Source organism: Crotalus tigris, unplaced genomic scaffold (assembly GCF_016545835.1).
Source record: "Crotalus tigris isolate CLP2741 ecotype Arizona unplaced genomic scaffold, ASM1654583v1 scf7180000023713.2527936, whole genome shotgun sequence".
Taxonomy (NCBI): Eukaryota; Metazoa; Chordata; class Lepidosauria; order Squamata; family Viperidae; genus Crotalus; species Crotalus tigris.
The window spans coordinates 473,415-761,772 of NW_024100135.1; the positions used below are offsets into that span (position 1 = coordinate 473,415).

The 288,358-nt window shown below is 36.8% G+C and overlaps 9 protein-coding genes across 27 annotated transcripts; 4 read left to right on the top strand and 5 right to left on the bottom strand.

The window, feature by feature from the left end:
• Window positions 1-11,986: 11,986 nt before the first annotated feature.
• HNRNPLL (heterogeneous nuclear ribonucleoprotein L like) lies at window positions 11,987-46,804 on the bottom strand. The gene is made up of 13 exons (XM_039320886.1): window positions 46,322-46,804; window positions 43,234-43,352; window positions 42,232-42,469; window positions 38,508-38,593; window positions 37,250-37,346; window positions 37,091-37,163; window positions 28,244-28,315; window positions 25,706-25,923; window positions 25,218-25,339; window positions 23,909-24,110; window positions 18,247-18,304; window positions 17,903-18,001; window positions 11,987-12,737 (listed from the first exon to the last, which is right to left on the bottom strand). The coding sequence occupies exons 1-13, from the start codon at window positions 46,499-46,501 to the stop codon at window positions 12,682-12,684; spliced, it is 1,620 nt and encodes a 539-aa protein (XP_039176820.1). The 5' UTR covers window positions 46,502-46,804; the 3' UTR covers window positions 11,987-12,681.
• A 10,750-nt stretch (window positions 46,805-57,554) lies between these two features.
• On the top strand, window positions 57,555-77,098 carry GALM (galactose mutarotase). Its single transcript, XM_039320914.1, has 8 exons — window positions 57,555-57,777; window positions 62,928-63,082; window positions 65,429-65,635; window positions 66,435-66,516; window positions 68,485-68,623; window positions 70,557-70,731; window positions 71,328-71,416; window positions 76,960-77,098. Exons 1-7 carry the CDS (start codon window positions 57,588-57,590, stop codon window positions 71,403-71,405), a joined length of 1,026 nt encoding a protein of 341 aa, XP_039176848.1. The 5' UTR covers window positions 57,555-57,587; the 3' UTR covers window positions 71,406-71,416; window positions 76,960-77,098.
• Window positions 74,241-79,537, bottom strand: SRSF7 (serine and arginine rich splicing factor 7). 2 transcript variants are annotated; one of them, XM_039320915.1, is made up of 9 exons: window positions 79,382-79,537; window positions 78,304-78,484; window positions 78,045-78,221; window positions 77,123-77,197; window positions 76,944-77,045; window positions 75,795-75,848; window positions 75,396-75,431; window positions 74,865-74,906; window positions 74,241-74,560 (listed from the first exon to the last, which is right to left on the bottom strand). In XM_039320915.1, the coding sequence occupies exons 1-9, from the start codon at window positions 79,407-79,409 to the stop codon at window positions 74,506-74,508; spliced, it is 750 nt and encodes a 249-aa protein (XP_039176849.1). In that variant the 5' UTR covers window positions 79,410-79,537; the 3' UTR covers window positions 74,241-74,505. The 2 variants fall into 2 exon arrangements, with proteins under 2 accessions (XP_039176849.1, XP_039176850.1); XM_039320916.1 differs by lacking the exon at window positions 74,865-74,906.
• Window positions 79,538-80,350: 813 nt separating this feature from the next.
• GEMIN6 (gem nuclear organelle associated protein 6) lies at window positions 80,351-85,992 on the top strand. Of its 2 annotated transcripts, none has more exons than XM_039320917.1 (3): window positions 80,351-80,500; window positions 83,621-83,766; window positions 85,386-85,992. In XM_039320917.1, the coding sequence occupies exons 2-3, from the start codon at window positions 83,639-83,641 to the stop codon at window positions 85,759-85,761; spliced, it is 504 nt and encodes a 167-aa protein (XP_039176851.1). In that variant the 5' UTR covers window positions 80,351-80,500; window positions 83,621-83,638; the 3' UTR covers window positions 85,762-85,992. The 2 variants fall into 2 exon arrangements, with proteins under 2 accessions (XP_039176851.1, XP_039176852.1); XM_039320918.1 differs by having other exon boundaries at window positions 80,439-80,564.
• Window positions 85,993-86,991: 999 nt separating this feature from the next.
• DHX57 (DExH-box helicase 57) lies at window positions 86,992-124,572 on the bottom strand. The gene is made up of 24 exons (XM_039320912.1): window positions 124,495-124,572; window positions 122,589-122,750; window positions 121,845-121,991; window positions 121,321-121,491; window positions 119,947-120,734; window positions 117,665-117,843; window positions 117,148-117,269; window positions 115,963-116,158; window positions 114,617-114,741; window positions 113,239-113,372; window positions 112,800-112,854; window positions 106,329-106,522; window positions 105,321-105,437; window positions 103,563-103,659; window positions 101,777-101,950; window positions 98,946-99,146; window positions 97,009-97,285; window positions 95,501-95,596; window positions 95,310-95,393; window positions 93,884-94,021; window positions 92,866-92,940; window positions 91,306-91,440; window positions 90,712-90,912; window positions 86,992-87,786 (listed from the first exon to the last, which is right to left on the bottom strand). Exons 2-24 carry the CDS (start codon window positions 122,741-122,743, stop codon window positions 87,643-87,645), a joined length of 4,005 nt encoding a protein of 1,334 aa, XP_039176846.1. The 5' UTR covers window positions 122,744-122,750; window positions 124,495-124,572; the 3' UTR covers window positions 86,992-87,642.
• MORN2 (MORN repeat containing 2) lies at window positions 124,559-130,402 on the top strand. Of its 3 annotated transcripts, none has more exons than XM_039320919.1 (5): window positions 124,559-124,641; window positions 125,141-125,191; window positions 126,211-126,317; window positions 127,691-127,827; window positions 129,906-130,402. In XM_039320919.1, the coding sequence occupies exons 1-5, from the start codon at window positions 124,635-124,637 to the stop codon at window positions 130,006-130,008; spliced, it is 405 nt and encodes a 134-aa protein (XP_039176853.1). In that variant the 5' UTR covers window positions 124,559-124,634; the 3' UTR covers window positions 130,009-130,402. The 3 variants fall into 3 exon arrangements, with proteins under 3 accessions (XP_039176853.1, XP_039176855.1, XP_039176854.1); XM_039320920.1 differs by lacking the exon at window positions 124,559-124,641 and adding an exon at window positions 124,706-124,780; XM_039320921.1 differs by lacking the exon at window positions 125,141-125,191 and having other exon boundaries at window positions 124,613-124,641.
• A 738-nt stretch (window positions 130,403-131,140) lies between these two features.
• Window positions 131,141-164,284, top strand: ARHGEF33 (Rho guanine nucleotide exchange factor 33). 8 transcript variants are annotated; one of them, XM_039320926.1, is made up of 16 exons: window positions 131,141-133,573; window positions 137,732-137,781; window positions 142,251-142,696; window positions 143,434-143,598; window positions 145,029-145,150; window positions 145,719-145,861; window positions 148,023-148,067; window positions 149,725-149,949; window positions 150,998-151,124; window positions 153,730-153,862; window positions 155,423-155,506; window positions 157,048-157,131; window positions 158,001-158,149; window positions 160,139-160,303; window positions 160,917-161,664; window positions 163,097-164,284. In XM_039320926.1, exons 4-16 carry the CDS (start codon window positions 143,479-143,481, stop codon window positions 163,229-163,231), a joined length of 2,280 nt encoding a protein of 759 aa, XP_039176860.1. In that variant the 5' UTR covers window positions 131,141-133,573; window positions 137,732-137,781; window positions 142,251-142,696; window positions 143,434-143,478; the 3' UTR covers window positions 163,232-164,284. The 8 variants fall into 8 exon arrangements, with proteins under 8 accessions (XP_039176860.1, XP_039176856.1, XP_039176857.1 ...); XM_039320922.1 differs by lacking the exon at window positions 142,251-142,696; XM_039320923.1 differs by lacking the exon at window positions 142,251-142,696 and having other exon boundaries at window positions 145,722-145,861.
• Window positions 164,285-166,300: 2,016 nt separating this feature from the next.
• Window positions 166,301-222,114, bottom strand: SOS1 (SOS Ras/Rac guanine nucleotide exchange factor 1). 3 transcript variants are annotated; one of them, XM_039320867.1, is made up of 22 exons: window positions 220,896-222,112; window positions 214,973-215,098; window positions 212,592-212,723; window positions 210,304-210,468; window positions 209,588-209,797; window positions 205,517-205,660; window positions 202,902-203,012; window positions 202,715-202,813; window positions 199,726-199,853; window positions 198,411-199,066; window positions 192,464-192,545; window positions 191,599-191,721; window positions 187,731-187,834; window positions 185,500-185,722; window positions 182,637-182,756; window positions 181,603-181,765; window positions 180,940-181,057; window positions 179,143-179,315; window positions 176,364-176,480; window positions 174,693-174,957; window positions 173,845-173,963; window positions 166,301-171,036 (listed from the first exon to the last, which is right to left on the bottom strand). In XM_039320867.1, exons 1-22 carry the CDS (start codon window positions 220,980-220,982, stop codon window positions 170,542-170,544), a joined length of 3,960 nt encoding a protein of 1,319 aa, XP_039176801.1. In that variant the 5' UTR covers window positions 220,983-222,112; the 3' UTR covers window positions 166,301-170,541. The 3 variants fall into 3 exon arrangements, with proteins under 3 accessions (XP_039176801.1, XP_039176802.1, XP_039176803.1); XM_039320869.1 differs by lacking the exon at window positions 166,301-171,036 and having other exon boundaries at window positions 173,852-173,991; window positions 220,896-222,114; XM_039320868.1 differs by lacking the exons at window positions 214,973-215,098; window positions 220,896-222,112 and having other exon boundaries at window positions 210,304-210,464; window positions 212,592-212,727.
• Window positions 222,115-227,119: 5,005 nt separating this feature from the next.
• MAP4K3 (mitogen-activated protein kinase kinase kinase kinase 3) lies at window positions 227,120-286,991 on the bottom strand. Of its 6 annotated transcripts, none has more exons than XM_039320906.1 (34): window positions 286,727-286,990; window positions 278,185-278,242; window positions 275,815-275,905; window positions 273,733-273,797; window positions 271,210-271,265; window positions 270,395-270,442; window positions 268,737-268,779; window positions 268,212-268,284; window positions 267,150-267,281; window positions 265,060-265,122; window positions 264,893-264,974; window positions 260,819-260,929; window positions 258,852-258,924; window positions 257,331-257,389; window positions 253,867-253,929; window positions 248,893-248,951; window positions 247,878-247,916; window positions 247,587-247,643; window positions 245,305-245,347; window positions 244,221-244,359; window positions 241,932-242,041; window positions 240,785-240,826; window positions 240,011-240,095; window positions 238,703-238,782; window positions 237,439-237,499; window positions 237,235-237,352; window positions 236,830-236,888; window positions 235,833-235,936; window positions 234,769-234,940; window positions 233,149-233,217; window positions 232,968-233,060; window positions 230,239-230,309; window positions 229,561-229,616; window positions 227,120-229,089 (listed from the first exon to the last, which is right to left on the bottom strand). In XM_039320906.1, the coding sequence occupies exons 1-34, from the start codon at window positions 286,832-286,834 to the stop codon at window positions 229,002-229,004; spliced, it is 2,670 nt and encodes an 889-aa protein (XP_039176840.1). In that variant the 5' UTR covers window positions 286,835-286,990; the 3' UTR covers window positions 227,120-229,001. The 6 variants fall into 6 exon arrangements, with proteins under 6 accessions (XP_039176840.1, XP_039176839.1, XP_039176843.1 ...); XM_039320905.1 differs by having other exon boundaries at window positions 244,221-244,383; window positions 286,727-286,989; XM_039320909.1 differs by lacking the exon at window positions 247,878-247,916 and having other exon boundaries at window positions 286,727-286,991.
• Between the last annotated feature and the right edge of the window lie 1,367 nt (window positions 286,992-288,358).

A 288,358-nucleotide genomic window follows, 5' to 3' on the forward strand; every position in this document is an offset into this window, starting at 1 on the left:
TCTAAGTTGACAAATACATATTAGGAAATTCAGTATATCAGAGGTTCCTAAACTTTTACCATGATACTCACTTTAATCATTCCCTTTAATATAATCTTAATGGACACATTTCCCGTAAAAATCCAAAAACCAAAAATGAACATAAAATAACAATGAAAACAACACAATGAAACTTTGGGAAAGGTGAATTTATTGTAACAAGGTTCTTCAGAATTCCCCCTGCCCTGAACTCAAGGGAGGTTAATATAGGAACTAGTGCATTTTTTCTGGAATGCCTCATAATGTTGTAGCATTTGGCTTTCTCCATTTCCTTTTACAGAAGTCAGCTCAGTTTGCAGTTACACCATAATTACAAGCACTAGTAAGAGACAACCCTAGTAACAGATTAGCAGTTCCCACTATATAGCTATGCTCAGGGCTTTTTTTGTCATAGAACGTCCAGAACGGAGTTCCGGCACCTTTTTTGGATGGAACCTTGTAGGGTAGGCAAGGTATGACGTGTGTGAGTTCCAGCACCTTTTTTTTTTTTTTTAAACAAAAAAAGCACTGGCTATGCTAGCCAGAAAATGGAAAATATAGGAAAACCCCCTTGTCACTGTCACTTCTTCAAATCTCTGTGATCTGGGGTAATCATCTTACTTTGCTTTGATGATAGGACTGATCTTGAAATGATCCAGATCCTGAAGTGATCCTAATTTCTATAAGATTAGGCAAGATTTCTATTTTGGATATTTTAGAAAATCACTGGCAATCAAATCAATATGTAGTAGGCTAGAGCATCCTTCAACCTATCTCAATAAGTGGTAGCGTCACATATTTGCATGTCCAACCAGTCTAATCTAATTGTCACTTTCATTTCAGATTGGCAAACTCTCTTCTATGCCCCTCACAACCAAAATAAGTAGACTGAAGTACACAAAGCAGATGGATGTTTAATTTGCAGAACTAATGCAAAATTCAAGATGTCATCATGATTTTATCTTTTTCTCCAGGGATGATTTTGTTCACCTGAAATTATTTTATTTTCCTGGGATCCTTCTAAAGATACTGTTAATGTGAAGCAACCAGAGCAGAATGAAGTTTCCATTAATTATTAGAATCTAGGCAAATTAAATTAATTTCTCTGGCATCCACATCTTTTAAAGTATTGCCTTTTACACTGATTTGTACATACGCCAAGAACAAAACTATGAGAGAGCTTTGCCTCCTGTATTATAATCATTCTATACATACAGTAGCTTATGTATAGCTTATGGAATATTGCATAGTTCTTTATATTTTCACTGGGTGCACCTAGAAATTTAGCAAGTAAGGAAGAACTCTTTTCTTGATACTTTCATTCTCCACGTGCTGTTAGGACAGGCTATTAAGTGATAAAGTATGCACAAGCTGAAATGTGAATCTTATAGAAATGTACCCACACTTGATTGATGAAGCAACAGAATGACAGGTAGACTTATTAGTTGTAAGCATTCATCTAGTAGAGATAGAAAAGGCTAGACTGAGAAAGTAGGCAATCAGTCCCTGTGTAAATGCATGGCAAAACTGATTTGGTGGGGAGGCCTAGTAGGTAGAAAATCATTAGAACAGCTTTGACAGAATGTCAGTCTGAATTCTTCATCACACAGTCTTAACTTTCCTGTTTTCTCTACAGAAATTCCTATATGGTACTTAAGAGACCCTAACCTCCTCCTAGCTCATTTCTTAGCTATTAGCAAATGTAAAACTTAAGAAACCCACTGGATCAGGCTGGCTGATGTTATTTTATAATACATTTTGTTTCCCATACTTCCAAGACAATATGATTAACAGATTGCAAACAATCTATTTGCAACAAAAAGGCCAAGATTTAAACTTTGTGCATGAATATAAGGAGAGTCTGAGCTTCAGAGGAAATAATTTGCTGTAACTAAAGTTGCACTAAAGTTTCTTTTCTACCCAAGATGAGTCCTTTACTGCCTGTGAGATTGCTGTTCCTGGAGCACTGGGGAACTACCAGAGAACTGGAAAACAGCTAAAGTAGTTCCCATCTTCAAAAAAGGAAAAAATGGATCCAGGAAACTACAGACCTATCAGCCTGATTTCAATACCTGGGAAGATCTTGGAAAAGATAATCAAGCAATGAATCAGTGAACTAGAGGCAAACAAAGTCATTGCCAAAAGCCAACATGGGTTTGTCAAAAACAGATCATGCCAGACAAATCTTATTGCATTCTTTGACAGGTGACAAAATTAGAGGATCAGAGGAATGCTGTGGATATGATTTGCTTGGACTTCAGTAAGGCATTTGACAAAGTAAACCACAACCTACTACTTGATAAGATAGAAAAAATGTGGCTTAGATAGCATCACCACCAGATGGATCCGTAGCTGGCTGACTGGCCGTACTCAGCATATGCTCCTCAAAGGAACTGCATCTCCATGGAGGGAAGTGTGTAGTGGGGTGCCCCAGGGCTCTGTTGTGGGCCCAGTGCTCTTCAACATCTTCATCAATGATTTGGATGAGGGAATAGATTGGAAACTCATCAAATTTGCAGATGACACCAAGCTGGCAGGAATAGCCAACACTCCAGAAGACAGGCTTAAGATATAGAAGGATCTTAACAGACTTGAACATTGGGTGCGATCTAACATAATGACATTCAATGGTGAAAAAAGTAATGTTCTACATTTAGGCAAGAAAAACCAAATGCACAGACATAGTATAGGTGTGAGAGGGATCTTGGAGTCCTAGTGGACAATGATTTAAATACGAGCCAGCAGTATGCTGTAGCAGCCAAAAAAGCCAATACTGTGCTAGGCTGCATTAACAGAAGGATAGAATGAGATCACAGGAAGTGTTAATACCATTTTACAATGCCTTGGTAAGGCCACACTTGGAATACTGCATCCAGTTTTGGTCACCATGATGTAAAAAAGATGTTGAGACTCTAGAAAGAGTACAGAGAAGAGCAACAAAGATGATCAGGGAACTGGAGTCTAAAACATATAAGGAACGGTTGCTGGAATTGGGTATGTCTAGTTTAATGAAGAGAAGGATGAGGGGGGACATGATATTTCAGGGGCTACCACAAAGAATTTGTAGACCTGATTCTATTATCCATCTCATATACCAGTAGTTTGGTCATATGTCCTATTTTTACAGAGGCCCACCCTATTGTAAGATACCCTGCAGCCTCTTTTCAGAATATCCAGGATATTTAAACCCAAGTCTGATTTAAATATGAAATACATATTCAAACTTGAAAGTTTCTGTTACTTTATTTGTTCTAATAAAAGCAGCTTTAGATCTACAGTCTTTTTTCATAGTCTGGCCTATTTTATAAAGCTGACAATAATCTTCAAAGAGCCTATTTGCCTTTTATCTTCTTGTGAATTGGGGTGGGGAACTAAGTTGTTTTCATAAACCACTTTCTTGATCTGGGCTCCCACCTTTTTATTGTTTCCTTGGCAACATATCTTTTCTGTGTCCTTCAAGGCCATCCTCTATATTCATTACAAGTCTTGAACCAATGCCTGGAGGCTGTCATGGATTCAGTAGGGATACACAAGCTCAGTCTAAACCTTAGGAAAAGAGTTGCTGGCTATAAGCATATATCTATGACATTCTGAAACAAAGACCCCAATAGTTGCTTTTGACGGGGTTACACTCTCCAGGAAGGGGCTGATATGCGATTTGGTGCAGCAAGCAGAAGCTGTAGCCAGGGAGACCTTTGGTTGAGGATGGCAATGATAATTTATGCCATCATCATCCCACAACTGGATTTTGGCAATGCATTCTACAAAGATGCCTTTGGAAGTAAATCAGATGCTGCAACTTGTACCTAATAACAACTGTCAGGCTGATAGCAAAGGACACATACTATGGCAAGTTTGCAGCTATGCTACAGTTGTTGCACTGGTTTACTAATAAGCTTCTGGACATAATTCAGTGTGCTTGTTATTGTTTATTATGTCTTGTCTACTATTATAAGATAAGATAGATAACCTTTATTGTCATTTTTTTACTGTGAGCAGTATATATAAATCACTGTCCATTTTGAATACATAGTGGAAAGAGGAAACTTGAGAGTTGACAAGGTTGATACTATTATCTATGACATAAAGCCAGGATATATAAAGGATCAAGAGCCTTTATATAGAGAGGGCCTGCTTAAGATACTGCCTTGGAATCAAGTGAGAGGAACATGGGCCAGAAAGCAGGTTTCATCTTTGACAGCCTCAGCTAATGAAATACATTTTCGTTAAAGGTGGTCTTGGCCTTTTCTCTTTTGGCATTCAAGAATATTTTGAAAACCTTTCTTTTTTTGCAGACTGGCATTAAAAAAAGTCAGTATTTCTATAGTGTTTTTAGTCATTTTAACTGAGACAGTTGGGATGTTTTTTTAATGCAGTTTCATATTGTTGGATACTACCCAAATCTCAGCATAGAAAATTTAAACGTAAAGAAATAAGCTGTATTGTAATAAATTGTAAATATAAATAAAATTGTAATAAATATATCTAAATGTGTCTTGGGACATATAAATGTCATTTTGTGGTTGCTTTTCTTCCTCTTTTTATGATACATTTCCTCTTTTTGACATACAGGTTATTTCCCTAAGCATACATCTTTGCCACTTTCTAAAAAAATTAAATGAGATCTAGTAACAGATTTTCCAACTGCTGTATATTTCAACAGCCTCTGCTTTTGGTTAATAGTGACTAATGAAATGTAGGAAGAATGTAATTAAGCCTACATTTTAAACAGGCAGGCCTGCTTGGATAGCTTTTTCACTAATGTGAGAGACAAAAGGCTGCAAATTGCATGATTAATTTCTCAGGCATCAGCATAGCAGGATCTGAAACTACTGCAGCAAAAGGACACATTGAAAGCATGTTTGAGATTGAGAGCTGATAACTGGGATGGCTAGAATTTTAGTCCATTCAATTTTGCAAAATCTGCCAGTACTTTTTTCTTTAGTTTTTCACATTTTGAAAAGGATAAATGGGAAGGGAATTCCAAGAACTTTAGTTCAAGCAATTATCCACAGGGGAAAAAACCTTTTATATTTTTTTCATAGCAGAAATGAGGAATTTGGCTTCCTCTGAGATACAGCTGAGCTATTAAATAAAATTAATAGCTGACATGATTGATAGTGAGGTATGCTAAAACTGTAGTTCTGCAACATCCAGGGGGTGATAAGTGTTGCATTCCTCTTGTATAGCATAAGCTTTTAAATATCAGTTTGTTTGGTGATGTACTGCTTGAGGCAGAAAAGAAGCTGAATCACAGCTTTCCTTGAAAGGATAACTTTCCTATTCTTCTGTGCTCTATTAAGGAGGCAGTAAGGGTTGTTGTCCCATCACCCACCATTTCATTAATTTAGCCATAAAAGTTAAACATTTACAGTACTGCCAGCTGAGCACCTCTCACCACTGTCCAATTATCACAGACTACAGCTGTAGACCTGCATGTTCCTGAGGGAAAGTTCATCAAAAATGGGATGAGGTAGAGATTATTATGCAGAGAGTAAGCAGCACAGAGTGAGATTGATCAGTCTATCAGGTTCAGAAGTCCAGAGAGGCAGAATAAGATCTGAAAACTCAACAAGATCAAAACTTGACTAACTGTGTGAATTGCCAGCTACGTTTTAATTGAAGCTCTTGATTACCTCTATGGGGAATTTAATAATGCCTATAGACACACCTACACCTTAATATAAAGACACATTGTAAGACAGCATGTGTTATTATGGCAGAGAGATAGTTAAGTTTTGAATACTAAGGCAATTAGGATGTAAATCAATTTTCTGCATTCTTCTATCTTGAAGGGGGGGTTATGGATCAATGGTTAAAGACACCGAGCATGTCAGTTCAAGACCTGAGCACTGTATGACAGGGTGAGCTGCTGTTACTTATCCCAGCTTCTGTCCACCTAGCAGTTCGAAAGCATGCAAATGCAAGTAGATAAATAGTATCACTTCAGTGGGAAAATAACAGTGTTCCTGCACTTCAGTGTACAGTCATGCCAGCCACATGACCACAGAAGTGTCTTCCTTGGTTAAGATATGGAGATGAGCATTGCCCCCTAGAGTCGGACATGACTGGACAGAGGAAACCTTTACCTCTATCTGCTAAGGTCAGAAGGAACGAGAGGGAATAAGCTTGGAAGCTTTAGGTCAGGGGTGTCAAACTGCTGGCCCACAGGCCGGATGTGTCACATCAAAACCGTGCCCATCCCATTCCCAGCAATGGGAAAAAAGTTACGATACATTGTGACATGTCACGTGACGTTGCAAGTTTGACACTCGTGCTTTAGGTGAATATTATATTCATAGCTAAATCTGTATGGGTGGAAGAAAAACTAAAGCTTTTCTTCTTTAAAATATTACAAATAAAGAAAAATTCTACAAGAATGTCTAGCGTGCCATGCTTTGAACAAATTTTTTTTTTTAGAAAACTGCAAGTTTTCCACCAATAGTATAGAATCATGATCGCCTTCATGTTGCCTCCAACATCCCTTTGTCTACCAGAATATAAACTAATAGATATCTCCAAACTGTCCCACTTGGTCACTTTTTATAGGCAGAAAACTAAGTTACACAAACATCAGAGCAAGCTAGAAAAACAATGCCCTTTACACTGGATTCAAGGATGTATGGTGCAAACAGAATATTTTTATCCAAGTATGTTTGAACAATCTTGGCAGCATGAAGTGGTGAATTTTGTATCTTGAAAGCAAAATACTCTTAATTTTCAAAGCAAATAAAAACAGAATAAAATATATCTGATTGCGTTATCATCACACAGACTATTTGGGGTGGAATTTATGATTCAAGAGAACCTAACTGCCCAGGGAAGTAGTACGAAGAAAAATAAATACTATTAAGTAGAAATTATACAAAACTAAAACAACATGAGAACTGATTCTTACATGATTTTGGCTAGACAAATGGTTACTACAAATACAAACTCATGGCCAAAGAAAACATATATTTAACCATTTTTTCATGACTACGATTTCTGGAATATTACTATTATAAAAGAAGAATCTAAGAATGAAAAGCCTGTGTTTTAAAGAGGACTATAAAAAATTCTGTTTTTGGAAACTAAGAGATTATTCACAATTAAAATTCCATATACCTTTTGTTTTAGTGGCTGCCTAGACAGATACAGGTAGTCAACTTACAACCATTTATTTAGTGACTGTTCGAAGTCACTAAAAAATGACTTATGATTGTTTTTCATACTTATAACCGTTGCAGCATCCTCATGATCACATGATCAAAATAGAGATATTTGGCAACTGGTATTTATGACAGTTGCATGTCCTGGGGTCATGTGATCACATTTTGCCACCTTCTGACAAGCAAAGTCAATGGGGAAAGCCAGGTTCACTTAACAAACGTATTATTAATTTAGCAATTGCGGCCAGAAAGCTCATAATGGGGCAAAACTCACTTAACAAACGTTTTGCTTAGCAATATAAATTTTGGGCTCAATTGTGCTTGTAAGTCAAGGACTACCTGTACTTTTTTCACTTCACTTTTTTATTTATTTATTTATTTATTTATGAGAGTTATATACCGCTTTAAGTGCAAGCACTCTCTAAGCGGTGTACACCAGTAAGCAATGTATATATATATTTACATTGCCCCCAACAATCTGGGTCCTCATTTTACCTACCTCGGAAGGATAGAAGGCTGAGTCAACCTTGAGCCGGTGAATTTGAACCGCTGACCTGCTGAACACAGTCAGCTAAAGTGGCCTGCAGTACTGCACTCTAACTGCTGCGCCACCTCGGCTCCTCATCTTGCAGCTGAATAATGAATAAATGACAGCCCAGCTTTTACAATTTGCTTTGACAGGCTAAAAATAACATTATTTCAACCACTAAGGCCAAATAAGCTTTGTAAAATGAAGAGTTCCTCCTCAGTCATCCCAAATGTGAACCTCTACTGGTAATATTGGAGACAGGCTTGGATGAACATTTCACATTTTATTGGATTTCTGACCAGAGAGAAGGTAGCTGCAGCTAGTTCTCCCAACTCTGCTGCACTATCTCAATGAGAATAGTAAGTTTTACCAAAGTAGTTAAAAATCATTGTATAAAGAAATACAGACCAGGAAAATGGCATATTTGGGATTTATGGACAACTTACAACTATGAAAGTCCAAAATGATAAATTACAGAATGAATGAGAATCATTGAAGAAAATCATTATTACCATGAAACCAGAATTAGGACTATTAACATTTCTTTCAAATGGGACTATCTTGTTTTTGCATGAATTTACATGATGTATAACATACTGTACTGTATTGCATAATATGAGGAGAGAAATACTAGAGTTACACTGTCCAAATAGAAACCATTCCTTATTTTGGAATTCAGGGCAAAAATAAGGCCTCTTGCAGAGGATGGAGATTAGATGTTTTCAAGGTTCAACTTGGCAACAGGTGCATGAAAGTTAGAAGCAGAATTACCTAAATGTTTTACTAGTGGTAACTATGTACATCTAATTAAGGAACTTCAACCAGAGTCCCCTTGCTGAATGTCACCAATACTGGGGAAACAATCATGGAGATGCACACTAAATGTTCCAGAACTTAACCTGTAATTGATGTAAATAATCCTAAATTGCACGTGCATGCATACACACACACTAGATATTTTTGTCTATGCATGGTAAATTGCATGCAACCCAACAGACACCTCAGATCCCAAGTTATTTAAACTGAGAAGATATGTTTGGATTTTTACCTTGCAGTGAATACATTAAAAATTACAATACCTTCTTCCCAGTAGCACAAATACCATCTTCAGGGAGTAGGTGGATTCCATGTCACAGCTTTTCAAAGAAGAGCACTGATATTAAGGGAACTTAACCAGGCAACAAGGATGTCATTTCACAATAATGTTATAACATGGACATGTTTAGGTGAGCTATATATGCATTATCCATTTTCATTATGAAGGTTTAAAAAAGCAAAGTTGCTTTTCCTTCTTTCAAACCAATGCATTTAAAAGATATTGTTCAGCAATGATAGAAATAATTATAACAGCAGACACATAAGAAAATTAAGAATTGAACAGGAGATATCTACATCAAAATAAAAAACGGTTTTAAATGTTTTGATTATTGGCTTGTATCAATGCTCCTATAAAGTTGAGCCAAAAATACTATACATCAAATGAACAACTATTCCAATGGTTTCCTTGGATGGGTAGATTTGACAAAATCCTTAATTTTCATATGGTAAAGTAGTGCTCGCAAAACATTTGATAAAGTGATTTCACTTATTTACAAAATTTATATAACTGCCCATCTCATTGCTGCAATTCTGGGTGGCTTACAGTTAAAAACCAAAAAAGTAATATAAAGACAAGCACAAAAAACCCCAGAAAAAGTGATTTGAAACATTTAAAAAGAATAATCAAATTCACTTTTATCACATAACTTTTACAAAGTTGTATACAGGCACCCTTCAGATTACTGTTTGGGCTAAGTGTTCATAGAGTGAACATTCACAGTAAGATGATTCCCTGTAATTTATATTGTACAAAATATCTGCAGGCAATAAGTATTTATTTCAAAATGTTCCCTCTGATGGTTACAGGATCTCCTTGGACTAGAGCGCCAGCTTTTTCTACACAACCCTTCAAATCCCTCTCTTTGGCATCTGCTGGAATTAAAATTGGGAAATGGTCCTGTATGTAAGCATTTGCTTGACTGACAGCACTAATACAGTTATCTCATTTGATTCCTGAATCAACCTATTTTAACAATATAAGACTATGAACGACAAAAATACCAACTAAGTTGCAACTAACAATTCAGTTATTAGATCTTTAGCTGAACTAGTTATGTTTACAACATAAAAAACATTTCTGTCAAAGAAAGATGGCCCCTGTATAAAAAAAGGTTGCTTAATAGGGAGGTGGGGGTTATTGATTTTATTGTTTGTATATTGGGTTTGTATTTTTGAAATTGCCCAGAGTGAATGAGAGTGAGCGAGTGGCTATATAATATTTTTAAATAAATAAATGACCCTAAGTCAATGGTGGCGAACCTATGGCACGGGTGCCAAAGGCAGCACTCAGAGCCCTCTCTGTGGGCACACGCGCTGTCATCCCAGTCCTAGGCCTTCAGCTGGGTTTTATAAAATCTTTTTGCTTTAGGCCTCTGCCGCCGTGTACAAAAAGAAAAAAAGGTTCAATCAATCAGTCAATTTCAACTTCTTGCGGGGAAAAAAAAAATCTTGCAAAGTTGGAATTGATTGAACTTTTTAGTCCCACCCAGTCTGCTGTTACCACCGAGCCATGCCCACCCAATGGGCCACACCCACCCAATGGGCCACACCCACCCAGCACCCAATGATGCATTAACTGGGTTTTGGGTTGCAGTTTGGGCACTCAGTCTCTAAAAGGTTCGCCATCACTGCCCTAAGTTAAACATACACTGCTTCGTTTATACACCCGACATTAAGACTGATAATGTATTGGTACAAATTTGTTTGGGAGCCAGTCCACTAATTTCAATGTGTCTTCTGCATGAAGTGATACTGCATATAATTGTCCAAGGCAAAGTAATTATTTTAAGTTCTCTGCACATTTAGTCAGTATGTTGTACATTGATAATGATTAGTAAGCTGTGCTTCAGACTTTGCATTAATATGAACCCAATTACTTTAAAACCATTGACTTGGTCAATGGTTTAAAGCAGCAGCATGGAAGGGAGGTGGTTGGATGGAAGAGCACACAGCCCTATTACTGATTTGGCCTCATTTCCATGTAAACATGTATATAACTGCAGCTTTATTGACCTTTGAAAGCCACAATTAAATTGCATTTTATAATCAAGTGGTAGAAAAATTATATGGATTTTATTCCCTTATCTAACCTAGCTATCACAAGACCACAAAAGGCGTAAATATTTGAAACAAGATATAACCTGTACCCACCTTTGACCCAAAAAACAAATTGTAGTGTATATGGGTGTGTATGTGCATCACTCTCCCTCCCCCCCCACACTGAACAGTAAAGCAGTCTACCAAATAAGCCATTTTTTTAAAGGAACTACTGTAGTTGATTTTGGCTACAAATAGCCTTCAGTTTGCTCTCATCAGTGTTATTTGATTCACCTTCAGAAAACTTACTTACCAATCTTACAGGTTACTTACCAATCTCTGCCTTTAATAAGCTGTGTATGGAATATTGGTCTTATTATTTTTACTATCATTTTGGGAGCACAGAAATTCCCCAAGTAGAGACAGAGGCTATGCTTTGTGCAGGAGCACAAACTTAACATCTAACAGTAAAACCTGAAAGCAGAAAAAGATATAGCAGATACAGGTATTGCAGGTAAGCATTTGCCCTAATGCTTTGTATACCAGCTTACTTTTGTCTTCTTTCCTGGACAGATGGGCCCAGTTCTTAAGAATGAGACTGTAATAAACAGCTACTTTTCTTTCTCAAACGCTCAGAAGCAGTTTAAGGTAGGAGCTCCTACTTTATTTTGTAGAATGCAAGTTTCATACTTATTTTCATTAATCAGGTGAGTCAGAACCACTCATAAAGGGGCACATGTGACCCCTTAATGTTGTTAAACTACAACAGTCCATTTAAATATGATTATAAATATAAGAAAAATGTATTGATTTCCTTTCCTTTCTTTCTCTGAGCACAATTTGCACAAACTTGCATATGTTGTAGACTTTTGTTCCTTTTTGACCAGGGGATGTCTAAACAGGTTCTCATATGAAGAATGTTTGATATCCCTAAAATAATATACTTCCCTCTTAGTGGCTGTTTTGGAGGGCATGCAGTACAATATCAACAGGGTGCAAATCAGCTGTTTAGCCAAAACAATAATGGAATATTAGATTGGACTGTAGAAGCAAGTTGAAAAGTCCTATTCACCCATTTCCCTAAAATCACCTCTAATCATTACTGGTTTCATTTTATAACAAGATGCTTAAAGTGAAGAAAACAGAAAACCTATTATTGCGACTTGAGTGTTTATTTTTATTTTGCAATAGTTTCCAGGCCAGGATTAGCAATAAAGGACATCATGCTAATATAAATGAAAATAATTCTGAAAAGGCAATTTTTAAAAATAAGTTTCCTTCCATTCTGCAAAAAGGTATTATTTTTTTCTCGTGAAATTCCTTTTTAAAAATCATATATTACATTACTAAAAATCAGTATATGTAATTTGGAAAGAATTTGTACATGTAATTTTGCCTTAGAATTGTTGTAACATATACAATTTATAATTACTAACAGTAACCATGAATTTTACAACTAATATCCTAAAATAATTATCCTTTTTGCATTTATACCAAAATGAAAAATAACCACTGTAAATGAAATGGTAATGTTACTGTGATATGGAAAACTGATTTAAAATCTAGATCCGTATCCAATTGATATGCACACACTACTACCAAGGCAATCAAACCTGGTAGTTAACAGTTAAATGGGTTAATATGCACTATATTATACACAGATATATCTATTTTTTTGGAAGAAAAAAGGAAACATTTGGCATTTAAACACATTAATGTATTACAAAACAAATAAACCAGTTAAACTGAAACAAGGAAACTGGGTAAATATTTTAGTATCAATGAACAACGTATCATCTCAGGTTTGTAAATAAAGGCAAAAGGAGTCCATAGCATGCCGTCTTTTGTCTACAGATGGGAAGAAGTAGAGAAGCAAAGCTTCAAGGTATATGGGTTAGAGCCATCTGTAAAATGCAAAAGGAAACTCAAGAGTTAGAAAAAAAAGTTTTACTCTTTAAAACAGCATGCTTGATTAAGATTATATATTTTTTAACTACAAGTGATACAAATTGAGATGGAAAAGAGCAAACTACTGTGAGCTAATTTTCTATAAACATAGTTTTATAGAAATATGGCATTTTTTTTTTTACTCCATAGAGAGCAATATACCTGCATTTCCTGACAATTACATTTCTCTCACAGAAATATCACATGAATACAACATTCAAAATGCAGTATCTTCTTGCTGGGAAAATACAGTATTTTAGTTTGGAAATAAAACCACAACTGCTGTTAGGACAGTTGCATGGGATAGATCAGTTTTTTTCTAAATTTTAAGTCTTCGAAATAGGCAATGTCTTAGGTTTAAACAGTGGGTCACAATTCCTTAGTGGTTTGTGAGAAAATCAGAAGGAAGTCACAGCTTGTATATCAAAGCTAAATCACTACCTAGACATGCTGGCTCGCCCAAACACAACTGAAAGCAAGCGCAGCAGGCAGTCTGATACCTTACACAGGCAAAGAGAATCATTGGCAGTACTTGTTCCTGCTCTGCCTGGTCAGCTAATAATTAGCTCTTTCAAGAAAACTGGATTGTTTATTTCTAATTAAAAGATTGTATTTTATAAATTGCAAGATTCTAACTCTGATTTGTTTGATATATAGACCAACATGGAATTAGTAAAAATAAATAGTATATCTACTTTCTGCTGAACACTAATCCAATTAATTTTTTTTCTGGGGTGGGGGAACAGAAATTAATTTGCCATTTACATCACCAGTTTGAAAATTACTGGACTATATCACAGAACTAGGAGATTATTCTTTCTCAGTCAACCTAATCCTTTACTACATAGGAGCAAAATTTGTTGTTTGCCTCTGCTTTAATGATAGTAGTGGCCAAAATTGTGGAAACATTTTGGAAAAAGTGTATTTTTGAGGTTTGATGGCTAATAATACCACTTTTTTTAGTAGTACCATATAATTATATATCAATGGAAAGAATGTAATGCAACAAAGTTTGTTCAATTAACTGTACTGTATTCTATGAAAAGTTATAGCTAAATAACCAGAAAAAGGAAGCACAACTTGCTTAGGTTGATATCAAGTAGCTTTCCTTCATCTGATTGTAGGCAATGAGCATGAGTGTTTAGAGAGCCAATCTAGTTGGTGTCATCTTGTTTTGGCAATGAGCCAATCAGATCACAGTAGGATTCAGTTATTGATGTCATGTATTGAAGCGGAGAGTAGGACATTTGTCAGTGTGTTATGTGATCGCTATCAAGTTGGTTGGGTTTTTTTGTGTTCTTTCATTTAGTAAGCTTGTAAAATGTAATAAAATTAAAGTAATGGTGCAAAGAGTTGACTGGTCGCCCAGAAAGTGATGTAAAATAGTATTATTAAGTGAACAAGGCTACAGTTATAAAGAAATTAGAAGAAAAATTGGTAGAAACTTAACCAAAGGTGGCATTTCTACTGTACACTTTTCCCAAAAGGTTTCCACAATTTTGGCCACTACTGTAGGTATAAGCATCTTTATCACTGTTGATAATACTATCTTAACAGTTACAATTCTATATATATTTATCTAACACAAACACTATGCAAGTATGTGTGTGTTTCTAACGCACTTATATAATTATTAAAATAATTCACAACATTGTTTTATTATAATTGCTAAAACAAATAGTATCATTATCATAATTGCTAAAGCAAACTTCTCTAGCTACTGAATATTTAACATGCTTTCTTAACTATTTTAAAAGACAGCTTTTCAGGTATGCTGAGGATTTGTAGCACTGTTTTTCAAATATAAACACATAGAGAAAACCTCTGACCGTAATGTAAAAAAATTACTGTCCTCTCCCAAGAAGGTCCATCTAGCAGGACCAAAAATAGCCTTCTCTGTGGTGGCTCTGTAACATCATCCTTGGGGAGATAAAGTTGGTCACCACTTTGACTTCTGGTGGCAACAGCTGCGCCGATGGCGGCTTTTTTCAGCCGTCCGCCCTGGGATGTGTCAAAGCCAGCTGAGACAGCGAGCAACAGCTGTCTCGCGGCTTGGAACCTCTCTCCCCAGGTGAAGGGGAGGAGGTGAGCTTTCCTCAGATAGTGGTAGAGCTCCCCGAGACCCCAAAGCTTTTTTTTGGTGGTTGGAGGGTGAGAGCTCCCACGGAGTCTGAGGTGTTCTCCACATTCCAGGATGCCTTTGCCCTGATTTTTCTCCAGGGCAAAGCTAGACGCTGCTTCCACATCTGCGCTTAAAATGAATTTGTGAGTAAAATTTAAAGCAGACAGAGCTGACTAGGAGAGATTAAAATGGTGATTATTTCGAGACTTTAACTCTGGAAAAGAATTTATCTTCTCCTTTTTTCAATTAAGAGTGGTGAAAAATGGCGCTGAGATGTTGATTCTTTGAGTGAAAGGACTGGAACTTCTATTTGAAACAATGTAACAGATTTTGTATTTATATAAAATGCAAGAATCTTTTTTTTCTTTTAAGGGGGCTTTTGTCTTTTTTCTTCCCCTCTTTTTTTCTTTTTTTTGGTATTTGTTGATTTTATAAGATTTTAGCAGACTTTTTAATAAGTGGTCTTAAAAATAAAATGGCTTCAAAGCGTCTCAGAGCTTCTGTTGTTTCTAAAGCCTTGATCTTCCTGGTAATGCAGACAGCTCAGCAAGTTAAGTTTAAGTTACCACCACCTTCTCCATTGTCATCAGCATGCACACTTAAAGATTTACAGGATGCCTTGGGAAATATGGTACGACAGATTAAAGAAGAGATGGAGGAATTTTTTGAAAATAAAATTAGGGAACTGAGAGAGGATATTGCGTTTGCGTTTCAAAAGTTTGTTGGTCATATAGATCGTCTGGATGATCGTATTGATGATGCTGTGGAAAATTTTGAAAAACTGGAAGATCGAATTGACAAAGTAGAAAATAAGGTGGAAATAATACAGGATGAAATTACTATGTTACAATATAGAGACATGGAATTTGCTTTAAGAATAAGGGGAATGAAGGAAAACATGCAAGAGGATTTGAGACAAGTGGTGGTAAAAGATATAACTTTCATTTTGGGGGCTGAGCCTGAAGAAATACTGAGAGAGACAGAAAAAGTTTTTAGGGTTAATTCAAGGGTTGCGAGGCAGAGGAATTTGCCACGAGACATGGTTATTTATTTTTCTAGGAGATCACTTCGTAATGAAATTTTACAGGCTTTTTATAAGCAGAGATTTCAAATTGCAGCTCAAGATGTTATAATTTTAAAAGAAATACCTTCAAAAATTCTTAGAAAAAGAAAGGATTTTGCTTTTTTGGCTGATGAGCTCAAAAAATGACAGGTCCAGTTCAGATGGGAGATACCGGCTGGAATAGTGGTGAATTATGCAGGGATATATTATAGACTTAATACAATTTCAAAGGCGAAAGATTTTTACACTTCTGTTTTGAAAGCGGGCTCTCCATCATCTTTACGACCTGAGATAATAGAAGAAAAGTTGGAAGAGCAGCTGGTTGAAGGTGCTATGTTACTGGATGTAGGAGACATACAGGCTGAACCTCTGCAGCAGTCTCTTGTGACAGAAGAGTTTTTAAAGAAACCGAGAATGATTCGTGCAGCCTATAGATCAGTGGTTCTCAACCTGTGGGTCGGGACCCCATTTGGGGTCGAACGACCATTTCACGGGGGTCGCCAAACAAGGCTGTCTGCCATTTTTTCCCTTTTTCTTTGGCCACGCCCCTGGCACCCGGTGATGAATAAGTGGTTGGGGGTCACCACAATATGGGGAACTGTATTATGGGGTCGCGGCATTAGAAAGGTTGAGAACCACTGCTATAGATGTAAAGAAAAAGAACAGCAGAAGGCAGATGTTGGAATGAAGAAAAGGAAATGATGAACTTTTGTAGTAGTTTTTTGAGATAGAAGATATTTTAAAGGAATAGTGAATAATTCGTGTAATATGTAGATGTAAAGAAAAAGAACAATAAATGTTAATTTAGCTGGTAGTTTGATTTAATATGTTTTAAAGGAATAGTGAATGATTTGTGTAGTATGTAGATGTAAAGAAAAAGAATAAGAGAAGGTGTTGATTTAGTGGAAAAGTTTAAATATTTGGGAGTATATATATTATAAATTTTTAATTTAAAGTGTATAAAAATAATTATGAGATATTATGGGTAAATGTGTAAAAGAATTTAAATTCTAATGATCTCTGTTGGTGAGAATTTTAGTGATTAAGATGAATGGTTTGTTGAAACTTCTTAAGTAGGAGGGTATTAATAGATCTACTTAGGGGTGGGGAAAAAAAAGCAAAGAGCCAAGTTTATCGAATTTAAGTTTGTTGTTTGGGTTATATTGGAGGGAAAATTTTGTGTTTATTATGGATGAATGGTTGTTTAAAAGAAATATACACCTCAGTGTGGAGAAGATGGATAAATTACATGTAGAATAAATATGGGTTAGAGTTGATATGGGATTAAAAAATATTATTTAGATTATGAATAATTTTTAGTTTTTAATTTGGAATTTATTATATTATTTTTTTTTAATTTGCTTAAATTTGTTTTGTATTCGAGTTAAAGCACATTATTGATTTTGTTATTTGTATAGTTGGATAAGTTTATTTAAAATTTGCTTGTTTATTTGTAACCCTGTAACCAGCTCTGGGAAGTGAGGGGGGGAGGGAGGGAGGGGGTTATTCTAGGGGGGGATATTGTTAAAAACTTGTATAAAACTTTTCAATAAAAAAAAAGTTGGTCACCACTTTGACACTCTTTTGAAAGGCCCTGAAGACGTGGTTCTGCCAAGAGGCCTGGGGGCCAAAGAGTAATATGGAGCACGTCAATTGGCAGGTTGATTGTTGTTGTTTCTATATTGTTTTTGTACTGGGGTTTTATCTTTGTAAGATGCTGGGAGTCACTTGGAATTAGTTGGGTGACCATATATATTGTCATCAATGAATCAATCACTCAATTAATCAACCAAATAGATTAAAATGCAGTAGGCCCAAAGGCATTATGAATGTAATTTCTGCAAATTATACTTCCCAGCCCAACATTCTCTAATTAATAAAAAACAATAACATCCTCAGCAAACATGATGTGAAGATTATTTCACAGTGATACTTACTAGGCACTCTTATCTGGTAGTGATTGAGTACTGTAAGAGCTTCCACTGCATCTGTCTTGCATTCCCATTCCAAGAGACCAGAAAGTGTTTTAGCTGATGCTGGAAAAATAAGAGTTAAAATGTTTTGTTTTGCTTTATTTTTCTCTGCCCAGAATCTTTTGCCTAGTTTTTTTTTCAAAAGATTTTTTTAAAAATGCAAATAAGTTAAATTGTTTTCTATCACATTAAAGGCATATTTAATCCAACAATATCCCAAAAAAAACTGCCCATGAGAACACCATAAGCACACCCAATCATGGCTAATATCCACTGACGCTGTTCTCCTTGAAGTAATATTTACTTACGTTTTGGATCAAATACTTTATATTTGATAAAAGATAGGACTTCATGATCATCACACAACTATAACAAAACAAAACACAAGAAAACAAAAATATATTTGCTAAGCAGCAAGACTCATGCTAGAGTAATTCACAGATACATCATTATGAAGTACTTCCATTAAATATCCTGGCTGCCCTAGATTAAGATAACAAAGATTGAATGATTACAACGTGGCAGGGTAGAAATCTAATACATGAAAAATAAATAACTTCAGGTAATCCTTGCTTAATAACCAGTCAAAGTTACAGAAGCATTGGGTCTGAAATAGAGATCTGGTAGTAGCAGCAGAAGCAGCAGTAGCTGGCTGAAAGTACTGAAGCATAGTAGTGCTTTTTATTTCAATTCCTGTGCCACCAGCACTGAGGCTATACCGGGTAGCCAAAAGGGCAGAAATGAAGGGAGATAGCTGGGGGAGTTCAAGAGGGTACAGTCCCTAAACTTCAAGTGGGGACTTATGACAAAGTAGACATCCCTGAAGGACTGGGGAATAGTACTGCAGTCAGATTAGTAGCTAGAGGGTGGATTTCAGATGATAAAACCATTCCACAAAAAGGAGAGATCATGGTATCACCCATTTGCAATCCAGACAGCTGCTCCTTTAGAGCAGACAGCAGAAACCACAATTTTTGCAGTCAGCTTATGAGTTGAGTGACTGAAAGTCGAGGGATTTCAATCAAGCTCACAACCCCTAATGTAGCCAGTAACACAAAGTTTGTCAAGCTTCATTTCTTTATCATTTCTACAACTATCAAATTGCTCTTCAATTATTAGAAACCTTCAGAGAGGCAAATTTTACAGCACTCACCAAGTGAGCTTCCTTCAATCGTTAGCAAAAGTTTTAAATACAAGATTAAAAACTTTTTAAAAAATGTTTTGGAACAAACAGCAAAATGGTGAATAGAATGTTCATTTTGGGAAGTGGTAAATGAATTAAGAATGCAGATGGATAAGAAATATGATTTTGACAATAATTATAATAATCCTTCCCATGGGAAAATGTCATTGCTTTGAATTCCACCATCCCCCCAAAAAATAAGACTTTGAAGGTTGAATGCTGGATAGAACAAAAAGAAACTAAAGCTTATAATTAAAGGAGACTATTTAAATTTGATTACTAATACAGAATGCAGCAAAATACTTTAACTGTATATTTTAAAGTATAAAGGTATATTGAATGATATTTGTGAACAATGGACTCAGAAATTAATTTTAAGAATATCTGCCATTACAGACTGTCCTTAAAAGATGTTATAGAAGAACATGTTTTACCAGACAAAACTGAGACTGATAGGAAAGTGGATTTAAAATTGACAGACTACAAAAAGATATGTAAAAAGATGTTATACTAGATATACAAATGAAACCAGCTGATGTTTTAATAATTAAAAAGGTTATACAAATAGCAAACTAAAAGAATGACTTGGATAATTTTCCTATTTTGGATTTACAAAAGAGACCTGTTAAAAGTTTGAAGGATTTTGTGAGAAAAGACAAAGAAAAAATGAAAAGAAATTGAGGATATTATTTAAAGGAATTAAAGAGCAAGATTATTATATGGAAAAGGAAGGAATATAAAATTAGTTTATCTGATCAAGATTAAAATAGTTATGTTGTTATCTCTGGTAACCCTTAATAAGTTTTTGCTGATCAGAACTGAATGATGAACCTTTAAGCACCTTTAGACATCTGTCTATAGATAAGAGATGAGATAGGGAAAGAAGAGATCATTTGTTGTATTTTAACAGAAGGTAATAAGTTATTAAAAATATTTATACTATTAGTATAATCAAGTAAGAAAACATTTCCTTTCTTTGGACTTTTTATTTGTTCCTTATTTTCTCTAATTTTCTCTGAATTTAGTTTATATTTGCTTTTACTAATGTAATTGAAATTTTCTATTAAAAATATTATATAAAAAAGAAGGTGCATTTTTTTACTTTACCAAGGTTCAGGGCTGAGAGGGACTAAGCCGGGAATGATTTGGATCAGGGTTTGCCCTTGCCTAATAACCTCTGGGATTCACTTCACAATGCCAATGGGCACTGCTGGGATTGGTCATTAAGCAGTGTGGTCACCTGACATTGCACTTTACAACTGCCTTAATTAGCAATGGAATTCCTATCCCAATTACTATAATACCCTGAGAATTATCTGTAATGACTGAGTAAAAAAATGAGGGTTAAACAGCATCACCACCAAATGGATCCGTATCTGGCTGACCGGTGGTACTCAGTGAGCGGTCCTCAATAGAACCACATCTACAAGGAGGGAAGTGTGTAGTGGGGTACTCCAGGGCTCTGTTCTGGGCCCAGTGCTCTTCAACATCTTCGTCAATGATTTGGACGAGGGGATAGATGGGGAACTCATCAAATTTGCAGATGACACCAAGCTGGCAGGAATAGCCAACACTCCAGAAGACAGGCTTAGGATATAGGAGGATCTGGACAGACTTGAACACTGGGCGCTATCTAACAAAATGAAATTCAATAGTGAAAAAAGTAAGGTTCTACATTTAGGCAAGAAAAACCAAATGTACAGGTATAGTATAGGGGGTACCTTGCTCAATAGTAGTAACTGTGAGAGGGATCTCGGAGTCCTAGTGGACAATCACTTAAATATGAGCCAGCAGTATGCTGCAGCTGACGAACTGACTGCCGAATCACCCCACCTTATAAAAACGACCCAGATAGATCAGAACGATGCACAGGGTCACCCTAGTAACAAAAGTAACCGAACAGAAGACATTGGAGAAAGAAAAGACACCCATAGGGATGATAGCTATGTAGATGTGGATTGGGGGGGGGGAGAGAAAAAGGTCTGGGCGAGAAAAAGAAAAAAAATGATGGGAACACCCAGGAGGACAGGGAGGGTGCTCCACCCGACCCTGAATCCAACGAAGGGAGGACTAGTGATATCATACACATGGATAAGTGGTGCAAAAAGGAAAAAGGGATCACCGGAGCACAATCTACTCAATTAGGTCCGGTGACGAGATCGAAGAGCCGGGCGCAGACCCTAGCTGACCTATAAAGGGACTTCCTCACTTCCTACCTTTTTAAGCCCTGATGATGTAAAAAAGATGTTGAGACTCTAGAAAGAGTACAGAGAAGAGCAACAAAGATGATTAGGGGACTGGAGGCTAAAACATATAAGGAAAGATTGATGGAATTGGGTATGTCTAGTTTAATGAAGAGATGGACGAGGGGTGACATGATAGCAGTGTTCCAATATCTCAGGGGCTGCCACAAAGAAGAGGGAGTCAAGGTATTTTCCAAAGCACCTGAAGGCAGGACAAGAAGCAACGAATGGGAATTGGGAAAAGTTGCAATTATCCCTCATGGGAAGAATTGCAGTGATAAAAATGAATATTCCACCCAAGTTTCTCTTTTTGTTCCAAATGATACCGATTTTGAAGAATGAGATCAATTTAACTGAGTGGCAGAAAGGCCTTAATAAATTTATTTGGGCAGGGAAAAAGCCAAGGGTTAAATTTAAAATTATGCAAGATTTCCGTGAGAGGGGAGGACTCAAGGTGCCGAATTTGAAATTATATTATGATGCGGTGGTTTTAACATTAGTTAGTGACTGGGTAAATTTGACAAATTCTGATATACTTCACTTAGAGGGATGGAATTTACTTTTTGGGTGGCATGCCTATTTAATATTTAATAAAAAAATGGATTGGGCTTTTAAATCTCATATCTTAAGAATTTCTTTACTTAGGGTTTGGAGAAAATATTACAAAAGTGATTTTAAAGTACCATTATGGGCCGTACCTTGGCATGCAATAGAAGGAATAAAAAGAGGGGTTAAAATGGATATGGTGTCCTATAGACAGTTACTTAAATGGGATGGACAAAACTGGCAGTTAAAATTACGGGAAGAGTTAGCACAAGAAAATATTATTTATTCTTGGTTCCAATATAGGCAATTATTAGATAGATGGAAGATGGACTGTAAGGTGGGTTTTTACAGAGAAGATGAAAATCTTATTAAGCAAGTGAAGGATCAAAGACAAACCCACATTAAGAGGATCTATGGGGTTTTAGTTGAATTGGATTCAGAAACGGAACTAATTAAAGATTGTATGATTAGATGGGCGCAGAATTTTGGTGAGCCAGTTCCATTGGACACCTGGGAAATTATTTGGGTGAGAAATGTCAAATTTACACAAGCACAGAACTTAAGGGAGAATTTTTATAAAATGTTTTATAGATGGCACCTTGATCCACAAAAAATGTCTTTTATGTACCCTGACTTACAACCTAAATGTTGGAGATGTGGTTGTATGGATGCTACTTATTATCATATTTGGTGGTCGTGCAGAGAGATAAAAGCATTCTGGATTAAGATATGGTGGAATATCCAGAGAATTTTTAAAAGGAGGGTAAAATTTACTCCACAATTATTTTTGTTAGGTATAGTTACTGATTGTGACACAAAGGAGGTTATATTGATGTTAAACTTGATAACAGCTGCGAGGCTGTTAGTAGGACAATATTGGAAGAAGGAATCTTTGCCTACATTGCAGGAATGGTTTCTTAAAGTGTCTCATTTGGCGGAAATGGCAAAGATTTCGGCTTTCTTAAAGGGACAAACGCAAGAGAAATTTCTTGCTGTTTGGGATAAATGGATAAAATTCATACAATTTAAATTTGATATAAAAAATATTATATAGTTTTTTCATAATTTTTAACTTTATATATATATATATTTTCTATTTTATATTCTTTTTTTATAAATTTTTTTAACTTTTTCTTTAATTAAGCCTATATTCTGCTCTGGGAGGTCCTGGGGGGGGGAAGGGGGGGTTTGGGTAGGGGTGGGGGAAGGGGGGTTTTGTTGGGTAATGTTTGTTTTTTATTTGTATATGTTGTTTTTTGTTTTTGTATTGTTTTTTATTTTTTGTAAAATTTATAAAACTCTTTAATAAAAAAAAAATAAAAAAAAGAAGCAACGAATGGAAACTAATCAAGGAGAGAAGCAACCTAGAACTAAGGAGAAACTTCCTGACAGTTAGAACAATTAATCAGTGGAACAATCTGCCTCCAGAAGCGGTGAATGCTCCAACACTGGACGTTTTTAAGAAGAAACTGGAAAGCCATTTGTCCGAAATGTTATAGGGTTATCTGCCTGAGCAGGGAGTTGGACTTGATGACCTCCAAGGTCCCTTCCAACTTTATTATTATTATTGTTACTACTACTACTACTACTACTACTACTACTACTACTACTACTACTACTAGGAAGGACAAGTGCTTCATCACTACAGATTAGGGTGGTAAGTTTGCCTTCAGCTACAAACTGTTGTAGACCTATTTTACATTTATGTTTACACATAAATCAATGAGCAAAAAGTTTATTTTGCCTTACAAAAGTTTATTTTGCCTTGTTTTTTTGAAAAAAAATGTATTTCACTTAAAAGAAAAGTTGTAGAATTTTAATATCAGCTGAGCTTGACTATTTCTATGCTGATAATTTAAAGCATAATTCAGCAATCACTATGATGACGTATATATGCTTCATAGTACCAAGGCAATAATTGGTGTTGCTTGTTTATAAATTAATGAAGAATTAGATTTTGTAGCTGAATTATTCTTTAAAACCATGGTCTATTCTTACCTTTACAAAGGTCTCTTCAGTCACACATAGGGGCACATTATAGTAATGCAATACACAAGAAGGTGGCTGGATGATGTTCTTGGATGCTTGGCCAGCACTTGTAAAACGATTGTTCTTGCTCATTGCAAAGTCTTTATAACTGCTTGTCCCATCTTCCAGCTCAAATATTTGACTAGGGACAACTGAATGCTGCTTGGATACACTGCAATTAAAATGCAGACGTAAGAAAACTCCCTTCACATTCAAATAAGAAAATTTTACTTGATTAGCCTGTAAAGTGTAATCATAGTCTAATATAATTTAACAGATAGATAATTGTTGTAGTAAAACATACTTTTATCAAATTACAGGGGAAGGTCAATGAAATTATGATTATTATTATTACTCTGTTGCTTTGCATGTACATTGAGAGCTTTTGCACCAGAGACAAATTCCTTGTGTGTCTAATCACATTTGGCCAAATAAAGTATTTCTATTCCTATTCTAGTCTAATCCAGTTCATTCCATTCCATTATTCTACTCTACTCTACTCTATTTATTTATATATATATATTTCATATTTTTAACCACCCCTCAGAGAGGGACTCTAGACAGTGTACAATACAATGAATAAAATTAACATTAAAATCAGAATAATTTAAGATTTAAAAGTTTTTAAATTATAAAAACAGTATAAAATATCAAAAGGTGAAACATTCCACTGTGACAGGACGTCCACTGCATCACTCCAATCAGGATGAAGACATATAGCTGCATATCATAGTATAGTGATGATACCTCATCTGGTGATGGATGATATAGTCCAGTGTTTTTATGGAAGGAGCACTGACCTCTGTGGCATCCCACAAATGAGGGCAGTGAGCTGGACCTCTCACTCCTTATTAACATTGATTGGGACCAGCTTTGGAGGAAGGAGGTGAATCAGCACAAAACTGCCATCCACTCCCAATTTCTTAAATTGCCCCAGAAGGATACCATGGACAATGGTATTAATAGCCACACAGAGGTCAAGAAAAGCAAGGATGGAGGCACCACCTCCATCACGTTCCCACCAAAGATCATCAATGAGTGCAACCTATACAGTTTCGGTGCCATATCTGAGCCTGAAATCTGATTAAAAAGGATCCAGAAAATCCATTCCTCCAGGATCCTCTGGAGTTGCAAATTAATGAAGAGTCAAATGACATTTTGTAAATGCACAAAAAGGGGTTTTCTCCAAACTAAATTCAATTTTCTACATCTAATTGACTTGACACATTTATCTTAAATTGGTATTGATATTAAAATAAAAATTGTAATGCACACCTACCAAACATTTAATCTCTTCCCAAATAATTTGACATTATTGAGATGTGTGACTGCTCTTTCAACAGCATATTCGTCACCCATTTCCACTAATGCAGTGCCTGGAATAGTCTTCATAAATTTCACCTGTAATATTTAAAATTATAAATAATTCAATTTAAAAGATAGGACATTGTTCAGTTTCAGCTGGAAGATACATAACAATGACTTGTCTTCAAAGAAATGTACTGTCCTTTTAAAAAGTCATACACAAGCCTTTTCCGGCAAATGGCTGCATTTGAACTTTTAGTAGTCAACTGAAGGCTACACTAAAAAACTGGGTGAGATCAATTAAAACAAAAGCTTCAACTTTAGTGTTAATGCAATTATTCCATTATATTATAATAAAATTGCAATTTAATGAACAGTATTCAGAGGCCACACTTCTGGCTTTGGTGGGGTAATTGTAATGCATTTTTGCTTTACAATCACATTGCTAGACGTTTAATTTACCTTTTCAATATTTCCATATAAACAGAACAAGTTGAAGACTCTTGAGCAATTCATCTTTTGCTGGTGCAAACCACTGACCATGACAACAGATCCTGAGGGGTTTCCTCCATGCATGTAAGATGAGGAGGCTTGGGGAAGTGGATAAGCAACAAGCTCTGGAGTATCCCGAGATGCCATTCTATACCGACTTGGTAAAGGTAACAGAGGACCATGTGATCCTAAAGAAAAAAAATACTCCCTAGTTAATAAGTTTAGAATATTTAAATATACAATGGATCAATTAAATATACCATTACAAAATCACAGCAACATGTCTTATTTAGTGATGTTTCATTAAATAATAAAATTCGGTTTTTAATAGTACAAGTAATCCTCAACTTATGACCACAATTGACCCAAAATCTGTTACTAAACAAAACAGTTATTAAATGAGTTGTGCCCCCTTTTACCTTTTTTGCCAGTTGTTAAACAAATCACTACAGTTGTTAAGTGAATCATGAGGTTGTTAAGCGAATAAAGCTTCCCCATAGATTCTGCTTGTTGGAAGCCATGTGGGAAGGTTACAAATGGTGATCACATGACCCCAGGACAGTGCAACTGTCATAAATGCCAGGACCAAATTTTAATCATGGGAATGCTGCAATAGTTGTTAAGTGTGAAAACCAGTCATGTCACTTTTTTCAGTGCTACTGTAACTTCAAAAATTCACTAAACGAATGGCTGTAAGTTGAGGATTACCCGTATACAGGTAGTCTGTGATTTACAACCATTCATTTAGTAATATTTGAAGTTGCAATGGCATTGAAAAAAGTGACTTACGGCCAGTCCCTAATGGAATGTGTGGATGACCTTGGGGAACAAAGGGAAAAGATGCTATCTAGGAAACAATCAGACAAGAGAAGCAAGAGCCACTACCAGCTTAATGGCCGGAGAAAGAAATTTTCTCTGCCCTAATAATCCAGCATTTAAAAGTGGATGATAGGAAGTCTGTATCTTCAGATTTGCAAGATTCTGTTAATGTGGCCTTACAATAAAATAGAACTAGTCCCTCTAGTCATGTTTCCTGTCTGGTTTACCTGGGAAGCTGTCATCACATTTACAACTGTCCCAGTGTCCGATCTGGGTGCTTGGCAATCGGCATGCATTTACAACAGTTGCATTATCAGGGAATCACATCATCTGCAACCTTCTCAGCTGACATCAGACAAGCAAAGTAACTAAAAGAGTTACCATGTGGCAAGATGGGCGGCTAATAAATTTTTACAAACAAACAAACAAACAAACAAACAAACAAATAAATAAAGTCAATGCAGGAAGCCAAATTTGCTTAACAACTGTATAACTCACTTAACAATTGAACTGCTTAACAATGAAAGTACCAGACCACTGCTGGAGTCAAGGACTATTTGTAAAGCAAAACATGCAGCTTTGATTTTATTCCTAGAACTTTTTAAATACTCAAGAGTGAATACTAAATGAACAATGTCCCACTAAATTTTTTAAAAAAACTTTACTTTTAAATAGTATAAAATAAAACTTGTGGCTTTGATTCCCAGAACCTTTTTAATATGCAACAATACTACTGAATAATCTTGTTAAGTTCAAGATATGTTTCTAACGAAGTTAGAATTGGCAGTATCACTTCTAATGGAATGGCAGAACTTACCTAACCCTGGGTTATATAAACAGAGGCATAGAATCAAGATCACACAAAGTATTAGTACCGCTAATAAGATCTAGTAAGACTACACCTGGAATACTGCAATCAATTTTGGTCACCATACTATAAAAAAGATGTTGAGATCTTGGAAAAAGTTCAGAGAAGAGCCACTAAAACGATCAAAGGCCTGGAGACTAAAACATATTAAGAACAGCTGCAGGACTTGAATTTGGCTAGTCTAAAGAAAAGAAGGAATAGGGGTGACATAACAGCAGCATTCCAGTATTCCAGCCTAAAGTACCAAGAGATTACGTGAGATCAGTAGCGTGAGATCTCGCCTCACTGATCTCGCATGATCTTGGATTACTTTAGGCCTCCATTCTCTGTGAATGCACTGAAGGCCTGTAGCAGCCAAGAAAGCAAAGGATCTCGATCTTCTCAGGGTGAGTATTGAAGGCCTGCCCTAGTGCCTAGGGAGACCCGGGCTGGAGTGGGGAGGGAGGGAATAACCAGGGTGAATATTGCAATCCACTGCAGTCACTCGTAAGGGCGAACGATTGCCATGGTGCTGCAATATTCGTAATTTCGGGACTTGCTCGTAAGAACTAGGAGGCGCTTATTATGTAACTTCAAACGAGTGTTAAATGAACACTTGTAACTCAGGGATTACCTGTAATTTATAGATAAAAACATAAGGCAGGGAATTGTAACAAGCTGAACAGCTGCTTTAACCTGAAAATAAAGATGATCCCTTCTATGTAGCAGTGAGAACAATTTCTGTCATGTAGAAGTCACAGATACTGCAAACAGGTGTTTTCAATATAAATCCCTAGTGATTTATGAATAATTTTTATGAAATTTATAAAAAAGGAACTTACCATAGCCATCATGTCTAAATGATGAGGGATGTTCTCCCAAAATAGCTTGCCTCTGTCGGCCTTTCCCTCTATCTAAAGAATAAGAGAGCATTGGTTTTTTAAAATAAAAAACCCTCTCAAAATATTGGGATTTTATCAATTAAAACAATATATTTGTTGATTAAAACTTAACAGCAACTCTGCTAGATCTGATCACATGTCCACCAGTCAAATATTATATTTCCAACAGTATGGTTAACCAGATATTTTTAAGGTTCTACATTTGGGTATTTTGGTCAGATAGTCATTTAGACTGACTTGTTCTAATACAAAAATACACCATATTTATTGTTAGGACACCAGAAATATAGTTGTTATTAAAATCACATCCAGAAAGATTTGACATTTTAAACCTAAGAAAACTGTACAGGTGTCTTAACACTACAATTACTCTCGTAAAAATCAAGCTGTAAATGCAGTACTTTCGAAGGACAGTACCTGAATCACACTATTAGCTTCAACAGCAACATATTTTCAAAGAGGGCTTCTTTTCAAGAAGTTTCAGCATAATCCAACAACAACCTGTATTACATGGTTTCATAATCAGTTAACAGAGAGGATCATAATTTTTTTAACATACATCAACAGCTATTAATGGGAAAGCGCTGAGAAAACTATACATCGCTACACTATTGTTATACAATCTATATTATAATGCCAATAAAAAATGGAACTTTTAACAATGAGAAGTTTTCAGCAAATTTCATTTATACAAGAATATAAAGTTAACCAAGGGGTCAACACTACTGGATGAAAGCAGCAACCGGTAAACATCTACTGCAATGGCATTTATCATTAACATTTGCTGATTGTTTTATTACATAATTTGAAGTGTCAATATTTTAATTGATTGCTAAGCTGTGAGAAATAAGAAGCATCTGCCAAAGATAGTGTTTATTTCAAGGGAAAATATCTATGGGTTGAAACTTATCCTACCAAAATCAGCAGGGGTTGAAAACTCAGCCTTGATAATAAAAAATTAAAAGTTTGTTTCCAAGGTCCACAATTTTGTTAGGGCAACTTGTTGAAAATGAAAACATTAGATAAAAAACTTAAGTCCTCAAAACAAAAGTGAGGAAGAATATTTTTGTATATCAACCTTTTACATGTATATTACTTTCACTTATTTTGGTAAAAGATGAATAAGTATGAAATGAAAAATGCCTAATAATATCCAGTTTAATATTTAACTGATATTGAGATACTGATATGAGCCAGTGGTTAAGGCATTAGGCCACAAACCATGAGAACCATGAGTTCTAGTCCTACCTTAAGATACAAAGCCAGATGGATGATCTTGTGCCAGTCACTCTCTCAGCCTTAGAAAGCAGCTAATGGCAAACCACTTCCAAAAAAACCTTCTCAAGAAAATTGAAGGAACTAGGAAATTGCCAGGAGTTAACAATGACTTGAAGGCACAAATAAAATTGTTCATGACCATTATAAGAAATCTAGTAAAGAATCAAGACACTTGAAAGTTGCATATAATACAATTAATTGTTCTCAGGGATATCATATAGGGCGAATGGAAAGATTCAATTAAAGAAAGTACATCAAAACGTAAGCCCTTAACTGAAAAGAATGGGCTAAAATGGCTACAGAATATATTAGTAAACAGGTTTTTAAAAAGATTATAAATAATGTTATCATTATATAGAGCAGTGGTGGCGAACCTATGGCACGGGTACCAGAGGCGGCACTCAGAGCCCTCTCTGTGGGCACGTGCGCCGTCACCCCAGTCCTAGGCCTTCAGCTGGGTTTTATAAAACCTTTTTGCTTTAGGCCTCCGCCACCATGTACAAAAAAAAAAAAAAGGTTCAATCAGTCAATTTCAACTTCTTGCAAAGTTGGAATTGATTGATTGAACTTTTTAGTCCCACTCAGTCTGCTGTTACCACCGCAGTCACGCCTACCCAATGGGCCACACCCAATTGGCCACACCTAGCCAATGGGCCACACCCACCCAGCACCCAATGATGCACGTGGGTTTTGGGTTGCAGTTTGGGCACTCGGTCTCTAAAAGGTTCGCCATCACTGATATAGAGCATGGCAATTACTTTTCCCATTATTTTAGATATATTATTATTTGGCTTAGATGTAATTGCATTCACCACCAATAATCTCTTCTTGTATATATAATTTTTAAAAATGATAATCCCTCAGAGATGTTGCAATGGATTCTGTATCGAGCACTTCTAAGATCCTTTCCAACTCTATGACTCATAAAACATAGCAATAAAAATCACAGTATCCTTCCTATAAAACATCCACTAGATTTTATGTTCATGCTACAATTGTACAAAAAATCATTTAGAGAATTAAAAATAATTTCTAACCAACAACTGAAAATGAAATATGAAAAAATTCTCAGTTAAAAAAAATAAAGATACTACGACTCTTGATAGCCATATAGGCTTTAACTAAAAACAATAGAGAGGAAAATGCCATCCACAGGTACATTTTATTTGTCTGGTACATATTTCTAAGTAACTATAAAGTATGCATTGGTACAGCTGCTCTACGGAAAACAGAGCAGTTGTACCAATATAGACAACAGGATCTATATGCAATACAACTGACAAGATTTCAGCTAGCACGTTTACATTAGATTCCTCAATGTAATGCTGTAACACGATACCCTTGATGAAAAAAAGGAAAGCCAAACCAGTTCAAATATTCAAAATTATCTGCCTAATGTAAAAAATAAAAAACTCCAAGTTGTGCTTGATTTCTGGTGATTTCATGCCCAAGAACATATAGCTTTCTTGTTAATGTTTTTTTTCTTGGGGGGGGGGGGAGGGTGTTGTTCAAATTTGCAGCCCAGTCTAAACTGACAGATCCCTACCACAGTACTAAACCCACCAAGCTGCTTAGCTTAAAAGCCTAGACAAGATTAGTCAACTGTGCCAGAGAATTATAAGGCTAAAAAAAATCTTAAGTATTTCTGAAATAAGGTCAAGATACCAATGTAACAAAAAATATAGTAATTAATACAGCCAAAAGCACTGGCTGAGAAGAGGAGAGGCACAGAAAGTAACCTGTTCCTGAGACACTTTCATCACTCTTCTCCTAAGATAATAGGAGTACTGCCTCATTGTACTGATGAGTACTGTCCAAAATAAATGAGTGATTTTCCATACTGAGGAAGTTGCCCACTCATTGGCAATTGGTTTATTGCTCACATTACGTCAGGGGTGTTAAACTGCTGGCCCATGGGCCGGATGCGTCATGCCAAAACCGCACCCACCCCATTGCCTGCAATAGAAAAAAAAAGTCACGATACGTCACGACACATCATGTGACATTGCGAGTTTGACACCCCTGCATCTCTGATGATTCATTAAAATTGATATAGACAGTAGCTTTTATTAATTGTTAATTATAAAAATAAAAAGCTATAATTGTCTATCTACAGAAAATATGGCTTCCGGTTCGTCACAAAGCCGCCATGGACGCTTGGGAGACTTGCTCTCTCTCCCCCGTTCAGTTTCACATCACTGGGGGGCCCTGAAAAGGACCAAAAGTCACCCCAAAGAGGCGACCAGTGAGGGGCTTTCGCTGGATCCTGGGAGAGCAGCAACTCTTCCGTCAGACCAGGCGATTCCTCCAAACCGGCAAACGAAAGGACCGGCCATAGAAATATGGCTCGTCCCTAGGCTGCAAACAGCCGAAGTCACACTACCATCTGGCAACTTCAAAGCAGCGTGGACAGGACTGGGCGAGGTTTGCATCTCTTACATCCTAACTACTTAATTACCTTCATAAGCTGCTAATGTACTTTCTCCCCTGTGGTGAGGGAAGGGGGATTTTAGCCCTCCCTCCAGAAATAGCAGCTATCAACCACTTGGGAGTTTAAAACGTTGGAAAAATACTGAGATCTTAATTGGAATCCTATTTTCTAAAATTGGTGGATTGTAAGATTTGCAACTTTCTGCTCTCTCTATATATATTTCTTCCTTGATTTTTATTCTAATTACTATTGAAGATTTGGGGTTTTTTCCCCCTTAAAATAGAGCGGGGAAAAAAAACAAACCTAAAAAGATCCAACTAACTCTAAGACGTAACCTGCTATTCTCTAAGAGACTTGTTGACAGCTTTGAAAATAGACAAGATAAAAAATAACCTTGAAACACCATCTGCAAAATTCAGCTCAGCTCCACATTTGGTGGACTTTCTGACTGTCAGTTTCTTTCTCTTGAGTTTAATATATTACAACAGAAGGAGAACAGGAAAGGATTTCTTCTACAGAGGAAGTACAGGAACAAATTCTTTGTAAGTTAAAAGTGATGATCCAAACTCTACATATGCACGTTCTGGACATAAAAACTCAAACTATGACTTCAATCAAAGAATTATCTATACAGAATTCTATGGAGAAAGTGAAATAACCAAATGTTATGACAGAAGACTTAGATACTCAACAAATACAGACAATAGAAAACACAAAAAAGAAATTGATAATAGAGAACAAGGAAAGGGCGTTTTTTATAAATCAGAAGGAATTTGAAGATAAACAAGAAAAACAGATGAAAGAGAAGATAAATACTTTGGGACAACTGCATCGAACTGGAAAAATAAAGAGACTATCGGCTAAATCAACTAGTCCTCTTAAGAAAATATCAACTGGATGTTCTTATCAACATCAAACAATAGCCACAACAATGCAAGGAGATTTTTTTGATGATTTAAAGGCAAAAATACGAAAAATGACCTGGCAGAAGAAAAAAGCTAGAATAAGATTGAAAAAGATTGGGGTTCTGATCTATATATGAGATCTAAAATAGAATATATCTAAATAGATAGAATATGTATTCCGAACACAAGACATGATTTGAGATAAAGAAAATTTTGGTCATATAAAATCTAGAAATGTGTTGAAATAAGAATATTATATTGTCATTAGATGGGTAAGATAGATGGTAGAAGTTATATATAAGGTGTGTATTTTAAATATTAGACTATATGAGCAATTGGGATAAAGGAATTGTGTTTAATTAAAAATTTGGAAAAATCAAATATTAAATGTAATCTGAATGTTTACAAATAATTAAGATTTGAATTTAAGATATTGTTATGAGTTGAGACAAAGGTTAAATAAAACTTAACGGTATAAGTACTAATAATTAAATTTGTATATGGGTTTGTGGTATAAATGTTGGTGGTTTATTTTTTTTTTCTCTTTCTGGAAAGGAAGAAAGGAAGTGAAAGGAAGAAAAAAAAATTATTAGCTCCAAATGTGAGACAGGAGACTTAGAAATTGGGATCATTTAAAAGCTGGAAATGATAAAGATTAAATGTTAAACTTAAATATCAATGGCAAATTAAAGTTAAGAAAAACTTACTAGGTTATTGTCTAAAAGGTGGAATGTCAAATTAATTAAGATATGTATAGACTGAAGATTATTTATGAATATTAGAAAGGTATTTTTTGTTTGATTAATAGAATAAGAACTGTATTGGTTTGAACATGACAGTAGATATCATGGGGGAAAGAGAGGGCATTAGTTTGTTGTAATAATTTGAGATTTGTACTGATGATATTCAGATGTAACAGAATTATTGTGCTCAGCCGCCATGCTACTTTTCAAATATGTAAATGTAATATTGTAAAATTAATAAAAAACTTGAAACTAAAAAAAAAAAGAAAAAGAAAATACAGTGCAGGTTTTCCTATTACAATTTGAAAGTAATGCTACCTACAGATAGTCTTCAACCTGTGACTACAATTGGAACTTAGTAATGAAATTCATTACTAAGCAATGCACTCATAAAGCAAGACATCATGTAACTGCATCTCTTAGCAACTGCAACCCCCACATTCCCAACTGCTGTTGTTAACTGAGAAACACAGGTTAAGCAGAGGGAGTTCCAGGTAAGTAGTGGGGTATGGGAGGCCTGGCACAAGCCACACAAAAGTTGGAGGGGGTGCTGCAATGTGGTGCAAAACTGCAGTTGTTCCTAGAAGTCTCAGCCTGTCCCGGCAGCATGAGACAAAGCTACTGTGCCCCAGGAAGCCTTAGGTGCTCCACCTGGCCCAGCAGCACTTATGACAACAGGGGCATTGCAACTTCTCTCAGCCACTCCCCTCCCCCACTCTATAGTCTTTGAGCTACACTGGACAGTGCTACCTGGCAGCATCAGCAACAGGGATGAAACTGAAGCGGAGGCCTCAGCCAGATACCATTGACTCCAGGCCTCTACTTCAAGCCAGCACCACAGCTGCAACCAAGAAATGTTGCCTCAAGCCCTACTCCATGGCCAGCCAGCCCACCACCATTGTGCAAAGTTCCAGTTGCCCCCACAGCCCTGTGCTTCACAGGTTCTACCATGCTCAGATAATCTTTGCCATTTTACTCCTGCTAACGAGGCATGCCCTAACTGTACTGTATGCAAGCTGACGCTAGCAGTTCCAGGCCTTCTCCCCAAGGCCACACACTCCATTCTCACAATCCTTTGGAAATCTAGAATGAATACATTATTTGGAGAATGGCAGAAGCCCCATTCTTGCCCCAGTATCACCTTTGATGAGAAGTACCACTGCATAGAACAGCCAAAAGAGCATAAATGGGTAGGGGAGTTGCAACAGGTCTATAGTCATAAGTGTGGGTGGGCTGCCAAGCACCCTAATTTTGGTCACATGACTATGGGGATGCTGCAACAACCATAATTTTGAGCATGGGCATCCATTTTTTCCAGTACCATCTTAATTCTAAACGGTCATTGAACAAAAAACTACTGAGAATTAGCTATGGTAGTATTAACAGTACTTCTTCCTGTCTGGGAATAGGACTAGTAATCAACTGAATTAATTTAAGGAAAAACAATTATGTGGGTGTATTTAAACAACAAGCTGCACATATTCAAAGATATCTCAGTGCTACATAAGCAAATCCACATTTGAGAACTGAAATGATGTTCAAAAACAGTTAAAAATAAGAAGCAAGTTAAAAATAAGAAGCAGGCCTTACTTACTATTCAAAGAAAAGTCAAATGCCACACTAAACATCAAATTATTTGATACATCTATGTTATTTTCTTTCAAGGAAAGATTTCTTATTTCTCACAGTTTCATTTACCAGGACAGGCCACAGTCCCTAAACCAGTGGTTCTCAACCTTTTTAATGCCGCGACCCCCAACCAGTCCTAAGTCGAGGACTACTCAACCGGTTGTAAGTCGAGGACTACTCAACTGGTGCAGCACCGTTTGCAGAATGGGACTTTTGGCGGGCTCAGCAGGGCAGAGACAGCCTGGACAATTCCTATTGGCTTTTGAAAGCCAATAGAATTAGACTCTATTCAAGATAGTCTATTCTATTGGCTTTCAAAAGCCAATAGAATAAAAGGGAGTAGCACAGCTAAGGAAAAGGGGAAAATGTTGTTTGGTGACCCCTGTGAAATGGTCGTTCGACCCCAAATGGGGTCCCGACCCACAGGTTGAAAACCACTGCCCTAAACAGAATCTGAATTGAATGTGTGAACTTAGTGTCTTAAATAGTTATGTTATGTGGCAATTTGAAACAGAGTTTAAGTTTTACCATAGCATTGTGGTTGAATAATCTGCTAACCAATAGCATAGCCCCCTTATTAACTTTTTACAAATACTTAATTCTTCATTCCAAAGCCTACATTTTAATACTATAGTACATTTCACAATCAAAGTACTATCTATAAAATGCAACTTTTAGATAAAACTTAAAGCAAGCCAAGACCTAATATTAATAGTACATTTTCACAGTCAAAATACCTAAAAAATCCAATCCTGTGATAATTATTAAAGTCAAATCTTATTTCATGTTCAAAATTTGCTAAATACTCTACCTTGATAAGTTTCCCAACTTCCTGCTATTAATGCCTAAATTTTCAAGAAGTATATACAGCAAATTATACATGTCATTAGAAATTACAGAGAAATACAGAATAAGATTTTTTTTACACTTTCATGCAGTTTTTTTTTTTACTGATGTAAACAATGTCCCTGCTATGCTTTGCGGTTAAAAAAAAAAAAGAATGACATATACTTAGGGTAATGTAGCAAAACCTGAGGAACTTGCCTGATAGATTGCTACAAAATTTCAATTTATTTTTAAGTACTTATGATCCTTCAGACAACATTTACATTGGAAAACCTATCTTACATACAACCAAAACAATTACCACAATGTACAAGAGATAAACAAGACTTGGAATCTTCCATATTGTACTGCTTTGTTCTAGGGATATAAGACTGGAACCATATGCAAGCTGATTATAATGGGTACAGTCTACCATGGTATTCGTGACATGAAATCGGAAGTATTGTAAGTATCCTTCTTGACATGCTTGTGGTGATGATGCATGCAGTATGCAGTCAAGATGAATTGCAAGTCTGAGATTTTTCAGAGGGCCATTTGATGATGCCGATGTGGTGCATGATGAAGTGTAGAGTCAGCCTGCTGGAGTCCTCTATCCTTCTTAATGCCTTGTCCACCATATGGGAAAATTCCTTTCCATGGAGAAGCAGCGTGCAAGTTTGTAGTTTGTAAGGAAAAGTCTGCATCAGTGTCCTCTCCTCCAAAGAGTGAGAGCTGCTTGGAGAAATGCAAATCCTTGTACTGCAAACATGCTTGCATGTATGGGTTCCTTCTTGGCCTAAACAATTCAGTATACCACCAGGGACCACTAAGGTTGAAAGTTATTCTTTTCCAGGATTACAAAGCTTTAACAAAAGTTCCACCAGCGATATTTGGCTTGAAATGACTACTGCATTAAAGAAACTGTCTGCATATGCATATATATGTATATGATAGATACAATTACCCAAACACTTACCTCGTCTGCCCAGATATGGCTTAGTATAATCCCAACTATCATTGTCATTTCGAATAACATTAAGTCGAGTTGGCTGTTAAGATACAAGCAAAATAGTGAATTTTAATAATTGCTTTTTCTCCTACAAAATAGAGAGGCTTAAGAAGATAAAAACTTTACCCTTGCATATTCAATTTTTAATGTACAGCATCCTGCATATATATCCGCTCCATTGAGTGCAGCTTTTGCTTTCTGAGCACAAAGAACTGATTCAAACATAAGACATGTTAAGGATCTTCAGTCAGTTTTTTAAATAAAGCAATTACAAGACAAAATATTTTAGAAAAGAACTCTGTAGCTGTTCTAGAAGTCACTCAGAATCCATTTAACTGAGGTACTGACAACAGTAAATCTAGATTTGCTGGTAGATTTCTTGTTGATTGCCAGGGTTAAATAGTCTCAGTTGTTATCAATACCAAGAATGAAATGACATTCAGCCTACATTATATTGCTAAAGGAGGCAGTCTGGGGTAGTTTTCTTTTGTTTCTTTGTGAACAAACTAAAAGCTATATTCAGTGCTTCGCATTTCAGAATTCATAACTCTTTAAATGTATGTCTTTTGTATTTAACTTTGATTAGAAGATTGCCAAAAAAAATCTAATCCTGAAGTCCCCTCTTTCCTATTTTATACATAAGGTAACATTTGTTTCTGATTTATTTAAGTACAATTCTTGAAGACAAATGTGAGGAAAGTCATTGTCATTCTTCTAAGTGTAATTTTATGCATTATTTTTTCATCAGCTGCAAGGGTATCTCTACTTATTCAGGCCTACAAAGGCTCAGTTTGCATCCATCTGGATCTCACTGCCAATAGATGTTAGAATAAAACTGGTCTATGGAGCATTTAAGGAATAATTTATGGTGGTTATTTATGTCTACAGAGATTCTCATTCATCCAGATCATGGTTGTCCCAAAGGTGCTTTTCTAAAAGGCATCTATATTTTCTTGGTTGTTTTTCTTTGAAAACATTTTACTTTTTAACGAAGAAGCTTCAGTTCAATTCAGAGAAAATACCAAGAAAGTTCAGTTGTCTTTTGAAAAAATACCTTTGGGCTGTTATTTACATTGGGGCTAGCACTGTTTTATTGCTGTTTTATTTTGTTTAATCTTTGGATTTTACGTTTTGGTTTTACTTGTCTGTAAACTACTGCAAGTTGTTCTAATTCAGTGGTTACATAAATATAAATGCAGAATAAACGAACAAGTAAATAAGCTTTCTGGTAAGTTCCTGTGCTATAGCATAACAATGCAGTAATAAAATTGGATAACAAAAACATCTTCAATAGAACTGCCATGCTCAGAGAGCACTAAGGACTCCACAGTTCAACCCTGAGCTACATATATTTTCTTCTATTAAAAGAGTAATAAAAGGATATTCAACCATGGCTTGTATTCCATTTCTCTTGAATATGACAATACGTTGTACTTTCCCAACAGGATTGCATACTGTATACAAGACATCCTACAAAACAGAGCAGCTGTTTTATCTTACAAGATTATTCAAAATGTTAACAAATAAAAATATACACAACTATTAAAAAGCCATTCTGACAAAAAAAGTCAAAATACTGTAATGCAATTCAGAAAAGAAAGTTTAAATTCAGTTTCACTATACATACTTCAAATATTTTGTATGCTGCACTGGTAGCTTTGCAAAGTTAGTTAGTATGCCCAATATTTGTACCATTTATAAAACAGAACAGAACAAAATGAAGGAAAAATAATTATTTCCCATCCAAATAATGCTGAAAAATGTTGAACTAATCTATTATAACATTTTCACTATTTATTTATTTACTTATTTATTTTATATACTGCCAATCTCACCTAGAGGCGACAGCTTATAACCAAATAAAACCACAAGATAAAATTTTAAAACATTAAAATAATATTAAAATTAAAACTGACTTAAAAAATAACGAAGATGGCAAAGAAGGGAACAAGATGCATATGGGGAGGAGGTGGGGTCTTATCCCAGTCCATTAATCACCTCGGGTATGATACACTCCATTGGGACCTTGTTTTGGCCAGGATTATGGGAACAAAGAGATTACAGGACTGTCCTTGGAAAAGTTACAAGATCTAACTGGCAATAAGTTAAAAGTATATATATTTATATATAATGTCATGAGAACTGAATTCAACTCAAATTCAGCAGAACTCTGCTTCCAAGCAAAGTGTTCTGGCTCTTCTGAAATCTCTCCACAACTGTCTTCACTTCACATAATGGAATTGTGTCCTTCGCTTTACACAAGAAATCTATGGTTCAGTGTTATTCATTTTAAATAATGTTAAAATGGGATTACATAAAAAATATAGGTGGTTTTTCATCCACATTCTTCCTATATAGGAATGCAGTTATTTATTAATGTATGGAACTTATATACTGTTTCAATCATAATATTGAATCCAGTAATGAGAAGGACTCCTCAGTGCACTCTGAGCTTGGTTGTTTGCCTGCATCAACATCAACGCATTGATGATGTTATCTAGTTGGGTAATGAAATATCTGCCAGTAAACAACCAGGTTCAGAAAACATCAAAGATTCCACAGTTCAATTCTGAGTCACATATGTTCACTTTCATGAGAAGGAAGACAAAATGAAAAACAGCTTTCCATTCTAAACATATATTAAATATTTACTTTGAAATCATTTAGCTTTGACTTTGGTAGAAAATAATATGTTTACTTATAAAACTTAAAACCAATGAGATTCATTAAGACTACTAAAATTAGAGGACAGAATGTCAAAAGTAACTAACAAAAACAGGAAATGAAATCTGAATTTAAAAAAACATAATATACTGAGAACTCTAATAAATAATATATTACAAGACACTGTTAAACAGGAAACTATTTCATCATTATCTCTTTTCCCATAAGCTATGGGTTGCTTAAGTGGCTTGCAAAAACTGTAACAGGAAAAAAAGGATTAATTACTAATTTTATAGTTCAGCCAAATTATTTTCTACAACCAAAGTAATACTGCTGCGGCATAAATGAGACCATATTTTCCCAGTTTTACAGAACAAAATATACTAAGAAGAACGCATGCATATACATGAGGATGCTTTCACATTCATTATAAACCAGAAGGAACACTCTGAGATCCTGCCAATGTAAAAAGTAGGCAGAGAGGCGCAAGCTTGCCACAAGCAAGCATAGTATAGGGCAGCGGTTCTCAACCTGTGGGCCGCGATACTTTTGGGGGTTGAACGACACTTTCACAGGGGTTGCCTAAGACCATCAGAAAACACATATTTCCGATGGTCTTTAGAAACTGAGACACCGCTCCTCAATCCGGCCACCACCGCCCTCCTCCGCTGCCCTCCTCCTCCTCCAGGGCGCCCTTCTCCTCTGACAGTGCCTGCTCCTGCCGCTGCAGTGCCATCGCGCACCCCCTCGACGCCGCCCTGGGCTGGCTCAGCGGCCGGTCTGAGCCAGGTCTGGACCACTGCTGGCACTGCCGCTGGGCTGCTCCGCCGCTGTTGCCACTGCCGGCTGAGCTGAGCTGCAGCACTGAGCCGGTCTCCATGCCTCCTGGTTGCCCGACCGCGCTCCACCCCTGGCCACCCTCCACACAGCGCAGGAGCCTCCCCTGCGCTGCTCGGCCAGCCTCCCTTGCCGTCGGAGGCCTCCTTGGCCCTCTGGCACGGCTTTGGGGCTGCTGGGCAGGAGCGGCTCCTTCCCGGCTCGCCGGGCTCTGGGCCTCGGAAGCGGCCAGGGGGCGGGGAAGAGGGCGAGGCAGTGGCGATGCCTGCATGTGCGTCGGAGGCCAGCCGGCCAGGCTGGGAGGGGAGAAGCGGTGCCTTCCAAGCAGGAGCTGGCGCTCCGGCCGTTCCCCATTCGCGTGCAATGGGCTGCGCTACGTGGAAAGGGGCTCCCATGACCCCGCCGCTGTGATGGCGCTCAGGAAGCTGGAGGGGTGGGCAGGCCCTGGGGGGCTGTCTGGGAGAGGGCAAGAGGTGCCCGGATGAGGATGGGGGGTTCCAGGTTGGCGGGTGTGAGAGGGCAGCCAGCGGCTCTGAGGCGCATGGATCCTCCGCACAGCTTCCGAGGCCCTGGATGTGCCGCCGCTTGGCTCTCCACCAGAGCCTCCCCGGGCAATTGTGCGGAGGTGCTTGTGCATCCTTGGCAGCGCCTCCCCCCTTCAATCTCCTTCCTTCTCCATCTCTTTCCTTTCCCCTTCAATCTTCCTTCCTTCCTTCCATCTCCAACTCCATCCCTTCCCCTTCAATCTGCTTCTCCTTTCCTTCCTTCCTTTCCTTCCTTCCTTCCTTCCCCCTTCAATCTCCTTCCTTCTCCATCTCCTTCCTTTCCCCTTCAATCTTCCTTCCTTCCTTTCTTCCATCTCCATCTTCATCCCTTGGCAGGTGTGAGAGGGCAGCCGGTGGCTCCGAGGCGCGCAGATCCTCTGCGCAGCTTCCGAAGCCCGGATGTGCCGCCTCTTGGCTCTCCACCAGGCTCTCCACTAGAGCCTCCCCCCCTCCCTGGGCAATTGTGCGGAGCTGCCTGTGTGTCCTTGGTAGCGCCTCCCCCCTTCCATCTCTCTCTCCTTCCTTCCTTCCCCCTTCAATCTCCTTCCTTGTCCATCTCCTTCCTTTCCCCTTCAATCTCTTTCCTTTCCCCTTCAATCTTCCTTCCTTCCTTCCTCCCTTTCATCTCCATCCCTTCCCCTTCAATCTCTTTCTCCTTCCTTCCTTCCTTCCTTTCCCCTTCAATCTCCATCTCCTTCTTTTCCCCTTCAATCTTCCTTCCTTCCTTCCCCTTCCCTCCCTCCCAACATTTTTGAGCAAGGAAGAGTAAGCTTCTCCAGCGAGCATTGCTATATAGTTTTTGTGGTTAATCACTATGCTTTAATTATGTTCAATTCGTAACAATGAAAATACACCCTACATATCAGATATTTACATTACGATTCATAACAGTAGCAAAATTACAGTTATGAAGTAGCAACGAAAATAATTTTATGATTGGGGGTCACCACAACATGAGGAATTGTATTAAAGGGTCACAGCATTAGGAAGATTGAGAACCACTGGTATAGGGCAATACACAGCACCAAGGTAATTGTGATTTAAGCTGTAAAGCAGACATACCACAGTAATTGGATATAAAGGATTCTGAATTGATAACAGCAGAACTTTGTTCCCACCAGATGGGTCATCAGTATTTCCTGGACGAGTTATTCTTTTGCTTGTAGAGTAATTGAAAAATGCTTGCTGTCCTGCTATGTATACTGGCTCATCTGCTGCAAAAGTAACACACTTTTTGGCACTTTCAATATCCTCAAATTCTACCAAAGCTTGACGTTTAAATGGCATCATCATCACATAACTACAAGAAAAAAGCAGCAAAACAACTAATTAGTTATTATGATTTAATTTAGCAATTAATTTAGCAATTAATTTAAGCTAAAGCAAAATTTATACAACTTAATATACAATTCTTACTGCCAAATGCACAAGGCAATTTAATTTCTTAAAAGTCAAGTATAATGCAAACTATCAAATTAAATTATATCTTTTAAATAACTAACTATAAATAGCCTATTAAAATTTTGATCATGAACTATTTCATATGTTATTATTTCAAATTAGCTGCTATGAAACATATTTATAAAAAACAATACATATAAAACAGGTCTAAATTATTTCACCCAGCTTGTCATGGAATATTTTTCACTAATCTGACAAAATTTGCATATGTCTGGGGGCAAGGATCAGCAGATATGAATCACACTGGCTCAATATTCAGATTATGAAGAATCCTCTTAAACACGTTGTTCTTTATTCAATTTAGAAAAATAATTCATTAAGGTTGCAAATTCTACAGTTTTACATTATATCCAAACATGCCTTGATTTTAGAGATTGTTTAGAAATCATTGATCATAGCTTCTTCATTCCAATGTAATGAAATTCTATTGGCAGGTTTGTGTATAATATTATGCCATAATGTGATGAATTATTTTTAACAGCTTGAACTATGAAATTAAATCATTTCAACAAGCCATAAAAATTGTCTTAGCCTTTTATATAAATTCAGCCACAGCAAAATGCATTTCCCCTTTATAACTTTTTAAAAAATCATTAAACCTACCATATAGTCCCAAATTTTTCAAGAGCTTCCACAAGATCTGCTTCCACAACTGACTCACAAAGACCACGAACATGGACCACAGGAGAAACGGAAACTTTGTGATGACTGCCTCCTGCATCCTAATAAAATCATTTTAAGTTTCTTTTTAAATCTTATTATAACAAATGTAATATTGTGAACTATGAAGTTAAAACTATTTTCATGTCTAACCTCATCTACTTATAACCTAAATATAAAACATTTTGTCTAAATTTACTTGTTATTTTTTCTCTAGCTCTAGCTTGAACATTGGATACTTTAAGACTTGGCTTTTTCATAAGTAATGGCAATTCTAAATGTCTTTATGAACATTAAAAAGAAAGAAGGGAAAGGAAAGGAAAGGAAGGCACTATGATATGAAAACCATTTTTAAACCACAATTTTATATTCTAACAAACTTTATGTTATATAATTTTTCCAGTTTAGTGATTACAATTAATTATAGATTATTTTAATATTACTTGGACAGAAGAACAACAAAGTTGTGAAAGACACAGGAAATTAATACATTCTAATTGCCAGAATACAGCCAGACTCTAAGCAGACAACTGGTGCCATTCAAAGATGAACAATTCTCTGTATTTCTTATTCAAAGAGATAATCTGTAAAATAATATGTTTACAATAGTATCATCTTAACTTAAATTATTACTGCCTGAAGGTCCATCACCAAAAATAAAATGGGTGATTTGATTGTCATAGAACGTTTTTCACTTTTACGAAACAATGCATTTATAAAATTAATAATTAAGATGTTATCAGAAGTTTAATCAAAGTATTTATATATATATTAAATGAAAAAATGAATTAGCAGATAACTGTCTTTAGAATAGAGCTATTTATGGACCCAACGCTTAAGAAAATAGTTTTCAGTATATTTTTATTCTTTAAAATCTAAATGTGAGGGAAATTATATTTGTTTAAAATATATACATTTCAAGCCAAGAAATAATATTGAATTAGTTTGAGATTTGTTCTCTGAAACTAGAAATGTTAGTTCAGATAATGTACTAATTAAACTATGGATAGAGCTATTTTATTAGCTGCATTTGCTCAACAAAACAAGTGAATGGAAATAATACTTATTTGTAGATAAGCCATATTAATTTTAATTAATTTTCAAATAATTTTTGAATTAAAATCATTTGAATTATTTATATATTTCATTACTATCAACTAAACTACACAGTGAGACTATTTTATATATGTAATAAATTTACATCAACAGACTTATGCTTTCAGACATTGCTCTTATTATAAATGCTTGTCTAATTATACTGTATCTGCAAGATGGGCAAGATAGCTTATGTGTGGAATTATGCAGCTAACATATACTTGTACTCCTTTCCTGCAGTTTCTTCACTATAATAATATTGTACTTGTTTGAAACTTACCTAGTGATTTGTCCTATTCAGTAATTACTTGAAATATACAAATACTGTATCCTGGGATTCTATGATTCAGGCTAATGTACATATCCCAATAAGAGGGCCATTTCTGACAGTGAGGCATTAAAATTAATTCCCTATCCTCAGTTTCTGAGAATCTCTCCTTATAATGGCTTATTCTTCTTGCTAATGTTTTCCATGAACAAACTGACAACAGATAAAGCAGTTCCTAAATTCTTTCCAGAACCTGTACTAGCAGTGGCCATCCTGTATTTCCTTTTGAATTATAATGTAACATGTTGCATATGCATATCCCCTCTTTCCTTGTGTTGCACCTATAAATGTGAGTACTGGGAGTATGAGATAAGCTGAATGTTCAGCTCTGGATCCTAGGACAAGGGGAGGGAGGAACAGTTTAAGAAACTGTTCTGCTGCTTTTCCCATAGCAATGCACTGGAAGGATTTTTTCAGAATCTTCTTCAACAGCCCTAGGATGGATCTGGATCATTTTCAAACTAGATCTTTCTGTTGCTGACTCCCCTCCAAATACCAATTATGACCTGTTTTATTTTGTTTTTGAGTAGTTAACTCTAGTTGATGAACAAAATTTCAAGCCCCTTTCTGCTGAGTTAAAAACTGTAAAAATGAAAAGCGATAAATTCGGTAATCTCAACAAGATAATGATGACCAAGTTGTGAGAATTCTAGCTAATTGTAGTTCAATCAGTAACCCATGAATAAACAAGCCATACGGCAGAATGATGAATAGAACAAACCTACTGTAGACCAAGGCTTAAATAAAACTGATTGCAAAATATTTTGCAGTTGAAATGTCTAATTTGAAATCTGAAACAGCCAGAATTCAGGAGAATTCTAACATGATCCCAATTACTTCAGGTATTTCCAAGATCAAATATGCCAAGCTGTCTGTTTCTGGGTTCAGACCGCTTCCAGTACTTTATATTGTCCTAATTTATTATTCTTCCATCCCACAAGAGTAGAGTTCCCATAACCCTAGGACAAAGCTTACTTAGAAGACTGAAAATATAACTCTAATAACAAAGAGGAAAGGACTGTAACAGTTATCAGCTTCCAATTCACAACTCTCTTCCCTTCTTGAGATGAATGAGGGAAGGAAAATAAACATGGCAGAATACGGTATACCGAGTCCAGGATTACTTTTCAGAACAAAGAAAAATCACAGCTTTCATCTCCCTAAAATTTGAAAGCGATAGTGAACGTTTATGTATGATGCAAGTTTCCAATTTGTGGGATGCCAAGAGACCGAAAAGGATTTAAATATGTTCAGCTTGTGAATATGCTTAGGATATGCAAGGATAATTCGGAAAGAAAGCCTCTCCGGGTTCTCAAAAATCAAGATGGAATATACCGTACTTAAGACTGCCACCGAAAATGCAGGAATGATCAGGGTCTTTAAAAAAAACACAAACTAGCCCTTTAAAGATGCGTTAAATCCCGGGCCAGGACATCCACAGGCTCCTCAACGAACACCAACATCACCCCGCTCTCCCCCTAATTGGGGCAGGGAGACCCCGAGGCGGCACCTGAGTAAACCCGTCGCTGGACAGCTGCCTCTATTCCCCTGCCCAGCCCGCGAGCGACGGGAACAAAAAAGACGGTGCGCCGCGCCCGCTTTCCTTACCCCTCCGGAGAAGCCCCCTGTGCGAGGGGCGGCCTTTTCCCGACGGCTCTCGCCCTCCTCTGCCCCATACTCGATCTCCCCCTCTTCGGCGGCGGCGCTAGGTTTCAGCCGCTTGGCCTGGCTCTCGTATGCGCCGTCCTCCTCCTCCTCGTACTGTTCCCCAGAGGACGGGGAAGACATGGCGGCGGCGGCTTTGGCGAAGGGATGAGTGTGCAGGGCACACAATTGGCGCGCGAAAGAAAAAAAAAAAAAGCGAAAAGATCGGTTAAGACCTGCCAGAGAGATGCCCCGGCACGATAAAAGACAAGACCACACCACAGCGACTCAACGTTTACCCACACAAATCGAAGCAACGCGGAGGACGACCGGTAAAGGCCCCTCCTCAAGATAGGGGCGATTCTTAGATTGCAGATCGTGATTGGCTGGAGGGGAAGCTTCTCAGAAGCACCTCAATATGCGAGTGGAGATCTGGAACGCTTATCACGCCCAGAATTTAAAGACCTCCCTTTTTTTCCTATGTAGGTTCTGTTCTGCGTTTCCGACCCGGCTATCGCGATCCGTTCAAGGGAAGCGAGGCCAGGCGTGCTTTTGTTATCGTCCCCCCCTTTTTGTGTGTGTGTGTGTGTGTGGACATGTAATGTGCTTTGCCAAATAGGAGGAGCTGGAACAATAAGATTTGTTTTTCAGAAAGTTGACTTGGAAGTCAAGGATTTTTATATATATTTTACAATGGCTTGAACAGGCAGCGTTGTTGTTTTGCACTTTTTTTTAAGTGAGAGGCCCAGAAAATGTTGCTGGCCAAAATTCGGGAATATCAATCATGTCGAATGTGGTTATATCCAGATAAACCTAAGTACTGTATGTAGGCTTACAATTTCAAATAAAGCTGAAAGGGTAACAAGCTAGGTGGAAAAAAGGCTTCTAGTTCATCATTGATTTCAGGGACAAGCAATTTAAAAAATGGGCAAGCCACAGTTTTCCCTGTAGCAGCCTGATGTGCCAACAGGGTTTTGAGCACTGATCATAAGGCTGCAAATCTCTGTGTACAGTAATCAAATAAGTACTTCAATTCTGACAAGTGAAAGGATTTGATATCTTGTTCTTTTCCTCCCTGTATCCCCCTTCAAAATCATTCTAAGTACTGATCCATATGTCCTATTTCATCTTAGTTCCAGTTATAGTCAGCTAACTGCATATTATCCTCAGCTTGTCTCCAGCCAAAGGCGAAGGGAACTGTCTGTCGTGTCTTATTCTAGCTTAAGAACAGTGCTTTCCTAGTTCTGGCCCAAGCAGTGCTCTATAGTCTGCCGGCTGTTCTTCATTTCTTTAAGGCAAAGGTTTCTATTTCAACTGAATACCATGCAATATGGCAGGACTATCTTTCCCCTCCACTCACTGATTTCTGCCCTCCATGACCATTTCATCTTGGTACTGGGCTGCCTGTTCCTTTTAAAGCAGGCCTGATCTTCCCAGCAGACCAATGAAACACTGGATCTTTTTTCCTTTTAACAGGTTTATCCATAGAATGCTACAAGGATTTTTTTAACCAAGTGAAACTGACAAACGTCAACCAATATCTCCTCCTAGACTAAATAATAGATAACAAAGTAAATCACCCTTCCCTTTCTTGTCTATCAGAAGATGCTTCAAGTGGATGGGGACTCTTACAAAAGCTCCATCAATAAAATCATATGTCTTCAAAGACACCCCCCCCACACACACACAGAAAGAAACATCACTGGTGTTTATTTTCCTGCATGAGTAGGAAAGTAAGAAACAGAGGATTCCATCAATTGGAGATCATGGTAACTTTTCAGGACAACTGCCCGGCATCATTGCCAGAACTGAAGAATTACTAAAGTCTGGATAGCACTTTTCTTAAGCAAGCTTCATTTTCAGTTAGGTGTTTGTGTATCAAAACAATCAATACGATGAGTACAACTGAATGCAATTAAAGCCACATCCACTTTTAACATTTATTGCACACATCACAACAACATAAAAGGAAAGGAACTTCAATTGTGTGACTGTAGTCTCCATTTTTACTTCTTTGACCACTTCCTTTCTATGGATGCCCCTGATTTTCATTTTCAGGTTATATAGAACAGCCCTAAGGAATTCCTCATTAATTTTGCAAATACTGGTTACTATAATAATAATAAAGTTGGATAGGATCTTGGAGGTCATCTAGTCCAACCCCTTGCCCAGGCAGGAAACCCTATACCATTTCAGACAAATGGCTGTCCAGTCTCTTCTTAAAAACTTCCAGTGTTGGAGCATTCACCGCTTCTGGAGGCAGGTTGTTCCACTGGTTAATTGTTGTAATTGTCAGGAAGTTTCTCCTTAGTTCTAGGTTGCTTCTCTCCTTGCTTAATTTCCATCCATTGCTTCTTGTCTTATCTTCAGGTGCTTTGGAGAATAGCTTGACTCCCTCTTCCTTGTGGTAACCCCTGTGGCAACTAATGATTGTTCTATTGGCAGATGCTGTTCAATCAGTAAAAACAACTGATTATAACCTAAAAATCTTCCTTTCTCCAGTATTAAGGTTAATGTGTGGTTAGATCTTCCATTTTCTCACCAATATCTTGTTTTTTACTTTATTAATATTTTAGTCTAATTAAACTTTTAAATTTTAAAATTTCACTTTCATCTTTTAATTGCATTTAAAAAAGGTGTAAAATTTTCTGCTGGGTCAACAGAGCTACCTTTATTTTTTTAGTAAGTAATGAAGATGAGGATATAATTAAGCAAGATTAAGTGGCATCTTCAGATTGAAGATTTTTGTTGCCATTTAAATTAACGTATTAAAAATCATACAATATTATTTTACTACGGGTGCAGCTATTGTTTGCATTTTTCAAACTGTTCTGGAAAATCGTGGTTTAATGGGGAGAGCTCCCTATGTTGTATTTGTTTAGTATTAGAAAAGGAAATATTTATATTGTTTTATATGATATGACATTTTCAAAGTTTTCATTCCATATTATTATACAGGTAGTGTTTGACTCATGACTAGTCGATTAGCAACTGAAGTTACAATGGACCCCTCCCCAAAAGGTACTTATGACCCGGTTTTAAAGTTCCGACGGCCATCTCCCCAGTTACATGACCACATTTTGAGCACAATAATTTTGCCAAAAATTAGCATTTTCTTCTAGTTTCCGGCAAAAATGCCCCATAGCAAACAATGGGTTCACTTAACGACCATGGCATTCACTTAACAACTGCTACAAAAAAGGTTGTAACACTGGGTCAGTTGTATGGGTGACCTGCTTTATGGCCATCATGATTTACAACTGTAGTTGTCAGACTTATAAGTCGAGGACTACCTGTAATGGGTATTCTGTTGAAAATGACAATCAGTAACAAAAGATTTATGCTAAAATGTCTGTTTGTATCCCACTCAAGCAAAGTATTACAACTTCTTAATAATAAAAATCCACACCTTATAAACATCAGTTACTTATAGAGCAGAATATTTGTAGCTCAGGATTGAACTGTGGGATCCTTGGAGGTTTCTGAACTTGGTTGTTTTCTTGCAGATGTTTCATTACCCAAAAGGAGTGGGATTTGCTCTCTTTGTATATACTAGTGACTTGCGTTGTCAGTGTTGGTGGGACTGTTCCTGGTGGTTTCTTGATTGGGCTGTTGTTTGCTATTAGCTTGTTTGCCTGAGTTGGTTGATTGAGGTATTTTTTTATTTTTTCATTGTTGAGCTAGTATTATTCTTGGTATTAATCTCTACTTGTCTATTGATTGCTGATGAAGGAGGTGTTTAGGTTTTTTGGTTTCCTTTTTGGCTTTTTGATTATCTCTTTGGAATAATATGTAGATGTTTATCTATATGTATCAGTTGTGGCTGATTTGTCTGAGTGCCAGGCTTCCAAGAATTCTCTAGTGTTTTTTTGGACTAGGCTTGGTCTGGGATACTTACAATTTCCCAGTTGAAACTATGGTTAAATCTGTCCACGTATTTTGAAATTACAGAGTTTTCATCAAGTTTTCTGACTAGTAGCAATTGGTAATATACCTATTGCAGTAGATAAAAAAATCAGATGCTGAACAGTCCCTGAAGGCATGCTGGAACAGTAGATTTCACTGAAAGGCTGTCACTGAAGGAGCTAATCTAATTAGCACCATGATGAAAAAGCAGCCCTTTCTAGCTTTCCTTCATAAAATTGGGAGACCAAGAATAGCTTCTCCAAGGAGGAGCTCCTTGGACATATGAACTCAAGAAGTCCTGCAGGAATCCTGATGCCAAACTTGCATTCAATTTTATTAGTACAAACCAGCACTTAGAATTGCACCATGAAACCTATTGCTAACCTGCACAAGGCATGCAAAATAAGTGTAAGATGATCAACAACAAATGCCAGTTAACAATTTGAACCAACTTCCGTTTCTAGGTGATTATCAAAAGCAGTCCTAAGCAGAGCTCATTGCAAATCAAATTATTATAAAACATGAATAACTGCTGGAATTGGGTATGTCTAGTTTAATGAAGAGAAGGACGAGGGGGGACATGATAGCAGTATTTCAATATCTCAGGGGCTGCCATAAAGAAGAGGGAATTAAGCTATTTTCCAAAGCACCTGAAGGCAGGACAAGAAGCAACGGATGGAAACTAATTAAGGAGAGAAGCAACCTAGAACTAAGGAGAAACTTCTTGACAGTTAGAACAATTAACCAGTGGAACAACTTGCCTCCAGAAGCGGTGAATGCTCCAACACTGGAAGTTTTTAAGAAGAGACTGGACAGCCATTTGTCCAAAATGGTATAGGGTTTCCTCTCTGAGCAGGGGGTTGGACTAGATGACCTCCAAGGTCCCATCCTCCCTTCCAACATTATTATTATTATTATTATTATTATTATTATTATTATTATTATTGATCATCGCACAGTCAGCCAGATGTTCAGACTGGATTTGGCATTTTGTCTACCTATCGAGTCCTTACCCAAGACCTGGGATAGGCAGATGTGGATGTTTGATGGTATTACAGGTATTGTCGCAGGATGGAAGCAGTTCCTAGTAAGGCCGCCTTTTGCAATTGACTCATGGCGAATTTGTCAATGCCAATGGTGTTCAAGTGGTGCTCCAGTTGTTTTGGGATTGCACCCAAGGAGCCTATTACTATTGGTACTACCCTTGCTTGCTTTTGCCACAGTCCTTCTATTTCTATTTGTAGGTCTTTGTATTTTGTTATCTTCTCCAGTTCTTTCTCGTCTATTCTGCTGTCTCCAGGCACTGCCACGTCCACTATCCAGACTTTTTTGTCTTTCTTATCGACAATTGTTAAGTCTGGGTGTTATGTTGCAGGTGCTTGTCTGTTTGAATTCTGAAGTCACAGAGCAGTTTAATTTTATCATTTTCTATGACTTTCTCTATTTTATGATCCCACCAGTTTTTGCTTACAGTCAAATTATATTTTTTGCAGATCTTCCAATGCACCATTGTTGCTACTTTGTCATGCCGCTGCTTGTAATCAGTTTGTGCAATCTTCTTGCAACAGCTTACCAAGTGGTCCACTGTTTCTTCAGCTTCTTTGCATAGGCGGCAATTACTGTCTGTTGCTGTCTTCTCAATTTTGACTTTGTATGCATTTGTCCTTAAGGCTTGGTCTTGTGCAGCCAGAATTATTCCCTCGGTCTCTTTCTTCAATTTTCCTGCTCTTAGCCATTGCCAGGTTTTATTATTATCTGCTTTCCCAGCTATTTTTTTCATGTATTGGCCATGTAGTGCTTTTTCTTCCCATGCCTCTATTCTGTTCTTCATTTGGTCTTTCTTGTAGGCCAGTTTGGTCTCTCCAGTAGTCAGTAAGCCTTCCTGATATACTAATTTCAGTGCATCTTCATCATTGCTCTTCAGATATTCTTCCAAAGCCATTTTTTCTTCTTCAACCATCTGATGTACTTGGAGCATTCCACGCCCACCTATTTGCCTTGGTAGATAAAGTCTATCAATGTCACTGCGTGGATGAAGGGCATGATTCATTGTCATTATTTTTCTGGTCTTCCTATCCATTGCTTTTAGTTCTGCTTGAGTCCAGTCCACTATTCAGCTGTGTACCTAATGACTGGAATTGCCCAGGTGTTGATTGCCTTTATGGTATTTCCTCCATTGAGTTTGGACTTTAAGATCTTCTTCACTCTCTTGATATATTCACCTCTAATCTTTTTCTTGACTTCAGTGTGCTTGATGTTGTCAGCTTGAAGGATACCCATGTATTTGTAGTAATCTTCATTATTATTATTATTATTATTATTATTATTATTAGTAGTAGTAGTAGTAGTAGTAGTCTTCCTACCTAGTCCAACAATTGATGCATCAGTTGAAATTGGGCCAAAGCCCCCCTGCCATGTCTTTCACCTATGAGTCAAATGACCAAAATTATAAACTTGCTCCCACAGAGATAATACCATTCCTTCAAGAGGCAGCACTGGTGTACAAACAGCAACTGGTTTTAGTTCAATTGTAGGATATTTTGTCCCACTGGACTGAACACACATTAGGACCAAAATATCTAGAATAATCCAAAATATAAGATCCTACTTCCTACTTTTACTTAAAGTTTAATATCTCTACATAGGTTTTAGGGTTCTATTTTGCTGCAACATGGTCTTTAATAACTTAATTATTACTGTACCCCCTTGTACAGTGGTGGCGAACCTTTTAGAGACTGAGTGCCCAAACTGCAACCCAAATCCCACTTATGTATCACCGGGTGCCGGGTGGGCATGGCTATGGTGGAAATGGTAGACTGGGTGGGCGTGGCCATTGTGGGTGTGGCCAACTCAATGTTGCTCTGGTGGGTGGGGCAGTGGGCAGGAGGGCATCTTGTTCAGCGGGTGGGGCATGGGGGGAGGCTCCTGAGCCCCGCAGCTCTTCCGAGTGGGGGAGGAGGGACTGTGCTGGGGTTGGGGCTCCTCATGCCTTCCGCTGCCCTCCTGCGCTCTTCTGCCGAAGATGCCGGGGCTCCGCTTGCCTGGCAGGGCAGGGGCACACTCGCAAATGAGGATGCACATAGGGCTGCTGCCTCGTTTTCCGTGCCTGCTTCTGCCGAAAGTTGATCCCTTTATAGCCTCTTGCCTATTCGCAGATTGCACATGTGTGGAGAGCTACGCATGTGCAGCTGTGGAAAGCTGCGCATGCGCGGAGAGGAGGGAGCAGCTCGGCCCTGCTATGGCTCGCGTGCCACCTGTGGCATGCGTGCCATAGGTTCGCCACCATGACCCTTGTAAATATAACATGTTTAAAAGTTTAGTTATAATTCATTACTGGACAAGGTGAATGAATATACTTCTAGTCTCTAAGAGTTTGACTGTGGCAGGTTCTTAACATCCACTGTTCTTAGGGAGGAAAAGAATGAAAGTTTATGCTATATACTTAAATATAAACTTACGCATCTTTCAGGGTAAAAATTAATTCTGAATTAATAAGTAATAGAAATATCTTATCTTGTATTAAGAGGTGTTGTTTCCATTATAAAGGTATTTTCCTGAACTGCATTATTCAAGTGGTTTGGGGTTTCACGTATGGTTTCACCTCATTACATGTTAGTTTAAAGGAAATGTCTGCACTCAAGCATAACCACACTTGCTCAAGTAATGTTTCCTCCAACAAAATCTAAGAATCTGACAAACTTGAATTTGTCCAAACTATACTGCTACCCAGAGTTCTTTGGCTTGGGCAGGTGAGAAATGCTATTAATAAATAAGTCAAGGTCAGGGATAGACAACCTTGGCTCTTTTGACTCATGGACTCCAATCCCAGCTGGCTGGCTCAGGAATTCTGGGAGTTGAAGTCCACGAATCATACAAGAGCCAAGGTTGCCTACCCCTGGTCAAGGTGATGGTAAAGAAATCCTCTATTTTTGGTAACTACATAAATACAATTGTGCAATTTTCTTGGCACCAAGACAAACATGGCATGCTAATGCCTTCAGCATGTTCTTTATTTCCAGAAGAGGCCTATTGCTCTAGTTTTTTCAGTAGTTCCATCATACATGTGATTAACTTGCATCCTTTTAAGTCTGTAAGTTCCTTAAGGGGACAGACAATTCTTTATCCTGTATATTAATCTGCATGATACTATAGCACATTTTTTTTATTAAGAAAATTTATGTAGCTACCCAACTCGCTCATGGTGACTTTGGGAGGCTTACAAAGATAAAATCCCAATGCGGAAACCTCTCCACCCCCCACCAACAATCAGACCAGCTACTTGATGGACTCCATATTACTCAAAACACTCCAGGCCCATTATTAGAACATATCTTCAGGGCCTTTCAAAAGAGTGTCAAAGTGGAGGCCAGTATTGTTTCTGCAGGGATGATGTTCCACAAGGAAGGAGCCACCACAGAGAAGGCTCTTCCTCTTGGTCTCACTAGATCAGGGGTGTCCGGCCCACAGGCCAGACGCATCACGCAGAAGCCATGCCCACCCCATTGCCGGCAATAGCAAAACTGTCCCGATACATTGCGTGACGTCATGTGATGTCACGAGTTTGATATGTCTGCACTAGATGAACCTCCTTAAGAGAGGGGACTCATAACATTCCCTGCATCCCTGCTCTGGTGCGTCAGGTAAATATGTCTCGGAAAATAACCTAGTCCCACGCCAGGTAGGGCTTTGAAGATGACAATCATCACTTTGAATTGAAACCAAAAGTACATTGGCAGCCAATAAAGCTTCTGGAAGAGAGCTGCTACCTGTGCAAATCTAGGTTTGCACAAAACATGTGGGCTGCCACATTTTGAACCAATTGAAATTTCTGGATACTAGATTTGCAACAATACAGACTTTTTGCTGAATATGCAGATTGCCCCATTTAATTTTACTGCAGGTGTTTAATTTTTGAGCTCTAAAAGCTATCCATGTATGGGAAAAAAATCAGCATGAATAAGTACATGTATGATCTCCTTAGATCAAGAATAATCTGGTGAGACTCCTTTTGGAATGAACTAGATGAGAATGCACAAATTCTGTATCACATTTTAAAATCTAAAATGACACAATAAAGAGTTAACAAAACTATTTTTAGTTTCAGCTGCTCGTAAGTAATAGACCACAAGCCAATATAGCACTGAATTGCTTTTTAAATTATTTGCTGAGTGCTTAACACAAGCAATTTTCTACATGTTCAACAAGTTCTTGAAAAAGCAAATGCAGTTCTTCAAGGTACATTAATTTATGCAAAGGGTCATTATCTCTGTTACTATGCAGCAACGAGAATTTTAAAAAGATTGTTATCTTTTGCATTCCCATTTGTATAACAAATGTCATATAGACAGACATCTTCCTTCTCCCCTCTCATTTCATTAAACTTGCTATACTTGATTTTATAGTAAAAGTAAATATGTGACAAAATGAGCAAATCTTCAAGAATCTTGTGTGATTTACAAATGGTATACAAACATTTCAGTTTGTACATAGGAAGAACTAAGCCTAATGGTTGCATCTCTATAAAAGGCCAGGCTTCATTCCCAGAAATTTTCTTTCTGTAATAAGCAGATAGGAGACCTGGTTTGGTATAGTGGTCAAAGCATAAAGCTAGAAACTGAGAGACTCTGATTCTAGTCCTGATTTAGGCATCAAGCCAGCTGGATGACTGTGGGCCAATCATGATCTCTCAGTCCTAAGAAGGAACAATAGCAAATTACTTCCAAAATCTTGTCAAGAAAACTGTAGGACTTGTCCAGGCAATCATCAAGAGTCTACACTGACTCAAAAGCACCAAAAGAAAAAAAGAAAAGAAAAATATTAAAAAAGCAGATATATATCCAATATTGTGGCTCAGGTTCAGCCAAAAGTGTACATCAACTCTATTTTCCAATTCAATATATTTCTTAAAGAATCTAGCAGAAAAACAACATACATTTTCATTTGCTACAGTATTTTAAAATAGTTGCTAATTAATTATTTTAGAGAGAATTGTTTTAATCTGTCTCTGAAGCTTTGTACAAAACAAATTTCCATCTTTAACTCTGCAGCCTGGCTTGTCAGCTCTGGCAGTGCTATATCTGTTGTGACTGTGAATTTAACCTTTTCATTTCTGGAACATAAGAGACTAAAAAAACAGTAATTGTTATCTTTATTGTTTTTGTTGTTTTAGTTTTGCTTGATTGTTTTATATTTTTAATGGATTTGTACTTTGCTCATATGGCTAGTCATGGAATCATCTAGAGAAGCAATAAACAAAAATAACATGTGAATTTAGTGAGTTAAATCCAAATTTCTACATACTTTATTTAAAACAGATTTGTGATCAAGACACTTTGACTATTGTTTGGGCCAGACAGTCATTTTATCATAAAGTATACTCATTTTATTTATTTATATCCTGGACAAAATCCATCTATATAGTTAAGAGTTGATACAGACTTAATAACATATCCTCTTCATCATCGTCATCATCACACTTATTTTTTCTTAGTTTTCTCCTCCATGATCATGTGACTGAATGAGTGCAAATATTGGCCGAAGATCCGGAATGTCCAGACAGCAGACAAAAGAGCTGTTTGAATTTTTGGGAATTCAAAAATTTAAAATAGCCCTTTCGCTCCTGATAAATGCAGTCCCAAACATAAATACCCTATAATAAAAGATAAAAATTATTTAATTTCTCACTTGATAACTGTGCTAAGAGATCGATATCCTTCTTTCTCGTTCTAAACGCGCAAAACTATTTTGTTCTACTTTCAAAATACCACTTTTTCATCTGAATAGACCAGGCTTCTACGCAGCAATCCTAAGAAACTACGAGTTTCATCTTGCAATTCTTCAGTTTTTATCGCGACATTCTTTCGGTTTTCCCGCTCTCCACCTTGTAGTTGAATTCTCACCTCTGCGAATGCCTACGGGACGCTATTTAGTTTTCGAATTATATATTTTGCCTCGCAGACGTGTAGGAGAGGGGCGTGAACGTTTTGCTGGAAACAAAGGGACCGAAGAAACGTGGTGGTTGGATTATTCTCTTCCTGTTTACTCTGGGGGAAGTCTCAGGGAATAAGTGAGTTTGCGCTAAATAACCGAGCGTAGGTTGTGGAATTCTGTAGAAACGTCCTTAGAAAATAGTTTATCAGCCTTCAGAAAACTTACTTCTGTATGCATCACAGTCGGCTGCCAATCTAACAAAGAGTTTTCTTGCCTCGCCACATCAGCTGATGGACAGTTGATTGCGGATGGAATCCGTTTGCCACACGTCCGTCTCATTTCCCCTCCCCGGTGCTGGCTGCTGACCTACGCTTAGCGCAAAGAGGAAGAAACAATGCTTGAGGTGAAGAAAGAAGCCTTTGGTGAATTGCCTCTTGGCGGAGGAACCGTGGAAAAATTCCTGCTCACATCCGACACAGTCGAAGTGGAAATAATAACCTTAGGCTGCATAATCACCTCCTTGAAGACTAAAGACAGAAACGGAAAGTTTTCGGACATTGTTTTAGGCTTTGATCATTTGGAAGGTGGGTTTGGTTGAGTTTTATAAGATTATTACAAAGGGGATTTCTAATTTGCTTTTAGTTACATCATTAATATGATTTTTTTTGAGGTTCCCCTAAACCAGGGGGAGGCAACCTTGGCTCTTTTATGACTCATACACTTCAACTCCCAGAGCATAGCTGACTCAGGAATTCTGGTAGTTGAAGTCCATGAGTCATAAAAGAGCCGAGGTTGCCTACCCCTGCCCTAAACCAGGGTTTTTCAAACTCAGCCGTTTTATGACTCATGGACTTCAACTACCAGAATTCCTCAGCCAGGCAGGGTGGCTGAGGAATTCTGGGAGTTGAAGTCCATGAGTCATAAAAGGGCCAAGTTTGAAGACCCCTGCCATAAACCAAGAGGAGGTCTGGCACACAAATTTTAGCAATTTCTGTAGAAGCAGTGACCTGACACCTGATCTCCAAGAGAAGGGCCCACCTACCATATCTGTAGAGGCATAGGTAGAATTTGCAGCCTTGGGTTACTAGATAGATATTGCAGTAGATGTGATCAAATATATTTTTATTGATGATGGGGAGGGGAATTCATTAAATGGAGTCAAGTGAGCCTGATCACTGGACAGGAGTCAAAGTTGAAAGAGGAATGAAATAAAACAGGGAATCCTGGTCTTTTCAGTTACATTTCATTCCCATTGCATTTAAATCATTGAAGGTTTTTCACAGGTAGCTGTCTAATTGAATTTGTTTTCATTTATAGAAGGAACCCAGCCCCCAAACTGTTCTGTTCTTATATTAGAGATGAGTGATTCAAGCACTAAAGTTCTTGTTTTGAAATGTTTGACTTCACATATTTAAGGAACATATTGCTGTGGTTTCTTTGTGCTTAGTTTCGTAAGCATGTAGTAACATAATTGAGAGTAGGATGCTTCTCCTTATATAGCTACCTCTTCTCTATTAAACTTCTCTATTAAGCCACATTCAGACAACTGTCTAAGTCTTGATAGTAGATTAGCAGAAGTGTATCACTTATGGTTGCCTCTCTAAGTATGCATCGCTCTTTAACAATTTTTGTAGGCTTTTATATGCCATGTTAATTTAGAGTAGCTGCCACAGCTGCCGTATGGCACAGAGTCCAACAGATAATCAAGACTCCAGAAAGAATAACTGCAACCAGCCTGCCTTCCATAGAAAACCTGTATATTACACAGGTCAGAAGAAGGGCTGAGAAGATACCTGCAGACCTCTCACATCCTTTACATAAACTGTTTCAACTCCTCCCTTTGAGATGGCATTACAAGGCATTGCAGCGCAAAACATCTAGACATGGGGATATCCCAAAGGTGCTTTTTCAAAAGGCAACTGGATCTTCTTTGTTTTTTCTTGAAGACATATTGCTTCTTATCCAAGAAGCTTCTTCAGTTCCTTTTGAAAAAGCACCTTGGGGACCACCATGACCTGGATGACTGAGAATCTCCGTAGACATTTAGACACTGGGACAGGTTTTTCCCTCAGGCCATGTTTCTGCTGAACATCTAATTCTCACAGTGCTATCTAATGTCTATGTGTATTTATCAAAGTAACACGGCTATAGCATTATTAGTTATTGTTTTTATTATCCTTCTTATTCCTCCTTATTGATATTATTATGATTATAATTATTCTATTCCTTTGCATATACACTGAGAGCTTCTGCACCTAAGACAAATTTCTAGTGCAGAGGTCACCAATCTTTTTGGGTTAGTGGGCCAGTGAGAAAGGGAGGGACAGACACCTTTACGCACACATGTGCACACACCCAAATGTAGCTGTGCATGCATATGCGTTAATGGGGCCACAAACACACATGCTCCGTAAATGGAGATGCTAGGGCCATCTGAGGCTAGCGCCGGTGCGAAGGTCACACTGAGGCTAGCGCAGATGTGAGTGTCGTGCCGAGGCTAGCGCAGGTGTGAGGGTTGTGCCAAGGCTAGCACCGGTGCAAGGATCACACTAAGGCTAGTGCCGGCACAAGAATCATGCCAAGGGTCGCACCAAGGCTAGCGCAAGAGCAAGGGTCGTGCTGAGACTAGCGCCAGCGCAAGAATCACTCCAAGGGTCCCACCGAGACTAGTGCAGGCACGAGAGGGAGTGGGCACACACACACGCACACATTGACCAGCCACTTATGCAGGCCGGTGGCCAACAGGCCATGGCCTGGCAGTGGGCCGCAGCCCATAGGTTGGGGACCTCTGTCCTAGTGTATCTAATCACACTTGGCCAAATAACGTATTCAGTTCAATATGTGATTTGAAGAAATAGATATGTGAAACCAAAGCCAGCCATTAGTTTTACATTTTGGTTTCTGCAAGCTTACAATGGCAGCTGCCCCAATTTCAAAGAGTAGTGATAGGTGAACCTCAAAGTTTGGTTGAAGTCCCATCTGCAACAGGTGGTAAAACCACAACATATATCATCACATTAATTTACTACCAAGACTTGAAGTATATGGGGTGAACAATCCCCATAAGAACTAAGTTCTTCTGAGTCAACAAATTCCCTATGGATGAAAAGTTCAGTTCACAAATTGGTACAGCCCAGCTCTTCTAATTTTTACAGGAAGGTAAAAATGCTTCCCTGATATCTTTAGCAGATAGAATGCTGTTTCCCTTTGCATTCTAATTATCCTTCTAAGCTTGGAAAGAGAGAAGGAAATCAATTCAAAGGTTGCAGAAATATGACTGTCTTCCCCAAACCAATTATCTCCAATTGTATTGAGCTACAACCCCCATTGATCCCACCCACCACAGTCAATCACATTCATATTGGGTATCATGGAAATTATAGCCCAATACACTTGGAGAGCTGTAGTAATTCTGCCGACCCTGGAAGTATGTGGTTATCAATCAGTAGTTCCCATATTGCATGTTAGAGATGGGAATATTTCAGAGCCTAGTAAAGGTTGAAACATATATTGGGGCTAACTGCTGTTGGAGGCTTTAGTGACTAAGTCCATAAGAAGCTAAATACAAAGGTAAATATTTTTTGTAAAGCATAAGAAATGAAACATTTATGATAATAAGCTTCATTAATCATATCTGATGGAAGTAGTCCATAAAACCATATGCCAGAATCATGTAATTAACCTTTAAGACTCAATTAGATTGTTTTTCTTGAACCAGATTAACATAGCTACACTACTAGAAACGTAACTGTATTTGATAATCTTTCTTTTGCAATGACTGTTTGGTAGCAACTGTGGTTTTCCATTTCAAGAGAGGCAGTTTCATTCTTTCACAATGATTAACAAATATATTTTTGTTCCCTATAATGCAGTGGTTCTCAACCTGTGGGTCGGGACCCCATTTGGGGTCGAATGACCATTTCACGCGGGTCACCAAACAACACAGTCTGCCATTTTTTCCCCCCTTTTCCTTAGCTGTGCTACTCCCTTTTATTCTATTGGCGTTTGAAAGCCAATAGAATAGACTCTCTTGAATAGAGTCTAATTCTATTGGCTTTCCAAAGCCAATAGGAATTGTCCAGGCTGTCTCTGCCCTGCTGAGCCCTCCAAAAGTCCCATTTTGCAAATGGTGCTGCACCAGTTGAGTAGTCCTCGACTTACGACCGGATGAGTAGTCCTCGACTTACGACTGGTTGGAGGTCGCAGCATTAAAAAGGTTGAGAACCACTGCTATAATGTAAAAAGAAGAAATTTCACTGCTTTTTGCACTCCAAAGTGAGTTTAATGCAGAAAAAGTGCTCTACTGTTGTTAAAATTATCCTAGCATTATTTATAATTAGCACATAAAAGAACATTTTCAATGAGAAGATTTCAAATGCTTAAAGATCACGTTAACCTTGTAGAGAGCATTTATCTATTTTTATCATGTTTAGTTTTGTTTTGATATGGTTTCATAAAATAACTTATCACAAAAATGGTATTATTATTAAAATTGATGTCTCTCCTGATTCTCAGCAAATTTGGGTTGAGGCCAGGTAATATTACAGAGAAGGTGATAGATGGTATTTTTTTAATCAATAGAACCCAAAGTGTGCCAACCATGCTAGATTAAAATGGCTGTAGAGACACTATGGAAGATGGGATAGCTCCTCAAGTAATCAGGCCCCATGCCATCACCTTACATCATATTTGGAAGCAAATTGGCAACCATTACAGTTCATGAAGCAGAGGTGTTACATGGGCATACCTAGGCATGTCCTTCACTCCCACACTGCTACATTCCAAACACACACACAGCCTCCTCCAGGCATTGGTACAGAACCTGAATAATTTACTGAGAGGGGGGGGGAGGGAGGGGGGGAGGGAGAGAGAGGGAGGGAGGGAGGGAGAGAAAGAGAGAGAGAGAGAGAGAGAGAGAGAGAGAGAGAGAGAGAGAGAGAGAGAGAGAGAGAGAGTCTAGCAGTTTCATGAATCTGTTGAAAAGGTGAGATGAGAGAATACAACCTTGTAGTATCCCACAAAGAAAGGGCCTATGGAGCAATCTCTCCCCTTCCACCAACACCACTGGAACTAGCCCTGGAGAAAGGAAGAGAATCAACTAAAAAAATTTCTTTAAAACAAATTTGTATAAATGAAAATAAGTGCTTTTTGAATAATTTATTTTTTTCTTATCATTTCTTTGACTCAAAACATGCACTTTATGCTTGCCCTATTTTTTTTTTTTTTTTTTTTTACCGAGAGGTGCTAAATTAAGCTAGAAAAGAGTGACTGGCCCAAATATGTGGATCTGAACTCAATACTAAAATACACTACATAACCAGACAGCAGGTTTCTCAACCTTGACAGCCATAAGCTGGGTGGAATTTAATTCCCCGAATACCCCAGGCAGAATACTAGCTGAAGAATTCTGGGAATTGAAGTCCACATGGCTTAAAATTGCCATGGTTGAAAAACATTGCCACAGAGTATACAGTCCAATAGATATTAACTTCAGTGTAGAAGTTCTGTGCACACAGCTCTTTGCAGACATGACATTGCCACCTCCATTGAAATAAACAGAGAAATCTTAATAAAGGAGTCCCTTCTTTCATAAGATATTGTTCAATTAAGATTTATTGGGTGATATACATAGGAAAGAGTGCTCTCAGTAGGCATTTAAATCTGACTAGCTTTACACTAAATTCTAACATGTATATTATACTATCCTGCTGCTCTCTTTTATTCTCTTTCTTAGGATACATCTGTAAGCACCCCTATTTTGGAGCTACCATTGGACGGGTGGCTAACAGAATTGCCAAAGGGAAATTTACAGTGGAAGGACATGAATACCAGCTGGCCCTCAATGATGGATCCAACAGTTTGCATGGAGGAGTCAAAGGGTTTGACAAGGTAGATCTGCTAGTGAACAGTTAATAATAAATTATCAGATAATATTATTCTGCTTTTTTTCTTATGGAATAATCAAGCTGGATCTTACTTTGCTAGGTAACGATGCCAGACTTTCAATATATACTGGTGCTAGATACTAGTGTATACAGGCAACTCTAGCAATGCAAGTTCCTACAAATTCTTTAGTTCAAAATATACACAAAATAGAATGCAGTCTAAACCCTTCCATGTCTAGTAAGGAAGTCTATGATGGCTAGTGTGTTAAAGATCTGAGCAAACACAACTTCTCTCCCCTTATATTTGAATAGCAAGGGAGGCTTTTGTTCTTAGAATCTTGCCAAGAGCAGCAGCTATTTGTGGGTGAAGTTTGTGTGTGTGTGTGTGGGGGGGGAATCCCAGTATCCACATTTACTCTTATTCTACTCTTCTATTCTTTGGCCAGTTGCTTATGCCTGCCCTTTTATTCCATAGTTCTTATGTTTGTTGAGAAGTCCTTGATAATGGACTTTATGAAAGGCTTGTTTATTTCATTTATTTCAATTCAATTCAATTAGAAAAGAGTTGGAAAGGATCTTGGAGGTCTTCTAGTCTAAACCCTGCTCAAGCAGGAGACCCTATATCATTTCAGACAAGTGGCTGTCCAATCTCTTAAAAACCTCCAGTGATGAAGCACCCACAACTTCTGAAGGCAAGCTGTTCCACTGGTTAATTGTTCTCACTGTTGGGAAATTTCTTCTTAATTTCAGGTTGGTTCTCTCCTTGATTAGTTTCCATCCATTGTTTCTTGTCTTGCCTTCTGGTGCTTTGGAAAATAAGTTGACCCCTTCTTTGTGGCAGCCCCCAAATTCTGGAACACACCACTCATATCACTTTAAATGACTGGGTGGTTGCAAATCTAAGGAATTTTCTTTTTGGGAAATCCTTAGGAAATTATGTCAATTGGCTTTCCTTTTATACATGTTTATTAACATCCTCAAAAGAACTCTAGTGGATTAATTAGACAGGGCCTCCCCTTAGTGAAGCCATGGTGTGTATCCTTGAGCAAGGTCTGTGTCTTCAAATGTTTGGTAATTTTATCTTTAGGAGCAGTGTCCACTATTTTCCCCAGAATAGCTCTTAAACTGACCTGCCGATAATTCCTTAGATCATCCTTTTAAAAAGATGGAGTTATTTTAGACACTTTTCAGTTTCAACTGCAGAGTCCAAACATATAGAATAGGTTGACTATATTACTTAGGAGATCCATAGTCTCAGTTTTAAGCACCTTAATAATCCTTGGATGGATGACATCATGGCCTGGTGAGTTGTTGATGTTCAATTTGTTAGTAAGACTTAACCACTTCTGTCCCTTTGTTTTTCTTTTGCCAGAGTTTATACTCATTTTTGTTTTCTTCATTAGGACTAGTCTTTCATTTCCTAAAGTGAAAGACCACTTCTAATGAAGAAAAGTAAATAAAGCTATGAGGCCCAAGAAAAAATGAATCTTAAATACTTTTTTCTTGGGCTTCATAGCTTTCTTCGTAGTGCTAATCAACCATTAGGGGCCATTTTCCTAAATTTATGAATATATTATGCTTGCTCTTTGGGTTTCCTTTTCAACAGCCTTCTAAATTTTAAACTCAAATATGATTGTGTATGATGTGTTCTTTAGATTATTGCTTTTCTGAAGGTGAAATTTATTTCATTATGGACACTATTGCCAATATGTTTGAGTACATATATTTCTGTCACCAAATCTTGAGTACTACTTAACAGTAGATCTAATGTTGCCTCCCTCCCTCATTAGTTGTATGACCAACTGCTCCAGCATATATTTTTTCTATATATTCTAATCACAGCATGCTTTATATCTAGTAATATAAGGAGGCCCCTAATGTTTTATATTAAAAACAACTGTTAATTAAAATACATTAAATTATCTTTTATAATTTTGTATGTTTAAACAATATTAATTTCTCAATATGTTCAGAAACTTCTTTATGTTCTACCTTGCTTTAAAAGTTTATGCTTAGAAAATTGCCCTCTTCACCAAATGGATTTGTCCACTGGCTTGGAAACTTCCTCTGATGGGAGAAGACTTCATCTATTAGAGGCTATTTCATTGTCTTAGAAAACAATTGAGTATAAATCTCAAGACCTATATTTAGAATAAGTAGTCCCTTTCAAGATCTTCATACAGATGTCTATACAGATACCATAGCTTTTCCCAAAGTTATGTCTTCAGTTATATTAGACTATAGTTTCTTGCTGACTAGAAATTCTAGAAGTCTGAACACATTTGAGCAGTATTTGAAGATTGGTCCAGTTGATTGATTTATTCTTTAAGCTCATCAAATTGTAATTTAGGTTATCTGGTTCCCTGAAATCCTGCCAGATGGTGTCCGCTTTTTCAGAATAAGTCCAGATGGTGAAGAGGGATATCCTGGTGAGCTGAAAGTGTGGATATCATATACACTCAAGGATGGGGAGTTAATAATTAATTACAGGGCTCAAACTAGTAAGACTACACCAGTCAATCTAACAAACCACGCTTACTTCAATCTTGGAGGTCAGGTAAGTGAGTTTCATAACCATTGCTAATGTTGCAAGAAATTTTAACAAAAGAGACAGAGCCCACATTTCTTTTTAGTGCTGAAGCCCTTGTCTACATGGAGTTATTTTTCATGTCTCTGCTAAAATCTACTACAGTAATCAAGGAAATTGTAGCATCTATTGATCATAAAGCCTAGATCCTAAATTGGACAAAATCCAACTTTTACATTTTGGAACCTTTTGAATTTGGCTCTGAAGCAAATTGGAAAGCTGTACATGTAAATTGACTTAAAGATTGCCATGTGTACAAAAATATATTCAAAATTCTCCCAACATTTTCCTATTAAGATGAAAAAAGATGAAATTACCAATGCTAATTTGTTGAAATGACAAAAATATCAATTATATTATTTTCATAATACAGATGGTCCCTAATTGTGGTCATTTAGTAACCACTTGAAGTTATTCTGATGCTGAAGGGAGGGACTTATGGCCACTCCCCCAAGTTTGATAACACTTTCTTATAAGCGGTTTTGGGTAGTGAAAGAAAAGGCTTGGGAAGCACTATTATAGGGGGTGAAGAGTTATTAATCTGTCTATACTTCATTGATGAAGGTTGGAAGTAACATATATTTATTTTTCTTTATTTTATTCTTTTTCTCTTTTTTCTATTCAAATTTAGTTTGTATCAGATTTTACCCATTGTAACAAACTTCATAATAAAAATATATTTAAAAATGAGATCTGTGTCAGAACAAAATCAACATATTATTATCTTTTTGTATCTAGTATTATAGTATTTTTTGTTTTCATAACTCAGGGCTCATCCAATATCTATGACCATGAGTTTACCATAGAGGCAGATTGTTACTTGCCACTGGATGAAACTCTGATTCCAACAGGTTGGTTAATCTGAGTGTCTTTGAAGATGAAGCTGCATTCTAAGGAGAAAAAAAACTGGGTTTGTTATCAATTTAAGATCCTGCTTTCAAATTACCATTTAACAGGTTGTATATCCCAAACTGGAATTATAGGGGAATTGTTGAGATAATGACTATCAAATGTATTGTAACATTACAGAAATTAGAACGCATAGCCTAAGCCCATGCTTTGTAATTTACATCCAGATGCGGGTTTTTTTATATATATATATTTTCTTTGCTGTGGATCTGCAGAACTAGGAATGCAGTCTTTGGTTCCAAAATGGGCAGATATTAAGCAGTTTTCCTTTTCAAAACAAATACCATAAATTGTTCTCACCCCTTCCAGTTTCTCCACTGGCCATTTCTATACCTTAATACTCAGAATGATTGTGCTGGTTGTCTCTGTTTCCCCACATATTGTACATAGGGGAACTGTTAACTCCTTTGAAGCCCAATGGGGATGGTAGTCTAGCATGGAGAGTATCAGGTTGGGAATACTATGCTAAAAGTTTAGTTCATTATAAAAGTAAACCTGACAAGTGCAGTGCTGTTTTGAGAGAAGGCCACAATGGACAATATAATTGACAATTGCTCTTAGAATCATTCTGAACATAGGCACTTGTCTTGTGTCAGTACAGATTATGGTACATCTATTCCAGTGAATATGATTTGCAATGGATCTCTGGGTTCACAGATCTATTTAAAATCTTTTAATAGGAAATGATGGCATTACTGTTTTTTGATTTGTATACCACTTGTGCTAATTTTCCAGAAGCACATCTAGCAGCAAAGGCTTTTTTAAGAGAAAAAAATAGAAGGAATGGTTACTTTCTCTCATAACTGACGTGACAAATGCACACAGGTCCCAAAAGTGTAGAAGCTTCTGTCTGCCAGCAATTTCTTTTTTTTTCCTAGGTTGGAGTAGGGATGACTGGCTATTATTACTTTAAGAATTGTGACAGATAAGGAGGGTAGAACACTTTGTACCAAGTTTTTTTTAACCTTATCAGTCAGCTAGAAGAAAAACTAATTGGCTCAAAGTATTTCCTGCCTGTTTTCAATGATGTTTATTTATATGCTACCATTATTACTTTTATAAATAACTCAAGGTGGTGATCATACATAATACTACTCCCTTATCCTATTTTCTCCAGAACAACCCTGCGAGGTAGGTTGGGCTGACAAAGAGTAACTGGCCCAAAGTAACCAACTGACTTTTATGTCTAAGGCAGAGTAGAATTCACAGTCTCCTGGTTTCTAGCCTAGTGCCTTAACCACTAGGCCAGGGGTAGGCGACCTTGGCTCTTTTATGACTCATGGACTTCAACTCCCAGAATTACTGAGCCAGCCATGCTGAGGGGAAAGGGAGAGGTTTCCAAGCTGAGCCATGCTGGCTCAGGAATTCTGGGAGTTGAAGTCCATGAATCATAAAAGAGGCAAGGTTGCCTACCCCTGCACTAGAGCAAACTGGCTTTCTGAGGCTGGCAGAAGTAAAAAGAACTAAAGACTGACTTTAAACTATTTTGGGAGAGGTTTGGGGATTAGAGCTGGAATGAATGATAACTTTGTGATGTGGAAGTACTTGATGAAAATAATTTTTAGGAAGATAGTGTTTTTTAAAATTACAGTGCATAGTAATGTATTTAGTGCAGAGACTATTTATTATCTTAACAATAGCAACTGTGAAAAGCCAACAGTCACTGTATTTTTTATGTTTCATGTCCTTTATGTTTTTATAATCATGTCTTTGGTTTTAATGTTTGTTTTTAACTTTTTATGTTTTAGCTTATATGTAACTGTAAGCTACCCAGAGTTACCCTATGGTAAGATGGGTGGCCAAAACATTTTATAAATAACCAACCAAAGAAAACACCTGAATATTTCATGCTACCTCAGTTCCTTTATATTCTCACTCCTGTTTTGACTTGTTTTCCTCTCGCTAATCAGGAAAGATCACACCAGTGCAGAATACTCCATTTGACCTGCGAAAGCCTAAAGAACTTGGGAGTCATTTGCAGAAGTTTCAGCTGAATGGATTTGATCACAACTTTTGTTTGGTCCAGAGAAAAGAACATTTCTGTGCCAGGTAAACATTTGGTTTAATTCATTTATTCTCTATATGTGATGGTTGTAAAAGTTTCACTCTAACTTTGCTTTACGCTTTTCTCTTTTGATTGATTCAATCAAAATTATTACTATTCTGTTTTTCGTAAAAAAATATACCACCAAATACCAATTTAAATTTGTTAAAATTAGAGCCCCTGCCTCCAAAGTAAAAAAGGAAAGACAATGGCGATATAGCAAAATAGTCAAGAGGATAAATTTTACTGTCTATGTAGAAAGCCAACAAAGAGGTTATCAGAGAAGAAAAAATGTTATCTGATGGAAGTCAGTTTTGGAATAGAATCTGTAACAAAATGTATTTTCATATTTTTAATGCCATGGAGGCTCATCAAAGATGTTCTTTGAGCTTTATTGAGATCTACATCTTTCTTTGGAATTTAAACTACCATTGGAAATCATAACTTTAGATTTTCCACATTTTTATATTTTATTATTTTTATCTACCTTTCATTTTTCACGAGAATATAGCAGCATAGAAAACCAGGTGTTAAAATATCAAGACCTGAGCCTGAGATTATTCTGGTCCACATTGAAATTATAATCAGTGTTATCTCTGTCATGTTACAACATAATTTGCTTCTGTTGGTTGAACAGAGAATGCTGTAAATGTACTGCAAGCACAAGTAATAGAACACAGTCAAACTAGAGTCTTGGACTTCAAGAGAGCTAATTTCAATAAACTTAGAGAGAGCTTGGGAAGGATTCCATGGATGAGAATCCTCAAAGGGAAAACAACTCAAATCACACTAATTTGATTCTGTTTGTGTATGAAGAGATTGATATCTACTTTATAATGACAACTTTGGCCTTTCTGTATTATTTAAATAGAACATAAGAATCATAGGCTGGAAGGGTCCTCAGGGGTCTAGTCCAGCTCCCTGCTCAAGGCAGGAGCCTTTTTTCATCACAAACGTTTGTTCAGTGTTTTTGAAAACCTCCAAGAGGCAAGCTATTCTATGATTATTTGTTTGGACTGTCAGAAAATTTATTCTACTCTCTTTAACAAGCTTCCACCCATTAATTCTTTTCTGGTGTTTTGAAGAATAAGTCAATCCCCTTTTCTCTATGACAGCTTCTGAAGTGAGGGGTCTTTGGTGCTCTCCGAGTTAGCTTGTTTTCTTGCAGATGTTTCATTACCCTAACTAGGTAACATCAGTACAAGTTCTGCAAGAAAACAAGCTCAAGAGAGCACTAAGGACCCCTCATTTCAACCCTGAGCTACAAATATTCTCCTTCATTGGTAGCTTCTGAAGTACTGGAAGATAGTCATGTCCCCCCCAATCCTTCTCTTTGATAGGCTAGACATACCTACTCCCTCAACCGTTCATCATATGGTTTAACCTCAACAGGCCCTTTATCGTCTTTGTTGCTCTTCTCTGCACACTTTCCAGGGTCTCAGCACCTTTTTTTGTATTGTGATGACCAGAACTAGACACCATATTCCAAGTATGGTCTCACCAGTGTGGTATAAAGTGGTACTATCAAATCATTTACTTAAAATGATGACTAGAGGTACAGTTATCTTTTTAAAGAAAATGATTTAATTCTTAAAAACTTTGATGTTAAAATTATGTGAAATGGTAATGTGTTTGTGGCAACAAATCTAAGGCTGCAATCTTATATCCTCTTGTCTGAAAATAAGGTTCATAGATTACATTTTAAAGGATTTTTTTATTTAAATCAGCACATCTTTAGCTAAAGCTCAAATGGCATGTATGGGGGAGTGGCCTCATTTTATCCCCCCCCCCAAAACCCTATATGGTAGGTTAAACCAAGGCAGTTGTGTAACATTTAAATTTAAGAAGTTTAACATTTTATCAAGACAAAAATGGAATTTCTGCAAGTAGGAGTACACAGAAAGGCTAATTTAGTAACCATCTATTGTCTTTTTTCAGAGCTTATCATCCTCCTAGTGGCCGAATGATAGAAGTTTATACAACTCAACCTGGTGTTCAATTTTATACAGGAAATTTCTTGGATGGGACTCTAAAGGGTAAAGAGGGCCAAGTGTACCTCAAGCATTCTGGTTTCTGCCTTGAAACACAAAACTGGCCAAATGCCGTGAATCAGGTACATTTTCTTAGATGCTAGAAGACACCACATAATAGTCTTGGATCACAATATATTGAAGCCATTGCCATTGTGATATTATGGATTGAGCTGTAGATTAAATGAAATATTATTCTGTGTTGGAGCTGAAGAGAAATCTTGCATTGCCATATAATAGAATTATATTTATATGCTGCTCCTTTCTCCCCCTCCCGATTTTAAATTGCATTCAAAAAGCGATCCCTTCAGTTGAAATCTAAATACAACCTTCAAAGAATGTGATTTCTCTGTATGTTGCCTAGCTCTTAATGCCAATAAATTCGACTACCAGATCGTAAACCAGATAGCTGTCAAGCACTTATCTATTAAATGTGTCCATTTTAGCCAATCTTTCCATACAATTCATATTTGTTAGAATGTAAAAAAAAATAGGTTTTGAAAAAGATTACAAATATTCCAATCATTTGGGAAATGTTTTCTATTCCAGACAAGAATATAAAGTTTGGAAAAACCTCTGAACACTGATCAGAGTATTTTGAAGCTGTTTTTAAATGCGAACAATTGAGTACAAGTGTACAAGTATGGTTCTACCTAAAGTGTGTTTTTTTTCTTTATAGTCTAATTTCCCAGACGTCCTGTTGTACCCAGAAGATGAATATAATATCACAACATGTTTCAAGTTCTCTGCATCTTAAATGAAATCATGGTAAAAATTAATTTTACAAAAATATTTTAAGTGATTAAAGCACATTCTGAATATCCTGATTATAGCACACATTTCATCAAAGAAAACCATTAAAAGGTAGTATTTGGTTAAGTCCCCTCTTCATAATAGAAAAGTAGTAAAATTTAAGTTCACTCAACAAATTGAATGTTATCATCTGTTTACCACCTTTTGACAAAGATTTTATATTTCATCTGCTCTAAATACAAATAGGAAGTGAAGTCTTAATTTAAAATCATGAAGACTTTCATTAAGCTGGTCTGTTGGCCGTGTTCCTTGACAATGCAGGTATTACTGAGACATAATAATGTGATCATAGATATTTGGCAGGGTAGTTTCCATTTATTTCAGAAGTTAACATTCCAAATATGGAATATTACTGTTGAGCACTTAGGATACTTCGAATGATTAACATTGTATAACCTTTTTAATTCAACCATAATTTTTCTGGGACCACAAGGGTTCCATACAGACTTAGGAAGAGGCAGAGCCAAAGATGTAACGTGAATATGCTGATGTCAGTTGTTAATGATTGCATATATCCTTAATGAACTGCTAGATTTCATGGTTAGGTGTACGTAAGTCTGCTCAAATCAGCTCAGCACTATAGTGTACACAATTTGTCATTTAACAGCTTAGAACTACCGGTATAGTCCGTTTCCAATCTACTGTGGGATAAGTAAGAACAGTAAGACTGTAATAGTATATCTATCTCACCAATTCATTTTTATTTTTCAAGATAAGTTAAAAAAATAATTCTCAGAATGTGGCTTAATTTTCTACTTGTGAATGAAATACAGTTCATATGGTGAATAGATAACTAGAACTGTGCTGTAATATTACCTAGCATGCTTAAAGGGACTTGAGACTGATTTCTCATTGAAATGAGATTTGCAATAAATGAATTCTATTATAAAGCACATCAAATTCAGCCATTAATGTATGATTTATTAGGCCAGACCACTTCCACAATAATCTCCAATCTTTTAGGTGATATTATACCCCCAGCAATAAGGACTCAATATAAGGGCTGAGGGGAGAGGATCTGCTTCTTAAAAAGACTAAGCATTCCGTCTCAATGCCTATTTTGAAGATTGACTGAAGCCAATCCACCTTTCCCACATACAGTAAATTGGTGCCATTTTAAATTGAATTTGTTTACTTTTTTTGGTATATAATACTCTGAGGTCCAGATTTATCAACAGTGAAACCCCCATGGATTTTGTATCAGAAAGTGTGAGTCAGACCTCTCCCACTTCAGGTAACTTACAAACCAACTCATTTTTCAAGCTTGAGGTTTACAGAACCCTTTCACATTAAAAATATAGTTGATAAATAAGGCAGTGTATATTCTATCACTATATGAACGCAGTACAAGATGGTAGATTAAGTCTGCAATTAATGGCAGTTTTTAGAAAGGAAGCTAGTGTATGGCATGCAAATGAATTTGTGTCAAAGTAGCTATGGAAGCTTTATTTCAATAAAAAAAAGTTTGTTCTCAACACAGAAAGATACTTCACCTTTTATAACTTATTTAGTTTATAGGAGTACAGTGGCCAATAGGAAGGATTATAAAAAGTGGCAAGGAAATGCAATCAGATAACTGGGGAGATACTGTAACCATGCTAAGCATTAAATTATACAGCATCCCTTAAAAAGCATTGTCAATTTATTTAATGCCCTTGCAAATTCCTTCCTTTTATTGCAGAATGCCTGCAATCCTAAAGATATATGAAATGTAGCTGAAGTCATGTGTGTCTTTGTAGAAATACTTGAAGTGTTGACAACTAGGGGCATGCAGCATTTTGCTTTTAAACTCCAAAAGGTACTTTGAGACATGGTGCTTCTTAAAGCAGAGACAAGCAATCTTGGGAAACAGTATAGCTGTACTAAGATGTTGCATACTGTTACTTGAACTGTTTTTGAATTTCTTCCTAAGACGTTTGCTATAACACTAAGTCTAGTAATAGAAAATGATTTTTTATAGTCTTGAAGTGGTTTTATTCCTCATATAAGAGGCTAAGCGTGTGGTGCAGTGTGTAAGTTATTGGACTAGGATCAGAGACAGATTTAAGTTTTCCCTTAGCCATAGAATCTAAGTGATTTTGGATCAGTCACTTCCCTATTCCATCTATTTTATAAGGTTAATTTAGGGATAAGAGACACCAACTTCATATTGAATTTCATGAGAAAAAGGAGATAAAGAAATAAAATGTGGAATAAACCTATGCTTGTTCTGTAAAAGAGTGGTTAACTGCTTTAATTTAAATAATTTTAACAAATTATTTAATAAATAATTTAATATTTTTTAATAATCCCTTGCAACTTTGACAGATAACAAAAATTGTTCTCAGTGAATTCTGCACAAGGGACCAGACGTAATACAATTTTGTCTTAAAATTTTGTTTTGGAGAGCAATAATACTGCTCTTGCCCAAATGATACTTTATCTGACAGAGACGAAGTACCTAATTGCTTTATTAAATAATTCCAGACTGGAGCCAAGTGGCCATCTGAATTTGTCTTGGGCTTATCTTTAAATAGTTAAATGTGCCTGGATTAAGACACAATAGCATCCTGCAGTATGAATTAACAGATCATATCAATATATAGTACAAAACCAGACAAGCAGCTTCTTTGATACACCATTTCAAGTCATTAAGATTGTGCCTAAATCACATAAGTCTACTGCGGGCAGTCTAATAGTAACAAGTTAATATATCCTTGCACAGCATTTTGATACAACACTAAGGCATTTGTTTGGAGTTTGCTTTTTAACATGCATTTGAAATATTAACAGAAGCAAATAACATTATAGCAAAGTTAGAAACACATTTTATTTCATGTGCCCATAAAAAGACATTTTTGAGATCATAGGATGTTGTTACATACAAGAAATTGTGCACTATAATCTACTGTAGCAGCTTTTACAGATTTTACTAAAAGATCCAGATCCTTGCTGCTTAATCCTAGAAAAGATTTTCTTCAGCGAACTAAATCCTTACATTTCTCAATAAAGAAATCCCTTAAAATTACGTAAACAATACTTTTCCTAACACGTTCTTTGCCATTCTAATCCAGTCTTTCAGGACTGATACTTCTTCGAGGGCTTCCCGATGGTGAACGGCTAGAAATAAAAAAAGAAGGGGCAAAGAGAAACCAAGTCACAAGAAGTTAATAAAAAGTTTGACTAGATTAATGGATTAGTGTTATAATCAGGCCCATTATTACTTCTAGGGCAATAATAAATTTAACCCTAATGCTTAAGTTATTTGGGTTATTCTTGTAAAAGAACATGTTAGAAATCAAGTGGAAACCATGTAAATTTTTAATGTGAAATACCAAAACAAATTTTCCACAATTCATGCACCCCCTTTCCCACAAGAAAGTTTAGCCAAGCTTTCAAAGCATTCAAGAAGCAGCATACTTACCGTGAATTAATGGAGAATGGATATAAATGGCTCATATCAAAACTGAAAAAGCAAGACTGAAGATTAAATCAAGTAAAATGCTTTTAAATACATTTCTAATTTGGATTAAACATCTAGATTTACTTTTCTTGGATAACTAACTATCATTCAAAATATAGATTATTCTGCACTATAGCAGAGTTACTCCCAAAGTTTATTCAGGGCCAGTTATAACTCTATACCTTCTCAGTCTGACTATGAGCCATTTAATTTTATTGTCCATTAAAACAATCAAGATAATGTGCTCAATAATTTAATATAAGTAAAAACTTCCTATTTTGGAGTGAGGCTCTGAATACTAATTCAAACTAGTAAAAGTTGCAAAATTTTATGTTATGTATCTATAACATTTTTTTAGTTAGATGAAGAACCTCAAATACAATATTTCTGTTTTCTCCATAGATCTATGCAGAGACCATTACTATAAATTACTTTTTCTTAGTTAACTGTAACAATAAGTAATAAGTAATTCAACCTGCAGATTTAACTTACCTTCTCTTTAAAGATGGTGATCGTGATTTAGAGCGGCTGTTGAAATATCAATTAATCTTGATTAACATTAACATACTCACTAATTTACTTTACAGTCCTGATTCTTATTTTACAAAATGCAGGTTTAATTTGACGGTAAGAAACATTTTGCAACTGTTTCTTTACCAAATATTTGGAACCAAAAGGACACTCCACAAATACAAAGTTCATAATATAGATGTCTTCATAGTATAAATTGTGTGCATGTGCACATATAAAAGAAGACTAAGGCCATTTTTCTTCAAATATAGCAAAGGCTAAATAAACAAAAAAAATCTGTTATTTTCAAATTAAGCAAAAGTTTCTAACAGTGGCAAATTTCACATTTGTTATTTTAAATGTCCACAAATGGAAGTTTACCTGCTTCTGGGACGTGAAATGGACCTCGACCTCGACCTGGATCTTGATCGAGACCTGGGTTTAAAAAAAAAAAGAGGAATTCAATACTGGTGTCCCCAGTTCCTGAATATTTCATATAAGTCAAAAAACTCAATGTGATTATTCCAGATTACTTGGGTAAATATATGCTATTAAAATAAGATTCTAGAGAGGCAGATAATATACAATCATTTACCAGGGGTTCCTTTCAGTTTAAAACAGCAGAAAACTGCAAATTTGAAGACTCCAAATCTATAAAATTCTATATGGTGTTTCCCTCGCCACCAGCATTTCTTCCCTCAGCAGTCATTTGGCAACAAAAAAAGTATTTGATTCTCCTCACTGTCACAACAGATCTCACTGGATGAGTCTAGTTGCAAGGCTTCATGTAGCTTGCTTTCTTAAAAGTGACAGGTTCAACTGGTAATGGAATTTTTTCACTATTTTTATGCTCTATCTTTCATTATATCAGTGGAGAGGCTTTTCACTCACACCAATTGGACGCTAGTGTTGCCAGTATATGATGGTGAGTGATTTCTCAATGTGCCAATGGATGCCACTGATTACCAGAGTACCTGCAATTCACTCTCATAATAAGCAATCTAAAGAATAGTATAGTTCAGTAAACTAAAGAGCACTCAAAGCAGGAAAACCAGCATTAGCTACATACAGTGAATGTCTCAATCACCAGCCAAAGTACTCCAAAAGCAAGCTATCACTTGCCTGAGCCAGATTCATAACACTGCACAAATGACTTAATCCTTAACACATGCAAAAAGATCATCCACTATAAGTAGTCCTCAACCTATGACAACTGAGCCCAAACCTTCTGATCACATGATCCCAGCACACACTGCATCACAAGTCAGTTACCAAGCATCCAAATTTTGATCATGTGACCATTGGTGTGCTGCAATGGTCATTAAATGTGAAAAATGGTCATACTTCACTTTTTTCAGTGCTATCGTAACTTTAATCACTAAATTAATGGTTATAAGTTGAGTACTACCTATACTGTACAATAAATTCAGAACACTGACAGTTGTTAAGCTGATTTGTATACACAGGAACATTGCAGCATTCAAAAACTAAGAACTACCTATTTTACAATCATAAATATTAACAAATTACCTTGATCTTTTTAAAGAACCTGAACGGGATCTACGTGGCGATACAGATCTGGATCTACGAGGAGACAGAGATCTAGATCTGCGAGCTGAGACAGACCTGGATCTAAATGGAAACAGATTTACAGTTATACTATTCTTTGCCTGCTAAAGCTACAATGCTCCACATATGTAAATGTTTACCTCCTGCCACGACTTCGGCTGCGTGAGCGAGAGTATCTTCTTCCTCTGGACCTTGAATGAGACCGAGACCGTGACCTAGTTTTAGTTATAGAGGGAAAAAAAATTAAATTACAAATTCAACAATTAGCATGTGAGCCCTCGCTGAAGCCAAAACATCAGCTATCTAAAAATTAGTGTCCATCAGATGAAAAAAATCAGGGCCTAATTGTCTCGAGTATTTTTACTACCTAATAAAAGATGATAAAATGTATAACATTTAGAATTACATAATAATATAAAACACTGTAATGTGTATTTAAAATAAACCTTGCAAGTTTGCAGGTCGACCCTCTTTGGCCCAAGGTCTAGCAGATCTAGACGATCTAGAAGTATCTATAGCCGATCGCTGCATCTAGGTGTTTTCTTCAATCTAACGACGATCAAACTGACAGCCAAATGAGCCAGGTGAGGCTTGATTGACGCAAGAAGATTTTTCTAGGTGGGAATGTGGTCAATCTGGTGTTCCTCTTTTTAAACCGGAGGGGGGCCCAATTGAAAGCCAAATTTACTGTTACGGCGATCACCGTCTCAATTTTTCTGCCCTTTAAAGAATAAGGTGAAGCTACGTGTAGATGGCTCGAGGGGATCTGGCCTCTTATGCTGATCACCTCAAGGTCTAGGAGGATCTTAATTGTCGGATTTGCAAGGCGCCTCAGCATGAAATCTTAAGGCTCGTGACATTCTGAATCAAGGCGACTGACTCAAACGAAGAAACCTGAAAGGTTTTGATCAGGTTGATTATTAACATATTAACATTTTAATACAAAATATAAACAAATGTAACATACCCATATAATTATACTATTTTTAAAATGCTTTATTAATATTTTGCTAATCAAAATTACACATAACTTAAAGACAAGATATTTGTATCTACACATACCTGCTTCTTCTCCGACGACTATAGCGATGACAATCATAAGCATAATGACCTTTCTCGCCACACTCATAACATCTATCATTAGGATCAAATGGTCGTCGAGCTGGAGGTCTATCATAGCGAGACCTACGAGGCATACCAGTTGATAATTCCACTCTAACCCTAGAACCACAGATCACCCTACAAGAGCAAAACATTTCAGTCAACATACCTAACATAAAAATGGAAGTTATTTCACAAATAAATTTTTATTCCTACTTACTTTCCATCTAGACCACGAACAGCATCTTCAGCATCCCTTGGGTCTTCAAATTCAACAAATGCAAACCCGGGAGGGTTTCGTGCAATCCACACAGTACGTAATGGTCCATAGTAGCTGAAAGCCCTTTCAAGTTCTCCTTTACCAGCGCCTGTTCCTAAGTTACCAACGTACACTTTTGTTTCTGCAAAAGTAGAAAACAGTGATCTCCAAAACGTTGTCATCTTAAGCTTAGTTCAAATATAAAGACATACTTAATGGAGCATAAGTTTCACTATAGTTGAGGAACCTTACTATACAATACAATAAGTCTTCCAGATGAATTTAACCAAGTTATCTACTTCCTGCAAAAACCGTTTCTTAGCATACTGGATATAGTAGTGATTTTTTAGGTTTTGTGATCACCGCTGTGCGATCAACGCTACTGTCTATTTTACAATTTATTTTTATTCGCCTTACACTGGCTGTTTTCACAAAAAGACAAAAGTAGTCGTCCTCCGCTGTCACACGGAGCTCCAGCCAACTACTCCAACTCGGGCCCAGCAAGCCGCTAAATCACAAGGCCAAGAAGGCATAGCAGCACATATGCTCCATCGCGCGCGTGCGCACTAGGCCATCACCGCTTCCGGGCGGTAGACACACGCGACTACTCCGGTGCAAGCCCGCCCGATGCCGCCGTTTCCCCCACCGTCTTCCTGCCCCGCCGATCACGGGCGCCGCCATCTTTAGTACCACCTCCATTTTACCCGTACACCGGTAGTAGCATTAATAGAAAGGGAGAAAAAAAATCAATTAAATCATTAAATGCCTGCCTGCTTCCACTAATATGTTCCTCAAGCAAACCAGCAGCGTATTTGCGTATTTAGGCTTAGTAATTCCAACTCGAAAGAAGTTCGCCTCGGTACATCCAGGAACTATAACATGTGCAAAATGGCGCCGGATAATTTCCTAGCGGGGCTTAACCTTATAGATACAGCTTGGTACCATCAAAAAAGTGAAATTTCACCACCTGATACGGAGAACAGACACACACATACAGATGACACCTTCCTCGCACCACCCTTGAGTTCTCGTCACTTACCTCCACCATAACGGCTATAGCGCGACATCCCTTCGCCAACGAAAAAACAACTGTCGCTGAGCGCATGCGGGTTGTAATCCTTATATAGATTGCGCCGTTATTGCGCACGCGCAGTATAATTGTGAATCGTAGCGGACTGGCGAGGCGGGAAAAAGAGTTTTTGTTTCCATAGTAACGTTAGGCTGAAAAAAGGGGATGGGAAATGAGTTGTGACGCCATTTTGAGCGACGTTAAGTGTCCCTTAAAAAGGCGTGTTTAAAATATCGCTCGTTTTAGCTTTAAAGCCGTATTAACAACGGCTGCTATTATCTGTAGTTAATATGTATTTTAGAAATCGTTTTGAGAATCGAGATTCTACCAGACTGTAGAGCGCTAGGGAAACAAACTTACTGGGTTTTTTCCCCCTAATTTTTACTTCACTTCTCTAATATTTATCAGAACCCTTGCCTATATTTATTTGTTATCAGTGCCATCTTAGTTGACCTTTAAAAATAACACAACGCCGAACACGGTTAGTATCTGGGTGGGCGATCACTAAAAACTGTAAAACTCTGGGCTAGATCCGGAAGAGCTGCAGAAGCAAGCCAATCAAAGCTACTTCCTGCTCTTGTCAAAACAATATCAATAAAGCCGCCAAAATTCGAGGTCCAGCTACGGGAAACATTTTTACCTTTAAAGTAATTGTCTTTTCGAAGCAGCTTACATAACTTAACAAAACTTTCACATCCAAAATAAGATCATCAATATATAACGAGGGCCAGAAGATAAATCTTTTAAAAGGTGAATCCTAAAAATCCGGAGCAGAAAGAGGAACTATAAAGTAACCGTGGAAATGGAATCGCCTCGTAGTAAATTCCTAATTGTGTTCTGAATCAGATAACCAAAGAAACGTGAATTCCGCCGTGAATCAGTTTTTCAAAGCTTTTTTTTATCGTAGCGATTCTACGATTCTAATATTCTAAAAAGGATTTCTTCCATTCAGTTCCGTCTCGTCTTGAAAGGCTCCTCAGAACAACCGGCTACGGAAGGGGAATAAAGAGGCCCCGGGAACGCAGTGCATTCTGGGTCCCAGAAAGGACGGCCCGGCCGGAGCATGGCGGCATCGAGCTGTCTTTAAAGGTATCTCTGAATGGTGGCTGCTGAGGCTGGATGTCTGGATTGTAATTTATTTTCAAGGATGTGTGTGAGTGGTACCTCTATTTAAATAACAAGAATAGCTGCAATCTTGCAGTCCAGCTTTTTTTTAAATAAACGCCCTGTATATTTATAGATTTGACTATGCAGTAAGAACCGCGAGGGGGAACATTGCGTTCGTAACTGCAGGTTTTCCGGACCTGAAATTAATGTACGTGTTGGGGTTCATACCTTCAGAAACATTGGTTAGTGCAATACTATCGAACAGTAGTCTTGTGGAAAGATTATTCGATGGAATGATATTGCAACCTCATCTTCGATGCAGAAGATCGATTAGCAAAAAAGATTTCAATGATACGGATGGCTAAATAATTATTATTATGACTTTATTATGGTTATGCCCTGAATTTCCTTGGAGCAAAATATGTGGAGCATTCTCGTCATATTCTCTAAAAAGAAATCTGTTAAGTGAATTGCTGAGAAATAGCGACCGATGCAATATTAACTGTGAATCTTGATCACTATACCTAATTCAAAACATAATCTAATTCAAGAATATTGACATTAGATTGTGGCTATGTGCAGCTGTTCATAATTTAATAAAGGAGAGTTTTAAATTTTTACAGTCCAGTTGCTTTGATTTATGGAAAAAAAACAACCTCAGCTGATATCAGTATCCTTACTTCAGTTTCTGAAGTTTATAGCATTAGGGGCCCATCTTGTTGCTGTTCCTGTGACCAAGACTGCAATCCAGTTTTACATTAGTTTATAAATTAGTTTAACCTGAAGCAGCAGGTTGGATGAAGGTTACAATCCAATACTCATTTGCCTGGGAATATGTTGTGCTGAACTCTGTGGCCCTACTTATAAATAGATATGGTTAGGTTGTACTTTTACCTTATAGCAGTGGTTCTCAACTTTTTTAATGCCGCGATCCCCAACCGGTCGTAAGTCGAGGACTAATCAACTGGTGCAGCACTGTTTGCAGAATGGGACTTTTGGCGGGCTCAGCAGGGCAGAGACAGCCTGGACAATTCCTATTGGCTTTTGAAAGCCAATAGAATTAGACTCTATTCAAGAGAGTCTATTCTATTGGCTTTCAAAAGCCAATAGAATAAAAGGGAGTAGCACAGCTAAGGAAAAGGGGGGGGGGAAATGGCGGACTGTGTTGTTTGGCGACCCCCGTGAAATGGTTGTTCGACCCAAATGGGGTCCTGACCCACAGGTTGAGAACCACTGCCTTATAGTAATGTGCTTATATTTCTGATTAATGAAAAATACATATTTTTGCAATCAAAATTTGGGGTTAGCAGCTGAAGGTGTCTGTCAAGAAATGAAAAACCTACCCTACTAAAAACCCACATTTTGGAAAAAAAAAAAAAAGGATTTATTAATAAGGAATGTAAAAAAAAATAGAGCTTATGGCAAAAAAATTAAACATATTGCCAATGTGATTGTGGTATTGGGCTATAACCAAGTGTGGGAAGTCAGCCCCCTAGAGAAGGAAATATTAAAAAGGGCAGAAAAATATATTTCCTCCAAGGATCTTAAAGAAGCAGGAAAGCATGCCCAGTTTTCTTAATAGCCCCAAGTCTGCCTCCCCCAAGCAGAAACCAGCTCTGTACAAATGCAGATGTAAACCATTAGGAAAGCTGGAGCTAGGAGATTAGGAAGACAAAGACCTAAAATCTGCATACCCCACCTGGGACAGGACATGGTAGGATTAACTCACAAAGGCCAAAGGGCACACCCAAACTCAGGTCAGAATACATGACACAGGAAATAGCCTCAAAACAGGAACAGGAAATAACTCCAAACAAAAGGCTCCAGAGGATATAAAAAAGCCTACTTCCTACATGTGCTCAGTCCTTTTTCTCTCATCTTTGCTGCCAGAACCATTTTCCTGTCTGGCTCTCCTCTCCAATAAACTACAACCTTCTTCCCAAAGCAGTTGCCATGTTTATTCCTAGCTTGGATGAACCAGGATGAAGACTTATTTCAACACAAGAAGCTCCCTGTTCGCTCCACTCTTGGTTAAGCTCTGTGACTTGGGCAGTCACTCTTCCAATTCACAGGGTTGTGGGAAATATGGGAGGAGAGAGTTCTGTGTGTACAACTTGAACCCTGAGGAAAGGCAGGATATGTCAAATAACAAATAAGCAATAATTAATTGTTAAACTAGCAAATTTTAAAAGTGCCAAGAATTGTTTAGAATTTGGTGGAACCAAATCAGACCAGTCAATTAAACTGAAGAGAACCAATAAGAATTTACTTAAACATATTTAAAAAAAAAAACCAGCAACAAACCAGCCAGAAAAGTGGCTGAACTGGAATTGCTAAAGCAAAGTAACCTATTAGTAGCCTAAGATAAGTTAACAGCATTCTAAAACATTTGGAAAGATTGTATAGTAAGAAATCAAACAAGTAAACGTTCCCCAAATGTAGAATTGTTGATATCATAGCAAAAATATGTAACTTGTCCAGTCCTCTGCTGAAAGGTAGGCAGTGTAACAGTAATTCTTAAAAAGGGCTCTGGGAGATCCTAGAAATAATAGGCTGGTGAAGATAAATTAGTGGAAAGTGTAATCAAAAGAAAAATAACTAAGCAGTAAAGGAATAAGCCTCTTTAAAAAAATTAGCATTCTACAAAAGTAAATCCTGCTTCATAGTCTATTTTTTTTTTTAGTGCACAGGCAGATAGATGGAGGTGACTTTGTAACCTTGTACACCTGGATTTTCAAAAAGTCTTTGACATAATAAATCTGTAGACTTACAAGATTTGTGTTTAAGAAAGAACTGGGTACATTTTAGAAGTGCTGGTCTATCAAGAGCTATTAATCTTGAGATTCAGTATTACAATTGGACTCCAGGTAGTATGCATTCCAACTATCAATGTCAGGGGAATAATAGCCAGGGAGGGATATAACTGCTGCTTGTGAGCATTTCATAGCCAGCTATTAGCCACTCTTAATAAATATCCTGGACTAATATGAACCTTGACTTGATCCAGCAGGGTCATGTTATTCTTAATCATGGAAATAGGTAAGTTTTCCTAATACAGAGGCAAAGGATATTGCTGGCAATGATGCTTTGTTTTCTCATTAGGTTCAGTAAAAAGGAAATATGACTGAATGGCAGAGGAAAACTCCTTTGGAATGGCTAGCTTTTGTGGATAAAGAAGTCAAAGTACTGGCTGCTGAGAAACACCAATATAAAGGATGGGTTTTAACAATTGACCCAGTTTCTGCCAAGTATGTATCTGTGAATTTTATATAGAAATACTTTTTCAGAGAAAGAATGTGTGTTAAGGGAGAATGAAAGGGATGAATGATTATAATGTATAAAATGAAAAGCAAATTAAAATGGGAGATTGTATGCCTAAACAGAATGCAAATGAAATCTTAATGCAAACATATTAAATATTTTTGTCTGGATAGACATTTGAAAATATGTAGGTAATTTCAGGAAAAAGTGGTTACAACTAATAAATGGTGACAAGACTTACTAGTAAACTTATTCTACATTGTCAGGTTTTTAAAAATTTTTGTCAGTTATTCAGCCATTTCCATACTTGTTGATCTAGTGAAATATATATGCCAATTTTTCAGTTTTTGCAGTGATGAACCTAGCAGTTAACAATGGGGAAAAATCATTTTTTGTTGATTTGTATATCAAGACATAGGCAATATGATAGTAAATCAACAATTATGTTTATTGTAAAAATAATTACCCATGTCTTTTAAAATGTTTAGATAAGAAGGGTAATTGTACATTAACACCATGGAAAAGTTTTTAATTTATATGAATACTTTTACTGTAAGCCATCTATTGATTTTTGTGATCAATTCCTACTGAGTTGCTAAAATAGAATTTAAAAGAATTCTGTGCACAAAGAATTCCGGTGACTCATAAGATTCAAATCCCAAATAACCTTCCCCGTTGAAAAGAACACTTTCTATTATGTATGCATTATAGAAGGACACATATGTGTGTGTGTGTGTGTGTGTGTGTGTGCGCGCACACACACACACACAATGAGAGATCAGTTCCTCAAAGCTGCAAAGTAGCTGATTCAAGGACCCTCCTGTCATCTTCTGGCAAATATGTGTGCATCCACTAAAAGACATCCTTTGGGATAGCTGATGAAGTAATCACTTCATGGCACACACAATGGAGACGATTTGAAACAACTTGTTCATGACTTTAAGGACCAAAGCTGGAGGATACTTTGCTCAGTACCAAAATGCTTCATCAAATGATTTGCACAATATTAGCATTTGATATAAGAATATTTAAAGCATATGTACAATGGATGGTAATTGACCTTACATCTTAGCATGATGTCAATTGAAAATGTGATAAGTATGATGAAAGATAATAGTACCAAACATGCAACTTACATTATGCATATGATGTGATTGAAATATTTTATGAGTCTAACTGGAGAGCCCTCATTTATTTTGGCTTTTGATCTTGATCTAATTGTTACACACTTCAAGGATTGCTAATGCAACTCAAGCCCCAGGTTTATTGGGCAACTTGTGGAATGGCTTGTAATGCCATAGCAATTTCAGTTTTTTTCATTGGGAATGCAGCTGTTTCATTCTGATTTAAACTTTTTTGATACAGCATCATTGTCAAAAGACTGACAGAAAGGCCTAGTATGCATGAAAAGCCAACTAGCAAAGTGATCACTTAACACACTGGTGTCAAACTAGATCGCGTCACATGACATCGTGACATATCGTGACATTTGCCTTTGTGGAGCCAGGATGGGTGTGGCCTGTGTATGATGCATCCGGCCTGCAGGCCGCCAGTTTTGACACCCCTGACTTAATATATCCTCATATGAACTTTTTATTCTTGACAGCATTCTTCTGGCAAATCCCCTCGAGAATGGAAAAGTATCTGTTTTAGTTGTTTTAGGACATGCTGTGCAAAATATTGAAATAGTGACCGAAAGAGATGATAAAATCAAAGAAAAACTTGCTTATCTCTTCATGGCTGGAAAAAGTCAAACTTATAATCAAGAAGAGCTGGACAGAAAGAAAAACTCCTTGAAGAATTGGCTGGAGAAAAACCACATCCCTGTAATAGAACAAGGAGAATCACAACCAACGCTGTGTGTGGCAGGTGTATTAACCATTGATCCACCATATGGACCAGAAGATTGCAATAGCTCTAATGAAATAATTTTGTGTAGAGTTCAAGGATTGATTCAAAACTATCTTGCACTTCAGCAGTGAGGCATATACATTTCATTACACTTAAAACACTTAGCAGTTTAATTAAAAGTAGGAATACTTAATAGTTAATGGTCAGCCAGTGTTTCCAAATTTTGTTTTGTATACAAATAGCAATTGTAGCAGCTGTGCTAGTTTTTTATATATTTTTATATAAAAATATTTTGACTTTTCCCCCTGAAGTTCCTGCAAAGTTGATTTGTATATATAAAATAAAGTTAAAAATATGTCACATTCTTATTCTATTCAGTCTCTTAAGTTGAAAACAAAGTATTAATGTTTCTGAAGAACATGGGACAGTAATAAAAGTAATAAAATATTTTGGACAGGTTTTTTTCCTATGAATATGCAGCCAATTTCACAACTGAAAGTACTGCATAGTAAATTCTATAAGTTCATTTTCTGCACATAGCCAAGTCCTTTGAAGATATTGAAAAAGGACATTTTTCTATGCAAGACATTTTCAGATGCAATATGACAATATTTTGCTTGACTTTAATATTATCTACTACCACAAAGCCATTTATGTGCACATATAGGTTCCTTTGAATGGTCAGACTATTGATAGAAAATTAAAACATGCTTTGGTCGCATCTGTGGGGTTTGTAGTTCAACATATCTGCAGGGCATCATGTTGAAAAAGGCTGAGCAGACGATTGTGTTTCCAAATATGGCATGTGGGAATGATAGTGCGCTTGAAGACCCAATGTTTGCTATCTACATAGTCCTTGATAGTTCACTTCAATATTCATGAAACTTATTGGTCACTATATTTTCAAATAATAAGTAGTTGAGGTGAAACATTGTTTAAAAATATAAATTCAGTATAATAGGTGTCCTAAATATTAATTTATTTTTAAACTCTTAAGAAATTCATAAGGAACTTTATCGACCTATTTCCAAAATGTTTGACTGGAATTCACAAGATTTTCCTTATTTTGGTAGAAGTTTACAAAACTTTGGGCTCTGTTAATAAGCTCCCAGATGAAATCCCTAAGTTGATCATAAAATAAGTTTTGTTATAATTAAATTTCTCAATCACTTTTCTGTCCTGGATAGAATTGTGCTCAAAAATTTAGGAGGTAGCCATTTCCCAGTATAGGTGTAATATAAATCCTTTCATCATCATTTTTGCAAAACTTCCTTCCCTCACTATATCCACAAATCAAACCACAATGCTTTGAGCAGTTTCAAATAGAATATAATTTTCCTGAAAAGAAAGAATGACAACTATTGATTTTGAGAATTCCTTTATTTATTACAATATTTATATAATTGTATATAGTTTACATCATCAGGCTCCAATACTGTATTATTTGAGAATAAGTAGTGGGTTTTTGCAAGCTTAGGCCAATTTTATGCTTAAATTATTCCATAACTGGTATCACGATATTTGAATTCTAGTAACCAACACTGATTGACTAAATGAAAGCAGATGTAAATTTACTGAAATTGGACAGGATTCATTTCTGGACGCAGAGCAATGTAGAAACCATGACATATTTCATGCACTGCCTTTTTGGGAAGGGGAAAGACAAATTAACATCCTGCCAGACTATCATAGAGTCAATCCTTTATTGAACAGAAAAAGGGAATGGGGAATCATTAAACATTAAATGTGTGATCTGTTCATGAATTATTTTCTGAATGCTTATTCCTTGCTTTGCAAAAGGAAGAAAAACTTTTAAGTTTTATTTTAAATATGCAAGCTCCTTGTGTAAATGTATATCAGTTTCTATCATGATTCTAAAACTGTTTAGAACTACTTAAAAAACAGACTTTTAAATTGGATATTTAGGCTTCCAAATAGCTGTACAAGGGCAAGTGCTACATTTCATTTTCCTGTCATTAGCGTTAGAAGAAAGCCATCCTCAGTAGCTAATACTATTGTGTTGTCACAAGTTTTACAATCAAGCTGATAAGCCGAGATCCTCGAGGGCAAGTACACAGATCCATGCTGGGGTTTTTAATTTTTTCCTGGAGTAGCTGGTCAAGTTCATTGCGAAGTTCTTTCACTAGTTCTGCTATCTGAAATAAAAAGAGCCGAGGTGGCGCAGCAGTTAGAGTGCAGTACTGCAGGCCACTTTAGCTGACTGCGTTCAGCAGGTCAGCGGTTCAAATCTCACCAGCTCAAGGTTGACTCAGCCTTCCATCCTTCCGGGGTAGGTAAAATGAGGACCCAGATTGTTGGGGGCAATATATATATATATATATATATATATATATATATATATATATATGTGTGTGTGTGTGTGTGTGTGTGTGTGTGTGTGTGTGTGTGTGTGTGTGTGTGTGTGTGTGTGTGTGTTTGAGAAAATTAAAAATATGAACCCTGGGAGTATTCATGGTGAGAAATAAAATGATCACCAGGGTAATAAAACTATAAAATTTATTAAAAAAACGCCTAGCTTTCGCCGTCACCTGCCGGCATCCTCAGTGCTAGTGCGCCAGGGAGTGAGAGAGTCGCTTTTATAGGTGTACTAAAGTCTGCGCAAAAAGCGACTCTCTCACTCCCTGGCGCACTAGCCCTGAGGATGCCGGCAGGTGACGGCGAAAGCTAGGCGCTTTTTTAATAAATTTTATAGTTTTATTACCCTGGTGATCATTTTATTTCTCACTATATATATATATATATATATATATATATGTATATATACACACACACACACACACACACACACACACACACATTGCTTGTACACTGCTTAGAGAGTGCTTGCACTTAAAGCGGTATATAAGTCTCATAAATAAATAAATCACAAATATGCACCCAAAATAAAGTCTGGATGAGGTTTCTAATAGCAGCCACTCAAAACACTTCATAAGCACAGTATGAAGGACATAGCCATTCCTTTATGCTGCCTCTGACTCTGGAAGCTCTATTCACTATTTTCTCTTTCTAAATAGCAGTACATTGTGCAGTATTTGCTATACATTGCATCACCAAATATTGAATACCCCCTTTTCCAAATTTCTGATGTGGCAGGAGGATAGTGGTTCAAGAACACACCTTGTTTGATTCTTAGTGTGCTTGCAACTGTAGGTCTTTGTACAAGTCCCACTGAGTAAAGTATTGCTTGAAACTATAACTACATTGTCCTTACATGTATCCCAATGTTCTAAATTAGGACAGAAAGAATTAAATGCAAAATACATACATGGAAGGCTATGCATATCAAACTTGCAGTGTTTTCTATATGATAACTTGGATTTTTTTATGCTCTGCACAGAAATGTTAAACATACTGATTAGTCTTGAGTATTTTTCTTTATGTTGTTTACAAGGTTAGTTTATCTACCTACACAAGTTGATTGCATCATACAATCAAAATGTTTAAGACCACCAGAAATGTGTTAATGCGTTTTTAAGAAGGTGAAAAGCTGTTTCCCACAATTACATGCTTTCCTTCTATCTTTAAATGGGAGGAAAGTACGTCACTTGGTAAATGGCTGACCATACAGACTTCTTTTTGTCACACCTCAGGAATGAAGCGACAAAGCTGTTGCCCGCATGTGAGGTACAGGACAGCAGTTCTGGGAGTGAGGGGCCAAAAGAGTGGAAAACAGATTCTACCTACTACTCTTCTGGCCCTCACTGAAGATTACCTATATCTATGTGGAAATATCTGGAATTTGTGAAGCAATAATAGCAACATGGCTGAAGGAGGCAGGCATGCTGGCCATCTACAACAGAAGTGGCTGCTGCTGACACAGGCAGAGAGGCCAGGTGCAATAGGCTGGAGGGAAAGATAGGGATTAATCATAAGAGCAGAGTTTATCAAGAGGCATAGCCTTCAGGTGGAATCCATTCCTCAATGTCACTGGTCCCATCAGACCCCCCCTTCCCTCTGAATGTCTCTGAATGCTGGGCAAGGCTTGGTTTTCTCTGGCAGCAGAAATGACTATGAAAGCTGTGAGATGATAATGCTATCATGACAATAGGCGTATATTAGCATGATAGGCCTATTTCATTGATGGTGATTATAATTTATCTTGCTATACAATATTGTAATTGCAACATTACTGCCTGAGACATATACACAGTACCATATCAGTCTCTATTGTGCCAGTGAATTGCAAAACAGTGGTTCTCAAGCAATGAAGGCATCTATATCCATGAAGAAGGCATTGTTCTTAAATCACCTATCTACTTGGAGGCCATAGAGTCATAAGAAAGAAACTGGTCCTTTTCAATGTAGGAAATTTTAAAAATTAGACAAAATGCTGCTCATTATATTGTAAGTGCCTTCTAGAACAGATACATTTTTCCACGTTGGCCTTAGGGGCCAGTCCAGAAGGGGGTATTCTTTAAGGAACAGAACCTGTTCCCTATATTGATATAGAAAGTTGTACAAGGCACCACTATCCACTACTGCAAATGAAAGTACATGTAGTCCTTGACTTACAACCATAGATTTAATGACTGTTCGAAGTTACAACAGAGCTGAAAAAAATGACTTATGAGCAGTTCTCACATTTACGATTGTTGCATCATCCCCATGGTCACATGATCAAAATTCAGGTGCTTGACAACTGGCATGTATTTATCACAGTTGCACTGTCCTGGGATCATGTGATTACCATTTGTAACCTTCCCAACCAGCTTCCGACAAGCAAAGTCAATAGGAGAAGCCAAATTCACTTAATGAATGACTGCATGATTCACTTAACAACTGCAATGATTTGTTTAGAAACTGGCAAAAAGGTTGTAAAATGGGGCAAATATCACTTAAAAATTTTCCTGCTTAGCAATGGAAATTTTGGGTTCAACTGTCGTGAATCAACGACTATCTGTCATTGTTTATATCAAAGATGTAATCTTTGTTATGTTATATCAAACATTCTTAAGATGTTGTCCTTTAAGTGTATTGAGGTTACAACATTTATAATCTAACATATTTGGAAAACAGCTTGAAGAAACTTAATGGATCTGCTGAGTTACTTAATTCTTTACCTGACGTGAGGCTGCAACGAAGTTAATCCACCCATCATCCAAGGAAACAACATATGCCCCATTCTGGAGCTGCATGTTCACACGGCCTCCCCCAAACAAGATCAGTGGATATACCGATACCATGCTGCAGTCTCGAACAAAAATCCGGCTGGTTTTTACCATTTCATGGTATACCAAATAGGGGCTATCAAAGTGCTTTGTCTGAAATACAGAATTCCAAAGAATACTTATGGGACATTTAAAACAAGAACAACTCTGGTTCTGTAAAAATCATCTATATTATACTATATAACTGCCACTTAGATTTTGCTAACAAAAATTTGTTCGGTGCCAGCATAAAGTGGCCAGATCTGAAGAGGTCATGGAGGTGCTATCTGAAACCTCTAGGCAGGCTTCACATGAAGCCTGCAGAAGAAAAGAGAGAAAGACATCTGCTTGTGTTGGTGTCTACCGAAATATTCAAAAGGTTTCAGTGAGGCTTATAGCAGGCAACTATTGCCTAATGTTGTGCATGCTATTTCTTCCACAAATAAGCTCATGTATACTAAAATAAGTCTGAATGGAATACTTTACTGACTGGAGGTTAGAAATTACCTGATAATTTACAGAAGATGGATGAATGTGAATGTAACCTTGGTTTTTTGTAGCAAACATCAGTGCTTCAGGTTTTGGATTAATTTTAGCAGCTCCTCTATTAGTCTTCTGATACTTCTTTTCTTGCGCTTTTATCTAAAATAGTAAATAAAAATTGCGAACTGAATATCCACAAGCAATCCCCGTTTATTTCAACAGAGATGTATAGAAAGAGACATTTTTACTAAACTGCTTTCCTCTAACAAATCAACATGGTAATATTGTGGAACTTAAAATTTAAAAAAAACCACACAGATGTACTACCTCATTCCCCAAACCTATTCCAAACTTAGTTGTAGGACATATTACAAAGCCATAGCCTGAATGCTTTTGTTTGACAAGATAATTGGAGCATCATGATTGTGAGCATGATCAATGTATGTAAAATCAGTGCAAATCCAACCCAACCCTGAAGTCACTAGCTGGTGTTTGGAAAGCAAATTATTTTAAGCACCAGCTTTCATTTCTAACACTATGTACTTCCAGGAGTTAGCATTTTTTCCTTCTCCCCAAGGAATCCTTATTGCAGGCATGTCAAACTCACGACGTCACGTGATGTCACGCGACGTATCGGAGCTTTTTCGCCATTGCCGGTAATGGGGTGGGCACGGCTCCGGTATGATGAAACTGGCCCGTGGGCCGGCAGTTTGACACCCCTGCCTTATTGTGTCAAGTAAGCACTTCTCTTGTTGCTACAGTACTTCCTCTTCTCTGACCCTCAGCCAAGTCCTCTTAGCCCAAACTTGCCTAGAACCAAGCAATTATAAACACAGACTGGTCTTGTAATGCAGTATCATTAACCAATGTCCCCACCTCAATCCAATACAATAAAACTCCAGGAAACTTTGCAGTGCTAGTTTTTACAAATGTTTTAAGTCCTAGTTTTGAACTTTGGGGTGGGGTGGGGAAAAAGCCCTGCTGAGTATTAAAAGCATAGTTAAGAGATCAATAACACTATGCCTTCAGTAGCAGATTGGAGCACTAGGTTCCAGACAGAAAGGAGTCATGAAAATATCTGAAGAAAAGCAAGTTGCCATGTAATAAGCTACATACATTGGAGAGTTAGAAGCCAATGACATGAAGAAGAAAAATTGGCATTCAGCTTTGTTTTCTTTACTGATAACATATATAAACATGAATAGAAGATATATATGAAATAAAATAATGAATTATCTTGAAAGCTAAGAGACCAAAATGATTGTAATGCTTAAGGAAATTCGTGTATAAATTCCCCCTTAAAATATCACAGTATTACAATCAATCCTATTTCAGAGACCAGAGGCAGGGAAATATATATTAATACTAGCAGATAATTGCATTGGATTGGTGGGCAATGGACAGTGGGTGACCCGAGGGAAAAGGCCAATTTTAACATGCAGTTTTTCATGTGAAAACTTAAACTGGCTTTGTTTCTACTGTGTCTATATGGATCTATCAGTAAAGTTATACTCTTGGTAAAATAATGTCCCATGGGTTTCTTTTGCTGCATATGCCAATGGGACGGCTGACATTTATACTTACCTGAACCACATTTGGGTACATAGCGGCGCATAATATGGCTGATATCAACTTGACATTCTCTGCATTTGCATTTGCCTATGACATAATGACATACTAAAAGTTAAAGAATATGATGACTGTTCCTTAGGTAGACATTGGCAAAGAACAATGTAGCATGGAGCAATTGGCAAGGAATCCTGAATATTTCAGGCATCAGGTACATATCTTTTAAAAGAGATTTCTTAATCTTATGATTACAGAGAAATGTTTGAAAATAAGGTAATGCATATCTTCAGAAGTTTTAGGATATATATAAATACATGCTATTTCCATGTTAGAACTTTTACACACACCAAAACCCCCAAAGAACAAATATTTAAAATGTCAAATTTTAAAAATATCCCAAGTGGAAGGATCAAAATATTAATCTACATTCTCCTAAAATGTATAAATATATCAGTAGATTTTCATACAAACTATTTTTAAATGATCTGTTTTACTGTTAGGTAGATCTTGGGATGAGTTACTATTAGATGAATTCTAAAATTCTAATTTTTGTTTTTGAAGTTTCTGGAGGGTTTTTTTGTGCTATCCAATAACATATGTCACCATGCATTTTTAAAGTACTAAGCAGCTTTAATAAAGTTAGAATTTCAATAAAGTCAGAATGACAACCAAATATTATTTATATTAATACACCACTTATGTTTAACTATGTGATATATGTAAATCACAGGTTTCCTCTTCAATTACTCTGCTTTATCAACCCACCAGTTGGACCAAACACAATGTTAGCACCTGACTGAGAGAACCTTCCTGTATGTAAGAAAGTATAAAATGACTTTACATAATACTCAAAGCAATTGGAAAAGCATCTTCACTCTACTAGATCTTGACAAGAAAAAAAGTATTCCAGAAATAATCAGTATAGTTACATGGGAATTAGGTAAAATGTAACCTTTACTTAAGAATATAGCGGAGGAAGAAAGGAAACATGGAAAGGTAGATACAATAATTAATAGATTAAAAAATCTCTTACCTCTTCTCCTGTAGCTTCAAGAACACCATCCCCTCCTTGAGAAAATCTCTGTTCTATGTCTCTGGCTCGGAGTCCCTCTTTCACAAATCCAATATCAGATAGTAGTTCAGTAAACTGCCTTTTTAAACGTGCCATTTCCTAAAAAAATGGGAAAGACATCTTTGAATTACGAATAGGATTTTAAAACAGCATTCTAAACAGCAACTAATAGTTTATTAATGTTACTCTTTTATTCCCATTTAGCATATACAAATATATGAACTGGTGATGTACAGCAGTAGACCAGCCCCAGAAGACTGATAGAATATGTCTGGCCTGTGCATGCCTTCATTTTGCTCATTCTTACTATAATACAGCTTAAGATAGAAAGAGAATATTGGAAAATATGTGGGAAATATATCTGGTATAAAGATACATAAATATATAGTGAAAATATATACACAGTTATTGGGTTCTAAGTACATTAATTACCAACTACAACCATATGTGGCTAAAGGTGTCGATTTCTGAATTATTTCTAGTAAACCGTAGTGATCTTCAATGGTTTCCTAAAGGTTCTTCAGTGTGAAGATCAGTAATAGCAACCAAAATTTACTACTTGTATTACAAGTCTTAACTTATCAGTGATTACTTAGCAACCATTTGAAGTTATGACAAACCTACCTTGGGGTTACTTAAGACCTGGACTTGAAGTTTAATAGTCAGCCCCCCCCCCATGTGATCATGTGAGTGAACTTTGGGCACTTGGCAACACAGCTGCATTTATGACTATTTGCAGGGTTCTGTGTCACATGATTGCATTTTAGGACAGTTTTGCTGAAAACTGGCACCTACCTCTGGTTTTTGGCAAAACGCACAAATAGTGAACCAGTGGTTCATTAAATGACTATGGAGTTTGCTTAATGAGCACAGATTTACTTAACTTGTGTGGTGATTTATTTAACAACCTCGGCAAAAAGGGTTATAAAATCAGGTCAGTCACATGACTGACCCATGTTATGACCGTCACAAATTACAATCTGGCTCATTGACAGTTATAAGTCAAGGACTACCTGTATTTAATCTTGCTTCTTCCCAATACCTTCCTTTACAATATGTACCACATTGGGTTCTTTTTGAGAATATAGTCTCAAATGGGGCAACAATATGGTACAAAGGAGGAGGAGGATCAATCAAATGAATTGAATATATCTTCTACATAAGTGCAAATTATCTACCTTTGTTTTTCCTGGAACCATGAGATTCACCATCCAGAGCAGAGGCATAATGAAATGAAATAGAATAATAGCATAAACAAACCTGGTCTAAAATTGTTCAGGTTATATATAAGGGGAAAAGATAAGGCACAAGAAGAAGTAGGTATTGGAACAAATTATTGTACAAGGTCACCAAAAGATAAAGATGCAAAATAAAAATATTATGTTACCTGAAGAACATTTTCTGATAAAAAATTTTGTCTACAAAATGTGGAACTTGCTTGAAAGCTCTCTTTTGAAGACTGGCGCCACCCCTAAAGAGTAGAAATTTAAAATATTTAAACTTACTATTTAACCCCAAAAGTTGGAAAGAATCTTAACATGATCTTTAAAGTAAAAAGAGTAACTTTTTATTTCTTACCTTATATGCTTGGATGAGAGCCAGATAATCACTGTTTCCTATGGAAAACTCAAGCTTTTTCTTGAATGCCTCCTCTCTTTTGTCCCATGGAGAAATCTTTATAATTGATAAAAATGCTCCATTACATAGCTAATATATTTAAAATTAAAATTCAATCTCAGCTGTATAGAATTTATCTAAATTCTATGTATAAATAGGAATGAATTACAGTAGAACTTCTCAAAATTGGTGGTATTACAAACCTGTAAAATAATAGGTTAACTGACTTCCTCCCTTACAAACCTGTAAAATAATAGGTTAATTGACTTCCTCCCTCAATAATAAAATTGTCAGTCTATACTTGATCTCAGCCAAAGGCCAAGTAGCATAGTCCTATGCAGATATTTTTTTTAAAAAAGCCTCTCTTCAGCAGCCTACAGATCCATGTGGGGATGGTTCTGTAGAGTTGGTTTCTTTACAGTGATTCTCAGAACATATTCATCTACAGGTAGTATTCACTTAATGACCACTTGTTCAGCTATTATTCAAAGTTGCAACAGTGCTGAATGAGTAATACTTCATATAACCAGTACTCAGAATTCCAGCTATCACGCCAACCTCTGTGGTCATGAGGTCACGATTTGGGTGCTTGGCAACTGCCTCACACAAGTTGGAGTGTCTCATGACCAAGTGATATCACATCACATTGATCACGTCACATTGTTTCACCTAGCAACAGAAATTCTGGTCCCAATTACTGCTGTTAAGCAAGGAGTACCTATGTTAAAGATGAAATTTGAAATAACTCTACTGGCAGGGAGAATTATACTTATCTGTCAACGTTTTTATTTGAGCAGGACTTTCATATATCTTTTCAGATTGCCCTATTTTGACCTCTATTTGCTGTATTTATCCCTATGACTAAAGCTTAGTGTTAATACCGGTGATCATCACTAATATTTGCATTATTGTTATATTCATTTCACTGTTAGGTAATTTTAATATTTTATACTAACTTTTTAGTCTTAACAATAAATTTAGGTGTATAAATTGTATATCTAGGTACCAGTGTGTTCTGTCCTAAATGTGCTAATAAAGATTTGTTGTTCTTGCCATGCTGCATTTTGCCAGGGCTTTCCGAATAAATAGGCAACCCAAGTACAGCATCTCTTCTACTTCTTATAGCAAGCATGGGCTGTCCAGACAGGTACACAGGCTCAGTGCCAGGACCTAGTATGATGCCTCCCAGGAACACACCCAGAAAGAGCCACCCTTGAAAGAGGGGGAAAGTGAAACTAGGCACAAACACCTTAATCTTAGTTGAGTCGGTGCTTAGGAGCAGGTGGATCTATTGCAGGAACTGCTGCGGTGAGTGCAAACACTACTGAAGGACAATGCCAACACTTACATCCAGTACCAGTGGCTCAGTAGCTGCCCATGTCCTGGTAAAGGGGAACCAAGAATGGTCATTTCTTGAAACTGTAACAATCCATAATCTGGGAATCCTAGATTATCTTAATAATACTTACAAAAGGTGATTTGTGAGCCCTGCTTGCTGCTATTGTTAGTGCAGGATCCAGACAGCGAAAGATAGTGCCAAGAAGCATTAATTTTCCAATTCTGACATCAACAGGCAAGGAAGCCAAATGATGGCCCAAGGGAGTAAGCTTTTCCTCTGATGTTAAGGCCCCTACATCCTGCAATCTCTTCTTTGATGCATTTATGGATTCACCCATTGGCGGCTCAATAAGTTGTGATAACACTGAGTGAAGTCTGTGTGTGGCAAACATTTCCAAAATCTTTATTCTGAAAAAAAATATTGTTCAGTCAAAGAAAATTACAAGCTCTCTGCTATTTGGTACGAGGAAGTACAGAATTGTGGAGAGTACAAAAATGCCGTTGATGCAGATATGCAAGATCCATACACAAGATCTTGTGCAACATCTTTTATACCCATAAGAGACAGGAAATATTTGGAAGTGGCTCAGATACATTCTTAATTCACTGAATTATAAGGAGCGAAAGTATACTATAACACAATCAGACTTGCAAGCTTCTGTTGTTATAGCCAATCTGAATAAAAATACTTTTAGCCTTCCTGTGGAGTTGATTTCTTAGTCTAGTCTACCTAGTGAGGCTGACAAGAATCCAGTGTACAATTTATCCAGTGATTTTCAATGTTCTTACTTTGTTAAAGGTTCAAAACATACAGTATAAAATACTTATTTCTGATCACTTCTTGTATTTGAGATATTTTTTCCATTTTCCAATGCTCCAGAATCTAAACCTACTTCCATAGGCTAAATACCCTATTACCTATGATTTGATTATCCATGGTTATATGTTGAAACATAGCTCTCACAGAAAACAAGATCCTGGCCACAGCACGGGATGGGTGTAGATACTGTTACCATCTCTTTAAGTAACTTACTACCTAATTTGCTCCTGTCCTCCAAACTGTATCCTCAATTTAGCTCCAGGTTTCTGCAAACCTAGTATTAGCCAAAAAACCAAAAATAGTGACTTCCAGGAACAGTTCCCTTTTCAGGTAAAACTGATGCAGTTAAAGCACTAAAAGTATCTGGCAAACATAGCTACAGTATTAGCTCGAAGAAAAGAGGGTTGCCTTGAATAACTTCTTCTATACAGCAATTGCCCTTTCCACACTATTTTTTTCCAGAGACAGATGAAAAGGATGGAAACTGGCCAAAAAACACCCCATTGTAAATCATGGTCATATGACAATGGAATACTACAACCAGCCATAAAGGTCATAAAGGGCCTGAAATGCAGTCATGTAATGACAGGATTGTGTGGAGCGTTGGAACTGCAGAACCAGGTTGTAAATAGCTTTTGGCTTTTTTTGGGGGGGGGTGAGTCTGTCGTAACTTTGAATGGCCACTAAGGTACACAGAAATGAATAAACCTATTTAATGACCTATAGTATTAACATCCCAATAAAATTTGGGACTGCAGAGACTATAATTTCTAATATAGAAATATTATGAGAGCCCAGAAAAAGTACTGTACTGATCCTTTAAGGGATTGCTGCTGAGTACACTGGGAGCACCCTTGGCAGATATGAAGCATATTTGCCTGCTTTGGATCTAAATATTGCACATCTCTAGATAGAGGTTGCTTCTAACATTACTACTCAATCTATTTAATTGGAAATCCTAGGCACTGAACTTGTGGCACTTGCACACAAATAAGTGCTATCTAAAGAGGAGATGCTTCTGCCAGCTTAGAGTTGGAAATATTTTTATACTGCTAGTTAGAGTAAGCTAATCAGGAAAAATCAGGCAATTAGTTTGCCCATTTGCCAAGAAGCAAGCCGTTAAGGGACAAAAGTAAGAAAACAGGAGAAAAAGGAAGTGAGAACTGAAGGAGATTTGTATTTACAAGATGAACCACATAATGTGTTGAGGCTTAGTTGGAAAAAATGCAATATTCGGCAAAAGAATACCTGAGACAAAGCTGTTCCAAAGGCACTCGTTGTATCTCAGGTAACTGGTGCTTTAAAAGATGATAATTATAATGATGGCTACTGAAAAGATGAAAGCAAACCCCAGAAGCTACACGACCTGCTCGTCCTTTTCTTTGCAAGGCATTGGCTTTGGACACGTATGAATCCTCCAGGCTTTCCATGCCCTTGCTTGGATCATACCTACCAGCGGGAAAATACAGAGCTGTGTTTGAAGTGTTAAAATACATGAACTAGGAAGTATAACACTGATAAAGTATAATTCTTCTAGGTAACTGTTTAAATCTCTTGCTAAACTATGGGTTTAGTCATAGTTTAAGAAATAAATCATAAAGGTTCCCCATAACACAATAAGCCAAAGTTAAATTACATGATAGTTCACTGTGATATGTGGCCACTAGTTTACAGTCTTTATCCTTGTTCGCAAATATATTTAAAACAACAACAACAAATCACTGCTTGAAGATTTACAGTCTAAAGTTGATAAGTGCTAAAAAAAACATAAAACATTGTAGGCAATCAATTCACATATTACCAGTTTCTCTTTTAAAATGTGCAAAAGAAAAACAGGAAAAACGTATGTCAAAGAAATTCAAGTAAAAATGTTAAATAGCAATAGCATTTAGACTTATATACCACTTCACAGTGCTTTACAGCCCTCTCTAAGTGGCTTACAGAGTCAGCATATTGCCCCCGACAACCTGGGTCCTCATTTTACCGACCTCAGAATTATGGCAGGCTGAGTCAATCTTGAACCGTTGAGACTCAAACTGCCAAACTGCAGGCAGCCAGTAGTCAGCAGAAGTAGCCTGCAGTACTGCATTCTAACCACTGTGCTACCACAGCTCAGTGGTTAGAATGGTTAGGTAATAAATCTTACCTAAATAGGAACAGGACATTAAAAATATGGTAAAAGAGAAAACAAATAAAAAAGGAGAGAGACAGGAAAGCAGGAAAACAAAGCCTTATTGAATTTGACAGATCCACTGATAAATATATATAAGCACTAAACCATAATAGTAACTTTTGCAGATGAGTCAAAACTGTGGACCAGACTGCAGACCTATTATGGACATTATGTAGCTCTAGAACAGTGGTTCTCAACCTTTTTAATGCCACGACCCCCACCGGTCGTAAATCGAGGACTACCCAACCGGTTGTAAATTGAGAACTACCCAACCGGTCGTAAGTCGAGGACTTTTCCTGCCCGGGAGTGCCGCGCACGTGTGATGCCGCCCCCTGCACCGGCCGAGGCGTAGCTGGCAAGGGGCAGCGACGGCGCAGGGAGACCACTGGCTGGGCCACCAGCTGGCCCAGCCCAAGGGAGGTAAGGCACCTGCCGGGCCCCACGCATGCCAGAAATCCTCCCTGCGCCCGCTGGCCTCTCACCTCCCACCCCTAGCCCTCTTTTACTTACATTTTTAGTAGTTACTCAGCAGGGAGGGGTGGAAACTTCCAGACAGCTCGCCTTCGCTGCAGACAACTTGCAGCACTGTTTGCAGACTGGGGCTTTTGGTGGGCTCAGCAGGGCAGAGACAGCCTGGACAATTCCTATTGGCTTTTGAAAGCCAATAGAATTAGACTCTATTCAAGAGAGTCTATTCTATTGGCTTTTAAAAGCCAATAGAATAAAAGGGAGTAGCACAGCTAAGGAAAAGGGGGAAAAAAATGGCGGACTGTGTTGTTTGGCAACCCCCTTGAAATGGTCGTTCGACCCCAAATGGGGTTGGGACCCACAGGTTGAGAACCACTGCTCTAGAATCTCTCCTTGTGGTCCTCAAGCTTGTGTGCTTCCTGTCTCTATCCTTCCCTTGATACAGAATATAACAGATACTTCAGAATTACCTTGAGTTTTGTAATCAGTTTTGTAAGAGCCGAGGTGGCGCAGCAGTTAGAGTGCAGTACTGCAGGCCAGTTTAGCTGACTGTGTTCAGCAGGTCAGCGGTTCAAATTTCACCGGCTCAAGGTTGACTCAGCCTTCCATCCTTCCGAGGTAGGTAAAATGAGGACCCAGATTGTTGGGGGCAATGTAAATATATATATACATTGCTTACTCGTGTACACCGCTTGGAGAGTGCTTGCACTTAAAGCGGTATATAAGTCTCATAAATAAATAAATAAATCAAAATCCTGTTTCTCAAAACTAGAATGTGAATACAGGTAGTCCTTATTGCCTTGTTTAGTGATTCTTTGAAGTTACAATGTAAAAAAGGCTTTGCAACCACTCCTCAAATTTATACCCGTAATCACAAGTTGCATACATCCTGCCCAGCTTAAATTTTACTTATGGATACAAAAGAAATCTGCTAAAGTTCTAAAGGATTTTCGTTTATAATAAAGGTGAGCAGCACTTTTTTTGATGAGGTCAAATAATAACTTTAAAAAGGGGTTTATAAGATTGGCTTATTTGGTCAGGGTGAGTAGAAGAAAATAGTTATATCTGGTTGCCCTTACTGGACTTTTGCTGACAAAAATTGATTGATGTAGCATTTTGATTTTGTTTTTCTTAAAGAGATGAGCTATGGGGAGAAGAGAGATTATCATTTATTTAGAGATAGTGATAAACTATTAAAATTGTTTGTTGGGATGAAGGGGGAAGTTATTTCTTTTTTTTTCTTCCCCTTTTTTCTTTCTGTTCCTTTTCATCCCCCCTTTTGTAGTTTGCACTGACTTTTATCTTTTGCATATATAATTTGTAATAAAAATGTTTTGAAAAAAAAAAAAACCCTAAGCGAGGACTACAAACAGGTCATTTCTACATGGTTTATTGTTCTGAGTTCTTATCTACTACTTCCCTCAGATTCTTTAAATACCTTTTTTCTTTCATTTTTCCTGAGTCAATCACATAGACCACATCATTGATGGTTATGGAAGTTTCTGCAATGTTTGTAGATATGATGATCTTGGTGATGCCAAGAGGAGGCTGGAAGAATACGGACTGCTGATCTTCACTGGAAAGAGTTGAATGGAGACGATACACAACACAGCTAAAAGGTTAGAGAACAGGTTTGAAATATTTTTTGGGAGCATTTGTTCCATCTCCATATTACTTTTTTCACATAATCAGAATTGGGCAATTTCAATTCTCCTTTGGAGTACACCTCTCATTTTTTGACACTAAATAAGCCACATCAGTACAACTGCCCATATACTAATAAAATGCCCTTATTATATATGAAGTGTATACTGTAATCAAGAATACTTTGGAAATCCAGCAACAATATGTAGTCTTGGGGAAAGTTCAATGTTCTCTTTCAGAAATAAAATGGGGAAACAGATTTTATTTATTTATTTTATTTTTCATATTTCTGAAAAGCGTGAAGGGACTCTGGGTGGTGTACAACAAAGTAATGTTATCTAGGTACATGAATAGAGAGGTTGAGCCTGCTGGATTTAGTCAAAGAAACATGAAAGGTAGCACTGTATATACACAAAATATTCCAATCTTCCTGTTATTTTCAGCTAAGTCACAACTACCTTAATCACTATGATGGCTGGGGCTGATGAAAATTGAAGTCTAGATCAGAGAACAACTACCATCTTTTAATCTCCATCCCAATTAACAGCCTCAAAGGGATTATCACTAATAAGAATTATGGGTCTGTTCAATGAGAGATCACTTTTTGTGGTTGTCATCTTTCCAGTTTATGCTAAGGTACAGTTGGTAGTTGATGGAGGGAGAGCTCTAGTCCTTGCCCCTGCTTTACAGAATACTACAGGTCTCTGTCTCTCCTCACTTCTTTTCAATAAGGAACTGCTGGCTGAAATCAGCCAGTAATAAATGGATAAGTATCACTGGTGTGCTAGTGATCTCTCTCCAGACAGAGATGTACAAGTGATACTCAGTTGTACATTTCTGCCTGGATCAGAGTTGGGAGTACTCTTGGATTCATAGGACCTTTGCACAAATCCATCTTGTGTATCAACTGTGCACACTCTTGAATTAGGAGGTCCTACTCACAGTCACTCATGCCTTTGTTACATCCTGTTTGGATTATTGTAATGCATGCTACATACAGTTGCCCTTAAAGTGTATCCAGAAGCTGCAGGTTGCAGTAATGCAGGTGTTTTGGACTCTTCACCCAAGTAACAGTTTTGTGCCATGAGCTGCATGGCTCCTAATTCTAAATAATTCTGACTGTCACCTATAAAGTTCTATATGGCTTAGAGGCAGGTTATTTGTGAGACACCTGTTTTTAACTGTTTCTACTCATCCCACCAGAATTGACAGGGTGGGCTTATTCCAGGTCCCTCCTTTAAGCAATATTATTTCCTGGGATCCAGAAGATCTGCCTTCTCAGTTGCAATACCTGCTCAGGAATGAATTTAACATGGTTGAAATACTAAAAGATTACCTAATATACATTTATCAACTTATTGGTTCAATAACCAGATTACAGTAGTTTGGAAGTTCCTATTTGACTTAGAAATATAGAATATTAGTATACAAGCATTCACTGTGGCTATATTCCAGGGCAGAAAAGTCATGTGGTTCAGGGAAGAAATGTTATATAACTTTTGAAGAAATGCCTAAATTCATTGACAAGATTAAAATATCGGTTTCTATTTTTTTTCTTTTAAAAATAAATTAAGACATACCGTTTGCTGTGCCGGTTGTTGAACATGGCATTAGACTGCAACCGTTTATATAATGCTTGGATTTCTGCTAAGCCTGGCAAAAATATCAGTACTGCACCTAAACATGAATTAAAATAATGAGTAGAAGCTATTCTGTTTCCTTCACTGCCATATTTATCTTTGTTTTTCTCAGTTCCTCTCTTCTGCTTCATATATTACATTTTCCAATGCAGAAAGTACTTCCATTTGGAAAACAAAATTACAACAAATGCCTTTTATATAATTGTGGGTAATTGGCAGGGTAGACAATGATGTCCAAATGGAGGGATGTTGGGAAGATCAAAGTTCTGCACTTTTTGGACATGTGTCATTTACTGCCTTTGCAGATGTCCATAATGTATGTTGCTTCATGCACATCAATGACTACTTACCCATAAACGTTTTCCTATGTGAAATATTGTCTCTGAATTTTTTAAAAATGATTGAAAATTTTTAAAGTGTCTATTAAAAACAAAATGATTCTGGAGAGTACTGCAATCTACGAGTTCTGTACTTGTTTATACATTAAATGCTGGCTACCTACCTTCATTTTGTTTTTTCCGTGCAGTACTGTACATGGGTGTTTTAAAGTGTTATTTGTATTAACATTTTTATTCATTATACCAGGGACATTCTATTATATTCTTTATAGATATATTAAAAACTAATTGTAGTTGGTGATAAATAAATAAATAAGCATGGAAGATTAACCCTGAAAAAGCAGTTAGCATGATCAGTAAGTCCTTGATTTGGGTCTACAGGGAGCATTTAAGGCCTCAATCTATTACATATAATGGAGGCCAGTTCCATTGGTTCTTTACACCTAAACACCTTTGTCCTCTTTGTATTATTTGCATGAGAGTTTTTAACTTAGTAAAGTTTAAAGACTTATAGTCTAGTGTGTTAGAAGGAAGGTACATTAATATTCCTTTTTCAGAGCATTTATTTTCATGCTTGGGTGATGCTACAATTATTCATGTATTGCACTGTCATGACCTCCAAGCTACTCTAATAAGTGCCCCTTGTCACTTAGTGCTCAAGTCATCCTATAAAAGTAGTCCCTGATTTATGGCCACAATTGGGACCAAAAGTTCTGTCATAAAGTGAGCAGTGAGTTGTGCCCAATTTTACAACTTTTTTTGCCACAGTTGTTAATTGGGTGTTAAGTGGTTAAGTAAACCATGTGGTCATTAAATGAATCCAGCTTCCCCCATTGACTTTGCTTGTTGGTAGCCCTTTGGGAAGGTCACAATGATGATCACATGACCCCAGGATACTGGAACTGTTGTAAAAATATATATTTTTGCCAAGTGCCTGAATTTCGTTTATGTGACTTATTTAAATTCAGATGATCCTCCAGCTAATATTTTAGTTTGTTGAAAATATATTTTGCTTTTACAATTACTCTCTTTCACTCCCTTATTTTCTTGTGTACAACCTTCAATAATTTATTTAAAACAAACCACAATTATTTAAACATTTTATTAGTACTTTTGAAGAAGGAACCTGTGAAACAAAAAGATAATTAAGCTGTATATGAGAAAGAAGGAGAAAAGAAGGAACAAGTAAAAATAGTCTTGTTTCTTTAAATTGTTGTCTGAATGCAATGCCTCTTTAAAAATGTAATTCCTCATCACAATAGTAAGAATATCTTATTTTTATGAAATTGTACATGTTGGAATTATTCAGTTTAATCAATTTGTAAAACAGATCACAGCTGTTAAACTGTTTTTAAGTTACCTGGTGGATATAAATGTTTGCCACTGACAATCCATTCTAGCAAGGCTTCAATTAATTCAAGATTTACTTTGTCTAAATCCATATTTGCCATGGTTTTTATTACTGATTTACTAACACCTACAAAAAAAGAAATATGCATAAGTTGAGAAATAACCTCAGCAGTAAAATGTACTAAAGTTAATTTAATTAGTAAAAATGCAAACTACCAAGTTATATCAAAATTGACAAGAGAAATAGATGTGCGTTTCCTATGTAGCAAAACTTTCTTTGACACTTTTAAAATGTTATATACATTTTCAACCTTTCAAAAATAAACATTTCTCCTTCACAGAACCTTTGTATTGTCCTGAAATCTTACATGACAGCCATTTCCATTAGGGTATTAGAGTACAAATCATGGCAAGTGAAATAAATAAAATCTTGAATTTCAATTTATACATACAGTACCTTTATTACTAATGGTTAACTTGAATCACTCTGTTGAACTACATATACAGAGTTCTAGTATCCCTTATAGCAGATTACTTCTTCACTCACTTATTTATCCCTAGTACAAATTTCACTCAGCACCCTGTCCTCTCTATCCATTGTGTGAGCATGAATATACTGAATTTAAAAGTTTGAATTTTGCTTCCTGCCCAGAAAGTATTGAAAAAATAAGTTAAGATGGACACATTTCCCAGTGCCTCACCATCAACCATATCCCACAGAAAATTATTTTAACTATTATTCAGTATTTCTACTTGCATAGTTGAAATTCACATGTCAATTCTTATTTTACGAAAGATAATGTTCAAAATTTGGAATCTCTCTGTTAAAAATTCCAAAAAGAACTTTAAAAGTTTGGCACAAATAAGACCTAGTACAGATAGATATGCAAGAGGTTTAAGTCTTACAATTTTTACTTAAATATTTTTGAATACAACTTTCAGGTAATAAACCAAATATTTTTTATATGCAAAGGATGTCTGGAAACCAATGGGTATACCATGTTCATCAGAGAGATACCTTTGTAACGTATCAGCAATTGTTGAAAAGTCAGCATTTGGTCTGGGACTGAATTCTGGACTGTAGTTTTCACCAAGCCAGAGCGCTTTAGATCCTCTTCTACTTCTTCTGCAGCAGTCCGTGTGTATCTTCCTGTCTTGTGTACAGTTTGTTTTGCTCTGCACATATATGGACTGCCGTGCTCCAAAACATACCTGAATGTATGCCGAGAGAGATCACGGGGAAAAAAAAGCAAGCAGTTATCCTTGCTTTTCAAACAGTTAACAGTTTTACTTTATGAATGGTGCTGTGTAATTACCCGTGTTTCCCCCAAAATAAGACCAGGTCTTATTTATATATAAAAACACACACACACACACACACACACACACACACACACACACACACACACATATATATATACATATATACATACATACATATTACTAAGAATACTAAAAACAAAAAGGTAATTCCTGGGTGAATTCATGTTAACTATCATAAAATATACGAACACCAGGAAATTTATAAAACTATAAAAGTTTTAATAGGATAAAATGCCAAGCTTTCGCTGGCGACTGCCAGCATCATCAGGGTAACTTCCAGTAGATGGGGAAGCTATTTATGGATATGGCGCTCTTTGCGCCCGGCTCCTAGCCCTCATCACAGGTCCCAACCATTCCACCTGTGTTTTGATCATAATTTCCATATTGTTAGCCGTTGTTACCTTGCATTCCTTGCTTGTATCCAAATCACCACCCTTTCTCCCGTCCTCATGTAACCGTAAGCTAAGGGAACTCCTCAGTTTCATATGGCCAGGCATACGTTGTGCATCCTTTCGCTGTTTGCTCTCCTCACCTTCTTTCCTAGCACTTCCCATCGCCGTTCTCTTCCCACCTTCCCTCTTTCCATGGCCCTTTTTCACAGTTACATTCTCATTGCCTTTCCCTACGCTACGGGATTTTGTTGTAATCACCTCATCATAACCCCCATTCCCCAGTGCTCTCTCGCTAACTTTCCCCTTTGTTCTCTCATCGGTGGGGACGTTTTTAGCGGCATCGCCAGAGTCCATCCATGGCCCTCGTTGGGGCAATCGGACCACCAACGTGGAACACATCTCCGGATATATTCCCGTAGCACCCTCAAGTTGGCTGCTGCATTCCTCCCCACATAGAGTCTTCAGTGTAGGGGTCACACCCTCTCCACCATTCATCCATTTCCCCGTTCTTTGGGAATGTGTGATCATCCTCAAGGGGAGAGAAGGGGGGGTCCTCCGGTTCTCGGCTTTCCTCTCGTGTGTTTCCAGGGGGGATCATTCCTCTCGATTGTTTTTGGGAGTGTGTAGAGGTTCTAAAGTTGTAAATAAACGCCTCTTCACTTCCGGTGGATTTTGCGTGCGTGATGGCGGCTACTTTGTAGCCGTCCTCCTGGGTAAGTGTAAGAACCGCTATGAACAGCAGATATCAGCTGTTCAGCGGTTCAAAATCCCCCTCCCGGGCAAAGGGGGGGGGTAGAGAGTGTCTGAATAGTGGTAGAGCCTCTTTCGCACCCCCCAAGTTTTTTTTTTTGGGGGGGTGAAAGGAGTGCTCCCACGGAGTTCAGACTTGTCTCCGCTTCCCAGCTGTTTTTGTCCTCAGGGACAAAACGAGCCGCCGCAAACACCTCCGTGCTTAAAGAGAACTGGTGAGTTTTTTTTTTTTAAATGGACAGAGCTGAGTAGAGGATTTAGTTTTTGCTTTCTTTGACTTATTTGGATTTTAAGTTTTAAGATTTGTTTCTATTTTTATTCTCTCTTTTTATTTTTTTTCTTTGTTGAAAGGGAAAGTAAAATGGCGATCGGCAAACTCCTCGGTGTTTTTTTTTCTGGAAGTTAGAATGCTGACCGGCAGGCTTTTTGGTGTTTTTCTTTCTTTCCTTTCCCTTTCTCTTTTTATTTCCTTATGATTGGAATGGTTGTTTTTGGTATCTCTAAGTATTTTTTTTGGAACGGACTTTTTTTATTTAATTATTTTTTTTTTCCCCTTCTCCCTTTTTTTTCCTTTGAACTCCCCTTTTTTTTTTTATTGTAATGACCCTTTTTTGAAGGACTTTTTTTCTGTTTAATTTTTTGTAATTTTTAAGAAGGAGTAAAACTTTTTTTTAATTCTTTTTCTCTTCCTTTTTTTCCCTTTTTTCTTTTTATTATAATGACCTTCTTTGGAGGGAGTTATATTTTTGAAGGAATTTTTATAATTGCTTAAGAAGGACTAAAGGTTTTTCTTTAAGATGGCTCCAAAGCGTCCAGGGATTTCTACAGTTTCTAAATCAACAGTTTCACCCTCTTCTGGGGGTCAGCTAATAACTATGAAGGACTTGCAAGACATGATGGGAGATGTTATAATTCAAATTAGGGCAGAAATGAAAAAGATTTTAGAGGAAAACAATAAGATCTTGAGACAAGATTTTGTTTTGGCTTTAGAAGGTGTTGCTTCTGTTCTTGAAAAGGTGAACTCCCATGTGGAAGAGGTAGCTGAAAAAGTGGACATAATGGAGGGGAAAATTGAAAGTATGGAAAAAGAAATGGAAAATGAGATTCTTATGCTTCAATATGGACAAATGGAATATGCCTTAAGAATTAGAGGCCTGGGAGAGTCTTTGCAAGGAGATCTGAAGGAGATGGTTGCAAAGGACTTTGCATTGATTTTGAATAAAGAAAAAGAGGGAATACTTAATGAAATTGAAAAATTATTTAGGGTTAACTCTGTGGTGGCAGCACAGAAGAATCTGCCAAGAGATGTGGTAATTTACTTTGGTAAAAGATCTTTACGCAATGAAATTGTGCAAGCCTATTATAAGAAGAGATTTCAAATTGCTTCACAAGATGTTATAATTTTTAAAGAGATCCCATCTAAAATTTTAAGAAGAAGAAAGGAGTTTGCTTTTTTAGCAAATGAACTTAAAAAGAGAAAAATTTCATTCAGATGGGATGTTCCGATTGGAATGGTGGTGAATTACCTGGGGACATGTTATAGACTTAATACTGTTTCTCAAGCAAAAGATTTTTATACTTCGGTCCTGGGGGTATGTGCATCGCCATCAATTAAGTTTAAAGCTTTGGAAGAAAAGAATGTAGAATCACAGTTTGAAGAGCCTATATTTATGAAAACTGGAGAATCTTTGTGTGAGAGGCCTCAACAAGTCCAGGTTGAGGAGCAGAAGACAACTTGTGTAGTATATAATCCCAAAGAAAAGCAGCAACAGAAGAAGGTTAAGGAAGTTTCATATTTAGTGGTTTCTGAATCTCTGGGAGATGTTAGACCTACAAAGTCTTTGGAGCAATCTTTAAGGGTGGAATTGTTGCCTGAAATGGAAACTGGGAAATCTCAGTCTGAGGGGCATCAACAAGAGAGGAACGGGCAGAGGATAACTTGTACAACTTACAATTGTAAAGATCAATACAAGGAGGAATTTAAGGAACCCTTATTGGCTTCGGAGTCGATGGGAGATTCAGGAATTTTGGAGCAGTCTCCTAAGGCAGAACTTGCAGCATTTCTTACGAGTTTGATACAAGAATGGAGAAGGGAAATGGAAGAATGGAAGAATGGAGAATGGAAAAAACTGGAATGTGAATAATTAATAATATTAATATAATTGAGATTGATAAGGATGTAGTTTTTTACGGATGGAATTAGTTATTGGTGAAGATTGAAATGTTTAATGTGTTTATTAACTTTGTTGTTTTAAGTTTTGAACCTTTAATGATAATATTGTTTAAATTTGTGTTTTGAAGGGATTATAATTTGCTTATTTTAGTGAGTGGATTCTAATATTTTAAATTTTAAAAATTTGTGGTTTTGGAGGGAGTTTATATAGAGTGATGATTGTATTTAGATTTGTTTAGGATTTAAAAGTGTTTTTAGTTTTTAAATATTATTATTAATATTTTTAAGACAAAATAATTTGTTTAATTAAATGTGCTTAGATTTGTTTAGGACTTATAGGTTTTTTAAGTTTTTGTTTTTTTTTTTTTTTTTTTTTTTCTTCTTTTTGGATAGGAGAGAAGATTATGAAGATTGAAGGAAATATGTACTTACTTTAAGTTCTTTAAGAGTATTTAGCTTTAATGGTATAACAAAGATTTGTATGTTTATTTTTTCGTTTTAGGATAAAGAAAGAGGGAGAAATTAGATTTTATATTATAGATATAGATATTCAAAGAAAGTAATGTTTAAATTTGTGTTTTTGGAGGGAGCTTATATAGAATGATGATTGTATTTAAATTTGTTTAGGTTTTAAAAGTGTTTTAAGTTTTTTTTTTTTTTTAATTAAGCCTGTACTCAGCTCTGGGAAGTCCAGGGGAGGGTTTGGGAGGTTGGGAAGGGGGGGGGGTGAGGTAGGGGGGGGTATGGGAAGGGGATTTGTTTTTGTAAAATGTAAAAATTTTCAATAAAAAAAAAAAAAATAAAAATAAACGCCTCTTCGTCCTCCCATCGTTCTCTTGCGTCTCCAAAGCAAGAGCACATTTTCGAGGAAGTAGCATTAGTCGCGGAGTCACCAACGGGGGTGGGAGTCATGTTGTAACCTTTCCATTCGTGATCACTCTGCATCCGGGTGCTAGTACAAGACGGCGTTCTTACAAGGTAGTGGAGGAAAAGAGCCCCGAAAGTGCCCAGATAGGGAGTAATCAACAACTGAGCAATCTTCCAAATATGGGAATGTGTGCTCATCCCCAATGGGTAAAAGAACGTACTGACATCAGAGAGCCAATTGCCGATGGATCGGATGTCCCTCCATGCCCTGTGGGGGGCCTTGTAAATTTTATAAATTTCCTGGTGTTCGTATATTTTATGATAGTTAACATATATATATAGGATCAAAAGGGCTTATTTTCGGGGGATGTCTGACTTTTGCGGTCACCTGCCTATTCCCTCCCACTGTCTGCTTGCCCACAACTGCAATGGCTTACAGAGATTCCCAGGGCAGAGGCTCAGGAGGTAAGGGCAGTGCCGGCAGAACGCGCCTTCAGGCAAGGAGAGCAGTGCGGACAGGTGGGGGAAACCGAAGGATCAGGCGGCGCAAGCCTCCCAAGCCTCCCTCCCTCCACCTGCCACACTCTTTCCTTTTGTAAGCAGACGAAGCTTCCAATTTACATCATTTTTCCATCCAGGTGAAAAGTGTTTGGGTTCCTATGGAGCACCTGACCACTTTTTGCCCAGACAGAAAAATGACGGAGACTGGAAGCTTCATCTGCCTGCAAATGGGGCGCTTGGAAACCAATAGCTGCTCCCTGAGTGCTTGCACACACGCCAGGAGAATAACAATGACTGGGGGGGAAGACCAACTTCAAAAACTGACAATACACTGACGGGTATTGCCCCTTTAAGAACAGAACGTCCGATGTGACTAATGATCTGATCAAGGCTAGGGCGCAGAGGCAGCCAGTTACATAAACAAACTCCCAGATCCGGTGTTTTACGCTCTGACAATGTCGGCAGTTTGGCCGACGAAAGCTCTGCATTTTTGTAGATTAAACAGTTTTTGTTTATATTTTATCCTGGTGTTTGGATTTATTTATCATTTTCACGACATAAAAATATATAATATATACATTTTATCATATTTTTCATTTCTGCAATGACTAGATACTTTTTTTTCTTGGATTTTGGGAAAATGGACTAGACAAATATAGGCAGTCCTCGACTTATGACTACAAATGAGCTCAAAATTTCCATTGCTAAGTAATGCAATTGTTAAGTGAGTTTTGCCCCATTTTATGACATTTTTTTGTCACAGTTGTTAGGCGAGTCACTGAAATTGTTAAGTGAATCATGTGGTTGTTAAGCAAATACAGCTTTCCTCTTTCACACTGCAAGTGTCGTAAATGCATACATAGTTACCACGTGCCTGAATTTTGATCATGTGACCATGGGGATACTGCAAGGGTTGTAAATGTGAAAACTGGTCATAAGTCACTTTTTTCAGTGCTGTTGCAACTTTGAACTCTCACTAAATGAATGGTTGTAAGTCGAGGATTACTTGTAGACTTCCTATGTGGTTGGCAGAAAGTTACAGCCCTTTTTAATCCAGTGATTGATCTGAGATTGCACTCCATTTCATGCTTCCTAGTTTTCTCTTAAACGTCTTGCTGTCATGCACATTAATGCTCACCTAATCCATACTAAAGCTCATGTTACAAAACAAATGAAAGCACCTCAACACAAACATACTGTACTATGTTTCCCTAGTCTTTATATTCTTAATGATATAAAGTATATGAGTCTGATTCTTGCAATATACTAAGGTTTTAGTAATACTTGGCATTTTTTTTGTTACAAGTCTAATTTAAAATCCTATTTGATATAGTGCAGTAGTGTTGTCTACATTATTAGCTGAGTTTAACTGTGTTATTCCACAAGGATGATCCAACAAACAGTCTGAATTTTCAGTCTAAAAAGAAATTTATATTACGTAAAAAGAATTGCTGGTGCTAGACTTGTTTTTGAAACTTCTTACCCAGTCATTGCAATTGCATCTTCTAGAAAAAACTGCTCAACAGGGAATGTCCTTCCTAGGGATGTAAACAATTATAAATAGTTTTAGCAGAAATAGCTTTAGCGAAATAGACCCAAAATATGTGCAAAACAGAGCAAAGAATTGGAAGTTTTATTCTAAGAAATTTGGAGCACTGTTGTGTAGTTATAGCCTGAACTTCACTGCAATATGGGAATCAAATAAAAATCGGATAATGCTCAAAACAATACAGACTGGTTTAGCAGCATGGTTACTATGACTTTTAGATTCTTAAGACTTGTATAGTTTCCTCAGTTCAAATATTTTACTACCAAAACAGTGTGATGTAAATATATAGAAACTTATAATGGAGACATTTGCTGTAAAATCATCAGAAGGTTAAAACAGTGAAGGAATTAATAGTAAAAGAAGCTGTTTTCACCTGGTATATTGACAATAGGGCAGGAATTAAAATATTGAGAAAATACGTCTGTATTCAGAGTAGCACTCATTAGTATAACACGCAGCTCTGGTCTTTGTAACATTAAATCCTTCATAATCAATAACAAGAAGTCACTGAAAAAAAAAACAAGGGAAAATTAAAATTCTTCCAACATTTGCATCTTTTTTCAACCTCTTTCAGTATTGGAAGTGATTCTTGGATGTCCACTCACTATTTAGTTTTTAATGTTCTAGCTCCAAAGCTGTAAATATGTTACATATAAGGGCAGAAACTGAAATACAAACAATATATCTCTTCAGTTATTCTGGAGGAGGAGAATAATTTGTCCTCATCACTGAAAATTAAATTTTAACTATATGAAAAAGCAAACAAAAATTATGCCACACTTGAAACAAGAAGTCATAGTTACCAAACAAGTAAAATGTTTAGGAATAAAGTTTGCAAAAAATACTATTTATGTGAAGCATACAAATATGATTTAGTCTTTCTATTTTTGTTTTTCTACTGCACTGCTTTTCGGAAAGTAGCTTCTTACAGCAGTCAATTAAGAGCATAGGAGAAAGATAGCAGGCCAGGGTTTTTTTTTTTTTCAAAGAATAGCCTCACATCTTTCAACCAAATTTTAGTAATTCCAATCTAGAAGTTGATTAGCATAATGTAGTAATCCAGTATTCATAAATAGTACATTATTAGTATGTAGTAATGAGTGCATGTGAACTCAGAGCTAAATGACCATGGTGCAAAACCCCAATTTTAAATGCTACTTTTTCCATACACTCACTTTTCTCAGTTTTCTATGTAGCTGAAAGACTGATTAATGGTTTATTTTATTCATTTTCTCCAGTGCCTGGTATATAATTATATAAATGCTAGGAATCATGATTTGAATCCTAATTAACTGTTAAAGAAGCTAGGAATAATCCTTAAATTGTTTGGCTAACTTGGTCAACAGTGCAGTTTAGAAGAGAATGTGCATGTTGTTGAAGTGAGATGAGCAGCAAACGAATCAAATGAATGAATGAATGAATTCTTCCTTCTGCATACCACAAAGATAGGAAGGAAACATACAAATTTACAACCTTTGGACTTCTGGGACTGAAGATGACTTCACTTTTAACAGAGCTGACAACCACAGCAAAACTGCTGAATGAATCAGTTCTCCAAACCTCAAAATCTATTGTTCCAGGAATTCAGTTACATCTCTGGATTGGCCAGATTAGCAGAGCAAAAATGGAACATTAAAATAAAAAATGGAAAGGTAATTCAACAGAAGCATTTGCATACAAATAGAATAAATTTAGAGAAAGGATATAAAATACAATAATGAAAAATTGCCTGGTTTTAAAGGCTTACTTACCTTTCTTCTGTTCTCTCATGTATTTCATCAATAATAACATGAGTTATTCCCTGTAAATTCTTATCCCCTTCCAGTCTTCTCAGAAGCACTCCAGTAGTACAGTACAATAGCCGTGTAGATGAAGACTTGAATAAAAAAGACAAAATGTTAAAATGGCCAAGAAAATCATTGTTCTATCAGATTATTTTGTTTTCCATGGATCATAAAGTGGAAGTCAGTTTAGAATTATAGAGTTGGGATATACCTTGGAGGTTATCTAATCCAATCCTCTGATCAATTCAAGAACCACAAAAACCCCTCTGACTGATTATTGGATCTGTTTGATGACCTTTAGCAAAGGAGAACTCACCACTTTGTGTGGCAGGGTGTCCACTGGTTGACATCATGGGCAGTCAGGAAGGTTCTCTTCCCTTCCTGTTTAACCCAACAGGTCTGATTCTGCCCCCTGGGGCAACAGAGAATTAGTTTATTTGCTTTTCTGTGAGACATCCCTTCAAATATTTAATGACTGCTATCGTATCTCCCCTCAGTTATCTTTTCTAGAACCTAAATCATAAAGCTTGGTTTCCAGACCCTTTACCATCTTTGTAGCCCTGCATGAAATTGCTCAATTTTGTCCTGCCATTTTTGAACTGTGATACCTATAAAACAAATGATGGGCCAGAACATAGTTGAGTGGAACACTTATTTCCCATGCTTTGGACTCATACTAATATAACATTTACCCTTTCAGCAGTGATACCACAATGCTGGTTCATGTTTATCTTATAGTAGAAAAGAACACTCAGATGCAACCAGGTTTCCCTCTGCTGTACTTGTGTTTTACATTTTTCCTACTCAGATGTACCTGTAAAACTTTATACTTCTCCCCGTTAAATTCTATTCTATTTATTTCAACCCACTGCAAAGCTTGTTCATGATAACGAAGCAAAAGATCTTTCAGTATTGCAAATTGGACTCTGGCTGGTAAAAAATATTGACTACCAAAGTCTAATGTAGAGATAACTAAACAACCTGGAACCTGTTGGGTACTGTTTCAGAAGTATTTCCTTACTTAAACAGGGGAAAAAGAATGTCCATACATAGGCAAAAAAGCAATGGGAGTTAATTTAATTTAATTTAATTTATATAGCTGCCTATAATTCAGGGAGGTGCATAACAAAATATAATATAGCATACTGGCCAAAATGTGCTCAAATGACTGGTACCTTCCTTAGATCTAATAAGGAATATATAGAGAAGATTAAAATGGTAAACTTGTTTATATTTTCTCTCATTTAAAAAGAATTATATTAAAACACATTACCAGAATTACCACTTCTTCAAATGTAAAGAAAAAAACAAACCATGACACTTTCTAGCCGGATTTGGTATCCAACAGTAATTCCAATTTTTTCTGTTCTTTCCTTGGCTACACGTTCAGCAACAGAAATGGCAGCAATCCTACGAGGTTGGGTGCAAAGGATGTTGGCTACTTTATTAGAAGGACCTTCGAGGGAGGAATCCAAGATAAACTGAGGTATCTGCGTGGTCTTTCCACATCTGCAAGAAAAAAAATGCGTGTGAGAAAATCACCCATCCCTCAAGCAGCACATAACAAACCACTGTGTTCCAACCAGCATTTTATGGATAATATAGATAAAATAGGTTTTTGACTTAAAATCTCTCCTTTATCGTTATACATTTTCATTGAAATAAAAATACATTTAATTTTTTCCTATTCACTAATATTGATTCAGACATTTGAAAAAAAAAAAAAAGAAACCCAGGTTGCAGCACACTACTGGGCCATGAGCTATTCGGAACTGGGCCACAGAAGTGGTGGGCGAGCACACATCCCTACTTCTGCAAGCAAATGGAGCTTTGTGCGCATGTTTGCCGGCCACTCACGTGGAACCATCCCCCCCCCCACCAATCTATAAAGGCAGAAAGATAGGGGAATTCTGCTTTACACGATCCTGATATAGCTACAAAACACTGAACCAGACTTTTGTATTTTAGGATGTTCTAAAAAATTTTATATTTAATTGTGTTTGTAATTGAAGTTTTAAACTGTAATTACTACTAAAGTTATATTCTAATTTGAATTATTAGCAGAAATACGTAGAGATTGTATAATTAATCTTTCATTTAATCGTACAGTAGTTGTATTGCTGGCAGTTTACCTCTTAACAACTAGATAGGTGTCATATTCTTCTTTTTATTTTTTAGCTTGGTCTCTTGGTCTGTTTAGTCTTAACCAGAAATGGTAGGCTTGGTAAATCATAAACACAGACAAAGAGACACTGGCCTGGCTTTTTTCTTTCTTCACATTTATTTTTCAACTAAGCTAAACCAGGAAGAGATGGAGAACTGAACAGTCTAAGTGAGAATCTTAATCTAAGTAAAAGTATCCCTCCTTTGTTGTGAATATGATTTTGGACTTCTCTCGTTTATGATGAATATTGAAACAGCAGTACTGGCTATTGATACAGTAGACATGATGTGGAATGTAGCCTCTATTCAAGTTTGTGTATAGATTATACACTTACCCAGTCATACCACTTATAACTAGGACCTGATATTTGCTCAGCAAGCTGAGAATGTTTTCTTTCTTTTCCCATGCTGGAAGTTTTTGTCGTTCTTGTAACATTGTCTGGTAACGTCTAGAAGACTGACAAAAATGCGCACAAGTTTATCAGCATCCATGATTAACCTCCAATATGTGAGTAACAATGATTTAACAATATATTTACTGTTCATTAAAGCAGCTAATCAAAATAAACAAAAATATGTGAAGCACTTTTATAAAAAAAAACATGCTTTTTAAGGAACTCAAGAAAGTAGAACAAACTCTAATTAGCATCCAACTGCTAATTACCACAAGTTTGGGCTGCAACATTTAATCTGTTATTAAAATAATTTTGGCCAATAGCGGATTTTTAAAATCACAACTCAGGCTCATTACATGAATATAAATATGTCTGATATTGTTTAAAAAAGAAAGTTACAATGTACCAAACTACTTTCCCACACATCTTCGTAGTTAAAACAATTTAAAAGCTATACCTTTTTAATGCTGAATTGCTTGCAAATTTTAACATTTTCTTTGGTAATGGGCTCTGATGGAGTGCTGCTTTTCAATAAAAGTTTCTTTTTGAGATTCACGTAACTCTCGTTCTCTAAATGAACTGTTTGTAGGCCCTCTTGGTCATTCTCATCCTCCTCAGCTTCCACCTCTGTTGATGCTTTAAAAAAAATCTTAATTAGCAAATGCCTTCTACAAAACTGGTTTAACTTGGGGTGGAGGGGGAAGGTATGAATATTGTTGACACAGGGATCAGTACACCAATGGCTAATTTATTTAACAGATTTCTTCTCAGGAATCCTGCCCACCATACCTTGAATTCAGGCCTCCACTGATAGTCATCCCTAATACAGATGGTAGAAATATATCATACAGTAAATAAATTCAGATTAGGAGTTCCATTAAATTATATAGCCATAAACTGGGCACTCTACAGCAAAAGTCCCCAACCTTTTGGGCACCAGGGTCCAGTTCCATGGAGAGAGGTTCTCTGCAGACCAGAGGGTGTGTGGTTTTGTGTGCTGCCTGCATCCTGCGGATAGGGCTTCGTTTGTGCGGACTGGTTGCTGGCATGCTGCGGCCCGGTACTGGTCCACAGACCGGGGGTTGGGGACCCCTGCTATAGAGGAAAGCGTAAGATCTGATTGAACCTAAAAGATAGTCAGGCCTGTTTCAACAAGCTTATTATTGATTGAAAACTGCCATTGCTTCTCTACATCTTAAAGAGCATTTTTCCTAGTTCTGCCTGGTGATGCTAGGAAATGAACATAGGGGCTTGTACAATCAAAATAGATTCTATCTTATGTTTTAGAAGACTTTCCCTACCAAACATTTCTCAGTTTCCCTGTGATCAGAATGTTTGCCCATCCTAGTATTGATTTCTCTCTTGAAAGAGGCTTATATAGATTAAAACAACGCTATTGTAATATGGATTTTCCTGTCTGGTTGCTGGCTAGCGATGAAAAATGAAGTCCAATTCATTAGGAAGAGCCGAGGTGGCGCAGCAGTTAGAGTGCAGTACTGCAGACCACTTTAGCTGACTGTGTTCACCAGGTCAGCGGTTCAAATCTCACCGGCTCAAGGTTGACTCAGCCTTCCATCCTTCCGAGGTAGGTAAAATGAGGACCCAGATTGTTGGGGGCAATGTAAATAAATATATACATTGCTTACTGGTGTACATCGCTTAGAGAATGCTTGCACTTAAAGCAGTATATAAGTCTCATAAATAAATAAATACATAAATATTAGGAGAATCACATTGTATTTATTACAGTAATTAGAGGTATCATGCTTTTTTTAAATAAAGTCAGGCAAAAGTTATTGTTGTAATAGATATTATCATTCTAGCATCCATTGTATTTCAATGCTCTCTTTGTGATGAAAACAAGCTTTTTGATGATTTTCTTAAAGTTATGCTTTTTCAGATTTATAACGGTGATTTTATTAGATACAATTTTCTTATGTTTGTTCAAAATACATGTTGTAGGGCAGGAGTCCCCAACCCCAAGTCCATAGCCCAGCCTGTTCGGATCCAGCCTGCACAAGTGGAGGCAACTGTGTGAGCGTGCAAAGCTGAATTTGTGTTAGTGGTGTGCATGTGTGCATGAAACCATCTCCTATTTCCCCCCCCCCCCGGGCCATTGGTCTGCAGAGCTGGAAAGATTGGGGACCACTGTTGTAGGTACTTGAAGGCATCAATTAAAGGGTATAACACACCTTCCATAAATACTCTAAATGAGATTTGGATTACTGAACAACAAAGTCTAAAGTGCTAATCCAATCAAATGATCAATGAAGGATTATATTAAAGGCTCATTCTCCAATGCAAGTTTTAATGGGAAAATCTGCCATCTTTGAACAGTCTTTTTCAATTATACAATCTCCATACTGGGAACTCAATACATTAGAAATGTATAATATGACTTTAAAAAAGTATATATTTTTATCATTAGGTATTATCTGCTGAAGTACAAACACTGACATTTCTGTACTTACAATTCATTCCTTGAAGCACAATACTCTCTAACTGAAAATTGCCTAGTTCTATCCATGTTAGCAAATTACTAAAAAAACAAAAAAACAAACAAAGATCCAATCAGTTACAAAATTTCTTCTTGAAATTGATTCATAATGCAAGATTTTCCAAGCCCACCACAGTAGGAATAATACCTAAATAATGCTGTCATAGCAATTTGAAGCAAAATAAAGGCATTCAACATTAATTTTTCAAGATCCCAATAAAGAGTTATGAAAATGAACATACCTTCTGAAGCCTGATGTGGATTATTAGGGCCACTTGGAAACTTTTGTTTCATAGGCAGTGGAGGAACACTGTATTTGTGGGATGTCTTATTAAGCAATTTCAGGACTTGAGCTTCATCCTCTAAGCATGCTACAAAATCATATACTACAGGTTTATTAGATTCAGATGATATTAAGGCCTTTTCATAAAGGAATTCCACTAAGTGCAATCGACAAGACAAAGGCAAATTCTCATTAGTAGAATAGAAGGCCACAAGAGGTGGTTGATATGGGTATTTATTATCTTCTGGAAATCTTACTTCAAGTTCATACACGGGAGCATTATCACTTCTAAGATGAGCATCTTCTCGAATGGGAGGAAGTGATTTTTGACTATGTGGAGTTTCATGCTTGAATTTGCATCTTGAACCAAATTTGCAATCTCCTCGGAGGAAATATTTACAGATACCCTGGGAATTTGTATTAACTATGTTACTGGTGATGCTATTGTCTTGTTTTGTCTTGCTGAGAATATCTGTTAGATATGCCAACTCTAATGTAATAGTCCAAACTCGATTTTGAATTCGTTCAACAAATTTGTCTCCACAGATTGAACGGAGGACTAAAGCTTCTTCTTGCCTTTGTTCCAAACAATCTTTAATATTTGCTGGAACAGAAGCTTCTGTGAACTGCATTCTCTTTCCAAACTTTTCTGTGAAGCACTGCAAAAGTAAATGTTCCAAGGATGCCCCAATGTTACCATTGTAAGACTTCAGTACTGCTTGGCAATGCTCAAAATCAAAGCCATACCTAGGAGGAAGAAAACAGTGGTAACAAGTCCCATCTGGGCAAGAGCAAGTAGCTCTACTACTTCTAAAAATGGCGCCCTATATTATCCTATGAGAAGAAGCTACTCTAGATTGCATAATACACTTTGATTCTGCAACTAGAATATACATTGTTATCCCAGTCAGGGGTTGTTTTTAGAATATGAAAATTTGCAATCTATGAAAATACACTGATGGCTTGAATGATTGATGAGGCAGAGTTGAACTCCTAAAAATCTCCCAGGACAGAATAAAAGAACCAGAAAGGGATCAGCAGTATTTGGGTTGGTAAAAAATTGACTTGAAGAACTTGTTTCTTTTCCCCTTGCCGCCGCCTCCCAATAATAACACAAAGAATTTGAATTTCTAGAAAAAAGGAACCTGTTGACAATAATTTGATAATTATAACAGCCTGAAATTTTTTTTTTTAATCAAAACCAAAACTGTCTTACTATTGAGTCACTAGATTCTGAAGTGTGTTATTCCTTCAAGTAACTATAATTATCCATTCCAATCATGATTCCTAAATTATACATTGGCTTGGATGTTATAGATGCAGAAATAATTACCTGGAAAGCTTATGCACAGCAAAAGATGACACTTCCATGTCTAGTACATGGTTCACTGATGCTTGAGAAGCAGCTCTTGAATTGGTTTTAGAGAACACATTGTCATCTGACCAGGACTGCTCATCATCCAGGTAATCCGACTCATTGCAATCACCAATGCCTGATAGTGTCCTGAAAATATAAGATATTTCTAGGGCTACAACCTAAATTAATCTGGAGGATTAGGGTTATATAAAATGACTTTTCTCTCTCAGTCCGGAAGTGGTTTTATTTAATTGTTCAAATGTAGAAATTGCCTTTGTTATATAAAACATGTAACCACTTTGAGTTAAATAAACATTTTGCTTCTTCTTCTAGAATGGGTACAAAACCTTGTTTGTTAAATCAATCAACAGTCTAGATATGCTAAATTATATACCATAATTACACACTATGAAAGGCCTATTCAGTCACAACAATAAAGGGGTTCATATACAATTTGGTGGCATGTCATATTTTAAAAAATGTTTTAAAAAAGAACTCACTTTGAACCAGAAGCCAATTCCTGCTCCTGGAGCTCACAAAGAAGTTCTTTTACTCTCTTCTGATTTTCTGAAGTCATATGAAGAGTCTGCAGAGGTGTTTTGATCTTGGATGCCTGCTTGGTCTGTCCATTTCCTTTATTAACAGAACTTGATGTACAGAAAAGAAAAAGTATATTATTTACAAATACAGTCAAGTAGTGTAAAATGCATATCAAAATACATAACATTCATTAGTTAAAATTATGATTAAAATGACAATTGTATGGGATCAGTTCCATCTTCTGCTATTAGCAAATGCTCAGATAGGGTGAAGAAAGTAAGAAAGATTGTGAAGATCTCTTGCCAAAGCAATGAAGGGAAAAACATTTACAAGTAGTTCTTGGCTTACAACCACAATTGGTCCCAAATTTTGGTCATAAATTGTTGAGGTTGTTAAGCAAGGTGCCCACATGTAATAAGCTACTCAACAACCTTTATCCCCACCCTCCCAGGTGCGGTCACCAAAAGACTGTTGGTCATTAAGCAAACAGAGCAAAAGAGCTGCCTGTTGAAAGAGACAAGCAGTTCTCTTCCATGCACAGAAAGAAATTTATTGTGCTGGACCTGAGAAATAAAGTATGAATCCCATAATCTCATAAACCCAAAATGAAGCTTGGATCCCCTTCATTTCTCTGGCCTCCAGCTAAATACTCATTCCTAATTCTGATTCAGTTAATATTCTGAATAATAATTCATTTTGCTAACCTGTGTGTATCTTTTGTTCCACTGAAAACGCAGAAATCATCATCCCACATTTCGTCCAAGCCTTTTTTGTTGCTGCTGGCTTGATGTTTGCTGCCACTACATCCTCCTTTTCCTCCTCTACTGTGGGGTCTCCCTCTTCTCTTTACTGAACTCATTTTTTAGCTAAAGGAAAAAAAACCATGAAACAAAATGATCGCGAGTGAAGTGTCGCACTAGAATGTAAACACACAGTAAAGGTATCAGTTGACATCATTAATTGATCATCTCTCTCCCACAACTCAAAAAAACACAGCAGTATGCAGCAGCCACCAAAAAAGCTAATACAATCCTGGGTTGTATAAACAGAGGCATAGAATCAAGATCACACAAAGTATTAGTACTGCTTTATAAAACCCTAGTAAGACCACACCTGGAATACTGCAACCAATTTTGTTCACCATACTACAAAAAACATGTTGACTATGGAAAAAATTCAAAGAAGAGCAACTAAAATGATCACAGTCCTGGAGACTAAAACATATGAAGAATGGCTGCAGGACTTGGGTTTGCCTAGCCCTAGTCTAAAGGTGACATGGTAGCAGTATTCCAGCAGTATTGAGAGGCTGCCACAGAAAAAAGGGTGTCAAATTATTCTCCAAAGCACTAGAAGACAGGACAAGAAACAATGATTGGAAACTGACCAAAGAGAGAAGCAACCTAGGAGAAACTTCCTAACAGTGAGGACAATTAACCAGTGGAACAGCTTGCCTTCAAAAATTGTGGGCACTCCAGTACTGGAGGTTTTTAAGAAGAGACTAGACAGTCACTTGTCTGAAATGGTATAGGTTCTCCTGCTTGAGCAGGGGGCTGGACTAGAAGATCTCCAAGATCCCTTCCAGCTCTATTCTATTTTAAACAGTGAGATTTATTTCCTAGTAAATTTTCTTTGGCCCCAATATTTGTATATTATCTATAAGAGTGTATTTATCAGTAAGGATTCACTTGTGTCATGGGCAACAGTATATCATACTCCATTGGATCAAGTTTAAATCAATAAAATTGATTAAATTATATCTGTAGAGATGTATATACATTGCATGCTATGAGTTACTTTCGGTAATGGTTTAATTACTTTCCAATTACAATTAACAAAGTCACCAGAAGAGCAGCAACAGTTTTTTGAGTTAACTTTAAGTTATTTTCTTATTAACATTGCAAGGAACTCTGGGATTGGTGGGATGAAAAGCAAGGTAAAAAAGCTTTAAATAAATCATAATAAATTTAGTACAAGTGTATTATAAATTATAATATAAATTATATACTGTATTAAATACATCATCATAGTATAAACTATAATAAATCAGAATAAATTATGTATTCTCTAAATCTAACTGAACATATTGATGCTCACTATTGGGGGAGGGGAGAACCTCAATATTCACAGTGAAAATAGGAAAAAAAACATAGAGAATTGTAGTTGGTGACCTGTACACAGTCCATTCAACTAATTATCCAATGTAGCATAAGTTATTCATCAGTGCCACTAATTTAGAACCCTCCTTAAGGATATGTCAGGGCCAAGCATGAGATCTCCTTTTGCAAAGAACACTCCACTACAATTATTCTAAAAAGCCATATTGCATCACTAAATACTATACACTGGACTGAAATTCCTCGTCTCCCCCAATACTGACAGGCATCTCGTGTTCAGCGTTTCCAGAGACTTTTTCAGAAAGCTCACAGCCTCCCTGTATGTTGCAAAACACCCTCCTCGATCCCATGGTTCTCCATCCTTCTACTCTCCGTACATTTGCCCTGTTGTTAAGGAACTTGTAAGCCAACTGAAGGTTTACCGCGTTAGAAAAGATCGCCCGAAAGGCACTATATCACCCCTCCCTCCCCATAATTACAAACCGCTTTCTCTTACCGCTAACGATTCTTAAAAGATACATCCGCTCCCGCCTGGAATCTCAGCTGAAACCAACATTCGACAATCACCTGGAAGTAAAATCTTTCGCTTCCTGTAAATCTTGTCGTCATAGCAACCGCGTGTGCCCCTTCCAAAGTATGTCCGGTGAGTAGCGATTCCAATCTCCTTGATGGAATGATTGGTTAAAAAAGAAAAACAAAAAAAGGAAGATATTTCTTGATCGAAATCAAAAAGTTATGTCAGTTTCAGTACAGGAAGAATTTGCACTTCTCCAGTGAAATGGGTTTGCACTCAAAGATCAGTAGAATACTTTATGGGTGACAGATGGAATGAACTAAGCTTGAGCAGATCAGATGATGACGATTATTCTGTGTGTGTGTGTGTGTGTGTATGCATGCATGTATGTATGTATGTGAGGTGGGCTGGGCTGATGAGAAGCGACTAGATGAGAGGCGACTAGAATGAAAGCAACAAGCCCAAAGTCCTCTAGTCTAGCCGGTTTTCATGCTTAAGGAAGGCCTAGATCTTAGAATTTCCTGGTTTCTGTGTCTTAACCACTACTTTAAACTCGTTCTGTTTATATTTTACATTTAGGGAGAAGAATACTTTTAAAGATCAGTAAAAGTATATTATTTTTCAACAGGTTCTGAAGTTTATAAAATATCATTTATATTTCCAAATCAAGATAAGTATGGTAAATATTTACAGACACTATACCATGATGTGTTGGTGACAGATTATTAAAATGTATACAATTTCTTTCCAATTCAGGCTGTAGAGCTTTAGCACTTATTTGCAATAAAATTAATCCAACAGTTCTTATTTTTGAAAAAATAGGATTATGCTGTAAATGAGACAATAGCCTGAGCATTACAATGCAAATGAATTATTTTAAAAAATAATCTGCTATGTATGCTTGTACTAGTAGGATAGGCTAAGATTAGTTTGTTTTTGAATATCAATGTTTTAGAGTTGGATTTCTTCAGTTTTCTCTAAATTATAATCTGTTTGGGGAACATAGGAAAGTGGCTTTGAAGAAATTTTCAACTAGTGAACGTTTAGCTACATTTAATTGTATACCCTGAGATTTCTTGTATGATATCAAAGCATGATGCACTATGAATATTACAGTTATTGGGAGCAGTATTGAAAATAAAATATAGCATTATCATAAGCCATGTCTACATGACATACTGAGTTTAGCTCAGCATTAATCATAATGCTGAGCTGACAAGTTCAGTGGTAAAATCTTGTCAAGAATTTCCTAAAACTAAAGTTTGTCCCATCTGTTGGACTAATTGGTTCATAGTCTGAGCTAACTGATTCATCTGGGTAACCACCTAATTCTGATACTGTAACGAAGAATGAACTATTTATAATCAGTGAGTTTTCAAATGATTCAATGACCATTGTTCTGATTCCAAGTTATATGCTATGGCTCTCCTTCTGTAGTGGAGGAATTATGGAGAGGGCAATCAAACTGTAAAACCTTCTGTCAAAACTTCAGTAGAAATTTCCAGAAACTTAGCTCAGCATGGCTTGTTTAGGTTGTCAGTTCAAATTTAGCTCAAGACTTTCAAGACACATGATACCATGTGGCCAAATAAAAATCTTTATAGCATAGTAAAAACACATCACCAACACTATTGAGTGACTTGTTTAATTTTTATTTTATTGGGTTTTTCCATCCTGCATTGCCTTTTGCTTCACTAGATGGTGAATGTACAAGAACACCTGATGGAATTCTTGAGAGAAATGGATATGGGGTTCATACAACTGCAGGTGGAATTATTTATCGTGGAACATGGAAGAATGATAAGGTATATTTGTTTTTAAAAATATCTAAAAACATGCAAATAATTAATGATTTCTCCTATTATAGTAATATTAAGTCAGTTGAGGAAAAATAAAAACTGACTGTTCCATGAAGCCATGACGTTCCAAAGTGATTATCTAGCAGAAACTCACATATTTTGTGTGATATAAATAGTACATTAGGGAAAATGTTTGCTTGTATCAGGGTTGAGGGAAATGGAAGGAAAAGATAAACAGTAAACAGGATAGAAAAGGTCAGGAATATCTATCAGATTCCCTGAAAGTTCTGTGGTACTGGAAAAAATAGAGAGAGAGAACATTCAGTGATCAGAATTTGGAGCTGATGGAATAATTGATTTAAGAAATGTTTGTGAATAAATAAAACTTGGATTATATCCAAAGCTTCATTTTACCGAAAAGTACCTCCATTTGAACATTTTGGAACCTTCAGTGCTGCATCTTATTTGATCTCATTGATTTCCTCTCAGCCTTCCATAGCAATTTCTTATGGGGATTTAAGTAAGTAGGGGTGGAGAATCAGTGAAAACCAGATGTCCACATTTACGAAAATGTGAATATACACAAATATACTCTCTTGATATATATCCTGAATAAACCTAGTGGTGTCTCAGCCACTGTCTTGTTTTAGTACAAGCAGAGTAAGTATAACGTTAGAACATTTAATTGGCTTTTCTACCTTAAGCAGAATGATAGGTGAGAGTTCATAATGCATCACAATTTTCCTAATTGTTGTTTTCTTTCCAAGGCTAAAGCTGCAAAGTAAGGCAAGAACTAGTTATCTGATGTGTTAGTTTTCGTGCTCTGAGATTCTACAAAAGGATGTAGATACAGTACAAGAAGATCTGAAGGACCAATTTGAGGACAGATCAGCCTAGACCTAGAGAAAAGCTATCTATATGGACACTAAGAGTCTACATGGATTTGAGGGACATGACTGTAATAATCAGGGATTTCACTTTATATCTACATAGTATCAGGCTTCATATACTTTAAAATAGATCATAAGGAAGCAAGTTTTTATTCTTTCTAGGGCACTGCCACAATGTTTTTAAGTTGTAGAAGAAGACAAAAATTTAATTCTTTATCAATCTGTCCTAAAACATGTTTAGCTTGATTCTGAATTCATTCTTTTTAATGGGCTTAAATGAAATTGGTACTGTACAGGGTTGTTTAATTTTTCAGCTCAATCATATGTATGACTGTCTTAAAGTAAACTATAAGTTGAACTTTATTCAGCTGAACTTGTCCTGAGTTAATTATGCATAGGATGACCCTTTTAAATTTACTAAATTTAGGAAAATAATATTTGGAGTAATTTTATTTATACAGCTGCTAATGCCACTTTTCGTTAAATTAGATGAATGGTTTAGGAAGGCTAGAACATCCTTCAGGTGCAGTTTATGAAGGTGAGTTCAAGAACAACATGCTACATGGAACAGGAACTTATATATTTCCTAATGGATCCAAGTATACTGGACAGTTCAATGAAAACAAGTAAGTTGAAAAAAATTACCTCAAAAATTATCTTAGTATCTTTACTATGGTAATATGTCTTGTTTGTATTAGAAAATTAGTCTTGGTTTATGTAACTTGGTTTATGTATGTAATCCAAAATATAGTTGATTTGTTTCTGGCTTACTATGTTGTGTCAACCTAGAAGAATCTGACTTAATTTACAGGTCATGGCCTAGCATTCTGTGTTAACCTATCTTTGTAGGTATATGATTTCTTCAGTTAATATTTCTAGAGCAGAGGCCCCCAACCTTTTAGGCACCAGGGACTGGTTCTATGGAGAAAGATTTTTCCGCGGAGCAGAAAGGGTGTGGTTTTGTGTGCTGCCAGTATCCCACGGATGGGGCTTTGCTTGTTTGTGTGGCCCAGTTGCTGCCATGCTGTGGCCCAGTGCTGGTCCATGGACTGGGTTTTGGAGACTCCTGTTCTAGAGTTAGTCATACTCTCAACATCATGCTGTTTTTGAAGATGATTGGGCTAAATATCTGTAAACTAAAATATCTGTTAACTAATTATTAGCTAATTCCTATATTGGTTCCAGAGCTTGGTCCCAAGACTTTTTAGTCTGAAGGCAAGTAATGCAACAATTAACCAGGCTGCATACTGCACTCAAAGTTCCATTATATAAGCAAGAATATCAGTGTCTATTCTACTGTGATCTTAAACTTTATTTTGTGCGCTGCCTTGATCTGTTTGACAATTATGTGATCCTAGAAATATCATAAATACAGAATTATCTATTTGTCTATTTATCAGGCAAATTAATCTTGCAAATTAATCAAATTAAATAGTCTCTTCTATTAGTAGCAAATTAATAGGTAGATCCAGTATGATGGTATAATTTCTGCTACACAAAAGTAGCAGAAAAAAAGTAGGAATTTCAAAATTCCAAAATTTAGCTTTTGTATTATTTTAGTGATTTTTTTTCCTCACGTCCAAATTCAGTGTTGTTTTTAAGGCTTATATACTTAATGACCTTGAGGCTAGATTCTCTAATCCAGGGTTTTTCAAACTGTGTTACAGCAGATTCCATGGCCTGAAGAAATTTGAAAACCCCTAGTCTAAACAACTGTCTCATGATTAACCCAATTGGGGCTTAAGAACTATTATTGTCATCAGCCATTCAGTCATGACTGACCCTTGGCCACTCTATGGATCAGCACTCTCCATGCCCCTCTGTTTCACGCTGCCTCCTTCAAATCTGCCGTGGTCATCCCAATGTCATCTTTATAGTGTCCAATCACGGGCTCCTTCTCCTTTTTCCATTGATCACTCCCAGCATGGTTGACTTTTCAAGTGAATCAGCTCTCATGACATGACCAAAGTATGATAGCTTCTGTTTGATGATCTTGGCTTCAAGTGATATTTTTGGTGAGGTTCGGTCTAGGGCTTTTTTGTTTGTTATTTTTTGCAGTCCATGGGATTCGTAATAGTCACTTCCAGCACCACAGTTCAGAGGTGTCCACTCTTCTCCTATCTGCCTTTTTCAAAATCCAAGTTTCACAGCCATAAGTAGCAATTGGAAAAAATATTGCATTAATTAATCTGCATTTGGTTGTAAGACTGGTGTCTTTACTCTTCTAGATGTTATTCATACCAGACATTGCAGTTCTTCCAAGTGCTATATGCCTGCTGATCTCAGGGCTGCTATCACTACTATGGTTGATTTTAGAGCCCAGGAAGATGAATGTCTTTACTTTTTAAGAACTGTAGAGAAGACTTGGGATCAATAGAACTGACAGGATAGGAATATTACCATGTACTGTATAGCTGGTATTTGAAAAGATTTCAAGATTTTAATTTTGCTATTGAAACTCCTTATGTATTTCTTCTATCATTGTTTAGATAATTTTAGTGCTCTTTTGTAGTGATGGTGTTATCTCTTAATTTGTTACACCTCTTCTTACTTTTTTATACAGAACGACAGTATAAAAAAACTAATTAAAATAAGTCAATATTACTATTTTAGCAAATTGATATCTCAAAATACCACTAGGTTGTACATGATTATGGATAATTTATTACTTTTGTTTAACATACTAATTTTGTTTTTATCTTAGGCTGGAAGGGAAAGGAGAATTTACAGACACACAAGGACTGGAATGGGATGGCACCTTTCACTATACAGCAGCACCAGGATTGAAGCTAAAGTTAGAAATGTAGAATAGTTTGGACTGGCATAGTAAAATAAAATTTCTGTTAGAGTTTTCAAGCAAATAGTTTTATTTGTAGTTTAATGGAAGTTAACTACTGTTTTTAAAAAATAAAGTTTAAAAATGTAAAATAAAAGTCTATTTATTTAGCTTTCAGAACATCATTTTTTTCTCTTTATTGTACATATAGCATGCTAATGTTTAAAATGTTTTGTTCTAATAATCTTTATAAAATTATGAACAGTTCAATATTATCAGTTTTAATACAGATATTTGGAGAGAATAGAAAGAGTGGAAAACAAGGTAAAATTTAACTGAATCAATACAATAAATAAGTTGTTTAAAGTCTGCCATTTCCATAAGTCTGTTTTAAATTAATACATTAAACATGAACTGAACTTGCACCAATGCGTCTAGTGAATTACTTAACTCCAGTTTTGCATAAATCTGATGTAAAGTATAGCCTAGAGATATGGATTTATACTGAGATTTTGTTAATATACCATTTATTTCAGGATTAACAAATATCTAACAAATAAGTTTGTTAAAATAATCCAATATTTTAGCAACAGAATTTCTGAACACAATGAGTTTAACTTTCAGCAGCCTATGGAACTTAATGGAGGTTAGTACCATCTCTTTCTCACTTTCATTTCTATCCATATATTAGAATAATTCTGATGACAAAGATGGAAAGAATAATTGTGTTACCACTGATATGAACAGATCTGTAATTCATATTGCAATTTTATTCTTTAAATATCCTTAAACAATAGATAATTATGGGCCAGGGAGAATAAGTATATTCCACGCTGGATGCACACTTACTGATATAATGCTGGATCTCAAAACTTCATTGTTTGTACTTGATCAACAGTGCACTGTTGTAAAAAGAATCCCGGAAGACTGAGACTTCCACAAAGTAATTTCCATTTAAACATTAAACATAATGTATAAATTCCATTTTTAGTGAAATATTTAGACTGTTTTAACATTACAGCAGTGTTTCCCAAACTTGACCATTTTAAGGCATGTGGACTTCAACTCCCAGAATTCCACAGCCAGCGTTGCTGGCTGTGGAATTCCTGGAGTTGAAGTCCTCATGCCTTAAAATGGTCAAGTTTGGGAAACACTGCATTACAGGATCATGCATAAAAAAATAAACTCTAAATTAAGTGTCCTTTTCACAACCGTCTGATGTATCTGATGGTCTAATGCCTCCTGGCCCTGTATGTTTGCCTAGCCATACAGACTTCCGAAAATAGTATTTTCTGGATATATTACAGGAAAGCTTTCAGTATGTCAAGTCAACATGGACAGCTGATGTAGTCCATTAAAGAGAGAGGGCCAGCAGATTGGGGGAAGATTAGTAAATTGAATTGATTTATGATCACATTTGCTGAATAAAAAATACTGGAGAAGTGCACATTCTGCTTTGTTCTAGCTAGATCTTTTACTTTTCCATTTATGAAACACCAGCAGCAGTGCTTTAACTACAATTAATGCATAAATTTTTGTTGCTACTAAAAAGTAAAAAAATCAAGTAGAATTTTATAATTGAACTAGCTTTTATCAACTGGGGTCCTCCATTACCTTAAGGTTTCATGAAAGACTACTAGGAGTTCTACAAGAGATTGTGACTGAAAAATATCACACTTCATTTCTTAATTTGCACACCGCACAGTGATAATATTTAAAGCTGTGTAGGTTAAGCGTGAATTGTATTATAAAGATCTTGCATTTTTTTGCATTTTTTATAGAGATTCCTTGAGACCTGAACATTATTTCAAGGTTCCTCCAGGGTTAAACAGTAAAAATGATTGTTTAAGAAATGTAGCTGCTGTTTTTAACCAGCAGGGAGGATGTGACCTGAGGATTGCATAATTAGAAAAGTTTAGATTAGATATGCCTGGATTTTAAATGAATAATTAATGTGTGATAGACCTACTTCAGAAATCATCAGCTTCTATAGCTACATTTTCCCCTTTATTTGAGACATTCATTGTTTCAAAGTCAAAAAGGACCTGATACTGTGAGACAGAAAGAGAGCACAGCCAAAGGTAAGTTTAAAATTTATTGTATTTCCACTTTTAATAATTAATACTTAAATGTAATATTGAGAATCAATTTGTTCCTTATATGATACACAAATAGCAAGAGATCCTAGAGTAAAAAGATCTGCTCTGATACATTAGGTAAATTTTCAGCATAATTTTAAAGCTGAAATTCTATATATATTTCACTGACTGGAAATAATTCTATGAGCTATTGACAGATTGTCAAGCTTTGTTTGTTTATCTTTCTTAATATATGGAAAAGTGCTGGGAACTAGTAATCACAGGTACCTGAAACTAGGAACTACAGTAGTGTTTAGCATGCCAGCTAATGCTTCTTCTTGTGTCTCCTAAAAATGCCTTTGAGGACTAAATTGCCAAATATTAAAACATAAAAAAAACAAATATAGTCTTTCCTCTTTTAGCATTAATATAACTAAAGTTTCTTTGTACTAGCTTCAGATGGTATCTTAGCTATTCCTGCTCTGAATGGGGATTGAAGTTCCAATCTTAATGATACCCTTCCATTTGGATTACTGTAATGTGTTATGTAGAGAGCTGCTATTAGAATCTGGATGTTTGAATACAAAAACAAGAATTTAAACTGACTTTTTGTATTATGCGTGTATTGTACAGATATCACCTTCCTTGGTTCTTAATTGCTTCCAACCTCAGAACAATGTATTGCCTTCATTCATCAGATTAAAATATTCATGTCTACCTACTTACTGATATGTACCTATTTTCTCCATAACATGAACCATTTCTGAGAGATTCTGGAAGTAATATAATGGTCATAGGATTCTTACCCTTGCACCTAGAGAATACAGTAAAGAATATAAAAATAAATAGACACAAAAAACCCACGTCCCTCTAGGCATCTAGATTGCCTCTAGACATCTAGGTTGCCTTAATCTTGTTAACCTTTCACAAGGCTCTGAAGACCAGGTGTTTGGGCTAGGGAGTTAAGCAACCTCTGCTGGTAATGCTGCTTTTATGATTTAAGTCTATTGTTTTAATTTTGGGTATCATGGTTTAGATGGTGAAGTGTTGTTTTAATTTTGTATGTTACCCGGTTACTCTTGTGAGATGGGTAGAAGTCATGTAAATAAATAAGTAATCAAACAGGCAGCACAAAAATTATGGCCAGTACAGAGTCTATAACTAAAAACAATGAGGATTTAAAAATGGAAGCAGGTTGTTTCTTGATTTGAAAAGCTTCATTAAGAACAGAAGTATCTTGGCTTTCTCTTCTCAGTAAAAACTTTCATAGAAACTCTTAATGGTACTTGTTTTAGAGAAGAGCCAAATACTATATACTACACTGGTAATCAATAACCTCATTATATTTTTTCTTCCATTAAAATTAGGAACTCTTTCATCTAATTCATATGTAAACGTTCTTCAGAACAATGGGATGGATTTTTCCCCTCAGTAAAATTTCAAAGTGGGAAATATATTGACTGAACCTGAAACAATATCCAACATATTTAAGAAGCATGGACTCAAATAGAAAAGAAGGTAATTAATATATTTAAGCTATTTAAATTCTTTTTTATTCTTACATAATACTGTATTTAGCAAATTTTAGAAAAACATTCAAAATAGAAGACAAAATATAAAACAAAACAATAATGCTGAAGGAATAATCTGTGACGGAAAATGCTGAAAAAAATTATGGCTTTGACATATGGAAGCAAAATGCTGTGCATGTAGAAGCCAATAAGTTCCTGAGCAAAACCTCATTTGAAGAGGTTGCTGCCATGAATCCCATAAATTCTGGCCAATATCCAATTTGAGATAAATGTTATTAGAACTCTGTGTAGTCCTTATTATTGAGAGGAGAAACAATAAGCCTAAATTGCAAATTATAATTGAAAGTAGTAACAGACATTTACAGTATATTCCTGTATCTGTTGTCCAAACCTTGGGAGATTAAATAGACAATGAACCATGGATTGGCGATCCAATTTCTGTTGCAGTTCTAAGTGTTAAATGAGACCTCTACTTCTAGAGATAGGACTTTTGTGTATCCTTATTGGACAGGCTTTTTTTCCCTGTTCCAAGGCCTCTTTAGTAGGAATGGGATGAGACAGCTAATTAATAGGAGAAACAAGTCATCACATTAATCAGGAGCACTGATCCTAGGAAGAGAAGGAACCCCATTTTTCAGGTAGGATTCATGTTTTATATGTGTTAATACTTCATTTACAACAGTACCGAACTTCTCTGTCTACTGATAATGATTACAAAAACAAATCATTGACTTGTGAAAGTTACGCATGTTACAATCGAAAAGAACATCCTCCCCCAATAAATTAAAAACATTGATTGGTATATAAAAGGTTTACATCTCCAATGGCACATCAGAAAACAACCAAAGTGTTGCAAATAGTACCTTTAAGAGCATCAACAAGAAACATACAAAATAATAAAAGTTATGGGCTGAATGTTATGATAAAGAAACATATAATATATAAAGGCATGAGTGTTGGAGGGCATGGTAGATATAGAATCAAAGATGTGCAATTATGTCATTCCAGAAATTTAAAATTCAGAAGTGAAGTAAAAACATTTCATGATGAATAAGATTAAAGTGTGATATCTGTGAAAAAGGGTAGTATGTATTACATATTTTTACTACTAACCTATCCCAAGTAATTTTGAATCTGCTTTTAATTTTTATTTTAAGTGAGAAAAAGCTGTTGCAGTTCATACTTATAAGCTCTTTCTCCAGGTAGTTTCTGACTATTGTGGTAACTCCCCAAACAACCAGAAGAGCTGAAGCAGGTTAAGTGCCTTGTGTTTATTATATTGACCGGAGTCCTAGATTTCAGAGATGCCATCAAAACTTGGTTTTTTCTACAGGCTTTGGAGATGGGAATGTTGTGAGCATCTTTCTCCTGTAATTTGGAGATTAATGGTTGCCAGGTTTTTATTTTAGTTCTAGGGCTATGCTTTGTACTGTATTAATACGTGTTTTAGGTTTTATGTGTTATTCTAATTAGGATATTTCAGAAGATATTTTACATTAGTGGGTGGGTGGATATTATATAAAAACTGTGCCCGGAAATCCCATTTGCTAGCATTGGCTGAAGTGGAAATTGATTTTAGGATGTTTTCAATTAACTGAGGTCCCCATGGGAAGTAAGACACACAGAATTTAGATTAAAATGATAACCATTTCAGTACATCTGGATGTGTTGATTTTTTGAAATCAGAGGCTTTCTGGGATGTTGCACATATTTAGGATGTTGTATCCATGTATGTAACCAAATTGGGGACTTTGTGAAAGATGACTAAATTGGGAGATTGGCACATTAATAAAATCGTGCCATAGTGGTCATGGCTCTCCTTTCCTATCCTATCCTGCCCTGTCCTGCCTCCAGATATTCCTGTTAAACCTTTTAAATTCTTTTTTTCTGGTTAGTTGGGCATATTTCTAAAGCAATTCTACTATTACCCACATTTTTATTTTTGAAAAATAACAATAACAAAGTTACAACTTCATTAAATTTATTTATTTAGATTTTTAAAAACAATTCTGAGGTCAATGTCCGGTCATATTCTTGAAAAATATATATATAAAGAGGTGGTTTATTTCATGATCCCTGCAGGAATCAGGCCTAACCATTGTAAAATAAAAGATGTAGTTTTTCAAATGTCTATACATGTAGACTTTCTCATTCATTGATTTCCTTACTAATTTATTGTAAATATGATACTATATATTTGTTAGAAGCAGAGCAGACCAAATGGATAGAAATACTAGGACATTAGCGAAGAAGAAAACATTTAACATTTGACCTTTGGTAAATCTGGGAATGAAAAATATTTAGATCAGATTCACAACATTAAATTATATTTGTTTAGCTATGGTTTATTGGATAATTTAAAATTGATTAGGTCAATACATTGCCCTTAGCTATAAATTATAGCTTACAAACCACATTGGTTAAGTTCACATAATGCTAAACCACAAATAATATGTTAACCTATTCCCAGACAGCAAATTGACTTGTTCTAAGGATAAAGTAAGAGTATCAAAAGTATACTGGAAGGTTTAGGAAGATTCTCATAAGGTGAAGGAGCAGCAAGAAACTATTTTAGAACAGCCAAATTAGGCCAAAACATACATCACAATCTTTGAGATGAGAAGTGCTGAAAAGTTTTCAATCCTTACTGTTTGAGAAATTTGATTTGATTTTCACTAATGAGAGCCTAAATCCATTTTAAGAGAAATGCCTTTGAGTTCTTTGGTGAACAATTAAGAGGTTTTCTTTTTCATCTAATCTGTACACTTCCGATTAAAACAACTATAATTCTCATCATTCCCAATAGAATGGAAGGGAGTCTGATTGGGAGAAAATAGCCATTTCCCGTTTTATAAGGTTTATTATGCAGTACAGTATTTAGTTTTCTTTCATATAGCATGTTTGTGGTAAAACTATTGCACAAGTGTTATTAGATTATTTTGTCTTCTACATGTATAGAAAAATGGTATTTTAAAATATATTAAACCAGTAGGTCTGCCAGTCCATATCTTAAGAGAAAGGTTTTGGAAGGTGAAAAATATGGAAAAAGGATTTTAAGTGCAGTTTTAGGCATCTGGGAATAAATAATCCTAGAAAGGAATTAGGACTAAATTTAAAGTATTTGGAAATCTACTAAGTCTTAACTTTTCTGGGGTAATTTCTAGATCATCCTAATATGAAAACATCTCACATGGAATATTACTGCTCAGGGCTTTTTTTGTCATACAACGCGCAGAATGGAGTTCCGGCACCTTTTTTGAATGGAACCTTGTAGGGTAGGCAAGGCGGGTTGTATGACATGTGTGAGTTCCGGCACCTTTTTTTTTTTTTTTTTTTTTTACAAAAAAAGCACTGTTACTACTTATAGATAGAAAACTGGGTTCATTAACTGAATATCTGACCTTTGGTAGCAAAAACGTGGAGTTGGTGTTTGCCCTAGAGACACTACTTGGTGCTAACCCTACAATATAACGGAGATAAAAAAAGTAAATTGTAATAAATGAAGGAAAAAAAGTCCACAAATGAAATGGAACTTTAAAAAACAGTTGGCTTTAACATGAGGGGGGCAGATCTTGCACCTCCACTGTCATTATTTTTCCATGTATTTACAAAAAATTAACTGGAATAAATGAGCAATGGAATCAATTTCGTATTCCATTGCATGTTCACAGCATAACATTTCCATCACAGTACTGGCCACTTCTGCACAGCTGCAGGTATAGCCACAGGGTGTTTAAAAAGCATTTTTAAAATGGAGGGAGTGAGCTCACAATTGAAACCCTGCTGCTTTTTTACACGTATTGTGTCTGCAACACACCATAGAAAAAGTGTAGGGTTTTGATTATGCCATCTTGTTTATTTTTCGACCCCTTTGTGGATGTCATAGCATCTATATATGTATACAGTACACACACACACACACACTCACACACACACACACACACATCCCTATTGCAAAAAAATCCTGTAATTGTGATAGATTGTACAAAAAGGTATCAGAGGTTCAAAATAGGACTGTGTGTTCTACAAAAGGGAGAACTTTACATCTACAACAAATTGCAAATTACTCTGCTCCCATTTATACATATATATATAGTAAGTCTAATAAGTCAGGTTAATTGACTGAAGCTCTTTATTCCCACAGGAGAAACTGAAAGTGTGCCAGTGATTAACCCTGCAACACAGATTGCCCAGGTAAAAAAATGAGCAAAATGCTCTAAAGAATCCCAGATATATAAAGAATTAGCGAGGCTTTTGAAATCTCAAAGTGTAATTCAAACTAAATTTTAAAAATCAATACAAAACAAATTAATTGTAATTATTTGATATGTTAATCATACTAATAAGAAATAATTTTTATATTTAAAACATCCTTTCTCATTCTGTTTTATGTCGCTTACCTAGATTATAACTTCACTTTTTAGAGCATGTGTAGATTATATACGTCCCTGCCTTTTTCCTATAATGCCCTATCTAAGAAGGAGTTCTGATGCATATACGCAAAGCTATCAACTGGATATCTACCAGATCAAGGCAGTCCACAATGGCTCTAAAAGAAAAGAAAGAGAGCACATGTAGGGAGTAGGTTTTTATATCTTCTTGAGCCTTTTGTTAGGAGTTGTTCCTGTGGCATGAACTTTGACCTGAGTCTAAGTGTGCCCTTTGGGATCTGTGGGTCAATCCTATTATGTCTTATCTTAAGAGTTTGGGTGGGGTATGTAGATTTTAGGTGTCTTTGTCTTCCTAAACTTCTAGCTGGGGCCTCCAACCTTCCTGGATTATTTACATCTGCATTTCTACAGAGCTGGTTTCTGCTTGGGGGAGGGAGACTTGGGGCTATTAAGAAAACTGGGCATGCTTTTCTGCCTCTTTAATATTTCCTTCTCGGTGGGATGCTGACTTCCCACAACATGATCAGATTTCTGAAGCAGAGGCAGTAAAAGGAAATAGAATAAGGAGAGTCTAAATCAGTGGTTCTCAACCTTTTTAATGCCGTGACCCCCAACCGGTCGTAAGTCGAGGACTACTCAACCGGTCGTAAGTCGAGGACTACTCAACTGGTGCAGCACTGTTTGCAGAATGGGACTTTTGGCGGGCTCAGCAGGGCAGAGACAGCCTGGACAATTCCTATTGGCTTTTGAAAGCCAATGGAATTAGACTCTATTCAAGAGAGTCTATTCTATTGGCTTTCAAAAGCCAATAGAATAAAAGGGAGTAGCACAGCTAAGGAAAAGGGGGAAAAATGGTGGACTGCATTGTTTGGCGACCCCCGTGAAATGCTTGTTCGACCCCAAATGGGGTCCCGACCCACAGGTTGAGAACCACTGGTCTAAATGCTTATGAAGATACCCAAATTACAGCATTCTGTAGAGAATGTCTATCCACCCTCTTCTTGAACACATTTGACAAATACCTCTGTAAATGCAAATGATGGCCATAAATAATCTTGAATGCCAAGCTTCACATTACAAGTTTGTTGTTGCAGTACTTTGTGCAGGGTGGTTTAAGATACTAGGTTTCTCTGGCACATTTTTCAGGCACTTGTAGTTAAAAAGAAACAGAAGGATGGATGAAGAAATAAGTAGAATAATCAGGGAGATATTTTAATTCTTATGTTTTGGATAAATCACAATAGGCTTGGTCTGGAAAAATGCTGGATGACATATAATACACACGTACCTGTACTTATTATTGGACTTCCCCATTACTGTAACTGCTGTCCTGAAAAGAGTTCAGCAACAATTAGTGAAGTATAGTATATGTTGATTATTCCTTGCACTGGGAAAGGTTCCAAACGCTTTTCAAGAAAGTTGTAAGAAATAAGGGAGATTTTGTTTAGGAGGGTGCATCTTTAACTAAGCTTATGTGGCAGAGAGAAAAGGAGGTTTTTTTTTTTTTTTTAAGGATTTGGAATCCCATTACAGAAAAAAAGCAATTGATTTTAAATAGGAAATAGTTTAAAATTGTTGTTTGTTTTTTTTTTCAAAATTTCAGATTTCCAATGTTTAAATTTTTAAAAATACAGTAAAACCAACAACAATTTTTGGCTTATTCACCTACTTGTCTTTTAAGCTGCTATCGGAGGGCTAATGTCAAAACACTCTAAAGCCAAATTAACCTTCCTCCCAAAAGGAAGGGATGAGGGAAACCTGGTAATTGTACTGTAGTACTATTGAAGTATTAGTGGCTTGTGATGAATTGCAAGCTTCAGTGTACGGGAGAGAGGTTTGCTTTTTGATACAGGGGCACAGTAGATCTCTATTGTTTCATTCTGCTCATGCTTGGTCAATTCTTTTAGCTTCCTGATTGGATGACTGATGACACCTGGGGTGTGTGGCAGTTTCCATGCATTGTTTTCTATATTAACACACAGAGTTCTGGATTCTAGAGAGGATTTTACTATAGGATGGATGTTTACTAATTTTTGAAGAGTGATTTATTTAAGGTGAGGAATTTTGCTGGAACTTGGATTCATCAAATCTGTGTGATGCTGAGATTGCAATAATTAGTAGAAAAAGAATAATATTCTAGAGCAGTGGTTCTCAACCTTTTTAATGCTGCGATCCCCAACCGGTCGTAATTCGAAGACTACTCAACCGGTCGTAAGTTCAAGGACTACTCAACTGGTGCAGCACCGTTTGCAGAATGGGACTTTTGGTGGGCTCAGCAGGACAATTCCTATTGGCTTTTGAAAGTCAATAGAATTAGACTCTATTCAAGAGAGTCTATTCTATTGGCTTTCAAAAGCCAATAGAATAAAAGGGAGTAGCACAGCTAAGGAAAAGGGAAAAAAAAATGGTGGACTGCGTTGTTTGGCGACCCCCGTGAAATGGTCATTCGGCCCCAAATGGGATCCCAGCCCACAGGTTGAGAACCACTGTTCTAGAGAGAATGGAGCACTTCAATGCAATCTCAAGAAAGGCTGCTTTTTCTAGAATAGAAGCAGTTTCTAGTGTGAATTTTAACTGAATAGATAAAACTGATGTTAACCCTTCCATTTAAGAGCATTGTGGGGTGGTAAAAGAGTCAAGATTGAAGCTTCACCATTTATTTATTTGTGTGTGTGTGTTTGATACATGCAACACACCTAAAAAAAGATCTTATGATTTCAACAGCCATATTGACTTTTTCACTTTCTTGTAGATGTTCCAGATTTTCCTGTCCTATCCTTTTCATTTTTTTCACTGTGTTTAATTTTATAAGGAAGGGTCATTGGGGTATAAATCTAACAAATCGATAATCAAATATGTAAAATCAATTTTTGCATTGATTGTAGCCATACTAATTCTTGGTTGGTCAAAATCTAACTGCTAATCTATGTTTTGATATATTAAAACATATAATTCGATATGTATATGTCTATCTGTGCAGATATGTACACATTTCACTTGGGATTTAAATTGTTCAAATGAAAGCATCGGGTGGCTTATGAAAATTAACAAATGTTGCCTATTCAGTCTTTACTGAATTACTCCCAGTATAGCTACCAATAGACTGATAAAAAACTGTGAATAAAGGACATATTGCAATAGATAGTTGTGTCATCCTGTCTGTAATTCAAGGTCATCACTTTGTTTTGAATCTACTAGCCTGGACTGTGCATTACTTGTTACAGAGTGTAGACCTGGTCTGTACAGTTTATTCCCTGTAAATTGAATACAGCTGAAAGTTTTAACTGCAGCCCAGTAAGGACATGATGAAAGCCAGTTTAGCATGGTAGTTAAAGTATCAAGTTAGAAACTGGGAAACCATAAATTCTACTTTCCTTGGGCATGAAACCAGCTGGATGACCTTAGGCCAGTTACTCTTTCTCAGCCCTAGGAAGAAGGCAATGGCAAACTATTTCTGAAAAACCTCACCAAGAATACTGCAGCGTTCAGGCAGTCTCCAAAAATTGGGCATGATTGAATGGAAGAAAAAAATTCACACCATTTTTGTCACATGATTAGCAGTCCACTATGCATGGCTGATGATCTGTTAGGCTGACTGGTTAGTAGGAAACTGACCAGTGTAGTGTAGTGGTTAAGATGTTGGACTAGCAATGGGAAGACCCAAGTTCAAATTTGCCCCTGGCCACAGAAACTCAATTGATGGTTTTGTGCCAGTCATGCACTCTTAGCCTAACCTATTTTGCAGGGTTGCTATGGGGAAAATATTGGAAAAAGCATTACTATGTGTATTGCCTTAGGTTTTTCAAGGAAAGGTGACATAGAAATTTAACAAATAATGTTTTAAAGTAATATCAGATTTAAGCAGAAGAAAACGCTATTTTTCAGGATATTTCCTGGTTCTTGTAGCTATGAAGAAAAAATGGGATATATATTAAAATATAAAAACACAAGACGATTTTTCAAAGATCTCTCTAGGATGTTTTTACAGGGAACACCTGAAGAATATAGATGCTGATCAGGCAAATAGGTTATCTTGCACAGCATTCTGCTTCCTATATCTGTTTATAGTATTGCTGCTTCCTAAAAGCTATGGAATACTTTATAGTTTGAGAGATGGTGATGGTGCATACCATATCCTAGTGTGTTTACAAGCCATACTAGAGTGCAATAAACCCAGCCTCTTGCATTATTATGTATTACTATTTATTAAATTATTATACCATTCATCTCCCATATGACTCTTTTTTTCCGTATTGCTTTCATTTGGTACAGTATGTAATCTATGAGTTGGGAGTTTTTGAGACATGGTGGAAAATCAACTTTTTCATCTGAAGAACAAAGAGTGGAAGGCATATATATGCATTTCTCCTAAAACAGAAGATGGATGGCTATGGGAAGATATCTTTTTCCTGTGATTTGCTAAGAATTGTAACTTTTTTGGTTATGACTGAGGTACCATCACTGAATTGCAGGTGATGGCAATGAAAGTGCAAGGAGTGTGTTTAGAGGTAGATCTGGAAATTTCTCCATTTTGATCGGACTTTGGAAACCTCCCTCTCCAGACTGAAAACTATTTCTAATATACCTAAATGACTGATCAGTATACCAAAGTTAAACACTGAAACACATTCTGCTGGAGGAGAAGATAGAGACAAGATTGGCTAGGGAGGACCCCCTACCCCAACAGGGGGAAAGGAAAAGCCAAGATGTCTTAGCAGGTAATTGACTAGAAAAACAGGTGTAATATTATAGAGATTACTTGCACTTCAGTAAGAGTAGTACCGTTTGTAAGAAATGTCTAGTTCTGTGTGAGACGACAGGCTGTAGATATCGGATTCACTTCCTGATATGTCACACAGAAAGTTGGGTAGAAGATAATGGATAAGATCTTTCTCTTTAGAGATTCTGGAAAATCACACTCAGCCTTTTCCACTCTGCCTGAAAATTTATTTTGATTGCAATATCTATAAACCACAAGTGGCCTGATAGTGTGCTTGCTGGAGTTAATGAAATTTTAAGCCAATACTTGCGGAAGAAGATTGGCAGAAATAATTACAGATTTAATGAAGGGTATCAATCAACAATTCCTGGATGATAGCTCTCCACCCACATTTCTACAACCCCAAAAGCTACTACTGTTATTCATTAAATTGAACATTAAATGTTGTTTTGAGGTAGGAAACAAAAAAAATAAAACATAAAAATCCTAATGGAAGACACAAAATAGGTTTTAGATTATTTTTAAAAGAAAGAGCAAAATAAAAGCCATGCCACCTTAACATTTTTTTATGGCAGCCTTTACCCTCCCCAAATATTATTTCAAGCCCCTAGTCACTAGTCGTATATATCTGGATTAGGGAGGAAATGTCATAATTAAGAGAAGACTGTATGGGGTAAATAATAGAATCCATCTTGTCTACGTTCTGAAGAATTTATGTGGGTTCCGGCTTATCAGTTGCAGGCTCTGGCTTCTGAACTTAAAAGTAGCTTCAGTGAAGCAATGCAAGAACTTTCAAGAATTCAACATGGAGAGTATGCTCTTGAGGAGAAAGTTCAAAGCTGCCGGTGTGCAATGGAGGAAAAAGTGGCCGAGATGAAAAATTCTCTAAATGATTTCAAGGTAGGCATGCAAGTATTCTGGGGCACTAGTTTTGGAAGGCCAAAACTTGCTACATGATATAGCATGACGATGCCAAAAGTTGAAAAACTAAAGTACAAAAGGGCTGCTTACTGACAAGGAGATGGCCTGGTGTGTGTTGAACAGGCTTATTTTTTTTGTCACAGCATTATTAACAATTAGTGTAGCAAACAATAATCTAATTTACCTTTGTGCTTAATTATAACAGTATTCTATGCTACCCCTAGGTCAGGGGCAGGCAACCTTGGCTCTTTTATGACTCGTGGACTTCAACTCCCAGAATTCCTGAGCCAGCATTGCTGGCTCAGGAATTCTGGGAGTTGAAGTCCACGAGTCATAAAAGAGCCAAGGTTGCCTACCCCTGGCCTAGGTAAATTAGCCTCTCTCAGTTTTCTTCAATTTGACACATAACATGATCCATTTGAAAAAAGAAGTGGACAGATTTATTGCAAAGTGGGCTATGTTTTCCTTCTCTTTCTTTCTCCTACGATGCGCAGTTCTGAGTTTTCTTAGTTATCCCTGACTCAGGCAATCTCTTCCCTTTTTGTGTGTGTGTGTGTGTGTGTGTGTGGTTTTAAAAGAGTTTTTATCAACTCAATTATTTACAACAAAGAAAATGTTTCAATATACAACTTAATAATATTTGGGTAATTCAGGTTCCCAATGATTGCATAATACCTGCTGCTGATGAGAGAAACTAATTTTTTCCTGTCTCTTTCATAAAAAAATTCCAAAAATAATAGTGGGGAAGGAGATGGTACATGACTGATGCATCTACTGTTTTTTGTTTTCATCTTCTATAACATAACATGCACAAAAGTGAAAAAGAAAGAGAGGGAGGAAGGAAGGAAGGAAGGAAGGAAGGAAGGAAGGAAGGAAGGAAGGAAGGAAGGAAGGAAGGAAGGAAGGAAGGAAGGAAATTGATCTACTAGTCACAGAGAAAAAAAAGTGGTCTCTGCCCTTTCCAACCCTTCAGTTTCAATGTGAAATTCTGCTACCTTCTATCTCGTGCTGACTTCCTCTTCCTTTCACAAATGGGACAAATGCAAAGCAAAGCAAACTGAATATTGGGACACTCCTACTTTTTAAATCCTGCTAGGATATGTTGGGATAGATGACTTTATCATTTATACCAGAGGTAGCAGGACTGTGCAATCCAGACCATTATTAAAAATCAACAGTACAGCTTTTCAGTACAGTACCAAAATGGAAATTGGGGAAGCATGTTGTATAGATGTTTCTATTGTGGTCAATAGATCTACTACTGAAATGATGTACATTTATAAATACTTCTTTGTGAATTGGTGTAAGTAATTACACATCTGTGTTATTTTTTCCTGTAAGAAAGAGTTTGAATGCAAAGCAGCAAACTTTTTCATGTCACACATCAAAAGTTACTCTTTTTTTTAAAGGAGGAGCTTAATGACGCCAAATCTATGATTGAGGAAATTAGTGCCAAACAAGAAGAGATGCAGCAAAAAATTGAGCAGCTGCAACAAGAGAAACGGAAAGAATCTCGCAAGCTCAAAGTGAAGTACGTGACCAATATTTTTCAAATCCCTTTATAATTTCAGAACAGCTTTGCCTTTACATCTCTTCTTTTCTCTTATCTAATGTATTAGAATCAGACTTTTCAGGAGCTTGGGAGGAGGGGTCGAATATAAGAAAAAGTATAAGTAATGTAATATTTACTTGTTTTTATTCCACTGAAATCCAGTTCCTAAAAAGTCTGATTTCAATATATTATATAAGAGAAATTTTTAATTTAACACATTTATTCAGCTATGGGTGAGAGGGCTGGCAGCATGTTCAAGAGAGTGGCTGAGAGATTATTGTAGCTCCTGGTCCCCTTTTAGATGCTGTGCCGACATGAAGAAAGCAGTGCAATACCAAGTGAGCCATAATCAATGGATTATTTTGCTGATGTATATGGAGCCTTACTATTAATACACTAATATACAAGGAGCCAAAATTGTGTTTATTGATATTGCTACAACTTTTAGAGTACTACTGTGCCATTGATCTGAGCCCCAAAGCAGCCATTGTATCTTCCCAGAGATATCTTTTGGCTGTCTTGCTTTTTAATATTTTTTTTTCCTCAGAAGGATTCAAAAAGAGGAGCACGGTTCCCAAACTGTGCCTACTCCTCTGCAAGGAAGCCCCTTTCGAGCCCTGAAACTTCCAGAGCCAGTTTTAATTAATGAAGATTTTGTCAAGCTTTTGCACAATGCAACATATGAGAAAGGTACTACCGGTAGTTCTTTTGGCTTATATATCCTATTCTGTTATATGTACTAGAGAGTGACTTACAATATACAAAAGGTTCTCTCTCCCTTGTTTCTGTTCTCCTGTTCCTAAGCCTTTGCTTATCTGGAGGAACTGTACACTGGGCATGGAAATCCTGAGACAGCAAAGTATTTTTGTTTAGTATTGGAGCTTTATTATTATTGGATGTTTATTATCGGAAAACGAAGGACCATTTTAATGCTTTACTGTGTGTAATAAAGAAAAATATTTTATATTAAAGTTGCTTCAAAAAGATGCCAATCTGTCTCTTCTCTTCCATATATAAGCAGTGTATATAGCATGAAGTAAGGTATGTTGCAATGTTTGCTTAGGATGCATGTTTCTATATCCATCTGCAAATGACTGTGTTCATGGTGTATAATTCTTTCCAGACACATTTGCTCCATTGTGGGAATTGTTTTCCCTAGCAGTTTTGGCTTATATTTGCTAGAGGACAGGCTGTTGTCAAACTGATAGAGCCGACCCAGAAACATGTCTTAGTATGGTACAATGTGTACTTTCCCACACAAAAAGCATTTAATTCAGACCACAGAGGTTCTCTTGCATGTACTGGGGGGGGGGGCAAACCGTGAAAAACATAGACTTTTCTGATAGAGACTTTTTCTGGGTAAATATAATTAAAAGGCTAGGTAGTTAGCATTGAAGGCTACCAAGGGAAGAGGGAAGAATGAATACTAAGAAATTTACAACTGGGAAATTACTGCTTGGCTTTTGGAGAATGGATATGAAAGAAGAATTACAACAACAACAGAAAATCTAATAGGGAAAAATAAAGAGAGCAAAATTAACAAAAAACTCCTCAAAAGAGGAAGAAAGTAGTTCCTAGTTCTGTGCTGAGAATACCTGTGATGAACCAAGATTCACAAAACGGGGTTGTGTTGTTAAAAGGATAATTTCTAATGTTGAAAATAGCAATAGCACTTAGACTTATATACCGCTCCACAGTGCTTTACAGTCCTCTCTAAGTGGTTTACAGAGTCAGCATATTGCCTCCCACAATCTGGGTCCTCATTTTATCAATCTCGGGAGCACGGAAGGCTGAGTTGACCCTGAGCTGGTGAGAATCGAACTGCCAAACTGCTGGCAATCCACAGTCAGCAGAATTAGCCTGCAATACTGCATTCTAACTGCTGTGCCACCACAGCTCTCTTTACTAACAAGGAATAACCAAGCTTATTCCTTTTTAGTAAAAATGAGAAATTTAAGTACAGTTTAAAGTCCTCTTGTAGGAAATCACTCAACATTGCCAGTTACCATCTATGTATAATAGTGTTATTATTCACAAAACAGAAGTCATTTGGACATTGATGCTTTGAAAAAGTCCTAGATTATTGAATAACAGGAAGTCATGACCTTGTCCTTTAGCTCTTTATTAATTAAGTTTCTAATATCTTCCCAGGCTGATTTATATAATATTAATCTTTTCATTAGACAATATCTGAATTGCCCAGCAAAAAGAGTGACAGTAATGCAGCCATCTATCATTCCTTGAAATGAGGGAACATATAAGTGAGTTTAAGGGTATCAATAGCAGCTTGGATACAACTGCATGCCATACAAGTCTTTTTATGAAGGAGGGGCTATTCTAGGAAGTAGAATTTTCCATTCATTCAGTGTTTCTCAATCTTTGAAACTTTACAATGTAAAGACTTCAACTGCCAGAATTCACCAGTCAGCACTGAAGTTGAGAAACATGGTACTAAATACATATTATGTATTACTGTATTGCAGTAATAATTTTTAGAACACATCACTGTAACAAATTTCATCAAATTAATGTGTTCTGATGAGCTGGACTTCAGCAACTAATTTGACATGATTAGAGATAACATCAGTTTGGTAGATAATTTTCAAGTGCATTTGTCTTATTTTTTTCTCCAAATTTTGTCCACATTTGCATTGTTTTAATTTGCCACATTATTTCCAAACTGGTCTTTTCACACAAGCAATCAGTAAGAACTGAGTCTTCAATTCACAGAAACAAACTGTAGAAACCAAAATTTTGGAAATATTTTTCTCAGTTTAAATCTATGCCTTTGTAAAAACTTTGTTTTATTGATCTGGATATGCATGTAACCTAATCTCCTATTTTTGCCCAGTCTCTGATTGCATACCTAGAACAATAGGAGAAAGCAATATGAGAGGTGAGTGGATATGCATTTTTTAATAATGTTCTCTGATAAATATTTTCAAGAAATCGGTAAAACACCAACACTGTTAATGAATAGTGTTGTATAATTCTGTATGTTTTGCCTATTAAACAAAGGCAGTGAACTACATAAAATGTAGGAATTGGGGGGTTAAAGGTTTTCCTGCTGAGATAGAGAAGCATGTTTTCTTAGCAGCTGTAGAACTATTTCCAAAGACCATAATCTAGATAAGTTCTACCAGTCTGTGGTATACTTTGGCTTATTAATAATTATGTATTTCTTAGTGGGTTTGCATATGAAATTATTTTTCTTTAGGAAGCTTCTAAGACTCTTCCTGATTCTCCAAGTCTGAGTTTCAGTCATTCAGTTTCAAGAGACTTATGATGGATTCTGCTGCCAGATCTGTCATCTAGCTAGTTTGACTTGAAGGCTTCCTTACAAGGAAAAATTACAGTTGTTGAAACTTTGCAGTTTAAAGTGAAAAAAGGACAAGATAAAAGTATATAAAATATAAAACACATCTACAGTAATATGTTTTTTTCCATCTCATAGTATAAAATTTGGGATCATTCATTGAATTTAATGCAGAAATATTCAAGATTAAGAGAGGTATATTATTTCCTTAAACATCACATAGTTAAGTTTGGAACTAATTGCCATCAGATATGGTGATGGTCACCAGTTTAGATATTTTTAAAAGAGAATTGGGTAAATGTACGAGAAAAAGGTTGAAACTATGATAGAGTCTCTCTCTGTGTTGTGAAATTAGTGAGTTTTCATTGTATCTTCTAACTATTAGTATTCGTGGATGTACTCTGCTAGTCCGTCTGTTTTACATAGTGGCTGTTACAGTCTTTACATTGTATTTTGTAGTTGACTCTTTTTCTTCTTCTCAGCCTCCTGGGTCTTTTGGTTTGCTAAAGATGTTTCGGAGGGCTTTAAATGGTTTGTGTGCTATGGTGATACCTTCTGGTTGCAATAATCTGTTGATTGTTTCTGAAAAAATTTTATGTATAGTAGTGTCACCTTTTCATAACTTATATTGGTTGTGCTGTAGAAGGTTGAGTGGTCAGGCATTTTGTGATAAAGTTGTGTTGGTATCCATTTTGGGGATAATATTTTATAGGCAGTCTGTTTCCTTTTTTTGGTGTTCTGGGTTGTTGCAGTGCATTTTGTGTTGCTCTAAATTTAGGTTTCTTGTAATTTGTATGCAGATGTAGCTGTTTATGTAAATATTAGCATTTAGATAATCCTGATAAATTACAGGAGTTGTTCAAAGATAAAATAGGAGAGTCTGTATGAAAACCATAAACTGAAGCTTGACTGTAAGTTACAATTGTTGTACATAAACTCCTTTGAGATTTTTTTTTTAAAAAAACAAGAAATATTACAAAAATGCCACAACTTTCACATGGTCTTCCAAATTTCATAATAAAAGATATAATTGCTTTTGGCATAGGCAACCTGTTCAGCTTTCTCTTTTCCTGGAGAATTTTAGATAGACTGATAGATACGAAATAGGTAAATATTTAAAGTTCTTGCACTCCAAAGGTTGACATAACTTCAAGTGTTTGCACATTGGCTTTTAGACTAGTTTAACAGACCAATGACCATTAAGATTATTTCTACTAACACCATGTCCTAATTTTAGGTGTAACCAGTACAAATCTGGACAGAGAAGAAAATCTCATAGCTTCCTCTTCAAGCGATGCTCCATCAAAGGGACAGGCATCGGCAACAATATGGAAACAGCCCAAAGACAGTAAAGAGAAGAATGATGAATATATTTCAAAGAACTTCAATGATCAGCAGAGGGATTTGGCTCTGAGTAGATATAGCTCACTAGAGAATTTGATGTGGGATTCTTCTGTTGCAGGTGAGAAAAATAGAAATGGCCAGGAGACTGAAGAATTCTCTCTTGTGTCAATTGTGCCTATGATTTACAGTTCAGGTTCAGTTCCAGATACAAAGGTACATACTTCTCTGTATGGAATTGACTCATTTGGCACATTCTTCCCAAACAAATCTATGAAGGGTCTCCCCTGCCGCTGCCAAGAAGCTATAGAGGACAAAGGGCTTTAAGACCATTTTTGTTTCTGTTGTGGCCCCTACATCGTGGAAAAGTCTCCTTTTCAGCGTTCACCTGAATGGAAACTCCTAAAGCTGAGAATTTGGGGGAAGATGAATGTGCCCCATAGTATTACTATATATTATTATATCCTTGTCTTCATTTTAATGTGTTGTTGTTTTATTGTTTTAAATAACTGGAAGTCCATGCAGATTATTGTAGTATACAAGAGATAGGCGCAAGAAGCAAACAAATATGTACTTTTTGTTTGAACTGCAAGTCTGTGTAGGTAGTAGTTTCTTCCCTCCTTGTTAAAAATATAGGTAGTCTTCAACTTATGACCACAAGTGAGCCCAACATTTCTGTTGTTAAGTGAGACATTTGTTAAGTGAGTTTGCCCCATTTTATGACTTTTCCTGCCACAGTTGTTAAGTGAATCACTGCAGTTGTTAAGTTAGTAACAGTTATTTAGATTGTTAAGTGAATCTGACTTCCCCAATGCCTTTCTTGTCTCAGCAGGTTACAAAATGACACTGAGACACTGCAACTGTATGTCAGTTGCCAGGCATCCGAATTTTGATCACATGACCCTGGGGTTGTAAGTGTGAAAAAGGATCCTCAGTCACTTTTTTCAGTGCTGTTGTAACTTTGAACGGTCAATAAATGAACTGTTGTAAGTCAAGGGCTACCTGCAGTGCAGACCTCAGTGTTCTGAAAGAAGTTGCAATGGCAACTAGTTAAGTCTTTGATTTTCCTGTTTGCTACTATTCTCTTATATTGAGAGTTTGTTTAAAATCAAATGGTATGATAATGTTTCTTAATCTAGCAAACCAAAATTATCTTTGTTCTGTCATAGCTAAAAGGCAAAATATTGCTTTGGATTTACTAGAGTCTGAAAGAAAGTATGTTATCAGCCTCTCTCTTGTTCTGAAAGTTAAATCCACATTGCAAGGAACAGAAGTGAAAAGAAATACAAAGGAAAGGTACAGTGTTCCTTGTACTTTCTCATCTTATTGCTAATTTTATTATAGAGATGGGCCCAAATGGCTTTTCAAAGTTCTCCATTACATTTATGAGCGGTAGAATGGGGGTGGATGATTTTTCAATATTTCTTCAGAGAAAGTATAAATTACCAACAGTTTCTTGTGGACAGAATTCTCCTTTTGGCAACAGCAATACCACAATTTAAAAAGAAATTCCATGAAGAATAGATTTCCTCCATGGCTGTATTTAATGCTGCTGTTTCCCCATTTTTCGTTAATGAAAACGCAGAACAGCTCTGGGATCTGGATCCTACTGCATACCTGCCAATGCCGTACATGATCTTTAGTTGTATCACTATGAAATGAGCGTTGCCTCTTCTTATCCTGATACAGTTTTGCCAAAAATGTGATCTGAAGCACTTCATCAAGCATTCCAACTGTAATGCAGCCAGGTGACACCTAAAGGATCAAACCTACAGGGTAGAACCTATTGGCTACTCTAGACCAGTGTTTCCCAAACTTGACAATTTTAAGGCATGAGGACTTCAACTCTCAGAATTCCACAGCCAGCAACGCTGGCTGTGGAATTCTGGGAGTTGAAGTCCACATGCCTTAAAATTGTCAAATTTGGGAAACACTGCTCTAGACTAATGTGGGCATGTCCTCTTCCTTCTCCAGTTTCTAAGCTCTACTTTTTAGGACAGAGTTCTTAAGGTGACCAACTTTTTTACAATGAAAAGGAGGACACAAATAAATTGAAGAAAAAAATATCGTAAATAAAAGAAACATTTTATTCATTGCAACAATAATACAGACAACTTGCATGTGCAAAGTTTGCCAGCCGGGTGTTTTGGTGCACTCAGCAGCAATTCCTATTGGCTTTCGAAAGCCAATAGCAGGAGTAGCACAGCTCATGCAAAAGTTGAAAAAAAAAACCATCAAAAAAAGGTGCCAGAACACCATTCTGTGCGTTCTATGAGGGGAAAAAAAAGCCCTGCAGATTAGTCTTCAAATATCGAAAAGAAGGATATGAAGGAAAACACTTTTTGAGGGAGGACAGAACTTACAAAAGGAGGACTATCCTCCCTAAAGGAGGACGGTTGGTCACCTTAGAGTTCTCCAACTTTTCCAGATTGGTGGCCTGGCATGGGGGAGACAGGGGGGATGATTTTGAGCAAGGGGCAGGCTCGTGTGAGGGGCTGCTGGTGCCCATCGTTCGTGCGAATGGAGCTACTAGCGCCTGTCACTCATGCAAATGGGGCTGTGTGTACATGCATGCATGCATGCTGGCCTGCCATTCAAACGGCTCGGTTGAGAATAGGCCACGGCCCAGAATTGGGCTGTGGCTGACAGGCTGGGGACCCCTGCTCTAGGGCTATTCTGTTTTGGACAGCCTGATAATTCTGCTCCTTCAAACCAGGTTATGCTCCTGTTTCCACTAAATCTCTTGAGTTGATACTTACTGGGCTGTGAAAGAGGGATCAGCCTAAATAGCAACTGACTGATGGTGGTGATGGTAGCTGGGGTGGAGAAATGCTTTCAAAATAGTACTAAATCTGTGTTTCAAAGGACCTGATGAGGTGGGGAAATTGCACTGTGAAATGGCAGGGAGATTCCTGTCATTGGCCAGCTGTTAACCTGGGCTCAAAAGCAGCACAGTTATCAGCTACAAAGAGCACCAAGCCCTTGTCAGAAGAAGGCGGAATAACAGGAAACAAAGATGAGGGTATCCATCCAGTTATGGTTGGTCGAGGCTATAAAATGCTGTATAGTAAATCACTACTGAGGAAATCACTACTGAGAAAGATTAACAACGGATTAGTCTGTTTTTAATATTTTATATTCATAATTGTTTTTATATCTTTATGGTTTGTTACTTTGTAAGCCTCTCAAAGCTGCCTCAAAGCATGAGATGGGCAGCATATAAATTTAATAAATAAATAATAAATAAATAAACGTGCTCACTTAGTACAATTGCTCCAGATTAAATAGGAAATTCCTTCAACTGCTTTAGATTAAAAAAAAAATAGCAAAAAATTACCATGGAATTTCAGGTTCATGCCTGCTTCATCCTGGAGTTAAAAATCTGCATTGCAAATTGTTCCTGGAATATTTTGTGCAGGAGTCTTCAGTTTACGACCAAAATTGAGCCCAACATTTCTACTGATAAATGAGACATTTGATAAGTGGATTTTGCTCCATTTTACGACTTTTCTTGCCACAGATTATTAAATGAATCACTGCAGTTAAGTGAATCTGGCTTCCCCATTGACTTTGCTTGTCAGACGGTCGCCAAAGGTGATCACATGACCCAGGGACACTGCAACCATCGTAAATATGAGTCAGTTGCCAATCTGAATTTTGATCCTGCGACCATGAGGATACTCAATGGTTATATGTGTGAAAAATGGTCATAAGTCACTTTTTTCAGAGCCATTGTAACTTTGAACAGTCACTAAATGAACTGTTGTAAGTCAGGGACTATCTGTACTGCTGCCTTAGTTCATATACCTTTTGAAGCTTTCCTACTGAATATTATTTTAGCTATGTTATTCTGTTAGTATATCTGTGAAAAAAAACTATTTTTCCTGTTTTCTGTTTGCAGTTTCTTCCCCAATTCTTTGCGGTACTTGGTCCAGCAACATGCAGAGTTACTTCATGCCTTGCAGGAAAGAGTGTTGAGCTGGCCTCAGCAAGGAATCCTAGGAGACATATTTCTCAGATTGACCAATGATGAGGTATGTTTTGAAGGAAAGTAAATAATACCTGTTCAAGCAATTATTCTACTATGAATGGCTCAAATCGATGTCCATATGTGTAGGCATAGGCATATAGACACCTTTTTGGAATCTCTTATTGAAATACACTTGAGTATGTCTCAATAACATATATTTTATATTTCCTAAGAGATTTAATTAATTTGCATTTTTAAACTTGCTTGTATAGTGTTACAGTACATATGCAGTTCATACTTGTAGCAGAAAAGCATACAGGTTGCCCTTGACTTACAACCATTCGTTTATTGACTGAAGTTACAACAGCATTGAAAAAAGTGACATGACCATTTTTCATGCTTACATCCGTTGCAGCATCCCCCATGGTCACGTGATCATAATTTGGATGCTTGGCAACTGACATGTATTAATCATGGCTGCCAGATCCTGAGGTCATGCCATCATCACCTTCTGTGACCTTCTGACAGTCAAGTCAATGGGGAAGATTCACTTAACAGGTGCAGTGATTCAGTTAAGAACTATGGCAAAAGAGGTGGTAAAATCGGGCAAAACTCACTAACCTCTATCTTGCTTAGGAATGGAAATTTGGGACCCAATTACGATTGTAAGTCAAGCCAAGTCAAATACTAGCTGTATTTCATTTTAGATATGTCTTAAAAGTGGATACTTTTAATTCAGATGTATGTGGATATTTTTTTTAAATCTAGTTGATTTTAATAGTCTTTGTACAGGGCAGAAATCACTTTGGGGGTTTTCTATATTTAGATAACAGAACAGTATCATATGAATCTTTGGCATGTGCACATAATGCCCCTTGTTCCACCTTCTTTCTCTGATTAACTTTTAGTCTGAGAGAGCTCATCTCTGGGCCAATTTACCATTAGAGTGAGATAGCCACCACAGGCAGCTGGTTTGGGGTGTCGTAACTCCCAAGCACTGTGTGTGTGTGTGTGTGTGTGTGTGTGTGTAACAGAGAGAGAGACAGAGAGAGATGGAGAGAGAGAGAGAGAGAGAGAGAGAGAGAGAGAGAGAGAGACAGAGAGACAGAGACTTCGAATCAAATGTTGACTCCTGGCAACTGCCTGGACTCATTCCTGCAGTTTTTTTGGCAAGATTTTTCAGAAATGATTTGCCATTGCCTCTCTCCTAAGGCCAAGAGAAAATGACTGGCCCAAGGTCACCCAATTGGTTTTGTGTCTAGGATAGGACTAGAACTCCTGGTGTCCCAGTTTTTAGCTATATGCCCTAACCACAGCACCAAATTGGCTCTCACTTAATATATCCCTGTTATATATGTTTACCTCCAGGAAAAGGGAAAGTTACACTGTATGTGTCATTATCTGGCTCTCTTGCCAAAGAACCTTACCCAATTTGGCTAGTTTTGAATACTAGCCCCCTGATGTGTGGTGGAATATCACATGTGGCATTGCTTCCTGTACCTAAAATCCAAAGAAACAGAATCCTAGTCCTTGACCTGTATTAGTAGGTTTAAGGATAATCAGGAATTTGGTATCAGACACATGCCTAAGAATTCTGAGGAAACTTTTTAATTTCTCTTCTCAGAACAATTTTTTGGACTATTATATTGCTTACTTGAGGGACTTGCCAGAATATATCTCTTTGATCCATGTGGTGATTTTGAAAAAGGTGAGTTTTGATTTGTTAAATATTTTGTTTCCTGCAATTTTATCATTTGAAGAGAAAACGGTGTAATTGTTTCTGATCCAGACCCCTTTCTGCATGAATGATGTGGAAATTTTGCATCAATTTCAGAGAAAGAGTAATCCTAGAGGCACATAGGAACATATGGGCATGTTTCTGCCATTGAAAGAGATCCTAGCAAGAGGATGAACAACTTATGTCCATCAGAGTTTTATTGGTTTGGGAAAAATAGCTTAAATTGTTAATGATCTCATTCCTGTGTCAATGTTAAGAAAGTGGGCTGTAGATGGATCGCTATCATCACAAGGGTTATAACAGTGATGGCGAACCTTTTAGAGACCGAGTGCCCAAACTGCAAACCAAAACCTACTTATTTATCACCGGGTGCCATGTGGGTGTGACCCACTGGGTGGGCATGGCTCTGGTGGTCATGGCAGACTGGGTGGGTGTGGCCAAGGTGGGCATGGTCACCTTGATATTGCTCGTGGGGAGGGACACCTGTGGGGGTCAGGCAGGATTGGGGGAGATCCAGGGGGTCTCTGGCAGATGGGGCGGTGGACAGGAGGCTTGTCTTGCGGGGTGAAGAAAGGCAGGGCGGGGATGCCATTGTCTCAGGGCAAGGTGAGGCAGGGGCCAGGGCGGCTGCTGCCTGACACCATTGGCCCCCGCACTCAGAGGCCAGTGAGTGCATGGGGGCCGATAATGTCCATCAGCAGCCTCAGCCTGCCAGCCCCTCGACCAACGCATTCTGGGGCTCCACAGCTCATCGCCAGCAGTTCAGAAAAGACGCCTCTGAACTGGCCGCCTGCCGACAACTGAGAAGGCAATGCAGTGGCTCATGCCTGGGCAAAGGACAGCATACGAGGCCAGGAGGGATGGGATGGGGAAGAGGGAAACCAGCCTGCTGGGATGCATTCAGCCACATGGGACCTCGGAAGTTTGCGGGCGGCTGATTGAAGAGGGACGGTTGCCATCTCCGGGCATGGCACGTGTGCCCACAGAGAGGGCTCTGAGTGCCGCTTCTGGCATGTGTGCCATAGGTTCGCCACCACTGGGTTATAACCTTTACATTATTTTTGTTTGGTTATAAAATACAATATTCATATCATATTTTTTGATTTTTTATTTCCACATTTGCAGTTATGGATTACAGGTTCACAGACATTCAGAATAATCAGCCATATCTGAATGAAAATATGGAATCACATATGTAATGTCCAGTCTCTAATAAAATCCTTACAGTTTCATTTTTGATTAATTTACAATTTATGAACTGTCTTTAAAGACTGATCCACATAGGAGTACTTTGTGGTACACCAATCTCCTGCTTTAACAGTTTTTTTAAGCATAGAAATTTAGAAATAATTAAACAGTGATTAATCTACTAATTGTTACAGACATTAGTCCACATAATTTCATGCAATAATTTAACAAATGTTTTGGAAAAATATGCACCTATTTCTGCAATTAACAGTACTCGTCTCTAATTTATAAATTAAATTTGTTTTATCTTCCCTCATCAACAGATTGAGGAAGAAATCAAGTCTGATCTCTACATATTTTTCTTCCATATTGTCCAACGCATTCCAGAATATCTTCTTCATTTGCAAGTAAGTTCTAATAACTTTCTCTGACCTTTCTTTAATTAAAACGTGAGAAAGCTTTAGCCCTTCCAGATGCAGTTATATTATAGCTCCCATCATGGCCAGTGGATAGAAATAATGGGACAGTTGTCCCATCATTTGAAGAGTCAGATAGATAATGTGGGTTTTAGGAATACAGGAGGCTACAGTATGTTGTATTGTTTTGCTACAGTGTTTTGGAAGAGGGTCTATTTCATCATATAGCTCTCCATACAGCTTTGGCCCTTTCAGAAGACTGTAAAATGCTGCCTCATATTGAATCAGAACAGGGATCCATCTAGCTTGGAACTGTTTGTAGGCTGCTACCCAAACCCCATTGTCGTTCCTAGCATCATAAGGCTTCAGATTATAGCACCAAACTTCAGTAGCAAAACTGCTGCTTTTTTATGGGCTTTTTGTAAAAACAAAATAGCAAATTGTATATATATTTTGCTCCCTTGGCCATAGCATGAGAAAAACAATAGGACAAATACTCTCTATTTGGCCTACGACTCTATCACTGGACAATCAGTGTCCATTTCTCCTATGGCTTCCAGACGTTGAAAGAATAGAAATTGTGACTTCCAGCCAGCTCCGATGTACAGTATAGCAACTGGCATTTCCTGCCCAAGATTTCATTCAGGACACTTTCTCAGGCTATGAAGAGACCCTATAAATGCTCAAAACTGAAAACCTTTCAATTCAAAGCAAGTGCTGTACCGGTTGTTACAGCCCATACTCAGGAGGAAAAAAGGGGGCTTTGACCTGGTTTTCAATATTAGGTGAATGTCATAATATATATCAAATAAACTGAGAAGATGTTGAGGTTTAATTCTGATTTTCTCCTTTTATACTAGAACATCCTGAAATATACTGAGCAAGAGCATCCAGATTATTACCTCCTTCTTGTCTGTGTTCAGCGCCTACAAGTATTTATTTCTCATTACAGTCTTCTCTTCCAGTGCAATGAAGATCTGCTAATACAGAAAAGAAAGAAACTGAGAAAGTGAGTCCAATACCGAAGTGTAGCCTTTTTGCGCATTTTTATGAAACTTTCTTTCCAAGAGCAAAATATATTTATATAACATCTCTCTTCCCCTTTGAGCTTCTCAACTAGTCGGAGAGATAAGTTGACTGAATGACTGGACCAGGATCATCCTGAGAATTTCAGGGTGAATTTTAACCTGATCTTCCCAGCTCCTAGTTGATTGCTATACCATAGAATGTGAAAACAACAGTACGATGCTTTGTTGGCTGCGCCCAATAGAGTACACGAAGTAGTAGGGGAAACATTAGCACTCCTGTGGGTAATCACAGTTCCCTTTAAAAAGACATAAAAATATTTCATAATCTAACTATGTAAAGACATGTGAATAGATTGGCCATTGCAGTCTTTGTTGTTCCCAATTTTTCCCCATGCTCTTGACCCAATACATCAGGAGTAGAGGCCTAGGATAATGGGACTAATGAAGACACAGCTGTTCTTAGTCATCTCTTCTGTAGTATCAGACATGTGGAGCAGTTCCACTTTTAGCATCATTACTGTGCCTCCTGGTGCTATTTTATTTGTCTGTCTAGAGGGAATGGTAGAGGCTGTTCAAATATAGTAAGTCATCATTTCCCAGACTTACCTCAGAGAGATGTTAGCTCCAACTGAGTTCTGTGAGGTTGTGCCGGTTGGCATTGCCTTTCCGTGGAGGATTTTTTCCTGTTTCTTTCTGCTCCTGCTTTGAAAGTTGTCCTACTTAAGAATGGAGCACCACCATGAACTGTTGAGTTGGAGTTGCATGCAAGGGTTAACCCTAACCCTTAAACGGTGTTTTCATTTCTGTCATCCTATAGTCCCAGGCACCAACAGTCTTTGGGGTGGGGGATCTGCTTTTCAAGGTCAGGTCTGCAGATTATACATTCTGGTGATAGAGAGGTAGATTTTTTAGGAGCCATAGTGGCACAGTGGTTAGAATGCAATATTGCCGGTTAACAACTGCTCACAGACAGGAGTTCGACCCTGACCAACTCAAGGCTGACTCAGTTTTCCATCCTTCCGAGGTTGGTAAAATGAGGATCCAGTTTGTTGGGGCAATATGTTGACCTCAGACAGTGCTGCAAAACAATGTGGAGCAGTATAGAAGTCTAAGTGCTATTGCTATTTCTCTATAATGGCACCTGATTTGTGGAATTACTTCCTCTTCAATGCCAGTGTGATCTTTTAAGTTTCTTTGTTACATTGGCTTTCCCCAGCCATTGTTTTTTTCCTTTTAATTGCTTTATTCCTTTGGAATCTTTGCAAAAAAGAGTAATAATGTAAAATATTTGGAATTATTTATAGTATGTACAAAAATATATGAAGGAATAATAGAAATTTGATACTGTTCTATTCTAAGAAAAGCTTGATACATGTTCTGCATGGGTAATGCAAATTTAAAAGTGCCACTATTATTCCATACTATTGGAATTATTTTTGCATCCAAAATGTAAATGAAAAATCAGGTGGATCAGCTCACTACTTTGCAAGAACTGAATCCTCTTTTAGCTTTTTTTTTCATATAATGTTAAATTTGGAGATTAATCGTATTGTCTCAGTTATACTTTAATGGCATTTCTTGAAAAAGCAGCACCAGACTCTGGTTGATGAAACTTGATATTCTACTACTAAAACATTAATCCTATAAGCCTGTTTCCTCTTTATGATATATGCAGCATATTTTCCTTATTTGTTTGGCCTACTGCTGTTTGGGAATTTTATACATAAGGGCTAAAAACCTATTTCTGTTAATGAAAGTGAAAGTTCTCAAAAATTGCTTGTGATCTAGATATTTATCATACCTCTAATCCTTATATGGGACTTTAGTATCAGTAATAATGGTATTCAAGCACTGTAGACATAAAATTATCTGTTGCTGAAATTAATACAAAGCTAATTCTCTGCTGACTAGAAAAAATGGCATGGCTGCATTCTTGTTGAACTCACAATATTACATTTCTGTTTTACTAGATCTTCCTTCATAAAGTTATATAAAGGTCTAGCCTCTCAGTGTCCCAGCAGTGGACCAGCAGCCTCTCCAACTCCAAGTGCAACTTCCTTTCACAATAGTGGAATCCATTCTGAAGAGACAGTGCATCTGTTTCCATCAGCCTCTGTTTCTGGAATAACTGCTATGTGAGTACAAAGATAGCATCAGAAGATACTAATTCAGGAATGTACATTACAGCATCATCTTCAGCTTCTTTATTCTTATTCTTGTCTGTTCTTATATTTTGCAAACTTTTTTCAGTGCAATATGTTTCGCAAATACCGTATATTCCGGCGTATAAGGCGACCCGGGGTATAAGACGACTCCTGTCTTCAGCACCAAGTCGCATGCCTAGAAAGTCATCTTATACGCCGGAAACTACCGTTATTTCCAGCGTATAAGACGACTCGGCGTATAAGACGACCCCCAACTTCGGCGCCAATTTTAAAGCTTGCAAAAGTTATCTTATACGCCAGAAAGTACGGTATTTCAGATTTTGTTCACATACTTAGCTCACCTAAGATAGTAAAAGGAAATGTACAGTATTCTCCAAATCCTTGTGAATTATTCATATCAGAAAATACACATTAGCAATTTGCTTGGGGGGAAGCACTTAATTTACTTGAATGGCAAGGGGCTCCCACAAAATTAGTAACCCAATCATTCAATGTGGAGCTACTTTCACCTCTGTTGGGGTAGAGGGGGAACACTGTGTTTGCTTAAGCTTGTTTACCTTTATTCTCTTACCACTCTTTTAAGGCACTTGATGTCACACATAAAAAAGGGACAACAAGAAATGGCAAACATTCCAGGGAAACCATGTGAGTGGGAAGCTGATGGAAGAAAGCATGGCAGACCAGAGAGTGCTTTAACTTCATCTCAGTTCAATGAGGAGGACTTGAAGGCTCTAGCGGCTTCTCTGCAGCCTCTTCCAGACATGGAGTTCAATGCTGCTTCATCAGATATGAAAGAAAACATGGAGAAGCCCCACAAAGCTTCTGCGGAGCTTCTGCAAGACAGCAGAAGCTTTACTCCTGATTTTGAAGATTTTGAATACCGAGGGAATACATATTCCATTCCTGGACTCTATGAGAAAGAGCCTCTGGCTATCCTTCAGACTTGTTCACCAGCCTCTTCTGAATCTAGCATTGACATCTGCTTCTTGCGACCTGTGAACTACACAAAGGAACCAGAGAAGGCTCACCGCACTTTGCAACCACTTCCCAAGAGCAGTGATCTGGAGCACATCAGTAGCAGCACCTCCAAGCGTGAGGTTTTTCGGAGCAAGGGCAAACAACTGAGTCAGTCCTTGAAGGAGTTTCCCCGGAGTGGGTCTGAAGGCATCAGCACAAGACTATATAGCACAAGGAGCAGCAGTGGGAGTCGGCTGTCAAACTTGCAGGAGAGAGGCTTCCAGCCCCAAGAGGCCTCTGCCACCTCCAGGAGCTCCCAGTGGAACTACTTTCCTCCACAGCGAGGAGTGGGTGAAAAGCAAAGCTTTGTAGAAGTAAGGAGAGTAAAAGGCCAGGGCAAACCCACTTCCCAGCAGGGTCTGAGAAACACGTAAGCGGGCTACTGACTCAAAGGCAAAGACGGGAGGGTCAGGGCTGCATCCCACAGGGATATCATTCAGTTAGTCCTTTTTGGCTAGTAGTGCATGTACTGCATTTGAAGCTTTAGTTGAAAGTAGTCTCCAGAGTATCTTCCTGCCTCTGTCTAGACCAGGGGTGTTCAACCATAGCAACTTTAAGACTTAAGAACTTCAACCCCCCGAACAACCCATTTCCCTCCCATGCTGGTTGGGGAATTCTGGGAGTTGAAGCCCACAAGTCTTAAAGTTGCCAAGGTTGACACCCAATGTCTGCAAGATTATGCTCCACTTTTTTTTCTAATTTTATTTTAAAATGATGCCAAATCAAAGAATGTTTCCAGTTCCTTGAATGGGACAGACAGTAATGGAGAGAGTATTTCAAATAACTCCCTTATACATGATAAACTATGGTTCAGTTACTTAATCTAATAGTTTGTATCTTCGTGACAAAGTCAACCATGATTGAATGCGCATAATGTAGGATGAGAAAATATCATTAGACAATTTATATCTGTATGTGTCTTGAATACAGACTGGGACACCATGGCAACCCAGAATTAGCATTAATAAGAATTAAGAAAGAATTCATGAGAGGGCTGCAACTTAGTTGTACTGTTCAAGTTTAGGTAGGCTCTTCTAAGGATTTGCTGCTTTAAGATTGATCTTACAATCTTGGTCTGCTACATCAGCCATGCATTGACAAAATCATCTTAGCTTAGATACTCCTTGCTGCTGAGCCAGGTATTTACTATTGTATTAAGGTGAGCCTTTCTAAACCATATGATTAGATTATAAAGATGAATAGTTAATATTAGTAGTAACTATTAACTACCCAGGAGCTATTATTATTAAGCAATAATAATAATTCCTGGGTACTGCAGGCCTTTGGAGAATATTCATGCAGATAGACACACCTGATTCTTGCCTGCCTTCCTGCTAGAAATGCAGGATGCGATCTTGTAGGGAGAGGATAATCTTTCCTGCTCTCGATGAAACAAGCGTTTGAGAAGCAATTCCTGGTCTTTAAGATGGGTTTGGTTCCTATGACTTCTTTTAGGGACATTGAGAACTGCAGTTACACTAGCCCATAACAGGAACAGAACATTCTTCAATCCATCTTACCTACATGCTCAGAAGCCCCCTAATATTGGTTTCTTGTGATATGTAGCAGTCTTCATTGTGTCAAGGGGGCTCCAGGGAACTGTGATTTGCCAGGATTTGTAAAGTAAAAGGTTTCCTACTCCTACTGCATAAGTTTCAAAACAAACATTAAAGGTTTCCTACAGAGGTTGATTTGCTCAGCCACTTTTGTTCCACTGAATGAGACAATCATTTTTTCCCTTTTCAGGATATGTATTTAGAAGATACCCGATTCTCTTGCAGAGATGACAATGAACAAACATCTTTCAGCAGTCATCCACCACGGCAAGAACAAAAAAGAAGCTTTCGCAGTTCCTTCCGCAAACTTTTCAAAAAGAAATGAGTCATTGAAAGAAAAATAAATTTGCTAACATTTATTTACTCCCGTTATGCAGAAGGGCTACCTAGCAATGGGGAAAGCATTGTGTTAATGTCCATTGTAGTTTATTGGTTCTGAGTTGTTAATGTAAAACCTTAGAGAAGTGTGGGTTGTCATTACTTTTGCCAACTAAACTTCAGGCAGGATTTTTCAGGGCTGGTAATACCTTGCATGCCATACAAGAGCTACAGTGTGTAACAATGCATGTTATACAAATTTGGTTCTATATCATCTTTAAATCAAGTATTCAAGATGGTTATTCAGTGCTCCTGTATGAACTGGTTCAATAGGAAAATGTCTTGTGTCTCCAAATATTCATCAACTCCTCTTTGGATATCTGCATTATCTATTTTCAATAGTGTAGAAAAATGTAGCACAATTCTTGATTGATCTATCTCTAAAAGAGCAGTTCACCTCTTAAGAGTAGCTTTAGGTACAATTTAATCATCTTACATCAAGAATATTGTAAAATAGGAATGTTTATAATTTATTTAAGTGATCTGGAAATAAAAAATATCTAGATCACAAGGTTCTAAACCAAATGATTAGGGTTTTTTTTCCATAAACAGGAAAATGGTGCTAGGCTCATATATACATTTTAAATTGGTATAATTTATATTTTACTTCAAAGTATGTTTTATTGCTTGCATTTTGCTTCAAATGAAATTGAAGCAAAAGACATGGCTAAAAGACATGGCTCATTTGCTCAGCAATTCCACTGAGTATTGTTTGTGTGATTAAGTTATAAAAGACTAATAATGAGACAAAAATCCAAACCACCCAATCGTAACTGAATACTTATACAATGGGTAGTGAAAGCTGGAGAAGTTAAAAAAAGTGGGAAATACGAAAAAAAGTCCAATATCTTTCTGGAACTAATAACCAATATTATATTGACCAGAAACATTTAATCAGGAAGAGGTAATCTGCTGCTCATCTAGAACAGGGCTTTTCAACCTTTTCACCCATTGTACCACTTTTAGGATATCCGAGTACCACCAGCCGCCTAGCAAGGTGTCAAAAACATGATGACCCCCCCCCCCAAAAAAGAAAAAAAAAGGAAAAAGTGAGTAGTACAGATAGTTCTCAACTTACAACAGTTTGCTTAGTGACTATTCAACGTTACAATGGCACTAAAAAAAGTGCCCCCCAAGCCACAGCCTGCCCACCCGCTGTGCTCTTCCTCCTGTCGGAGGTTTTCATTGTTGTGAGCATTTCTGTTGAGGATTGGCAGTGGGGGTGGGGTAGGGGGGTGCTTGGTTTTTATTCCCCATCTGCTGGGTGGTTGCAACAGGTTTTGGTCACTTCACATGACCCTGGGACACTGTGACCGTCATAAATATGAATCAGTTGCCAAGCATCTGAATGTAAATCACAAGACCCTGGAGAGGCTGCAACATTCCAGCTGATTGGTGCTTCTTGGCTCAGCAGAAGCGTCAGGATCAGTGCCAAGCTACAGCTGGAGCCTGGCGCTGATCCTGGCGCTTCCACTGAGCCCTGGCAGCCCTGCATCTCCAGCCATCTCTCACTCAGGCTTGTGCAGTGCTGCCACCAGTTCAGCTCATTCCCCTCCCCCGCTACTTTTCTAGGATGATCGCGTACCACCTGCCAGGTGCCAATGTACCATAGGTGGTACCCGTACCACTGGTTGAAAAGCCCTGATCTAGAAAACTGGGGTAATAAACAATCAGAATTACCTTTTCAGGATATAATATTGAAACTCCAAGTCATAGATGGGATAAATTCTCTACAGGGATTAAAATATTTTATTTACTTATTGAATTTATGTGCTGCCTAGAGACAACATATTTAATATTTAAATACCAGGATTATGATAGTAAATGCAAAGCAAACAAAAGCACAACAGTTTATTTGAATTATTTAACTGCATTTTCACATTGAGTAGTGGCCTTTGGTGCTGCAGACTTAAGATGTTTGGTTTTCATATAACTAAAATGTAGCACATTTTCCTATAGCGCAATTTAGTTTCAGTGCTTGAATTGGATTTGACATCAACAAAAGCTAAACACTCAAACTCTCTTCAAATTAAGACCAAATAGGAAAGAATGAATGGAAGAATTGGACTATGCATTAGGTCTGGGGCAATAGGCTGTATTCAACTGCAGAATTCACATCTAACAGATTCTGAATTATGTAGATCAGAGTTCCTCAACCTTTCAAGCTTTGCGAACTGGCATGGAGGAGAGGGGATGATTCTGTATGAGTGGTGGGCAAGCTCACTTGATCCCAACTACATTTTTGGGAGTGGCGGGCATGCAGGCCTGCTGCTTACACAAATGGAGTGCACATGCAGGTGCTTGCCCCCGCTCACACAAGTTGGGATGCACGTGCACATGCACTCATCTGCCCCTTCCGCGGCCCGGTTTTGAAAGGCTTAAGGCCCAGTAGTGGGCTGCAGCCCAGGGGTTGGGGACCCCTGATATAGATCACCTATATAACGCATGTATCCTCACATGATGCTAAAATACAGTGATTATTTGCTTTTGGCTTAGCCAATTGTGACATGTGAATGTACTAATAAGTTGTAACATTCTAAACCCATTCTAATATTATACTCTTTATTAAACAACACTATAAGTTGAATAAAAAAATACAGGTAGTCCTTGCTTTACAATAGTTCATTTAGTGACCATTCAAAGTTACAACAGCATTGAAAAAGTGACTTATGACCATTTTTCACATGACCTTTGCAGCATCTCTGTGGTCATGTGATCAAAATTCAGACATTTGGCAACTGACTCATATTTACAATGGTTGCAGTGTCCTGGGGCCATGTGATCACCTTTTGTGACCTTCTGATAAGCAAAGTCAATGGGGAAGCCAACTGTGTTACTAACTTAAAACTGCAGTGATTCACTTAACAACTGTGACAGGAAAGGTCATAAAATGGGGTTAACAAAAATCTCACATAGCAACAGAAATCTTGGGCTCAATTGTGGTCATAAGTAGAGGACTACCTTTATGGTAGCTCAACAAATCTAAATTATCATATATAGAGAAATATAGCACTTATGGGATATGTAAGGCCTTTTTATTTCTGAACAGATCTCTTGGGTGCCCAAAAATAACAGCCAATATTAATTTTTAGTTTAAATGCAATCTGAATACCATTGCAGACATAGCATACAAAGCACCTATAGACATGAAAAGGTACACACAGACTCATAAAATTTACCAGTTTAGATATTACATTTCAACTTTACAGAGCTGAATTGGACTGCCATTGTCTTTTAACAATGCATCCACAACATTAAAAAGGCAGTATGTTTTCAAGCATGTAAGTTATCAGAATTAATAAAAAATAAACCTGTATAGAAAACAAGAACTGGCCAAATTAAAAATGTAACCTGAAAAATAAGATCCTATCCAATGAGAGAATCTACTTTTAGAAAGAATTTTTTTTAAAAAGGCACATTTGGCAGCTACTAAAAGTTGCATACATCTGGCACAAGATTCATTTTCCTTTTCAGCTGTCTAGAAGATAGAATTTACAAAGATCGTCCAATTTTACAGCACCTAATTCCTTAACTAATTTTGTATTCAAAGACAAAGGGAATGCACTTTGACTTTAAAGCCTTACCACTTATTTTAAAAACCCTATGTTTTTAATTTTGAATTATAATCAATAATGACCCTACAATTTGCTTTATTTAAAAAAATATGGGAGTGATTGAATGGAATTGAAAAGCAATTTATAACAATTGTGCGAAAGTTAATTCTTCTGACATACCAGGATCTGAATTAGATTTTACAGAGTTTTGAGAGAAGATCCCAGGAGTCAGTTAATTGAGCTTTCTCCTTTATTAAAAATAAAATTTCAGAAAGTCTTCCCTAATTAAAATTTTAGAACAAGGATTTCATGCATGTATTTCTGTCCGCATTAGTGTGGTGTGCTTAATTTATGAGGGAACATTGATAGGTTACTTCCCCAAGCCATACTAAATGTAACAGGAATAGCCAATTCACTTGCTGCCCCCCCCCCCAGCAGAATTCCCAGTACCAATTCTATCTTCTACTGATGGTGTTTTCAAGGGTCTAGCGGGGAAAGTAGGCTACAGAATCCATGTGTGTGCATGCACTGGATACTGGATAATGTATAGCAGAACAGAAGCTGCCAAATTATAAAAATGAAGTTTTCAATCAAAAATCCAATTCCAGGAAAAGCAGCCTGACCTAAGATGGCAAAAGTATACAAAAGCAAACAATACCATGCATAAAAATAACACATTTATAGCATGCTCAAGGAAACATGGCAATAAATTGCTTAGATTTGCACTGATCATAGTAATGGCACATAAATCCCAGATTTCCCTTTTGACAACAAAGTTGGTGATCAGAAAAATACATCTTAACTTGATATAGATAACAAGTGTTTGCTTATGTTCATTTTCCTAAGCCTTTAACAATTTCATGGAAAAGATTTTTTTCTCTCTTTCTCTCTCTCTCACACACACACACACACACACACACAACCTTTAAAAAAGCTCTTCTACACTATTAAACCCTAATCTCTGCAATTCTATATATATATTGACAAGGGACAATAAGAGGAAATAAGGCAATTTTTTTCCATGTTGCAAATGGAGCACATGTTACTATTAACAGTGATAGTACTAAGCAATAAATTGGGTTTGAGGGAATCTGTTTGGATTAAGATTTGCATTTTAAAAGTGTTGATTACCTTTGTACAGAAATATAAATATTTACCGTTACTGTGGTAAAGAATCTAAAACCTTCACAATATGAATAGCATCTCTTGTTAAATCAATCCATTTAATATTAGCCGACTGAGTAATCTTAAAGACAGCCATAATAAAATTTTGCTGGGAGAGTGTCTTTTCATTTAAGACAAAGTTAGATTTGCTTACGAAATTACTATTTACAAATTTTAAATTAGCAATATGTACTCTAGTCTCTTCCTGAATGTCAGACTGCTTGATCAGGGAAATCGTGTTTCATTGTGGCAGACAGAAGCAGGAAAACTTGCATCTATCCTCTGCTTTGCTCAAGTTGCAGTGAATAAATATCATACGATATTTAAGGTTCTTAGGAATGGCACTGTTGCAATTATACAAATGAATGAAAAATAGGTTTAACTGGGGCCCAATTTATGATTTTTTTCATTATGAATCTGAATTATTTCTGAAACATCTTCAACTGAATCCCCACTCAACCCTTCTTATAGTCTTAATATTACACATTTTTCCCAGAATGCTTTTTTGATTCTCATATCATGAGCGTAAAGTTTAAAAGGATTCTTTTAAGATAAATCCAATTATCATTTACTGAAATGCAAACACCACAATTTGCAACTGGGGAAATTTCTTGTAGCAGTAGATTCCCACAATGACACAGACCTTCAACATTATTCCAATGGCATGGCTTTCTAGATTGTTGAAAAGTACTCTGGAATGGGGAAAACATTTCATCTAAGCATATATACTGCACCATCCACAACTCCTAAAGCAGCAAGAAGATTGAAATCTTCAATAAATGGCATGTATTATAATCACAGGATGGGGATCAGAAGCTCATAGGTTCATAGGAAGCTCAGAAGTTCACAGGTTTGATTAATCAAAAACCAGATACCGTATACACATAGATTTCCCCTGATATAGTAAATACCAACTTTAAACTTGAAGTTAAACAGAGTTTACAATGTTATATGCATGAAATCCATTAATCACACCAACTCACCTGGATTTTGTTATTCAATAACTTGGGATTTCTTCTGGGCTTATCCTCTGTAAACTAAAATAATGATCTAGAAACAGAGATGTGTGTACCACAGCATGTTTCACTTCCTCAGGGCTAAAAACTGAAATGCACATTTAGCAATGCAATAATTTAATATATGTCAGCCAGACAAAATATCTGTCTTTATTTCAATTAAATTAAAAACAATTTCCAATTATATTTATGCAACATTCACTATATACATATGATTTATTTATGCAACTACAAGGCATACGTTGATACTGATTATTCATCTACCTACCACTAGTTAAAACAAAGTGATAACTAGGGATTGGGTGGGAGAGATGGCCAGCGGATCATTTTTTTGCATTTCCATGGCATAATCAAAGAGGCTGCAGCACTAACTGGAAAGTTGATCATTGTTAAATCTTAACTGAAGACCTAGTCAATAGTTGCCCACGCAGACATGGATTTAACTGACAGTAGTAGTGCCATTTCAAAGTATTTATTTAAGAAATTTAGAGCCTGCCCACTTCCAAAGTGATTCTGGGTAGCTTACTTTAAAAAATAAAAAACTATAAAAAGATCCCACATGTCTGGATCAACACAATCCCTTAAACAGGAAACGTAGCTACAGATTTCCACAACCTACTCCCAGGCCTGGGAGAACAGCCATGTTTTTAAAAACTTCCAGATCATCAAGGTGGGAGCTACACAGAACTCTGGGGAAATAAGGCAGACTTCCTGGGTCCTAAAAAATGGTATTATTTGACTGAAGCAACCCAAAGCACACCAACTGTGCCCGTTCTTACAGGGCAGAGAGTCTTGGGAGCAGGCAGTCTCTCAGACAGATTTTGTTATTCATGTGAGACTTAAATCTCTTGTTTCAAGGGGGCACAAATTAGGCATTCTACTTCCTGTATGTTCTTTAGAACTGGCCTCAACACATTTATACAGAAGGAAAGTACCTCTTTGGTGAAGCTTAGGTACCCACGTATTTACTAGTAATTGTAACAGTTTGTAAACAGGACTGCAGTATAATGTAATGCCTTAGCTGTATCCTGGTTCAATGCTACAGATCACCCTCACAGTCTGGTACGTGATTTGAAAGCAGGGAACGATACAATTACATTAAGAAGGCTAACAAATTCCCTGTTTGAATTTTTTTTTAAAAAAAGTGCATATTTTACTCCGAGAATTTATGTCATGGTGGACAGATTATAGGATTATGCTTCACATCCTTCACTGGATAATACACAAAGCACAGGAAATGCTTATTGGCCCAAAGAGATCTGCAAACCTAATTTCTGGTACATTCAGATGTCCAGTGAGTTTAGAACAGTGCCTTGCATACTTTACTAATAAACAGCATTTTTTTCCACAATAAAGGGGCCTGTTATTAAGTTTTATTATTTTCCACATTATATATATCAAATGTAGAGTCATTAGTGTTAGGAGCAATACCACGCAGCTCCTTGTTGCCAAAAGACATGGTGCCTCTATTGCCAGCAATAGATGTAGCACCGGAGAAAGCATGCTCTAGCACAAAGGAGAATTCAGGTTGAGTGGGCATTCTCCAGCAAAGGGGGTCCATCGCGATGCACTGATGGATGGGTGGGCTCCCTTTTATAAGTTTTTGGAGGAAGCTTTGGGATATGTTGAGAAGTGCTTTGCCGTGGAGGAACAGGAGGCCCAGCGACAGAATGGATGTCCATTTCTTGGGGTATCAAAGGAGGTGATGGCAAATGCCTGCGTGCAACATGGGGAGAAGGGGTCTGAGGAGGAGGGGGAGTAAATGGAGAGGGGCTATTGGGAAAGAAAGTGTTGCCAAGTTCACTTTTTCTGCCTAAAGGCGGTGGCTGGAGATGCAAAGGAGAACTAGAGAAAACATCAGGAGTTCGCACAGGTTCTCTTGGTGGCAATACAGGTGGGCTTTCAGGAGCATCTGAGATAGAGGTCCTGTCGGGCACTGAATACCTCGGTGAATAGATTTTTGTTGTTGGCTGCCGAGGGGGAATTGCTGGTGGACTATCCAGATGTACAGAAGAAATCTAAACAAACAAAGAATTATTGTTATAAAGTGATTCAGGGACCTCAGTGATTAACCTTTTGCACAAAAGGTAAATTACGTCTTGATAAATCTTTCATCCAAAGATAGATGAAACTAATTTATTCTTCAATTTCTCCTTTTCTTTCTCTGGTTAAAATAACATATTTATGTTACATCCCTGTTTATTTTAAACATGCCACACCCTGGTGATGAAAACTGCAGTAGGAGTGTGCAGAAAATGGAAATGTGTTTTGTTTTAAACCAATAAAGCCCTGTACTCTTGTCTTCTGAAAGAGTCTTCTGCTTGACTCTTTCAGATCAGCCATGATTTGTTTGCTCCATTTTCTTCAGCAGTCACTTTGTCTCTAATTGAATCAAAGAATCACAGAGTTAGAAGCATTCATTTATGCCTTCAAATCCAATCTACTGCTCAGTACAGGTAGTCCTCGAGAAACAACAGGTGACTTAACGACCGCTCACAATTATGACCTACACTGGAAAATTACATACAAACCTGTTTCAAAGGTATGACAGTATAGTACCCCCAAGGTCATTTGCACTTACGATAGACCATGAGGATGCTGCAGCACTCCCCCCACCTGTCTCCCCCCCATCCCACCCAGATGGGACCCTTGCAGCACTTAGGCCTGCTCCCCATTCCTCTTGGAAGCAGTGCCCATTTTCCTTACCCTTAAAATGGTGGCTTTCTAAGCTTTCTGCATTTATAAGTTGGCACCAATCAGCTGGCAAGTAGGAGGCTGCAAAGCTTTCCTGCCTCTCTGGGCTTTGGACAGCTTCCCCAAACCTCACCCTTGTTTAACCCCCTCCCTTCCTCCCCCAGAAAGCCACATTTCTTCAAGAAACAAAACAAAAAAAGCTGGGAGGGACAGTCTTGATCCCCCCCCCCCGTCCATCCCAATTAGGTGCTAAAACTAAATTCTCTGCCTCTGCTGTCTATTGACTGCCTGTATGGGGCAGTCTACAGTCTAGCCTTTAAGTCTTAGCTGGAATCTACAGGCAACCAAAGGACAGCTAAAGCTTGCAAAAATCCAGCATCTTCCATTTCTTAGCAGTATTTTCTAGTCCACTTAAATTTTGTAGATGAATATGTTTTTTACCCTCCAGTTCAGAAGGGAAAAAGCGGCGGAAAGATGTTCTCTCTCTTTGCTCTCTTGGTTCCTCTTCAGCCTGGAGCCAAGGTACGGTTTTTAAAAGGGATACAGATTGGAGAGCAGAGGGAGTGGGGTTAGTTTTAGCACCTAACTGGGGCAGATCCACAAGTCTGTCCCTCCCAGCTTTTTTTTTTTTTTTTTAATGGAAGAAATGTGGCTGCGGGGAGGGGGAGGAAGGCTCTTTTAAGCAAGGGAGACATTTTGGGGAGCACGTCCTGAAGCTGCTTTTTATGCAAGGGCCAGCTTCCCAAAGCTAAATCCAAAATCCAAATCCACCTCTCTTTAGCTTAATTTCATTTTTCCATGGTTTCCACTTTAGAATGGCAGAAAATGGCTCCTGAGTTGCACTTTTTCAGGTGTTTGAAAAGTGCCATTATGGCCTCTTTAGCCACATTTTCACAGGGCTAAAACTTACCAGTTCATTCTGCCTATTTTTGTAAGGTTTAATCACTTCTGATCCTTTTAATCATTCTTGATGTCTTTGCTTGAATCTTTCACAAACTGTGGTTGCCCATTATTAGGCAAAGTACTTAAGGTGACAAGTGTTAAGCAAAATGTTTTGAATTCAAAATGTATTGCGCATCCCTGTGTGACAAATGCATACTACAGTAACTATTACTTCTTAACATTTAGAACGATCCACTTTTACTGATGTAACCTTAAAACAGAACTTGCCGTTTTACATCATATCAAACTGCAAAGTCAGGTATCCCCTATTGTTCATTCAAATCACACACGCATACACATGTATTCATATGTTTCTGTTATTTTCAGCCCTTTTCTATAAGCCTTTTTAAATTCTGTTCATATTTTTAGAATATTAGTTATTCCACCTGTTTTATATCTTCTGCAAATTTTATAAGCATTCCCTCTATTTTTTCATTTGAAAGTCCATTTGATTTCTCATTAGTTTGATGAGGAATCATATATGAGCAATACTCTAAACATGATTTTAATCCTATTTACCTGAGTCTACTGCCCAATCTACCCTTAATTAACCTGCTGTTTGGAAAGTCATATGCAATCCTTCTTGGCCTTCTAGAAACTGTTACAGAGAGGGCTGTTTTGGAGAGCCTACATGGAGTAGTCACGATTGTGCTTTTATAATGGTAGTTTTGTACTTTTATTGCATTTTAGATTTTCATTTTTTATGTTTTTTAATGATGCAAACTCTGGGAATCTTTTCCAAATCTGGCAATACGTAAACAAAATAAACAAATAAATACATGACAGAGTTATCTTTGTACCATGCTTGGGGCCCCAATGGGGGAACAGCACAGTGGAGGTGGTTGATCGTGTTAACAACAGATCCCACTTCCCTCCACTCCGCCCTCGCCCTCTCCACATGCCATTAGATTTGAATGTCTGGTTTTATTTATGTTTTAACGTATATGTATAGATATATTTTTATGACTGTAAGCTTCCCAGAGTTACCCTATGCCAATAGGTTTTATAAATAAATAAATAAATGCATAGGTTGTGTCAGCTTCTGGTCACTTAGGAATTCACAAAAACAAACATTCTGACTGGGGTGCACCAAACCTTTTGCATGTAGTATCATCTTACATCTTTTAAAAATAATTTTAGTTTACTTCTAAAATCCATTATTTCTGCTATTTGAAATAGAGAAAAATTACCTTTGATGGAGAAGATTCGGCAGGGGCAGATTCTGGACGTCTTCGGGGTGGAATAGGAGGAGGAACAGTAATTTCATCAGAATTTTTGGGGAAACTGATGGAGGATACAGAGGCAGACCCTGAGGACATATGAAAACCTTCAATGGCCTATTGTAAACAGAGTAAAATATGGCTTACAAAAACTAACTGTTTTCATTTAAGTATTGTAACATCTTGTTTATTTCATAACAACCAGATTCTTAAGGCTAATTTATTAGATTTGTGTAACTGAGCATCTCATGTATGTGACCGGGGGGAGGGGCTCACAGCTTTTTAAAAAAGCAATAAAACAGAATAAAAATATAAACTCAACAAACATACAACCATAATAAAATCTTCCATTAAAATCTAAATTAAATTAAACCAAACAAAGCTGATAAACTTTTCAGTTTGCTCAAATTCATGAAGAAAAACTGCAGAAGACATCCAAGTGTAGGATATTAATCAGATAGAAGAAGGAAGTTATCTGATTTATATTATCCTTTTATTGCTCAATGCATCTTGTGAAATTCATTTTGGAAAATAAAATATGAAGGAAACAGTTATCCTTGTTACTTATTACAGTATATCTATCATCACTGGTAGATAGCATTGCTTTACTTGAATATTAAGTTTCATTGTTATTTTCTAAATTATGATGATAAATTATAAAAGCATCAATTGAATCAAATGTCCAAGTAGATTCTATTCTGTATAAACACTACCTCATTTTTCTTATGCTATCTAATACTTTCAGAACACAAATAGAAATGAAAGGGGCCAAAAACATTAAAATGAGAGACAACATCATTGCCTGTAGTTGCACCTACTTGAATGAAAAGGTGTAGAGGGATCAGAATCAAACACACTGCAGACATCTGTAGTGCTGGAAGTGGAGGATGGTAAAGGTGGGGTGAGTGGCGTTCTTGGAGAGTTTGGTGCAGAGGCTGCATTCTCTGATTCACTCTCAGGGACACGGCTATAACTGATTTTTCTTGGTTCTTGTTGCAGAGGTGTTGGGTGCCTCATTGTTCCAGGTCTTGGATTTGATGGACGAATACCCGGAGATTTGAGAGAATAGCTATATTTTTTAGGCTGAAAGAATCCAAAACAGATATTATAAGAACACAGTGTTAATCGGAACCTTTTTTTGTTAACCTTTAACATTTCCAGTTCTTTTCCAAGTATCATATTTGTGTTATTCTACAACTAATTAATTATGTGTTATAAAGTTGATGTCAATTCTTAGTGACGACACTGCTAGATCTGTCCCAAATCTGGCTTTTCATATGTCTCAATGGTATACCATTGATTGAGTTAATCCACCTTGTCGCTGGTCATCCCTCTCTCTTTCATTACACCATTCCTAGAATTATGAACTTCTAAAGCAAGTGAGGTCTTTGCATAATATGGCTCAATGAAATATGATAATTTCAGCCTGATCATGTGCCTCAAGTGAGACTATGGATTGATTGGTTCAATGATGAATTTGTTTGGAGCTTTTCTGGTTGTCAGTGATATTCTCAGTGATATTCTTTCTATCCTGCTTTTACAAAGTCCAACTGTACTACAGGTAGTCCTCGACATACAACCGTTCATTTAGTGACCGTTCAAAGTTACAATGATACTAAGAAAAGTGACTTACGCCCGGGTTTCACACTTATGGCCACTGCAGCATCCCCATGGTCATGTGATCAAAATTCAGACTTTTGGCAACTGACATGTATTTATGACATGTCCTATTTATGACGTGTGATCCTCTTTTGCAACCTTCTAAAAAGCAAAGTCAATGGGGAAGCCAGATTCACTTAACAACTGTGGCAAGAAAGGTTGTAAAATGGGGCAAAATTCACTTAAAATTATCTCACTTAGCAACAGAATTTTGGACTCAATTGTGGTTGTAACTTAAAGTTTAACTGTATAGGGAAAACTACTGCTTACACAATTCTGATCTTTGTAGGTATAGACATGTCATGGAATCTGAATATCATTTCCAAGATCTTCATTGTTACCCTACCAAATGTTAATATGTAATTATTTCTTGATTCCTTGTTCCTTTACTGTAAAATTGTTCTTAAAAAAGAAAAGATAAAGTGATTTATAGCAAATATATAATAAACCAGTGGTTCTCAACCTGTGGGTCGGGACCCCATTTGGGGTTGAACGACCATTTCACAGGGGTCGCCAAACAATGCAGTCCGCCATTTTTTTCCCCTTTTCCTTAGCTGTGCTACTCCCTTTTATTCTATTGGCTTTTGAAAGCCAATAGAATAGACTCTCTTGAATAGAGTCTAATTCTATTGGCTTTCAAAAGCCAATAGGAATTGTCCAGGCTGTCTCTGCCCTGCTGAGCCCGCCAAAAGTCCCATTCTGCAAACAGTGCTGCACCAGTTGAGTAGTCCTCGGCTTATGACCGGCTGAGTAGTCCTCAACTTATGACCGGTTGGGGGGTCGCGGCATTAAAAAGGTTGAGAACCACTGTAATAAACGTTCATACTCACAAGTCTTGGAGGTGGCTTCATATTACGTGGCTCTATTTCTAGGGACTTGTTGTAAAGAGAATCTGCAAATTCTTTTTCCATGCTATTTCCCATTGGATTCAAATTTTCAAAAAATCTCTAAAACCAAAACATTCAGGATGATTAGTACAATGTAACATTGTGATTTTAAGGCAAAGGATGCAAATACTTTAACAGGACACAATCCTACCTTGCTTTTTATTACTAGATGGATTCATAGAAATGCATTTCCTTCTATCTGCTCCTACAGCAACACTTACGCAAACTAATCAGACTTGAAGAACCCATGAAAATAGCTGAAACAATTCTTCTGATATTTAATTTGTATTAACAGATATCAAGGAGGCAGGCCCTCTCACAGAACAGGCCTTGAACTGGATAGAACTGGCTATCATAATACCTTACAACTTAGGGTAGCGCACAATATCATAGTTGGGAAGAGCCACTTAGGTCACTGTTTCCAATCAGTGCACAAATCCAAATTAGGGTATTAACTGACTCAACTAATTTTATATCATCTATATCAGACATGCCAAACACAAGGCCCGGGGGCCGGATGAGGCCCGCAAAGTGGTTTCATGTGGCCCGCGAAGCCATCCTGGAAACAGTGCGGGAACGGCCCCCTCTGCCTTGGCCCTGGCCCAGGCTGGCTGGGAGCCAATGTACAATTTTATGGTGGCCATCTATGCTAAAACGCATTCAGTCTTAGCTCCACAAGGCCGTCTGGAAACAGCGAGGAACCAGCCCCTGCCACATCAGCCCCACTCCCTGGGTGCATACTGGGGAGGTGTCACCTTTGTGAGGAATGAAGAAATGCACCATCACGCTGGCCACTTCCAGGCGATGGTGCATTTCCTCATTCCTCATGAAGGGTGAAACCTCCCCAGCTGCGTTTCTTGCCTGTTTTTCTTCCTCCCTCATCTCAAATATTTTCCCACCACTCTGTACTTAGGAAAGAAGGAAGGAAAGAAGGAAAGAAGGAGAGGGAGGGTCTGAGGGAAGTCCTACCTTAGCCCTGTCCTGCTGCCCTTTCACCATCCCCTTGCCCTCTCCTCCTGACCTATCCTATGGGTCTCCCATCCTATTGCTAAGGAAGCTTTGGATACAAAGCCGGGTCTCCTCCCATGGAGAGGGAATGGGTCTCCCTCTGACTTTGCCCTTGTACCCATCATGAGCAACCTGGATAAGGAGAGCAAGCATAGCAGCAGCAGCCTTGAGGAGGAGGTAAGAGTAGCTGGGCGCCCCCTTGGGCAAGTGGGGCTGGGCTTGGTGCTGTGGATGCTCGAGGGCCAGGCTGGGCATTTGACCTCTGCTGCCAGGGCTCCGGGCAGCCTGCACCACTATCCAGCCTCCCCTGCATGGCCTGAGAGGAACAGTGAGGCTCCTCCAGTGGACCATGCTTTGGCACTTGCCCTGGTCCCACCCCTTTCTGCCAGAGACCCTCAGATCTGTCCCACTCCTGCCCAGCCCCCCACAAGCACCCTTGATGTGAATGATGTAGAGCTGGCCATGCCCACCCAGTAGGCCACATCCACTCCATCCATGCCCACCCAGTAGACCGCACCCACCCTGGCCACACCCACCTGGCCCCGAGGGCAACTGCAATGCTGATGCGGCCCTCAATGAAATTGAATTTGACACCCCTGATCTATATAATTATAAACTTTACTGTTTACCTAGACCATTACTAAAACCAATAAAGAATAGAGGTCCAAGACTGCCCTTAAGAGTGCTTCACTTAGACCCTCATTCAAATTCAATGAGGTAACATTGATTAGCACAATTTCTATATGATTTCAGCCAGCTGCATATTCATTTAAATATTAAGTAGTTATGATTAATATCACTATGGTTTGACCAATATGTTTTTACAACTTTTACAATTTTTGTAAGATGTAAACTCTGAAATAAATTGTCTAAGGGCAGACTTGAGTATCATTTTAAGCAATCTTTTTCCTTCAATACTTGGAAGATGTAGTAGTCCTGAGTTACAGAAGAGTTTTGCTCCAACAATCCTTGTGAAAGTAAATTTCCATGCATGCTTGTATGTATTTGCAAACATAGCAGTTGCTGTTTTGCACCTCTGCAAAAATCAAAGATTTTTCATTGATAGAATGTTTATTTATTAATTTATTGAAAATTTATATAGCCACCATTTCTTGTGCCTCTTTCCAGAAAATTAAGATTACATAAATTAGGGGTTATTTATTAGGGGGACTGCAAAGGATACCAAAGGAAAAAATCAGTTTGCAGTTCCCTGGGAACTGCAAGATAGCTCCTGATGTAAAACTTCTTTCAAGACCAAGGATGACAAGTAGATAAATAAGGATTAACTCCAGACAATCAAGCAATAAATGGTACCAAGAAGAGAATATATGTAGCTCAGAATTGAACTGTGAGGTCATTGGTGATCTCTGAGCTTCATGGTTTTTCTGCAGACATTTCTTTACCAAACTAGGTAACTAGCCTAGCATTGATAATGATACCTTGTTTGGTACTGAAATGTCTGCAAGAAAACCACCAAGCTCAGAGAGCAGCAAGGACTCCACAGCAAATGATATCCTAATCAAGGAATTATCAACTCAGACAAACAAGTAGAAAACAACATCCTAACCAATGAACTACCAAGGAGAAAATAATATCCCCACCAACCTGTCAGGGCAAACTACTGTATATAAACACAGAGCAAATCCCACTCTATAAGCAAACAACCAAGCTCAGAGGACACCAAGGACTCCACGGAGTAAAACCTTCTACTTACTCTAATGTCAGGTTCCACCTTTAAGCAGTATGGCTGGTTTTGGTACTGTTGAATTTCTCCTGTTATCTCAGCTACTTTCCTCCGTTTGCTAAAGTTAATGAGCTCTCTTCCATGTCTTCTTAGAAATTCAGGATTGCCTTCTTCTGTTTTCAAAATGTTTGTTAAATAAATTCCTATAATAGCAAATATATAAAAATGCACAATGTAATGTTTTTCTAGGAAATAAACTAAATATTAATAGCATGGAATATTTTAACATATTAAGAGATTTTGGGTAACTGCAAGGAAATGCTGAAGGGTATCTCTAAGTTATTTTGCCAATAAATTGCACTTTCTACAAGCAACCCGTAGACTACCAAACTCTCACTTCAAAAATTCCCCACTGACTCATCTTCCTCTTCAGCACTTTATTTCCCCTTCTTGAGATTAATATCTGTATCCTGAAAAGCCCATTTTGATTTGCACAGGAGAAATGGAATTCCATTCTGCTGTTGGAAAAAAAAACTGCATAATGAGTTAGATTTGCCCCAAATAATTACTGACTTTAGGTTTTTTCATAATTTTTATCTCGTCTATAAAGTCTTTGGAAACATCCCTTAGTTCTTATGTTCCAACAGTAAAGACTATAATCAAACCTAAGTATAAATATCTTTTCTGTGTATTCATCTCCACATTTTTTCATTTCTCCCTGGTACCAATATTTAATTTATAAACTTTTCAGCCCATCTCAGTTTGTAACAAGACATTAAAATAGTGTTCAAGCTACAGTATAACAGGAGACTATGGCTTTATATAAATCTTCAGTACTGACACACAATTACAAAGATAGAAAAAAATGATAGGCAGATATGCTTCTTCATGATACAGATCATTCTCAATTTACAACCATTCAAAGTAACGAAAGTACTGAAAAAGTTGATTTATGGCTGATCCTCTCTCTTGAGACCAGTGCAGCATCTCCTTGGCCACATGATCAAAATTCAGGCACTTGGCAACCAACATGTATTTCTGATAGATGCAGCATTAATAGGGTCATATAATCACCATATGTAATCTTCCCAGTCAGCTTTCAATAAGCAAAGTCAATGGGGGCAGTCAGATTCACTTAACTGCAATGATTCACTTAACTATGGCAAAAAGGTAATAAAATCAGTTGTGACTCACTTAACTATCAACTTTCTTAACAACAGAAATGATGGTTATAAGTTGAGAACTACCTGTATAAAAAAAACTATGGCAGATGGCACTATGACAGTTACAGCTAAACAGTTCTTTCTCAGAATAAAGAGTAAAATATATTATACTGGGCCAAATAAAAAGAATAATCTGCTATATTTTCATCTCTCCCTCAAAGTATTTCCAGTTCAGTTACAAAGCACAATTGTCACACACATGTCTATGAAGATTCTCAATCATCCAGGACATGATTATCCCAAAGAAGCTTTCTGAAGAAGATTCATGGATGAGAAGTGAAATGTTTTCAAGGAAAAAAAAAACCCAAGAAAGTCCAATTGCATTTTGAAAAGCACCTTTGGGATATCACACACACATTTTTAAACAATTTAGACAACAATTTGCTTTGACACTAAAACTTGCAAATACCTGAAAAATCATGTCAATTATCTTCACTGAGATGTATTCAAATATATTCTTTTGTTATTTAGTCATTCTAATTAACAGCAAATTCAGGTAGGACATTTAAACAAAAAACTTTCCCATATACTCATTCTACAGTTCATATTCTTTATCCATTAATATTTGTGATTTTATTTTTATCACAAATAAAATCCTACTTACCAAAGAAAGGCACACACGGAGGATTAATGGACCTGAGTTTTGCCAAGTATTTCTTATGATGATCTTCACTTAGTTCATGTGCTTCTTCAAATATCTTCTTTTGCCGACTTGGGATTTGCTGAAGATAAAGAAAGGTGAGGATACAGTTTGCCCACAGAAAATTTGCTGATTATACTAGTACAGTTGACTGCCCAGCCTGGCCAAAATTTGTGAATCCATCTACATGACTCATCCCTTTCTTTCACATAATGCTTTCCATATAGAAAAATCTATAATGTTAAAAGTAGCAATAAGATCTGCCTATATTGTTTTACTTGTGTCCTTATTCTCTACTTTTGTTTTGAATGGAAATAGGTCAGTAAAATAATATTTTTGATCATGAAGAGAACCATGATCCAGACAAAAATATTAAGATTTGATGCAAAGCTAAAATTGGATATAAAACACAAAGGAGAGGCTTTAGTTTGTATACCTGGGATTAAATAAACATTTGTGTTACTCTTTTTTTAAAATTTAGGGTTAATTTCTTACGTTGAGAAAAAAAAATTAAATCATTTTTCTAATGTTCAAACCCAACACATATTTTTTAAAAGTTTCTTTAATGAAAAATATCTGCTATCTCAAGTCCAAGTAGTTTTCATTTTAGATCTGCATTTCACTTACTTCAAAGGTGTGATCCAGTCTGTAAATAGGTGCAGAGTTCATAGCACTGACAACTTCAAGAACGCCATTAAAATTATTTAGCTCTTGAAAAACTTGCAAGATTTCAATTATCCGGCATACTACCATTACTCTTTCTTCTAGATTTTCTGTTTCCACAATGCATCTAGATATTCAGAAAGCATATTTAAATTTCATTTTGGATTATCAAAAATGTAAAAGCATTATCAGAGTTTTTTTTCAAGGAAGTGTGTCCCATTTTTTTAAATTAAAAGGAAACTATCATACACAGCAAATGTAATGTACATTTTATAGTATAGACTAGAGGGATTAGACGCACCCGCTTTCACAAGGTTCTATCCTGAGGCAATTGATCTGTACAAATTTCTCAACTGAAAACAAAGCATCTAAATTCACCGAGAGAACAGGTAGATGTGTTTGCTGTCTGAATCAGGAAACTGAATAATGTAATGATATTCAATGTAGTGATGGCTGATTTATACCACTACAAAATTGGTCTAGTACTAATATATAACTTAATATTATCTGTCGCTGTTTGAATACAGACCACAGAAAATATAAATAACAAACTTTTGTTATTGTAATCCTCAACTTATGACCATAGTTGAGCCCAACATTTCTCTTGCTAAGCAAGACAGTTAAGTGAATTTTGCCCCATTTTATGACCTGAACGGAATCACTGCAGCTCATAAGTTAGTAATACAGTTGTTAAGTGAATCTGGGTTCCCCAATGACTTTGCTTATCAGAAGTCTGCAAAAGGTGATCATAGGACCCCAGCAATCGTCATAAACATGAGTCAATTGCCAAGCATCTGAATTTTAATCATGTGACCATGGGGATGCTGCAATGATCATAAGTGTGATTAAACAACGATAAATCACTTTTTCCAGTGCTGTTGTAACTTTGGTCACTAAATCAACTATTGTATTTTTTGCTTAAAACTCAATCTCTGCTAAGTTACATCATAGGAACCATGCAAATACCAATACTGATCAATGAATCAAATTAATCTTACTTTTCAAACCATAAGGTAAGATTAGTCGTATGTCTTATCATTTTGAGCAGGTTAGGAGAATTAATTTCTTTATCTTCCTTTGTCCATACACTTCCAACGAGCTCTGATGGCTGCACAGCCCTGCCAAACGTAAAATCAAAATGAGGCAAGATTAGCTGGCTTTTCATCAAAAATATTTCCACTTAAATCAATATTTTTGAATTAAACTAATAAATGAACTGATCTGTGTTTCTTTTGAACAGCTTCTTATCCACGGAAAGAAAAGCATTTAGTTTTAATAGCTAGCTTTCTCTATAGCAGCGGTTCTCAACCTGTGGGTCGCGACCCTTTTGGGGATCGAACGCTTTCCCAGGGGTCACCTAAGACCATCGGAAAATACATATTTCCGATGGTCTTTAGAAACTGAGACATTGCTCCTCTATCCAGCCGCCGCTGCCCTCCTCCGCCGCCCTCCTCTGCCTCCAGGGCGCCCTTCTCCTCCGACAGCACCTGCTCCTGCCGTCGCAGCGCCATCTGCATGCCCCTGACGCCGCCCTGGGCTGGCTCAGCGGCTGGTCTGAGCTGAGCCGGGTCTGGGCTGCTGCTGTCGCCGCTGCCAGCTGAGCTGCAACGCCGAGCTGGTCTCCATGCCTCTCGCGTGCAATGGGCTGCACGGCATGGAAAGGGGCTCCCGCGACCCCACCGCTGCGATGGCGCCCAGGAGGCTGGAGGGGCGGGCAGGTCCCAGGGGGGCGGCTGGGAGAGGGCAAGAGGTGCCGGGATGAGGATGGGGGGCTCCAGGTTGATGGGTGTGAGAGGGCAGCCGGCTGCTCTGAGGCACGCAAATCCCCCACGCAGCTTCCGAGGCCCCGGATGTGCTGCCACTTGGCTCTCCACCAGGCTCTCTGCCAAAGCCTCCCCCCCTCCCCGGGCAATTGTGTGGAGGTGCTTGTGTGTCCTTGGCAGCACCTCCCCCCTTCAATCTCCTTCCTTCTCCATCTCCTTCCTTTCCCCTTCAATCTTCCTTCCTTTCTTCCATCTCCAACTCCATCCCTTCCCCTTCAATCTCCCTCTCCTTCCTTCCTTCCTTCCTTCCTTCCTTCCTTCCTTCCTTCCTTCCTTCCTTCCCCCTTCAATCTTCCTTCCTTCTCCATCTCCTTCCTTTCCCCTTCAATCTTCCTTCCTTCCTTCCTTCTTTCCTTCCTTCCATCCATCCATCCATCTCCATCCCTTCTTCTTCAATTTATTTATTTATTAGTAAAACTTATATGCCGCCCAATCCCTAGGGACTCAGGGCGGCGCATAAAATCAAAACAACAAGTACAACAATTAAAAATGAATACATTCACACAGCATGTCCCAATTGAATCCCGGGCCCAGCCAGGGACATCAACCCCAGGCCTGCCGGACCAGGAGAGTTTTAATAGCTTTCTTGAAGGCCAGCAAGGTGGGAGTAGTTCGAATCTCGGGGGGAAGTTGATTCCACCACGTCGGAGCCACCACAGAAAAGGCCCTTCCCGGAGGGCCCGCCAGCCGACATTGTCTGGCCGATGGGACCTGAAGGAGGCCCAATCTGTGGGACCTCACCGGTCTCTGGGAACTATGTGGCAGTATGCGGTCCTATAAGTAACCTGGTCCTAAGCCATGAAGGGCTTTAAAGGTGACAACCAATACCTTGAATTGCGTCCGTAGACCCACAGGAAGCCAGTGCAGCTCGCGGAGGATAGGTGACACGTGGGTGTACCTTGGTGCACCCATAATCGCTCTCGCAGCTGCATTCTGAACCAACTGCAGCCTCCGAACGCTCTTCAAGGGTAGCCCCATGTAGAGCGCATTACAGTAGTCCAGTCTTGAGGTGACAAGGGCATGAGTAACCTCTCTCTCCTTCCTTCCTTCCTTCCTTCCTTCCTTCCTTCCTTCCTTCCTTCCTTCCTTCTTCTTCCTTCCCCCTTCAATCTCCTTCCTTTCCCCTTCATCTTCCTTCCTTCTCCATCTCCTTTCCCCTTCAATCTTCCTTCCTTCCTTCCATCTCCATCCCTTCCCCTTCAATCTCTCTCCTTCCTTCCTTCCCCCTTCCATCTCCTTCCTTTCCCCTTCAATCTTCCTTCCTTCCTTCCTTCCTTCCTTCCTTCCTTCCTTCCTTCCTTCCTTCCTTCCTTCCTTCCTTTCCCCTTCCTTTCCTCTTCAATCTTCCTTCTTTCCTTCCTTCCATCTCCATCTCTTCCCCTTCAATCTCTTTCTCCTTCCTTCCTTCCTTCCTTCCTTCCTTCCTTCCTTCCTTCCCTCCTTCCTTCCTTCCTTCCCCCTTCAATCTTCCTTCCTTCCTTCCCTCCCAACATTTTTGAGCAAGGAAGAGTAAGCTTCTCCAGTGAGCATTGCTATATTGTTTTTGTGATTAATCACTATGCTTTAATTATGTTCAATTCGTAACAATGAAAATACACCCTGCATATCAGATATTTACATTACGATTCATAACAGTAGCAAAATTACAGTTATGAAGTAGTAACGAAAATAATTTTATGGTTGGGGGTCACCACAACATGAGGAACTATATTAAAGGGTCGCGGCATTAGGAAGGTTGAGAACCATTGCTCTATAGCCACTAATGGTATAATATTATATCATGCAAAGAAATTTTGACCTTGCAATCGTTGTTTTAATTTTACTAAATAATTCCCAACATATGAAGAGAAATTCTCACTTTTACTGCTGATATTAAAGTGTTCATCAAAAATAAGAAAGTATACCCCAGAAAATGTAATACTACTGATTCTGCTAGTAAAAATAAATGGCAGAAAGACCCATGACATTAAAGAAAACATTTGACAAGTCTATATTTTAACCAAGAACCATACATCTCAAAGGAAAAAAAGGCACTTACCTGTAAAGTTCTGATTCAAGTAGAGTAAGCTGTCGGGCAATTTCTATTGGATGCAAAGTGAGTAGATCAAATGTTTCAGTTTGTCCTTGCCTGCTTATATGCCACTCAATTGGAGGTGGTGAGCTTTCAAAAGTAATATTATGAGTTGGCCCAATGGCTTGCGCTTGCTTTTTCCTATGAATTATCTTTGTGATTGATTCAACCCATTTCTTCATAGCTTTACCTGAGAATAAGTACAGAAATAGCTTTACAGCACCACAGAGCAAGTTCTAAAAATATTATATGCTTATCTTACCCACTGGCCAATTGGTAAAAGAATGCAAGAATTTCAGCTAGCCCAGCACTACAAATGTCCCAAATTAAAATTCCTATTTGCTTAAAAAAGGAAGTGATAGTTTCCAACCTGCTTTTCTGATATATGAAAATGTACATGCAGAAGCATGCATGAACTGGCCATACAAAAAAATAAGTTGGTATCCTATTTCATTTTAATAATCTTCGAATTAAGTTACAAAAAAAATTTCCATAACAAGAAAAAATACCGTGTCACACAGCAGTTCCAATTAAGATAGTGTAATGAGAGAATGAAAGCTTTACACTTCAGTTTCAGGCTTAAAACATAGAAGGCTCTATACTATGAGATTAAGATATGTAAGGCTTACAACATATACATGCTGTCAGGTTCCCTTGTGGTGAAAACAGATTGTCAACTATTTATGGAGGATAGGTCTTCTATTGAATTCCACTCCTCCATGGCTGTGATCTCTGCTCATGTTTTCCTGCTCCAAGTTGAGAGTGTTTTCCAGCTGTTGCCAACTCAAATGTTGTCTGGTTTGCCTGCTTTGCTTAACTTCTTCAGGTAGCCCCATGTACTTGGATTGGCTACTGAGCAGAGTAGCTTTTTACTAAGGTTTGCTACAGCTAATATTGAGAAACAGGAGTCTCAGCAGAAGAGTGCTTGTATGATTTGTCAACTTTGCTTTTTTAATTACTATTTTTCCTTCTACATTTCCCCTGGATTTCTTTTTAAATTATTTTTTAAAATAATTTTTCCAGGGTGGAAGCGGTCATAAAAAGGGTGTTAGTTAATCCTTCTAATTCAAATAACTGATGCAGTAAATGATGAAAATGGTGCAATAGTAGAAAAGTACAGTAGCTAGCTCAGGGAAGATAAATAGTAATTTTAAAAAGCTGGATTTCACACCAGTGATAGTCTATATGTCAGGCAAGTGATTCTACTATGCTACTGAAACTCCTGTTTGTCAGCTATAGCTGCAGCACCTTTTTGAACCAAACTGGAAAGATGCAAAAAAAAAATATTTTAAGTTGGTTGTTTTGCTTTCATATATGTGTATTTTGATGTTTTGATTTTGTTTATATAAATTTAATTCTTTCTCTACAATATTTATTTGTATATCTATACACACACAGAGAAGAGTATCTATGTCAAGTAAGACCCATCAACAGAAAGGAAAGCATTTTCCTAGAATGCTTTTCTAGAATGGAAAGTTGCTAAGACAGAACAGCAAGGAAAATGTCAAATGGAACACTAATAGCTTTGTACACACAGGCTTTTCATAAACAAGCTTATAGTTAAACTGGCATCAGCATAAGAAAGGAGCAGCCTAAGATTGGCACACGTATTTGCTCCTGGCATGTTCCTACATAAATTAAAATATAACGAATCTTAGATCTTTGTTTTGATCAGGGAGATTCCTTTTAAAAACACAATCCTCCTCTCCAGTCAATCAGTCAGTGTATCAATAAATGAAATCCAAGTCAATTTCTAGAGGTTTTTCCTGGTTTATTTTAATTATATATGCTTATATTGAATCATGGGTTATTTTTTCTAATTATGACAGATTATCTGAGGTTGGGCTGATATTTTACGTTAAGATTCCATTATCTAAAATAATTTTAGGTTGATTTTTCTCAAATAAAACTGTTTAATGGATGACCAACAAACCAGGCATAGCTTATTAAAAAAATAAATGTGGAGTATTGGAATACTAACTTCACTGTAATGCTATGTCAAACAGTGAATATATGCTGATATTTTGCTAGCTTCTTCAGGGCAGAAACGCTTACTCTAAAGTTAACAACATAGTTAAATATTAGCATACAGTTATCTCTCATATAACATTAAATGGAATCCATTTTATCAATAAGGAACAGATATGAAAACTACACTCAATGAAAATATGTATTAGATATTTGTAGTCATCAAATACCTCTGACTGTGCCAATAAATTCTTCCAATCGTTGCAAAAGATCTACGTCTCTTTCAAAATCATAAAAATGATGTTCCACCCAGTGTCGACATACATTTAATACTCTGCAACATAAATGATTAAATATTTGAGATCAATATTTATTGAATATATTTTAAACAACACTTACTGGTAGTAGGGCTGCAATTTGTACGTTTGCAACAGATGATACAATGCTAAACTGTAGTATAGATGGAAGGAGCACAGATTTATAAGCACTCAGCTCTGAGCCTGACTGGCCATTCTTTGAAAAGAGTGAGAACAGCAGTCCTTCTAGCATAAGCAATCTCCCGTTCAAGTTCTAACACTTGGGCTAAAAGGCAAGTTTGTGCAACAAGGTGATCATTACCTAACACTACGACTGCCTATTATGCACAAAAAAGGTAGAACTCCCACAGAAAAGTTCTTTTCTAGAGACTGTAATGTAGCATATATTTCCTAATGAAATGAAATGAAATGGAATGGAATTATAACTAAGAAGAGTCAATTTCTGGACTTTCATGAAAAGATTTTCTTTGGAACTATAAAATCATAAATATAAACTTAATATTTATAAGATTCAACAATATCAATCATATGTAAACTGAAAGCAGCAAGATTAAAGTTTGTGAAGACTATGAAGGATCTATTATCATAATGCCCCAAAGTGATTATGTTTTTGCTCATTGCTTTATCCCCTTGTCACAATGAATCATATACTAATCATAACTTTCAAAACTAAGAAATATTCTTCTGTCCAAAAGAAACACACATATTATTAAATTATCTGACAGTTAGGTTATTCAAAAAAAATCATGGAATGCGTATCAGTAAAACAATGTTATAAGAAACCAGTGTTTATGAACAGTGCCCTTATGCACAAATGCAGAGGGAGAAATGGCAACTAACTCTAACAGTATTTTATGTCAGATGAAGTATTGTTGACTTGAATAGGGGAGGATTACCTAGGTTTTAATTCTAAATTTGCAAGAAGTATTATTGTATGAGATTTTCTAATCTGATGAAAAATTTTAATTGAAAATATCATTTTTAATATTAGTGGTCAGACTGGACGATCCAGTTCAAGCAGTCTTGTATTTAATAGTCCAACAACAGATTCTCTAGAACAAGTACCTAATTGTTTTGTAAGTGATGCTGCCAATTTTTTTTTCTAGACTGAATTATTACATACAAATCTTGTAAGATTACTGAGTAAATTGAATTCCTAAAGTGGTAATTAAATTATTAACTTTTTATACATTATATCATCTGTCTCCTAATCAATATAGATGTTTGGTCTCTGCTAAATATGAACTTAAAACTCATCACTGGACTCAAAAGATTCCAGATAATATCTGTGTAATCCCCAACTTTCCTGTTTTGAGGAAAGTTGTTGAGAAAGTGGGCAACAGCTTCAGAGGATCCTGGAGGAAACAGATCCATTTTAGTCTGGGATACAGTAAAAAGATAGCATTGATTGTGCTTGTCAATGACATTTGGTGGCAGAGGGAAGAGATGATACATCCATTCATTCTCAGCAGCTTCCAATACTGTCAATCATAGACTGGCTGGAAAATTGGGAGTCGGGGTCACCAGATTGTTATGGCTCGTCTTCCTTTCTTTGTGGTCAGTATTAATGGGGATGGGGGAGACTGAGAGGGGAGATTGAGCCCAGGACCACTCATTTGTGATAGTCTCAGAGCTTATTCCTCTTGTCCCTTTTGTTTAACATCTATACGAAACTGCTGGATGAGATTGTCTATTTTGGTATCACCAGTAATTTGACAATACCCTATTGTATATCTCAGTCATAGGTGAAGTAATGCTGTTGAGGTCCTGTTCCAGTGTCTAGAGATTATGTGGATTTTTAAGGAGAGAAACAGACTCAGGCTCAATTGTACAAAGTCTGAGTAGCTTAGGATATCTGTACTTTCCATGTTTAGTTTTGTATGAAACTGCACTTTTTTACTTGAGACATGCATGCAACCTGGGGACTTTCAGCTCCTGCTTAAAAAAATGTCAGCTGTAACCAAAACAGTCTTCACATATATTCCTTTCATATAGATTCATTTACAATACAATCTATTCCTGGATTGGGAGGCCCTTCAGACACTCACACCCTAAATGACCTACTGAAAGGACTACTACATATACTACATGGGGATGTCCTTTTGGAAGTTACAGTTGGTCCAGAATGCACATACCACACTATGCCCATCTGATGCCATGGTTTCATAGGCCTTCTGGTGCCTTTCAATTTTAATCAGTGTTATTGATTAGTTCACAAATTAGAGAAGGAATAACTGCTTTCATTGTTGAGAAAGCTTTTGATATGATTTCTTGGAAGGTTTTGGGACATTTTGACTTTTTTTGTGTTTTTCCAGAATCAATTAAACTTGATTAAAATTATGTTTAAATATATTTCAAGAATTCCCTTTGTTCCCCTTTCTTTTAAAATTGTGTTAAGAATCTCTTGCTTAGTCACAAATTCTGAAATCATTAATGGAATTATACCAGAAATCACAGAATATAGGATTCTATTTGTTGTTGAAGATCTGGCAATTGTCACTTACACGCTTACATCAATTTCATTAATATACAAGTCTAGTGTCATGTTAAAACATTTGCCAAACTGCAGTAAATCAGATTCCATACCATGGGTCATGACAAGCATATATTATGATATCTTTCAATATAAAACTAGTAGGCAAATATACTTTGCCTGTCACAATATTATTACTGTGGATCAAGTCAGCTCCGAGGACTCTGACAAAATATAAAAACAATTTACCTCAGACTACTTGACAGTTTAATCAACTTAAGCTTCTGTTATAGAGCCTAAAATCCAGCTGTTGTTGCTGCTTCTGAAGCTTCAGAATGATTAAAGGTATAAAAGAATCTACTGTGATTCCTAAGACAGTAGCTCTTTTAAAAATAAGAAGTTGTTTGAATAACTTCTACAATAATAAAGTTGGATGTCTTGCCCTGGTAAACCATTGGGAGGTTGTTTTAAATAACATGGCATTTTTCTATGATCTAAAAATAATGAGCAAAAAGCTTTGAGTATATTGGACGCTTCAGAGAATGAATGTCTGGTAAAGATCAAGGTTCTTATTGGAGATGCAATTCAGCAGGTGGACATAAATTCATATAGTTTTCTTATTATTGTCACAATTTGAGCAAAAACAAACAGGACAGTTAAAATAATTCTGAATCAATTACTATGTGGAAAATTTGTCTATATTCTTTATTATATTTCTGGAATCTATCAAGACATCAAGAATTGTGGATTTTGGACACCAAGTAGAAACTGATATCAACTTTGCAGCAATGTTTGTTGATAATATACTACTGCTTAATATTTGAATTAGAAAAGAGCAAAAAACACAAACAAGGCTTTTTTTTGTCTAGAAAGGCAATTCTGAAAAGAAAATCTCTGTGCATGAATGCACACATCAATAATCTTTTGGACCCAAATCAATATTTTAAAGATGAGAAACAATTAGGATACAATTTTACATGTTTAATATGGATGCACAAAAGGGTGCTCCATTTCAGGCCTTATGGGCATGGTTTTTGGAAGTTATTTTCTAGGAATGATTTCATCTGTGCAGGATGCAAGCTGACCCCCCCCAATCATTCTCCACTTCAAAATAATTTTTTTTTAAAAAAACTTGACAAAAGCCAGTGAGCTTCGGTGAACTCTCATGTTTAGTTTTTTGTGCATAAAAAAACCCTGCCAGCTCCCAAATTAGTTTTCATTGTCAACTAAAGACCCCTTGAACTCCCCAGAATAGTCGGGAGTTAAGTTGCATAAAAATGTAGTAAATAAATACATTTCAATACTTACCGTAGCTGTACAGGCTGTATATATTCTTTTCTAAATCTTTTTAATTCTGCACTAAGAGGTTGATCTCCATTCTCCATAGCTATACGATCTGCTTCTGTTGGCTCAGGTTCTGGAATTTCAAATCTAATATGGGAGGATGAAGTGAAACTTAAATGTAGCATTTACATATTAATTTAGCAAGATGGAAAATACTAACTGCAACAAACAATACAGAGAAGCATTAACTCAGGAAGTCACAGGGAGTCAAGAAACAGGACCACAACCCAATAGAATTTTAATTCTGAGAGTTAGCACAGATGCAATAATACTAAGTATGTCTCTTTAGCAAAGAAATGGCATTTTAATATTAATTGCAAACATGTGTTTACTTTTGCAAATAATTGAGATATAAATGTATATTTTACTGATTAATAAAATTATGTTATTATTTTACTGATTAAATCTTATATACAAATAGGAAATGTGAAAAACACTAATGATTTATTTAAAACATATGGAGAAATTCAAGTGTACCATGAAAAAAACCCCATGACTTAACATAATGTACTACAGCTTATTGGACAGCTTATTTGACTTATATTGTGATACTGTCTGCAATCTTGCCAATTGTGACCCTTACTGTAGATATTGCTTTATGGGGTTGTTAATTTTTTTATGATATTAAACTTAGGTGAGCTTAAAACAAATAAATAAACTTTGCTCAAATGATATCCAATTTACTTGGCTGATGGAGAAATAATTCATTCTGAGGCTACATGTCACATTAAATTGGGGAAATAACAACTTCTTCTCAAGAATAAGCATTTAAAAAAATCTCAAGAAGGAAAAAAAGTCATAAGGCAGTATTTCAGAAAGAGTCACTCACCTTTCTATCAGGAGACTTAGTAATTCCTGAGGCTTACAAAAAGATCTGTATGTGGTAAGAAATGTTCGAACAAAATTGGGATCTAAAATAGAAAAAGAATGACTTAGGCAGCTTATGAAGACCTGTGATGATAGCAAAAACCATTCACTGTTACACAATGTAATGCAGACCATATAATAGCAACTATGCTTTAATGATGACTGAGGAAACAGGAAAAGGATATTAATTCCTGACAGATTTCAAGAAACAATCCAAGATAAGCAGAAGGATACTCAGTTGAGGACATTCTCACTTAAGGGACATGTTAAGCCAAACTAATGACAAGTAATGGAATTTTCAGAAGATTGATCTTTCCTTAGATTGCCAAGGAACTCAATACAGGAGGCTGAATGTAAAATAGTAAAAATAAAAAGCATGCTTAAAAAGGAAATCACACTTCTTGGTGCAAAAATAGACAACTAGAAGTACTTCTGATGTATTGAACTTTCATCAAGCCCATTTAATATTTCCAATATGAGTTGAACCTGTAAAGGGGCTCAACTGAAAACAAGCAAGAATTGTCTTCAGCCTTCATCTCAGAAGTGGAGCAAGGGCAGAGAACATAATTTCAGAATAAACAATCATTTTAGGAAATATTAAACAATCCGTTTCAAGCTGGAGTAAAAAGGTTGAAGGTACTTTTGCAATGATTGGCAACTCTTGCAGGATTGAATTTAACTTCATCTATTTAATATACTGCATATGGAGAAATCAACTTACTGTTGCTGTCTTTCCTTCCCTAACCAGCATGGAGAGAAAATGATTAGAACAAAGAAAAAAAACCCTTCACCTTATAGCTTATGCATACAATCCTTTTTCATTTAGTTGCTTATATTTCTCATCTTTTTGGAGAGCACTGAAAACATTTTTCCTACCCATGAAAGAAAGATGACCCAAATAGATAGAAACAGTCTTGGTTAATTGAATCCAGTCATGAAGAAGAGAACTTCTCTCAGTTCACTGATCTATGGAAACAGGGCATATTCTGTTTTCCCAGGTCTGCCCACTAACATAAGAATTAATTTCATCTTACTATCTCTTAACACTAGTTTGTTATACTAGTGCATTATAATCAGCCAGTTAGCTTTCACTCAGGATTCTTCAGCATAAGAAGGAAAGGGATGATCAGAGTCATTCAAAGGCCTATTACTGCTCATGGATGGCTAAGAGACATGTGTTAATTCTGCAGTAGAATCAAGAGAAGGACAGGCCATTTGCACACAAATGATAACAAAATGTTACAATTAGATATAATACTTTTTAGGTCAAACATACACACAATCAACCAGGATGCACATCTGTGAGAAATGTCTCTTCAATACAGGCATTTTAAAAGCTATAAAAGACCTTCTAAAAATAATAATCATTCCTGAATGCCTTAACAAAGGAAATTGATGCTATGCTGACGCACATGCATTCAATGTACCAAAACTTATAAATAGAATATCACAACCTTATCAGAGAAAAAAAATTGCAAATATTTTTTTAAAAACTGGAAATATTCACTCAAGAAACAGATGAGCTTATAAAAACAGAGAAGCAGCTTATGTTATACATGCCAGAATTTGAAGAAAGGTGAAACAAGTTTCTGAGTATGAATAAAAAAGCTCTATTATTGTCTACATGGAGTTCATAAGTAATCATCCTGACCTTTTTGTCCCATTAAACCACCATTTTCCATATATTAGTTACAAACAAAATCATGAATGGAATGAAAGAAGGAATTATCACACATCTGTTCTGCAAGGAGCTAAGCTATTGGCTCTCCTCTACCTACCAAATACAAAAGTCAGACCCATTAACATTCAAAAGCAGGATAATGAAGTTCTGGAAATCAAATCCTGGTTTAACCCAAAATGTAGCACATATTGCCATCCTTACATGAAACCAGACACTGCTTCCTCATTCTGGCTTCTTTGGAAGCTTATAACCATAGTTTCTGACCATAATGAAGTATAGTGCTAAACCATAGTTTATTTTAATGATAGATTCCTGAAACAACTAAAGTAGCTGGATCACACATAATCTAAGCATATCCCAAACATACCATGTTTAATGCAATATGAGGTGATGTTTTATGGGATTTTATATTGTGGATTTTTAAAGTTATAATCCATCCAGAGACACTTGGGTGTAAATTGGGCAGCCATATACAATGAATGGATGGACAGACAGACAGAAAGACAGATAGATAGATAAATAGTGTGGAACTAGCCTTGTTACACTGTCTGATCCGATAAGGAGCAGAACAGTAGCAAAAGAGTTAGATGCACAAGGAACAGCACAATTCTACAATCATATAAGCTTCAGACAGTAGTAAGCACTAGGACATGCATCTTCGTAAACACTTGAGTGAAACAGAGTCATGATTTCTTAAAAGTAATCCAATTATTATACTTTATCTGTAGCAGAGATATATATTAGGGCTTAGCCAAACATCTATTTTCAGATTCTTAGTCCAGATTTTAGTAAGTGAAAGGTAATACAATGGAATGCATAAAGCTAGGTATCTGAAAGATTGTAATATCAGCATTTATACTACTAATGATTTGGACCAAAATAGTGTTTGTATAATTTCTGTTATGCCAAGCCATACCAGATGGCCAATGAACAATCAAAAATACTTTTGAAAGGAAGTTCTTCTAGAGAATGGTAATTTCCGGCTTCCACCCATTTATGTGCAAGTGCTGTTCAAACACAATGATGAAATAAATGTTAAAAAACAGAAAGAAAATGTAGGTCATTTGGGGGAAAACTGCCTTGAAAGACTTCACGCAAAGTTTCTGCATAAATAAATAAAAATAAGAGTTTATTTTTTAATAGTAATAGACCTTTTCGCAATACTTCTTTCCTCTACTCCCACTGTCATTTCAAGGATGGAGATGGCATTCTGAGGATTTCTCAGAACAATACTTTGTCTTCTACTTGATGGGAGGCAGGAAGTTGTATTTCGGCCTGCAAGTATCCCCAGATTAGAGGTGAGTAATGTGGGTATGATTAGGATAAAACTGGGCTTTGAACATCTTTGGACCATAGGGGCCAAATATGCCCACATGACCAGCACTATGCTTATCCAAAGAAGATTACAGGAAGACATGATAGCTATTTTTAAATATCTGAAGAATTGTCAGAAAACAGGGCAGAGTTGTTTCAGAAGATAAGAAGTCATCAGTTTAAATTACAAGAAAGCAGACATTATTTGGACATCAAGAAAAAATTATAAAATATAACAACTGTTCCACAACAGAACAGACTGCCAGAGGATGTTGTGACCTTTGCTGGAGGCGTTTCAACTAAGGCATGTTTGATCATCTTTTGAAGATGCTATAATAATAGATTCTTGCACTGAACAGGAGGTTGGACTAGATGATTTCCAAGGTCCACTTGAAGACTTATATTGTGACTGTATGATGATTATCTGAGAAAAATATGACTTTAAAATATGTGAGTCTATTTATATGTAGATATATGCCAACAGAATGAACGTAAATGTAAAAATACAACTGGTTTATCATGAACTACTATGATAACTAATGAAAGATACAGGAGTGATAAGTTCTGAATGTGGGACACATCATTTTGAGCAATCTCAAAAAAATAGAAGCTTGAATTAAGAAGGCACTCACAGCTCACCCATACCTGCTCTAAAATACCTTGTTGCATTTGAATTGTAGCATTAGAGAAACAAAATTATAAAAAAGGATTGAATTACAAAATATTTACATGAATGTGAAATTTAAAGTTGGTTGCTGAATGTAGCAAGAGTGCTACAGACAATATAAGTAAAGCATACAAATGAATAAATGGAATGCTTAGGTATACCATTGAGCAGGGAACAAGATATACTGGTATGCACGATGTTCTTTTCATTGCTTATTTATAAATAAATGTGCAATAAATGTTTTTGGTGTTAACAGATGTGATGGCTGGGAGGTTTTATGCAGGTGATTTCTTTTATAGAAAATGTTAGGGTATATGATCCATAAGGAATATTCTTCTGAAAACTAACATATAAAAAAACCAAGGTTGTGTTTAACAGGAAAAAATGGAATGAACCATTACAAGTCATACCTAACTGTAAAAAAAACTATAATAAATCAATAAATTAATGGGCTTTGTTGTACAGTATTGTTTATTACAATAAGAAAATAAGAAAACAGAGAAATTTTAGGATATGCAAATGTTGGTAAAAAGATACTGTAATGGGCAGCATATTGTCTGTTGCAGGAAATAAATATTTATCAAATGAGAATTGGGTACAAAAATGAGTGACCACTATAAAAAAAATTCATTAGATGGTTGGCATTCAGAGACAATGAATGAAGATCAGATCACAAAACAAATACACAGAAGAATGAACAGGTGGAGAAGAAAGGGAAGACCAAAAAAACTGAAGTGATGAAATTGCAATTGAAATGCAGAAAAATGAAGAGTAAAAAACCAAAGAAAAGCAATGTATGAAGCAGCATATAGACAGATCAAAAACAAAGACAAAAAGGCACAAAGGTGAAGAAAATTGGTGTAAACTAGTTTTACTATGATTCCTTTTCCTTTCTTTTTCAATTGCATGTTTTAATTTCTTTGGCTTACTATTTCTTATTCCTTTTTGTATTTGATAGCTTAAGTTGCCCCTTCCAATTCCAATTTCTTTTTCTTTTGAGGGAAATATTTTCAGCCTTCAATTTTCAGAATATAAACAAATATGTTAACAGATGGGCTAGCCTAACATGCTATTTATAGTTAGAGGATATATTTCCTTAAAAATTGGCACTCAATTTTATCAGTCAGTGTGGTTCAGATATAACCATGCCAAAACTCCTGGGAATTTTAAACAGACATATGCAAAGGGAACATGGTAGAAGAGGCAAGGGGGGGGGGGCAATAGCATAAGGATTTATGGCTAGTGGAGAAAGACAGGAGGTTGCAGCCAGGACTGGAAACAAGAGAGGGTGACAGGATAAGACAGAAAAATGATTCAAAAAGCAGAACGACAAGATACTGGAGTTTGTTCCTGATGGAAAGGACCAGAGGCAACAACATGTAGAGGCAAAGAGGCACCAAGTTACTGGTGAGCAACAGAATTAAGGAAAAGAGATCTCTAGGGTCATAGCTGGGCTTCTGCTATGGGAGAGGGCAGCTTTGACACAAGCAATTGTGATCTTATGCTCAAAGGTTTTTAGATGATCTGAATCAAGTGACCCAGGAAATACAGCTTTACTGCAGTCATTTATTGCAGTCTTACAGTATCATCTTTACAAAATATTAAATATAAATAATTATTTAACAACATTGTGGGTTGCAGCATATTATTACAAAATCATTTTACTGGAATATAGGATTCCTTTTTTGGAAAATATTTTAAGCTACATTGCGGGCTGCAGTCCTGAAGACTACAAACAGAATGAATATTTAATGCCTGTTTATGTCTCCGACAGTCTCACAACTTAACAAACGGTGGTAGTACTTTATTATTATTTCATTGATCTCAATGCTTCTTTATATTTTAATGCAAAATTAAATGATCCAGCATCTAAGGCATAGAAGCCGAGCAATTTTACTTTGGTAACATGTTCTTAAAATTAAGAAGATGGCCAACAAAGCATATAAAACCTATTTAAGGTACAAGGTAAAGAAGAGATTTGATGTCTTTTTGTACCTGTATCCTTTGACCTTGTGAACGGGCTGGTACCGTTTTTTATTATTATTCTTTATGGGATGGCCTCAACCTGTTTTGCCTTTACTTTTATTGAAGGGATTCTTTTTATGTTTTGATTTGCTAGCCCCTTAGAGCCTTTAGGAATATCTAGCAAGTAAAATTAAATCAAATCCAACCTTTCTGGTTCTACTGGTATACAGAGACAATTAAAAAATAACTCAGATATTTTAAAGATTTGAAAAGATTCCTTACCAGCATACATGTGGAATGTAAGTCTCTCAATCAGTTTGACAACAGTTCCTGCCTTAATAATTGGGATTCCAGATTTGGGCTGCATGTTTTCTTCAAAAACAATATTTTCAGTAGAATCAGGTTCTGCAAATCTATATAGCTCAGGACTTGGAAATCTCATCTGCTCCTCTTTCTCTTCTTGCAACATTGTTACATCTAACATACGTTCTAGGGTACTTCTGTACTGTAAAGAGATCAAGGCTGCCATCCAGTTGTTCTTCTCTTCAGCTGATTTAGCAGCAAAAATAACACTGTTCTCATCTTTTAAAATGATTTCAAAAGCATGCTTGTACTCGTTAGTGTTATCTTTATCATTGATCTGTACCTTTCGCATAAGAAATTTCTCTTTCAGACGATATTCTGCATTGCTAGCACCAGGCAGTCTTGGCTGGCCATGATTTGATTTACAGCAGATCATGAGACCATCAAAGAGAAATATATGTCTTTCATGTTTGGCACCCACACGTGTGAGAGTTCCTTCCATAATAAACTCATTGCAGCACTGTCCAATATCTTTTCCTTCCCAGCCATCAATATTCTTTTGGATCTCATTCATCTTCTTGATTGCTAGCTGCTTCCCCTTCATTTGTTGACTATAGAATCGGCATGCAGATTCACTTTGAAAGAGGAGCAAGATGATATTTATTTATACAGTAACAATCAAATATTTAGCAGAAAAATAACATGTTTGTTGACAAGTAATGTGGAGAAGAGTTTAATAAGATCTAAAAGATGATAGAAAAGAACTCAGCAAGTTAGCTTCAACTCTATGCAAACAAATTCAGATCTGAAAGTGCTGTCATACTTAAAGATGTAATTGACAAATCCAGTCAGATTCCAGTCAGTCAGACATATTTAAACCGTCAAGTAGCAATTAATACTTTATTAACAAGTAAAAAAATATGAACATTACTTTCCATTCTTATGTATTACAATCACCACATGCCCTACACTATTACTGAATGAGTACGAAAGATGGTTAAATGCTCTAAATTAATCTGCAAGATATTTTTGTTTGGCTAATAGTTAATACAAACCATTTTTTCTTTCTGCTTACCAGTAGAGTCTCAAGATGCATTTACTAGAAGCATGAAGGCAAACACACATACACCTTTAAAACAATAGCTATCCGGACTTTGATGTCACTTCCTCTGAAAAATCATATTGTTGCAAACTACTTTGTTCGTTGTTTACTAAGAAAGGAAACTGAGAAATCCAGATTTATAGCATAGTGCTCCAGGACTAAAAAGTAAGAAGAAAACAGAAGTACGTTTACCTAAGCCTTCTCTTTGCAAGACTTTTGGAGCAAATTCTTTCCATACTACTCTGAAGATTAAGTAGGGCTGTAATAGCTTGCTTCAAGCACTCTTTATCCTCTTCATCTTCACTCTTCTCCTCTAATTGCTACGAACAGGAGGAGAATAATTTATACGAGTATAAAACCTTACAGATCAGTTATTATCTTTCAGAGGAAAGCATTTCTTTTTGATGCAGTTATACTTGTGATAATCTAACAAATAATAATAATGCTAAGAGAGGAAAGGGACAATTTATCTACGTAAAATTTCCTGGTGTTTACATGGAAAAAATCAATATTCTTCGCACAACACTGCCAGATACTGCCTTAAGAATGGATAAAAAATGAGCAAAACCTTCACTATGCCAATTCCTTTTTGGCTCTCTGGCTCAAAACAATAATCAGTTTGAGGAGGTGGGACTTACTGGAAGTGAAAGATAATTTTGACTAGGAAAAGAAGTGGAAGTGGCGGTGTGAAGGGGGTAGGAAGGAGAAGACAACAGCACTGAAATCCTCTCAATTCACTTTGCTTTGGATCTTTTTTTCAAAATAATAATTTTATTAATAGTTATATTGATAAAAATATACCAATGAAAAAATAAAAAAAATAAAAAATAGAAGTTGCAGAAAGAAAAAAGAAATAGAAAAAGAACTGTATAAAGAAATGACTCATGATTCAGAAGATTCATAACAAATATAAATAACTTTACTAACTTATCACCTTTTCTTAAAATACAACAAATAATCTTTTCTTCCCATGAAAAGATTATTTGTAAGCAAATCCCTAAAACCTTGCAATTTCAGTTCCGATCAGCAAAAGATCATTAAAAATCATCAGAGGCAACATACGAATCTTAATCTTGATCCAAGCAACTTTATATTCCTTAATTTTACTTTTAATAATCTTGATCTTTAGTCCTTTCAAATCATGTCCTAGAACTTGATTTCTTTTCATTTTTTGCCCTTCTCACAAAATTCTTCAAAGGTTTAACTCTTCTGTAAATCCAATATAGCAAAATTATCCAGGTTAGTCTCCTGATTTATTAGTTATATATCCTTTTTCATTATTAAGATATCAGCTAGTTTCTTTTGTATGTTGATCCTTTTCCACATTATTTTTGTAGTTTGTCATTTTTAAATCCACTTTCAGATCAGTCTCAGTTTTGTACAGTAAAACATGTTCCTCTTCCATAATATCTTTTATGGAGACAGTATATCTATAGAGGTAGACAACTCTTAAAATTAACTTCTGGATCCTTTGTTGAGGATCAATATGTCAAATGTTAAAATATTTTGCCCCATTCTGTATTAGTAAATTAAATTTAAGTGTTATTCTCCCTTAATTGTAATATTTACTTCCTTCTAGTTCCCTCTAGTATTCAACATTCAGAGTCCCATCCTATCATGTTTTTTTCTCTCTAAAAGAATTCAAAACAAAAGCATTTCCCACCAGATTATTATAATTAATTCCAAATCTTATTTCAAACTGTCGGGACCCTTAGTCTGTTTGTAACTTTCCAAAACAAAGCTATCACCTTTTTGCTGCTTATTAAAAAAAATAGGTCTTAAAAACTTATTTTGCTGAAAATTGAAGGAAACTCATCAGTTTTCCTAGTTTGTGATCCAAAGATTCTTAATAGGTAAAAAACAATTCACAGGCAATTTCCAAAACTGATTAGAAAAAAAACTTTGTAACTTCTGAAGGTGCCAATTATGGTTTGAACAACACGGCTATTTGTTGTCTCCCAGAACTCTAAACCAGAGGCCCCCAATCTTTTGGGCACCAGGGTCCGGTTCTGTGGAGAAAGATTTTTCCTCATGGAAAAGGAAGTGTGGTTTTGCATGCTGCCTGCATCCAGCAGATGGGGCTTCAGTTGTTTGCACGACCCGGTTGCTGGTATTCCTCGGCCCCTACTCTAAACTGACCGGAGGCAGCTATCTTGCAGTCTCATCACAAGGAGCAATTGTCTGGAACACAAGTAGGCAATTTCAAGTCCTCTCTTTCTCCAGAAAGGAATTAGGAAGACCCAGTCTACCTGCCAGCCTTCCATTCTGCCAATCCTTGGTTCTGCTTTTGCATTTCTTCCCTGCAAGTCCACCTTACTTTGGATCTTCACAAACCTAGCAGCTTTTCTGCAGATGGTTATGTGTTTAAAAGGATTACTGTAAATATTATTTTTACTAACTGCAACAGAAGAAATTCAGAGCAGTGATATTTATCTTATGAGGAATTAAAAAAGGCAAGCAGGAGAATTTTGAAGCCTACACATGGTCTGCCTAGCAGACATCTCCTAAATAAATTATGACATGAGATTTTTTTTTAAAATATGTCTTTGTTTTTGAAATAAACACTCTAATCAACAGTACAAAGTACTATGCATCAACACTAATTAGTACTTAAATAAGAAAACTACAAAAGTACCAAACAAATTTTAAAATAAAGTATAATTAGATTTATAGTATACTATTTATTTTTGTTACATGTGGATTTTTTTAGTTTCAACATGGAAAAGAAATGGTGTAAAACTGCTAGAGTAAGAGCAGGAAGATTTAGTGCTGTGAATGACTTTGGGCCAGTCATCTTCTCTTAGCACAATCTATTTCACAGAGTGGATGTTTTTAAATAAAAATGGGAAAGGGTCTTATGTATTCTTGGCTGAATCTAAATTAAATAAGAAACAAACCCTGAGTTTATAAGACTGATAAAGTAACACTTAGCAAATGTTGAAGTCTTTAAGCAAAAATAGTTTTCTTTACATTTTAGTTAACATGATACAAATCATTATGAAAAACAGCCACTTAAATTCTTCTTCCTCATTCCCTAGTTTATGAACTCTGCCACTGAACTGGCAGTATCACGCTCAAAATACATATTGAAATTCCTGAAAATGGAGAACTTCTTTAGGGATATACCTCTGATAGTTTATTGAAAACCTCATAAATATTAAATTGAATTATTTTTTCTTACCTTTAAAAGTTCAAAATAGTGAAGACAATGGTAAACAGGAACTAGAAGTAGCCTAGGTAAAACATACTGAACAGCTTCTTTAAAACCATATCCAATTGACTGGAAATTAAAAAAAAGTATTTCAGTATTACAAGTAAGTCTTACGATACCTACAATATCCATTATATAAATGTATTACTTAACATACCTGCAAATAGAAGGCTGCTCCAGGCTTTGATAATTGGCTAAGAAAATGATCATGAAAGCCAGTCCGTAAACTATCTTGAGTGTATGTTTCATAAGGATCAAATGCTAGTTCCTAAAGAAAGGTTTGAAGGATATTTCAACTATCTCATTGCTTCAAATGTTCATGTCAACATACATTTAAACATTCATGAATCTACCGCATTTCCCTGAAAATAAGACCCAGTCTTATATTTTTTTTGCCTCCAAAAGAGGCAGTAAATCTTATTTTGGGGGATGTCTTATTTTTTCCCCCGAAACCTGCCTCGCCTCGTAGCGACGGCACCAACAGTCCTGTCCAGCAGGAGGCTGCATGGCTGCCGGCCCACTTCTGCGGTCACTCGGTGCAACAAAAGTCTCCATTTGACTTAACTCTGCTTATAAAGGAAATCCAAATGTTTGTTGGAATGGTTTAAAGAATTATATACCGATTTTTAGAAAAAAAATTTCCTTTGAAAAATATAACTTGTTTATATATTTATCGAATAGTCTGCCCAAAATTAATTTGGGATTAAGTGGCTAAAATAAATTTAAAAAAATGATTTTTCTCATTCTCTCCCACTTTAGAAGCTCCCACCATCAGGTGGAAATAATTTGTTTTTATGTTTTCAGAAGTTGTTAAAAGTTTCAATAAAAGAAAATTGGAATAAATTACAATAGTAGTTAAAACAGCAGAAATTAAAATTGGAAGAAATAGAATGAAAAATTACAAATATCTTTTTCCTATTACCAGAATAGTGGTATGTGTGCCAAATAGATCTCTATAGGATCTGGAAATGGGTCTCCTGGGGAAAATGGGTGGTTTCTAAATTTGATAGATAAATACAGGTAGTTCTTGCTTAACAACTATTTGTTCAGCAACTGCTCAAAGTTACGGCGGCACTGAATGAATTATACTAATGCCTGGTTCCTGAAGTTACGATCGTTGAAGCATCCCTGAGACATATGATCAAAATTTGACTACTTGGCAGTTTACTTACACTAATGACCGCAGAGACACTTTAAATCCTCTCACCTTCCCTATCGTTTCCCATCTCTGAAGTAAAGCCCTAGGAGTTTCATCACCTAGCTGCTACTTGCCCTTGAGCCTCTACTTCAGTCCCAGTGCTGTCACAGCCAAGGAGTGCCACCTCAAGCCCCACCGGGCTAGTTATCCCAGTGCCAAGACCCGGCCACCCTATGGCCTGCACATGATTTGAAGAACAGCAGGCACAATCTTCTCATGATGGTTGGAAGGTCTTATAAGTTTTCTGAAAGCTTTATAAAGCATTGTGAGAATGGTGCGAGTGGCCTTGGGCAGAAGGCCTAGCATGGTCAGCAGCTGCCTTGCGTAGGGCCAGGTGTGACTTGTTAGCACCAGCAGTAAGATAGTGAAGGTGGGTGTGGCAGGGCCTATAGAATGCAAGGAAGTGGGAACAGCTGTTGCTTTCTGCTGTGATGTCTGGGCATGGCACGGGGCTTGAAACGGCACTCCTTGTTGGTTCTGGAGGCTCTCAGGCTAAAGTAGAGGCCCAGCGGGGGGAATTGTTACCTGAGACTGCTGAAGACCCCAGGCCTCTTCTTTGGCTCGAACACCAAGCTATTCTATTGTGCAGGAAAGCCAAAAGGGCAGAGTTGAGGGTGGGAGATACCATCATAACTCAAGGACTACCTGTACTAATCTTCAAGCCAACATAAATATAGCTCCTCTTTAGGATCTATACATTCAAGAGGTCATTCCAGAGAAAGGTAGGGGCTTCAACTGTATTCCCTTTCTCTTGAACTCTCCATCAATTTGGACAAATGTCAGGAAAGGGCTTTAGGTCTAAAAAGTAATGAGATATTATGGTATTATTGTACAATATTATTGTATGATTACATTATTCAGTTTGCCTCAGTAGCTTAGCCATGTGTTTGTACTAACTGAAATTTAGTTATACACCATAGTAAACGAAATAGGATGGCACTAAGACTTAACTGCAGAACTCTATGCTCAACACCTAGCTTCATCAAATGACTGAAGGCTTCATAAAATCTAGGAAAATCAACATGATCACACCTCTTTTGTCTTTCATATAGCAAAAATTATTCCAGAAGGCAACCAAGACTGAATACCTAAAACAAACACTGGATTAAAAAGTTTAACTTAGAGTATCTAAAAGTAATCAACCACTGTTTGACTGAAGCATCTTCAGCATCTGTTAATAGTGTTGGAAAAAAGTTTAATTGAAGATTCAACTTAAAGATAATCTTATTAATTTCTAAATCAGATTAATCGTCAAGCTGAATCAGCTACCTTCAAATCTATTCAATAGCTTTTGCATGTCAAAGATTATTTTCTCTAAACAAAATCAATGTTTTGTATAAAACCAAAACTAATCCATAAACCCGACAACATTTTTTTTGTGAAAATACAACTGTAGGCCACACAATTTGCTAATTACAGTTAAAAAAACATAGCAATGTCATACTTCAATCCTGAGGCAAAAAAAAACGGCTGACAACATGGCATTACATTTTTTTTAAAGATGCATGATATACCCAAGTCAAAAATACAGGAAAATAGAGCATAGTAGCCCATTCATAAACAATGTTACCTACCTCAGCTAAATCTTCAAAACAGCTTCCTACTAATGGATGGGGACTGCCTTCATCAGTCATTTCTACTGTATCTTCAATATGGCCTAGCAACTTCACACTAAGTTCATGAATGTCTGATACTCGGCTGAATATATTTTCTACATCCTGCAAAACAAATATATTGGTAAATAATATATAGAAGTAGGAATTGAGATATTTAAATACTAAATATGTTGATCATGGGACATCCTACATAGAAAATAATGAAACAGTATTCCACGCCATGGACCTCCATAGCCAACTTCCATTACTTATCTCATTACTCTATATTTAGACTGCACAGACACTTTTCCACCTTAGGCACAAGGCTCTTAAGATTCTCTTCTTTAATTAGATTTGAAGAAAGTGATTTATGACAAGTCCTCTCACTTAGGACCGTCGCAGTGTCCCTGCAATCACTTCTACTTATGGCAACGGCAGCATTTCAGTGGGGAAAACTGGGTTCACTTAATAACCACAGCCCCCCCAGCAAAAAAAAAATCAGCTGGGATACATGACCACATTGCTTAGTGATGGAAGTTGCAATCCCAACTGTGGTCATAAATCAAGAATAGTCTGTACGGAGAAATACAAAATATTCAAATGCTTTATTTTACAGGGGGTGGGGTGGCGGTTGTGAAAGTTACAACATTTCATAGACTGTTGTTATTTGTACAGATTCAGTTTTATTTCTTTGCTACATTACATATTAGCAAATTAATATTACATCTAGACTGCTTTTTTACTGTATCTATAAAAATTACAGTAATTAAGTGTGTATATATTATGCACACACATATAATGTAGAATAGATTTGAATGGCCTAATTTATTGGAAATTTTTATGTTTTAATGTTAATTGCATTCTTGTTTGTATTTATAGCCATTTTGGGCAGGAAATTGCCTCAAAAGGAAGCTCACCATAATATTTACAAGATTCAATTGGCCCCTAGTATTAAAAATCTAAATTACTATTCATAAAATGATATAATGATGTGTAACTTGGAAGGGTCAGTCAGGTCCAGAAATATTGGGACATCGCCACAATTCAAACATATTTGGCTCTATACACCACCACAATGGAGTTGGAATGAAACAAACACAATGTGCTTTAATTGCAGACTGTCAGCTTTAATTTGAGGGTATGTACATCCAACTCAGGTGAACGGGGTAGGACTTACAGCAGTTTGCATATGTGCCTCCCACTTGTTAAGGGACCAAAGGTAATGGGACAATTGGCTTCTCAGCTGTTTCATGGCCAGGTGTGTGATATTCCCTCATTACCCCAATTACAATGTGCAGATAAAAGGCCCAGAGTTCATTTCAAGTGTGCTAATTGCATTTGGAATCTGTTGCTGTCAACTCTCAAGATGAGATCCAAAGAGCTGTCACTATCAGTGAAGCAAGCCATCATTAGGCTGAAGAAACAAAACAAACCCATCAGAGAGATAGCAAGAACATTAGGCGTGGCCAAAACAACTGTTTGGAACATTCTCAAAAAGAAGGAACGCACCGGTGAGCTCAGCAACACCAAAAGACCCGGGAGACTACGGAAAACAACTGTGGTGGATGACCGAAGAATTCTTTCCCTGGTGAAGAAAACACCCTTCACAACAGTTGGCCAGATCAAGAACACTCTCCAGGAGGTAGGTGTATGTGTGTCAAAGTCAACGATCAAGAGAAGACTTCACCAGAGTCAATACAGAAGGTTCACCACAAGATGTAAACCATTGGTGAGCCTCAAAAACAGGAAGGCCAGATTAGAGTTTGCCAAACAACATCTAACAAAGCCTTCACAGTTCTGGAACAAAATCCTATGGACAGATGAGACCAAGATCAACTTGTACCAGAGTGATGGGAAGAGAAGAGTACGGAGAAGGAAAGAAACTGCTCATGATCCTAAGCATACCACCTCATCAGTGAAGCATGGTGATGGTAGTGTCATGGCGTGGGCATGTATGGCTGTCAATGGAACTGGTTCTCTTGTATTTATTGATGATGTGACTGCTGACAAAAGCAGCAGGATGAATTCTGAAGTATTTCGGGCAATATTATCTGCTCACATTCAGCCAAATGCTGCAGAACTCATTGGACGGCGCTTCACAGTGCAGATGGACAATGACCCAAAGCATACTGCAAAAGCAACCAAAGAGTTTGTGAAGGGACAGAAGTGGAATGTTATGCAATGGCCAGGTCAATCACCTGACCTGAATCCCATTGAGCATGCATTTCACTTGCTGAAGACAAAACTGAAGGGAAAATGCCCCAAGAACAAGCAGGAACTGAAGACAGTTGCAGTAGAGGCCTGGCAGAGCATCACCAGGGATGAAACTCAGCGTCTGGTGATGTCTGTGCATTCCAGACTTCAGGCTGTGATCGACTGCAAAGGATTTGCAACCAAGTATTAAGAAGGGAAAGTTTGATTTATGATTATTATTCTGTCCCATTACCTTTGGTCCCTTAACAAGTGGGAGGCACATATGCAAACTGCTGTTAAGTCCTACCCCGTTCACCTGAGTTGGATGTACATACCCTCAAATTAAAGCTGACAGTCTGCAGTTAAAGCACATTGTGTTTGTTTCATTCCAACTCCATTATGGTGGTGTATAGAGCCAAAGATGTTCGAATTGTGTCAATGTCCCAATATTTCTGGACCTGACTGTACAACCATTCATTTAGGGACCATTTGAAGTTACAAAGGCACTGAAAAAAGGTTTATGACCGTTTTTCACATAACCACTGCAGCATCCCCATGGCTACATGATCAAAATTCAGATGCTTGGCAACTGATCCATATTTATGACAATTGCCATGTTCCGAGATCATGTGATCACCTTTTGTAATCTTCTGACATGACAAGCAAAGTCAATGGGGAAGCCAGATTCACTTAACAACCGTGTTACTAACTTAACAACTGCAGTGATGCACTTAACAACTGTGGCAAGAAAGGTCATAAAATGGAGCAAAAGTCATTTAACAACTGTCTCACTTACCAACAGAAATTTTGGGTTCAACTGTGGTCATAAGTCAAGGACTACCTGTACCAACAGTTATATGTGCCGTGGGGGCAATCCCAAAACAACTAGAACACTACAGCTGTTCTACTTTTATTTGCAGGTCTTTGAATTCTGTGATTTTTTCTAGTTCTTTCTTTTCTATTTTCCTGCCTCCAGGTACTGCAGTGTCCACTAGCCAGACTTGTTTGTTTTTCTTATTAACAATTGTTAAGTCTGGAGTAAAATGTGATAGGTACCTATCTGTTTGAATTCAAAAGTCCAGAGCAATTTAATTTCTTCATTTTCTATTACTTTGTTTATTTTGTGGTCCCACCAGTTACTTGCAGGTAAGTGGTATTTCTTGCAGATATTTTAATAAACCATTGTTGCTATGCCTTTGTTTGTAGCCAGTCTACCACTTTCAGTTACCATCTTGAATAGTTTAATATTATTCACTATTTGCCTAGTTCACTGCCAAGCCTAGATTATTTATGAACAAAATAAATTCCAACAGAGCCCTGAAGGACTCTTCTTCCTTATCTTTACCATCAAAATGTCTTTTTGAAGGGTTTTTTGGAGGCTTTTGTTTTTACTTTATAGTCTTTCTATTTTTTAACAAAGGAGAAAAATCCTCTTATGATATGAAGGCTATTTAAAAACATTTGATGATGGTTTTTATCTATTTGTATGTTCAAAATGTTTTTAATAATGTCAGTAGGATCACCTCATCCTCATTTCTGTTGAAACTCTCAAGGAATTCTAGAAGCTTGATTAGACTTTTAGAAGGTTAAACTGGTGACTATATCTTAGTTCTAGAAGAAAGTTGGCATACATATAGAATAAGGTATGTTGCATATATGTAGATAACCAACAGAATTTGGGGCTCGAGTGGTTATACTGGTATTATAATCTTAAAGGCATATATATATTTAGAACAAGTGTGCATTTGATTTTAAGATACTATGCTCATTATGTTTTCTCCTAATCAAGCCCTCTAATAAAACACTTTTCCTAAATAATACTAACAATATATATAAAAATAAATTCAAGATACTTACATGACCTGAAAACAATTTTGGATTGGTAATAAAAGGTTCTCTAAAAACTTTTATTATGAGATTCAGTTCCCTTATGTATTGACGAACTTCTGCCATGAATGACTTTACAAGATCATAATAGGTTTGTTCTCCTGATGTGGAAGGTTCCTCATCAGATAACGTCAGGGTACTAATATCTTCTACATCTTGATGAAACATATCCATCAACACCTGTTTGAAAAAGAGGAAGATTTTAATATCATATATCAAAAAGATAACATATTGTACTGTCAGTGTGGAAATAACACAATATATAAGCAAGTACTACTTGCCTGATAATCATTGGCAGAAGGAAAATTCTTACGATCAACGATGATTCCTTACTTTAAGTAAGCTTAACAACTCGTGGATATTTCATCACAATCTCATTTGACACTTAAGAAAGCAGTTAATTATACAGAATTGTGCAACAGTCAGAATCTCAAGATTCTGTTACAGAATTTCATTCAGAAATACTGATCAGTGCACCAATATCATGAACCACCAACTAAACAATGGAAAGTGCAAAGGAGATGTTCATTATTTCCTCTTTAAGCTGAAAGACCTAGATATTAGCATGAAAGATGAAGCTAACAGAAACAAATGAGAATTCAATTTCTTATTTCTCAGAAACCCATGCCCATGTCTAAATTCAGCTAGTACCAAGATGACATAACTATAAATATGACTGTATATACCTTGTCAGCACACATTGCCACTTTGATGTCCTGTTTAGTAATTTCATCATGTCTTATATTTCGTACATAGTTTCCAACTAATTTTAAAATATCTGCAGAAATGTATTCCAATACAGCTACAATGTAAACAGATACTTGATGGTCAACTTTATATCCCAGGACTTCCTGAAAGAGATAAACTTATTTTAATATTTCATTTATACCCAGACACACTTAATAAATGTATACATTTAAATATGGAAAATTATTCAACCAAAGCAAAGAGAAACATTGACAGATGCACAAATTTATTTACTTTCCTGTAGATACTAGAGCAGAGGTCCCCAACCTTTTGGGCACCAGGGACCGGTGCCACGGAGAAAGGTTTTTCCATGGACCAGAGTGGATGTAGTTTTGAATACTGCCTGCATCCTGCGGATGGAGCTTTGCTTATTTGTGTAGCCCGCTGGCTGGCATGCTGCAGACTGGTGCTGGTCCATGGACCAGGGATTGAGGACCCCTGTACTAGAGGAATCATGGAGCACACCATGTGGGTCAAAGGAGCAAAGGTTTACTTTTCGTTTCTGAATGTCTGTTTTTACGTTTTCATAAAATGCCATATCAGTCATAATTTTGGGATTTTCCTTCACCTTTGGTTTCTACGCTACTTCATTTATGAAGAATTAGTATTCTAAAGCTTGCACATGTTATTTTGTAATAACAAAGTATCTATTTGAAATATTGATATGGCTGTCCAATTCAGACAATGTGACTCAGATTGGTATATAAGAGCTAATCAAACACAGCACAGACCATTAAAAACCAAATAAACCAATAAAATGGTGATCAGAACTGACATACACAATATTCACCAACTGGGAGTTTTGCTCATCTGGAATCAAACACTCAGAGACAGATCAGATTTTAACTGACTTGCTGCAAAATCAGGCCCAACCATTTGTCAAGGGAGATAGGAGTGGGGAATCATTCCAAAGGGCAGGGACTAGTACTGAGAAGGCACACCTAGTCCTACAAAGCTGATATTCAGAGTAAACTATCTTGCAGCGTATGGGGTGAGCAGATACCCTGGGGAGCAGGCAGTCCCAAATATAACCGAGAATTTGACTGTTCAGTATTGGATGCTGCACTATTTAATTAAATGTTTGGTATTAGTGTTTTATTAAACAAAGTATAGTAATTCAGATGACACATTGGTGATGGCATATGCATTTTTAGAATTATATTGTATTGTGAGTTAAACATGGACACAGCTTAATTCTTTATATATATATATATAATTCATGCATTTATACTGAAAAATGTAACAACTAATTAAAATTTTCAGAATCCAAAGAGCCCAAATCTTGCATTTAGACTGGCTAAGAATACATATTACTTTTCACCCATATTGGTTATAAAAATAGATGTAATTTAAATTATTTAATATTGCCACCCACTCCAGAAGATTCTGAGCAGCTTACAAATTCAATAAAAAGAACAGAATAAAACAGTTAAAAAAAACCTACATGATTAGGCAGCCCAGACTAAGGCAGCTAGAACGAGAAATGATGGCAGCAGTATGGAATAAAGATATTATGGGGTTCTGACCAATAGATCACTCTTACATTAACACCATGCTCTGGATCAGAGACAGGTTCATAATTTCACTTCTTTCAAGGAAGTATCGCAGAGCTGTCAACCAGTAGAACAGGTTGAATCATGAAGGCTCCATCATTTTGCGTTCACTGGAAGTATTTAAACAGAGGATGGATAGCCATCTATCCAAAATGTTTTAATAGATCCTCCACTAAACAGGTGATTAGACTGCATGATCTCTGAGATCACTTCCAATTCTATGGCGTTATGAAAACTATAATCCTCAGCCTTTCTCCAGAGTTATGGCAAGTGTAGGTTTTCCAAGTCTCAAAGTATCACGTGCCACATATAACAAGGAAGAAACCCTTTTCAAAACCTAAAGAAGGGCAGGGTTAATGCCTGATCTTTGCTTTGCTGAAGCACCTCCAAATTCTCCATCATCTAATCCTCATCAGAGTAATGGGAGAAACAGCATACTGACAGTCAAACTTTCTGACTGGCTACTAATGCCAATTAAAATAAGTAGATATCTTTATTAATCTTTATTAATTAAGAGTGACAGATTGTTTAAACAAGATCTAGATGGACTGGAAAATAAATTCTATTTATAAGTTTTAAGAAATTGGTTTCTTTCAAAATATTACTGGTTATTTGAAAAACAAACTAATCTATTGAATTTGTAATATCTTATATATTATGTTCATATTACTTACCTTTAAGAGTGGATGAATTTTTTCTACTGGAAGAAATAATGGATTTCTTCGCTTCCTCTTTTCAATAGCAGATTGCGCATCAGCTATTGCCCATTTATCAATCGGATGAGGAAAACTTTTTTGGACACGATCCTTGTAACAGGCAGAGGAAGTACAGTTAAATATATAAACAATGGATAGCTTTTTGCGTTCCCATGTCCTAAGTAACTAAAGTTACTTTTAGGGATGGGGGAGATTTTTTTAAAACTCTGTATTTCATTTCACCTACAAAGCACAATGTATAAGTAACATGTACAGGAAATTATTTAATCCAAAAATATAATGGAATAGGCTCAAATAAATTATACACAACTGATAAGACCCATGGTGGTGCAATGGTTAGAATGCAATATTGCAGGCTAACTTTGCTCAGCCAAGTGTTCAATCCTGACCAGTTCAAGGTTGACTCAGCCTTCCATTCTTCCGAAGTTGGTAAAATGAGGACCCAGTTTGTTGGGGGGGGGGCGCGCAACATGTTGACATTTGTAAACAGCCCAGAGCACAGGTCGGCAACCTGCGGCTCCGGAGCCGCATGCGGCTCTTTGAGCCTTCCCCTGCGGCTCCCAGCCTCCTCTGCCTTTGCAGAGAGAGACAGAGACAGAGAGAGGCAATTGCACTTCCCTGCTTCTCTCTCTCTCTCTCTCTCTCTCTGTGTGTGTCTGGGTGTGTGTGTGTGTGTTTTGTGTGTGTGTGTGTGTAAAAGAGAGTGCACTCACAGTGTTCTCCGAGGAGCTGAAAAGCTTTCTGGGCGGAGCTCCTCCCTTTGCTGCGTCTCTGAAGGAAGCAGGAAGCAGGAAGGGCAGGAGAGAGCTAGCTAGCCCAGCTAGGCTGACTCAGGAATTCTGGGAGTTGAAGTCCATGAGTCATAAAAGAGACGAGGTTGCTTACCCCGGAGGTTGTTGGACAACAGCTTGAAGCTTGCCAGGTGAGCAGCAGATAGGAGGGGGGGGGGGAGAAAGAAAGAGAGAGAAAGAGAGAGAGAGGGAGAGAGAGAGTGGGGGAAGAGGAGTGGCAGACCAAGGGCAGATAGAGAGGGAGGGAGAAAGAGAGACACACACACAGAGAGAGACCCTTTTGACATCTAAAATGAAGATAACACTGCAAATATCCTTTTTTTACCTGTGTGTGTATGTAATTTTATTCTCTTAAAGCATTCTCTTGGTGATCATTGTTTTAATAGTATGGATATTCCCAAGAGTCATATTTTTACTTTTATTTTTAATGTGTATATGTGTGTGTGTGTGTCTCTGTGTGTGTGTGTGTGTGTGTGTGTACACACACACACACACACACACACACATACACACACCTATAATAAAGGTAAAAAAGGATATATGCAGTGTTATCTTCATTTTATCAAAAGGGTTTTGCGGCTCCCAGTGTTTTGTTTTTGATGGGAAGCGGGTCCAAGTGGCTCTTTGAGTGTTTTGGGTTGCCTACCCCTGGCTCAGAGTGTGCTGTAAAGCACTATGAAGCAGTATATAAATCTATTACTATTGATAGGCATTTAAAACAATTAAGCAAATAACAGTTTTATATGACATGTTTAAAAATAGATATAATGGCATTAGACAAATATCCCTTCAGGGTAACATTTGAGAACTGCAATGTTGCCGAAGAATGTCTTCATTCTACACTTATCTTACAAAGATACTAAGATAAGATCCTCATCCAATTATTTTAATGCACAGGTGATCTAATGGGTGGAATACTCTTAAGATCTTTAGGATTTAAGATATTTTGAATATAAAGATATGAACAATTAAAATCATGCTCAGAGGTGAATGGGCAGCTGCTAAATTTTTATTCAGTATATGATTCCACATATTCAAATCAGCTTACATTCTAACTGCAAAATTCTGGAGTAGCAGATGCCAACATACTCTAACAGGATCAAATCTAATTTTCTGCTTCATAACATTTTATTTACTTATTATGTTTCCTATTTCTAAACCTCCCATATCCCTCATACTTGTGTCAAAGGAGTTTTCAATATAACAGTAGAAACAAACAATGCAACATAGCAAAATTATGTCAAAATTTCATAACAATTCAATATATATTTTATACTCAAGTATCCATAAGTTAAAAATAAATTATGGGTATTACTTAATACAGATAGGTCTCAACTTATGATCACAATTGAGACCAGAATTATCATTAGAAGTCATAGCAGTCATAAATCAAATCAGACTTGATTTTATGACAATATTTATAGCAGTTGTTAAGTGCAGTCATTGTGAACTGTCATTAAGCAAGCAGTTTTAAATTGAGGACTACCTGTATATCAGCAAGAAGAACATCAATAATGTACAGAATTGCAAATGAACTACAAGTGGTACCTCTACATCTGAGGAACTTCTTGGCTGAGCTTGGCACAGCATATTTAGTAATTGCAGAATTAACTCCTCAACATACTGCAAAGCATCTTCTGTAGAAGATAGTTTGGGATGGACTTGCATCTGGACCTATATTCAATAAATAATTGAACTTATAAGAAAATCCATTACAAAAATGTGGGCAGCTAAAAGCCTGGCGGCCCACAAAAGGCATATATTAAAAACTTTAGATTCAGACGGTAAACTGTAGAAAGGAATAAGAAGCACAAAGAATAAAAGTAGCATTACAGTCAAGACAAAGAACTGTGCATCGGAAATTTCTGGTTCAGATTTATGAACTACTATGAACTCATTAACTTATTAACAGATATCTATATCTTTTATTATTTTTAAAATATGAAAAACTATATATAAAACATAGGTGATATATTATAAAATGTAAGATTAAACATTTATGCATTCTATAGTATATTTTAATTTTTGCTGGGAGAATGGGCAATAAAATGTGATCTAAAAAGATATTGCAACAACGTTTTAAAGAGTGAAGTGGTGGAAATCCTAAACTTCACCGTAACACAGAAATATTGAAAATTCAACAGGTTGACCAACTTTTAAGTACCACTATGCACAAAAATGTTGTAAAGGATATCAGTATTATGCTAATGTTGAGTGAGATGGGTTATTTCTAAATTTGATGTATAAAATAAGTAAGTAAAGTTTAATTTTATTTATCTGCAGAAAGCATGATTATAATATGAAGAATCTGAAGTAATTCTTACTTTAGTGACAAGACTAAAAATATAAAGCATTTGGAAACAGCAGTAAATCTGAATATTCATCTATACTTTCCAGATAAACACTATGCATTAATTCACTTTCCTGTAACTTTCATCTGATTGAAATCTATATTTTTTTAAAAAATACCACCATATTCACTTACTCAGAAAATGACAATGCTTTCAACTATCAAGTTTCATATTTAGTGATGTAAAAATCATGTATCTTTAGTTGTAAAGCAGACTACAAAAAAAAGACTCAACTCATATTAGCACAAATCTTTATGTTCACTCATTTGATGAAAAAAGACTAGTATCTGAAGCAATTAAGAAATAGAATTAGACACTGATCTAATTCAAACAACAATATCTGATGTAGAACACACTCTTTATTTTATAAACAAAGGAGATTCAAAAGCTATTGTTTGATTGTAGAACATACTAAAACTGTAATGTGGCTTGTGTGGTTTTGATGCTTATTAAATAAGCCATCATTAATCAACACAAAGCTTAGTATGACATTTGAGTAAAAGATCCACTAAACACTGTCCTTCAGCAGTGACCAGTCAGATATTGAAGAACCTCATAAGCAGGAAATAAAGGTCATGATTATAGGCTTGCTTGCCTCAAACAGCTTCTCGCAGCTTTATTGCCTCAGTATATGAAGTCCTGTTTAATTAATATACAATCAGTTTCCCATATGTGTATCTAACGGCTAGGTATCCTGTACATACATACATACATGCAGATCTTGTGAGTTATGGAAAGATGGAAAATTCTGTCAGCAATGGCTGGATGAAGGTTACTTTGGTAATTGGACAGCTTAGCTGAATTCAAACTGTTGAACTCACTGCTTATGTCAATGACACAATTAATCTGCATCCCTTGCGTTCAATGTGAGGATGCTTAAAATACAACAAAGACAGGCCTGAAAAGTTTGATGAAATTGTTCTTCACTTGCTGCCTAGGTCAACAAATACCAGCAAAGCTGGGAATAAAGGAGACTTACTTTCCAAAGCTATTACTTCCTTTCTGTCTCCTTCCTTTTATTATTGTCTTCCCCAGGGTCTTCAAACTTGGCCCTTTTATGACTTGTGGACTTCAACTCCCAGAATTCCTCAGCCAGCGTGCCTGGCTGAGGAATTCTGGGAGTTGAAGTCCACAAGTCATAAAAGGGCCAAGTTTGAAAACCTGGTCTTCCTTCATGTTTTATATACATTATTTTTCTATACACGGTTCAACAAACATTAATACCACTTTACAATGCCTTGGTAAGGCCACACTTGGAATATTGCATCCAGTTTTGGTCACCACGATGTAAAAAACAGATCTTGAGACTCTAGAAAGAGTACAGAGAAGAGCAACAGAGATGATTGGGGGGACTGGAGGCTAAAACATATGAGGAACAATTGCTGGAATTGGGTATGTCTAGTTTAACAAGGAGAAGGATGAGGGGGGACATGATAGCAATGTACCAGTATCTGAGAGGCTGCCACAAAAAAGAGGGAGTCAGGCTATTCTCCAAGGCACCTGAAGGCGGGACAGGAAGCAACGGATGGAAACTGATCAAGGAGAGAGGCAACCTGGAACTAAGGAGAAACTTCCTGACAGTTAGAATAATTAACCAGTGGAACAACCTGCCTCCAGAGGCGGTGAATGCTCCAACACTGGAGGTTTTTAAGAAGAGACTGGACAGCCATTTGTCCGAAATGGTGTAGGGTTTCCTGCCTGAGGAGGGGGTTGGACTCGATGACCTTCAAGGTCCCTTCCAACTTTATTATTATTATTATTATTATTATTATTATTATTATTATTATTATTATTATTAAAATCATCTTCTAGAAAACTAGAACACAACATAGAGATCAATACAAATATCATTCCAATATTGTATGAGATTAAAACAGACATAGACCACAGCTTGGGGTTTCACTTCGTCCTCCCTTGCCAAAGTTGATCTCTGTTTGGATCTTTTGTCCAAATTAAATAATGAGGCTTAATTTCTCCAATCCAAAAACATCAATTACACATTTGTTTGTGAGTAGGACTTACACTAAGATTTCTAAATAAGCATAGTAATTACACTGAATAATTTGGCTAGCAAATAAAAAGAGACAATAGAATAAATTTGTAATGACAGAAATATTAGCTAACTGTGAGAACAGCAAGTAGTTTAAATATAAATACAAGCCTGCCTCTCTCTCTCTTTGTGTATGTGTACCACAACCTACTGCTTAGTAAGCTAGTAAGATAGACAACAACACTATCAGATGGATCTGTAGCTGGCTGACAAACTGTATTCAGTGAGTAGTCCTCAATGGTACTACATCCATATGGAGAGAAGTAAGCAGTGGAGTACCACAAGGCTCCGTCTTAGGCCCAGTACTCTTCAATATCTTCACTAATGACTTAGATGAGGGAGTAGAAGACGAGCTCATCAAATTTGCAGATTACACTAAACTGGCAGGAATAATCAACACCCCAGAAGACAAGCTCAGGATCCAAAAAGATCTTGGCAATGGGCCCTACCAAACTTGAACAATGGGCCCTACCAAACAAAATGAATTTTAATGTGGAGAAAAGCAAAGTTTTACATTTAGGTACAAATACAGATTAGCTGAGACCTGGCTCAAAAATAGTAACTGTGAGAGGGGCCTTGGAGTCCTAGTGGACGATCAGTTGACTATGAGCCAGCAGTGTATAGCAGCAGCCAAAAAAGCTAATAGAATCCTGGATTGTATAAACAGAGGCATAGAATCAAGATCACACAAAGTATTAGTACTGCTTTATAAAATAGTAAGACCACACATGGAATACTGCAACCAATTTTGGTCATCATACTACAAAAAACATGCTGAGACCTTGAAAAAAGTTCAGAGAACAGCAAGTAAAATGATCAAAGACCTGGAGACTAAAACATATGAAGAACAACTGCAGGACTTGGGTTTGGCTAGTCTAAAGAAAAGAAGAAACAGGGGCAACATGAAAACAGTATTCTAGTATTTGAGAGGCTACCACAAAGAAGAGAAGGCGTCAAACTATTCTCCAAAGCACCAGAGGACAAGACAAGAAACAATGGTTGAAAACTGACCAAAGAGAGAAGGAACCTGGAATTAAGGAGAAACTTCCTAACAGTGAGGACAATTAACCAGAGGAATAGCTTGCCTTCAGAAATCATGGGCGCTCCATCACTGGAAGTTTTTAAGAGGAGACTAGACAAGTCACTTGTCTGAAATGGTATGGGTTCTCTGCTCAAGCAGGGGGCTGGACTAGAAGACCTCCAAGGTCCCTTCCAGCTCTATTCTATTCTATTCTATTCTATTCTATTCTATTCTATTCTATTCTATTCTATTCTATTCTATTCATACACATTTTTGAATTACAACTAATTACTACTATTCCAGAATTATATTATAAAGCTATTTCAATAGTGTCAAGATTCAATGTAACTACCATATAGCCACCACTGTATAAATTTAAGATGTTAGATAATGATTATGGATTCAACATTCAGCCATTGAGGTTTTATTTGGTGACTTGGGATGATCATTATCTCATCCCACTCTATGTCATAAGAATAGTATGGGGAAAAATTTGGAGGAGAGACTGCAGTGTACCCTACATTGTATTCTTGAAGGCAGTAAAGCTAACACAAAAGAAATACAGATAGTCCTTCACTTACAACCAGAACTGAGCCCAACATTTCTGTTGCTAAGTGAAACATTTGTTAATTTTGCTTTCTGAAACAAAATGCTAAATAAAACATCAGGAATTCAAAAGTTACAGTGCTGCCTAAACTACTGTTCAGCTTTTTTAAAACTTCATTTATTTCCAAAGTGACATAGTGAAATTATTTTTTTTCCAATTTATGACAGTTGTTTGTAAAGGAAACATAAATAACAATTTCCTTTTGGCTAGTGCAGCAAAGTTTCAACTTATGGATAGTTAAGCAGCATGTGTGGATTGCATAGACTAGCATTCAAGCTGATTCCCAGTAAAGCAGGCATGTCAAACTGCCAGCCCATGGACCAGATGCATCATGCCGAAACCACACCCACTCCATTGCCGGCAATGGGGGAAAAGTCGCAATGTCACATATCATGTGACGTCACGGGTTTGACATGCCTGCAATAAAGCAATGTAACTGTCATGTACAATGCTAACTTTAATTTAGAGTAACCTGACTTAAAACCAGGCTAGCATGTGCTAGTTATGAGAATTGTAATTATAATTAAACATGATGCAGGTCTGAAAGTAAAACATACTTATAGAGTAAAATCTATTGCTAGGCTAAAACAACATACTCGTATATTCACTATACAGCATTTATTATCCATTTGATAGATTTATATACTGCCTTTCATCATAGCATTTAAAACACCAAATAAGATTTTCAGGTGGTCTCCTATCCAAGCACTTAATTAATCCTGAATCATTTATTTTCAGCAAAACCCTTGTCTTATATGCTTTTAAATTAAAATAAGAGAATATATAGAAATGACTCTAGGAAAAGCAAAGCAGAACACTACTTTCTCATAAACAGTTGAAGTAGTATTTCTTTTAATATCTCAAGGCTATTTAACTTTTCCAATACTCTCTCCTCTAATATGCTGACTTACGTGTACATGCTTTTATGATCAATCTGGTTTTTTTGGGGAAAATACTCTTTATATTAATGTCTTCTTATTGTGTGTCTCCATATTCTTTTAGTTTCTTCAATTTTTATTTTTCTCCCTTCCCCCCACTTCTGGTCTCTAAGCAAAAACAAGAGATTAATTTATTTTGTGGCCAGCCATTGCATGGATTTCTACTGCAGTCTAGCACACATTTTGCAGAATGTGCACGCTTATTTTCCCAAGGCAAATTATGCAGGTACCAAAAATCACTGAGATTTGATTATCATAATTCCCTGGTGTATATCCAAGAATAGAAATAGGGAATAGGTATCTTCTCCCTTGGAAAATTAATAAATATCTCAACTACGGTAATTACCAACAGTCATCAGTCCCAGGCGCCAACTATGTAACTGTGTCTGTAATCTTCGTGCGTTATCTAACCTATCTCTAATCTGCACGCGTTATAACCTTCATGGTCTCGTCTACAGCCTCTCGAGGTATCGTAAGGAAGGAGGCTGCTAAGCCCTCTCTCACCTTTTTTAGGGCGGGCACAAGCAGACCCCGCCACTTGGGTGCATTCTCTTCACTGAAGAACTCGTACTGCAGCGGAGCCGCTTGCATCTTGCCTACCCCGTCCCGCCCCCTAACGCCGCGGGGGGGGGAACGACGGGAATCACTGCTGGGGCCGAACTCGACGTTGCTCCCGGGCTTGGAGTGAAGGTCGCAGGCAGCAACCAGAACCGGAGGATGAGAGAGGCAGCGGGAGCCGCCAAAGGCGGCAGCGGCAAAACCCAACGTCGGGGGACGGAGGCGACATCCCTTTCCCGGTCACCCGCCGCCCGGCCTGGCCTCACTCAGCGCCGGGACCAGCCTGGGACAAGACACCACCGAACATCTTATCTCTCGTCCTGACAGGTCTGAGACTGAAAAGGTCCCAGGGGAAACCGACAACGCAAGGAAAATGACGGTTATTCTGGAGAAGGGGCAGGGTCTCGACTGCAGCTTTGAACTCTCGGGATTCTTCCCTTGTCCTGATGGTTACAACCGCCGACGCATGCGCAGTTAGCGTGAAGGCTGATTGGGCATGCGCAATTCAGGTTCAGTCAATCCTCTCTTTTTTTTCCCCGAAGCGTCTTCTTTGGAAGTTGTTCGCTTTGCTTTCCCTTTTCCTCTTCCTTTGAAGTGCGGAAGTGAGACAGTGAGCTAATCATGACCTCTTCTCAGTCTAGGATCGAGAATCGAAAACCGAATGTTTGAGCGAAGCTGTTTTGGGCTTTGGAAACGGGTGGTGAGGCAAAAAGGGACCGATCTGTCCAAGCGCCGCCTGTGGCACGGAGGACTCATGACTCCGTCGTCGGTCTCTCTACTTGAACATTCAAAACAAGACAACGCGGGATAATGTTGGATTCCTTCATATAATTGGTTTGACAGTAAACGAACGTTGTGGATTCTGTGGAATTACAGGAAGCCGGAGGCGTGTTTTTCCGTTCAGTTACGAAGATGTGTGGCGTTATGTTGGCGGCACAAGAATAACTTTGATTACTCTTTAAGAAAATTAATTCAGGTTTCCCAATTTGTACTCTTACATTTTCCTTGAAAAAAAAAAACATTTTTCTTAGCTTTGAAATGTATGCAGTTCAGGGATCAAGTTTAAAATATGTTTGTGCTTAATCTTGCCTTTCCTAAACTGTCAGGAAATACCATGATACCATGAACTACATATTGTAAAATAATTTTACCATTTTGTAAAATAAAAAGTGTACAGGAAGGAAAGTCCTGGATGAGCCTAAGGACGTCTCATAAAAATTAGTGTCAATTCACCTGTTTGCAATTCCAGAAGAATGTCATAAGAAACAAAAGAGTCATGCTGCCTTCCAGGACTGACAAATGGGAGGCAAAGAGAAATCTTTCTCCTCTCTTTCTTCCCATGCAAGCAGTGTTTGGAGGTAACATTGAGTCTTCAAGACTAGCAATCCCTGATCAACTTTTTCTCCATAAATTTATCTCATTCTGAGGTAGTGTTCTTCACAATATCTTGTGGTAATTCCCTGGCTCAGTTACGTGCTGTTCTAAAGTTCCAGTTTAACTGAATGTCTTCGATCCCAGTATTTTGAGAAAATAGAAAAAGAATTACGGAGAACAGCAAAAACAGCCTTTTTGCAGTGCTTCAGAAAACCTCAATTAGGAAAATTTTACACTATCCAGTTTAAAGAGATCTTTTTGAAGTTTTTCATTATTTCCACTTTCTACCACCATGAGTAGAGCTACAAACTTAGCCAACTTACTACTTATTTCTAAATTAACATAATTTGTGAGCAAATTAAAAACCACTGCCCCAACTCAGACCCTTGTGGAACTTTTAACAGCATTCAATACCATTGGTATCCTTGATTATCTGGGTTGGAGATGGTTACAGTTTTACAGAATAACAGTTGGAAGGGACTTTTGTTGGTCATCCAATCTACCCCCTGCTCAAGCAGGAGACCCTATACCCGTGGTGGCAAGCCTATGTCACGCAGAGCCCTCTCTGTGGGCATGTGCGCCATCGCCCCAGTCCTAGGCTTCAGTCCCATCCATGAGCAACTTGCATCAATACCCGTGCAGGGTAAGATTGCCACGCCCGCCCCATGCTGCTGCTTTGCGATCTGCCGTCGCTGCCGCGTGCAAGGAAACAGGTTTTTTTGAGGAAAAAAGGTCAATCAATCAATTCCAACTTCTCGTGAAAGATCGCGAAGTTGGAATTGACTGATCTTTTTCCCCCCCAAAAAAACTTCCTTTGTTTCCTTACATGCTGTGGCGGCGGATTGCGAAAGGGAAGCAGCACGGGGCTGGGAGTCAGGTAAGGAAAGAAAGGCAATTTCTTGGGGGAGCAAGGATTTTTTTCCTTACTTGTCCCACTTGTTCTGAGGCTGCTTTCTGCTCAGATGCGTTGCTCTTGCCAATGGCTCGACCGCCCACTTCAGCACCCTCCCTCCCCGAGCCTCTGGTGCGCCACCTGCTGCTTTGGTGGCTCTGTAGGCAGAGCTGTGAAGTTCTCTGTCAGAGAAGAGAACTTTGCAGCTCTGCCTACAGAGCCACCAAAGCTGTAGCTCAGGGGGTCCTCAAACTACGGCCCGACCTGCCTGTTTATCCGGCCTGCCTCAACCTCCTGGGCAAGCCATCCAATTACGAGGAGAGTGTGGGTGGATGGTGGCTAGAGCACCAGTCAATGGTGGGATGGCGAGTTGATGGGAGAAGATTTTTTTCCCCAGTTTCTCCCTCGTGCGCCTAAGGGCACGCTCGCACTTTAGCCATGCTCCCTTTCTCTGCTCTCACCTATTCATGTTTTTACCTCAGGGCCAGGTTGAGAGGCTTAGGTCTTGCTTGCAGCCTTGGCCTCACTTAGGGCAGCCAAACCTGGTGATGATGCCACTGCTACTGCTGCTGCTTCTGAGGCAGGTCCCTCGCTAGGTGCTACGGAACGTGAGTCCCAGCCTCCGCCGCTGCCATGCTAGCCAAAAGGAAACTGGTGCCGCTGGGCCTCAACATAACCCCCACCATTGCTGAGGGACCCAGTCCCACCAGCGTTTGGAGTGGGGCTGCTGGAGTGTGGCGCCGGTTATGGGTCTGAGGGGAGTGGGCGAAGGGCGAGGTATTTGTGAGGGGTGGCCGGGGTGAATGAGAAAAAAGGAGAATTTGCTCCAGGAAGGTTATTTCGGGGTTGTGAGGGATTGTGTGGAGCTGAGGCGATGAAAGGTCGGGGAAGCCGCTGGGAGGGAGGGTATGGTCGGCCTTTGGAGGTGCATCCTGATCCACGAACGGGAGTGGTGGTGCCGTGTCCAGTTGAAGCCCTGAGAGGTAGGGAAAGCTGAAGGTGGTGGAGCAGCTTGGAGGAAGCGGGAGTGCCGGTGCTGGTGGTTGAGAGAAACTTCATTGGCCTTTAGGGTAAAGGAAATGGTGGAGGAAGGATGGGGGCATTGGGATGTGCCCCATTGGAAAGAGGAATGAGGTCCTGCTAGGCAGGTTCTTCTGCCCTGAGACGGTCCGGAATGCCAGCCAAGGAGAATATTTCTGACTCAGAATTTAAATGAAGGGTCCTTGGGGGAGTATGTCTGAGGATGGTGGTTTTCTTGCAGACATTTCAGGACCCAAAGTGGGATAATAAGTGAACTAATGATGTTACCTGGTTTGGGTCATGAGATGTCTACAAAAAATCCACAAAGCTAAGAGAGGACCAAGGAACCCTCAACCGCCCTCCTCTTTTTTCTTCTCCTCCACTCCACAAACCTCGTTCTCTTCTGGTACTGCTGATGTTACCTAGTTTGGGTCATGAGATGTCTGCAAGAAATGCTGAATGGAAATGGCACCTCTGCCCTGCCTCACCCCACAGGACGAACCTCCTGCCCACCGTCCCACCTGCCAGAGACCCCCTGGATCTCCCCCAACCATGCCCAGCCCCCACAGGCGTCCCTCCCCACGAGCAACATCGAGGTGGCCATGCCCACCCCGGTGACGCCCACCCAGTCTGCCATGACCACTGCAGCAATGCCCACCCAGTGTCCACGCCCACCCAGCACCCGACGATAAATAAGTGGGGTTTGGGTTGCAGTTTGGGCACTCAATCTCCAAAAGGTTCGCCATCATTGCCCTATATTATTTCTGACAAGTGGCTGTCCAGTCTTTTCTTGAAAGCCTCCAGTGATGAAGCTTCAGAAGGCAAGCTGTTCAATAGGTTGATTGTTCTGTCAGAAAATTTCCCCTTATTTCTAGGTTGAATTTCTCCTTGATCAGTTTCCATGCATTGTTCCTTGTCTGGCCTTCGGGTACTCTGGAAAATATTGTCCCCCTCTCTGTGACAGCCCCTCAAATATTGGAACATTGCTATCAACATTGCTGTTGTTCCTAGTCCTCTTCACTAGATTAGCCATGCCCAGTTCTTGTAACCATTCTTGCTTTGTAGGTATTCTGGTTCTTTCTTGGTGGGCAATTAGTCAGCGGCGATAGAGAGGTTGGCCTGGTGGCTGCTCACTCGTAAGTATTGAAGGGCTTGATCCTTTTCTACCATTAACTATATTTCATGAAGAGGTGAGGAGGAAAGATAAGAATCCTGCTTTTAAAATCATGTCTCCGCTATTATGAAATAAGTCTCACCTTGAACATCGGGGTCAACCTGTGATAACCTTCCAAAATTAATCAAGCCTGGTAAAAAGAGGGCTTTTGACAGGGGACGCCATCTTACAGGTAGCTGTTAAAATGTTGCTATTAATATTAATAAAGTATTATTTACAATATTAACACAGTTACAGGTAGTACTTGACTTACGACCAAAATGGATCCCAAAATTTCCATGGCTAAGTAGGACAGTTGAATTGTGCTCCATTTTACAACCTTTTTGCCACAATTGTTAAGTGAATCACTGTAATTGTTAAGTGAACCACGTAATTGTTAAGTGAATCTGGCTTCCCCCATTGATTTTGCTTTTCAGAAGCCAGTTGGGAAGGTTACAAAGGGTGATCACATAATCCTGTCAGAAATACATGCTGGTTGCCAAGTGCCCGAATTTTGAACATGTGACCATGGGGGTTGTGTGAAAACCTGTGATGTCACTTTTTTCAGTGTGGTTGTAATTTTGAATGCTCATTAAATGAATGGTTGTAGGTCGAGGATTACCTGTAGTTATGTTATCAGTTTGTTACTGTAGATTTTAATTGTGGTTGGAACCAATTTGGTGTAGTAATTAAGGCACCAGGCTAAAAACTGGAAGACCATGAATGCTAGTCCTGCCTTAGGCACAAAGGCAGTGGGTGACCTTGGGCCAGTCACTCTCTTAGCCCTAGGAAGGCTAACCACTTTTGAAGTCTTGCCAAGAAAACTGCACTTGCCCAGGTGGTCAACAGGAATCAACACTAAACTTGAAAGAACCAAAAAAAAAAAAAAAAAGTACTGGTAGTTATATGTGTAGTTTACTTTTATCTATTTTACTGTGCCATTGGTCTATTGTGGTTGTTTTGCTATTCTGCTTAGATTTGATAGGAAATAAAAGCTTTCTCATAATACAGATGGTCAATAATGACTAGCTTGGCTTTTCAGTTAAGACTTCTCAACAGGTATGTCTGCAGAAAGCTTTCTTCAGAATGTTCATTGTAACAATAGCTCATCCCATTACAACACATGTATAAAAGAAGTGGAGTTTGTATTGTAAAATTATGACACACATTACCTCACTTCTCCTTGTTACCTGGTGGATGTCCATGTGTACAAGGTGTTCTCTGTGTTGCTCTGTGCTGAAGAACTTGTGTTCATTTAAAAAGAAAAGGGGAAGGTTTCAGCTCAAATAGAGGGCAATGTGTTCTGTAGCTGGAAAGCAAATAAGCATGAAGGGTTGGACTACATGATCTTTTTGATTACTTCCATCTTCACAATTCTTTGATCCTATGAATGAGTGCACACAGTGCAAGCCTTGGAGCTATTCCCACTACCACTGCTGGAATACAGCAGAATACAATTAGCCAAGGCAAGCCATAGGGGAGGAAATCAAAAGCCAAAGGATTTGTAAGAGGACTTCTTTAGATGCTAATAATATCATAAGACATACTTATGCTGCAATAATTACTTTGTATAATGTAGTATAATTTAAATTAAAGGAAGTTAATTTAGTTATTAGGCTGTCTGAATTTTATTTTGTTTTTTTCAATCAAAGCTGATCTTGGTAAAAATACTCTTCCTTAATTAGCAAGTGCTTAATTTCATTGGAAAATTACTGCAGATGCTAATCCACATGAACAACAAACATGTTAAAAACTTTATTTTACATTATATACATTAGGAAATATTCATTACCAACAACAATACAGACCATAAATCAATTTTAATGTATTTTCTTCTTACTTTATATCACAGTATAAAGAACATATACAAAAAAGTATGTATTTTCCCTAAAACATGGCATCTACATATCGCACCGAAAAGAATCAGAATAGTTTTGCTCAAAACTAAAATTCCTGTGATGTATTATAACCATTTAATTTTGTGAGGTAGTAACTAAATAATTCTGGCTAGGTGTTAAGTCATTAAGAGAAAAAATGTGACAACAGTAATAAGGCAAAACATTTTTTTAAACAAAAGCAAAATTCCTTAAAACCGTTGCCCCATCTAGTATCACTTTTTCTCCAGAACAGGTAGTCAATATATGGTGTCCTTGATGGCAGTGGGTTGGAAGCATCCTTCTCTTCAGAAAAACATATGTGCATGTTGCATGTTATATATTAGTGCCAAGAAGCTGTTACCCTCTACTGATTATTAATATACTCGTTTCCCACACAACTGGCCTTTAGAAGTTGTAAGCTCAGCATCACAAGGAAGGTTATAATTTCATCACTCCTGTTGCTAAGGTGCATATAGGTTGCTGGCTTTCCTCCTGCCTGAACTGAGAGACCGGTCTACATTTCTTGTGAGATTGGGAAAACCAGTTGCAATAAGAATTTCCTTTTTTTTAAAATGCTTTTCTCTGTTACTGATGCTATTATCTGAGGAAGAGCAAAGATCCTTGAACATAATTTTAAAACCATTGATTCATATTCCTTGGTAAAAGAAAAGCTTCTATCTACACATGGAATGCAGCAGGAGCCCTATGGCCCTAACATCCTATAAGAATCAGAGAGGAGGTCTGCAAATCCAGCAGGGTACAATGGTAATTAGTGATAGTCAATCTCTTATTAATGAAGGAAAATGTATACTTTCTTTTAATGCAAGTGCTAATGAATATCTGCAAAGTACTGCGTATAGTACTAAGGCCTTTTGCACATGGCTATCTGGATCTAACTCCAAATATTTAGACACTTCCACAGTGTGGAGTGCTGTAAATTTTTGCATGATATAGTAGCCAGTAAGACTCATAATAAAGCTTATATTATCATTGTACACACTTATAATTACACCAAGGTACCACTATTGGATGTATTCCTATTTCAAAATAGGTATTCTTTTCTCCAAGCATAGAAAATAATTAAGAGAATTTTCCTTAAATATAAAAATATAGGTGTTCAATTGGCTGGTTTCACAAAGAGAACTACCTAAATAAGCTAAAATTATAAAGCCTAAATTATTTCCACAAATGTACTTTTGTGACTGAATACATTACATATTAACACTTTGTGCAACCAAAACATCAGTGTACTTGCATAGAACTAAAAACAAGATTGTAATAGGATTACCGCCTTGATTACAATGTCTAAAAGATTTATTTATATTAGTAAATTACATAATAAAATACAATAGTGTTATTTAAATGCACTGTGTTTATCAATAGCATCCCATTAGTCCTTAAAATAGTACCCAAACACAATTTTCTGTCCTCAGCAAACTTTACATATCTGTACAAGTAAAACATTTTGTTCATTATCTACAGAAAAATCAAGAGGCCTCCAATAATACATTTCAACAAAAAATACTGCATATATGTACAAACATTATATAATAGTGAATCAAGAGTTCTGTAGAATGTGCTAATCATATGCATATCATTCATGCAAGCATTCTTGTTCTCACTCATACTCATACAGTACAATAAATTACAAAATAACTGTAGTTGGGATCCTTTTGCTTTTATGCAATTGCTGTCAGATGTATTGAAGCAGTAGTGTTTCCTTATCTTGTTGCCTCTCAGTAACTGTTCTCGTGACCTGCTAAGATGTACAAGTTGCTATTGGCAGTAGGGTTATCTGTTGGTCTACTCTCCAGTACCACAACTCTGGGGGGAAAAAGAACGTCCCAAAAACAATAATTTTGGCAGATATATAAAAACTTTACGAAAGCCCTTAATTGGTCTTGCTTTCAGATTGGGGCAGGATGGGGCATGTGACACAACATAAGCCAATTAAGAGTCTTTTTTCTTGATCTAATCAAGTATGCTTGTTCTCCTTTACCCAACCACACCTTAAATGACAGAGCAACTGTCAGGAATTGGTCACTTGCCCAGTGAGGTGAGCGAATGGCAATAACGCACTGGCCAAGTTCCTTCCCTGTAAATGGTAGAAGGATTTGAGCTGTCCAGAAGAAAAAGACAAGCAAGTGAATTCTACATAGCAGGTCTAGTGATTCCTGCTTCTTCTCAGCAAAAGAATGAGTTTGGCAGCTACTAATGTAATAGTTCCCAAGCCTAATAGATAATTTATTCCAAAACTACTCCCTCCTTATATGTTGTGATTGTGATTGATCATACCTGTCAGATCCAAGAAGTCTAAATATTCTTGTACTGTCAGAAATTTCCTGGGTGATCTATTTGAAAAATCAAATATTTAACAGAGTGAAGGTGCATGTAACAAATGCTTAATGAATCAAACTTTGCAAGCATTTTAGTTTGCAATATTAAATAAAATTAACTGGTCATATCTAAAATTGAATAAATACATATATACATACATACACACAGTGGCTAACTAGAGCTACCAAATCTAGCTGCAACTTCTGGACATCTACTAGATAGAAACAAAGGAGAATAGAAAACTAAGTCTTTGTATTGGTTGTCTTGACATTGGTAGATCTGGCAGCCCTACTTTTAAATAATACATAAAATGCTAAGTGACTCAAACTGTACAGTCAAATTTACGGTATATGTTATCATTATTCACCCCTTTTCCATATGAGACGACTAAGGTTAAGGGAATACTTTAGGTTATTGAGTGAGTTCAGAGAAAAGCCAACATTTCTATTGAGATGTTCTATTTAATATCTTGGATTGCTACGATTCTCAGCTGTTTCTATGAGGGAAAATATATTTATAGCTGCTATAATTTGGAAAATAATCTGAAATTTAAGCTGATAATATTAAAAATCTCTTTTGTTTTCAGATTATTTTTTAATAATTAAATTTAATTTTTTTTCATCTCTCAATATTTACCTCATTTGAACGGAAACTCCTGCCTTGCATCCCATGCTTCCAAAAAGCCAAAACACTATCTTGTAAGCAAACTGGCAGGAAAGAAAACACAAATTAGAGTTTTTGTACTGTGTCCTAAAAAAAACACTTTCCTACTTAAACTGTATTGATTCCATACATTATTTAATGAACGAAGGACTGAAGTTTAGAGTGCAAGAAGTTTTCACCTTTTTGTTATATATGACCAACTTGTTTCCTTTCTGTATTCTGAACCTTCCATTTGTTATTTGAAGTTGGATGGGCAGGATACTACAAAGCAAATGCTATTTTGGGAGTCCAGATCATGGACAGTAATTGTCTCACTATATTCTACCTTGATCAGGCCTCACTTAAAATGCTGTGTCCCTGAAGCCAGTGTGGAGGAGAACTACCAAGATTGTCTGGGGATGGGAAATTGAATTCTCTGAGGAATATTTAAATGAACTAATTAAGTTTAACTGCCAAAAGAGAAGATTGAGGGGAGATGGAACAGTAGTCTTCAGATGTCATATGGTGGAGGGAGTGGATTTCTTCTCTGTCACCCAGGAGGGAAGAACCAGAACCAATGAATGAATTTGAAATTCATTCAAATTACAGGGAAATAAGAGTCAGGTAAGATATTAGCAATAGCACTTAGACTTATATACAGCTCTATAGCGCTTTACAGCACTCTCTGAGCAGTTTACAATGTCAGCATATTGCCCCAACTTTCTGGGTCATTTTACTGACCTTGGAAGGATGGAAGGCTGAGTCAATCTTGATCCCATTGGGATTGAAATCCAGACTGTGGACAGAGACTGCAATACTGCATTCTAACCACTGTAAGGCGTGCAAAGCTTTTCAACCGGTGGTATGTGTACCACCTGTGGTGCTTTGCTACGTGACAGGTGGTACGCAACTGCTAGCCAAGTTTAGCAGAGGAGGGGAATGAGCTGAAGTGAGCCAAGCCTGAGGGAGAGGCAGCTGCAGGACTGTCTGGGCTTGGCATAAGCCCCAGGAGCCGGCAGGGCTCCAGCTGATTGGCATTTCCAGAAGCAGCGCAGAGCTGGAGGTGAACTGAAGACGGGGGGGGGGGGAAGAGGCTATAAAAGGAGGTGGTTTGGGCAGGAAAGGGGAAAAAAAAGACAACAGAAAGAGAAGGAGAGGTAGCTGGTAGGGAGGAAAGAGGGACAGAGAAGAAGCAGCAGCTGTTGCTGGAAGAAAAGGTCGCCTGGTTTGTTTTCTCCAGCCAGGAGAATGCAATCAATGCTGATGAAATGAAAAGCCAGCATGTCGGAAAGGAGGTGGGTTTATTTAGTTCTGGATCAGCTGGCAGATTGATTGGGTTATCATAAGGATTTTTGTACAGTTTTTACAGCGTTTTGTAATTCAGAGGCTCCTTTGTGTACTTTGGTTATTGGAATATTTTAGTCTGTATTTTAGGCTAGCAATGAGTCCAAAGTGTTGACTTCTGTAGGTTTAATCCCTTTAAACAAATGTAATTAGTTTTACTCCCTTATCTTGAGTCTGTCTATGGCTTTTAGAAAGTTTTCTTTGAAGGCAAACAGGTTTAATTTTAAAGCTAAAGCTTTTCACAATTGCAGGAGCCTTTCAGCCTGGGATTGCAACATTGTGACAGGTGACAAGCCTGAGGCAACTTAAAGGAAAAAAAAAAGCCCGGAGTTTATGTGTTTATTTTGTGAGCCTTTCTTACTTTGCACTTGATTCCTGTGTTTTTAAGGGATTGGGGGTGATGGTGCATTCTTACTACACTGTGGAAGGAGAGCTAAGAAGGGCTGACCAGCTAGCTCAGGGGTCAACAAACTTAGCAACTTTAAGACCTGTGGACTTCAACTTCTAGAATTCCTCATCCAGCCATGATGGCTGAGGAATTCTGGGAGTTGAAGTCCACAAGTCTTAAAAGTGCCAAGTCTGAAGACCCCTGAGCTTGCTGGTAATGGTGCATATTAATAAACATGGATAAATTCATCATGCATTTGTCAGTGCAAAGGGAAAGTGATTCAGCAAAGGAACAGCCACCAAAGAAATTAAAACTGGTACTTTTTTCCTACAGTTTGTAATATTTTATTAGATTATAGAATAAAATACAAAAATACAAAAACAAATAGTAGGACACAGTGGGGAAGAAAAAGGGGGAAAAGTGAGGGGGAGAAGAGAAAAAGAACAGACTTCCTCTGTTTCAGTAGAAGAAAGCATTAACATTAAACCTCAACTTTTTACTTTTCCATAATATTATAAACTAGCCATTTCTATAATAATAAATGAATCTAATCAGTAAAACTCCAAATTCCCCCCCTTGCTAAGCACTGGTGGTACTCAAAAATTGTCATGTCCTAAAAGTGGTACAATCTGTGATAAGGTTGAAAAGCCCTGCCTTAAGGAGCATGGAAGCCTCTCCTATCTTTTAGTTATCTTGCCTTCCAAGGATATTAAAACCTTTCTTCATAAAGAATAATCCAATGAGAGTTTATAGTTAAAACATATTTAGTTTTCCCTTGACTATGTTTTGAAAGGATGTGATTGACCTAATTTTATATCTGTTTTAGCAATATATGAAATGATTTGGCTTGCCATCAGAGACATTAGAATTGTGCATACTGAGCAACTTTCTATCTTCAAATTTTCATCTATATAATGCAAATTTTCATTATATAATATGGTGAAGAATTGGAATAGTTAGCTGAAGAAATGCAAGGTTCATTTTTACTCACCTATTGATTCAATTTGGAAATCAAAAGTGAGTTCAGATGATAGTTTTCGACTAGATTTTAATCTGCCTTGCAAATTTACAATTTTTATACAGCCTGAAAAAGCAAAAATATTTATTACTCAGCAACATTTCAGAGTGCACCTTATCCAAATATTTATATATGGATCATAGTTGTTACTTACAATCCAAGCAGACTAAAATGGTATCTCTCTCCAGTTGTGTTACATGTACAACACTTGTCTGCGTAGTATCTATAACAAAAGAACTGAGTTAACATTTTCTAACATAAATATCAAGAAAGATATTATGTAGTTAAGCTGTATCAACATCCAAATTGTGTGTTTTATAGGATAATTTAATTTACAGGATAATTTAAGTTTTATAGCAGACATGTCAAACACAAGGCCCGGGGGCCGGATGCAGCCTGCGACGTGGTTTCATGTGGCCTGCAAAGCCATTCTGGAAACAGTGAGGGAACGGCCCCCGCTGTCTTGGCCTTGGCCGGCCGGGAGCCAATGTACAATTTTGTGGCGGCCATCTATGCTGAAACGCATTCAGTCTTAGCTCCACAAGGCCGTCTGGAAACAGCAAGGAACCAGCCCCTGCTGCATTGGCCTCGTCCCCTGGGTGCATGCTGGGGAGGTGTCACCCTTTGTGAGGAATGAAGAAATGCACCATTGCCTGGAAGTGGTCAGCAAATGGCCCTCACCTACTTCACATATCCGGCTTGATGGGCTCTGGGGGAGGTTTCGGCAGGCTCTTCCAGTGGACCACACCTTGGCGCTTGCCCTGGTCTCATCCCCTTCTATCAGAGACCCTCAGATCTGTCCCACTCCTGCCCAGGCCCCCACAGGCACCCTTGATGCGAACGATGTAGAGCTGGCCATGCCCACCCAGTAGGCCACACCCACTCCAGCCATGCCCACCCAGTAGGCCGCGCCCACTGTGGCCACATCTACCTGCCCCCCCGAGGACAACCGCAATGCTGATGTGGCCCTCAATGAAATTGAGTTTGACCCCCATTTTACAGGATAATTTTTCTTCTTAAAAAAACCATACTCATGCTACCTACTCATTTGTTTGTAAATATGATAAATTAAAAAAATAAAAAAGGAGGTTGATGAGATGAGAGTTATCTTTTAAAGTGGAAGAACACAAAATAGCTCAAGAATCGTACTTTCCTCAAGCAAGCCTAAATAACAACAGAGATGTGGTTCCAATCAGAAAGCCCATGCTTTTCCCAAGATGACTAAAATGGAACATTTTCTATTTCCTATTTTCTTTTGCTCATGTAGAAAGATGGTTCATCCCTCCCACCAAGCATGAAGGAGAAAGCAAGGAAGGAGAAAGCAAGAAATGACATCCTTAATAAAGAACAAAGAGGACAGAATTAAAGACAATGAGAGGGGAAGCCTGATAAGTTCCCTTTGACCCTTGGATTAGAAATTGTCCATCCCTCTTCTAAGCACCCAATGTCTTCCACAAAGGCAAAGAACAGATAAGAAAAAAGTTTAAGTTCCCTCTCAGGGTATAACTCTGATCAGAACCATTCTTTCACAATATTCAGTGGCTGGAGAAAAAAAAACCCAGCTAAATACTGTTTGTCCACTGGTAAGACATTGAGTGACCCAGATAGAGGGTCAAGCCAAAGAACATTAGTGACTCCAAAATATATGTAGTTTAACTATTAAACTATTAAATCTGAAAGTACAGAAATCAAAAAACTAAAATACAGAAATCCAGGAAATAGTATAGAATCCATTAGCATGGAATTTATGGAATTATCATAGGAAATAACAAACCTGTTTCTGTAAACCACGAAGAGGTAGAATTTGGATTGATAGTTTCAAATTTCACCACTTGGTTGAAATCTCTCCCTTTAGTTACACCAACACAAACCAAAGGGAATTCCTGTTCAGGCACTACAAGCATTTCAAACAACCTCAGTGGACATGGTACAGGAAAGTCTATGTGCTAAATCAAGAAATATGTTAGTCACAAAGTAGTTATCAAAACAGAATATTATTAAATTATTGCAACAATTCATTACAATAAAATAGGCTTTCATTATGTTAGGTTTTTATTAGTAAATTCAATCTCCTTTATGAAATAAATCAATAGATAACATTTTAAAAATAAAATCTTAAAGGAGATTGTGGTTTTGCTATTAAAACAAAATGTCAATTATGATCCTGTGAGGTATCTATGGTAACTCTGAATCTTTAAGTATATCTCAAGTCTATGGGCAGTGCAAATGTGGAAGCAGGATTGAATCCATGCTGAAAAATCCATGCTTCCTAAATGTAGAAGATTCCTACCAACCAGGGAAAAGGTGAAAGAGCAACAGTCTTCCTTACATGTCACTCTGGGAATTGTCTTGTGCCAGTGACAATATTGGAAGAATATTTTTCTCTTTTGAACAATTGGGTTAGGGAAATCCAAGGTAATTTTTGAGTACTCCCCAGAAAATTATCCCTCCACTTTGCTAGCCATCTATCGATTTCTGTCAGTGGATCAAGAAGCCCTCCAAAGAGCAGAGAGTATGTTTTGACCTGCTTACTTTCTGAATATTCTAAAGCCTCTCAGAAGGCAAATAATGGGCTAGCATTTTGATCCAGATTTTTTTTTCCAAAACATGAACAAAGCCTCTCTGCATTTTAAAACAATTTCCTGTTTCAAATCCCTCCCCCCAACACTGATAAAGCTTCAGGATCTTTATTGAGGCTGAGTTGCTGTGAAGATGTTTTAATCTTGTATTTGTTAATAACATTGCAACAATTGCTCCTGCAACTACTAGTAATGATCTCTCTCTCTCTCTCTCTCTCTCTCCCCCTTTCTTAAAATTGTTGCTTTTAAAGGAACCTACCTTGATTAACATGAATTTCTGCATTGGTTCAACCCATTCTAGTAGAATAATACTAGACTGTAGTGCCCCAGAAAGGTATTTGTGTCCTGTATAAGGATTCCTCACTGGAAAAAAAAAAGAGCACCCTCCTTAGAACAGGGCTTTTTAAACCTTTTGCTATCCCTTTACTATAATCTTAATTTACGTAACTCTCCTAAAAATCTAAGCACCAAAATGTACAGAAATGACCAATGAAAAACAATACAATGAAACTTTGAAGAAGGCGGATTCATTGTAATAGTGTGCAACTAAAAGGATCTTCACATCTTCCTTCGACTCTGTCTTCACCACCTCTAGGGAGGTAAACTTAGTTTAGGAAATCCTGCTTAGAGTAAAGCATGGACAATGTATAAATTAATATTATGCAACACTACAGAACTGCATACCTGCATAAAAAGCTAACATGAAACTGTTCTTTTATTCTCTAGCTGTAGCCTTATTGCACATGAAAGTAGTGTAAAAGGGTCATAAACTATCGCAATTTATTTTCTATTTCTATTGTGAAAATCATACTTTTGAAAAAAAAATCCTAGGTAGGAAAGAATATTTTCCTTCTTTGTCTGCTAAGATAACTACCTACGTAGAACCAACATCTTAGATTCATGTGTGCTTATCATAAAATATCCTATATGGAATATATAGAAAAATATATAGGAAGATGTACACATGTGCTATAACACAGTATATGTCAAGGATAGGGGGATAAGCCCTATTGCACAATTCTAAATTTCTCAGGGAAACTCAGCACCAAAAGATCCCATTCCTACAAACTCTTACAACCTCAGAAAATTTTATTTTGTACCCTATTCTGCAAAATGTTTCTTTACAGCATGGTGCATCATCAAATTACAGCAGAAACATTAAAATAGATATTAAATGTAAAATTCCAAGCCAATCATTATACAGGTGTGCATTATAAAAAAGACACACATTGAAATGAAAAAGTATCCTTACTTACCCACACAGCATTTTTGACACCATTTGGTATCTGGGATTTTTGTAGACACTGCAAACTTCCTAGAATGCATGAAGAATAATGGAAATTAATACCATATCTTTCTCCAGATATGATCCTACTACCAGAGCCTTGATTTTGGTCTAAATCAATTGCTGGAAATAGAGTGGTAGGGAGGTACAGTTAACTGTAACAGTTTACTACAGTATAGTATCTTAAAGTTTGGAACCTTTTTACAGGGTGCGAAAGAGAAAATTCCAACTTTTTTCAGTCTGCTTTCACTGGCTGTTTGAATGATTTAAAAAAAAATACAATAAATTGTTCTTGTCTACAAACGCTTGTGAGCCATTTTGATGACTCCATTTTTTTTATAGAAAAAACAAGATCCAAAACAAGCAATATATTTACCTGGGAAGTATTCTATCAGGTAGTTTATGTGCTGGTATAGCCACTGGTAACTTCTGCATTTGCCGTGCATAGTCAAATAATCCTGGCAAATTATGAGAATAAAGCTGAGAAGCTTTACCTATAAATAAAAGAGTAAATAAAATTTTTAAAAATTCTACAGACCAACGTATTATTTACAATGCTTGTTTTAATGAAATGTCCTACCAGATATTGATAGCAAGCAATTGTTCATTACGTATAGCCATGTGCATCGTCGGGGAAATAACTGATAAAAGAGAAATAATTTTGAATGAGATAGATAATAAACTTGATATAGTAAGCCATTGTTAGTCATCCTGTGTTACACTTGCTAAGCACACATATTTTCTTGGTTGTTTATTAAATCTATAACCTGCTTTTTAACATATGGTTCCAATAAAAATAAATGCAAAAAATGTAAAATTAAGTAGTTGTGGTTGATTTATTGCTAGCTAGCCTACAGGAACTGCAGGAAAGCCACATGTATAAGGTATAAACCACGTTTAAAATCAAGCACAGCTTGATGTAATTGTATTCTATTTGTTTTTTTAACAAAGCTAAGGGTAGCCCAGACCAAGGAGAGCACCAAATAAGATCCTCTAGGCAGGAACCATCAGCTGGCAGTCATCTGCTGTTCAGCAATCATGCTCAGTATGATGTAGTTCTTAATTTTGCTGCTACTGGTGGGTCTTATACTTCAACTCACCCATTTAAGGTGGAAATAAGGCATTATGTTTTATCTTCAATAATACTTGCTATATCATTGCCCCATGACCAGGATTGAGAGGTCACGTAAACCAGTGGATATAGAGTCTCTGATGGGACCACAGATGGGTGGCATTTTAGCACTTTCTCTTTAAAACAATTCACTTAACCATTATCCAAAACTGTAGTCTACATTCTGGATACCTGTATTCATATTTCCATGTTGTTTTATTTCCATTAATTTGAAAGTGATATACTGTAATTAAATATAATGAAAGTAAATTTAACAATTAGTGGTATACTGAAGTATATACTATTTATTGGTTTGGCACTAATAATATTTTGATATAGATATACTATTAAATTTTCTGAAGTTTCAGTATCTATTTTGGGTAAAATCCAATGCTTTACATAGACACCCGTTTCTTTTATGGATATAAAAAAACTATTTTAATTAGATCAATTAATAGCTAACATTTCATATGATCACATGCAGAAATACAGACATTTAATGAGATATAGCTATCTTGAAAAATCTAATTTAAATTCTTTTAAAAAAAGTTTTGGAGGTCAGTGCACTCCATCTAGTGATAATTGTAACTGGCAAATATCTATCCCCAAACTTGACGATTTTCAGCCTTAAAAATAAAGATCTGATCTCTTGGTAATTAACAGAAAAATGTTTTAGGCTGTATTGAGAAAATTATTCACTACTACATTTGAAAACCAAAATCTGAATACATACCTGTTCCATTGATGTTTCATGAAGCTCATTAAGATTTAAAGTATAAATACCTTCCTCAGCACCAAATATTAAGTACTGATCTACAAAGAAATGCAGGTGCTTAACAAAAGTTTTCATTTGATCACACACAAAAGTCTCTCAAAGCAATACCCATAAATTTAAACTAGCATAGATTAAAATATACTTAAACATAGGGCAGATATATGAACGAATCCTTTTTTAAACAAGCGATTCAAAATATCTTGAGTTAAATGGTAAGGAATTACAGATTACACCATGCACGGTTGGAAAACCAATGCTGAAACAAAGCAGATTTGTTTAGTGCCTGAAAGCCATTTTCTTTCATTGATTTGCAATGCTTAATAGAACTGTTATACATAAACCATCATTATCTATTCATTTTTGGATGCATATAAGAGCCAACTATTTGGAAGTCTGAAACTACCTCACCCTTCCAATGTGAGGGAGATGATTTAAAAATGTTATAAATAAGTAAAAATAAACTATTTCTAGTTTTAAATATTAATTGGCAAAGGGCCAAAAGTCTATATTTTGTCCAAGGTCTATTCAGTTGCAAGTTTGTGCAGAGATTTGAAGACATGACTGAATAAATAAGGTTGACCAGAGGGCATGCATACAAGGACGCATAAATAAATAAACATAATCTCCTCCTTTATCTACAGATGACTTTATGCTCTTCGAATTTAGCTATTTTGTTCCATTATCTGTGTAAAACTAGGTCTTATCTGTCTAATCAGGATTAAGTAGATGATAAAAGGTTCATAAAGGATCATTAGCATAGACAATAAAATCTCAAATCATATGAAAAGCCTCAAATAAATCTCTAGTATGATATTAGGTTTATAGAGAAAATATAATTTGGTATATGACTTTCATCCTGTAAAAACCTTTAACAGGATTATAGTTATTCCATGTATCCATATTAGTTCAATAAATCAAATCCATGTTCCATTGGAATGATTTCATAAGTCTGCGGATAATTACTGGAACAACTAGAAAAAAGTCACTTGGGTGAGATAGGGGTATAGAAATGTGATGAATGAATGAATAAATAAAATACTGACTAATAAAAATCTTAGAAGAGAATCTTGCTAAAGCTTCAAGAGAGATAAGAGAAGTATCCATCTTTTAGGGGAAACTCCGTGCCTCAGTGTGTGAGCAGTCACATGGTAGCCAGAACTCAATCCCATAATAAAATGCTTTTTATTAAATATTATTTTTAAAATGTTATTCCATCCTGGTTCAGGGCAAACACATAACTTTAGGAAAGTCTGATGAGACTATTACCTCTTGTATCAGGATTTATCCATGAAGTTGCACAGTGAATTTTCAAGGGGCATCCATTGAAAACCTTTGAAAAGCAAGCACCCATCTGTAAAATAAATAATTTAGACACATAATTTAGAACAATGAATTTATGAGTGGCTTAAGAACTTTCAATTTTTAACCAACAATGAGCACTTCAGTGAAGTGAAAGATCTGCATATAACAATATGACATATCATACAATGCTATAATGTGATTTTCCCTTAATGTGATTACAAATTGTAGGAGAGCTTAGTCTATGGTGGCAAAATTTAAAGAAGTCTAGAAACTCTTTTTCACTTTAACAAATTTTGTCTCTCACATGTAACTATCTTCTACTCCCTTTCTCTCAGCTCATTCCAATTGATGAGCTACAGAAGATTTCAGTTCAGGGTGTCATCTCATTGTCTTAGTATGTTTTAATAATATTTGTATGACTTTTCTTTTTCCTTGAACGCCATCTAAAATGGCATTCTTTCTGTTCAATTTAATTTCCTACAATGATATGGCAGCTACACTATTTTGTTGAAAAACATTGACTGCACCTTTTTATTTTCAATTTTATTTCAAACACAATACATCTGGATCCTCAGAGAGAGTTACAGCTACTCTGTAATTATTTGTTATAACAGGCCTGATTTTGTTAATGCAGTACATAAATGTAATTTCTAAATAAAAATTGTATTCAACCATGCTGTTGGCTAGTATTTCAATTTTATTAAAATGAGTTTGTCAGGTTCAGAATGGAATACTTACATGTACTTTTGGTGTGGGAGGAAGACCGTTACTAATTGGCTTCTAGGAAAGGAAAAAAACATACATTTAAATACTGGCTTTGAATTTGAGCTAAGATAACTGGAAAAAAAATCCATCGAAGTGGGAAGGTATATGCTCATGGCATTGAAGTGGTGCTTTTAATATGATGGGGAGACCTAGCTTTCATTTAAAGACTTGCTGAAGGGGCCTATTAATTAGATTTCTATACAAAACAATGAAGGCAATGTTCTTTGCTAGGTTCAAGTTGGAGAAGAACAAGAAACTTAAGATAGTCCCGAAGGACAAGTTGTTTCACAAATGAAGGCGAATATTTAATGTTGCAGAATTCAATCTGGGTCAGTCACTGGGTCCAGAGGTTTAGTCTTTCAAGCTTTCTGACTCTGCTAAAGTCCATCCTCAGGGAATCTCTCTCTAGCAGAGTGCGTGCTTTGGGCTATTCTGTGTGTGCTATTTGAACAGGCTGTTTTCCCGTGATTGTGATTCTCAAAGTAGACAGGCGCATAAGTTTGAAGTAGAAAAAAGATAAAGAGTTATTTAGTTAGGTATGTATTTTTTACTATCTAACCTAGTAGTATCAACACTGATTTAAAAACTTAGGTTTTCTCTCTGGTTTATTTTAATAAAAAATACCGGGCTTACGCAATAAATGAAAGTAATTAGAAGGAATTTTGCATCTGTTGCCTTTGGGAAGAATCCCCATTGCATATCTGCAGCTAAACCATGATTAGAAGCATTGCCATTGGATTTAGAGGATAAATAATTTGTCTTCCTACTGCAGTCTAAAGTGATCTTGAATATTCATGATATTCTTATGTAAACAGAACCTTCTACCACTGGTAACTGATTATGAGAATCATGAACTTCCATTCTATGCTAAAGTCAAAAAGCTTTTGCTTAGAAAAATATGTTCAAGTAAGACACATTAGTTCCAACATGGCACATAAATTATTTTCTTCCCCCTTAGGCATTGTCTTATTTTACAGCTTTTGGAATATGATCTGGCAGGTAGCAATTTTGCTTTCATTTTTGAGTGCCTTCTTTTTGCATTCTTACAAAAGGCACTCACTATATCTGTTAAGACTACCAACAATCTGAAAGAACAAAGCAGAAACATAGCATTACCTACCAATATTTCCTTTCTTTCTTTCCTAGGATTAGTGTGCCTATTCTCACTTGGTTCTTGATGAGGAGAACTCTCTTTGTCACCATTTAGTTGCACAGAATTAAATCCATTACCTTCAGAGAAAATGTTAAAGGCAATCAAATAATGCATCACAAGAACACTTCGATTCACATGCATCACTGAAATCTCCAAGGTCTACTGAAAGCATTTTCAGATTTCCAAAAAGCTAAGACGCATTGTTAAGATTAACTCCCATTTACAGAATTTAATCACATTTTAATCTCGATTAAATCCAAGCTGGAGAATATTTCAGAAGCACTATCGTGTTTCCCCGAAAATAAGACCCAGACTTTTTTTTTGGACAAAAAGACCCATTAGGGCTTATTTTGGGGGAATGTCTTATTTTATGGCCACTCACCCACTCCATCCCACCATCTGGTTGCTCGCGGCTACAACAGGGCAGGAGAGCGCTATTGCACCAATGCTGCCACTGTGAGGTGAGGCAGGTGGAGCTGCCCCAGGAGCCCCACACCTGCTTATTTCAGGGCCCCTGCAGCCAGGCCACCCACGCCCCACCACCTGCCTCACCTCGTGGTGGCGGCAGCATCAGCCCCATACAGCAGGATCCTGCATGGCCGCTGGCTTACTTGTCTGGTTGCTTGTGGTTGCAATGGGGCAGGAGAGGCAAGGCAGGTGGGGGGGTGGAGCTGCCCCCCACACCAGGCTGGCTGCCCACCTCTTCCCTTTCACTCCCCTCCTGAGCCGGACTGCCATGTCATGGAGGATAGGCAGGGGAGTCTCGGTCCCCTTACCCAGTCCCTCTCCGCTGTTTCAGAGCCAGGGGAGTGAAGGCCTGTGCGCACAGCTGTGACTACTGCTGGAGGGGCTTTCTTTGGTCCCCGCCACTGCTGCTTTGCCCCACCCCGCCCTACAGATCACCTGCCCAGTGGCAGGCATCTCCTCCTCCTCTGCCTGCCTAATGCTGCCTGATCCCCGTTTTGGAGGCAGGGGGAAGTGACGATGAAAAGCTTTCGCCACGAGCAGGCAGCGCAAGGCAGGTAGAGGAGGTAGCTACCGCTGGCTGGTGCAGTGGCAGCGGAGGCCTTTTGTCATCACTCACCCCTGCGTCCGAAATGGCGAAGGGGATCAGGTAAGGCAACCTAGCCTTCCCCACCCATCCTCCATACCATGGCAGTCCAGCTTGGGGGGGGGAAGTAAAAGGGAAAAGGCGGGCAGCCAGGTCATTGAACCGGTGGGGGGAGATCACCGAGTGGGGAGTGGCCTGGCTGCAGGGCCGAGTTAAGGGTACATGGGGCAGCTCCACCCCACCTGCGTTTTACCTCGTGGTGGCAACACTGATGTGACATGTACTCTCCTGCCCCATTGCAGCAGCGATCAACCAGACGGTAGGACGAAGTGGGTGGGCTCTTAACTAGGGCTTATTTTGGGAGAAGGGTTGTATTAGGTGCAGGCCAAAAATCAGGCCAGGGCTTATTTTCTGAGTGGGTCTTATTTTCGGGGAAACACAGTATAAGGGATGATTGTCTATGCTGGTCTACAAACCAAGGGATAAGTTTGAAAATAGTGAGACATCCCAACAAACTGATAAGAATACTCGGTTACCATCGAGAGCTGTTTTTGTGTCCTGTCCTGAACCTTCAAAGCAGGCTAGACTTCCAAAACAAATTTGCAAATCTTCTGAAACAAAATTAATTAAATGGCATACATACATTATGAAATTGGCATACTTGAAGTATGAACCCAGTCTTGACAATTGTAATTTATTTGTAGTTTGAACTATAAAAAAGTTATGATGGAAGACACCAAACTGAGGTCTTATACTAATTATTTTTCTTCTATTTATTCACTCTAGAATATGGTGAGATTGAAGTATAGTATTTTTGAGAAATCTCAGTTTTTCTCAATTAGTAATAATGTTTATTATGGTCACAGGCCTGCATGAAAAATAAGAAGCATTAAAAAAACAAAAAAGACAAGATAATATATTACAATTAGTGGTAGATTAACAATGGCCTAATTTTGCAGCCAGTATAACAAAATTTAGCTACATTCAAAGAGATTACAGTGGAATGATCTGATAATAACAATTGTACATAAAAAAGATTGGTGTTTCCCAGTTATTTTATCAGGTGAGGTGTTATGAGGGATCTGTGAGTCCTTAGAGGAGGAAAAGTATGTAGGACATATAAGCTGTAGTTTAGATAGCCCTTTGTCCACAGAGACACAGTCTCAGCTCGTATGGAAACAATTTTTTTCAATATGATCCATTACCTAAAACGTTTGATTTCTGTGGAGGTAACCGAGGAGGTGGTGGTCTAGGAGGGACTTGAGTGTTAGATTTTGCAGGACTCTCTGAAATAGGACATCTTTTAATAGTTCCTTGATTATCATCCTCAGAAGCATGATTTTCCTGTGGAACGTAGATGGATTTAGGCTAAAAAAGAATAAATTATCATTCTAAGATATTTATGCAGTTATTTATTCAGAACATCTATCATACAACTTTTCTCTCAAACTTTAAACCTAAATCTGTAAAGACCAGCTTCACTTACTGGTTATGAAAGAAAGGAACTCAGTATTTTAAAGCATTTTATAACTGTAATGAGAACAGTAAGTTTTGTTCTTTTGTTAATGATATAATTTAGTACAATTACTGAGTTGATTATTAGAGTAAGCAATATTTTGTTTTAGCCTTATATCCAATTCTAGTCTATGCTGAATTCAAATATGACAAACCATAGATTCCTTATTATAGGAATTTACATCCCTCCTGCCCTCAGTGAAGCTATCTTAGTTCCTTAAATCAAACTTCCACTTTGGAAATCAAGGAAAACCTATAAATAGTCTGGGAGGAAAGAAAAGGATGCAAAAAATTTCTTCCGGGTCCAGTAATCCACTACTTAAAAACATTTCAGGATTATTACAATTGGCTTAGCCAATATATTTGGCTGGAAGAGTCCAGGAGACAAACCTTTTCTGCTATAGCTCCCACTCTCTGGAATATTGTGCTCCTCAAGTGAGATCTGCCCCCACCTACTAGGCCTTCCACAAAGGCCTGAAAAACTTGGCTCTGTCGATTAGCTTGAAGCCCCAATGGGGGCATCCCACTCTGGAGGTGGTTAGTAAATTAAGAATAACCCATCTCTTCCTCATTTATGCATTGGTTCCTTTCTTATCTAGTTTTTTTTTGTAACTTTTAATGCTTTTTAAATGTTTTAACATTCTAATTGTTTTATATTGCTGTTTTATGATGTTGTAAGTCACCCAGAGTCACCCCACAATGAAATGGGTGGCATATAAATTTAATAAATAAGACTAATATTCTCTTCTGGTAGAAAATGAGACTCCTTCTTACCTTTGGTGGCAAAGGAGGTGGCACCTTTGCTTTCATGGTTGAACTGTGAGGAGAAAACTAAGTATTAATTATAAAAAGTAAGGATTCAGTATTTTAAAACTAATCTAAACATTGTCATGTATTCCAAAAGCTGTGGTTCACTTTATTATAGCCTGCAAATCTCCAAAGATTTGAGAACAACTTAGCATCCATTTGTTTGTGCAGAATTCTACAGACTCATGTATGTTACATATAAATAAAAATAATAAACCCCTTTATCCCCATCCACAATTGAAAACACAATGACAATGATAAATAAGGTTCAGAAACAAAAATAAATGCTTTGAATGGGACAATCCACATGCTACATGCAGCTTCCACGAACCCTGAAACTAGCTGATTATGTGATATCAAGTCAATGTTAACCTTTAATAATCAAATACAGATTCACCAAGACACCAGGATACTATTGAAATCTGGCAGTAAAGTAGCAGAATTTCAATGGTGGAATTTTTCATGCTTTCCCCCAAGTGTCACTCTCCAATTTCATTCTTAAAATTCTTCTCAAATCTCAAAAGCAACCTTAAATTGGTCAGAAAAATGATGCTGTTTTTTGGGGGGTGGGTGGGTGGGAGGGGCAAAGTAACAACACAAATGGGAACAGTTTACCTCCCAGTGGCTTTTGGCTCCCACTGTCACTATTAAGGGATATTTTGTTCTAATCCTTTCAGGCCGAGTTACAGCCACAACTCCTCAAGCAATGCCCATTTTTGGGTTACGTTGACTGAAATGAACTAGTTCGCCACATCCAGATTTTTCTCTAAATTGAGATTTTTCAGAATAATATTTTAAAGAAAATATGCTTCTCCTCCTGTATAGCATCTCTTTATTAAGGAAAGTACCTTTCAAATTACACCACAGGTAACCAAAGTTTGCACTTCCTGGATATTTTCAACTTAGGAGCTACCATCTCATGTATCAAATCATGACTAATCAATTATCTGAAGGAAATAAGGGCTGCAGATGTGGCAGACTATAAACTCACCATCCATAACCAGCAAAGGATAGTCACATTAAAGTATAAACAAGAAAACTCAAGAAGGGTAATCAACATTTATGCTAATTAATTTAACAAACGGTTTTCTAAAGTTATATAATTTCTACTAAACTCAAAAGGACAAATAGTTATACGCTAAATAAAATCAGGCTTTTAAATAATATGTTCAAATTACAAAGCATGTTATTTTGAAAAGATTCTTAGTTTTTCATTTCATCTTCTAAAATACATAACATTTTATCTATCTTAGGTGTATACCTAGAGGGATACTTCCAAATAGGTTCATGCCTCTATTCAAGGAAAGCCTGGAATTAGAGCATCAGACAACAAGAGAAAGCACCTTTATTTATTAAGGGTTTGGATTTAAAGTAAAAATTTGACTTCCTACATAGGGTTGAGGAATCATATTTTGTCTCCTTGACATTTTATTCTCATAAAAATTTGCCTATTAAAGTGGTACGTTTAAAATATTTGGGAACAAAATAGAACAAGACATTGTCATAATCATAATACATAAATGAGGTTTATTTTACTGATATCATACTGCTCAAGGCAACACAGTTTACAGCAGTGTCTGATTCAGTCTTAAACGCAAGATCAACTAATAAATAGCTGTAAGATATTCAGGTTTTTTATGTGAATCCTTACGCTAATCTTTGACCAGAAAACGATCAGAATTAAAATTCTCTATTGAACTGACACATTCTGGTGAAAACTGTGATGAGAAACATATAAACTTTGTACAACGGGAATGAAAGTCATTACCATTCAGGGACTTCTTACAGCTGATCCTGTTTTAATGAGGTGGCAAGCATTCCACATTTGTATCAGAATGGCCTCTGGTGTGAAATATTATTTTTCTTCACTGTTGCTCCAGGGAATATGCAATTCTAACTATTTTCGGAGACTTATCTACATTTTCTAAAGAAAAGCTTGAGAAAGCCTTTCACAGCTTGAACTCTTGAAGGATGGCAGAAAGTGTAGCTCAAACACATTTGGAAGAAAGCAGGTTGAAGGTGCTAATTTAACCTTTAGTACCAATTTCTAAATCCTGGGAAATCAGCAAAGGGACACCAGGCAGTGCACCTCTTGATTAGCTTTGCTTGCTTTCTAGAATCTTCCAGAAGAAGAAGACCCACTAACATAATATTCTACAGGGTCTTTTGAAGAGTAAACAGAGTAAAATAATGAAAGCAGTATTTTTCTAAATTCTGAATAATATATGTTTCAAATTAATGTAACTTACTGTTTGGAATCATCACTATCCACTTCATCTTCATCTTCTAGATGTGCTACATGTCCCCTGAGGAATTAAACAGATAGCACAGCTAAACAGAATAGTCAACTATCAATGTGTACTTTGTAATCCTATTTGTTTGAAAGAATAAATCATGGCTGCAACTTGGACAAGAACCTCTACAAACATTGGACAAGAATACAGCTCATAAGCACTAGACAGAGGTAGGAGACACATGCATACCTCTTTGCATACGAGAAAGGACTTTGCAATCAAGAAGAAAAGAAATTTAACAATTACCGCTGATGTAGTTCTTCTTCAACTGATTTTAGAAGGCTCCTTTAAAAATAGAAGTAAAATTCAAGGACTAGACACATTTAGCGAAGCACATAAAATCAGACATATATTAAAGCCATGCAGTAAGGTATATCAAGTATTAGAGATAATATATGGAAACTGAATTGCAATCTGAGGCAAATGATTTTATAGCTAATTACAGATTTTTATTAAAGTATATTCAATCGTATTTGTGAGCTAATTATTGTACCTGATAACTAACTCTATGTAGGCCTGGAGGAGTATAGCTTATTTTTATATATAGTTATAATTATTTTTATTTTTTTTTTAAAAAAGCAGAGGAAAAGTCATCCTCAAAAAATATAATGCAATGCCATAATAAAAAAGTTTGACAATATCTTGGATAATCAAGAAAGAAATTTAAGTTCATTAAAGTACATTTGTACAAACTATGTTACAATGGCTCCCTTTTCTTATTCTGGAAGCAATAAATATTCAATTAAAAATAGTTTTACAAGTTGATTAACATATAGTATGCACGTATATACAGACACGTACATTTTAGGACACAGATGCGTACAAGGAAGCTTCATTTCTATATGGAAAAGGAAAAATTCCTTAGCCACGTATATAAGCACAACAAATAGTGCCCTCTAGATGTATTAGACAAGAAGACCCATTGGACATGCAAACTTTAGATAACAGTGGTTGTAGTTCCAATCACTCTGGAGGATAAAGTTTGGGAGAAAAGCTAACAGTTTTAAAATATCTACTGAATTCACTTAAATTTCATTGGTGTCATTATATAAATGTTACATTCTTGAAGAAGTAAATCAATTAATATTAGCTTTATTTCTTTAAAATGACTGATTCTGTTTTTTATTTTACTGGTATTAAATTTATTCTGTTTTATATTTGGCATTTTTGTTTTTATAACTGCCTTCAGTATTGGAATAAACAAACAACATTAAATAAAAAATAAATCACTACATTAACATCATTTCTAAATTGTACTCACTTATTTGCACCCAAGAAATAACTGCCTTGAGGACCATGACCATATTCTAGCTGCAAATCCTATTGCGAGAAAACAATAATTACAAAAAAAGAACAACTGGGCCATGTTATCTTGTGGCCTTTGATTTTTCTGAATTACAACATAGGCTTTGCTACTGTTTCTTTTTATATTCAACTCAAATAATTACTGTTCACCCTTTCTACAGGAAAATTGCATTATTATGTGAAATGTTTGAAACAAGACATGCAATTCCAAGGTGATCTGGTGACCTATTTTGTTTTTGATGATTTTTTTCTTTCTAGAGCAGAGTTTCTCAGCTTCAGATTGAGAAACACCAGTTTAGAGTGATTTCCAGTCGCTAGAAACAAACATTATAGAAGTGCAGAAATTAAAGCAAGGATTATATGTCATCAAGTTGACTTCTAGCAACTACATGTTCTCCATGAAGTAACTAATTAAAAATGAGGATACTATGATCAGCTCACACTGCTCATATCTTTTATATTTTGAATAATTTCATTGAAATACCCAAATCTTTTTCTATAGGAACCATGAACACCTTTGTCATAGAAAGCAATAGATTTAACATATTCCTGCATTTTCTTTCTGAAAAATGAATACTGTTGCACTTAGTTTTGCATGGTATGTACTCCCAAGCAAATGTAGACAATTAGCCATCAGAGAAATAGGATATATGAAATTGTAATATTTGAGTACATTATTGAGTATAGAATTTTTTCTTTTTCTCCTTCCCCTAGCCTAGTGCTTTCTTATATTTAAACACATGCCTCAGATGGTGCAAAATATAGTGGTTTTTATTTTCTTTTTTCTTTGCAATTTTTGGATGGTATTGGTTATAGACCATAATATACACTGATTGATTGAATGGTTACTATTATGCTCAGCCCAATAATTTGTGGCATATTCAGTTCCTTTTTTTAATTTCACCAGTTAACAAAAAAGTGAAATGGTGAGTGCTTTCTCTGTCTCTGAAAGTCCATTTTTTTGTTTAAAAGAAAAAAAAAAAAAAGAACACATCATAGTTTTGGACAACACCAAATGATAGATATATAGGTTATATTAGCTGAATTAGAAGATCAGGACAGAGTATTTGTCTTGCCTATAAGCACCTCCCCCGCTCTTATATACCAGGGGGGAAGGAGGTGATTTTATGCACATCTGAGCTGCTTTCACAAATGCAGCTGCGCACACACTCAAACACCACTTTTGTGGCCCGGTTCCAAATGGGCTGTGGCCCGGGGGTTGGGGACTCCTGTTATATACTATTACTATATGTCCAATCCAGATTGATACCTCACAGACTGCATCAAATATTCATGGTTTCTCTAGTCAGAAAACATCTGCTGAATAAAGCAGTCCTATCTTACTACCTCAGATTTAATTGATTTTCTTTGATCTGTTCCAGTTTAATGAATCTTAACTTCTCTGTAGTTTAAAGGAAAGCATTTGAACCTTAGATTTATAACATCAAGGCCCATTAAACTACTGGATTCACTTGCCACCAAGCAGCCATTGCTCGTATCCCCAGCCAGAATGAACAAGTTATTGATGTTCTCAAATAATACTAAGCAATAACTAAGCATATCTAAGTGAATAATACTAAGTGAATAATAATATATTATCGTCTGATAGTTCTGCCCAAATATGTTGCAAATGTCTATATTAAGGTATTTACAATAAAGATTTGCACACAATAAAGAATTTAGAGGTTTTATTTTGTATCATAAAAAATAAGGGTTGGAAAAGACTTTAAAATGATTTAATTCAACTTTTTACTCTTAAACTAAAGATGTTGAAGAAAGTCACAATATGGTCTTAAGTATACATTTATTGTACTTTAGAATGTCAGGAATTACTTTGAAGTACTAAATGTCATTGATAGAGAACCAAAAGAACTGTGGAATGCTTAACAAAGTCATTAAGTATGAATATGAAAAGAGACTACTAAAGATCAAGAACAGAAAGTAAATTGGATGACAGAATGAACTTAGAAATTGCCAAGACGACAAGCTAAAACCAAATAAATAAATAAATAAATACAGAAAGGAACATAAAAAGGTTCAGAGAATTATTAGAAGACTATTAGAAGAGACAAAAAACAGCATCATTTACAACAATATCTGTAAAGATGTTGAAGATGGAAAGAGACATGGAAAAACAATTAATAGGATTCAGGATACATAAAAAATAAATAATAAAAATCTCTTTATAATCAGAAGGAGTTCCAATCTCAAATTAATACACTATTGTTAATGGTAGACAATAATTGATTCAAGAAGATCATAGAAAGATGGAAGAAGAATACTAAAATCTTGTACAGTTAAGATGTCAATATCCAAATACCTTAGAACAGGGGTGTGAAACTGCTGGCTCGCGGGCCAAATGCATCATAGTGAAACCCACCTCATTGCCGGCAATGGCAAAAAAGTCACGATATGTCATGACATGTCACGTGACATTGCAAATTTGACACCCCTGCCTTAGAAGATCTTCCAGCACAGGGGTCCCCCACCTATGGGCTGTGGCCCACTAGTGGGCCGAGAGGGATTTGCAACCAGGCTTTGTAAATGGCTGGTGAGGGTGCATGCATCCTCACTTGTGTAAGCAGTGGGCAATAAGACGAGCTCCATTTGAATGAACGGCAGGCCCCATGCATGCTGTTCGTGCAAATGAAGCTGTGTGCACGCACTTGCCAGCTGCATGTGCAAAACCATCCCCTCCCCCCCCCGCTGATCCGTAAAGCTGGAAACTTTGGGAAACTCTATTCTAGCACTAAAAGATGAAGTTAGATCAGCATTCTGCTCATTATTAGGCTGGAAGATTCCAGGAATTGATGGAATATTCAGAGAACTATAGCAAACAACAGAAGAAGAATCAGTAAAGGATCTAACCAAACTATGCCAGAAAATGTGAAAAACAGCACAGTGGTCAATAGATTGGAAAAGATCAATCTATGTTCCAATAGCAAAAGAACCGAACTTTAAAAAGTGTGCAAATACTGTACAATCTCCTGAATGTTACATGCTAGCAAAATAATGCTTAGGACCATCTAACACAGATTTAAGCCCTATATATATAAAAAATGAATGTCAGATAGTCAAACTTAGAAAAGGAGGAGGAACAGAAGACATTATTGTTGATGCATGCTGGATAATTTAGAAAACCAAAGAATACTAAGAAGAAGTCACTATGTGGTTCATTGACGAAAGGAAGGTCTTTGACAAGGCTGATCATGTCAAATTGTGGAATTTGCTCAGAAATATGGCAATCTCAGAATATCTCACTGTGTTTATGATAAAGTTATATACAAGTCAGAAACCCACATTATGACCAATATGGCAAAACAGATTGGCAAGGAGTATGACAAGGCTTTGTACTCAGCCCTTATTTATTCAATTTATATTTTGAATATATATGCTGAATATGTATTAATGAAGGCTGGATTGGAATAAGATGAGAGCAGTTTTAAAATTAGAGAAAGAAACATCAATAACATGTTCTAGGCTGGTGACTACTATTCTGATATCTGAAATAGCATTGGCAAGCTCTAAGAAGCATAATGAAAAAATGGGTCAAATATTACATACAAAAAAGACCAAATTGATGACAATAGATAGACAACAAGCCTTAGAACTGACAATGAAGATATCAAAATGGTGGATATTTATTTATTTATTTAGTGTACGGCATATCATATGTGGACTAACAATATAAATATTGCCTTTTAGAATCAACAATCATCAATAAGGGAAAACCTAAGAAATTTTAACACTTGATAGAACAATCATGAAGTCCTAGAAAAAAAATGTCACGAGGTCTCTATATTGACAAAGATCAAAATAATGGAAGGAATGGTATTTCCTGTGATGCTCTATGGAAGCAAAAGTTGGACTTGGAAGTAGCAGAATAGAGTATTGATGCATTTGAACTTTGATATTGGAAAAATTGAGAGAAGATACGTAATTTCTTATACTAACTTCCTTTAAAGAGAAATTTATTTTCTGCAAAGGTCATGAAGCTGAAATGTTATATACACGTCAAGTTCTAGAATTCCTTCTGTTTTATTTATTTATTATGACATTTATTTGCCACTCATCTTGTGTCTTACAACATAAAAATATTAAAAACATTAAGAACATTGATTCACCAGTCATAAAATAACACAGTAGATAAAATTATTAACACAAAATGGCAAAGGAAGGAGCCAGACACACGGGGGCGGGGGGAGGTAGAATTAGATTTTAATTAGTCAACTGCCTCCAGTGTGAAGCTCCCCCACTGGGTCTCCAAACCATCTGTCAGAACCAGATCTTAAGGCTCTTATGAAACGTCAGGAGAGTGGGAGCCAATTTACCTCAGAGGGTAGGATATTCCAGAGGGCAGGAGCCATGGCAGAGAAGGCTCTTCTCCTGGATCCTTCCAGCCGAAATTCCTTTGTGGATGGGATCTTATCTAACTATTTACCACTTAGTTATTTAAATGCTTTTTTCTTTTGTTTAATCATATCTGATTCTCAGACTGCCTAGACAAGTCCCTGCAGTTTTCTTGGCAAGATTTTTTTAGAAGTGGTTTAACACTGCCTCCTTCCTAGGGGCTGACAGAAAGTGACTATCCTAAGGTCACATATCAGGCTTTGTGCCTAAGGCAGAACTAGAACTCATCTTCTCCTGGTTTCCAGTCTGATGTCTTAATCACTACACCAAACTGACTCTCATTTAAATGCTAATACATAATTTCTTATTATTGCAAATTGGTTTATCTTAATATGTGGGATTGTACAACCCATTATATAAAATTAATATTGTTAGACTGAAAAAGTATAATTTTATTGCTTAATTGTTTAATGAATTTGACTGCAAATGGTGAAAGCAGCACAAGAACTGGGCAAAATATTTCATTTTTAAAAACAACACACACATACACTGACAAAGGAAAAGCAATAGATGAAAATACCAGATTAGATCTTGCAGTGTAGTATATTTCTTCTGAACTGTCCAAAAAATCGTTACTGTCAGGCTGTTTATCAGATAAAGACCAGAAACTCAAGTTAATTACTTCTAGACTGAAAGAAGTCCAAGTACAAAGGGATATTTTGCATAATAGCTGACTTACTATTTAGTAGAGTTTTTAGAAGTCTACACAAATAACAGTTGGGTAAGTGTAATATCAAAAGTGTAGTCATAGCTTAAAACAAATGTAGCAGATGAAAAGGATGTCATTTCATTTTTAACTCTTCCCTCCCTCTGTTCTTCCTTCCTTCCCCAAATTAAAAAATAGAAGTTCACTGAATAAGGCAGATGTGAACCTGACATTTGATTATCCAAATATGTATGACTTCAAAAAGCTACTGAATGAGAATAAGAAAACCCTTTCAGACCAAGCTTGAAGCTAGAGTTTCTTGGGAGTTTAAAATAAGTAAAATAAAAATATTAAACTTGACAAATGGCCAACTACTGAATTAATATTCTAGTTGAATTCTATAATTATAAACATGTATTCTTTACTGGAAGCTGATTCCATATATTCTACCTGAAGTTAGGTCCTTCCCCAAATAACTTCCATTTAAATTGGAGGGTTATCATAAGTGTGTTGATAACTTGGTAGATTGTTAACATCTAATCTTCCTTTCAAAAGGAGAACAGATCATGTAAAAATCATATTTATTTTTTTTAAGAACTATACCTTTAATTATAGGAGCAGAAAAGAATGGCTTATTTTCCTTAAACGGTAATTTCCCTAATACAGAGGGAAACTATCAAGTACAATAAATAGTTATAAAAAGTAAAATAGTTCCCATTTAGGTTCAATACTACTTCTGAATGTCCCAGGCTACTCTTCAGACCCAGAAATTGTTGACGGTATTCAATTTTATTTATAATCAGTTTATTATTATAACTGGGCTGTATACTAAAAAGATGCACAGGAGAGCTGTTTTATGAGCGTTCTGACTTAAATATTGACAAAAGTGAAATTGTAGATAACTCAGAATATCTTCATGCCACTCTCAGAATAATAGCAAAATCTATGCCAAGACTGTGATCGTTGTCACGCTTAAAGAAATATATATTGGTTTAGATAAATACAATAAGTAGTGTACTTCAATGTTTGCTTTAACTGACTCTTTTTGGATTGCTCCAAAAGTATCAGCTTTCACGTTCCTGAAGAGAATAAAAATTAATGGAGATTCCAAATCAGAAAAAAAAAACTATTTGAAATTAATTGCTTGGAAAATAATGAAATGCTGAAATGTAAAAACGATGCCAATCTATGCTAATCAAATGAAGGCTGTAGAAAGGAAAGTAAATTAACTGATAAACTGTGCTAAGAGCTGCTAATACAGTGAAGGCTACTGTTTTATGAATTAATATGAAATGTATACTGTATATAGTGACTGCCCAGTAAATTATTTTGAAATTAGGTAAATTTTGGTTTCTAGGTGCACGTGAGTACATAACAAGTGTACAATCCAGTTTAAAAACCATCTGTATACCTATAGTCATAGCAATAATTATCTGCACAGGAACATTGCATTATAAAATAGGACTCCTGACAGATACTGCTTATCAGAGACTAAACAAAATATTAGCAGAAGCAAGGTGAGAGATGAAGAAATGTGTCTAAGATAGATGAGAATTATTTCTCAATGAATTTTAATTTAAAATCAGTAAAGCTGCATGAAAAAAATGTCTAGGAAGAATATAAACAAGTCCAGAAGGGACAGCACTGGTGGATGAATTCCAGCTATTCTCTTCAATCCTCACTTCCTCTATCCTGGAGGGATGAGAAGGACTCTGAACTAGATAAAGCTCTGAACTATGATGAGTTGCACAGCAAGAACAAAAGAACATTGCATGAATTAAAATCCACTGATATAATAACCTGGATGGAGTAAATTGCTTAACTTAATATACGCCAGCTGCTATTACTGCTTAAAACTGTCAGTAAATTAAGAGTCTGTCACCTATTTCAGGATATCCTTCTTTCTTATAAACTCATTTCTCTTTTTGTCACAATTCTAGGCCTGAGTGTTATCAAATAAGGAGCCTCAAACAAGATTTTTTTCCACCATCTTTATTCTCCAATATCTATCCACTATTCATTGGAGAATATATATCTAAATTCTTAGAATCTCTGGGTGGGAATGGGAAATCCTAGGCAGTCATGCTATTTAAAAGCCAAATGTAGTGCTGATGAATCTTTGGTTCTGGATGCTGTTTTGCCTCTTATTTCTCCCTAAAATTATCTTATTCTGCCCTCAGCTGGCAGCATTTTGCAATTTAAATGGGAAAGAAAATGTGCTAAGATTTCTCTTTCCACATGCTATTATACTCCTTGCAATCATGTACCAAAACCTTTGAAAGGCTGCAGTGTTGCTTGATCACATATGATGTACATTGTACTAAATCATATGGCCCAGCTGGCAGTTTAGGCAACATCCTATCACCATAAGACTGTGAACAAAAATGAAAAAATTAAACTAGATACTAATTGTTAAAGAATGAAAACATTGCTAGTTTTATTTTTTATCTCTGTTTGCATAACATTCAATTAGCAAATGGAAATTTATTAAATTAAACATAGCAATTTACTAGCTTTTATTTTAATACATAATACATCACAGTATATATATAATAACCAAAGATCCTGATAACTCAGGTGGAGATGAAGGACTAGATGAATTCAGTGCTTCACAAAAAGCTGTTTTAGCCTGAATCAATCTCATTTTAGCAATGCATCAAGGTAAAATGTGCTCCAAAGAAAATAAAAAATAAATTGACACAAGCTAAAATAAAAGATATCTGTCTTCTGATGCAAGACATCTTTTGTCCTGAGAGATAATTACAAAGGGTAATTTTAAAAGGAATTAGATAGATAAGATAGATAATTGAATATGATGGGATGCTGATTTAAGTTAGTGTAGCAACTCCTTATAGCTGATTTCCTTCCTTCCTTCCTTCCTTCCTTCCTTCCTTCCTTCCTTCCTTCCTTCCTTCCTTTCCTTCCTTCCTTCCTTCCTTCCTTCCTTCCCTCTTTACTAACTCAAAGCCTTATTTGTGAACAAAATATTTATATTGTGTTCTAGCAGTCTTGATAGATGCTATTAAATAATTTAAGACAATAATTATGATAATGGCAGCTCCTGTTTTTACTGTTTTTACTGTATCCTAAAGCAATTGAAAGAAGTGGAGACAAGAATGGGAAAGCTGGGGAAATTGCTCTTTTGAGTGGTGATATTTATAGCCATTGCTGATTAAATTTTAACATTCTCAAACTATAAATTCCTCAGATAATTCCTTAATAATTTTGAGTTCTTATATAAATATATCCTACAGTGAACAAAGTACATAGTTCATAGATCTGCACTTTCACCATTCACATATTTTAGAGAAGAAATCTAATATGGTTGCGTTACTTACGAACTCATGATGTGGCTCTGTCTCCTTTCTTAAAGGAGGATCAAATTTTACTTGACCAACTATTAAAAAGAACAAGTGATAAAAAATGATTATATTCTCCCATTGATTTTTCAAACAATTGCATTATTATTCTTGGAAGCATTAAGAAATACAGAAAAAAAACAAAACAAACAAAAAACAAACAAACAGAAGCTTGGCTATAAATAACAACAAAAACAATTCAAAGCTATAACAATAAATAATGAAGGCTGGTTGAAAAACAGTGAGATTCATATCCTTTCTTCATCATATAAACAAATAAAAGTATCTCCTTAGTTAGCTCTACCACTTTTGACTGCACAAACTCAATAGGAACTACCTATTGCCTTTTCACCTAAGAAGGTGATTGGTGGAAAGAACCCATGCCCATAACTCACAATAGGGAAGCAAGGTTTAATATACTTACTAGGGAGTAAACCACACAATTCAGCAGTACTTACTTCCAAATAATAAACATACATCTGATTATGTTGTAAAGGTAGTCTGAGAAGATGTTTGAAATATCACCAAACCTATTTTTCTGCCCCCTCTTTTTTTCTTTTTTTTTTATTGAAAATTTTTTAGATTTTACAAAACAATACAAATCCCTTCCCCGAACCCCCCCCAACCCTCCCCTCCCCTCCCCCAACCTTCCCAGAGTTGAATACAGGCTTAATTAAAAAATTTTCAAAAAGTCTTAAAACAGATATAAACCATAAACAAATCTAAATACATTAATTAAACAAGTTATAAAATAATTAACAATAATATATGTATAAAAAGACAAAAATACAAAGAAATACAAGAAAATAAGAAGAAAAAGAAAAGAAATAAAAAGAAAAAAAAGGAAAAAAAAGTCTATAAGGTCTATAAAATATCTTAAATTTTATATATAAGTTATTGAAAAGCTAAATAATATTTTTTTATATCCAACTTATATTGTATAAAGTCTATCCATTTTTTCCATACCAAGAAATACTTCTCTTGCGATTGGTCTTTCAAGAAAGCCGAAATCTTTGCCATTTCCGCCAAATAAGAAACTTTAAGAAACCACTCTTGCAAAGTAGGCAAAGATTCCTTCTTCCAACATTGCCCTACTAACAACCTTGCCGCTGTGATCTGCCCCCTCTTTCTTGTTCAGTGCAATGTTATGTGGGAATGAACTTGGGAGACAAGTGGAAGAGCTATGGACTAGGTAACATTCAGACAAGTAGCACCTCAACTGCAGAGGCATTTCCTTCAACCACAGAAGTGGGCAGGCTGGGCGGGGCTGTAGGTTCCGCAGCCTCGAGGTGAGACCGTGGAAAAGACACCCCCTGAAAATAAGACCTGGTGCCTCTTTTGGAGGCAAAATAATAATAATAATAACAACAACAACAACAACGGAAAACACAGTAAGCAATTGGGCTAGGATGCTTAATCAAAAAGAGATGGCAAATATCTAACATGAACTAGATATGAATAGTTTATTCAGGTTAGTTTACAATAAGTGACTCTACTTACAGTTTATTTCAGAGCGTGTTTTTTCTTCTCTCACATTTCTACTTGTTGAGTGAATTCTATGAGGTACAAGAGGCTGGGAAAAATATTGTATTAAATATTCATTAAAAATGAATAAATTTTTCCCCACTCTAAAAATCACAGTACAATTTTTTTTGTGATGTATTAAAAGTCAAATTTAAAATCAGTTTCAAACAATGACATTTCCTGGGAAGGAAGAATAATAATTTTGATTTTCGGATTAAGACAACTGCTCCAAAATTTACATTAATTCCCAAAGGAAACTCACACTTTAAAAATTTAAAAATTCTACTACTTAATATAACAAACATTTATCCACTGGGATATATTTGGCAAAGTCATAATTCTTACACCTCTATACATGGATGAAATCCTACTTGCAATTCAAAGAAGGCCTTAGGCAAGACTTTTCAAGGGGAAAATGTTATCTTTGGATTTTGAAAGAACTAACCTTTATTAGGAAAGCATCTCTTCCACTGTTGTTTCTAATCTACCATCAGAACTTCCTGGACAAGTTAATTAAATTAACTGCATGAAAAAATTAAAACAAGCAGTTGGGCAGCAACTCTCTTCACAACTATTTGTTCATTCTTTTCTAATTATTGTTCCTTTAAATAGGTTCATTCTAAATTAGTGAAAAATTACAAGTAAATGCTATTTTGGACATTAAGTAACGGAAGCAAAGATAATTTTTAAAAGTAATTTTTAATTGATACTTCCCAAATTTAAAAATTGAAGGTAATAATAAAAATAAATTTGCTCCCTGCATATACATCTTGCACAAGAGGCAGTGGTTTTAACTGTTCTAAGAATGATGCTTCATTGATGCCCCCCTGCATTACATTGACCTCAATACATCCATAGCTATTGAAGCTATTGACTGAATTTTTGTTATCCTGTGGAGATTTATCCTAGATTATTTTTATTTTTTTAAAAAGCTAAAAATAACCTAAATTTACACTGCATATATCCGGAATTTTAGCCAGGATGTTTTAAGTCAACACTTGCTAAAAACCTGGACAAGAATTTATAATTTAAGAATTATCTATACTTTGTCAAGCAAAACACACTGTATACATATACAGGACATGCATCAAGCAATAGCTTTTGAATTACTGAAAAAAAAAAACCCTATAAATACAGTGGTTGCTATGCCGGATTAGAACGCTTCTGATATTCTCATAGCTATTGCATGTCTGTGTACTTCAACAGAACCTACTGGATCTTTGTGATAAGGACAAAAGAGACTATCCTAATTATTATGTTTGTTTTTGAAGATTTTATTCTTGAATTCAGCATTATAAAACACAGATTAAAGAAGCATAGTATTCTTTCAAATAAAACCTTTTTTCCTAACAGGAATTCAGTTTCATCATTAATTTTACATTTATGAACAGATTATCCACTAAAGAAGGATGCATAGCATCAAACAAAAATATGCACATATTTTTAAAATGGCCTTCTTGACTAAGAATGATGGGACTATAGTCCAATCTACATAGACTGTGCTAGCTTTAAAAATTATGTTAAATATCAAATGGATGTAAATATGAGGACAGGAAATCAGGTGTCTCTTAGATATATGGTATTATAATCCCCATTACTGGCAATGCAAGTTGAGACATACGGGTTTATAGCCTAAAGCATTAGAAATATACTTTCTAATGAGGTGCAGGTTATTATCTTATTATTTTTATTTCTTTTATACTGTGTTTTTATTTCCTGTAAGCTGCCTTGAGTCACTGTGAGCGAGTAGGCAGCAATATAAATATTCCAAATTAAATTAATTAAATTAAATAATTAAATTTGCTAGGTAATTTAAAGTTACTGAAGAATACTAGCCTACTGTGCGTGCCTGCTGTAAAATAATATGTTTTAAGTACTTATATCAGATTGGTTATATATCCAAATGCTTAACTATCAAAGCTATATTGAAATAATATTCTTACCTCAGGATCATCATCATCAAAATCATGATAGGTGGAATGATCAGGATTATTCATTTTATCCAATAGTTCAATAGCAAGAGTCCGGCTTAAAGGCTGGGTAATAAAAGGGTGCTTAAAATACAAAGTGCAATAGGTAAGTATATGAAAGATAGTTGCATGATAATTTGAATGTTTCAATTTGATTTATTTATTAAATTTATATGCTGCCCCTCTCAGTGTTGAGCTACTCTTACAACATCATACACACATAAAAACATTAAACAAAAACTAACCTTAACATACCCCTTTATGGATTACTGCCTTGTCGTGGCGAAGGGGCTTGTGTAACTCAATGAAGCTATAAGCTATGCCGTGCAGGGCCACCCAAGACGGACAGGTTATAGCAGAGAGTTCTGACAAAATGTGATCCACTGGAGAAGGAAATGGCAAACCACTCCAGTATCTTTGCCATGAAAACCCCATGGACAGTACTAAAAGGAAAAAAGATATGACGCTGGAAGATGAGCCCCTCAGGTCGGAAGGTGTCCAATATGCTACTGGGGAAGAGCAGAGGGCTAGTACTAGTAGCGCCAGAAAGAATGAAGCGACTGGGCCAAAGCCGAAAGGACGCTCAGCTGTGGATATATCTGGTGGTGAAAGGAAAGTCCGATGCTGTAAAGATTTTTTCTCCATAGGAACCTGGAATGTAAGATCCATGAATCAAGGCAAGCTAGACGTAGTCAAAAAAGAGATGACAAGACTGAACATCGACATCTTAGGAATCAGCGAACTAAAATGGACAGGAATGGGTGAATTTAACTCAGATGACCATCAGGTATACTACTGTGGGCAAGAATCCCTCAGAAGAAATGGAGTAGCCTTCATAGTCAATAAAAGAATAGGAAAAGCAATACTGGGATACAATCCCCAAAATGACAGAATGATCTCAATTCGAATCCAAGGCAAACCATTCAATATCACAGTAGTCCAAATCTATGCCCCAACCACTGGTGCTGAAGAGGATGAAATTGACCGGTTCTATGAAGCCCTACAGCACCTTATAGAATTAACACCAAAAAATGATGTCCTTATCATCATGGGGGACTGGAATGCTAAGGTAGGAAGCCAAAAGATAACCGGAATAACAGGCAAGTTTGGCCTTGGAGAACAAAATGAAGCAGGGCACAGGCTAATAGAATTTTGTCAAGAGAATACGATGGTCATAACAAACACTCTTTTCCAACAACCCAAGAGACGGCTCTACACATGGACATCACCAGACGGTCAACATAGAAATCAGATTGACTATGTACTCTGCAGCCAAAGATGGAGAAGCTCTATATAGTCAGTAAAAACAAGACCAGGAGCTGACTGTGGCTCAGATCATGAGCTTCTCGTTGCAAAATTTAGGCTTAAATTGAAAAAAGTAGGGAAAAGCACTAGGCCACTCAGGTATGAACTAAATCATATTCCTGATGAATATACAGTAGAGGTGACAAATAGATTTAAGGAACTGGATCTGATAGACAGAGTGCCTGAAGAACTATGGATGGAAGTTCGCAACATTGTACAAGAGGTAGCAACTAAAACCATCCCAAAGAAAAAGAAATGCAAGAAAGCAAAATGGCTGTCTGAGGAAGCTTTGCAAATAGCTGAGGAAAGAAGGGAAGCGAAAGGCAAAGGAGAAAGAGAAAGATACACCCAATTGAATGCAGAATTCCAGAGAGTAGCTAGAAGAGATAAGAATGCCTTCTTAAATGAACAGTGCAAAGAAATAGAAGAAAACAACAGAATAGGGAGGACCAGAGATCTCTTCAAGAAAATTGGAGATATGAAGGGAACGTTTCATGCAAAGATGGGCATGATAAAGGACCAAAATGGCAGAGACCTAACAGAGGCAGAAGAGATTAAGAAGAGATGGCAAAACTACACAGAAGAACTATACAAGAATGAGCTTAACATCCCAGATAACCACAATGAGATGGTCATTGACCTCGAACCAGACATCCTAGAATGTGAAGTGAAATGGGCCTTAGAAAATCTGAGCAACAACAAAGCTAGTGGAGGTGACAGTATTCCAGCTGAGCTATTCAAAATCTTAAAAGACGATGCAGTAAAAGTGCTACACTCAATTTGCCAGCAAATTTGGAAAACTCAACAGTGGCCACAGGATTGGAAAAGGTCAGTTTACATTCCAATTCCAAAGAAAGGCAATGCCAAAGAATGTTCAAACTATCGCACCATTGCACTCATTTCACATGCTAGTAAAGTTATGCTTAAAATCCTACAAGCTAGACTCCAGCAGTATGTGGATCGAGAACTACCAGAAGTACAGGCAGGATTTCGAAGAGGCAGAGGAACTAGAGATCAAATTGCCAACATACGCTGGATCATGGAGAAAGCTAGGGAGTTCCAGAAAAACATCTACTTCTGCTTCATTGACTATGCAAAAGCCTTTGATTGTGTGGATCACAACAAATTGTGGCAAGTTCTTAAAGAGATGGGAGTACCAGACCATCTCATTTGTCTCTTGAGAAACCTATATGCGGGTCAAGAAGCAACAGTGAGAACCGAACACGGAACCACTGATTGGTTCAAAATTGGAAAAGGAGTCCGGCAAGGCTGTATACTGTCGCCCTGCCTATTTAACTTATATGCAGAGCACATCATGAGAAAGGCAGGGCTAGATGAATCAAAAGTTGGAATTAAGATTGCCGGGAGAAATATCAACAACCTAAGATATGCAGATGATACCACTCTAATGGCAGAAAGTGAAGAGGAACTAAAGAGCCTCTTGATGCGGGTGAAGAAGGAGAGTGCAAAAGTTGGCTTGAAACTCAACATTAAGAAAACCAAAATCATGGCATCCGGCCCTCTCAATTCCTGGCAAATAGATGGGGAAGAAATGGAGGTAGTGACAGATTTTATTTTTCTGGGCTCCAAGATCACCTCAGATGGGGACTGCAGCCAAGAAATTAAAAGACGCTTGCTCCTGGGGAGGAAAGCTATGGCAAATCTAGACAGCATACTAAAAAGCAGAGACATCACCCTGCCAACAAAAGTGCGTATAGTCCAGGCCATGGTTTTCCCAGTTGCAATGTATGGCTGTGAAAGTTGGACCATAAGAAAGGCTGAGCGCAAAAGAATTGAGGCCTTTGAACTATGGTGCTGGAGAAGACTCCTGCGAGTCCCCTTGGACTGCAAGGCGTTCAAACCGGTCAGTCCTAGAAGAGATCAACCCCGACTGCTCTTTAGAAGGCCAGATTCACTGGAGAAGAGCCTAATGCTGGGAAAGATTGAGGGCAATAGAAGAAGGGGACGACAGAGAATGAGATGGCTGGATGGAGTCACTGAAGCAGTAGGTGTGAATTTAAATGGACTCCAGAAGATGGTAGAGGACAGGAAGACCTGGAGGAATGTTGTCCATGGGGTCGCGATGGGTCGGACACGACTTCGCAATTAACAACAACAAACCTTAACATATGAATACACCTCTCAAAACATTCTGGATGAATTTCTTAATAGCAGAGATATTTCAAAACTTTCCATGCTTTGCAAGATAAGCCAGCAATGCTACTTCACTTTTCCATGTCTTTAAATCATGGGGAGGATAAGACTAAAATACCTGACCAAATTTTAAAACTATTAAAATTATTATTGGCAGGGGAGACTATACAAATACTGTAAGAAAAGGGATGGCACTATCCAAAGCGAGGAGTGGTTGTTGTCAAACCAAGTTCAAATGATAGCAACCATGACTCCCTAGCCTACAGATCCTGTTTTTTAACGCCCGGTTGGTTGCTGGTTGAACATGTATCATCCAGGACCTGGCATGTATCACAGAGAGCTGATTTTGGACAAAGAGATTCTGTTGGTATATCATCCATTGCACTGCCTAGCAGTATCTGAACTGACCTAAAACCTAACAAGGAAAATCCATCCAACTAACAAAGAAAGTAAGCAGCGCCAACTAACGTATCTAAATTAGATGTTGAATTTTTCCAGCACCTCCTATTGAAAGCTTTCTTCACACAACAAAAGTGGATAGAAATAATTTTAAAACAATTTGGAAAAGGATAGAAAAGTCATTTATACCTGTAATAGTTTCTCAGCTGTAGGCCTTTTTTTAGGATTCTTTGTAAGTGCCATTTTGACAAAATGATGAAAACTATTTGACCTTTAACACAAAATTATAGTCTTTAGACAGATAGTTAATATTCACAGTAACTAATACAATGCAATTATATTGCTGTAATATTTACCATTTCATTTTGTCCTTTAGTTTGGGAGGCTGAAAGTTGCTTTTTGACATTAAAAACAGTGCTCTGAAAAAGAAGAAAAGTGGTTACTTCTACAAAATTCCTGTCACTAGCTGACTTGCATGCAGAGAAGTAACATCATGTTTGCCTTTAGCAAGAAAAAGATAATTCTCAAATGGATCACTGTATCTTTAGAAGTGGAAAAGAGAAGAAAAATTTACTTTCAGCAAAAACTAAGCCAGCAGTCAATCTTTCTCTTAAGAAAGAAATCTGAAAAAGCTTTGATAAATTAGGATAGTTAGGCTTCCTTGAAACTTTATGACTGGGTTTGCATGCAGTGTTATTTCTTTTCATTTCATGAATGTGTAAGATTGGCGATCACAATTTGCAACTCTGGATGGAGCATATCATTAACATAAAAAAGCAATCAAATTGTAAGTAAGTATAAATAAAATCTTGTATAACACTGAACATCTTATAAAAAGCAACATGTAGCTGAGGGTGGGTATAGCAAACTCTCATTTCTCACAACAGAAGAGACCCATCTATCATCTTGGTCCAATAAATAAGTGAAAACTCTGGCCTTTACAAATCTACAAAAGGCTAGCAGGGTCAATCAAATCTTAGTAGGGAGCTCATTCCAAAGAGCAGCAACAGAATAAACTCATATTCAAGTTGTTATTAGATGATGCTTCAAAGGAAGGACTTGGAATAAGCTCACCTGCACAATCTTGTGGGATAGGCAGAAATTAATAGAACATAAGTGGTCCCATAAATAATCTGGTCTGGTACCAGCACCTATAAAGTACCTACTGTATAAGTGATTATCAGCATTTGAATTATACCCAGAACTTTTAGAAGCCAATACAGTTTGCTGTTACATGGGTATATTGAGGCGCAACAATTGCTACTAATGCCACTGTAATCTGGACCAGCTACAGCTTTTGGATGTTCTTAAAGGGCAACCCTATGTAGACTGCACTGTAGAAAATGAATCAGGAGGTGACTAAAGCCTGAGAGACCATGTGCAAGGTTTCCCAATCCAAAAATATATTTTCACATGTTTATCCAGCTGCTCTGATAGGACTACTGCAACTCATAGGCTAGTACAGATTATCTAATCCAGTATTCCCCAATCTTTGTGGTTTGGTGGCCTGGCACGGGGGGGGGGGAGAGGGGATGGTTTTGTGTGAGGGGCAGGCGTGTGCATGTACAGCTTCATTTGTGTGAATGGCGCGTATGTTCACCTGCCGCTTGCACAAGTCAGGTGGCCAGGACCTGCTGCTTCTGTGAGTGGGGCGGCGCGCGCATGCATGCGCACCTGCTGCTGGTATGGCCTGATTCTAAATGGGCCGAAGCCTGTTAGTGGGCCAAAAGCTTTTATGGACTCTAAATATGTAAGTTATCTTTTTCAGTCAAAGGTCTGACCTTCATTTTTCCTTCTGTATGGGGATCTCAAGAATATTCAATGATATAATAATCAAGTACCAGATGAGCAAGGCCAAACATTTCAACCCAATGTAGAGCAAATCCTAAATTGTAGTGATATTTTCAAGCTAGAAATTCAGATGTCTTGCCTCAATGAAAGTATATCCATTTCCAGCTTTATTGTACTCCCCAATATCCAATATCATACTATTAATTTTGATGCAGTATACATACATACATACATACACAATCATTTCTAGTTTTTAATAGAATAAAAATAGCCAGAAATCATACAACTACAATTTGTGGATTTTATTTTAAATTTTGGCAATGTTAGGTTAATGTTAGGTTAAAAAACTGGAGGTTGTCCTTAATATATTTCATATTCTGGTATTATCTATTCAAATACTTTATTACAACCAATACAGTCAAAGATTAAACTACCCTTTTAAATTGTCTCTTTTTCTTCTCTGTTATATATTAGGTATTTGAATTCATATCCCTGCCTATTCATTTGGTGTTTCTTTCTAGCACTCTTATTTGTAAGATCTTAAGCAACATTTGGTTGTATGAGGAATAAATATAGTCAATAAAAATACTATTTTCAATCTCTAGAACACACATTCTATTCACAAAGTTATTAGAGTTTATTATTGCCTACTAACCTCATGGGATGCAAATCAAACATTGGAGGCTGAAGTTCTGCTAGTTCTATAGCAGTAATCCCAACAGCCCAAAGGTCACAAAGTTGATTATATCCACCTTTCCTTTCAACAGCAGCAACCTCAGGAGCCATCCTAAAAAACAGAAAAATGGCTTGCAAAATGCATTCTTATTCCTAAATTTCAAGGCATCATTCCATCTAAACATTTTTTAATCTATTTGAGTGGTAGTTAAGAGTAATGACTGACAAAGAGGCTAAGATATATTTCAATTGCTCTTCTATCTCCATGAATCCCAAATCTAACTGCCCATGCTCCTCTCCATCTTAGAAAAAAGCTTTTCCTTTATTATATAATTCTTGTTAAAAGTATAAGACTAGACCAGACTAGACGGCCCATGATATTGATCATGTAACAGCAGTTCACAATTACTGTTAATGGTATAAATCTATTTTCCTTCTGAGCAACAGATATCCTCAGCTTTGCTCAACATACTATAGGCATCCATATAACTGTAGGCATCCATGCAAGGATACTATCACAAACAAGTCAGTTAACAACATAGGCAAAAGACATTCTGAACATCTGCACCACAAATGGAAAATGAACTTGAATTTTAATATTAGATCCAGGATATCTGTGGAAACTTCTCTTGTACCCAGAATGCTTCTAGTACTTTGACTTGTAAAATATTATTTTAATTGTAAACAAAATTTAAAAAGAAGGTGGTCAGTTGCAAAGAAAAAGCATTAGTCTCAAGAGTTATATTTCTTTCCAATAATGTTCTAGGGCACTCCCTTGTCTGTCTGTCTGTCTCTCTCCAAAAACAGGATGATAGATAATGAATATCCTGGGCCAGTAGAGATAGTGACCAGGAGTAACCCTCCATGTTTGCCTCTAGCAAATTGGTATTTTGCAACTGTCCAATGTAGCATTTATAATTGGCAATCATTTTACTAATTATAAGCCTCCCTTAGCAGTCATTTTCTTTGATAGGCTCTTAAAATATTAAATGATCATTCATTCAAAAAATGGCAGGGGATCGCTGGAATAAAAATAAATTACCAGTATGGAGTTCCAATGAAAGATTTCCTTTTTGCAATAGTAGCTGTTATTTGTGCTGCTACTCCAAAATCGGCTATAAAAGAATATGGAAGATAATAAGTTCACATATTTATAATAAACAGAATATTTAGAAACTGAAAGTCCTTGTACAGTTAAGATTTTATTTAAATAACCAAACAACTTTGAAAACTTTTGTAACACTCTTTTCATGTTTCTGTTTCAGCATCATTATCTTTTACAATGTGTAAGTATTTATTTATTAAGGATTGGTTATCCCAGTCTCACATCAGCTCATACTGTAATGATAGAAGTCCCTCTTTCATTAGATCTTATTTACAATAACTATATTAGGTAATTTATTGTCATTTTAGGTAATTGCATAACTGAATAACGAAATCCAATCTGAAATACAACTGTGACTCAAAACTGCCAATTGAAGTTCTTATAACAAGCTATCTTGACAGGAGTCTGAAGTTATATTAAATGTTAGCATGCGTAAAACTGAACTTATATAGAAGTACTTACCCAACTTCACATGGCCATTATCAGTTAAAAGAATATTTGCTCCCTTAGGGAAAAATGGAAAAAGACACTTTTTAAAGATTTTTTTTAATGTTTATATTAGTACAGGTATCAGGTACAAATTTATACTATAAACTGTATAAATCTGCAAAATATGTTAGAAATGGATTTTCATTACAATACTAAACTTATGTATACAATAGGCAAGACATCTCAAGACAACTAAACTGTACCAACTAAACTGCCTATCAATATATCAGACAAACAAGAACAAATATTGAAAAATGACAGTATCACCCCATAACTTAGTCCAGGTTGCCCAAACCTTGTTAGGGAAGAACAGGTAGGTTGATATACTTGCAATATACTGCACGTTTTCTGCAGATAAAATAACTCATCTTCACTTAAGATTGAATGATATTTGGGTGAGTTATACACGGGCTTTATTTTGATATTGTAGAATCCAAGGAAACGGATAGAGTCCTCTATAAAATAAGTTCTACCATCTGAGAAACAGATACACGTTCACCTGGCTTCGAGAGGTGATAAATGCCTCTTTGAGGTAGGATGTTGTAACAAAAGCCTTGAGTTGGGGGTGCAACTTTTCTTGAACAGCTTCTCTCTCAATCCAACCATATTAATCACGTTTTACAAAGGCTCCTATATACCAATTTGGGGGAAGATTCTGAGGAATCATTTGCAGAGGATCCTAGGTGAAGCAGATTATCTAAATCCCCTTCAGTCAGATTTCAGATCTGAATATGTGATGGAAACAGCATTGGTCACGGTGAATAATCTTTAGGCCTTTGTTCAGCTTCAGCTGGTGTACTAATTGCAGCTCTATCTAAACCAGAAAGCTCTGATGATGCTGACTCACAACCTCATTATCATGTAGTTCAACTGAGAAGTGCTCTATGTGGGTTATCTTTAAAGATAAAAAGTCCTTTCAAACATATGAAACAACACTAGATATGTAAGCTTATGTTTTAACGAAGTCAAACACAAAACAATGAAATAGAAAACACATTCAAGTCAAGAACATTAAACTATATTAAATGCAAATTCAATTGGAATCTAAATATTACCAGTGGAAACTATTCATGGGAAGAGTAAGCAGTTTCTGCATGAAACTTAGTACATTAACTTATTCAAAAATAAACTGCAAAAAACTAAGGTAAACTCTTAACAAAAAAACTCTGCCAGCAGGGACAGAACAGAGATCAAAATAGGATAGAGAAATTTCAATTTCAGAAAAAAAGACAAGTGTAAAATTGACAAAATGTAATCCGGATGTGCTTGTTTGCCTAATATCCCAAACACAGACAAAAGGAAGAATATTTTCCAAACTGGACCAATTAAAACAGAGAACTTGTCAAAACTTGGGAAGGGGGAGAATATACTCTTTGCATAACTTGTTCCATATATATCTTCTTCAATATAGTTGTTACAGAACCAAACTTTGTGTTTTTTGCAACATACAAATGCTGTTTGTTGAATTATCAATATGAAATAATTTTAACTTAGTTCAAAGGAATCGAAGCTCTATTATAATTATTACAAAATCTTTCTTATTTGTAAAAATATTCCTTCAGATAAGTATTATTGAAATAACAATTTGGGAATTTTGCGCACTTTAAAAATTATTTCAGCAATAATCCTACCTTTATATCTCTGTGCATTTTTCCTTTACTGTGCAGGTAATACAATCCCTGTAATTAAAAGAAAAGGTATAAAGTTCTTAGAGAAAGACAGGTTTTCTGTTGAGTGATTGCTCTATATAGTAAAAAAATCAACTAGATTTTTAAAGTTGCAAAAGTGTAGCTCTCTTATGTTTGAAATAAATATCACTGCATGACCAATCCATGCTTGAAGAAATGACAGAAGGAAAGAGATAGAGAACTGTTACAAAACAGCTGACTTTCATCTAAAAACATAATCCCTCACAAATGGTTAATATATTTTTATTACTAAAAGGCAAGCATAAGCAATAAGCACACAGCTTCATTGAAGCCTGTCATCTGAAACATATTTGTGTCAAAAAGAAGCACTACTGTACAGGTCCCTTCTTCTGATAGAAGAACTATTACTTCTTCTGTTCAGGATCCGGGTGCCAGGCATTTCTTCTTTCTTATGAAACCTGCCATATGAGTGAGAAGTCAAACAAAAATCTTTGTAATCATCACAGCTGCTCACTTTGTATCTAAATTTCAAAGGCAAATTCTCTGCACAAGACAGGCTTAGCTCTCTGCAGCACTGTAAGCCAATGAACACAGATACATAAACACACATCTAAGAAAGAGCAAATGTAGAGGCTGCATTTTGTTGGTGAAATCTCAGCTAAGAAACATTATTTTAGAGAAATGCACATCTTACAATTGTGTAGTTCTACACTCCCCCCTCCCATTATTTAACAGAAATGTCTGGTATCTTTTTTCTATCCTAAAAGCTGTAATAAAAATGTAAATAATTTGTTTACCTGCAGTGTCTCTCTGCTTACATAAGCAATCTGCTGCTCTGAAAGTGGTCCAGTCACTAAAAGAGAATCCATTCAAATTAAGTAGAACATCTACTATATTTTCATTGCTAACTTTGAAAAACTCAAACCTCTTGCTTGCTTTTATGAACATATATTCACTGTTCAAATTCTAAACTTGAAATCAACATCATAGAAAGCAAACTTTGATTTTCGAGTTTTGCTAGAACCCCCCCCCCCCAAAATAGAGAATAAAAAATTTCAGCTGGAACTCATATTGATGCCACAAGGATTAAATCCCCTTCTATTTGTGCTATTATAAATTAACCCAAGCCTGCTACAATGTCTGATCAGAGGCAGTTTAGCTTTAAAAATGGTATTTGTAGGATAAATCGTGTGCAATGGTTGAACTGCCATCTTTTTTCTATGTTCTATGCCAGGACTACTGCAATGTACTCTATGTGGGGCTATGCTTGAAGAGTATCAGGAAGCATCAGCGGGTACAGAACGCAGCTGTGGGGGCAGTTCTTGGGAGCACAAGGTTGGCTCATGTTACAATGCTGTTCTGTGAGCTGCAATGGCTGCCAGTTTGCCTCCTGGTCCATTCAAGGTGTTAACACCCTGCCTTCTCCCTGTACACACTCCATCCTAGTCAATTTTCTTTTAACTGAATTTTAAATTTAAGATCCCTGTTTATTGTTTTATTGTTTATTGTGCATATTAATTGAATGTTTGTAAGCTGCCTAGAGCAGCTTTGATGAGGTGGGTGGTACATAAATTTGGTAAATAAATAAAATAAATGTTTAGGGCTTTTAATTTTATGATGTGTATTTTTACAAATGGAACATGCAGAATATTCTGGTATAGCTCTAACTGGCCATTCTCTCCAAACAGGGCTTCTATTCTATTTTCTTTTCTTTTTCCCTCAATATTCTTCCTAATCCCTAACATTTTGATTTCTTGATCATTATTTCAAAGAAATAAACTAACAAATTGGGAAGCCATATGGCTGAAATGGGGCACCTCTCAAGCATATTTATACCCCTGTAATGGTAAGCTTTTCTACAATAAACCATTTTCAGATATTCTTTAATTCTTGTTTGCTTGATTTTAGGCTGCTTTCTGAGAGAAACTTGAGTCATCAGAATTGGATACAATATTAGGGATGTGGTCTGACCAACACAATAGAAACTATGCCTTGCCTTAATATTGACAGCATATGTCTGTTTTTGCAATCTAAGGATTGCATATGCTGTTTTGGCAGCTGCATCACCCAATTGGCTCATGTTCAAATTATGATCCACCAAGACTTTTTTTGCACGTACTGCTCCCTATTGTGGTCTCTCGTCCTATATTCAGGCCTTTGATTTTGTTTTCTATCCATATATAATTTTGCATTTGTCCTTGTTGAAATTTATCTTGCTATTTTTTTTGTCCAATGTTTTTAAGGTCTTATGAATCTTACCGGTGTCTTATAAGATGCCTGGTTTTTCTCCTTTACACTGTCTACAGCAGGGGTTCTCAACCTTGGCAACTTTAAGACTTGTGGACTTCAACTCCCAGAATTCCTCAGCCAGCTTTGCTTAAAGTTGCCAAGGTTGAGAACCCCTGGTCTCAGTTTCTAACCCTTCATCCAAGTGTTTTATAAATAAGTTGAATAGTATGGGGTCTAGAATAGATCTGTGTTATACACTCAACTCTTCCTCCCCGCTTAATATCTTCAATGAGTATGATTATTCAACCAGTGCTAGAGTCAATGCTAGCTCACTTGTTGATATCTCCTCTACTGGACCTCACAGCAGACTTAATTGAACACTCTGCTGAAGCTGAGCTATGCTATTTCTTTTACAATCTCTTGATCAACTAAACTGGTTACTTTATCAAAATAACAACAAAACAACTGGTTGGCATGATTTATCTTTGTTGCAGGTTGGTTTCTGATAAACAATGCATTTTCTAAATCCTCACAAACTTAATAATTTGCTCCAAATTTTTGACTAGTATTAACATCAAGCTGATTAGTTTGTACCTATCCAGATCTCTCCTATTTGAAGAATGGAGCACTATTTGCCCTCCTCCAGTTCTCTTTTCACCGCTAAAATTGCTGAAAGATTACAGAAAGGGGATCTGAGATGATACGCACTGTGGTTCTGATTAAAGAGGAAAAAAAGAGAGTGGAACACATAACACAGCTAATTGCTATCTGGCAGTATCCCATATTTGCCTCTCTTACATGCTAACCTGTTTTATACAATTAGTTTCTAAATTCTCAAAGAGAGAATAACAAAATAATATAGTTTTCAAAAGAATAATTATGACAGAAGGACTTGTATCTTCAGCAATTAAAACTAATGAAGTTTCACATTATTTCACATGTTTAGCTTATTATTTTGTTGTACCCTTGGACAAGAGTTAATGTATTCTTTTATGTATGTATTCAGGATCAAATTAATGAAAGAATAGAACCATTATATTTGAAATATATACTGTATTTCCAAAATAACCCTATAACATTTGCCAACTTACCATGGTAAATGTCCTGTAATGAACCACCTCCACAGAACTCCATGCAAATCCACAATTTATCACGTCTAAAAATCAAGATCTGATCAGTTTTGCATACTATAAACACTTCATGCAATCTTAACTATGAAATTTCATGATTTTGCAAAGTATTTGGAGGAAAACTAAGCCTTGAATATTTTCATCTTTCCAAAGCAGAAGGCTATTCCACCTTCCTCTCACTTCTTCACGAAATTCCAGTACCAACAAATCTTAATCCTGACTAGACCCTTACAAAAATTCTAAATCACTACTGAATTCTGTATTTAGAAGACTCGTTGAAAAGTAAGATAATTCATTTTAATGAATTAAAATCTAATCTGTTTTGCTTTGTTTAATTTGATGTCTAGATGTTAAGAATTTGTCAGAGTTTTGGCATTAGTATTTGTGCTTTAAATTAATATGTTAAATGGAAAATTATATGATTCCAATATTCTTCCAAAATGCAAAAGTTGCCATCATAGTAATTTTTAAAATAATGTGTATAAATAAAAAGATGCAAATCACTCCTCAAAAATGTTAATAATCTTTCCAAAAGTTTTGGCTAACTATTCTAGTCTTTTTTTTATTCAAAATGATAAAATAAATACTCAAGAATTCTTCTATTTTAAGAAAATGCTTTCAGATTATATACAGAAAATATATATCTTTTTTACTTCATATTTAAGAAGTTTATATTAAAAGTTGGCAATGTTAAGTATCAAGTATGGAATTAAAATGTTAACATTATATAAACATTTTTCAAACCTACATTTCCTGAGTTTGATTGTGAGACGACATAGATAACATTTTTTTCCAACGGAATATTTTAAATTAGAAATTTAATAATTGAAACTAAATGGAACTCATGACACAATCTGAAATAAACCCAAACTAGACTTGGTCTCACATACCATCATCATCATCTCTTTCTTCCCTGTGGCCAGGAGGAAAACATGGCAGATTATCTATTGCCAATAATATTTCATTTGTTCAATTTAAAGAAAACATATATGTAGCTGTAATATGTAACTGGGAAGCTGTTACACTAAAGAGTTGTGATTCCATTCATCATTTAGTAATAAGAAACTCACAATTTTAGGTGATAAAACCTACATTTTATATTAAGCAAGACATCTTCCATTTTCATACATATAATATTCCTGTATGTCTAATAGCAGAGGGCATTCAACAGAAGAAATTATTCCACAACTGTAGTAAGAGATCTGTCTGATAACTTTCTGCTTCCCAAGCTAAGAGGGCCTTACCAGGAAAAACAAACAAACAAAAATCAAAATAACAAATACCAACTATATTCTATTTTAACTTATTTATTAAATTTCTATGCTGCCCATTTTACTGATACAGCAACTTGTGATCAAATGAAATAACTACAGATTTTTACAGGAATGCAAAGTGAATACTAAGCAGAGCAATAAGATTTATTTAATTGAGGAATTTCATTATTAACTGATTACAGGCAATTCTCAACCTACCACCATTTGATCAGTGACGTTCCAATCAGAGACTCTCATGTACCCTCTTATTCACTGCCCTATTATTAACCTGCCTGTAGGCCTGGAACTTGCAACTTCCTGCCAGCGTCTCTATAGATTTTGGCTATGGAAAGCTGGAAGTTACGACATCTAATGATTATGGGATTATGGCCACCATGACTGCAAGAATCAAGAATCGCTGCTGCTAAGCAATACAGTCACTCTTTACAAGTGTAAATTCCAGTCCCAACTGCTATCGTAAGTCAAGAACTACAATACAACAAACAATTTAATCTGTGATCAAAAATAGTATGAGATAGTTGGTCAAGGAGAAGGCAGAGAGTTGGCAAAGTTGGGAATAGAGCTTACTCAGCTATTTTCTGAAACAAAGATTAAAATATCTCATACAGAAGGGATGTGTTAACTGAAATTAGGCAGTAGACAATATGAACTTCCTAGGGAGTATAGAATGCCACTGATAATTAGAAACCCAGGGTCACACTAGGTCTTATTTTTGCAAACAGTGAACAATTTTTACATTCTTATTATATGTATATCATAAAAATTATACCTGAGATAGCTGCCAAAATAAGCAACAATGTTTGGATGTTTACAATCTTTCATCATAATGATTTCCTGCTGCACAACAGCAAAATCTTCACCTATAAAAAAGCATGTTTAGCAAGATGCTTATAGAAAGAACGCCCCATTACCAACTTACATAAAAAGCACTTCAATTCCTTAAATAATCAATTATTTTTCCATATTTATAATCCTTAAAATTAATAAATCAATTATTTCCCCATTGTATTTATTACAATATATATGTTACTCCATTTTTGAAGTACATGATATCACACAATAAAGTTAACGTTAGTAGAAAACAATAATAAAGTATGATCACCTGATATGCCAGTATTCAAGTTATTAATATTTCACTAAGAAAACAGGCTATCAATCTCTCACCAGGAAAGCCTACATTAACTATTGATATTATCTTGTTAAAGAGAACAATATTAGGACATTAAATATAGTATTACAAATAGGATTTGCCGCTGTTGGAAATAACTGATCTATACTAAATTCTCCTACCACCATACCTTAAAATTTAAAACATGGGATATGGTCCTTCACAACTCTCGGTGTTAGAGAATACCACAGGTAACCATTGAATAAACTTCCAGCAACAGAAAACTATACATACCTATTTTGCTATAGATTGGGAAACTGACATCAAAGCTATCCAAAACAGATTATGACAATGTTCATCTTGCATTTAAGGATATACAACTGGGGGCATGCAGTATGTATTTACACGTACACTAAGAGTGAAACAACAGGAACTGAAGCTATGAACTGTTAGCTCTGATAAATATTACAAATGCAATTACTGAAAGTTATTTAATTATTTAGGTTTTTTTTTATTTGTAACCAACATTTCTGATTGCGTTATAAGATTTTCTGTAAAGCAACAAGCAAGAACACCTGTAATTGTAAATAAAAGCCTATGATCCCAATAACATCTGATAATGCTTAGTCTGCAGAGTGGTATATAGCACGCTGGCTGTGGAATTCTGGGAATTGAAGTCCACATGCCTTAAAATTGTCAAGTTTGGGAAACACTGGTATATAGTATAACAGTGTAACAAAAGTTGAAGAGATGTGCATAATTTATGTAATCAATAATATACACTTTCTAATTTAGTTCAAAAGTCTACAGATTCCAGGTATGTTTACTTGGCAGTGAGATTGCTATAGAGTAGGCAGTTTTGTTCTTTGCTCTATAATATCCTATTGTATTAGTCCCTATTGTGTTCATATCTCGTGCTCTAGATATTCTGTTAATTTATAAAGGACCTTGAAATACGGTGAAAGCATTACCTACATCTATCTTTGCTTAAGTCATCTTCTGAAATGAACACACAGTTACACTGTAGTGCAATCTTATTTTAAGCCTTGCACATATTACCCAGAGCAAATGCTGTTGGACGTGACTCTGTAATTGCCTGGTTTGACAGCAAATTGTTAAATTATGCCAATCTTATTACCATTTCTTTTTTTTTAGTCTTAATTTAAAAAACCCAAAACAAAACATCCTAAACTTTTGGATGATTAAAGCAAACAAGTAGCTAGGCTCATTTCTCTTCCACTAGCTAACTGGATGCCTATGTAATGTTCTTAATCCATGCCCTGACTATGAATGCAACATCTTTCTGGTTATAACTGCAGAAATATATTGTAGTTTAACCACCATGATTACTAATCACTGATTACTTTATTATCTATTAGTTATTCTTATATGTAGAAAAGCATTCCTGTTCACTTTCTCTACGTCATATAAATTCCACATAATTTTTTATTTTACCTTTCCCCAGCTGCCTTTTAAAAGGTAAATACTCTCAAACATTCTTCATAGGGCGTGTATTTAGATAAATAGAAAAGTAAATTCTTCAAAGTGTTTCCATTTTTATTTAGATGATATCCTGCTTTGCTACCAAACAGCACTCACCAAGAATATGACAAAATGTATTAAAAGTAAGAGTAAAATTTGTTTAAATCCCAGATTAAACTTTGTAAATAATACATGCAAAGGAAAATTGTAATAGGAATACACACACATACTAAAATTAACATTTCAATAGCAACTTTGTTATAATATGCAAATTCAGGTGGAATTAACAAGTTTAATTCTAGTTTTCAAGAAGGCCCATTTATTAATCTTCCTTATTTTGCTTTCCTAAATGTTACCCTTTCAGGATATGGAGGCTAGTTACATATTACTTAAACATTCTGATAGAAATGCATTTTTTGATTATCTAGGAAAACGTACAGCTAAAATTACCTATATTCTACTGGGTCATTGTATTATTTAAAAAGAAAGAAAAGAAAACATAAGACAGTGGTTAAAAAAACAGAAATCTTGAGATTAAAAAATGCTTACCTGGTTCTAATTTTATTACTTTAATTGCTGCCAGTTCACTTGTATTGACATTCCGAGCCTGTTTTTTTAAAAAGAAAATTGATAACTTAAACTGGGTTTTAAAAACATTTTAAAAGCATAAATCCAGAGACTTAAACTGATCCATTTTCAAAATTCTGATAGGAAGAAATTAGAAATAAGTACATTAATTGCCTGGTCATATGTAATTCTGTTTAAAAGATAAGGGCATCTTCCAAACTGAGCTCAACTTGTAGTGATGAGAATTTTAAAGCGAAAGAAAGAGATCCCTAAGCATATGCAATAGAGCAGTGGTTCTCAACCTGTGGGTTGGGACCCCATTTGGGGTCGAACGACCATTTCACGGGGGTCGCCAAACAATGCAGTCCGCCATTTTTTCCCCTTTTCCTTAGCTGTGCTACTCCCTTTTATTCTATTGGCTTTTGAAAGCCAATAGAATAGACTCTCTTGAATAGAATCTAATTCTATTGGCTTTCAAAAGCCAATAGAAATTGTCCAGGCTGTCTCTGCCCTGCTGAGCCCGCCAAAAGTCCCATTCTGCAAACGGTGCTGCACCAGTTGAGTAGTCCTCGACTTACGACCGGTTGGGGGTCACAGCATTAAAAAGGTTGAGAACCACTGCAATAGAGACTTCTGGAGATAGGCTATAAAATACCAAACACCATAATTAATTGTATCCCAACAGTGGCATAGTGCAAATGATAAAATATAAGAGTCCTTCAGGCAAATCTCACTTAGGCAACAAGAAGGAATTTGCTATATTATCTATATCTATAACAATAGCTGGATGAAATAATATCCCATTTGCCACCAAATATTTCTGCCTTTGAATAAAACTGCCAACAGCAGAATTAAGGATTCATACAGTACTGTTTAAAAGCCAAAACAGACAGGAAAGTACAATTCAATATTGTCTTAAAAATAATTAATTTTGTATTGAAATAGTTTCATGCAATGATAGTCTTAACTGCTTTAAGCACGAGTAGTGGGAAATTAAGTTATAAACTTAACAAATATGGTCAAAGAGAACAAATCTCATTAATTTCATTAATTCCTAGCTGTACTGTTCAACTGGATGGTATAGGCAGTGTAATAACATACACACTACTCAGAATGTACATTTACTGCCAGTAAATTTTCTTCAGTGAAACTTTGGAGAGCATTTCGTAAAATGGATAAAATCTACATACACTTTGCAGAAAGCATAATAATTCTTAATGAAGATTTAACAAAATCTTATGAAGATACAAAAAGAAATAAGACAAGGATGCCCACTGTTCCCTATCTTGTTTATTTTAGTTCTTAGCAGATTTTAAGAATAAAAAGAAAAAGATGTTAACAAAAATATGAAAATAGAAGATCAAACTAGAACCTAGAATGACGTTTTTGTTTCAGATAATACCTGTTTTGACAACTGATACACCATTTAAAGAGGGGCAGAAGGATATATCTAAATTTGTCAGGGGAAAAACATGTTAAATATATGCTACGTAGTACAAAATGCAGAGGAAAGAGGAGGACAAGGTTTACCTGATCTGTAACTATATTTGGCAGTTTGCTGTTTGGACAGGATGAAAGAAGGCTTTTGAAGTTAGAAGGACATGATCTGAGATTTGGGTGGCATGGATATTTGTGATATGACAAAGGTCAATGAGGATTTTAAAAACCATTATGTTAGACATGCCATATTGAAAATATTGAATAGATAAAAACTCAGAATGTGCTCAAACATACCTCTCTAACTTCCAGCACAAGAAGCATTATATAGACAAGAAATAGTAAACAAACACAAAACACTAACTTCTGCCAAGGGGAATGTAAAATAAAATCAAGAGAAGAACTGATGGTAGAGGGACACTGATTTTAATGGTTTGCTTATTTAAAATTATTAGAAAGATTTAAAGTAGACAAAATACTGTTTTTGAACATTCTATGACTGAGTTTGAAACAGAATTTACAAATAATGAACATGTAGTTGCTGAAATGTATAAACATTTATTAAATATGAAACAGAAGAACAAGTGAAAGACTGTATGATAAAGTAGCTAAAATTTTGATGAAATACTGGGAAAAAGTGTGGCTGAAAGGATTGAAATTTGCCTTGTTATAAAACTTGAAAGCATTTTTGTAAGATGATGTATCATTGGTATTTTCCATCAGAGAAACTGTATAGAATCTATAAAAACACTTCAAGTTTATGTTGGAAATTTGAACATGAAGGAACATTTTACCATGTTTGGGGACATGAAAAATGCTAGAAAATTTTGGGTTCAAATACATATTATGGTTCACAGAAACTTAAATATTAATATACAATTGAAACCAGGGATTTTTCTTTTGGGATTGATGGACAATTGGAAAAAGTTATGGAACTCTTTTTCATACATGATAATTGCAGTGAGATTATTGTATACACAAGATGGAAAGATTCAGCATTACCCCCACAATGAAGTAATGGTAGGTAAAAATAATGGAATTTCCTGAGATGGCTAAGTTGACTTCTTTGTTCAGAGAAAAGGAAATACACAACCACAAATGAGTCTAAAATTTCTGTTGTTGAGACATTTGTTAAGTGAATTTTGCCTCATGTTATGACCTTTCTTGCCACAGTTAAGTGAATCACTGCAGCTGGTAAGTTAGTAAACCAGTTGTTAGGTGAATCTGGTTTCCCCATTAACTTTGCTTGCCCAAAGGTCACAAAAGATGTTCACATGACCTTGGGACACAGCAATGGTCATAAATATGAACCAGTTGCCAAGCATCTGAATTTTGATCACATGATTATAGGGATGTTCCAAAGGACGTAACTGTCAAAAATGGTCATAAGGCATATTTTCAGTTCTGTTGTAACTTTGAATGGTCACTAAATTAACTGTTGTAAATCAAGGACTACCTATAGGTACCTTTATTGTTGAATGGAAACCCCTGTTTGCATGAAACAGGAGAAAATGAACATATGATTTATGGTTTTGATTATTAAACAATATATATGGAAAGCAAGCTATGTTGTAATCATAGAGTAGGTGGTAAGCTTGTAATTGTAGTTATAACTGTTATAAAGAAAATAGAAAGCTACTTCTTTGTATCATTTTTCTTTCTTTTTGCACTATTCTTTGATTTCTTTCTCTTTTCTTTTCATTACTTTGTTTTTATATTCTTTTAAAAATCTTTAATAAGTGTGTGTGTGTGTGTGTGTGTGTGAGAGAGAGAGAGAGAGAGATATAATCTTCCCTTCTGATTTAATATATTTGAATGATTTTGAATATACTCTATAGTAATTTCATGACATGGAAATTAAATCTGCAAGAGATTTAAGCATATTATAGAATGAGAAATCAAATTAAATTTTTCAAATTTCCCTCTGTCAGGGAAATGGGCAATTTCTAAATTTGATAAATAAATAACATTTCATTTCTCTGATTGGGTTGAATTTATCCATTTTTGAAATTTTTGAAGATATTTTGATGAATAAAAAACAGAAAAGGGGAATAGAAAAAGGGAAACAAAAGAATATTTTAAAGATTTACCAAACAAAAATAACATAGTTTATACTATATCAAAAGAAAAAACATTCCATTATTATTTATGCAATTCAAACTACAGTTATAAAGACAACATATAACAGCTTAGCACTTTAAATACTGATATTAGAATCTGATGAGAGGTTGACAAAAACAGCCAAAATGATAAGAATTAACAACTAAAATAATAAGTTAATTCAAATAATCCTCAAATTTATCGTAGATCAGACAAAAATCTAGTGTTTTAAATGTTGAAAGAGATCCAAACTTTGGATCTAGCAAAAAGCTATATGCAGAGTTTCTAAATTAAGGACAGTATCATGCTTTGTTTTTTGATATGAGATTATTTTTGACACTGATGTACACCTCCAAATCTTGATCTGCCATCCTTCTAATAAAGAAATCCTAAAATAAACTTCCAAAATTGTTGTGGTTTGTCACCTTGAAGCCAGGCATGAGAAATTGATTTATCCTAACTGTCATATTTCTGGCAGTCCTTATAAATATTTTTGGGGAAAAAACACTGGAATAATGTATCAACAAAAGAATTCTTCTATAATCTTCTCTAAGTGTAATATTCACAGTAAACTTGCTTAGTTGCAGCATCATATGCAAATACATTGTGAGATAGTAACCATAAATCAGATTGCAGGGGCATGCATTTGGATTTCATTATTTAAGCTAATGTCCTTTGCTTTTAAATATTTAAGCTTTAGAACAGTGGTCCCAACTTTTCCAGCTTTGCAGACTGGGGGGGGGGGGAGAGGGGATGGTTCTGTGTGAATGGCAGGCAAGTCAAATGGGCTGCAGCCTGGGGATTGGGGACCCATCCTTTAGAACTTTCTTCCAGATAATCCTGGAATACATATTTCATCAATTTTTCACTGTGTGCCATTCTAAGATAGACTGGTGGGGAATTGGATACAACAATTTTAAAAGGACCACATATTTTAGACAAGAATAAAACCAAGCATTTTACTATTTTTTTGTTTGGTCAAAGGCTTATTTCTTTAAAGGTAACCTGTCAAGGGGCACATAATTTAAGTAGGCAGTGAGTGGATCAGAGCCATAAAGTTCTCTCTCTTTCTTGCCTCCCTCTTTCACTCAATTCTAAACAGCAGGCTATCAGTAAAGGAATAAATAGCATCATCAATAGTCTACTGATAATTTACCAAGAGATTTTAAAATTTGGCTAAGGCTGCCCATCATTTGCATATACAAATATATACACAGTTATAGTTAGACAAACATGCTGAACAAAATTTAATTCTTAAAATGCATACCTTTCCATCTGAATGCCTGACTGAGGTGTATCCCTGATACCAATTTAAATCCATTGTGAAACTGTTATAGTTAATTATTATCGGTTTAATTTATGGTACTACTTGTAGTCCTTGGGCTATTCAGCAACTGTTCAAAATTGCAATGGTGCTGAATAAAAAGTAATTATAACTGGTCCTCAAAGATACAGCCTTTGCAGCACTCCTGAGGTCATGTAATCAAAATTTGAGTGCTTGGCAACCAGCCCGCATTTATGACTGGTCACAGTTTCCTATAGTTACATTCTCCTGCCCTTTGCAAACTGCCTCTGCTTCCTGCCCATCCCCCTCCATCTTAGCCTTTTTGGCTGCCCTGCACTCCACTGTCTACCCCTGCTGCTGCCCCTTGCTTCTTTGCCATTTTCTTCTATTGCTGTCACCAATCCAAGCACAATCTTAGCCTGGACTTTGCAATCTGGACTCTGCCACAGAGTAACAAGGTCATATGATGCTTTGCTTAATGACAGAAATTCCAGTCCCAATTCCGGTCATAACCAGAGGACTACCTGTAGATATTATGGATGTTTTGTTGTTATGAAGCTTGCTGTGGATGCTATAGTGTTTATATTGCTGACCCTGGTTGTTTTATTGTTTCATGCTATATTTATACTGTAACATTTTTACAGAGTTATGTAGACTATTTTAATTATTTTTTGTAAACCACTATGAGGCAAAACAGACTCAGTAATGCAGAAGCATAATAAATGTGGAATGAAAAGAATGACTATTCCTAGGCATAGACTTGTGTATTTTTTTTAAAATCATCTTTCAGAAACCTAGCTTTGAACCAGTTCTGCTAATACAATACTAACATTAGCAATAGCATTCAGGAATAAATTCTCACACTGAGGTGACCCATCGCACAATATATTTTAAAATCGTGCTAAAAAATTAAATATTTAAATGTAATATATTTAAAAAATATTAGCCCAATTGTATAGGTTTTTTTAAACAGCAACAATTGAAAGTCTTTGGGTAGTTTGGATGCCAAAATTCAAACAAACATTTCAATTGATTTGGACACTGATACCAGTTAATTGCCTAATTAACACATTTTGATTATATTTAATAGCTAATCATTGATTACAGAAACCAGTAAGAGTCTGCTTTCATATGTCTTGCTCTACAGAAGTAAAATAAAATATATATACTTGATATCTAGGCAAAGTTTTTCTTTTAATGTAGTAAGACTATTGAGTAAAGTGTTTGTATGTAAATATGCATGCAAACCATTACTTATGTGGGTGCATACCAGCCCTTTCCTTCCATTTATGACATCTTAGTATAGGATACAGTATGAACATTTTTAAAGTAGCATTTCTACTACTTGCCTCCCTGTTTTGTTTTTAAATGACTGTGATTTCAATATTATAATTTATTGAACTGGTCTTTACTGATTGCCAAAATTAAGTTTTTCTTTGTCACTGGCAAGTTTAGTGGCACCTGCTGAGCATTAATGTTTTATTAATTAATCATAGACTGTGTTGATTAAAGAAAGTATAATCAATTATAGAAGCTCTTTCAACTAACTACAGTTGCATAATCTTGTTTCTTCTCTGTTATGGCATGTAAAAGAAGACAAATATTAAAAATAATCTCAGTATAATTTACCTAAGCATGCACTTCTTATTTATTGCTTTATCTAATGTATTATGCCAATATTTTATATGAATACCTGTGACTATTTGACATTTTAAAAATAATTTCTTTATAGAAGATGCAAATATTTTTGCATCTTAACTTTCAATAAAGGTTGAAAGTCAAGGGCTTAATTGAAAAAGAACAGATATCAGTGAAATTAATAAGTCATAGCTAGCTGGAAATTAAGCTAGCAATACTTTGTCCATTTTTTTAATAGGAAATTGTGTTTTAGGTTAATGAAAAGTTAGGTACAGGTAAATTTAAACAATTGTTTCATATTTGCTTTCTTTCAGCTTTAAAACTGAAGAGTTTAAAATCTCTTTGCTAGTTTATCAAACCTGAGAAGTCACAATCTTAAAATCATGGAAGTATTTAAAAGTTTAATTAAAAACACCTCCCAAATACTTTATGTTACGTTTTAAATTTGACCTCAAAACCACCTTAATAAGCTATTATAATTCTGTAAGTTTACTACTGTCTTTATCCACTTTAAAAATGCCAAACAAAGACTGCAAATTTCCCTAGCTACTACTTCTGACTCATATTTCAGATTCATGTCTTTAGTCTCTCATTTAATGTCAAGAGTTCCATTCTTTTTTTTTTCAAAGTTCTCCAAGCATCTGTCCTCCTGCCACACAGTAAGCAAAGATTTAAAACTATATCCATACGTGAAAGCCTTAAAATATATTTAGTAATCCCTCTGTTGTTATTCTTTCTCATAACATTTTTTTTCATTACTTGGAAAGATCAGGTAAAAATGGTAAGGCAAAACAGATCTTCAAAAAGAATGATACAGTAACATTTTCATTAAACTACACACTCTAGAATATTATCTCTATAACTTGGATAACAAACATGCTTGAATATTGTTCTGTCAAACTGAGATACTGAAAAATGAGCGGGTTGTTTGCTTTACGTTAAAAAAAGAAAAAAATGCGGTTCACTTATTCATATGGAGATATAAATAGCTCTTAAGTTGTCCCTTCCATTTCTCACTGCTGCTGTCTTAAGAACGGTCCTACTTTGCTAAAGAGCTGTAAGAGCATTTTTTTGATTGGGATTAGGGCTCTTTACAATACTTCTGATGGGAATCCAAAACAGATATTCCTTTGTGGAAATGGGAGTCAAAGTGAAGGGGAAATATCGATAACCTATGATGCCCTACTTTTGAAAATATATTGACAATTTCTAGCAGGAAAGAAAATCATTTAAGCACAGAGTTCAGTTGGGAACCAAATTATTTCAGGGACTGTCAAAATAATTATCAAGTTATACATTTCTTGTAGAAAAAGACACAAACTTTATGGCATTGATTTTGGAGGAAAAGAGAATGGAAGACAATGACTAGGGAGAAAATTAGTACTGTATCTTCATAGATCTCAAGAAGAATCTGAGGGGCACTGATGAAAAACCAATGTACATGAAGAAGGCCTGCAAGTTGGTTCACCTTGGGAAGCAGATTAGAAGCCACGGTTCACACTGACTCCTAGCCCTTACGATCTGTGTTTACAAGCCAGTCTCCCACTATTACCTTGCCTGACCTCATGTGCTGAGGCAGAGGGTACAGGTTCCTTACAGAGTTAACTTAAATTGCCAGGTTAATCATATAGAAAATGTTTTTTAAAGGCTTTTTTCTGCTGGTAGTGTCATAATGCCAACTCGGATGGAAGAAATCTGTATGGAAGGCCATGCCCACCCCCCAAATTAAGTTAGAAGGGAACACCCTAGAGAGTGACAGCTCAGCTGCATTCATAAGAGATAGAGACTGATCTGAAGATGCGAGTCAACCCATCTTATACCTGGGCTGGGGAAGAGAAAAGGGCTATAGGTATCAGGGGAAGAGAGAGAAAATGCTGTGGAAATAAGTTGCCCAGGTCAGAACATTTGCAGATGGAGGAAGGGCCACCCAAAACACCTTTCCCAAGAAGGAAGGCGGGGGAAGAATTGGCGAGGTTGCCCGACAGTAGGGCGGGTGTCGGACCTCTGCAGACTGAAGAGCAAAGGGGGGAAAGGAAAGTAGCCCCCTCGCCCTCCACCGCTCACCTTGTAGACATCGCCGTAGGTGCCGCTGCCGATGCGCTGGATGAGCTCGAAGTCTTCCTGGGGGTTCCTGCGGGACAGGTCGCACACCCGCCCCCCGCCGACGCTCATGCTGCGCTGCCTCCCGGAGCACGCAGCTGCCCCCTCAGCTCGCTCCGCCGCAGCCCCCGAGATGGCGAGGTGGGGGAAGGGAAGGAAGGAAAGAGGGTAAGCAGGTGGGTAAGGGGAAAGGGGGGGAGGAGGTGGAGGGAGAAAACGACTCGGAGCGATCACCACCGACGCCACCTCCCCCAGTTCTGCTCAAGCAACATGGCGCCCGCCGTCACCGTCTGCGCATGCGCGCAGGATCTTCAGCTGCCCGGCGGCTGTCTCGCAAGACTTAGGACGCAGCGGGCGGGGGGCAGAGGCGGCGTAAGGGAAAGGTGAGGCTGGTAAGCATCTGGGCATGCTCGAGAGAGAGCGGCTTGGAACACTATGAGGCGAAATATTCGGACCCGAGAGCGGGAGCAGCTGGTGCGGCCTTGGCGATTTGTGTCTTCCAGTGCTCAGCAGACCGGGCATCGGGGACCACAAGTACCTTCTTGGCTTGGAGGATCGGCGGACCCTTGGCGGGATAGAAGGATGTGCAAACCTTCAGACTTGATTTCTATTAAGCCTTTTCATTTAATTTATAAAGCTGTGTACCGGCTATGTAGGTTTTCAAGGGGGTATTTGGATAAAGTTGTTTACAGTACTGCGCTTTCTGACGAATTTAGGCTCATCGGTCAGATTTTCACGTAAGTGTATATGAAGTCATTTTTCCACCAGGCGCCGTCCGGAAGGATGGGAGTGTAATTCGGCAGTTATGCTGACCCTTTACAATACCGATGGTCACTTGGACCTTCCGTGAAGCACTGCCTCGTAACGTGGTGTGCTTGTTTAGAAGGCGGGTGCGTGGGAGAGGAAAGACTGCGATTCTGAAGTTGGGCTGCACACACAACTCTTGTTGACGTAGATCCTGACCAACAGCAGATAGCGAATTCATCTTGGGGAGGCATCAAAATCTTGTTGGCGCAATGATTATGTTTGGGTAAAGAAGTCAGGACCGCCCTATTTTTGATACACTGGTCCTAAACCTGTTTTTTCCTTTTTAAATAGTTTTTGGTATAATCTGGAGAAGTCCGATGTTTCTATGTTTCTATTCTGTTATAAATCTGAGGCTTAGCTATAAAGAAGGCATAAGATAGAAAATGTATTTTATTATATGAATATTTTATTTTTCAATAGGTAGGGATAGGAATTTTTGTCCTAAAGGCCAAAGCACAATGGTAGCTACAACTATTGGGTACCTTGCTTTCTAAGGCAGGAATTCTGATTCTGGCAATAAAATACTGTGAGTCATTTCTGTGAAGAGGAATGAATCATATCATGGATAAATAATACACATTCTAATTAGTGTTACTTAATTAGTTTCTAGAATGTTCCCTGTGGCCGATTTAATTCTGAAGAGTACAAAGTTTTTTCAAAATGTATGTATACTGAGGGAATATATTAATTTGTTCTATGGTAACTAGTGTTCCCAACAATAAATCACAAGCCCCAAACTATTCTGCGTGTTGGTCTCAAATGTTGGCAACTGTAACTTTTGTTTAGACT

Coding starts and splice junctions, on each gene's coding strand:
- MORN2 (XM_039320919.1), top strand. Junction 125,192..126,210: donor TCCAAATCAAGATAAGTATG/GTAAATATTTAC, acceptor TTGCTTCACTAG/ATGGTGAATGTACAAGAACA. Junction 126,318..127,690: donor GAACATGGAAGAATGATAAG/GTATATTTGTTT, acceptor TCGTTAAATTAG/ATGAATGGTTTAGGAAGGCT.
- SOS1 (XM_039320867.1), bottom strand. CDS start 220,982: ATGCAAGCGGCTCCGCTGCAGTACGAGTTCTTCAGTGAAGAGAATGCA. Junction 215,099..220,895: donor TTGTGCCCGCCCTAAAAAAG/GTGAGAGAGGGC, acceptor TATTGAATATAG/GTCCAGATGCAAGTCCATCC. Junction 202,814..202,901: donor GAGCAGCCTTCTATTTGCAG/GTATGTTAAGTA, acceptor TTTAATTTCCAG/TCAATTGGATATGGTTTTAA.
- GALM (XM_039320914.1), top strand. CDS start 57,588: ATGCTTGAGGTGAAGAAAGAAGCCTTTGGTGAATTGCCTCTTGGCGGA. Junction 65,636..66,434: donor ACTTCAATCTTGGAGGTCAG/GTAAGTGAGTTT, acceptor TTCATAACTCAG/GGCTCATCCAATATCTATGA. Junction 66,517..68,484: donor TGAAACTCTGATTCCAACAG/GTTGGTTAATCT, acceptor CTCGCTAATCAG/GAAAGATCACACCAGTGCAG.
- GEMIN6 (XM_039320917.1), top strand. CDS start 83,639: ATGACTGAATGGCAGAGGAAAACTCCTTTGGAATGGCTAGCTTTTGTG. Junction 83,767..85,385: donor ATTGACCCAGTTTCTGCCAA/GTATGTATCTGT, acceptor TATTCTTGACAG/CATTCTTCTGGCAAATCCCC.
- SRSF7 (XM_039320915.1), bottom strand. CDS start 79,409: ATGTCGCGCTATAGCCGTTATGGTGGAG. Junction 75,849..76,943: donor GGTTCTTTAAAAAGATCAAG/GTAATTTGTTAA, acceptor TTTTAAACCCAG/GTCTCGATCAAGATCCAGGT. Junction 74,907..75,395: donor TCACCATCTTTAAAGAGAAG/GTAAGTTAAATC, acceptor TTGCTTTTTCAG/TTTTGATATGAGCCATTTAT.
- DHX57 (XM_039320912.1), bottom strand. CDS start 122,743: ATGAGTTCAGTAAAGAGAAGAGGGAGACCCCACAGTAGAGGAGGAAAA. Junction 117,844..119,946: donor TCCACATCAGGCTTCAGAAG/GTATGTTCATTT, acceptor TTTTTTTTAAAG/CATCAACAGAGGTGGAAGCT. Junction 91,441..92,865: donor TGTACCCAAATGTGGTTCAG/GTAAGTATAAAT, acceptor TTACTATTTTAG/ATAAAAGCGCAAGAAAAGAA.
- HNRNPLL (XM_039320886.1), bottom strand. CDS start 46,501: ATGTCTTCCCCGTCCTCTGGGGAACAGTACGAGGAGGAGGAGGACGGC. Junction 28,316..37,090: donor GCCATATCTGGGCAGACGAG/GTAAGTGTTTGG, acceptor CTTATTCTTTAG/ATAGAGGGAAAGGCCGACAG. Junction 24,111..25,217: donor GGGAAGAGATTAAATGTTTG/GTAGGTGTGCAT, acceptor TTTTAATTGCAG/TGTATCCAAGCAGCATTCAG.
- MAP4K3 (XM_039320905.1), bottom strand. CDS start 286,834: ATGAGCGTCGGCGGGGGGCGGGTGTGCGACCTGTCCCGCAGGAACCCC. Junction 273,798..275,814: donor TATTTTGGCAGCTATCTCAG/GTATAATTTTTA, acceptor CTTGATTTTTAG/ACGTGATAAATTGTGGATTT. Junction 270,443..271,209: donor TAAGCAGAGAGACACTGCAG/GTAAACAAATTA, acceptor TTTTAATTACAG/GGATTGTATTACCTGCACAG.
- ARHGEF33 (XM_039320922.1), top strand. CDS start 133,552: ATGGACTCAAATAGAAAAGAAG. Junction 143,599..145,028: donor ATTCTCTAAATGATTTCAAG/GTAGGCATGCAA, acceptor TTTTTTTTAAAG/GAGGAGCTTAATGACGCCAA. Junction 151,125..153,729: donor AAAAGAAATACAAAGGAAAG/GTACAGTGTTCC, acceptor TTCTGTTTGCAG/TTTCTTCCCCAATTCTTTGC.